The sequence below is a fragment of the Etheostoma spectabile genome, chromosome 19 (assembly GCF_008692095.1).
Source record: "Etheostoma spectabile isolate EspeVRDwgs_2016 chromosome 19, UIUC_Espe_1.0, whole genome shotgun sequence".
Classification (NCBI taxonomy): Eukaryota; Metazoa; Chordata; class Actinopteri; order Perciformes; family Percidae; genus Etheostoma; species Etheostoma spectabile.
Window position 1 is genome coordinate 8,910,958 of NC_045751.1, and position 288,358 is coordinate 9,199,315.

A 288,358-nucleotide genomic window follows, 5' to 3' on the forward strand; every position below is an offset into this window, starting at 1 on the left:
ACTTCATTCTCAATGACTTTTTCAGGGCAATGTATTTTGTCCTGGATTTTGTTTGTCTTCGATGCATCACAAACATGTTTCTAGTCAAAGTCTGCCAAGGGAGGAGGTCGGGATGGGTGGATGGGTCAAACAAACACAGGACTTTCAGCCAAGAGACCACTGTTCATGTCCCGCGCCACCAAAACCGCGTGAAACCGAAAAGCAAACTATTGTCACATAACTTACATACTTAAATAAGTAGCTTTAATGGTATAACAAACACACTTATTTTAACCCAAACCGTGATCTTGTCAGAGACCTAAATCATTGCCTAAATCTAACCTGACCGTTGAAAAACGTTGACGCCTTGAAGCTCCTATATATGACAAGTTGGGAGTGAGAATGTGTTGCAATGTCAACACAAGTCCCAGCGTTTTTAGGTGGATTTCCCTTTAAACATCATACTCAAGGGAAACCCAGTGGTTGCTTCATGAAGGAGTGTGTAGGTGTGTATGAGTGCGAGGCGAGAGGAGACGAGGGGGTGGAGTAGTATTAGTCATCAACTTTCACTGCTGAGATGTTCCCAGCCAATGTGTGTATGGGGATTAAACCCAGCAGAAACCTGCTTATCCTGGGTGTTTTTTTTACAGCACCATCAACCCCTTGTATATTTTCTCCTTTCCTTGCACATTTTTTTTCTCTGTACAAGGAGTCGATTTTTTACATTAGATAACACTACATCATGACTGTATCCATAAGTCGAAAGCATCCACTACTGCCCTAAATACCAAGGAGTTACACAACTCAATCTCCTCAATATCCTCCTGTGACTTTCATTGCGGAGGAGGAAACTCTTGTTGGAAAAGCATCAGTGATGTAATACAATTTGACATTGGCATGCTTTGTCTTCGCTGTATAAAAACAGAGTGAAATTGTGTGTGTGTGTGTGTGTGTGTGTGTGTGTGTGTGTGTGTGTGTGTGTAGTAGTAGTAGGAATGTAAAAGAAGAAAGAGGGAATAGAATGAGACGGGTCCAGCTTTCTGCTATACAGCATACAGAAACAGCAAGATGATGTAATAGCTCTCAATTACCCATGGTGCTTTGCTGGAAAGATGAATGAAGTCGGACATGGAGAGGGCGTCAATGAAGACGCACTCGCATTTCATCTGTATTCTTATCATGTAGGGTGATTCATACATAGCGCTGTCCACAAAAATAAAGATGCTTTAACTGAAGGGAGTAAGAGAGAGAGATTGTGTGTGCGTGTGCGTGTGCGTGTGTGTTGTGTGAATTAAAGGTTCGATGACTTGGTGCTCTTTGGATGCTTTTATATAGACCTTAGTGGTCCCCTAATACTGTATCTGAAGTCTATTTCCCAAAATTCAGCCTTGGTACAGAATTACAACCACTAGAGCCAGTCCCACAATGAGCTTTCCTTATATGTGCCATTTCGGAGTCTGTAGCTATTGAGGAGGAGAGGGGTGGGGCCTTGACCAATCGCCACTTTTCTTGCCCCTTATGACCTCATAAGGGGCAAGGTACCAGATAGGCCCATTTAAGCATTCATTTTCTCAAAGGCAGAGCAGGATACCCAGGGCTCACCATTTCTAGCTACTGGGGGACCATAAGCAGGCTGGGGGAACTATTGAAGTTAAAAAAACCTCATAAAGTGAAATTTCATACTATGGGACCTAAATTAAATAAAAAGCTTCTTTCCTTTCCTATTTAACACTTGGCTCATGGGCTTAACAAAGAATAAAGAGAGATGAAAAGATGTGAGGAGAGCTGAATAAGAAGAAAGAAAGACAAGAAAAGAAAAGAAAGAAATGTTAGCAGAGGGCAGAGAGTGTGGGCCGGCTCGGGAGGTTCTTGCACTAAAAGTGTGACGTTGTAATTGAGCTAGAACTGGAGAGAGATGGAGAGAGAGAGAGAGAGAGAGAGACGGAGACAGAGAAACATAAGCCTCTTTTTTTTCACACAAGGGAGGTTTGCATCACGCCAGCCAGCCACTGTGTCATGCACCCGATTAACTGAAAAATAAATTAATCTCAAGGAGGAGGCCTTTATCATATCCAAGTACAGCAGCAGATCATTAAAGGCAGAACCAGGCAAGAGTCTTGGGGGAATTTAAAGAGAATTTGACCACCTCCACCTCTTTTGCCCTGCTGTTTTTTCACGCCCATGAGAGTTATATTAATAATGCACGTAGGATCGGCATTGACTTTGATATTTGAATTTTTTTTTTCAATGCACGAGCAGAAATAAACGAGATAGAAAGTTAATTATTTACCTTAGCGAGACAATCTCACCACGAGGTCCATTTAGGAGCAGCTCTGGCGCTTTCGACTATATGACGTGATCTTCCTCAGCACACGAAGTTGCCCTGTTGTAATATAAATGTATATGGATAACAAGTAATAACATTTTTAAATTAACGTAAAATATTTAAAAGAAAGAAAACAAAACGGGAGTTTTTCTGCCTGAGTTGTTCCAAACAAAACTGCACTTTTGGCACCAAAGAAAGATATCCTGCACACTGTTTGTCACTTTTAGTCACATTAGCAACAGTTTGTGCACCTTCACCTGGAATCATTCTAACCTAAATTGAATTTACAAGGTTAAAGGACAAATCCGGTGCAAAATTATCCTAGATATGTTGATCGAGTTGATCGTTCTCTGGGATCTGTTTTTATGCAAATCCAATGTTAGAACCAAGCTAGAACCAAGCTACCGCAAACTGGTCGCTAGCTGCTAACGTTAGCTTTCAGGGTATCGGGTAAATCACTTTGTAAGTGTACAGACAGTTGATTAAAAAGATAGTTTATAAAGACATAACCGTTCATTTTTACATGGGGGGGGGGGGGGCATCTTGGAAAGCTATCTTAAGGGTTACTGGTTGCACGGTGTTTGTCGTTCGACTGGGCATGACTGTTTTCCAAGATGGCGCCCGCATGTAAAGCTAACGTTAGCAGCTAGCGACCAGTTTGAGGTAGCTTGGTTCTAGCTAGAGACACATTCAATCAGCATGAAAACAGATCCCTGAGAAAAGTTGACTCTGTACACATATGTCATAAACCCCTGGGTTCATTTTTGCACTAGAATTGTCCTTTAAATTAATCTAATAAAGGTCTGCTGCTAAAAGGTTGTTGATAGATTGAGTACAAGGGACCAAGAAGGTGTAAGATAGTCAAGATTCAATACTATATTGCCATATCAAAATGATTGATTGGAATTTGTCTTGCTGAGCTCACTTAAATACAGAGACATAACTAGTAAAGCCACTCACTCACATAGCAAATAATACATTAGATGAAGTATAAAACAGATATCAATACCCATAAATTAATCAAAAAAGGCATACAATAATGGGTTAAACTATAACCAACACATAAGAACACCATATTACACTACACCACAACCTGCTGCCTCCTGCTCAAACTTAAAGTTTGGAATGGGAAATGTTGTAAAGTTGGGCCACTGATGTGCGCTGTAACTAAATCAGGAAGTGTATATATTTAATGGTAAAATAAATAATCTCCTTCAAAAAACAATGTGATAAAATATGATTTAAATAACCACTGAAATTATAAAATGCTACAACCTGATCAATACTGGATTTTTAAGGTTGATACCAACATTGACATTTGAGGGTTGAAAACGATGATGACAATATTAGTTTTTTTTTCATAATTTTTTGATAAGGACAGGCATTTTAACCAATTTTGCCCGGCTCAGGTTGAGGTTATGTGGCTCTGTTGGGAATCACATGAGGCCGTCAAACTCTTTGCGCCAATAAAGATGATAAATTAAGTCATTTTTCACTCCCTAACACATGCAACAAAGCTGAGCAGAGAGTGACGCAGTCTGTGTCCATCCAATCCAGAGGTGACATCAGATCAGCTGCGATAACTGAAATCACCTGTGCAGATGTAGCACTGGTGTGCAGGGCCTTTACATTTGGTTATTAAATTATAGTTATTAAGATAGCTTGTGTGGTAGATCTTAGCCTAAGTTATTTACTCACTATGGAGACACACTGTAGTTCTCAGTTGAGATTATATAACAATATTTTATTGATAATGATAAAAAACACCAATGGGTATCACAGTAACACCATTAATCTTTTCTAGAAATATGTAATGATAAAATAAATGGAAACGTGTCATCATAATAAGCCTAGCTTTAAGTATCAACATCATAGTAATATAAATGTTGCTTTTGCATGGGATTATCCTTGTGTTATGTAGGTTGATTTTGAATCAAACAACACGAAATGTATTCCAACAACACTTCTGAGTCTATCCAGCCAAGCCAACATTTAAATCATTATACCGTCAACATTCAGCCAGCCAGCACATTTTTGTATGTAGGCCACAGATGATGTAAAACAGCTTGCAGCAAAGCTACTGCTGTCTGGACAAAGCTGGTGGTCGGCTCCATATACATCCTTCTTCATGCATGGCGACACACATGGGCCCAGCCGGTGCTAGATGTATGCGTGTGCGCGTGCACGTGTGCCCCGCGTGAGTAATGCAGTGGGATACCCAGCAGCGCTGCCAGATTGTATAACCCCCATACAGCCATGTAGCTGGTTTGACTGGCTGCGGACAAGCACACACACACTTACAAGATGCAGCATCAACCAGACATTTTAGGAAATACGCTTTACACTTGTTCTGTTTCCTCTCACCTTGTGATGCAATATTTTAGGGGGAGGACAAAGTCTGTCACGAGCTGCTTTTGAGTGGGGAATCAGTCACAGTGTGATGCGCTGTACGTCCAGTCCTCCGACCTTGTGCACGCGTGAGGTGGGATGAAAATACTACCACGTATTCACATCTAACGTCAGTACTAATAGGCTAATGATAACAATAATAAAAGGCCTAATGCAAACGAGATATCCATTGAAAATACCACAAGTAAATTACAGTATAAAGATGCATACGCTTTCTTTACTGAAGGTGAATTTATTAATTCATTCTGCCTCTCTCTGTGATTCACACACCGACCATGATGACGGGGACTGGAGGAGCGGAGACTTCTGACGTCAGACGAGGAGAATGACAAGCGCGTCCAATGAGGAGCCGAGGATGTGCAGCGCGAGGACGGAGCTGCCGACAGAAAGGCTAATAACCATGCCAACCGAGGAATATAGCGCGCGCCGCTGACTGGGGAGACAGAGAGGGGGGGGAAACCCTAAAAGAAGAAATATATTTACAAAATATATATCACAGAAAGTGAAAGATAAAGGACAAGAGAGGCACCCTGGTTTCCTGTAGGGGGAAGAAGAAGAAGACAAGGAGCTGGTAATTCTTCTTTTTTTGTTTCTGTGGCGTGGTCTCCCTTCTCTTCTCCTCCCCTCCCTCCCTCCCTCCCTCCTTATCTCTCTCGCTGGCTCAGGGACTGCACTGCTGCAGCTGAATGAAACCGATTCAGGTATTTAATGTTTTCTCTATTGCTAAAAAAATATATATACACACACTCAAGGCTGAGCGCCGGTTCAAGAGCTCGTGCCAGGGTCGCTGACCGCGCTGCTACTGGTTTGGAAAAGTGGATGGTCCTGGCTGCACGAGCTCCCGTTACCGCAGGGATGTTCTCCCCTGAGCTGCGGGGCTTTTGGTCCGGGTAGTGGTGCTGGTGACCTTCCCTGGCCGTTCGCAGTCATTGACGGTGTGTGTGTGTGCGCGCGCGTGTGTTTGTGCGTGCACACCGGAGCATGAAACAGAGAGACGAAAAATCAAGGGGGCGGGGGGTGAAGCCAGGAAGGGTGTGTGGGGAGGTTGAGGTGGGAGGCGTGAGAGGGGAGACATTTTTTTTTTGTGAATGGAGCTCCACATCCTTTTGGCGCGAGCGCGAGCGCGCGCCTGGCAGCTTGGCTGGCTGAGCTAAAATTAGCCTCGTGCCGGATTTTTCTGTCTGCGTGCGGCAAGCGGCAGCAGCAGCAGCATATGTGGATCCGAATCCGAATTAACGAGGGTCTACACTCACGCACGCATGTCTAGGCACGCGCTCATGCACGCTACCGGTGAATAGGACAGCAGCTTCCACCGTGCCGTGCCCCAGGACGTCATGCACCACTTTTGGAGATGCTCTAAAAATAGAATTTGTTGATGATGGTTTTGACTGTGATGAAATTGAACATCTTCTGTATCCGGCATCTTTTAGGTAGGAATGCACCACATTGAAGCCTTGTTGGATTATTTAATGCCGTTGTTTATTTTGTGTGTTGAGGATGCATGGTCTGTCACGTTGCTTTAAAGCCAAAATGGAAGGAATACTACAGTCATTTATGGATTTATTTTCCCTCTTTGTGTGCGTGTCCACACCTGCTATTTTGCTGCTGTTAATTACCTGTCGGCGTGGTGCGTGGGAGCTGCTGGTGACGTGTGTGCTTGGGGTCAAGAGCAAAGTTGTTTTCATGAATGAATGGCCGGATGGATGGATGAAAAATGTATTTTTTTTTTCTAAAGGGGGGTTAAGATTTCAACACCCTCCTGTTCCTTTTCGCCCTGTATCCCTTCTTTGCGTTGTCCTCGACTCTTGTCCCCCATCCTGTTTCTTTCTCCCCCTTCACTCACTCTCTACTTCCTTTTTCATCCTTTCTTTCCACAACCTCCACTCTCCCCCTTTTCACTCCTCTTACCTTCACCCCCCCCCACATTCATTTTTTTACATACTGTATATAAAACATGGCATCTCTCTTCCTCCTCCTTCAACTATTTCTCTCTTACTTTATCTTTATTTTCGGTTTCTTCTTGCTATCTGTGGTATGTATTTTTTCCTTCCCCTTTTTTGGAACATTTCCCTGTTCTTTTACACATTATTGACTGCAACTTCCGCTTTCATTTCTGCTGTCCCTTCCCTCCTTGCTAATTATTTCCACCTCCATTTCCTCTCTTCCTACTCTTGTCTTATATTCACCTTTTTTATGTATTTATACTGCTTATCTTTTCTCCTCTATCTTCTCTCCATTTCAAACTTTGATAAATTACTCCTTTTTTCCACTGAACTTACTTATTCTTCCACTCACTTCTTTCCTCCTCCCACCCTCCCTTTTACCTTCTGCTTTCCTCATTCCCCCCCCCCCCCCCCCCCCCCCCCTCCCTTCTTCTCTTGTTACTCCAGCTATGATTCTCTCCCTGGCCGCAGTAGCAGCCATGAGCAGCGGCAGCGGCCTCAACTCCTCCCCCCCCTCGACCCCTTCGACTCCTCCACCTCGTGGAGCCTAGCCGAGGACCCTTCCAACTCCTCTTCTGAGCCCGTTGTGCGAACTCTGACCCCTGACCTCCAGCCAGCCACCACCGCTGTTGCCATCCAGGAAGTCAACCCCTGGGATATTGCGCTTTGCGTGACCGGGACTCTCATCTCCTGCGAGAACGCTCTGGTGATCGCTGTGCTGTTCTACACGCCGACGCTCCGCGCTCCCATGTTCATCTTGATTGGATCACTGGCGGTGGCAGATCTTCTGGCCGGCCTGGGCCTCATCTTGAACTTTGTCTTCACCTATTTGGTTGACAGCTCGGTGGAGTTTGTGACGCTGCTGTCGGTCGGACTGCTCATCTCGTCGTTCTCGGCATCTATCCTCAACATTCTCGCCATCACGGTGGACCGCTACCTGTCGCTGTACAACGCCCTGACCTACCACACAGAACGGACAGTCACCTACACCTACGTGATGGTGGCCCTCATCTGGGTGCTGTGCCTCACGCTCGGCTTGCTGCCGGCGTTCGGTTGGAACTGTATGCGGGACGAGTACACGTGCAGCATCTGCTGGCCCGTCACGAAAATCAATGCCGTGGCGCTCGCCGTCACCTTCCTGCTCGTCTTCGCCTTGATGATGCAGCTCTACCTTCAAATCTGCAAGATCGCCTTCCGCCATGCGCAGCAGATCGCCGTGCAGCACCAATTTGTGGGCATCTCCACCACCAAAGGTGTTTCCACACTGTCGGCCATCCTGTGTGCCTTCGGGGCGTGCTGGCTGCCGTTTGCCATGTACTCCATCGTGGCCGACTCCAGCTACCCCATAATATACACCTACGCCACGGTCCTCCCAGCCACCTGCTGCTCTGTGATCAACCCCATCATCTATGCGTTCCGAAACCCGGACATCCAGAAGTCGCTGTGGATGGCCTGTTGCGGGTGCGTCCCGTCCAACCTCTCCCTCAGACCAAGGACCTCCAGTGATGTGTAGCAGGAGAAGGTTGGTTTCTGTCTGGCATGATGCTCGACACCAAATCAGGGTAGTAGGATGGAGAGGACGAACTGGGAACAAGAGATCAGGAGGTGAAAGGTAATGGCTGAGGAAAGAGATTTCCTCTACACTTCATATCAGGGCTGGTAGGCTGATGGCGAACGCACAGCTGGCCACAGTAAAAGTGGCAGTGGAACATGTAGAAGCAAAGTCAAAAATGCATGGTCAAAAAAAAAGATAGAGCTAATACAGATCATGTGGCTTGGAGAAAACCAACAGAGGGATGGATGTGACGTGAAACCAACTGCAAAAACCTGATTGAGGTTTCCTCGTGGTGATTGTAGGAGAGGCTGGGGTGCGTCTTTTGACTTTTTCAACTGAGAGGAGTAAAGCCTACTTCTCAAAAGTAGCATATATGTGACGGCTGGGTTTAGGAAGAAATGTCCTCAAATCTCAATAGGACCTAAACTTCGGCAACACTGCATGGTTATGCAATCCGAAGGAGGGAAAACGTCTTAAAATACTGTATGTGTTTTAACTGATGTGTTTGAAATGAAGTGGCGTGTGGATAAAATCACAATGAGCTAAATATAGACAACAAATGACCTTGATTATTCTCAATGAGCTATCTTTACAGGCATCTCCTGACAGGAAAAAAAACAAGAATATTTCCTCCCTTGAAACTTATTGTAACATCGATGTTCCCCATGATCTGATGCAGATTCAATAATTAGTGAGTTTATAGACAGAGAGTGCAACAATAATTCATTTATATGTGCTGAGATTGAAATTAGATGGTGTTCATTGACACTGATAGTCTACCGGGCCCATTTTCCCAACGCCAACAGCACAAACTGCGTCTCGTCAAACACATTTTGCACAAGTGCATGAAGTTGGCGAAAATTGAGAGAAACAGCTCCTAATCACAACCCTGAAAATTAAATCTAATCCACACGGCTCCTAATGCACAGATAACACTGCTAGTTTGCAAAAACCTAGAGAGGGATTTCCAAATTGGGGCCACCGTGTCTTTCCTTGATTTGATGAAATGAAATCTGCTCCCCGTCTAAGAAAAGCGGTTTTCTCAGCCAGCTGGTGTGCCGTGACTGTGAAGCAGAGAGAGCTGAATTCAGCACCAAGGACAGCGCCACTGCAGAGCGCAGCCTGCTACCCTGGGAATGCTCTCTGCGGAGGGGGGGGGGGTGGGGGGGGGGACGACTGCTGGAAAGTAGGCTACGCTGTTCTCTACACCATCTTGATAGGATATGTGAGTTGGGTTTTAAAGGGCCGTTCCAGTGGAGTTTGATTGCTCATTTTGCTACACATTCAGTGTCAATTGACTGTTTTTTTATGCATACATGATGGCTTAAGGTATTTTGAAAATCATGTTTGCTAGAAATGCATAATTCACCTGATTCAGTGCTGAAAAGACAAACACAACATCACGATATGTCTAATTTGGCCAGTGAAGGTTGTCTATCACTGTGACTCAGAGAGCAGCTTTTATTTCTGAAGCGCTGCACATTTTGAAATCACTTCCAGTTTCTGCTTGTAAGCAAGACCACCAGGAACGATGTCAAATAGTAGCTAATGTCAAACAAAAGTCAATCAAGGCCAATCAAAATGCTTTCACCAGCTATTATGTGAAATGAAATGGTAACTCCTCATTTTACACATTAGCGGGACCTATTTTCTTAAAAGGATATTTACTAATACAACAGTTCCAATGAAGGCAATAAAACACTGAAAATCATTCTACAATGAAGTTTAAAAAAGCAAGGGACTACAGAAAATGCCTCCAGTCATGCTCAAATTCTCCTTAAATATCCTCTTGAGGTCCTATAGCGCGACTCCGACTCTGTTCCCTCTGTCCTCCATCGTTCTCTGGCCTCTCTTGTATCTCAGCGGCACAAATTATGCATGAGAAAAGCAATGTATGGCCCCAGGAGCGCCGGTAAAGCAAGCCTTCTGACACTTGCAAGGTGAAAGCAGCTGATGTTTTTCAGACGCAAAGGGACCTCGGCGTTTATCTGCATCTGCAGAACGCCTTTTCATCTCTAAATTTAGAGACAGCATTCTAACTCCATTGCCCGATTGATTATTCATCAGCTAGAGGAAGAGCTGAGCACAATCCATATTGAATAGGTCATTTTTCATGTAGAGGGCTTTGGTTGCCTAGAGTACATTCAGGTTGAAAAACTCTACGCTGGATGTTTTTTTCCATTGCTATGGAATAATAAACAAACATTCAATACTTTAGTCCCATTATGAGGAGTATTCAAGGGAAATAGCAAAAGCCGATATGAACAACATGTATTCACAAATCTATAATAATACTGTAAAACAGATGGTCTAAATTCTTCTGGCTTGTGCTTTACGCCTTCCATTTTCTTACTGGCGGTAGCTAGGATAATTGACTGACACACGCACACGCACACACACACACACACTCACACACACACACACACACACACACATCTCTCTCTCTCTCTCTCTCTCTCTCTCTCGAATAAGCAGTGCAGCTCTGCCCCGGGGCCCCTCTGAAGGCTCGGCAGGTTAATGAGAAGCGAGAGAGGCGAGGTGACGTGGCGTGAAATAGAAACGCCAGGCGAGACGCGCTTTAGCGTAACCTCAGGTCACGTCCACCACACACCCAATCAGGATGAAGTCATTTCCCACTGAAAGGGCATCATGTAAGTTAAATCCAGCTAATGTTAATAACAACTCGGTAATAATGGCGCCGGGAATTGGCCTAATGTACGGAGGATGTAGTGAGGATGAGCAGGGGAGGGGATTTATTGCCCACCTCTATCTGCATTGAAATGATCTACAGAGATAGTTTTCACTTGTGTTCCTCTGCACAACCTCACAGAGAGGAACCATGACTAAGCTGCTGGCATGCTGCTAATATACATGAGTGGGAGGTGTTCTGGCTTTGGGAAAATAGTTCATGGAAACTGCATAGTTTCAATCTATAAAACTCACTCAACTCAATACTAGGAAAAGAAAATACACGTTGACAGAGAGTCTCTTCCAAATTCAACGCTTTCTACCAAATAAACCACAACCATAGTCAACAGCAAAGAACACACTTTAAAAAATGGCGCTCAGGAGAAGCAGGTATTAAGATTTTTTCTATAGTGTAAATCAAAACTTAGAGTAGAATTGTTTTCTATTTTCCTCGGGCAGCAGCAAACAATCAATTGTTGTTTTGTTGGCAGAACAACAGTTTCACTTACTCTGTCAATGTTTTTACTTAAAAGGCAGAGTCTCTTGTGTTTTTTGTTGTTGTTTTTTGGCCTTATTGGAACAAAAACTCCTTTGCAATAATGTCCAACTTTATTTTGATGTGTATAAAAAGCCACAATGGAGAACAAAGAGAGAAAGAAAGACGGAGGTGGTGGTGGGCTGGATGGTTTGCAGAATAACTTAAAGTCAATATGTCAAAGCAACAAATAGCACATGGTACTGTATTTTTGGGAACGAGGCCTGGCTGACTGGCTGGTGGGTTTTTTCTCTCCAAAAGACATTTCAGCAGGAGCTGAATCCTGGAAGTAGGACAAACCTAAATATGAAGCAAATGCTCCATTTCCATTTATAGACGGTGTTTTGCAGACAGATTTCTTGCAATACTTTTTATTCTCACTAAAATTAGCTTTATTTTCATGTTCGCAGTAGCTTCCTTAGTGTTAGATGTCTAATTTTATAATACAAGAGTTAAAAAACACACATCTGAAAGTCCCAGCTGTTAAACAAGTGGCCCACCTCCCTCTCTCACTCTCTCTTTTTGCTCAATCAACGCATTGACGGAACTGCCGAACGGTAAAAGACTTGCATCAATTATTAAGTGAAATACTTTAAACTACTCTGAGGTTGAAAACATGAGACGGATGGAGCTCGGTACTTTTGGCAAGCTTGGTGAACTGCAGCACTGTGGGTGACGTGACTCACCAAACTACTCGATCCCAGAGAGATAATTAAATCCATTTCACGTAGGAATCTGATGCAGATGGCACACAGTTCTCCTCCTGTACGCACAATGCTGTGGGACACTTGCTTAGTCACCTGTGTTTGGAGATGCTAGATGGGACACACAGATTACACTTTTAGGCGAGGCCTGTTTCTATGAAACAGCCATGTAACTGATGGGGAATCTGCAATAGCTTGGCTAATGCTAAGCTATTGGATGCAGCTTTCAAGCTGTCCCTCTGTTTTACCTCCCGATTAAAAATTGATCAAACTCAGATTCAATTAGGACCGTGAATCAGATTTGGCTGAAACAGAAATGTATTTTTGTGGATTGTTTCAGCCTCCGTTGGCGACAGATGGCTGTGCCTTACAGCGGATCTCAATGACAAATGTCAAAGGGTTTTAATCATGGGAAGTCACCAGCTTTTGGCTCCAGTTAAAGCTCAGTCACACAAACTCTTAAAATGTAAAAGTATCCCAGCAAAATCTATTTACTTCAATGGAATCGGTGCAATCAGAGTATTCTCTCATAAGGATTGCTGCACCATTCACTTTTATTGACCTCTCCTCTGATAGAGCATAAACAGAGTTAACAAACCTTTTTTTTAATAACTCTATTGAATGAAATGACTTACAATCCAAAAGACAAAATGTCAGGGGGAGTAAACAGCACAGTGCAGAGGAAGAGAGGGCCGTCCACACCATGAATGAGAACTGTAATGAAAACAACAAAGATGGGAGCCTCCACACTGAAACACGACAACGTTCTGTAAACAGTGGCGCAGAGTAGTACGTTGTGCAGAGAAAGGAAAAGTAAAGCAGAAGGGTTTGGGTTCACTAAATTCTTCAAAGACGGGCGAAATTAGGAGAATCCAACACGATACCGTTACTACAGTTGTCGTCCGCTGTCGTTTGGAGAGGATTGGGTATCGAGAACCGGTGTCATCTAGGAATCCTTTCAAAAATCATAATTCCAATGAAATCTTTTTTTTTTATTATTGGAATTGTTTGGAAAATTGGGTTTAAAATACGATTATCGGTTCCAGATTTAACACGGGCATGTTCTGGTTTCCGTAGTGACCACCGTACTTCCTGGCGTTTGTTGCGTTGCAGCCATGGAGCACAGTAAACGGCGCTCTAGTGTGTGTTTTACGTTGAAAAAGCCCGGTGAAACTGTAACTCACCATTGAATCTACACATTTTTTCGAGAGAACTGGCATCGAAAGGAAGAATCGGAATTGTTGAAATCAAAACGATGCCCAACCCTACTTTCAGAGAAGTCAACACTGATGTGACGGTTGGTATCCCGGCAATCATTGAAGAGGACATCAGTACATTCGGATGGACTTTGATTGGCTGTCAGTGTTTCTATTGTTTATCAAATTGCTCCGAAAGTGAACCCAACCATATTGTTCGCCGCTGTCAGTTGTCTAACTTCAGTTAGAACGATTTAAAAAAAGATAGATTTTTAGATTGCTCTTGGTGTGGACGGCCCTTTATAGTGACCAGCGAGCGCTAGTATATTCTCGGCTAGCTTGCGAGTTAGCAGTTAGCTCACCAAGTGTCTGGAACCAAATACTTAAATAGTTGACCTTAACACTTTCGGGTGTGTAATGGCCTTTAAAGGTGAATCAGTTTTCTGAGATTTACTTGGATCAATGAATACTATACTCCTCTGTGGGATGAGAACAATGTTCGACTTCTAGTCTTCCTTTTAAAACCTGCTGAGGATAAACTTAAAAAGAAATGTTTTGGGACAATTTTGTGTCCTTCGGCAGTAAAAATGCAAACTATTTTGAATTTTCTTTCAGGGAATAAACTCCATTTGATCCAAGTCTGGAGGGAATCATGAGCCCCAAAGTAAAAACCACAAATCAGCCATTTTACGAGTGCACTGACTGAAATGTGAAATCCAGCGTTGCTCAACTGGAACTAGAGCGACTAAACAGCTGATCTGAAGTCAGTGTTTACTCCAGCAGCATTACACAGCGGTATTTCAAACATTGTCTCTGACGGTCCCATCTGGCACATCCAACTGGTGATTGTTTTAACAATTTATAATACTCATCTGTGAATATGCCACAACTCAGTCAACTATCCTGGGGCAAGAGTGGATGGACCACTCACTGTGTGTGTGTGTGTGTGTGTGTGTGTGTGTGTGTGTGTGTGTGTGTGTGTGTGTGTGTGTGTTCTCCCCCCTGGGATCATAGCCAATTGTAATGAACCATAACTCAACCAACTCTCACTGTAAACACAAACACACGCAGAATGGTTTTGTCAGCCGCTATACAGGACTATAATTCAATTTAAATGAAGAAAAAAAAAAGATATTGTACAAGTGAGTGTGTGTATGTGTTATTTTTATTATGCAATGCTGTACAGAAATGTATATTTTTGTAATGTTCATCAGGGCATGAGTTACAAGACATGGTCGCTGCTGTGAGCATGAGTTTGTTGTGAGTGTGTGCGTATGTGTGTGTATTCTTCCTCTTCTTCTGTGTCCTTCCTATAAACAAATGTCAAAAGTTTCTTTGGGAAAGAAAAAAAAAAAAAAAAAAGAGTTGTGTGTCAGATCTGCTGAAAAAGTGCCATATTTTTCGACTTTCTAATGTCTTATTTGTTTTGGTTTGTGTACATACACGTTTATCAGAGGGTTGATTCCCATCGTGGAGTCTGAATTCATCCGAGTCAGTAAATCTGTAAGCAAAACACAAAAAAATGCATGGTCAAAAAACGCAACTATGGGGAGCAGGATAAAGAAGGGAAAAAAAAAAAGGGTTGTGTAAAAGTACTTGACCTTGATATGATAGATGACTATACAGAGACTTCATCACTATACAACAGAAAAAAAGACCAATTTCACCAATCCAAACTCTATATTTTCTTCTGTAACGTTGGCTTTGCAGCAGCAACAACATGAGAGATGGTAACGTTGTTAAATTGCTGTAATCTGAAGCGTTTTCTTCCCAGAGAGAGACTCACCGGCAGAGAGACAGTCAGAGAGGGACGGTGCGTGGCAGTGTTGTACGTCACAGGTCTCCAGTGACGTCACTTTTGTCTGAGTCGTGTCTAAGAGAGCAGGTCGTTTCAAAGGCATGCCTCCCTTTTCCTCTTCCGTCTTTCACAAACATCCCTCTCCCTTCTTCCTCCCACTCATCTTCCTTCGGACTACTTTTTCCCCTCTTCAGTCCCTCGTCTTCTGTTCCGTTTCAAACACGTTTGTTCCCATTCCCTTTTCTTCTCATCCTTCCCATCATTTCAACCACGTGCCTCTCTTTTTACCATCACTTTATCCTCATGTCATTTTTCTCACTCCAGTCATTCCCTCTGTCCATCTTTTACCAGCCTCTACACCTTCATCTGTAGTTTTTATTATTATTATCATAGCTCTTCTCCCCTCCCTCGTCTCTTCCTCTTGCCTAACATTTTGCTATCCTTGGCCTGCAGGAAGCGAGTCGGCCAGGCTCCGTCTAAAAATAGTTACCCTGAAAGCGGATAAAAAAAGAGCAAAAAAAGAACAGCAGAAAAAACAAAAGAGAGGAAAGGGAGGTAGCAAAGAAGAAGAAATCGACCCTACCTCCCTGAGCGCAGAAGCAAACCTTTGACAGAAACATTCGCTTCATCCTCTCCCTTTTCTCTCCTTCCCTCTCAATCTTCTTTGCACAAGCATGCATTCACCTTCTATTTTTACACCTCCTTATCCATCCTTTTGAGTCACTCTCTCTTCTTTTTCACAAAACAAGGGTTTTAAAAGCAGGGACCTGGGTCAAGTCAGTTAGGCTAGGCTAGCATTTCCCCTCTGTAACCTACAACCTGGCAACCCTTCAGGCAAGCAGAGATTGTCTATAAAAACCATTACAGAGCTAATTTTCTATCGGACCGAGTATGGCCTTCATAGAAAACACATTGTTTTATGCATCGATATTGTTGGTCTGGACAAGGACACAGCACGTGTGCACGAGCATCACTTGTAGGGGACGGGGTTATTGGGTAAGAATACTGTGATGTCACAGACCTGATCATGTTTTTGTTTTCTATTTCTAATGTATTTCCTTTAATTTCTCCTCTTTTGTGTCGTGAAACAGTCGGTTACGATAAAAAGTACAAATGCACTTTATAAGGGGGACATGTTACAAATTGCACTTGTAAATGTCGAATGTAAAACCTTGAAGAGAAAGATTTATTTTTACTATTGTACATAAATGAGTAGAGAAAGAAAAAAAGACAAAAAAAGTGGAGGATAATTTGCCAAATAAATGGAGAAGAACAAAAGAAGAAAGTTGTAACGTTGTTTTTCCGTGTGCTGGAATGGAGGCAGTGACGTCAGTGTGAGTGTCTGTGCGTGTGTGTGTGTTTGTGGGCGTTTGCATGACATTACCTGGGTGTGGGTGCTTTTACGAGTGTGTGTGGGGATCGGGAGTGAGTGTGTGAGTGAATATCGCAGGTCACTGTAGCGTTAAGGAAAGCCTGAGAGTATAAAAAGATGCCTCTGAATTATTGAACCACTCCCTGCTTACATAACAGCAGAAAACAGAGAGAGGGAGAAGAGGAAAAAGCGAGAGGTGAAGAAAGAAAGAGCACCCAATCAGAGAAGATACAACACACATGGACAACAGGAAAACACACACACACACACACACACACACACACACACACACACACACACCAAACACACACACACACACACACACACAACACACACACACACACACACCACACACACACACACACACCACACACACACACACACACACACACACACACACACACGACATTCATGTAAAGTTCAAAAATGCCCGGAGGAAGAGGGAAATGTGCAAAAATGGCTGAGGGAGGATGGATAGTGTGTTTACTTGTGTGTGTTTGTGTGTTTCTCTAGTGACAGGTTTCATTTTTACAAAAGTAGCCTTTAAAAACAAACACAATCTTTAGCTATGTGAGTGCATGTATGTTTAACCAAGAGCGCTACAGTATGTCTGTGGGTATGTGTGGGTGGGGTACCAGGACACACAGTAACACTAAAGCTTCTTAATAAATAATGAACAATGCAGCAGGAGATTTCAGTCATCCAAATCTGTGACGCCACTGAGCGTGTGTGGGAGAGAGAATGTTAACCTGTAATCAATCAAATCTGCTTGTGTGTCCATGAAAGTGTGAACTACACGAGCTGGCGAGGCTGCATGGCTGTGTTTGACTCCTTGACTCCCCTCTATGTGGTCTCTACATGGAGGGGACGAGCTCCACCATGTGGCCAGAAGTAAGTACTGCAAAGACAAATGGGGGGGGCGGGAAGACGCAGCATCCACCCACACCCACCTACCTTCTTTTACGTCATTACAGCAGCTCCCTCAAAAGAAGCACGAAGCCAATCCTCTGTCCCCTTTTCAATCTCTACCATCTCTAACTTCCTCTACCTCACCCATATACCCACTCTATCGCTCTCCCCCCCCCGCCTGTCGGTCTCTCTCTCTCTCTCTCTCTGTCTGAGTCAGAAGGCTCTCTCTACCATCTGCTGCAGGATGCTGCAAATCATCTCCGTGTATGTGCAAAAAAAAAAAAAAAAAAAAGAAGAAAAATGCACAGAAGGTGGCGATATTCCTGCATCTGTTGTCCTCCTCCTCTTCACCCTGATCTAAAATTGTATTCAAAATTTGATTGTGAAGATTGTTTCCCTTCATGTGGTAAGGAAATGACCCATGAGCAAATAATGTGAACCGGACATTTTACACATCATCCACAATTTTCCAGGAGCTATTTTGAATGTTGTCCAGTGGACGTGATGTGATGTCCTACATTTCCTTTGATAACCCATTGAGAGACTTCCAGCTGTTAGTTGTGTAGGAAGATGGAGAGAGCTGGTAGCTACTGGAAGTAAAATGAATACAAAATCTTACCTTTCCTTAGTACAACATCTAAATTCATGGATACAATTCATTCTTGTCTATTGAGGCTACTTTGCCATATAAAAAGGCCCCTTCAGATATCATATAGAAGGGATTTAGTACACATGACATGGTCAACAATACTGAAATACACAACCTCAGTAACGTACTACAGAGTTCTCGGAGAAATTGAACAGCATCTTCAGCCATCCACCTGCTGTCTTGATCCTCTGCCAACAAGCTTCTTTAAAAAACATGTTCAGCTGTTTGGCAACAGACTTGCTGCAATTAATTAACCATCATCTCCAACCATTATGCAATTTGCCTAATGTTTTGAGGAGAGCGGCCATCAAGCCTCGCCAAACATCTGTGATAAGCACTATACTGAGCCCCGTCTTTGTGAGGAAACGATCTCAAATGGTTACTTTGAAAAGAGAGTGCTCCTACTTACTCAACTGAATGTTTAGAAACTGATTCAGGAAAGACTTTAGTCCTCGGTCAATCGGATCTTCGCGCTGCCTTTGACATGGCTGATCATACAACACTAGACAAAGTTTTTTTTTGGTAACTTTCCTTTAGTTAAAGGACTGTACTGGGGATTTGAAAAAAATAAGGGTTAATAATGAAGGGTTATTAATGTTTACACACTCAAATCTTGTAACAGGTCTCTACAGATTAATTTGCATGATGGAGCTGGGAAATTAATTTGTGTACTGTTAAAGGGTGAACACATTAAAAAAAATATCTGAACTCAAGTATGTGCAAATCATAAAACGTGTTTGCTTCCTTTACGTCAGATAAACCAAGTGCATCTAAAGCTGATCTGAAGCCTGAAATATTTTCGACTCTTGGATTTTTAAACTGAGTCATCTTGTTTTTTCTGATTAATATAATTTGGGTAACATGTTCTCTCAAGACTTTATTGGTATGTGGTGCTTTTTTTGTATTTTCCACTGACCTCTATCTTTCTCTCCGCTGTGTCACCATCTGTGCCTCAAAATGACTCCTCTCTCCGAAACAGCACCCATTGGTTCCTCCTCCACCCTGCCAAGGCCCAGAACAGCACGACGCTGGAACGAACCATGTTGACACCGACAGACGTGTCGCAGCGCTGAGAAAATGGAGTGATGATCGCTGGATTCACGTCATCGTTATGAGATGACCGACACTGCTGAACGAATCTACGGACAATTTCTTGGATTTGAAATGAGTCACTAAATAAGACTAATATAAATAAACATGCATTTTCTCTTGGCATCAGTTCACATGATGTAATTACATGGGCAAGAAGTGTGTCCAATTCTTTCATTAAACTACAAATCAGCAAAAAAAAAATCATCTTGCACCAGTCTCCAGCCAAATTATTTGTAATTGTACAAATTGCTCCAATCATATGAGCTTATAATGCTTTCGAGGTCCAACATCACAAATTTTATATTTTTTTGAATATAGATCAATACAAATATGGCATCACCATTGTAAATACAGTATTCTTTATATAAGTTTCATTGGTGTGTCACAGATTGGGGGTGTACAGCAACTATTGTTCAACAATGGAGGGGGGGGGGTATATTGAATGTAGAAGTGAATTTAAAAAAGAGGAAACAGGATAAACATTTTGTTCACCATTTATTGTCTATAGTTACATGCATACTTGCTTACAGTTGGTTTTAGTGTGCAATACACAGTTTTATTTTGTTTCATTGTCTATGTTACATTACCCCAAATGTATTTTTACTTTACAGTCTCCCCTGCCAAAATCTATACAACATGATTAATTTCTCACATTTTCAACACATAATGACGTATTCTCACAAGCCAGTAGCCATAGACACACAAGGTTGATTTAAAATCTTGGCCTTTTTTTTTTGCCTCTGGTAAAAAATATAAGACTTTGATGCATTTTGTCTCCCAGATTAGGAAATTGTGAATGAGTTTCTAATTTGGAAACACTGACCGGACCAGTGTTTTATAGCAGATCCAACAAAACAGTTACAGTTTTAAATTCTAGGACACGAAGAGACTACGAAGTGCTTGGATCCAATAAGGCTGGCATTTGCATTTCTGGACAGAGTATGCTGTATCCATGGTTGTTGCAAAAAAAAAAAAAAAAAAAATCTTGTTAAATTTGGCCCAGGACTGTGCTTTTTTTTCCCTTCAATAATAATAATAATAATAATAATAATGTCCACCATTTCAATACCAAACAATCAGGGAGAACATCCGTCAATAACCCATCCATCAACTGTCATTATTCCTCAACAGAGTGAACCCTTGCCTCAACTATCGTGTGGTATGTATATACAACAAAAGAACTACTTTTGAGCCATATCCCTTTCAAAATCGTAATGCTTTCTGTAACCAATCAATACGGTAAGAGCCTCAAACCTGTGCAACAGCTATGCAATCAAAACAGTCTCAGAAGATATGACAGACACCTGTTCTCTGCTTGGTTTGATTGTATTACCCAGGTAACAGTGACATGGAGGTCAAAAACATCAAGATGTTCAAGCTCGGTTACTTTTTTTTTGTTTCAACAGCATTTTTCTGCCTATCTTTCAATCTAAGGGGGGTCGTAAGTACACACTGAAATGTAGTTGTTGTTGTTTGTGTTTATTTAAGTGCCAATATTCACTTTATAATCAAGCTTGTTAGTAGGACTGGGCTTCCACGAATGTCAAGATCCTCTTCATGCAGCCCAGTCTCCTAAATTGTTTGTGTCCAGCGTGAAACCAGTTAACGTTGACTTGTTTACGTAAGATACTTAACCTCGGTCGGGTACATCGTCAACGTACGTAACTTAAATTCCATAACAAACACACTTATTTTAAAGCTATAGTGCGTAGTTTCCATCATCCCGTGAAGAATTCGAAGTAATGACAACAACTCTGTTGTTGCATCCACATGACACAATCCTTCAGTGACCGCGCAACGCCCCCACACCCCAACAGTTGCTAGAATCCAAGGAGGACACACGGGATTAAAATAACAGACTCTTCAGGAGAGGTCATCATCTTCACTCGAGTTTCTGTGTGGGAAAGACGCCGGGCGACACAATGTTCTAAACACAGCCAGGCTGAGAAACACACAGAGTTGTGTGGAGCTGAGAGTCTGAATTAGCTTTGGAGCAACTCATTTGGCAACGGCTTGAATGTAACGGACGTTTATTAATATCAAAACGTTACGCACTAAAGCCTTAAACAAAACCATCATCTTTACTAAACCTTACCGAGTAGTTTTGTTTCCATTCACATCGTTAACCACGTGTTTCCACGCCGGTCGCTGGAAACATAACTGACAATGCCATTTTGTTGTATGAGAATGTAGTTCTTTAGGAGACAAAGTTGCTTCATGAGGAGATTAAATGATCTTAAGTTAAAATAAATGGACAAATAGAAACCATTGCTAAAGTCCAAAAAGTTAAACGATATTGGTGAATATCTTTCACATTGAAAAAGGAGGCAGTTGTGTCTATAAATAACTCAACCCAAGGAAAAAAAAGTACATTGCGGAACATCAAACTGTTGAGTGCCAGCACTATACTTCCCAGAATGCTTTGCTGCCAAGTTGTGGCCCCAAAATAAAAACTAAAAACTTTAAAAATCAATCAGATCTGGTTTTAAAATGTAAACAGACTGATTTAGCATGAAGAAATGCATCAATCTGGCATTAAATGCAGTTTGATTCCTGTTTTCTTTTCTTTTTTTTAATGGGATATTCAGGCGGTTAGGAGCAGGTGTATCCAGTAAAAACTAAATCAAATTAGACTCATCCTTTCACTGGCTTCTCTAACACGTTAAACTGCTTTATCCGGCACCTGGATCCTGGCCCTTAAGTAGAAAACCCTAAAATAAACCAAAGTGAACGACTCACTGCAGCACATTTTAAAAAGAAAAAACCACATTATAAAAACACTACAGTCCAATCAGCTCATACCGAGGATTAGCCAAACCTATACTGAAAAGAGATAGATAATATACTGTATATTACTGTTGCAAGTCTCTTACACTTATGTATTTATAGTCCAGGGGCTGCGTTCACCACACCACCACAGACAGCAGTGCTGAGTGGACATGACCTTTGACCCTGGGTCAGGATGACGAGCGTAATAGAGTGCGGCTCCGCTGTGTGGTTAAGTATGAAAGCATTTATATAAGACAATACCACAGCACAAAGTCACTGGCTGAAATGTCATGAATGACTACAAAAGGAGCAAAGAAGAAAATAAACAAAAATGTTGGCATAAGCTCGCTGGCTTGCTTTATTGTTCAGTGCTGTGATATGGAGGCTGAATGATGGTTCAACAAAAGCTGGTGGCGCTTGTTTTCCCACACCAGCGTCAACGTGGGTGGGTGGCGGTTCCAGCCGTTACACAGTGGGAGAACTACTGTATATCCCAATGTTAAAGGAAGCAGTTCAAGGACTACACTGGCTTGGTGGGAGTTTGGTCGCTGGAATCGCTCGAACAAAAACACAAGAGAACCAGCATCACAGCAATTATATCAGGTCACAGGACATTTAACTTTTGCAGCTTTTGAGTACAATGCAACCCCCACAAAAAAAGTTTGAAAATTAAATATTTTCTTTTAAATATTTTTTTAACTATTTTTGTCATTGTATTTGTTTTTCTGAAGACATTAAAAACTCAAACAATATTGTAAATTGCTTAGCTACCAAAATAAAAATTGTTTGTTGCTAATACCCCTTAATTGATTTATGTCTATTAATAAAACAGACTAACAAGAGACATCAATTACATGTAAATTATTGTTTTCTGATGCAGCTCAAGGTTTGCATATTTTTTTAATAATAATAATAATAATAATAATAATAATAATTTATACTGTATATTCACATCAACAAGTCTGTATTTTGAATGATATTCGCTAATCAAAGTTGTTTCATCAAAGTAAACTTGTGGTCCAAAAATTACAGATTGGAAGCAATTGTAGAAATTATTATCCAAAATATGAAGATTTTTACCAAACCAAACTTGGTATTGTTTTTTTCTCGGTGTCGTGTTTGGAAATCCATCTCTGTAAACGGAATCGATTTCATTAAGTTCATCACCAATCACGGGATCATTGTCTTCAGCTGTTTGCTCTTTAAGCTCCAACTTATATAGGAGGTCTACTTACAAAATCTTTACAAGCTCAAAATACTGGTTTTCTATTTCTGTTAAGTATCTTTTACCAAAATGACGCAGGACATTATTATGACAGTAATAAAGCTGTTAGCAACATGCTATATATCAACTGTAGACCAGCCAGAGTTCATTACACAACGATCATTTTGGTGCCGATTCCATTGTCACATGCTGGTTAATAAGGTGACCAAACTCTCAAAACGACAGTGTAGTCTCTGAGGGAGAGTGCGCATGTTTCGTAAACTGGCACTGCTCAGCGAGGCGGTGTCATCTCTATTTTTTCCCTGATTTTCCTGACTTGTTTTCATGAATTCCATTCTCAACATTTGGCAGATAAGTTAAGATTGCACTATAATTCGTTTTTATCTTGTGCTATACCATGTGCTTTGTAAACACATTAACCCCTTACTCACTAGGGGTCCACCTCACAACAGTTATTACAGGCTCACAACCTGTAATACTGCTCGTAATCATCACTCAAATATGAACAGAGGGAGAAGCGGTATGGCGCATTTCTTTTTCGTTAGTGGTTAAAAATGAGCGGGTGGGGGGTTGTTGAAATGGTCTGAGTGTTCATTGTGCCATGCACCCTGGGTCGTTACACGCACAAACCTCTAAGGTTTCAGCTCAAGAATAGACGTCGTCAGGGGCAACCGAGCAAGCTGAAATTGCCGACCTGTTGCTGTAGAAGTGCATAATGTTCAGACGGGCTGCAAGCATGTGTGTGAATGTATGAATGTATGATGGAATCCAATTTTTTCTGTTAAGATGTTGAACATTCACCAAAACCCCATCATTTCCACCGCAGTGTCCCGGTGTTTCACCCCCTCCTACTCCCACCCACCCACCCCCCGTGGCCCTGTGTCACCCTTGAGACAAATGTTTAGTCAGACCACTCGTTCTCGTCCAGCTCGGAGTCGTCGTCGGACTCGCTGTACTCCACGGCGATACGGCGCGACAGGATGGTGGCCACGTCGTTGCCGACTGGCTCCCTCTTCGCCTCCTGCTCCCTCTGCTCCTGCACCTTCCTCAGCTGGATGCCTGGAGGGGGGGAGGGAGGGGGGGAGGTAGGGAGGGAGGGAAGGATGAGAGGGAGGGAGCAGGTATGTGATGAAGTACTGGGGGTCCTGGCAACAGCTCGACAACAGAGTCATCAGATTGGTGTCTGAGTTTCCGGTTTCCTTATATCCTATTCATTGTGACTGACAAATCACCATGGATACCAACTATACAAAACAACGTATGTTCAAGTAATACACATAAGAACGTACAGTTCACTTGCAGCTTTTGCACAGTGTTTTTAATCTTGAGGTTTCATTTTGACGGCAGAAAACTTTACAAAAACTATTTTTTTAACCAAATCCTAAAACTTGAGTTACTTGATTGTTTTAGTGTGAAGGCGTTTGAGGGCACTCAAATTAGACTTGAATAGAAACCTTCATCATCATAAGAATGTAAACTTATAGAAACGGCACACAACTGTACATTACCTCAGCTTCATATAGGATCACTTATTACAGGAACTTAATACAATTAAAATATAAAATATATCTGAGCAATGGCAGCAGGTAGTAGCTTAGAATTTGCTTAAAGAAATAATGATCTTAGTAGGTAATACAAACTGTATTAAATATAAACTTAATCTTTGACTTTGAAAACATACCTAATGACACCCTTACCTCTACGTATGGCGGCCAGCAGGTCGGAGCGGGCGTCGCTCATGGGGATCATCCCCAGCATGGTGGACTTCCTGGTGGAGGGCGCCGCATCCACAGCCGACTGGCCGACGGCGGCGTGCGGCGGTGACGGGTGAGCGTGGTAGCCTGTAGGGGCTCCAGGCGGCGGAGGGGGAGGGGCGGCCGGGGGTGCACCCGAAGGAGGGTGGGATGGGGAGGGCACGTAGTTGGCCGGGGGAGGAGGAGGGGAAGGGGAGTAGGGACGGGTGAGGGTGGAGGAGGTGGGGGGGACGGCGGAGGCGGCCGCGGAGGGCGGGGCCGTGGTGGAGTCGAAGGCCGTCTGGGCCGAGGGGATGGTTGGGGGGGGAGGAGGAGGGCGGGGGGGATATAGTACTCTGGGATGGTGGAGGGTTGGCCGCTGGTGGGGGGAGAAGGAGAGGACAGAAGAAAGTTTATTCAGTAGCTATGGTGGGGGGGGGTTACAACATGGTAACCTATAAGTTAGTCTCGCTTTGCCAGACCGAGGGTCTGGTTACTCACACAGCGTTTGGGGATGGGAGGAAAACGTGCTCTGGTTTATTACCATTTCTTTTAACTAATGACAGTTGCCTTGGGCGGTGCTATGCACCGGAGAAAAGCCACGGTGCCAGATAGTCTAGCTAGCTGTCTGGATTTACCCTGTAGAGATCTGAGGACCAGGTAACCATAGTCCTCAAAATACCAACACAAAGGAAGCCCAAGCCAACGGATATCCGGCCTAAATGAGTGAAATCTGGTCAAGGATCTAGACTACCCAGAATTCAACAACAAAAATAACTGAATACTGGGCTGCTAGGATGCCATGTACTGGGGATAGACATATATCAATAATAATAATAATATAAATGTATGTTTTGTTTACAATATGTAGTATTGAATTTTATGGCTATTTTTCCATCTTGTTTTCAATTTTATATAGACAGGGGGTGATGCCAGTTGGCCAAAGCAAATTTTAAAACAGAATCAACACAAAAGATTGTGTATCTCTCTCTCTCTCTTTCTCTCTCTCTCTCCTCATAAAACATACACACAAATAAATAGCTAGAAAGACAAATTCACATTTCTGTGAAATAAAACCTAGTCTAAATGAGCAAACCTACCCGTGTCCGGCCCGGTAATCCTTAACTGACTGCTGCCTCGGCCCGTTAACCGTTGGATCTCCCCCAGCCTGGACCCCCTGCCCTGATGGGGCCCTGCCCAGGGAGGCCGCGTGTCGGCCTGCTGGCGCGGGGCCTCCGGCACCTGGGGGCTGGTTGGGCGGCCTGAGAACCCGATCCAGCGACTGAGTCTGGGCTGCAGCGCTGAGGTGGTCCCTGGTGTGGTCGGTGGGGTGGACAGCACCGGGGGCCTGGGTGGAGGGGTGGTTGGGGCTTGCTGGGTAGGAGTCAGACGCCATTGACCTGTTGGAGGGAATATGAGCAGGTGACACTTTGTAACACAGGGTTCTCTCCTTGATTGCTACAGTTACAGTCTGTACATTATTTTCTTTATGATTTCACTATTTTGTTACATTCTTCCATTTATTATTTATGCGCTTCAACTTCTTATTTAAAAGTCAATGGTATCCAAATAACACATGAATACAATCGGACATGTAAGAGACCCTCCAGAGGGGTTTACAATTAAAGAAAGAAAAAACAAAGTAGAAATCACAGCTTTGTCAATATATGCCCAAAACAAATATTACCTAACCATAACTGGCTTAAATTTCCCCTTTTTTTTAACACTGCTTTTAATTTATATGCTGTCTATATCCTTACATCCTGTTTTTTTTTATTATGTGAAACTTAAAACAAATGTATGTGCTCTAAATTTCCTCCAAAAGAGGGCAGCATAGAGCTTTATAGCAGGTAGGTTGGTACTGCTAAATCTGATCACAGGTGTGCGCTTACATGTGTGTATTTGTGAGACTTTGAGTGGTTGTGTAACAATACCAGCACATTATATACTATTTATAGTATAACAAAACCATATATAGCTTTTTAAAGGCTAAGGAACATGGTGGAATTCAGTTGGGTCAGTTAAATGTGTTCTATCATCTCTCAAACACCAGTCCTAATAATCATACCCATGTGTGTTTGTGCCCAGTTAACCAGCTTGTGTGTGTACCTGCTATCAGGAGACAGGGAGCCTTCTGAGGACATGCCATGGTAAGGGGAAGGGGTGAGCCTGGGGTCTGGTCTGAACTCTTTGTCGTAGGCCAGGACATTCCACTCCTGACGCCGGTTACGAGCCTTACGCACCTTTAAAAAAGGTAGAAACCGCAGAAAGGTATAGATTCTTTCACTGAAGCAAAATAAATAATTCCTACAAACCATGTCTTTTGAATGATGAAGAATGTAAGTGATGGCTTTCGACTGAAAGAAGTATACCACAGCAGAGAAGTAGCACAGCTGTACCTCTAAACTCGACATAAGGGACAGTGTTAACAGGCACCAAAGAGTGTCTCACAGTCTCGACTGTAGTAAAATGCTTTAATATAGTGTACTTTAATTGAAGATGGTTTAGGAGTGATCACCTGTTCTCCAAGCCTGAAATTTGTCATCATTTGAAACACGTCTTTCATAAATACAAACTATATCAAAGCCAGTCAGTGAAGTACAGATTCCAAGAAACTCTATTACACAAAGCTTTTTAACTTCAGGGTCATGACGCCTATTGGGAGGTAACACTGGGACAGATTTCTGAAAGAAGAATGTACCTATAGTCAGGTTAATATGTTTGTAATAATGAAAACTACATTAATTTGCATTTTAAATATATAAGCATTTCTGTAGTGAAAGTCCCTAAAATTAGAACATGAAAATTGTAATTGCTGCAGTGATGAATCAATTGGGATCTAGAAATGTGCTCTAGAGGCATAAAAGGTTAAAACTTTGTACTAACTGCTAATAATGAAGCACACTAAAGCCCTAGGCAGACCAGTAAGTCATCATGAAACAGGTGGTGGTCGAAGCTTGGTGTTGTAGCGCCTTCTTGTGGGGCTAGATGGCGAGCTACGGTGGATAGAAAACTAAAAAATGTTTGCGCTAGCCAGAAACTAGCTTGTCATCCATGCTTGCTACCTGACAAAGCGAATACGATAGCTTCCTCTATTTGGCCTCTCTGCTCCCTGATGAGATAACCTGAACCAACTGGTCACTGCAAACTTCGTGCTATATTGCCATTTTAAGTCTTTGCTCAGTTCATGCCTGTTTCAGAAGGTAATCTTCAACTGGTGTTGAAATTTATAGTTATTATAGATGTTTTCTGCGTGTAAATCCTCACTGACCTTCTTCACCTCTCTGCCCGGGTCCTCAACCTGCTTCTGCTGCTCCTACAAGACAGACAGACAGATAGAGTGGAAAGAAAGTTAGTCTTTCATTATTGATTTCTCTGTTGCAGAGGAAGAGAACAGGACCCCATTACCAGGTACTTCACCATGACACACACACACACACAAAGACGATGGACAACAGAGCCAAAACTTCTGGTAACACGAGACAGGAACCAAACATAGAGGGTTAGAAAGAGGGTGAGGTAGCAAGCTAACACACACACACACACAGACACAGACACAGACAACAGAAATGAAAGTGTGTGTGTGTGTGGTGTGTGTGTGTGTGTGTGTGTGTGTGTGTGTGTGTGTGTGTGTGCGCTTAGTGAAATGCAATCACAATATTAGTGTTTCCCTGCATTTGTCTTACATCCTCTATAATATGGGAGTGTGAGATGTGTGTTAATGTGTAGGGGTAAAGTGGGGGGGGGTGGCGGGAGAAGGCAGGTTAGGGGTCTGGTTGTCTTACAGAGATGGACAGGGGGCTCCTGGGTGGGGCCTGTCTGGAGTGGGGCCTGTCAGGGTGGGCCGGACAGCCCTATGGAAACATGGGAGAAAGACAAGCTGGTGCGTTAGGAGGAGGAGGGTGGGGTGTGGGTCTTGGAAGGCCAGGTAACTCTATAGATACATTGGAAAAAGAGCAGGAGAGTGTAGATGAGACATCCTCCACCTGCAGCCTCCAACCTTTCTCCAACTACTTTGTTTCTAAGAGGGATTCTATTCAGCCAAGTTTCAGAGAACAGAAGATGGGATCAGTATTATATTGAACAGAAAAATTGACATAGTGCAGCAAACACATAACAGCAGCAGCTGTTCAGGGGATGAAAAATGACTGTCAAGAGCACTAATGGAGAGAAGTGTGATATCATATAGTAACTACATCGTTGTATGAATATGGTGCTACATATAAACAGTTTATAGTTGTATTCCCCATTTATTTGTCTCTGGATAATGAGCCTGCCAGCCTGCTGCTGTATCAATATCCAATTACACAACAAAGCAAAGCTAAATGATGAGTACAGTAAAATAGGAATGCATAAAATGAAGATACAGCATACAGAAAATACACAATTAGGCAGGGGAAAAAAACAAATTAGCAAATTAAAGCAGAAGATGAATTTTATTTACATGTACTGTCCCACTCTCACTATCAGTCAGCCCACAGCATGTGTGGAATGACACACATACAAACATGCCCAGCAACTGGCACTCACAAATACACATGGACTCCAGCAGCACACACTAATGCGTACACACATCCATACCTTCTGCCGTCTCTTCTCCTTGCGTTTGTCCTCGGTGGCCTGCAGCATCTTCTCCTTCCAAAGGTTGAAGAAGTAGGAGGGGTCAGTGTAGAACTTCAAGGCATCCTTCTTGTCATCCCTGCATGGACGAAAGGGGAAACAGTGGGTGAAAAGAGCCAAAAAGAAACAGACATTTGGACTGATGCAAAGCAGGGAGATAGGCGGGGTGGACAGTTGTCATGAGGGCAAGAGGGCAAGAAGGAGAGAAAATGGAGAAGGAAGTGTGACCCTGATTGCTACCCACCGGGAGCGTCATGCTGCCCAACTCACAGATTTTATTGTCTCTACAAGTGCTTTACAGAACAATCCCGTGTTCATTAAGCTGGTATCCACCTTCCACTCCAGGAATCCCACAGTTAAACTTCATGCCTTCTCTTTTCTGACGTTGTCCTTTGAGGATCTGTGGTGTCATGCTCGTCATACAGGAGACATATACTGGGGGGTTTGTTTAGGTAAATTGCAAAATAGCACAGTAGTATCTTTAGTGGAGCCGAGCCGAGAGCCGCTGGTGGAAAATAGGGGTGAGAGTTTGAAGAGGCAGATGGAGCGAAACAGTAGCTAATAGACCCACATACCACAGGCAATACAATCTCATTGTAATTTATTCACCACAGAGATTGTGTTGAAACCCAACAACCAAAAGTGATTTAGAATGGGATAACTGACTGGCTTTATTTATGGGTCTCGTACAGCGGTTCTTTTATTGGCCTTTCTGAATAGTTAAAGCATTTTTTTTTTTTTTTTAACTGAGTGCTAAAATGGGAGAAGAATTTCATCAACTCCCAAATTTGAAAAAGACAAAACAATGATGATTAGAATTTTGTATTATTTGTTTTTTTTCTGATCCCGGGGCTAAATCAATACTTTTAAGAACAGTGCCAATGCCTAAACGGTGCCTGAATCGAAAAATATATATTTAAAATGTACAGTATGTAAAATATATATATATATATATTATTATTTTATTTTTATTTTTTTATTTATTTATTTTTTATTTATTATTATTTTTTTTATTTATTAATTAATTTTAAAAAGGAGCACGAAACGGCAGTTGGCAACATTAAAGAATGGCTTGTTTGTTGCTAAAGCCATATGGTAACAATTAAATGATTGATTAATAATGTAATAACAATAACCAGTAGGAATTGCTGGTAAATGATAAAAAAAAGGCATCAGATGGGAAAAGGGTATTTCACAATAAGTTAAAATGCACCACAAGGCTGGCGAGTTTCAAGTGAACGCACCGTCTGTGTTGTTTTTTCCGACAACGGCAGCTGCAGACCGTTCCGTCCCGATGTTGGAATCCTCTACAGGGAAATACAGTCCCACTTTACCCCGCTTAACGTGAGCGCTCAGCATTTTAACCATTGTGTTTAATCCAGCTACTAGCTGACGGGAACATAATGTCCTGTGCAACGATGCTTCTGAAGCAAAAAAAAAAAAGGCAGGCACTGAAATGAGGAACCAAAATGTTCGTTCTTATTCAGACTCGTTACTACCGTTTACGTCGGAACCGGTTCTCTATTGGCACCATGTTTCGGTACCCAACCCTAACGATGATTATCTTCCTATAACATTACAAACACAAAACGACTTGTGTAATCCCTGCCAGTTGGTTCTTGGTAATTTGAAGTTATTTGGACATCATAATAAACACATATGGATGTTGTTTTTTTTTTTTTTTTTTTTTTTTTTTAAATGGGTTTTCTTTTTGTCTTCACTTAAGCAATTACAGGAAACTGAAAGTTTTAGCTCTGCGTTCTAGAGCAGAAAAACATTCTCTTTTGGTTTCGAGCCATAAAGCAATCCATCACATTAGCTGCCAAAATGTTTGAAAGAGGCCTCCGGGCAATTTGTTAAGGGCCAACGCTCATGACTAAATCCCAATGTGCTGAATGATAAAATTATACATGTACTACCTTAAATCTTTATAAAGATGACTTATACACATCATTGGCAAACCAAACAGGTTTTCAAACTGCCAATGTAATACAAGTGAGCTAAACTACTGACCTGTAGGGGCTGAGAATGTTGAGCGGAGGTGGTTTGTCACAGCGATGGTACATCTCCACCACAGGGTTGGGGACGGAGGTCCTCGACACCACCTGCTGGTCTTGGATGGTGCTACTCTTAAAGGCCTTCCTCATGTTAATATCCTGCAGGGAGACTGAAGAAAAAGAAAGAAAAAAAAAGTAGAAAAAAGGTAGAGAATGAATGTTTCATAAACAGTACTGTAAACAGCTTGACAGTTGGGCCAAAGAAAATGGCAGAATTATTCACTGTGTATCATTTACAGTATTTGGTGACATAATCCTCAAAACAGCTGTTTTACAGTAAATCTTTGACTGTCATTTTAGCAGCTAATTCCTGCCCTCTGATCTCTGGTGTCAGCCCTGCAAAGTTAACGCTCGTGAATAACACAACAAGATCTCATGTTCGTGAACTTAACAGATGTATTCATCAGCCAGGGCACGGCAAGCTAACTTAACGTTTTAAGCCACCAAAGTCAGCTTCAGACTTTAAAAGACTTTAGGTAGATTTCATTATAATATCAAAGAATAATTTGTTGCATATTCAGTGGCGTTACTTAGGATATTCTGCTATAACATTCTGAAAAATCAGGCTGTTACAGGGAAATGTAATTATTCATTATTATGATTATTTAGCGCAAAAATGCAAGAAGATGCCTATTTTCCTATTTCCAGCGAGATAACAGTTCTTGTGTCACTACATGAAAACAAATTATATACAATCTTGTTTTATTGTACCCATTTTTCATTTGTCCATGTCTCCAATGCAATAGATTCAGGACACACGGTTCCTTAGTCTTCTTTCCAAACAATGAAAAGTAGGAAATTAGGTTTTAACAATTTAGTAGATGTAGTCCCACAGAACAGGATGCCACCTTCACTGCAAAAGTGCAGTCCCAGAAACTCAATGTGGCACTGTCAAGACATGGATTTATGGGTTTGTGGATTTTGTTTAAAAGGCATTCTAGGAATGTAGGGAATTGCTTACAAGAGCAGAAGTACGGAAAATAAAATACTAGACACAAAAACTACAAGAACAGAGTATACAAATGTAACACTATTGTTTGCTAACGTTTCCACACCCACACACACACCCACACCACACACCCACCCACACACACAATACCATGACAGAACCTTTGTCCTATCCTTGAAAAGCTCCTGGACGACATAAACATACTGACACGGGCGCTGTCCTTACCTTCCTCCACAGTGGAGTCGAGCTGGGCGATTATAGAGGTTGCATGTTGTTGGTACTTTAAATGTTTCGCGTGTATGCAGCTGATAACATGACTTTTCTACCTCTAAAAGAAGACAGTATGTATGTATGTATGTATGTATGTGTGTTTATGACACAGAGAAAGGGAGAGTGAAAGACAGAACATACTGCATGTATGTGTGTCAATCCCTTAACCCCCCAGATAAGATTTATTGTTACAGTAGTGCAATGCTATCCAGGATCTAGCAGATGGCTGGACACACTAGCTGGTTTAGCGCACATCGGCCCTGTGTACAATAGGGTTAAACCGTATCAATTTGACATATGTCCTTGCCATTAATTTACTCGACTTTTGTCCTGTATATGTGTGTGTCTGCATGTTATCAACATCAGAAAAGAGGAGCGAGGTTTAACCTCAGACTGCAAATTCCTAAAAACCTAAGAGCGATTGGCTGTTTGATCTTTGTGTGCGCAGATTCTGCAGTCAGCACACACTCCTGTCTGCTCTGTGTTTGATCATTCCTTCCTAAGCTTCTGTCCCCGCGGCCACATGAATAATCCACAAAACCAGCAGCTAATGCAACTTTCATTCAGACACATCTTCAAAGAGACCGCCAGCTTCTCCCGCTCTCTTTCACACACACACACCACACACACACACACACACACACACACACACACACACACACACACACACACACACACACCTCTGATTTTATTGTTTCATCTTCCCCTCTGCAAATTTACATGCAAACAAATATGTTGATTACTGCTAATAACCAGATTAATGTCGTAAACAGTTTGGTTTGCAGTGTTCTGACTTCCACATTTACCTAAAATGAATAATCATTTTAACGTCTGGAAGGATGCGTAGCACACTACAGGAAACATCTTTGATTCATCCAAGTAAAACGAGGGATATTAAAGCTTTTGTGCGTAACCTTTTTATTTTTCTGAACGTCCGTTACATTCATCGCGAGTCAGCGCGATCACGGAAGGCTTGTATAATGTTAACGCGTCAACAGTTTTGTTTTCCTTACTTATAATTCCTCATAGAGGAGATAAAAACTGCGCACTATACTTTAAAATAAATGAACACTTTTAAAGAGAGGTTCTGTTACTTTAGGTGTCATGGGTTTGACACTTAACACCTTTCCCGTGAACAGGAGTCATCTGCATGCAAAGTGAAACGCAGTGTACAATCTCTCTTTCATACTGCAGCACATTCACATTAACCAGTGTTTTGTACGTTTTACTAGTCTGGTTATCACAAGACAAAGCCAAGCTCAATAGATTTGAGATTGAGCATTGGTCTGGGAAGTCTGCTTTGTATTTCCTCTGCACAGGAGGTGTGACCAATGGGCATCGTTCAAATGACTCTGTACGCAACTGGATAGTCCTTCAACCAATCAGACCAACGATCCAGGTGACGTAGAAGCGAAAGCAGCTTCAACGGTTGCTGCGCTTCGGTGGCCGCCATTTTGAATGTAAACAAGAAGCTCCTTGGTCGTTTCTCTATCGTCATCGTGTTAGTAGTAAGTAGGTAGTAAGTAATTTTTTAAAGGTAGTTGACTTCCTTGAACCATATGTAACATGTCAAGCACAGTTTGTCCCATTAGGTCATTGTATAACGATTACATGTTACTGTAAAAAGTAGTATTTCTAGTGAAATTTGTTCATTTAATAAAATGCTACAAGTTAAGGTACATTGCAACAAAAAAATCCCCAGTCCATAGACATTCATGCAAACCTTTCAACCGGTTTCTTCAGGTTGCTTTGACATTGAAATCAAGTTTCATTTTTTGATTGAAGTAGAGTTACTTTATTCTTAGGTACAAACGTAGTTCATGAAGTCTTGAAACAGGTTGATTAAATTGGTAACTGGCTGACTGGACAAATACCATCACATAATAGTACCTCCCCCACTTCCTTCCTTCCTTCGTTTCTACCCTCTTTACATTTTCTTACCCTTCCTTCCCGCTTTCTTCCTTTATCCTTTCCTTGTCTTGTCTTCTTCCTTTCTTGACCATTCCTAAACTTTATTTATTTAGAAAGCACCTTTATTTCTATCTTCTTTCAGTGATTTCTCTTTTTTCTTCCTTTACTTCTGTCTTTTCTCTCGCTCTCTCTCATTTTCAATTTCCTGCCAGTTTCGAGATGGAAAACAGAAAGACAAAGTCGGAAAAGGCAGGAGTGAGGGATGAGAGAGACAGAGTGAGAAAAGTGAGACGTGAGAGACGAGAGAGCTACAGATGACAGAGTGATTGTGTGGTTGGAAACGAGGGACAGAGGAATTGCTTGTGTGTAGGAGGAAGAGGCATGGAGATGAACAGAGGATGAGAGAAGGAATGAAGTGGGTGAGCGGGGGGAGGAGGAGTGAAAGAGAAAGAGAGGAGGAGGATGAGATACGATTGCTGAGCTTTTCCTTTTCATGGCAGTCTGTGCAGCTCTATCTGATGCTCTCTGTCTGAGGCCGCCATGCTGCAGAATGACTAGGCAGTATCAGCAGGGGGAGAGAGAGAGAAAACAGAGCAGGAACGAGGGAGGCAGGAAAACATGGAGAAGAGGAAACATGAGTTAGAGGAAGAGAGGGAACAAAAGACATACAGAAGGAAGGGGGGAGGAGGCGGAGTGAAAAATTTGCAGGAAGAAGGGAGAGAAGAAGAAGAAGAGGATTTTAGAGTAAAAAGTTAGGGCTTCGGAAATAAGGAGGAGGGAGAAGTGGGGATGATAAGAGAAACGGAAGTGGTGAAATGGAGAAGAGCATGGAGGCGAATGGGGGACAGGAAGGAGGGAGAACAATAAAAGGGAGAGAAAAAAAGACGCAAATTCAGATGATGATGCAGCGATAGAGGAAAGTGAAAATGAGGGAAGAGACGGAAAGAAGGAGTATAGAGGCAACGGAGAAGACTGGAGAGTGAGAAAGTGAAGAGGGAAAGACAAAAAACAAGAGAAAAGAATCGAGATCGAAAAAAAGGAAAATTCTAGACTCAAAGTTGCTCACAATTCACATTAAAGGTTAGTTTGAGCCTCTGGGGCCACCATACTTAGCTCTGAAATCCTCCCTGTAAGTGCTGACTGGATCATCACAGCCTATCCTGACAGTGTGTGTGAGAGTGTGTGCGTGTGTGTGTGTGTGTGTGTGTGTGTGTGTGTGTGTCTGTGTGGGTATCCCTATCAATTACTGCATTAAAAGAAATGACCTTCAGATTTACCAAAAAGCTTAATGATGGAGATAATGATGACTCACACTGTATAATCATACACTTAACAGGAGTGTAATAAGTGTGTCTTTCTGTTTACTACACACTCAGGCAGTACACACACACACACACACAGTGACATTAGGACAAAGCAGACTGACATCAAGCAAAGAAAGTGGAATAAGTTGTTAAAACACACAAATAAACACCATAGCCATTTAAAATGCTGAAGGCTAGCTTCAAGGGAAAACACACACACACACCACACACACACACACACACACACACACACCAAACACCCCACACACACACACACACACACACACACACACACACACACACACACACACACACACGTCAAATCCTACTAGAGCGCAAGCAAGCAAACAAAGAGAGTGCATGCTCACACCATCACATATTCTGACAGAGAACCTTTAAAAAAAGGGTCACACACACAACTTCAAATACCATGACAGAACCTTTGTCTTTTGTCTCTGTCCTATCCTTAAAAAGCTGCTGGACGACATAAACACACTGACACGGGCGCTGTCCTTACCTTCCTCCACAGTGGAGTCGAGCTGGGTGACTTTCACGGCCAGCTGGTCCACTCTTTCCTGCAGGTTGCTCATCCTCAGGTAGAAGCTGTTGGCTTCATTAAACAGCTCTCCGAAAATGTCTTCTGCATGGCGACCTGGACAGAAACGGGAGACGCAAAAACACATCTGAAACTTTAGTCTAACAATATTCTTTCATCCCATGCGCACGTTTGCCAGCTGAGCTCTGGCTCCCAGCTTTCAGCATAATCAGGTTTGTATCTCAAAACACCATCAGGCTTCTATTGGCAGAGTTTTGCAAATGGTCTAACAGCAGTCTGTTGTCCAAAATAATGGCCTTTTTATCCAGGAAGAACACTGAATTGTTGTCTTTGTTCAGGTTGGACAGCAGAAATTAGGGTTTGATATGGCAACCAAACATTATTAGGATTTCCACAATTGTCAGTGTGACACAGCCCAAATAAGTAGCCAGATAAAACAGGAGATGTACTGTAGATGTACAAGAAGAGAAATTCACAGAGATGGAAGTCAGTCAATGCTGTTCCTGCTCCCTCTGTCTGTCTCAGTAGGACAGGCTCCCTTGTGCCATGCCCCTTTTTCAGGATATTTTCAAAAGACCTTCCTGTCTGCCACTGTGTTTGTGTGCGTGACATAAAGGTACATATTCTTTAATATGTTTACTGAGATACAGAAATGCTGCCTTCCTTAATAACCCTGACACATACACCCACCTGCTGCATCACCTCAGTGTCTCTTCATCTCCTCTCTATCTGCCTCTCAGCCCACGACATGACAGATGGAGCCAAGGCAGAGCACTCAATCGTTCGCAGTGAGCTGTCGCTGAATTAAATTTAGTCCTGAAATGCTAATCACATTTAAAATGATTTCCCCCCCCCACAGACATTTTCACTGAATGATCTCTGTTCTGGCAAAGGGCTGTGCTGCGCAACCCTGAAACAACTTCAGCTAGGAATACCATGGTTTTTAAATGAACTACGGAGGTTTATAATGAAATGATGCATTGAGTATGATGCAAGGACACTGTACTGTAGAGCACTGACTCAGATTGTGTTTTTACTGTAGGTCACAGTGGGCATTTTGGTAACATGTTTACAAGCGCATTTCATAAAAGTCCACATTGGATCCATATTTTTTTAAACTGGCTGTTTAAACTAACTCTTTCAAACACCACAACAGCTTCCCTTCCGGCTCCTCCTTCCCAGCAAACAACTGCATAGATACATCTGATCAGCAGGAGCAGACATGGCCTCACATTTAACACGTCTCAAGTGGTCATCCCTAGATGAAAGCAGCGGTCAGTTGGCAAACTCGGGTCAGTAATTTCCCTTAGTGGATGACAGAGGATGTAAAATGAAAGTTGGTGTTGCACAATAGCTTATAAGCAACAATAGCTTTCTTGATTTTGGATTCTTAAGCTTAGGCCTGTCACAATAACACATTTTGATGGACAATAACTTGTTGAAGAAATTATTACATTAAACGATAATATTGTTGTGGACTCTCCGTCTGTGTTAACAAAAAAATCAATGGAAATAAAAACCAAACGCAATCTAAAACAAATTAAATGGAAATTAAAAACCACACAAACACAACCAAAACAATAAATAAAATGGATGTAAACAAAATTGCACTTCAAAAAATACTAAACATCGGGCTCAGACATAAAGGGTGGCAGAGAGATGAAGCAGATGCCTGAACAGGCCGTATGCAAAAAGCTTTTTAAAAATCATTTCTTCAGCATAAAGCTTTGTTCAAATAAAGTGAAAGTGAATTGCAGTCTATGTCCACAGTAGGGTGTGCACCAAGGGCGAGAGAGAGAGAGAGAGAGAGAGAGAGAGAGAGAGAGAGAGAGAGAGAGAGAGAGAGAGAGAGAGAGAGAGAGAGAGGAGAGAGAGAGAGGAGAGAGGAGAGAGAGAGAGAGACGGCATTCCTTGGAATGCCGGATTTTTGACAATCCTAAAAGGCTGCATCTCTTTAGCAATGAAGCACACTATATTGTCACATTATTTTGCGCTGTCCTGTTTGTACTTTGTCGAATAAATGCCCCAGTGATTGTGTACTGTCAGGAAGACGGAGACGGTCCATCTGTTGTAGTTCTTTTCCCAGCTCGGAAAACTGTACCAGATGATTGTGTTAAGTGCATATGCATGTTTGTGGTGTTGCCTTGTTGCTACTGTTTGACAACAAATGTAACATACCGGCCCGCTCAGGTTAAGTAAATATGAATCCAAAGTGCTCCCACACCGCAGCTGTTGCGTTTGACTTTGAAACCAATTCCATTTTTTTTTTTTTATTCCTCCAACTCTCAACTAGCGTTTTCTCCTCATGCCGCTCTTTTGCTGCACTCTTTGGTAGGCTACGCCATTAGTCCCGCCTCCACACACACACTGACAAGTGACTAGAGGGCTCACTCCTCGTCACACTAAGGAACCAAGAGCGGCCATTCAGTCTCTTTGGTAGAGAGAGACGAGGAAAACAAGCAAGCATGCAAATGGAAATCATCGCTGCCGGAAAAATTATCAACCTCATTTTTATTTATCTTGCGATTAATTGATTTATTGATTATTCCAACAGGCCTACTCAAGCTCTCTGTTCCCCATCAAATTTCAGCATTGTCAAGGTAGCTTGTTTTTGGTCAATGCCGCAATTTTGCGGGTCAAAGTTCACTACAGTTGACAATATAAATTGTGCCGCGAAATTTCACAGTTTTAAATGCTGGTGCGGCTCACCGTTTCCAACAGATAAAGTCATACTGTATATGCGGAGGCAACGAGCTAAAATCCAGTCACTCAAGACAGGGAGTCTGAACAAAACCTCCTTCTTCTACAAATGAATGAAATAGATATGACTTTTAACTGACCCACTGCATGTGCGAAACATTACTCGTGTATTGAAGCACAGGATACTCACTCAGACTGCCCAGCTGTTTGATGATGGCTGCCAGGGTGCTGTTGGTAACACACTCCAGTTCACTGGTCACCCCATCTGGCAACGCCCCACGGCACAGGTGCCGGGGCTCAATGTTCCTTTTCACCAACGGCATGCTGGTCTATGCCTGAAGAAACGACAGAGACAAGAGAGATGATTGGTTTATGGCGAGCATCAGCCGTCCATTTCTGCTACTTATGACATCATATCCTAAATATGTACTTAAACAGCCAAAACTGTGTCGGACTAAATTTCACTGTGTATCTCCTGACGTTTATTAACATGCTGCGATTCGTTATTTAAAGTACATTAACAAAATGACAGCTCAACGCTGACAGATACAGGAAAAAGGAAGCAGAGGAAAAAATGGGTTGGTGTTCAGCTGTGAGCCCTGATGGAGACGGAGGTGTCATGTCCGCCGTGGGGCGTAGTCACTCATCCCGCTGCTTAATGTCAATGCGGCTGGGATGAGCCAAGAGCCAAATGAGCCGGAAAGGAGTTTCTAAACGGTGTTAACGAGCTGCAACTGTAGCCACAGAAACCACGAGGGACAGAGAGAGGGAGACCGAGGGAGACAAAGGGAGGCGTGAGGTGAAGTGAGAGGTTCGAAGATGAGAGGAAGAGAGGATAGAAGGAAAGGATCAGAGGGTACAAGAGTGATTGAGAGAAACTGACAGTGTGAAGAGAAAAGAGAATGTGCTCTGAAAAGAAAGACTGTCAGTGTTTGAGTGGCCACAAGGGAAGAGCTACATATAGATCCAGTATGTCATATCATGTGAGCCAGGGGAAGGAAAAGTCTCAGTTATCAGAACAATGGAAACAAAAATGGGAAAATTGACAAAAGATTTTGTTCTCGAATTAAGCAAAATACAGATGCTAGCTTAGGGTTTATACCTGCATCAGTATATTTTTATTTTAACATTGAATCAAATGCGTCTATGCACTCTCAAAGGGAATTAACACTAACTCTAGGAAAAGCTCTATGGAGCTTTTTAGCTCATTGTTTATGACCCACATATTTACTGGAACATAATGGTTGATTATGAGCTGCTTTTATCTGCCCCAACGAGGGCTGATGGATGAAGAGAACGGCTGGTCAGCAAACTCAAACTGCACCTTCCCTCTAAAAGCTCCAGAATCCCCTTCTTGAGTGCTTCTTTTGAGATGACATGTTCAACTGTTGTGCAAACACTGTCGGTTTTGGTTGAAGTGAGCAATGTTTTGAATGAAAGTTTGCAAAATTTGGGTTGAATTGGGCAGGTTGAAATGTGCAACTGTTGGGCTGCAGTGTGTAGATTTTAGGTTCAAATATGCAAAATGTGAGTTGAATTTTGCAATTCATAGGTCAGTCCCTCCAGGATTTCACAATGTCGCAAATTCAACCAATCACCGTGACTTTGGTGTGACTACAATTTTAACCAATCACTGCAACTTTTTCACAAATTTGACCAATAACCGGAATTTCCCACGACTTCAACCAATCCCAGCAGTCCCACGTGCCAGACTCTGTATCAGTATGACTCTGAGAGCCAATGACCAAGCAGGAGTGAGAACGGGTTGACGTCACACGTACGTGGCCATATTCATTTCCTTGCTTAACGAGACGTGTGTGACTTGAATATCTCACATTTACCAAATAAACGTACAACAAAAGACCGTGAAAAACATGTCAGACCGTCCTGCCAACCTGTGTACATTTAAACATCAATGTACGCTTTGACAATTTTTCACTCTATAGCCGCTGAAGCGTGCGTGCATGTGAAATGTGCATTTGTGCATGTGGGAGGTGTGTTCTCAGGTCAGTGCTCTGGAAACGTGCCATTCTTACACTCTCCCACGCTTCTAATATCATTTTTGGCACAATTACTATTTCCAGAATGAGAGTACTAAAGGCAAGAGAAAGGAATTAAACAAAAACCCATGGATTGTGTGGATAAATGTGTGTAAGAGGATAAAAGACATACTAATACCCACTTATTTATACACACAAAATGGGTGTTCAAATGCTTTTTAATTTGTTTGTCCGGACTGAACCACACATGCCGACTTCAATAAAAAGTGACTGGTTTGCCCTCTTTAAGTCGCTCTCCCTCTCGCTCTCCCGCTGCTCCTCCCCCTAATAGCTTCTGACAATCAATTACACAAACCACCTCAGATTGTGCTGACTTGTCTTAAGAGCGTTATTGAGCTTCCAATAAAGTGTGTGTGTGTGTACACTTGTGTGAGCCAATATCGACCCCCTCCTCCAGATGTTGTAAATAATCTAACACCACGGCTGTTTAATAAAACATTCACGCATCTCCTCATCCTCCATCGCTGCCTTCATAGCTGCTCTTCCTCTCTTATTTGTCTCATCTGTCCGACCCCTCCCCACTCGCCTTTTTTTTTTTTTTGTTGGTATATTCTCACTCTAGATCTTCTCTCCATCTCTGCCTGGTTTCATTAATAAATCAGTAAGGGTGAATATCTCTTCCTCCATCCCCCCAGTGCCATTCCCACCTCTGTGTTGATATGAGTGTGTGTTGCAGGGGATGCTGGGGTGTGTACTAGATGTTGAAGCCCACTTAGTCTCTCTCTCTCTCTCTCTCTGGGTCAACTGCAGGGCAAAGTCACATCAGCCTGGTGTACTACTGCCCTGATATAAAGACAAAGGATTAACAAGGGGGGCAGAGAAAAAGACAATTCTTTGTTTCCAAACTTTAACATTTTCTTTATTTCCTTATAATTTTAGAACTTCACAAGCTCTGCTTCAATTCTTAGTCATCTTTTAAAAACATGGACCTTGTTAGTCAGGAAAGAGAGGATAAATTATAAACTCGCTACACAACGCTCCATCCAGGAAAAGCTGTTTATTTATATATAGTTATTTAGGGACCAGTCAATGTTCATGTCTCACTAGATCAGGTAACTATGCCAGATTAAAAGGACAGGTCAATCCAAAATACATATTTACCTTTTATCTTTAGTGCTACTGAGTTGCCCAGTGTTGGAGATATTGGCAGCAGAGACAAAAGACATCAGACGTCTCTACAGCCGATAATGACCGATAATGGGAAAAAAAATCTAGATTGATAAATAAGAGGGGGGAAAATAATCATTATATATATAATTATATATATAATATATACACACTCACCGGCCACTTTTTTGGGTACACCCGGTCCAATTTGCTCTTTAACATTTAAATTTCTAACGGCCAATCACATGGGGGGCAACCGGCCATTTAGGCATGTAGACATGGCCCGGGAAAATCCCTGCAGTTCAAACCGACCCAGTAAAGGGGAAGAAAGGTGTTTGAGTGATTTTGAACGTGGCATGATGTTGGGGCTATAAGGGCTGGCTGGAAATATTTCAAAAACTGTTAAATTTCTGGGATTTTCACGCCCCAACCATTCTAGGGGTTTTAAAAATTGGGCCGAAAAAGAAAAAAAAATCCGTGAGGGGGCAGTTCTGTGGGCGGGAAAAGCCCTTTTGATGCCAAAAGGGCAGAGGAGAATGGCCAACTGGGTCGGCTTATAGAAAGGGGAACATGGGCTCAAATAACCAAACCCTTTTCAACCCAAAGGGGGGAGAAGAGCATCTCTGAACGCACCGTTAAATTTGAACTTGGGGGCGATGGGGTACGCAGCAGAAACCACATCGGGGGGCCACTCCCTTTTAGCTAAGAACCCGGGGAAAGAACTACCAAAATTTGGGAAAGCTCATCGAAATTGGACAATAAAGATTGGAAAAACTTGCCTGGTCTGAGATTTTCCCATTTCTGCTGCGACAGGGAGGGTTTGGGTCCGAATTTTTGGGGGGTACAACTGAAAATGGATCCATCCTGCCCTTTTATACCGGTTTAGGTGGGGGTTGTATGGTGTGGGGAATTTTTTTCTTGGACCTTTTGGGCCCCCTTTTTACCCAAAAAACACGTTTCAACTGCCAAAGCCTACCTAGTATTGGTTTCTGACCATGCCCTCCCTTTATGACCATTAATGTACCCCAAATTTGGTACTTTTTAGCAGGATAAACCCCCTGTCATAAAACTTTATCATAAAAGACTGGTTTTTTTGAACAGGACAATGAGTTTGCTGTACTCAAATGGCCCCCACAGTCACCCGATCCCCAATCCAAAGGATCTTTGGGATGTGGTTGGGAAAAAGGGGATTTGCATTGGGTGTGCAGCCGACCCAAAATCTGCGGCAAAGGGGTGAAAGCCATCATGGGCATTTTGGGGCCAAATCCCCCTGAGGTGCTTCCAGCACCTTTTTTGAATCTAGCCCGAAGTTGAGGCGTTTCGAAGGCCCAAAGGGGGGGCCAACCCGGGACTAGCATGGGGGGCCAAAAAGGGGGCCCGGGGAAATGTAATTTTATTTAAAAGGGGGGGGAACTGCAGCTTTCAAAAACAACATCAAAACATGTAATGGTGTAACGTAGGATCCCCAGGGGTCCCTATTTTAAATACCCGGGGGGCAAACACAAGGTGATTTTTTTTATTTTTAACTCTTTGTTTAAAATTTTGCTGTCAAAATTTAATTTTGGTTTGGAATTTAACCCTGTCATTCTATTAGGGCCAGTCTTGCCTTTCCCTTTTAAACACCCTGCAGATCACTTGGGGTATAAAGGTTTTAAAATGTAAATTATACTGCCCGCTTTCCCCAAAGGGCATGTTATTTGGGAGAAACCCTTAAAAGATCTTTGGGGAGGTAATAAAAAATAAAAATTTTTATCTGGGCATGTCCCTTCCCGTTCCCTAAAATGAGGTTTTGGGGTTTTTTATTCCACTGAAGGGGCCCGGTAAAAGGGGATTTGCTGTCCCTTGGGAAACGAAAAGAAAAAAAACAAACAGCAAAAACAGGGTAGTAAATTTATTTTTTAAACCAGAAACAAAAACATTAAAGGGTTTCTATAAATAAAATTTTTTAACACCCGCCGTGATCGTACCCTGCAATTGTATTGGGAAACCCTGTGGGGTCACTCTTTTGGGCCCCTTTTGGAATTTTCTACAAAAATCTGTTTTGGGGATTTTAGGGCCTTTTTTAAAAGGAAGTGAAAAATTAAAAGGGGGGAGAAAAAAGGGGAAAAGAAAGCAGCAAGGGCCGCCCGGCAGAGCGAAACCCCCGCCCGCTGGTAAGGGGCAAGCCTCTTTTATAGGGGGGTCCCAAACTGTTTTCCTTTTACTGGAGACGCTCTCAAACCCCTTTAATTTGGGCGTGCCGCCGCCGTTTGTCATTTTGTTCCCAAAACCCGGGTTGGGGGTTTGGGGGCCATTTATACGCTGCCCTTTTGGATTTAAATTTTGGGATTAAAAAAAACCCCGGAAACCCCCCCATTAACCCCAAGGGTTTAAAAATGGGAAACCTTTAAAAGTACCAAATGCGCCGATCTAGGAGGAAAAAGAAAAAAAAAAAACCCAAAAATTTTCCAAAATTTATGTGATCTTTTCTATTTTTTTAAGGGCCTTGAGGGGAAAAAATTTACTGGAAGTCTTTAAAACCTATTTTTAGAGTTTTTTACCGTTTTTTTATTTTTTAACCCTTGTTTACCCCCAATTTCGTTTTTAGGGGTTTTTTGGGGCCCCGAAGACAACCCGGGAAAATTTGAAAAATTAACGAGATCACCGGGAGGGAAAGGGGAGGAGACAAAAAATGTGTCGTGGGATCCCTGGGATGTTGTCCCGGGGTTTAAAGCCCGGGGGAAAATTTTCCCCCTTTTTTGAAAATTTGGCACTTTGGGGCTACTCCGAAAAAAAGTACAAAGGGGACGGAAGAGGAAAGGGGGAAAAAGGAGAGTGAGGGTAAGGTTAAAAAGGGAAGGAAGGGGGGGACAAACCCCGTGAAAAATTTTAAATAGGTCTCCGGGGGTTTATTCGGGGTTTTCAGACACCCTTTACTTATACATCACAAGAAGGGTTTTTGGGGGGAAATAGCAAAAATTTTTTTCTAAAAGTTTTGGGTCTGAAATCCACTATGAATGAAATTTGGGGGGGTTTAAGGACCCTGCACAAAAAAGTTGCAGGGCGCATGAGTTCCCGCCCGTCAAAAGGGGGTTTTTCGTCGGCTTCTGCGCCCTTAAAAAGATAAGCAACCCGCGTTTTTCCCTTTAAAAGGGAGCATGCATCAAATCGTTAGATTTTCCCCGTCTCAAGAATTTGTTCCATCTTCATCACTTCACTTACTCCTTTACATAATCAGTAAGGCACAATGGTTCAAACTGTATAATCTGCTTTGTAGGGCTGAATGATTAATTGCACTTGCAATAATATCACGATATGTTAAAAGGCAATTTCACCAGTCTCACACAATCAGTCTGCACTCCACAGAGAAAGCATCAACTTGGCACGCTAGCGTTAGCCATTTTAACACTTTAGCCATTTTCACAAAATGAAGGGTTTTTTTGGGCTCAAGTCCATACATGCAGTTAATGGATACAGGCACAAGAACTGAAGGCTCTGTTAGCAATGATTAGCTCTGATTAACGACTAGCTCCGTTATCAAGATATGAAGTGGAGAAGACTGCCGCGGAGAGGGGTAAGAACCAGACTCCGATACACTGACGTTCAGGGAGCTTTCACAGCAGCCTGGCTGCATTGTTTCAACGGTTTTGACAGGAAGTCATTCCTGCCTGTGGCCATCAAACTTTATAACTCCTCCCTCTAAGTGTCCGACACACATACACTTAGAGGGGTTGAAACTGGACATTATCTGTTTTGTGCAATAACACTGGCTTGCAATGTGTGCAATACTCAACTGCTACTATTATTATTTCTTTTCACCATTGCAACACCTTAATTATGTTATTTATGTAAATACTGTATCATAATATACCTTTAACTATGTAAATATCCACACTCCTTATATTTCTTTATTTATATATTTCTTATATTTCTAATATCTGAGCAATTGTAACATAGAGTTTCCCTTCGGGGATCAATAAAGTATTTCTGATTCTGAGTCTGATTCTGATTGTCATCCAGTCAGTTATAACTGAAATGGAACATAAATAAACTACTTTAACATAGATTTTCTTTAGGGCTTTATTATGTGGTATTGGATCAGTGCATAAACTCCAGTTCTTCCCGATACCAATGTTTTAGGCAGTATTGGAAGCAATACCGATACAGGTATCGGAACATCTCTACCTGTTACGCAGACCAGCACCCCAGCCAGCGGTGGCGCCCGCAGCCTCTAGCCAGGTAAATGGGACATTGACGGCGGTATGCGTGAAAGGCCGAACGAGGGCAGGAGTTCATGCCACCTGTCCGATCCATCCTGCTTGCAACTTGTTTGTTTGCTTGTTAAATGCCGACCATTCTACATCTAACGCAAATTCACAGCTGTGTTATACTCATTGTTTAAATAACTCCACGCGCTAATGCTACCATTGAGTTAGCTGAACTTTACAGAGCCTATAATGTCTGTGCACTAAATGTAGCCTGTTTTGTATGTCGTTTTTAAATAATGTTGTTTTTATATAAATATTAAATGTGTAACACCACTTGAGCTACGATGAAACGTTTCGTGTACATGCTTGGAATGACAATAAAACACTTCAGTTGAGTTGAATGCCTCACCGTCTGTATATCTGTAAATTGTAAGCGTGGCTTGGGAGTGGACTTGAAAGCATTCTGGGATTTGGCGTCTTTCATCCACATGAGCAAAAAAACAAACATTTTCTGTGTCTTTTCGCAGCCTAGAAGGCACTAATTTCTAAAACATTCACATTTCTACTACATAAGTAACCCAATTTAAAGATATATTCATCTTTTTAACGGTGAAATATCCCTTTAAGTAAAACTGAAGATGTCCAATGTCAGCAAAGACAAGACAACAAGCCAACAGCTGCACCAGAGATTCAAATTCTGTTGCCATGACACGACTGATGCACTTGTCTGGGAAACCAGACAAAGCTCACCTCTTGGTCATGGCCTTTTATCACACTTCTCTCTCCCCTGTATCTACATTTAACACATATTTCTCCTCTTCCAATTCCTCCATATGTATTGATGGCTGGGGGTGTATAACACCAGTTGTGATCAGATAAAATGTTGGGCCAAACATCCCCCAGATGGAGTGTTGCAGCCATCTCCCAGGGGGTATGCTGAGAGACTTTGTTTGTTCTTATACTGTGCAGAAATACAGCCATTCACATTGTACTATATTTAAGGAAGTTTGGTTTTATAATTAGGTAGAATCCTTTCTGACTTTGCATATGCGTTGCTTCACATTCAGGAGTGTGTTTGTGAGAGACAGATGGACAAATGAGAGACGGTATTGATTACTGTCCTTAACCAAACTCATCATTCCTGCAGGCCATCAGGCAATCACCAGCTAATGCTATTACTGCTCCGTCTGCTTGGTCAAACAGACTTAAGTACACACAACATGCACCTCTCCTGCTGTGCTACGCTGAGCAAAGTCTGCCTCAGTCTGTTCTGAGACAGGTTAGCAGACCCGCCCTCCACCATCCTCCCCCTCACACTCACCCCTGCCGCTCTATAGGAGGGAGCTGTATAATCACAGCTAATTAGCCTTCTACAGTAAATAATGGTAATGACAAGCACTGATTTTTTAAAGATGTAATAAAATGATATGGGGGAGTCTATTAGGGACCAAGTTATATTCCCTCTAATATGACAGCTAGCTTGTCTTGTATCCTGCATAAACAAGTATGAAAGTTATCTGCATGCTGTAAGCAAGCATGCATATTTCAAAGGGTTACGTGCAGCTGACAGAAGATCATTTGCACAACACATTAGCTTTTCTGAATGACAGACTGTGGCAATGCTGTTAAGGGGTTTCATAAGGCTACAAGTTTTTTTCTAACCCATAGAATAACATGCATTTGCTTACCTCAGTTAAAACCTGACTTAAATTTAAAAATGAATGCTAGGATTTCACATGACAATTCCTGCATGCTAGCTGCCTTTAAGTCACAAACTATCTGCATGGTCCATTCTTTAAACACTGCTACTGATTCCTATGTCTATCATTTTCTGTCAACTGATGACAACAATAGCATGGCGTTTTAACTAAAGACAGCGTGATTTGTAAGTACAGGAAGGCTTCCTTATGTTCAATATCACCGAGTTCTTCTGAATTTGAAGATAAAAAATGAGTGTGCCGGTACCTCTAAATACTTTAATGCCTTTGTTAGATAGCGTCAGTAGAGAAATGAAAGGTAAACGAGGCATGGAGACTGGGGATGTTGCGGTTCATGGCTGGCATCTTAGCCTCTGAGACATTGGGGCACCCACACTAACATACATCCCAAAGTCCTGTGTAATGCTATATCCTCTAAATTACTGAGAGTACAATGCTGTGTAAAACATGCAGGCTAATTAGCACAAGCAGCGTAGCTCATGTGTGAATGAAGAAGTGAAGTTTATTGATGCTAAGAATAACACTGGAAGGAGAACGTATAATTAAGCGGGTTATTAGGTCACTTGTGAATGTAAATGAATTAAAGGTCAGTAATAGAGTATTATGGAGGGTTGTACTGTGTGTGCTGTGACAACTACTGAAGATTGGGCTTCCATAAAAGGCCTAAAAATAATTTACAGTTCATCTGTGATTAGTTAAGTTTTCTTCGTTTCTGCTTCTTTACAAGACAACATACTACAGCAGTGAAATGTCATGCACAGGAAATACAAGGGATTTTTTTCTGGGAAAATGAAGTGTAAAATGGAGAAGATAAAACATGGCATATCATGTTAAAGATACAGTTGTTTAAGGATTTATGCATAATTTGCAATAGAAAAGTAAGTCCCAAGCCTAGGCCGAGAAAATAGATAATCCAGAATTAAAACTAGAAATTGTTACCTACTAAAAAAAGAACAGTTGAGAATTGAAAACTATACGATACAATATTTTAGGTGACTAGTCCCTAAGAAAAATACGTAATGTATCAATAGCAGAGAATTAGCTAAATGGGTTTTGTTTCATCCTCTTAGATGTCTGTTTTTGCAAACAGGAAAAAAAGACAATATGTGGCTTTTAAAAGCCACAGGACGGATCAGTACAATTTAAACTGCTATGATTTCAGTTACAGCTTCATGTTCACACAACCCCCCCTCCTCCTCATAAAACCTCCATCCTAAACTCTCCATCTCCCTCATGCCTCCCATCCTACTCCAGCTTCTCTCTCTTTGATCTCTGTATTTGTTGATGCTCTTGGGTGAGGAGCCATTGTAAAAAATGGTCCCAATTACGATGGCTCTTCCCCCCTTTTGCACTAATCCTCCCTAAAAACAAATTATGCAAAACGGAGCGAGAGAGGAGACAAGAGATTTTGCCGTTGCCTCCTCACACTCTCTCTTTTAAAATTTATTTTGGAAACAGCAGCGAGCTCTGTGGAATGGATCTTTCACTTCATTGTCTGTGCGTGTGTGTGTGTGTGTGGCGTGTGTGTGTGTGTGTGTGTGTGTGTGTGAGAACTTTAATGAATGGTGAAAAAAACATGCGAGACAAAAGGAGCCAAAGGCACAGTGACAAAAACACACACCCACACCCACACGCACACAAACACCCTGTAACCATCCAGACAGTCAAATGGTATTTGCAATTCAGTGTGTGTGGTGTTAGTAGTGGTTTGGTTTTATCTAGTATTCAGCTCAGGCCTCAATACACAATGAAAAGGAAAAAGTCTGAGTGAGATAAATACATTGTGTGGACAGTCAGTCAATGTCACCCAGCTGTTAAGATAGTGGTGAGGATCTGTTATTACCGAGAGGTGTCGGCTCATCAAACCTGGATTTAAGCCTACCTCACACTGCATTAAAACTGCATTCATTTTACTTGTTTCCTTGTTGTTTTAGTTTGGATGTTACTATCAGTTGCTTTGTGTGTTAGTCTAAAGGGCTTACATGCAAAAACGTTTCCTTCAAAAAGCAACTATAAGTTTTTTTTAAGACATTAAAAAGGGCAAATCTAAAGATGTTGACTATGAGCACCACATATCTATTCCCTGTGTTTGTTCTCTGCTAATGTGGTTGGTAAACAGGTCAGCCACAGAAGGAATGTAATGTTTCTGGACTGTATTCAGCCTTTCACTGTGTGTGTGTGTGTTGTGAGAACTCCCCTCACGCCCCTCTGCGACCCCGTCTCTCACAATTAAATGTGTCGACCTCAGCGCGATTGCAACAAGTCATCCGGCAATGAATGAGAGAGAGAGCGAGAGAGAGAGAGGTCACATTACTGTTGTGATGTGTCTTAGTGTCCCAGTTTCCCTGCTCCCAGTTTAAACTGGGAGTCGGACAGAGACTGACACAGAAACCAGTAAGATGTAAAAAGTATAGGCTTGTTGGCTGGTAAAGACCCCATTATTAATAACCTTCCTTTTGGATACAATCCACCGATTTGCCTAACAAATGTTTTTTTTTTTTTAAACATAACCAACTGTTGGAACTCAAGCTAACAAGCTACATGCTAATGAAAGAGCTAGGATTTTGCAGGGTAGGACTGCTTGATTCCCCATTAGGTCTGGCTACTGGACACTAGTTTCCCAATACTCTGTTCTTTGGGACAGGCTCAAAAACAAACCACAACTTGTATTTCCTCCTTAAAATGTTGCGTGTGACAACTTAAATTTAAATCTACAATTAGATCTCTATTTAAAAAAATACACCAGTCTTCATCAAATCACTGCTACAACAAAAGAGACCGTCCTACCAGGGATAACAGAAACCACACAGATTTGCTCTTTTGTTCAAATGAAACCCTGCTGCAGAGCAGGCCCACTCTCTTTGCTCACAGGAAGTGAGGAATTGAAACTTGAGCGAAATCCAAGCTGTCTGCTGAGCAGCAGTGAGGGAGGCTCTGTCAAGAGGAAGCTTCACTCGCCAGCGTCAAGTCAAGCAGCATCTTTTCTTTGATCACGGGCCCACATCTTTCAAACTCTGCATTTCCGTTTGTAGCGCAGGCTTTTCTGTCATAAAGTCCTAGTAAACCGACTTCGATGAGTAAAACTGGCAGAGTGCTCCTTTAATTTGCATTTGGGGAGGATTCTGCATCTCTCCAGAGCACAAAGACCCAACTGTGTTTTTTTGACATACTGTAAAAACACAAACTTCGATAATCATCATACAGATACATACTGACTGGCTACAATACAATCTTTAAACCAAAGACCTTAACAGTCCTGGTGTTTAAGGATCTAAAAGCAGGTTTAAGGTTAAAGGTCTCACATCTGTAAGCATCCACTCTACTAAAGTGCTGCTGAGCAAGGCATTAAACCCTAAAGACTAGTCTTTACCTGTGACCTCCCTGGTCAGTAAAGAGAGAATACACTTTAATACACAGAATAAACAACAATTAATAAAAGTTATCATGTTGAAGACGTGGTCATACCAGCTTCCACTAACATTTCCCTCATTTTAATCACACCAGATTACACTGCATACACACTCAATCACCCGCTCACTCGGAGGTCTGTGGCCCGAGATCAAAGCTTGGGGTCAACGCTGGATCAATAGCTCCTTCAGAAAAAAAAGCAAACACCAGCACCACCTGCATGTGAACACCCAAACACTGCACCTAGCAACCATCGCTAAGGCAAGGCAGCCTTATCGATCAGCCCGGCAATGAATGAGCCCGGAAATCGCTGAGTAAGGCTGACTTCCTCGGGTGGGTCGTGGGTTGAAATAACAGATCAAGACATTAATGTTGAGAGGGAGAATTTTTTTTCATAAATAATTCTCACACAGCAGCATTAAATAATTCTTTTGGGCTTAGAGACGTACACAAAGCAGGCGGACACAAAAGGAAACACACAGCAGCAGCACATTGAGTTGCACAGTGTGCTGATCAGTGTCATTGTACAATGTAACACCCACGCCGATGCGTCGTCAATAGACTGGCCTTGCTTGCACTTTGCATCATCCCGTTGAAAATAAAACAACAAAAGCCGACACAGTTCCAGCAGCGAGGTCCGACGAGCAGGTGGAAGAACGATGATATACTGATATTCTGGGGCAGAGGCAGCCTGGCAATATCCCCAGCAGCAAGAGGCAAAATGCTTTAGAAAATATACATTTCCTGACAGCAATGATGCGGAATAGTTTCCCCTTCCTGTCTGTACCTGCAGAGATGTGATGCAGAACTAATGTTATGATGAATGGACTTGGGCAGCGCTGCCAGCAGCACAGGAGAAGTAAGAAATAGAAATCGTGATAGAGATCGTGCACTTGGAGTATCAAGAAAATCACATGAAATTGTATTAAAACTTGGTCTTATCTTTAACATCTAAGACATGCAATTCAACTGCTGCTATGCAATTTCTTCTCATGCTCCTGGGCTATACTATTACCTGTGTAATGCTTCTCATTTCATCACTGTATTAACAATGATTTCTGGAAATAATAATAGTCTAAAATGTTATATCTCTTCTGCTATTGCAATACTGCAGCAATGATGCCATCAGGGGCTTTGGTTTGCACGTTTTATCAGGCATATTTTTCCAGCCTTTAACTTTTCTGTGGATTGACAATGAAAATGTACGAATATCACAATTTTGAGTCCAATCCTGATTTTCTGGTATGTGAAATTACACGGAATTAGAACTAAAGCAATAAGTCGATTACAGGGTAGGGCCATGGACGAATATATCGACAGATGAACCGTTACACTTGTATTGTACATCATTTAGGTTATCGTAGGGCTGGGCAATAGAACGATCTGGAAACAGGGTCGCGATTTGGCCATATTTACCCAGTAACTCAACGGCCAGGGTCGGCCTTTTCCGGCTTGGCGGACACACCCACTTCTTATTGTGAGCGTTTGCCGGTAGGCCCGCACAATTAACCATTATAAAATCATGATCTCGAATCAGCCTGTTCACGATTTAATTTTTAAATAAATTTGATTGTTTAAATGTTTATAATGACCTTGGTTCTTATTTAATTTTACAAGCCAAATGCATCACGAACCCTACTACTTTCTTCTGTGAGTTTTAAACAGACTGTATAAAACAGGTTCTAAAGCGCTCCCAAGCGATGCAGTGCACTCCCTCCTCTTCACTGAGGCCTCTGTGTTTACAGGCTTGTGGTGATGCGCAATGTGCTATAGGTGCCAAAAAAATATATATATGTTTGGTAAAAATTATCGAGTAAATGTCCTTAAGTTTCGTCTTTGTCAATGTCTTTCATAGAGCATATTATTTTAAAAGCTTCTAAGAAAGTGGCAATAGAATTTATCCACACACCACACCTGGAGAAGGTATGGTCTATCAGAAAACTCCAGCTGGCATATTTACATCTTTAAAGTCACTGTGAACATTTTTTTGAGCATATTTTAAGTTAATTTGATTGCCAAACTTTTAGTTTGCAGAAAAATATAACCAAGGTTATGAAAATTGGTGAAGCCTGTTTGTTCCTTTCAGCTCATTCATCACAGTAGAGTAAGAGATTTTCAGTGGCTTTGACTGAAACCATTATTCCTTAACTATACCATCTTTCAATAGGAAGAGAATGAAATACAGTGTGTGGCAGACTCATGACAGACAGATCCTATTCAATGTGTCAGATGGTTATTCAAACTATGAATAGCCCCGGAGTGGCTCTCTAAGTGGCCACATAACTCAGTCTGAGTGCACCCTGAACGGGCCGCTGTGTATCTTCAGAGGTAATTCAAACCATTAGCCACAACCAGACGCACTGAACATGTGTCAGAGGGAAAATCCAAAAAGGAAAGCAGAGATCTGTTTGAATAATAAAAACCAAATCCCGTTTTCTTTCACCTGGAACCTTTTAGCAAAGATCTTCCAGATCTGGTTCAAAGAGGAGGCCAAGGAACAGACTGGAGGCACAGTAACAGAACAAGCTCCTCGGGGAGGAAGAACAGAAACGCATCTGGAAAACATATAAGCCCAATGTGCCTTCTACGCAGGAGCAGAGTACGGATGATTCCTGAAATACAGATTACTGTGAAAACACACCGCTTACCTCTGGAATCCTAATCATCCTCAGTGCGGCAGCAGAGAAAGGGCTCAGAATGAAACCAGCAGCTTTGACTCTCTTGCAAAGACTCGGCAAAGTGCTGGCAGCCAACCACATAAGAAGGCATTTGTGGTGGAAGGTTGTTTTCAGGGTGGCATCCAATTGACATCCAATTTTCAAATTATACCCCGTGGAAATGTTATACATTTACTCCTTTAAGGGAAGCATACAATCACCAAAGTTCCCCTGATACCTTCACTTTCAGTCAACATTCAAAGTCATTTTTGTTTGCACCACAGTCGAATCGTTATAAAGTCGCAATCTCGATTCACCCAACATTTCATTTTTAAATAACTTTGATTTTAAAAAAAATACATTAAATCTTTTTTTTTAATGACGTTGATTCTCATTTAATTTTACAAGCCGACTGCATCGCAAACTACTTTCTTCTGTGACTTTTAAACACTGACTGGATAAAGTCGGTTTTAAAGCGCTGCAATGCTCTCCCTTCTCTTCTTGATTCATATTTCCCCCCCCCGTATCATGCGGGCCTACACCACAGCTTCAAAACAAATCTTGCATCAGAAAGAGTCACAAAAGAAAAGAAAAAAAGGAGATGAAGCAAAAAGAGAAAGACCAAAAAGTGATCCGGCTGGTTTGTAATTCTAACATAAAAGGATTTACAGAGTGTTCCGCCTACTTGTATTGGATTTGACTGGCAACACTGTTCCAACTGTTTGGTAGTCCTTTACTAAGCCTGACAGAGAACATTGCAGATACAGATTCTACTAACAAAATATTAGAAATTAAAAAACATGATGCATTAAATTGGAGATGAAAACCTCTACTTTGAAGTAGCCTACATTGTGCTGATAATGTCTCTTATTTTATTTACCTAACATTTGAAAAAGCAGAACTTGCACCGTGCGGTCAAAGGCGGTTTTACCATACGGCAAAGGTAAAGCGCCTCGTGAATGTTTTTTTGTTGTTGTTGTAATTTATAAAACTCAGCCTGTAACACATGTTGCAGCGTGGTTCCATCAGACACGGTTGGGCTGCCGTATCTAAAGGTTCAGCATCTTTTAGTGTAGCAAATACTCATAGTGGTAGGGCGGTGGAAGCAGGGAACAGCCCGAGCACCGTCCCGAGATATATGTACAACCGCCGCAAAAAAACATTGTGCTGGAGTGCCAAATGGAATTCTCTAAATGCAAGCAAAGTAGAAGTTCATATGGGGAAAAAAAAGAGAAGTGGGCATCTAAAACTTGCTTAAAACAAACAGTAAAATGCTCTTTGTTGCATTCCTAATTGAACATTTATTCTTATTTATCGCTCAGCCTTTGTTAAGTTATAACGGCAGGTCCCTCACATATCCTACCCAGTTTATCCAGGTATAATTGTTGTGTCATTCACTTTGTTGCTTGTACTGTGGTGATATTTGAGAAATAATATGACTAATGAGTGCCCTGAGTTTGTTTTTTAGCAATCATCAAGCAAGAACTATTACAACCCTCTTCTACAGTGACTTCCATGTCAAATGGTTCCCTTGCAAGCAGATCATTGGCAACACAGGGTGCAACAGGGTGACCATAGGCCAAGATCTACAATAGGCTAGGAATAACAGAGCTAGGAAGGACTCAATGTCTTGCTCAAGGGCACTACTGCAGAGCAGCTACTTGCCATAAACAGGGGTTTGAACACCCTGCTGAATGACTTTTTACACTAAGTTGCAATGCAAGTATTTTTCAAATAATGAGGCTCTATTTAAACCTTAAAAGCTGTCTAATGTGCCAGAATATATATTATGTAAAACAAATATGGAAATATTTAAACAATTTTGAAAACAGTTTATCTAGAATCAGAGATTTTAGTTAATTTAGCAGCACTGGAAAACAACATACATTGTGTTAACTTAAGTCATACACTTTCTGCAGAGATATGTGCATATATAAATATAGCAATAGAAAAGAAAAAAGAAATTGCAAAGGTATGAAAATTGTACTCGAGTGTACGGTCATGGATTGTAAATTAAGTGAAGGAATTACAATAAAACCATTTAAAAAAATACATCTAGTGATGAACTTTCTCCCTTGTTGCCCTACTGTACTAGCCTGGTCCTACCAGACAGAGAGTAGGGCCACTCTCCATTGACAAGTGTTAACTTCCTTGAATGTGGATCTGCCATAACCAATCGCTATCGTTTGGTTGTGACATCGGCTTAGCATCGGTAGCGTTAGCCTTAGCCAGCTCCTTCACCACTGATGGAGCAAACTGGAAAATCAAACTTTTCCCAAACCCCGTGGGGAGGAGAGCCACAACATCATGACCACCAACAAGACTCAGCAAAGATTGTTCTTGCTCGGGTTTTAACGTCTGGATATTCGGCAGCGTTGCCACAACAGACCGAAAGGCTTCGCTCGCATCTTTCTCCTCCACCGTTACGGAACTACAACTCAAACTAGCGCACAACCTCAACGTCATTATTCTTAGCCACTCCCTCTGCTCGCTGATTGGACCGGTAAAAATTGCACCGGAGAAAACCCGCGAAAATACCGCGAACCCAGACAGAATTCTGAAAGAAAATGAAAATTGAGCGGAAGTACAGTATGTAGGAGGGTGGAGCCAGGCTAACACTGCACATCTCAAGTCTCACTTTGTCAACGGTTTAGATCAGTGCAGGGAGGTTCATGAATACGAAACATGACAGAGTAGGACTTCTCCGTCCTGCTTTGATGCCTGAATTTGAGCTGAACCCAGCAATCATGGTTGGTCAATGTGCTGATAATTTTGGGGTAATCCATGGATGGTTTGGTCTGTCCCATGGTACCAGGCAACATCTTAAGATATAAATTTAAGTTACATAACTATTAAACAAATAAAAAGGAGCAGATTTGAAAAATATAATAATAATAATCAACATTTTTGCTAAATGGCTTAAACAATAATACAACATATCAAAATCACCTAATTGAGTCGGACTGATCAAATCTGACAACCCAGCCTGTAACAATGATGATTACAATGCTGCTTTGCTAACACACACAAATCTGAATCAGATAAAAGGACTGCTTGCAATAGCGGATTACCTCTCTGGTAACAGAAATTCAAACCGACAAGTGCTTGATTTCTCACCGTTTTCCCCCTAGATTATAAGTGTTTGCACCAATGTCATGCGCACCTTTTCCCTGTAAAACACCATGCATGTATTATAATCTGCACAAATGCTACTGTCTACTGTTGTGGGTGGCAGAGGTTAGCTAGATCTCAGCAGGCCTCTTCCAAGCTGAGGACAGGGAATCTACTAGCAGAGGTATGAGCAACAGGAGCAACATTAAGAGCAGTAAAACAAGCTACTTTAGAAATAGGCCCTACAAAAAATCCACAGGGCCTAATTTTCCATATCCATGACAAAAAATAATACAGTTAATGCGTAGTTCAGAATACATCAATGCATTTAATGCATTCTTAATGACTAAAAAATAAAGCTACCTATAGGGATATTTTCTAACAGAATAGGGTACATGTACAGGTGTTCATTCTGTAGTTAATATATCTCTACACTAAATCCCATGTGAAAAACAGGCTATTTTATCAGTCTACTGACAGACAGACAGACAGACAGACAGGGTTCTGGCACAGACTAATCCTCTACACACCTCCCATACAAGCTCCACTGCTCTTTCTAGTCGACATCGAGCCACAAGCTCGTTCCCTGCCAAATCCTATGCCACATTAAACCAACTGGTGACATTTTGTTGTGGGCGGAACGGAGACGCACCTGACCAGTGCGTTGGAAACGTCGGTCGTAGGAGAAAATGGAGTGAAAATGGGAGGAACATTCGGCTTCAGCCTGCAGAAAAATGGGCGCTAATTAGTAAGCATGCAGCTCAACCCATCACCTCTCTACAAATATTGTGGGTGCATTGTGTTTTTCTGCGTGTGTACGCCATGCAAAAACAATAACAAACGCGCCCTCCCTCCCCGTACGTGCTCCCATGTGTCCACACCATTGCTGTCAAATGCAACGCCGATTTAAAATTCAAATAGATTTACCTGGCTGCGGTCTCTGTCCCCGTCTTCTTCTCTCGCTTACTTAAATGCTTCTCTCTGCTTCTCTCCGGCTCCGCATTTCATTTCCGAAGGCCCATGTTCGCAGCTCGACGGACGGATGGAGAAAGGTGGTGGTGCTGGTAGAGGAGGAAGAGGAGGAGGAGGAGGAGGAGGAAAAGAAGCGGAAGCCTTTGAAGTGAAGAAATCTGGGTCCTGCTCGCGACCCAGCTGCGTGGACTGGATATATGTCGTTTCCAAGGCAGCGTTCATCGACCTGACGAGCGTCAAGCTGCAGTCCAGTGTGAAGAAAGACCACGTCCTGTTCACATTTCAAAATAAAAGTCTCAATTAAAGTTCGCAAAGAGGCAACACAAACTACACCTAAACTGTTAACCTACACAAGATGGTTTTTTTTTCGATCTGTTCTATTGTTTTCATCCAGATCTATATTACCTTAAAAAGCCTATTAAACAGCTGCAAATTATCTTCAGATAATTTGTGTGGTCTCTGTCAAATGAACACATACCATAACTATTATTTTATGTAAATAAATTAACTATACCATATAAATATTAGTAGTAATATAATTGTCTCTTCTCCAAAAGGGCCATCTCTAACCCGTTAACTTTTTACCACATGTTATGCACTAAAGAATAACATGGGAAAAGCGTTTGATTTGCAAATGTCCATTCTATGTTGTAGATTAACCCTTACAATGTTGCTCATAAGTTTAAGGAACCCATGCTATGAAGTTGACTAAAAATAGGAATTAAAAAAAACATCTTTTGGAAATTGATCTTAAGGCCTTAATTTTTTTTTATTAAATAGGAAAAAGAGGCAGGCAAACGTTTATTTTTAAAGGCCAGTTATTTAATGGATCCAGGATACTATGCATACTGATAAAGTTCCCTTGGCCTAAAATAGTGTGTGTGTGTGTAATTCCAAAGGCCAAGGGAACTTTATCAGGATGCATAGTATCCTGGCTCCATTAAATAACTGGCCTTTAAAAATAAAGGCTTTCCTCTATGGGAATTTAACATAGGGGTGTGTATACTGATGCACCCTGTATTTTAAGGAAGAAGATTTATTAATTTACGATACAGTATTAATTCACAAAGAAAATTGGTGTCCATAAAGGTTGAATTTTTCCTATTTTTTTTATAAAAGAATTAAAATCAATTTCCAAAAGATGCTTTTTTTATTCCTCTTTTAACTCAACTTAAGCATGGGTTCCTAAACTTATAAGTAGCACGGTTTATGGGCTAGGAGACAAGAATAACTTGAAATAGGCTCTTACATATTAACTTCAAAGAACTGAGTTTTACAAAAGTGCACGGCTTATCGTCATACATTTTTAACTATGTATCTTACAATTTATTTGATTAAATTCTCACCTTTTGCTTGTACATTTCTTGTTGCAATATTGTGGGAGAAGTGAAGGTAAACAGATTTGTTTGCAACGTTAGCTGCTAGCTAGCCCACCAACCGCTACCGCTACACATAATGCTATTACTGCAATGAGTTATCTCTCCGAATATCACATTACAGTCATATCAATACTTAAAACACAATTGTAGTAGTGCAATATTAGAGGGCCTTTGTGTTGAACGTTAAATGTCTTAACGGCTGGTGTTTGTAGTTAGTGGTACCTCACGCTAGCTTGACGCGGCTCAAACGAACCAAAGAGATGCAGCATATCGGTGAAACGGCGCATGCGTATCCGAAGCATTGCGACTGCAGCCGGTGATAGCCGAGGCCACCACCCACTCCTTCGAGCATCATGGACGAACGGGCAGAGGGGGAGCGCCCTGCTGAGGAGACGCACTGACATGGAAAACACGTGTGGATTAGAGGTTCATTTCGCTTTAAGTAAACGAAATACAGTGACAAAATAATCACCAGAAAAAACCTGATGAACAAGCTAATTTCACTGGCGTCCATCCACCTAAATAATTATGGATATAGATACCAGATAAAAGACGTAATTTTCCTCTAATATAAAGGGCATGTAAGTTCTTGAAATTTTTTAATACAATTTATTTATTTATTTTTAAATGTTTTTGTTTGTTTATATGTATGTACATGTACAGTATGTATGCATGTATTTATGTGTGTGTATATATGAATATATTTGTAAGTAACTGTGTAAACGTACGTGCGCATGTATATTTATGTGTGTATATTTGTACATACTATATGTATATTTTATTTATTTTCTCAAACTGTTATTATTATTAACTATAACTGTTTTTTTTTGTTTAATATTTATTGGTTGGAATGGGAAGGATATGGGTGATTTTGGTGTGATGGAGAGCTTTTGTTTTTGTTTGTCAGTATGTGCGTATGTTTGGGGTGTATGTTTTTATTTTTTATTTTTTTTATTTTTTTATTTTTTTATTATTCCCCTCAAGCTGTTTTGTTAATTGTCTTGTCTAAATGTGAATGTACTGTATATTTTCTTTGCCTTTAGGGACCCCCTCGAAAACGAGATGTCACATCTCAAGGGATTATTCCTAATAAAGAATTTCTGAACAATAGAATGGGATTTTAATTTGTACACATATAGGCCTAAAATATTCTAATATGTGTATTAATGTAATGGAAATCTATTTAAAAAAATAAATAAAGTAAGGTAAAGAAATGTTATACAGTAGCCTATATAAACATTGCACTTGAAAAGACATGTTGCAGAACAAAGTCTAGTCTATTGCAGACTATGGTTTACAGTAAACACAGTAGATCTAGGCCCATCTTTCACAACTATTTACCCAACACTAACTTGTTAGCTAACCCTCATACCAACAACTTGTAGAACTATTAAAATATCGGAAAAAACTATAACTTTACATTTTTCCTTTATTTTTCCTCTATAACTGCACATTTTTCCTTTAATAGGACCAGTGCACAGTACATAGGTCACCTCACAAAGTCCTGCCATTTCCCTACTCCACCACCTGGAGGCGCCGTTGCTTTGTGTGTGATAAAGGAATCTCCACCTGCAGGTTGCTTGGGCCTCTGTCGCTGTCCATGGTGCTGATTTAAGATGATGCTACAAAGAAACGCTTGGAAAGAAACACCCTGGTTTGAAATTCTAAGTTTGCAAAGAAAGCCTAAAATAACAGACCCAGTACAGCAAGAAGCTGTCACATCGGGCTTCCTCTGGCGCTCTATAGCCGTTTACCGTTGATTGTGATTGCATGCTTTGGCTTTTGGCTTACTGTAGTGCCACCTTGTGGATCTCTGTGGTAATCACACCTGGTTGGTGACCAGCTGCACAGAGCTCTGCTTTTTAAAGGTAAGTCATTTATTCCCTTTTGTCGACCTCACCCTGCAGCCCATTAGAACAGCGATTAACCCTTGTGTTGTCCTCCGTCTGTTTTGCCACTTTATAAAGTATTAAGTCTAAATTATCTCCGGATTGTGTTCTTGATCATATTAGCTAACTTCACTCCAATTTATTAACTCCGGTTTTACTTTCTTTCTTTCTTTCTGGTCAATCATTCTCATCTCTATGAAATTATACCTAGTTCCTGAGTTTAAAAAAAGGGAAAAAATTATTATAAAACAATAATAATTGTATAAAACAATTAAATTTGAATTATTTTGACTAATAGTTGAGATCAGAGGATGTTGAGTGGATCACAGTCTGGTACATGTTGCCCGTTTAGTCAGGATACTGTTTTAAAAACCATTTCAATTTTTTTTCAAATGCTATACATTTGAATAAAACCAAAATCAATAAAAGCAGAGATCTGATCCTTCATTTCACTTGGAAAGAGCGTTGTATGGAACCAGCCATGTTATTTTTGGGGCGAAAGAAAAGTTAAAAGAAAACCACATTTCTGACACAAAAACTTTGAAAACGGATCAAATTTGACCGGAGGAAAACAGGAGGGTTAAACCAAAAAGCTGTGGCACGGTGAACTGTGGCCTGTAGAAGTGCAAGCATGGCTTCGAATCCCAGCAGAAGAGGTAGCACTGAACTGTATGTCATTCCACAAAAATCTAACAGTAGTACATTTGATAATTACCTTTTGGGCCTCAAAGGCCTTCTGATATCAATACAGTAACATTAGTCATTGTTTAAAAGAGTGAAATGCATGTGGGGTTAAAGTCTCTTTACAAGCATTGAATGACGTGTAGTTTGTAAGAAGTCTAAGCATCTGCTGAAATAATCATGGTCATTTGCAATCCTGCACAGACCCTTTTTTATGGTCATTTTGTGTAATTAAACTCTACCTGCATCACACTGAGCGGCTCGTAAAAAAAAAAAAAGAAAAAAAAAAAGCATACTTCACTTTGCCAGCGTGGGTATAGTACTCATATCATGAGGGTTTCCTGAATGGCTCAATAGGCAAAACATGGCACTGAGACATAGTCAAGGCTAAGGGTGTAATAAGCGCCAGGTTCGGCTCTTTTCGTGGCACTGTGCAGCACTTTGGATAAAAGCTCCCACTGATTGGCAAAATAAAAGAACATAATAGTAGAAAGGACTGGGTAGCCAGCGCAGGGAGCTGGGGCCTTTCCTGGTATTATTCAATTCCATTATTCAATTCCCCAAATGTCACAGCTAGGTGTGTAGCTGTTAACTGTATGAGAGGAGGAAGGCTTATGTGCAAATAAGACAATTGTCCACACATTAGAATAATATTTTAATAAATAAATAGCAGCATCACACAGAAAAAAAAAAACATTGTGTGGATGACGGCATACTCATTGTATAAACCCAATATGTAGCATAGACAAACATTTACAATTAAAATGGTATGTAAAAAAAAACAGCCACTGCATAACAGAATGAAGTTCAACACATAAAAAGATAGCTAACCCATGAGCGCCGGATCCCACAAGAGCGAGACAAACCAGACAACCGGTCTGTAGCAATGCAAATGACACCTCAGGGTTCAAGAGTCGATGTTTAATGCAGGGAAGGTGCATTGGACAAGTTGTGTTTGCCAAACTCTTGAACAACCTGCAGCTCTGGCTATACTCCGAGCCGTTTAGTGACAGAGGTTTTGGAAGCTGAACGAGACAGCTGCAGGGTCGAAAGGCAGTTCGGACGATAGGATCTTAAGGTCCCATCAGTTGGAATCAAACGTTTGCTTGCCATGCCTTATGAAACTCAGCATGTGGAGGTGTTTTTACGTTAGACGTGCTCTAAGCGATGTCCCGCATTTTTTAGGATACATTTTTTGTCACATACAGAAAACCTCTCTTCACTATCCGCTAGCTGCCTGTCCCCTAAACACACTGTAGAGAGACCGCGTTAAACGTGCGACATAGCTTGGAGCTCTTTTAAAATTTGAAAATGCTACGTCTACGTCTGTTATCCATCTACCTTTCCCACTGACAGACAGGGATCATTCACTTTCTTGCTGTGAGTTAGATGAGAAGATCGACACCACTCTCATGTCTAAGGAAATATAAATGTAAATATGAGCAGATAGTTAGCTTAGCATAAAAACAGCGAAGGTACACTTACAATCAATAAGCCTGGTTCTTTCCAAAAAAAAAAAGGTGTGCCTACCAACACCTCCGAAGCTCAGTAACTAACATGTTATATCTTATTTTTTTCGTACAAAAAAACCAAGTGTAAAAGTGACAAGTTGTGCTTTTATGGAGGGTTATATGGTTAGTTATACTGTCTCAATTTTCAATATTGTGCTGAAGAATTACCAGGGGGATTTTTCCTTCAAGCGAGTACATATACTCTGATTGTTTGAGCGAGAAACATCATAGAGTCAGACCATTTTCAAAGTCCCCGTATAATATTCTGAAGCGGTTCATGCCTCGAACTAGTGCTGCCTGGAAACAAGAAAAAAAGCCCAAATCAGCCCCCCTCAAATTTATAAATGTGAAACTTTGTCACTAAACGGCTCCAATTGTTTCTATACACACCAGACCTGGATCGAATTATTAATTGAAACCCCTCCAGACACTTTTTCTGAGTGATTGCTTCCATCCGTCTGGACCACGAGCTGGACAGGATTGGCATCGGCAGGGACGAGCCGATTCAATCAATTGCGCCAGACAGGAGTAATAAAAACACAGAAAAGTTACTGAATCAATCTCAGATAGCAATTTGAGCCAGGCCTGGTACACACACAGGTACACGGGAAACATACAGTTATTACATTGCGACATACTGAGTTGGCTGGCCTGACTGTAGCTCTTCGCTTGCTCACATCTGGATGGATCAAACACAACCCATCCAACTAAGTCACAGAGTCCTCTCGTCTCCATTTTCTCTCAGTTTTTATCTTGTTTATGTTTGTGTTGTTGATATTTTGCATTTTGATCAAGATGAAAACGCCTGCAGGATTTGCAAGCTATTTGCAATGTGCATTTTGTTGATTGCTCTCTTGTTCTTTCTTTCCTCCCTGCGCCGTTTCATTTCTTTTCGGGCATTAAAGAGAGAACAAAATAAAAACTGAGTGAGGCAGAGAGGACCGTTTGAACATCACTTCAAACATGCATGATATTCGTAGGCCAAACATTGGTTGCTGGCTTGCCAACATTAGCTCATTTAGACCTCTCCTTGTGGAAAGAAGAGAGAAGTGGTGCGAATGACCACTGTGTAAGTCTGTAGCATACAAATATTGGATGAATTATACAGAGATGCACAGAATTAGACTGAAGGGACTCCCAGTACTTATGTTTCATTCTAATTGTATGCAGAGGTGGCTGCCGACCTCAGGCTCTGGATTGGATTGGTCCAGTGGAAGCTTTGACCTTTGTTCTTGGACTTTAAAGGGGGGATTATAGGTAAAAAAAATAATTTTTACCTTTGTAATTTTAGCTTTTCTATGGCTGTAGGGAGTATTACCAAACTTAATTATTGATCAGTGGGGAAAGTGACTTTGTTAAGAAAAAATCTAGGCTGGAAGGTAAACTTAGTAATTAAATGTGTCAATCAGTGTTTTTTTTTGCATTTAAAGGGGTATCCCAGCAATTTAGTATTGCACTTCCATAATGGTCAGAGAATCAAAAGAGACAACTCAAACAAAGATGGGTCAAAATCAAATCAGCTGAGACTGAGATATCTTGACTTTTAGTCTCAATCTCCAAAAACACAACAATTCCCAAAATGCAACTCAATAGCATCTTTCATTGGACCCCCTAATTGCCCACATCTCAAATCAAGACTTTACACAGACTTTTTTTCTATTGAACTATACCTACATAGCCAATCTATATGCATATGAGTTTCAGGTTATATCTCTTATATTTTCTCTTGTTGCTAAGAAATCTAAATTTGACACCTTCAAAATCCACACAATATTGAAGTCTTTTTTTAAGGCAGTACATTGCAGATATTTCAGCTGATGAAGATGCAGTGCGGAGGGGATTCCGCCGCCTGTCAGATGTCGATAAAATGTGGGAGGGCGAGAAAATCAGCGTGACTTAGCTGTGAGGGTTACTGACCTGTCTTGATAAACTCAGGGACCTGTCTCTTAGCGTATTGACTTTCTGTCCGTTTTACGCGACAGATGAAATCTAAAGCTATTTGGTCTTGGAGTCACAGTGGTGACTCAGGCCCAATCTGTTGTAAAGCAGTCAGAGATCAGAAAGTTTGTAACCATCAAGTTAGGGGTCAAAACTGCAATTCTTGGAGATGTTGGTGCGCTTTTCATCCTAAAACCCACCGTCACAGCATACATCTAACATAGGGCTCTGATGGAACTTATTTCAATCCAAAGTTTATTGCTTAAATGTTCTGTTCTCTTTGGCTTTCACTGTATCATCTTAGCAAATTTGGGCTGAGGGGTCTTTGGAGAGGAAATGACCGATCTCATGGTTGAATAAAAACCATTCATTTCGTGTCCCTCAGAGATGATGTTGTGAATCTCAAACAGATTTCTGCCCTGCAGCTGTGGCCACTCTGATATGTAATCTGATAATATATGATATGTATATTAAGCAGTTGACTTGTACGACACCAAACTCAAAGATGCATATGCTAAATTTCCATTATTAGATTTGGGGAATATCGACATAGAGATGTCCTTGATTGCTGATCCATCCAAAATTCCACAGGTTAGGGAAAATAAAGGTAAGTGTTATTTGACAACAGCTGGGGAGGTTTTCTATTATTTTATGATTGCGAATCAGTGATAATGATGGCTAATCTAGGTATTTTCTTCCTTTTAAGAATGACATCTAAGAAACCTTTGTGTGCACCCTAATATTCACATTTTTACTTTTAGATTGCTCCCTTTTATTTGAAACTTGATTGATTGTTGTTGGTAAAAACCTTTAGAAGTTGGGGCTTTAACTCTTTCCTAAATGGTTGTATTGGTCATCAGAAGCAAGAGGCTGACAGCTGTGTTAGACCAAAGGCCTGCGCCATGTTTTTTTAGCTCTTTTAGCCCCCTTGTTCGATCCAAGGGAGGTGACCTCTCTGTGTGGAGCGACCACCAGATGGCACTGCGAGTCCACCAGTGATCGTTGTACATTCCTTCATCTCGGTCCTCTCAGGCAAACTTTGACTGCTGCCTCGAGTGAGTTCCCTTTTTCGAGTGAAATCCCCTTTCTGTCGGCTGAATAGTTTCATTATACATGCTGGAAAGGTTCATTCAGGTATATTTTTATGACTGTCGCTAGTTGACCAGCACAAAAATAGATTTGGTTTAGCTTGCTTGGTGTGGAGAAGAATCCACATAACCAGAGCTCGGACTGCATTTTAGACTTAGTGTGAAGGCATGAAGTCGTGGTTTGACCCCGTCGACGTCAGCGGTCGGGCGCTCGACTCTGTAACCTGCATCAGAAGGACTTCATAACAGGTCAACAATGACAATAAGCTCTTCAATGACTACTTATCACATGCACTCCAAACCTGTCTGGATCTCAGCTGGTACCTTAGTCCCCCCCCCATGAAGTACAACCCACTGGCTGCCATGCACAGCGTTTATCCTCCATTTTTGTAACGAAAAACCAACATTTTGACGGCAAATAGACAACAGACATTAAATATTGTCTTTCATTCCAAAACCTTTTCATCTCAGAGGCTCTCTCTTCATCTAATTTCTCTCATACATTGCTAAGTAGTGCACTCCAGGCTGGGGATAAGGCTCCTCAACCGAGATTAGTCCTTTCACAATAAAAGGACCCACTGCAGGTTTACAGCCAATAAAAACGCTGTAGGCTTCCAGCACCAGCTTGTCGAAACATCGCTCGGCCCAGCGTCTGCAGGTTTAAAAAAAAGGGAGACGTTAAACAACAACAAAAACACGCAATCACACGCTGCTGGTGTGTTCTATGGAGGTGGGGCTGTAGCTGATGAGTGACAGCTCCTGCTTCACCTCCGTTTCCGGCTCCGTTTCCGAAAGCATGTCAATGTTGTGGCATTCAGACAGGCTGTGCGACACTATTCCGATTTGTGTTTCATCATCCGTCATGTCATCCGGGTCCACCGTCAGCCTCCCGTTGTCCCCCCTACCGCCGTTGCGACAGTTACTATTGCGGTCCATGCCGGCTTTCCCGTGACTGCCCATCAGCAGGGGGGTCACGGCGTGCGACGAGCACGGCGGGGGAACCAGGAGGGTTTTGCAACTCGGTCCGGCTGCGTTGGCCCCCACATTGTACTGGCACCTGATGTAGCTGGAGAACGCTCTCCTGTAGGTCTTATTGAAGAGGGTGTAGACCAGAGGGTTGACTCCAGAGGAGATGTAGCCCACCCAGACGAAGACGTTGAGGAGGTCGTTGAGCAGCGACTCGTTGCAGGAGCCCCGGCACAGGACGAAGGTGACATTGGTGATGAAGAAGGGACACCACATGATGAGGAAGAGGAAGAACACGATTCCCAGGACCTGAAGAGAGAGAGGGAAGAGGAGAGAACATAAAGTAAAAAGAGGTAAACAGAACGAAAGAAAGAAGAAATGAACAAGACAGGAGAAAATAAGCAAAGAAATTAAATGAAAGAGACAGAAGCCAATAAAAGGTAGGAAAAAACAAGGGAAGAAAAGATAACAAATCAATGGACGTTTCAAATCCTAGAAGACTAAAAACAAATTTATTTCAATGGAAAACAGTTTTAAAGTTAAGAGACTGAAGTAATAAGTTTCAATATGAACCTTTTCCATTTCGGAAAATTTAAAATGCTAATTGAATGCTCTCTAATTGAAATGCCTGCTTCGTACATAGATTGCTGTTTTTTAATATCATTGTCAGTGTGCAACTTCTACTAGGATTTTTTTTTTTTTTTTCAATTTAGGTGAAAGATTGCTTTGGTTTTCATTCAACGTGAATTGGAATCGCTAATCTTACTCACACTTTTTGGTCCTGTCCGTCCCTTAAAGGCTTTGTTAGAGTAATATTAAGAGACTCTCAATATAACCATCAAACCGAACCCCTTGATATTCGGTATTCCCTCAGAAACAGTTACTAGAGTCCATTCCGACGTTATTGCATTTACCTCTTTGCTTGGAAATCCACCACAGCTCCATCGCTAGCCTGTTGGCGGGAGGATGTCGTGCTCTTGCTTAGTTAGAAAAAATTTAATTTACGTTGAGCGGGTCAATGAAAAACCTTTACTCAAGATGGTAACCCATCTACTTTGAGAACTTAAAAGATCTCGAGTCCGAACCCATATGATCGACCTTACATTTCCACTGTTTTTTGAGAATGCGCGGTACACACGCAAATGCTCATAAAAACACCTACTTTTATGCTATGATTTACTCAGGTTATTGTTATTATCATGTATCAACATCTAGATCGAAGACATTATATTGTTTGGTAAGAAACAGTAGACTCTTATTTTGAATATGATTTAATTAGATATTGTTTTGTCTCGTAATGTCTGTCATATAATCAATTAAGTGTGTCACAATTTAGGTTTTGGATTGTTGAGGCATCAGTAAGAAGAACCGCTTTTTTAATGCAAGACAAATTTCCTTTATTTTTCCACATCAACAGTTTGTCAACACATGTTTGTATTGTCCAAATATCAAGAACAAAGTCGAACTCCCGGCATAATGTTTTCTTTATTTTAAGATTACTTAAGGTATAATTCGTAAATGTTTTTTTCCTGTCAGGACAAAACACCCAGTCCTGATACGTATTGGATATTTGTTAAGATTTTTTTTTGTTATGGCTTAGGGTTATGGTTAACTAGGGTTAGATAACTAGATAACTAGTCAATTTACACAAAAAAGAGTGGAGAATTAGTAGGCATGTCTCTCTCATCTGCTGTGTAAGACAGTACTCCATTCATTCATTCATTTCATTCTTTAATTTGTCAAATTTAAGGAATTAAATGTGAATGCTAATAATTCCAGATCGGTAAGAAGAAGAACGGTACAACGGTAAGCCTTTTGATATGATACCTCGATGTGTCCCCTCCCTTGTTTTTTTGTGTATTTTTTTGTGTTGTGTGTTTTACATTTCTTATTATTTGATTTTTTCATTTGACTTTACTCTTAATCTTTTACTTGTAGTGTTGTAATGCTAGTTCCAAGCATTTTGAATATTGATGTTTATGATGAATGTTTAAAGAAAAAGGTTAGGAAAAAAAATGTATAAATTATTAGTTTTCTACTGATATACATTTTATTCTATGTAATTTCCATAAATAAATAGATTTTAAGAAAAGAAAAGAAAAAAAGAAGAAAATAATGAGCTTGAAGCATTGCCGGAGTCACATTGTGTCTGTCTGGATTTGATAACATGAGCTCTTTGAACAACTCCAGAGGGGACATGTGAAACTGTGCGGGAACATCTGTGAGTTACCCGGAGGGACGCGTCTTTCTCGGTATTCCAGGCAAATTTGATAACATTTAATGTTGATGACACTACACACAGAGCGTTAAATATTGGTCCTTCATCATGAGGCCAAAGAAGATCAGAGTATACCTTGTAGGTGTCAACAGCGTAATTTGATACTTGAAGCCGAAGACACCGCAGGAGTCTTGTAGTTTCATACCCATCTTTACCTCTGAGCGTATTTATCTGTCTGTCTCCCGGCCCTAAAAAACAAGTGTACGTTAAATCTCCTGACTGGCACTCAGCTCCCCTTCTTTGTTCTCACCTTGGAGGCCCGCCTCTCGTTCTTTATGGCCTGCATCATCCCCCGTCGCCCGTGACAACCCGACGTGTCGCTCCGTCCCGGTCCCGCTGCTGGCGAGCTGAGCTGAGACGCCACCTCCGAGCTGGTAATGATGCTTATGCTATCTGACTTGGAGGTGCTGAGCAGCATGCTGGGCTCGGCTCCTTTCAGACAGCTCAAGGTGTTTCGTCTGCTCTGAGGGGGCGGGGCCTTTAACTCTGTGGGGGAGGGGTAAGAGCGTTTCGGGATGGGAGAAAAAAAACGTGCTCTGGTTTATTGCCATTTCTTTAAACCTATCAGTCGTCTTGGGCGTTGCTAAGCGCCGGATGGAGCCATGGTGCCTCTAATTAATAGCCTCAGGAAGGAACTTGTTTCTGTACGTTCAAAGGTAGTTTTAGTCGTGCAACAAAAAACTCAGATTGGACAGATAGTCTAGGTAGCTGTCTGGATTCACCCTGCAGAGATCTGAGTAGAAGTTAACCATAGTCCTCAGAAATCTACCGGAGTTTAGAATCCAAAAGGAAATGGACATCTGGCGGAAAATGTGAGACATCCGGCAGAATTTCCGGCGGCGCCTGAACAATACTGGAAATGAAACGCCGTCGATATAAATCCACATTTTTGATTTTGTCTAAAGTTTGTCAGCTACAACACTGAATTATGGGATTTGTCTGTTATCACCGTGACTCCTTCAAACTTAGTTACCATGAAAACTGCTGCATATTTTACACAGTGCACCCCACCGTGTGAAAGCATGTCAGACTGAGTGTTAACAAGGCTGCTGACATTTCACAGGGAGGAGGACACGTGAAAAGGTTAAACGCGATAAGAATGTTTCATTCACACTTTTCTCTGTCGATGCCAGAGGATAGGGTGGGAACACAGTCAAGACCGCCACATCATGCAAATGGATTTCGACTGGAAAAGCTAATGGCTGCCCAAACTGATCGGACAGATGGCTGCTGTTTGCTAAGCACCACAACCATACTGTTGAGGATGGGGCAAAGCCTGTTGCGTTTCTATGGGTTTATTTGGGCATTTGTAAGGCTTGGGGAGTGAATAAAATCTCCAGAAATGGGAAAAAATAAGGCACGTTGGAAGGATTAGATAAACACATCCATCAACAGTTGTTTTTAACCTTCCTTTAAAGCTATAGTGCGTAACGTTTTTATATATATGAACATCTGTTACATTCAAGCCATTGCCAAATAAGTTGATACAAAGCTAATTAAGACAACCAGCTCCACAAATCTGTATTTCTAAGCATTGCTGTGGTTAGAAATTGTATCTCATCTGTGTCATCAGTAAAAAATGACCTTTTCTGAAAAGTCCATCATGTTTTTTTACTTCTCCGTGTCCTCCTTGGCTATTAGCAACTGCGTGGAGGAGTGGTGGAGGGAAGGGGGCGGTGCACAAACACGGAAGGCTTGTGTCACGTGCATGCAACAGTGTTGTTGTCGTTACTTACAATTCCTATAATAACAATAAAACATATGAGTATTGCAGATGATTAATGACTTTGAACAGATTCACATATTTACTATAAATTCCTTGATTCAAAATATTTTTTGGGGTGATTTTTCTGTTCGAATAGACCAAATTTCAGCTGATCAGTATTTACCTTGTGAGTCTGAAGCAGCAAGTGTGATCTGGGGAACGTGGAAGGTGTTGGGCGGAGGCTGCAATGTGTTTGTCATTGCGGGTGTGTGCAATGGCTGCTGGGAGGAAGTCTTCGTCTCGCACAGGAAGACAGTGGCCTGCCTCTGGAGCACCTGCGGAGGAGAGGGAGGGAAAAACAATGAAGAGACTAGGCTCGTTCGAGATGAGCCAGGTCTGCGCAGAATCGTCACGGCGACGGCGCCGTTGCATGCGGTAGATTGTGTCGACTTGATCCCGACTTGCTCTGACGTCACGCACACGTGGGCAACGGAAATCTCACGAGAGCAAGGTGGCAGCAGTTCTGAGACGCAGGCGTCGCAGTTGCTTTCACCGACTGCAAGAGCCAGGCGGACCAGAGCATGTGGGAAACGCCGGCTTTCAGTGATTTAACCCTGATGGTTTACAACATGATGAGTTTTTAAACTTTTTACTGTTTTTGAATTGGAGGGATTTTAATTGCTATTTGTCTGATTTAAAGACTTATTCTGTACATAACACATGTTGTGAGGCTGATAGTTAAGTTTAGAAGTCAAAGAGATAAATCCGTTCAGATGAAGGATCATCTCCAGTCTGTTGTTCATTAAAATCAGCAACAGATCACATGTAGAGCACTTTGCCAGCTACTCTGTCATAATTAAAACAACTGGAGACTGTGTACCAGCTGATGTGTGGGTCTGATTATATTTTGTTAAATCGGAATCGCACCACAGTGTTTTCATCACTTCCTGTCCAGCCTGAAGGCGGCTGGAATCGGATGGAAACTGTCTGACTTTACCGCAGCTTTTTGTCACCGCCCCCCGCTGCTGCCGCCTGCTCTCGTCCACTTTACAGGCGAGGCGCAGTTCATCTCGAACGAGCCTAAAAAGAGGCGGGGGGGGGGGGAGGTTGTGAAGTGTTGGGAAGGCAAACACAGGCAGGACTACCTGTATGGTGAGGCAGTACGTCACCACCATGATGACCAGTGGGATGAAGAAGGCCACGAAGGAGCCAATCAGCATGAAGCGCTCCTCGTTGAGGACACAGCTGCCGTTGACGAACACCTTGTCCTCGTTGTGGAGGCCGATCACTGGGATAGGCATCGACACACCTAGAGAGCAAGAGAGGTGGGGATTGACAGAAATGTCTTTCATTTTAATTATTTGATTGAGAGCTTGTCTTTTGATGCAGTTTCTGTTTCTGTAGGAACGCTTCATTTGGAATCCAGATTATTCCAAACAGACTGATGCAAACACATTGTTTCATTTGTACCAGGTAATATCAAAAAACAACAAAGGTATATAGGATTATGGGGCAAAAACATTAAGGTAAGATATCAGTGATATCATTAGGAAAGGGTACAAAATAGGGTAACCAATTCCAAATGATCAGGTTATAGCTGGGTAAGAGTCTCTCAACATTAATGGACATGAATGAATGAACAATAAAGGCTATTGGGTCGACAGTGACCACGGACCTTTATCACATGTTGTATAAGCCTCATCTCTGCTATCAAAAATAAAAATAAAAATGCTCCCAAAAATACTCAATGTTCTGAAGAAAAAAGAAGAATAGTGACTTAATAACAGGACAAAATGCTCATACTGATGCTAATATCGTGGTTGTGTCTTCCTGGCATATTATCAGTATTCATAATGTATTTTTTTAACATTAAAGCATAAATACATGTATGAACCGGCAAATGTGAACCTTTTTCAAATGGTGTCATTTCTTATCTGGGAACAGTTTGATTTTAATGTGAACTATGATCATGAATCACGGAGGGAAAACCTCCTGTTTGTAGCCTAATTTCATAGTTAAATTTCTTAAGAAAGAGTCCTTTTAGTGTAATAATGCGTAAACCATGGCTGGAAAATGCTTTCTGAGAATAAAGTGGCATTTACATGCACTTTGTACTGACTTCTTTTACGAGTGTAAGGAATAATTTGTGGAATAACACATATTAGAAGGGAAATGAGAGCTACACTTATTAAACATGTCATGAATCAGAATTGTTATACTCTATCAGAGTATAATGGATCACATGGCGTTAGAGGACACTTACTGACAAAAGACTGAGGTGAGAGCAAGCCTTTCGAGGCCGAGCTGATATTCGGGCCTATGGTAATAACACCAACTAATGTGTTGCTTCTGATTTCAAAGTGTTTTGTGTTGAAAGTGTTTCCTTGACCTGTGATCTGTTTCAGCATAGAGGGCATAAAGGAGAAAAGCGACTTCACGGTTTTCACAGCTTTCAGCTCCCGGCAACAGAAGTGCTCCACAGACTGGACGTCTCTGATCCGTGTCATGCCCACAGAGTGGGCCGACATAATTCATTTAAGTGCAAGGTACATCATTTTCTCTTGCACAGCCGGTGACCGTACCAACATCAAAATGCAGTTTGGAGCAATGGCGGCTCCTTTAATGCAATCGTTGCAATCGACTGCACAGATGCTGTCCGGGGAGGAGGAATTTGTTCGCATAGATTGTAAACATTATATCTCCGTGGATGTCTGAATAACCTGTGATGTGCAAATCATTCTGAATAACGAGACTGTCCAGTGGTCTGGGTCCAGTTGCGTATCACTCATGCTGTCTCAAGCAGAGTGTGGAGGAAACGTTAAAGGGCTGGTTCACCAAAATGAAAAAAAGGAGCATCTAGTCGTGCAGAAAGTTTAGGTTTTAACAGCCTATATTTTGAAATATCATTCTCTGAGATTCCAATACAATACACAGCAGTGAAGAATAACATTTAATGTAGGTAAAGCCTTCAAGGTGGAACAGTGCCTGATGGGTAACTGACATAATTCACAATAAACCTTTTGGCAGCCTTACACAGGTTGTACTTTACACTGTTAGGTGATAGATTAGTTTTTTGCTATAGCCAAAGCTACTTGTAAATCCACAGCGGTACGGAGACACACTTGCTCTGTGGTATATCGCAGCATGGTTCAGAGGGCTGCTGGAGGAAGATTACTGTACCAGGAAAGGGAGAGCTTCAAAACCATCGGGGTGGGAGTTGCTCTAAAAGATGTCGCTCCCTCGTGAGCGGCGCACAACTCCGTGAACCCGAGAACCCGGCAAATGCAGCGTGAGGGATCGACTGTATGCTTGGGGATAGAGGAAATCGCATTGCATGTTCACCCTTTGTAGCTCATGGAAAAATAATGACGGGACTCTTGGAAGTTGAAAAGTAAATAATATGAGAAGAAAAGAGAGTGGGGGGGGAGTTTGATTTAGGTTACCTTAGACAAAAGAAACAGTAAATTGGTGAAACAAGTGAAAAAAGTGCAAAAAACATGGTATCAAGTTTTTCTTTCCTCTCTTCTTCCTTGTTTCCTTCTCTCTTTCCTTGTTTGCTTTTCACCCTCCCTCCTTGTTTCCTTCCTTTTCTCCCAGTTTCCTTATCGCCCTCCTTGTTTCCTCCTCTCCTTATTTGCTTCTTTCCCTATCCTCCCTGTTTCCTTCCTCCCCTCCTTGTTTCCTGCCCTTCCTGTTCCCTTATTTCCCTACTTGTTTCTTTCTCTCTCTCCTTCTTTGTTTTTCTTTTCCTAGCTCCTTGTTTCCTTCCTTTCCTCTCAGTTCCCTTACCTCCCTCCTTGTTTCCTTCTTTCTCTCGCCTTAATTGCTTCTCTCCCTCCCTCCTTGTTTCCTTCTTTTCCTCCCAGTTCCCTTATCTCCCTTCTTGTTTCCTTCTTTCTCTCTCCTTGTTTGCTTCACTCCCTCCCTCCTTGTTTCCTTCCATTCCTCCCAGTTGCTTTCTCTTCACCTCCCTCGTTGCTTCCTTCCCTCCCTAGATACAAGAATATTTCTGCTTATTTGACTGTATTAGTGATCTGGATCATTTAAGTTATTGAGTTGTTTTCCTTCACATTATTGTTGGTATTCAATTTTTTTGTCTTTTGTAGCTTGTAGCATTTGAAGAAAGTGCTCTATTATTTTATATTAGTTATATTAGCTTGTTCAATGTGACAACATTTTATCTTATAACGATACACTATTTAATTTCTTTAAAATACATATCTGATGAATTGTATCAAATAAGTACTGTGCAATAAATTAAGTTATTTCAAGCGCTAATCTAAAACTTAAATTCCAAAATCAGGGACTATATAGTGCTTATAAAGTAGAAAAGATTATATAATGGCCTGTTATGTAAGCTGCGATTGTACTGGACCTCCAAATCCTGATGGATAGAAACAACCTCTAAGTCAAACAGAGTGTGTTATTACAACCAGAGAAAATGGCTGCAAGGATCTTCTGTTGGATGTTTTGCTGCTAATCCTTCAGCATTGATCGCCGTAAGCTTTCTCAGACCTCAATCACAGCAGCATGTCGCTGTGCAGAACCAGACGGGTCAAGGAACACGCCAACAGGAATACATGGGATTGCTTCTAATTCAAAAGCAGCGGGTTGTGAAGGCCTGCAGAGGAAGCGGGGAGGATGTAAGAGTCTACCTGGTGTCTGGAGGCACCAATCATCCTGACCTGTCAGTGCTGCTGGAAGGTTTCCCAAAACAACTTTGAAGAAAATGCACTTCACTTTGTTGTGTTGGTTTACTACGAACAACTATACATCTTTTGGAAATATGTATCAAATGCCTGTTGTTCATGCTTCCCTGGGCACATTTCCACACTGATAACACCGCGATGCATTCCTGGACACTTATTATACATGGTCAACGGAGTTAACGTGATCTAGAGGAGAGATAATTCCTGCAAATATGTGTTTAAAGCTGCAGGGCAATTCGCAGGCTATAGACTGTGCACATATTATTACAAGAGGGGAGGTCAGAAAAGAGTTGTTTGGTTTTTTTGCTGAGGGGAGAGGAGGCGGACTGCAGTTTTTTTCTTTTAAAGTCTAAGAGATCCAAATAAAATATGAAGAATGCCAGGAGGGTCCATGTCAGGTTATTTAAAGTCAACATTTGGATCTAAATAAAATATTCATAAGGCTGGGGAGGGTGTTGCAATTTGAAAGTTTTAACCCACCTCCCCACCCCAATGCTTTTCATACAGCCCCCTTAGCAGCTCAAATGCCAGAGCTCTGGCAGTTTCACTTCCTGTAGTATGAAAAGTGCCAAACTGCACACCAAATTTTTATTTAGGCGAACATGGGAAATCTAGATGAATCTTACCTATAGTAATTCTACTCTGTGATTAAAAACTTAATTGACTGATGTATCTTATACTACATCTAATTAAAGCTATAATATGTAACTTTTGCACAGGGCCCCTGTGGTCACATGTAGCAATTACAGGAAAATGCTAAAACAAAATGTAACAAGAGCACAAATAATGCAAGTTACACAGCAGTGAGTATCTAAGATACTGGTCATACAGCTGCAGCAGATGGAATTGGACACTGAATTTAACAACAGTGGCGACACTGTGTTGTTATTGCTTATGAAATTAACTTTTTGTGAAAAGAAAGCCTGTGTTATTTCTTCTTAGAAAATTCTCCTGCTATAATCTTGCAGTTTCTACAAAGGTTTGCTGACAGATGCTCTCAAGATAATAAAGATGTCTGCAGGGTGTGATGATGTGTTTGTCAAAGTGATTGCACGTTTTATACAAAACACAAAAAGAATAAATAACTACATCCATCTGCTTTTTTCCAGGTAAATCTAAATGAAAGCTACGATGCATCTCATTGATTTTAACCCTTTAAACTATTTGGAGAATTTATAATTCAAACTTTTCTTGATCCCCAGTGGGGAAATTACAATTTAAACTCTGTAAGTAATCACAGGCCTGAAATACACACACATGCTCAGGACCTAATCATGAACAAATGGAGTGATGTCAGATTGATTGGGCTGCCAGCTGGACCAGCACTGGGGGGTACGGTGCCTTGCTCAAGGGCATCTGGCAGTGGCCAGGAGGTGAAGTGGCATCTCTCCAGCTACCGATCCACACTCCGTACTTTGGTACGAACGGGGATTTGAACCAACGACCCTCCAGTTCCCAACCCAACTGAGCTACTGCCAACCCATGACAAGGTGTGAATAAATAAGTGGAAAAGTGAAAGACATTAAGATTATTTTCAGCACTGAGTCCACTGAGACACAGCGTGGGTACACAGAGCATGCCAGCTGTCACTGTGGTCAATTAACTAAACTATGTTCCTGCAAAAGAAGAAGTTGAAGTTTCAGGACCGCAATCCTACAACAGCATTTCAACAACCCTAGTCACTAAAGGGTTACTAAAGCACTGACACTTACGTTAGGAGCTAGCAAGCCATGGAGGGTTAAGGTTAGGGTTATGGTTTTCTAGAATCTTTACAAAAACATTAGGTCGTTGAAATGCGGGCTGTGGTGTACTGTAGGCCTGTGGTTTTGCGATTGTGAAACTGCAGGAACATGAAAATCAATGTTAGAAAGCAGAACTGTAGAAGTGATTATCAGAACCTCAGTCAGAAATGAATCAAAAACTTAAGAATTGAGACTCGGACTTGGTTGCTGTAAAACTTGAGATTTGACTCAAAAAAAAAAAAAAACATTCAAGTCTTGAGTTCACCAAGGCAAATGTGGACTTGGATGAAGAAAGATTTCCAACGCTTGCAAAGCAATACATCTGCTTCAGCATTTGTCGTCCCTGATCTGCACCTGGTCCAGCTGCACATTTCTAAAAGATGCACAAAGGCGGTGCTGACTTAAAGCGTAACACTCGCCATAATGCAACCTAGGGTCTTTTTGTGGCTGTACTCGAGACAATTTTTTGTCTAAAAGCATAATTAGGACGGAAGCGCCACATATGAGATTCACCGTATTATTGTTTTTTGGTCAAATGGCCTTTTGAATGGGAGAGGTAGGGGCACTATTACGATAGCATTAAAATCCCTATTTTTAAAACACTAAGAAGGCTCGACACAACATGAAACTTTTCTCTAAGTATCACCAGGGGCTCTATACACAAACTCCAGCAGTGAGAACATTGTTTTTGTACACAGAGTTTACAAAAAAGAAAGGTTTTAACAACTAATTATGCTTTAAACTAAAGTTTGACATGGGTACATTTACAAAAAGACCCTAGGGTGCATTTTAGTTGGAGCTACGCTTTGAAAAACGACTTGTCCCAAAAGACTTATAAACAACTATTCTGACAAGTCCAATATAAAGCTGTAAATGTGCAACCAAAACCGAGTGAGGCAGTTTGTGCATGCACAACTCTGCAGTTCAAATTTGTCGGAAAAGAGGAAACAGTTGTGTCTAGATTGGTACTTTACATTAGCTGAGAGCAGATCCATCCGTTCTTAGTGGTCTGAAGAGAAAAAGGGAGCGAAGCAACTCATAGCTAGATACAACAAAGGTAAAAAAAAAGAAGCAGATAATCTCTTCATGGTATATTAATACATTACAGCAAATCCTCTGTTGGATGTTTCCTTGCTAATCCTTTAGCATTGATCGCTTTAAACCCTCTCAGACCTCAGTCATTGCCACATGTGTAGTATTGAAGGGTTGAGGAAAATCCCAACAGCAAAATAGGGGTTTCTTCTGATTTAAAAGCAGCCATTACTGAGCGAGTGCTGCTGTGGTATCTTCAGGTGTCAATCATCTCCATCTGTCAATGCTGCTTTCAAGAAGTAATCTCTCACAACAAATCAACTTCACAGACGGAGCAAACAAACTTCAGAGGAAATTATCTCAGTGTTGGTGAGTCCTGGTTTCCTAAGAGCAGATGTTCTAATCCAAAAAGGAAACGCTCCACGTTTCCATTATAATTGTCACCAGGGGGCTTCTTGGAAACGTTGGGGAGTAGCCCAGCTTCTTGGTGGGACACTGATGTTTTGCATATTCACTGTCACAGTAGCAAGTAATAATAATCATTTTATTTATAATGCCCTTTGCATTTCAATTGAAATCTCAAAGTGCCAGTAAAACTCCTGAAAGTTTATTCAGTACAGAAAATACTTAGCACACATCTATAACGTGAGACACAGCAACAAAAGTTGCAGAGAAAGTCCGCACACTGAAAAAAAACTGGAAAAAATGTAATAGCAATGTTTTCGGTACTAGACTAGATCTGGCGTGTCTTTGCAACGTTTGAAAGTTTTTTTCAAAAATCAAAATGTCTTAACAAGAATCAAACATATTACTGGCAAATATAAATCAGCCTTTTTGAAAAAAAAAACCCACTAATGATAGGTTTACTGACCTATAGGTAAGGTAGTCACTATAAGATCTATAGATCAGTCACCTGTGTGTTTAACATTGAAACATGATTCATAAAATCCTATCAACAATTATTCTATAGCTTAGTTTTCTATGCACTTAAACATATGTGTGATGGATTTAGGCTTTTAATGTAGGCCAAGTTAAATATGCATTTTAATTTAATAACATATGTAGTAGGGGATCCTTGCTCTGTCCCTCTCTCCCACAAGGGGTCCTTGGCATAAAAACCACTGAAGACCCCCGCAGTGGAGGATACGTTTCTCTCCATCCTGAGTCTGTTGTAACAGCTTAACACCAAGTGTTTGTGTGCAAATTAGCAGACTATAAAACTAAATGTCGCAAGCAAGCAGAAAAGTCAAAACTGACAGCTAGACATCGGCTACTGCCCCTCCACTCTTGACTCTTAACCCTTCCCCCACCCTTACTCACTAAAGTCTGCATTGACCCACATTCTGGACTGGACTTTAAACCCGCCCATTGCACATCCTGTATATTTTTTTTATACATTCTGCACTTTTTCAATTCCGCTACTTTTTTTTTTGTTTGAGGTAAAAATGTATTCATTTGTTTCTGTATTTATTATTTCATATTTCATATATAAATAGTGAATATGTCTATACATAATTTTCTGATTCAATAGCATGAATTAGGGCTTTCACTACTACTTAAACCCTGCTTTTGTTAGGTCTGCTGCTGGTGGCGCTATGTCTCTGCTCTCCTTCCCCCCCCTCGGTCTGTCCTTAATTGCAGGAGGGTCGCCTGGTGTGCGGGAGTCAGGGTTTCAGCTGCAGCTCTATCTACTCTCCCCGGTCAACCTACCACTCTTCGTCAGATCATGGTCAAGACGACCACGTTAGTCTTGCGGCTAATGTTACAGGTTTGTACCAGTTTTTTTGATAGTTGCTTGTCCTGATTAATCTTTGTCTGCCACAGTTCTGGGAACCTGACTCCTGCTGCCACTTCACTCCTGCTCTCCACACCTCCTGTTCTCCACACTGGATCTCTGGGTTATTGGACACGGACCCTCAGAAACAATACCACACATGCTCTGCGCCCCGGATTCCCATCGGATCTGGACTTGGCTTTTCCCTGTTGTGTCCCCCATTTGGACATTGCAATGAACCTGTTAAACTGTCATTTCTGTCTCTGTGTGGTCTGCGTTTGGGTTCAATCTAGTTCCGCACGTAACCGCTTTAGAATGAGCATCTATAGCATGGTATTGTGAGCGACACAGGTGTTCACTTATCCCCTTCTTTTTGGGAAATGTATTCAAGTATCCAAGCACAAGAGGTCAGCTGTGGCTAATTTGATATAATAAGCTTAATATTTAAATGTATTCCACTTGTTTAATACAATGGATATGATTGAACCTTTTGTCCTTAATTAACAAAACATTTTTATTTTATTCAGAGCTGTGAAATTTAGTTAAACATCAAAGAAAGTACATTTTGTGTTTTATACATTCAATCAGCAACTGTTTAGATATTTACCTCTTACAACAGTGAGTTCACTTATACTAAAGCCCATATAGTGATCAGATTAAATAGATATATTCTAAATATAGGATTTCTTTGGAAAGAACATTTGGTGCAGCATTACATACAGGAATTATCTCCTGTATCCCATGTGCTATCCAGTGATTTTAGCATAGAGGCTCAGTGGTCGTAAGGCTAATGATATGCTCAGACAATCTTTTATGTGTGTGTGTGTGTGTGTGTGTGTGTGTGCACGTCTGTTTTTTGTGTGGTGGTACGTGTTAAGACATGGAAGCCCTCCCGGGTCTTAAAGGGCACGGAACAGCATTGACAGACAGAGGGAGGTCTGCGAGGAAAGTTTTAAAAGTCATCTGATCCCTCAACACTTTTCAAAGGGAGGCACTACTCACACACACACACACACACACACACACACACAGGCTATTAAACAACTGAAAAGATTGCTCTAACATGCCACGTTGGGAAGGGAAGGGACACCAGGGGACAAGGGAGGGATTGTACATTTCTGTAGTAGCTCAACATTAATTATTCCAATTATTTATTCCTTCTTCATTCTTATTTTAACCCTCTGGAAGCTTGGAGAAAAAATGATTTTCTTCAAAATAAACAGAAAACAAAGGATTTACAAGATGGAGGTAGATCATTTTCATACATGTTCATGTGTATTTTAACACTATTTTCTATTACTAAAATGTAAAGCCAGTCATCTTGTTTGAGACTTCTAATCCCAGCGTTGGCCATTGCACGTACTGTATAGGCATCTGTTTTCCAAACACGCAATTTGTGCAGTGTTCTCCATTAATAATTTCTCCTGGCTATTGCTAATATGATGAATATGAAAAACTGCCACGATCAACTCTGGGAATTAGAGAAGTATGTGATGCAAATCATTTCCATCTGTAACAATAAGCTGTCAGACGCTTTGAGCGTCAACAAACTGACGACGTTCCCAGTCTTTAAGGAAGTCACGAGGCGTGGTGGCAGGACCTTTGGAGGAATTGCCAGGGGACCCCAAAAAGTCATTAAATTCAATAGCAGTCATTAATCTGCCAACTCTCTGTATTGGCCTATAGGGAGTGGACAACTTAACAGGAACACTGTACAATAAAAAGAAATCCAATAAAACAACCCAAGTCCAGCCTCAGAAATGGCCATGAACCTGAATCAACACTGGTAAAAGTCAGTGTAAAAGCATGACATCTGACAGCAAATAAATTCCATTTCACTACGAAAGCATGAACAGATTTACATTAACGAGATCAATTCTTATCGCCTCAAGACTTAAAAAAAAAACTGTCCACAAGCTTATTTACTCCGACGGACCGCGAATGGCCATTAAAGCTATAGTGTGTAGTTTCTGTTTGCCCAATGAGGAGTCCTAAGTAATGACAACAAAACTGTTGGCGCGTCCACATGATACAAGTCTTCTGTGATCGCGCACCCCCATCCCTCCTCCACGGAGTTGATAGTAGCACGGTAGCTACGGAGGATTGAAAAAACATGACGGACTCTTCAGAAGAGATGATTACCTTCACTCAAATTCTGCGAGTGTAAGTCGCCGGACAACACCATGTTCTAAACACAGCCATTCTGAGGAATACAGAGAGACTTCTGTGGAGTCTTAATTAACTTTCTAGCAAGTCATTTGGCAATGGCTTGACAGTAACAGATGTTCATTAATATCAGAAAGTTACGCACTAGGGGTGGCCTCTAGCTCACTCAGTAAGAGCATTCTGTCCTGCAGTGGCCCGGGTTTAAATCCGACCTACGGCCCTTTGCTGTCTGTCATCCCCCATCTCTTTCATGTCTATCCACTATAATAAAGGGAAAGCCCCAAAAAAATCATCTTAAAAAGAATTCAAGCACTAAAGCTTTACATTTTAAGTAGAAGAAGGAGCTTCTAAATCAGACTTTATTCAACACTGATCAACACCTGATAATTTACCCTACAGTGAACAAGAGTGAAAAAAAAGTTTTGGGTCATTCAGAATAACACGCTGAGACAATCAACGCTACGAAATCAGCACCATCCACCAGCCAAATGTTGGTCAAATATGCATGTTGCTGGTAGATTTGATTTACTCACGTGCCAAAAAAAACAATGGTAATCTAAGGAGTAGCTGGTCAAATTTGTACATTCACTAGCCATTTGGTTTGTGGACAAAAAAGCACCCTGGCAATTCCATTTACCTACATTGTTTGTAGGTAACATTAACACAGTAAAATACTGTGAGATTGTAGCTGTACATTTACATAAGAGGTCATTCAATTGTAAGATATGATGGCGTTCTGACCTATAGATATGGTCCAGACGGCGGCGATCTTCATCATAGCTTTGGTTCTGGAGTTGAAGCGGCTGTGCTCGATGGGGTTGCGGATGGCGACGTATCTATCCAGGGAGATAGCACACAGGTGCATGATGGAGGCGGTGGAGAACAGCACGTCCAGGTAGATCCAGATGGGACACAGGGCGCTGGGGAGAGGCCAGGCGTAGTCTGGAGGACGGAGAGAGAGAGAGAGAGAAAGACAGAGAGACAGAGAGAAAAGGTGTGAAGGTGAGGGTAAGAGAAATAAAGGTAAATGGCAAATTTGTATTTGCCATTTGTGCATACACCAAACAGTCCAGGTATATAGGAATTCTTGTGCAGGCTCTTTGAGTCAAGTAAAAAATACTTAAGGGCAACGAAAAGCACACTAACTAAAATAGAAAAAAGACATTAGGTAAATAAATTAAAATAAAATAAGACTACTGGCATATCTCCATTAATTCCTTAGAAACTCAACTGAAGTGGTACTAAAAAAAGTACTTGTTAGCAGGTACCAGCAACTTTTTTTCGTAATGGAAAACCAAAAAAGGCGAGTAGAGTCGAAGCGAGTCATGTAGGTACCATTTAGTGGAAAAAAGCCTAAATACTGTAACTGGAGGATACGACTATGGAGAATGTTGCATTTGTTACGAGAATAAATATTGCCATTATTGCACAATAGAGTGAAGTAGTGAGGATTGTTGCACATTTTATTACAGTGTATTTTTCAGTGTTTTTGGCATTAGACTCACTCAGTCACGGAAGGTGATGTAATATTGCTGATAATATACGGCTTCTGATACCCAGTCTGAAAGCATTCATAGATATGTTCAGTCTGTTGTGAGGTTCTGGCTGAGTGACTGACAGCAGGGAGGTGAGGCTCGGGTTCAGATACTGTTTGAGATGGACATTGCTATTGCCTCTGCCAAGGAGATTCGCGAAAGAAATACTGGGCTGCTTTTCATGAAACTAGGTGGAAGGGTGAAGCCCGGGCCGAGAAAGAAGCCATTCAGTTTGGGAGCGGATCCGAATCACGCCGCGGATCCACTTTCTTTAACAATGCCAGATGACAAAAGCGTTTACGGAGGTCTGCACTCTCCCATGTGTGTCAAGGCCAATAAACAGTGGATCAACTCAGTGCACGTGGATGTATGCAAAATAATGTGTAAAAAAAAAAAAGGTTTGTATATTTGTGTGAAGTGGAAGACTCGAAGTTTGGTTCGTCCTGCTGATTCGGACAAGAGAATGAAAAGGATTAAAATGAAAGGAAAATAATGTTGATTAAGGTTGATTGATTTGACTGATTCATTTCCACGATACTACACTCACACTGGAAAAATGGGAGTCATTAAATGAATATCAAAATTGTGTTAAATATTGGACACACTCTGTAAATTGAATAGAATAGAAAATATTCAACAAAATGTTTCTGCAGCTCACCCTCAGTGATACACAAAATAAAAATGACAAGTTCCCTCATACAGGCAAAAGACACAGAATAAAAACAATGAATATAATAAAAACGATAATAAAAAAGTCAGATATTGCACATTTGCATTTGCAGAAATACTGCTATTGCACCATTGTTTGTTAGTGTTAGTGTTCAGTTCCTTTATGGCACATGGGGTAAACTAAAACGTTGAAATGAAAAACGTTCTTCAGCCGTCAACCACGAACATGTATACTGATAAGTAATAAAGGTTTAGGTTGCTAACATTGGCATTTAGCTCAAAGTCCATTCAGTTTTATTTATGTAGCCCAATATCACAAAATTGCCTTGAGTGGCTTCAAAATCTGGTAGCATACGCCTCGACCGCTCCATTTGGATATGGAAAAAGTGTTCCATGGGTTGGTGCTAGCAGCTGTTTGAATCCGTTGACTCAGTCCAGGCACCCCAGTGAGTGTTACACTTGTTCATCAGCTGTGGGTAAAACGGTTATTTAACCAGAAACAAAGGCCAACATCAGAAGAACTCAACCGAGGCTAACGATGACCAGCCTGATGCTCTGTTGATACCTGAGGGGGGAATCCCTCAGTTTCTTCTCCTCCCTCCTCAGGGAGGTCAAAGGTCACAGCCGATGACACTGTGATGCCCTGTAGAGCTGGTAGGGAATCAGAGTCGCGGCTCACTACTCTGCAGGGGGAACGGTTTGGGTCACGGGAAAAAATCAGCCTCAATTATCTTTGCATTGGGCCGGCGTGCCGCCTGGGACGACAACACAGCAGCTGATGTAACCAACAGAAATACAACTGGGAGCGTTTCGCCAGAAAATCGCATGGGTTAACCTTTGTTCAAACTGGTGTAAATGAATTAGCTTGATTGGCTAGCTTGCTGCTTAGCTTGCTGCTATTTCCTCGTACAGCAGGAAATGCAGACTGGCAGTGGGGGAATAAAAAACTATTTAAGCATGTGGCTGCTGAAGAAATCCTAAAGGAAAGCCCACAACTCAAGTAAAATCTGATGAAACATCAAATCTGATTAAACATAAATGCACCGTTATATAAACTCATTCATTATATACACTATTGAGGGTCACAGCTGGAATCAAGCTCATAAACTTTGTATTATATCCTCACTGTGGATCACGTCTTTTCTGTCACTGTCCTCTTAATATTATAGATTCATGTGAGTGTTTCCAAATTGCAGGTGGTGTCAAAAACCAAAGTTGTTAAAAGATGATTTCAAATCCTTTGGAAGACATCTTTTCTTTTGTTTCCCCTATAGGTTATCCTGTCCAGATTAATAACAAATTGAAATGCAATATGTAACTGCAGAACATCGGAGGAAAGTGATCATGCTCCTGTTTTTCCTGATTTACTTCCAGCTGAGTCAGCTTTCTACAGGGGGCATATACTGCAAAGTCTGTCTCTCTGTGTCTTCCTATGCCTGCAGCTATCTACGTGTATAAACAGTCCTTTCTTCACATAGGACAAGACCCGCGGCCCACACACACACACACACACACACACACACACACACACACACACACACACACCACACACACACACTTAATTTCATCTCCATTCAGTATGCGTATGTGATGCATGTGGAATGAATCACTTGTTTGTGTGTGTGTGCGGGCATATGTGCATGTGTTTGTGTGTGTGTTGGGTGGGAGGCAGCTTGCATAACTTTTTTCAGAGGTCAACCACTTATTGGGGGCACTGCATGACACACACACACACACACACACACACACACACACACACACCACACACACGTTACTCAGCTGGCGGGTGCGTTGGATTTCCTGGTAGATACACTGACAGACTCAAGTTCACAGCTGCAGCAAAACAATGTTTATAAAATACAATTGAGGTATTAGTCAAGGATTTGAGGTGATGAGTTATGTTTACGAGTGTATATTTCAGCAAGATAAAAACCTTTAAGCTGCTGTTCACGTACAGTTTACTGAATGTCTTCTAATTGCAAATGCACCTTAAAAGGGATAGTTTGGATGTTTTAAAGTGGGGTTAAAGGAATAGCCAGTCTGACTGTATTATATACCACGAAACAAAGTGCACTGAAAGAACAACCTGCTCATTTTGCTGCTGATTAACTGAGTGCAGAAAAACATACACAGTTCATTTTGTTCCATATAGATTTAGCTCGACGATAAAGTGGCAGGAATCCATCGACCTGAGCAATGTTCAATTCACTGCACTATTAATAATCTGTCTCTTTCTTATTGAATTTCATATTACAGTCCCTCTCATTCCTCTTTCCAATTTATTAAAGCAGAGTTGGCACATCTCATATTAACCCGCTGTCTGTGGGAAGAAGTCCGGCATCGACGTGTGTGTATGGTTTTTGTACGTGTGTTTTATCAGCGAGTGTTTCAAATTTAGGCCTGATGCAGAGAGATAACTGTAATGGAGTCGGCCTTGAAGTTCATTTACTATCCAACTGTGTGTGTGTGTGTGTGTGTGTGTGTGTGTGTTTGTGTGAGTCCTATCCCGTCCTAATTGAGTCTATACGTTCTCATCTCCCTTTTGTTCCGTCTCATCACACTCATAACTTACCCATCCCTGCCTGCTGTCTTGTGATCTTAGTCCTGTACATTACAAATTTGTAGAAATGTGTTTACTTTATGTTTGGTGGGGAGATTTGAAGTGGGATATATTCTGTTGTGCCGTTCTTGTTTATATAACACGCCTGCAAACATGGGCGATTTCCTCGCGTCATATATTATCTGTGTTTAATTACCACTTTTTATCACAGTGTAGACAAAGAGCCAAGTGACGAAACAAGCCGACGAATGTTAATTATGTTAATTTGTAAATTTGATATGTTAAATTATCCCTCTCGCTTCATGGCTACACTTTATATGAATGGAAGCCATCAGATCAGTGTTGAGAAATATAAACAGATATGGAAAATTAAGACATTATTTGCGTGATAAAACTCCTTTTCCAGACACTTCGTCATTACGGAATATCAGTTTGATATTCCGTATTGAAGAGTTGTCTGCAAGTTATTTTGGTCTGTGAGAGAGAAATGGTAGAACAAAGAAAATACCACTAGGCTCTTTAAGCAGGATTTAAAATGACTTAAATATTTTAATATATTAGAATCTACAGTCTGCATTTGAAATAAGCTTTGTATTTTTTGCAGAATTTGACTCTACAACAAAAGACTTCCCGGCTACATGTGGTTTAGAGACAGTCCTCTCAAGAAGAACAGCATAATCAGTCATTTCAGCAAAAAACTTAAAGTGGCGCTATGCAATTTGGGCCATTTCTTTGCTGTTTTCTTGCTTTTTGTTCGCAGGTTTCTACATAGAGCTCCCCCTACAGCTTCAGAATAGATATTTAGCAGCTCCTAAGTTTACTGGTGTCTGACTCCTCGCTAGGTCAGCCTGCCCTTTCCTCTTTCTCTGTTCCTCCGACAATGCTTCTGTTTCTTATTTGCCGGCTCACCCACAATGATAGTGTGACAAATTGGGACAAAACTCCATTGCTAGCCTGTTAGCCGGTTCCTGAATGGGCGTATGTGTGCAGTGCCGTGAAGCAATTTGTTACAGCACAAGACCTGAAATCACGCAATACTTCCTTACGCTGAGTCCAGTGTGACGGGTGTTTTTTCCGCTCACAGACGCTAGGGGGGAGCGAGACCATTCAACAAAAAAAAAAAAGTCATGGACACAGTGGATCCAGACATTTCCAACCATGTGCATGCACCACAAGACATTATTAGGACATTAAGAATGAGGTTGTGTGTGGACAGCGTGTGCAAACCCATCGAAGGTCAACTGGAAAGAGATTTATTGAACAAGCGTGATTTAATCACGATGATTAGAATCATTTTTCTTGTCTAAAAACACTTACCTCCTCTTTGTTTTATGCTGGGCCATTATAAATAGCCAGCCTGTGTTTGTGTATGTGTGTGTGTGTGTGTGTGTGTGCGTGCGTGCGTGCGTGCGTGCGCTGGTTATTTTGGAAGCTTAGACTCCTTCAATTATGTGTAATCATCGTTCTGGTAATTCCAATTAAAGAAATTCAAACATTGTGTGTGTTTGTGTGTGTGTGACAGCAGACTGTCTCTCTCTCTCTCTTTGTGTGCATGTGTGTGTACGTGCGCACCACTGCGAGTATAAAGGGATAAAAAGTTTTGAAATTACCATCCACATCATCTTTTAGCATGATTGTCATCATCATCATAACCATTATCAAGTTAAATGGTGTGAGAACATTCCGTGACGGCCTCTGTGTGTTTGTATTTGTGAGTGTGTGTGTGAGTGTGTGTGTGTGTGTGTGTGTGTGTTTGTCTGGTCTATCCCTCAGCCAGCCATGGGGATCAATGCAGTCAAGTACCTGTCTAATGGATAACACTGGAAGTATAGACCCAGGCTCTGAGAGTATGTGTTTACATGGACTATTGTTCTTCTGTATATGTGCATACAAATGACAGAGAGACCCGCTGTGTATCGGCCACAATGTGTGTGTGTGTGTGTGTGTGTTTGTCTGCATTCGTGTATGTGCACCTGTTTGTGAAACAGAGAAAGAGAGAAAGACAGATTTGTCCTTTTGTTTTTTTTTGGGGTGTTTGTGTGAAACATTGATTACCGCAGAGAGCAATCAGCAGCGGCTTGAACCAACAGACAGACACAGAGAGAGAGCGTGCACGAGTGTGTCCATTGACCGTGCGCGGCCCATTAAGCACCGATCTACCTACCCTGTCCTGTTTAGTATTCCTGAAGGATTCCAGCTACACAACAGAGACATGAATATAGTAAGTTTGGCCAAGTTGCACCAAGGATACAAAACAGCTGCAGGGGGAAATGAAAGAAGACATAACAAAAAATAAAGATGTTTAATGTAGGCATTCTTCCCATATGTTTAGACTCGTGGTAATTTAGTTCAGCAACGTTTCATCTGTGGAATATTATACTTTTATTTTAAATTGCTGATTTAAAGTGGTACTCCAGCGATGCTCACAAGCGACAGATTTACAGAATGAATAGTCAGAGGCCCAACTATCCGGACTTTTACTCTCCAGTATGGGTCAAGCCCTAAAAACTATATGCGATATTACATTTTCCATGATGCAATCCGATTTTTTTTTAATGACACTTTTCAGTCATCCTTGTAGCCTTGAATCTTGTGTTATCTCTTCATACTCAGCCAGATATTGTCTATAAAGGTGAGTTCAGTGCTGTGTTGAAATTCTATTTATGCCTGCAAGCATGATGTCCGCTCTTGGCATAAAGTCAAGGTAAAATACATCAGTGTTGATAAACTTAAAAAAAAAAAAAAGTCAGAATATCTGGTAATACTGACTGGTAATACCTTAATGTGCATAAAACACACACAATTTAATACATTTTGGCCAGTCAAGATAACATCTATGTTTCAGAATCTGTCTTTCTCTGCTGTTAGACTAGTAAAATTGCCCATAATTTCCTTCGTGGCAATAATATTTAGCTTATATGCCATAACTGTTTGCACCCAAACTTATAAAGTTAATTAACAAAGGTTTTCTCAGACAGTCACAAAATGACCAACATGACATTGGCTGAACAGCTAAATGAAATCACAGATCATTTAGCACCAACTGAGCCGAAACATCTATTATCCAAATTTCCTGGCCTGTCAAGACAATAGCTACGTCAACATATTCCTATTTGGCTGCCACTACCAGAGTGTGTCATTCTCTTGCGTCATCCCTCCTGTGCAGTCCCAAAGATCAAATAAACCCCACGTGGTACAGTATGTGATGGTGGCTGAAAATAAATGATATTTCTCACATCTTTGACATAAGCATTATGACCAGATTCCCACAAAGATATTTAGTCTTTTAAAGTTTAACCAATATTTGTATTTAAAAAAAGACGTATAATGATGTGTAATGTAAAAGTAAAGTGGATGCATGCTTGACCTTGTGGATTAAAAGTTAAATTTTTGTGCTTACATTTGTATACAGAATAATGTTTAGTAACAGATTTTATGAGCACTTAAACCTACACTTATTGGGGCCTTTATATTGATAATGGATCAAATTACTGTTTAATGTGCGAGGTGTAGCACAGAGTAACAAGTCAACATACTGCGTTCATCAGGTAGTATGCAGTATGAAACTGTTAAATCAGATTGTTTTGCAGTATGCTAGGCCAGCCTAAGCCGGTCTCTGGTTTTTGGAAAGCATAAGTGATCGTTGTTTTAACCGCTCCAGCGCTTTACATTATGGGAGACAGTAGTTTGGCCAAATCAGAACATACTGCTATGGAAGGTGGTTTTGAATACAGACATTATTTTGGTTTTCTGGACGGCAACTTTACTGATTTGGTTCACTCTTGTGGTTTCGTCATCATTGTTTTTGGCCACAGCAGGCTGTTTAGAAGAAGGTATTGTACACTGCCTGCCAAGGACCAAACTGCAGAGACCCACAATTAGTAGCTAATGAACTCAGAGCATCTAGCAGCTAAAGGAGTTGGTGGAGACCAAACCAGAGCTAAAAGTAGAGGGAGTATTGGACTCATCAGGTGGCCGGAATCAAGGCTCAAAAAGAATGCTAATGTTGTATATATACAAGTATATATATATATATATATATATATATATATATATATATATATATATATATATATATACATACACACACATCCAGCACGTCTGTGTTCACGTCTGTGTTCACGTCTGTGGGTTTGCCATAACAACTTTATAGGGTCTTGATATGCCAGATGGTGTGTTAATAGTTTACTTTAAGACACAAAGAATCAAATCCTGATTGTTGTGAGACTTGACTCCCTAAAAGACCTAATTTGAAACCTGAAAGCAAAACAGTAAAGGTAGTTTTGACCTGCTGAAATGTGGGTATTTACAAAGATCACTGTCACTAAGAACTGCAAAACTCTGTAAAAGATGTTCTCGCTTACTATCAGCTCTTCTGTGATGGTGACATTCACGGGTACACAGTGAGAAATGTACCTCTCCTTTGTGGTATAAATGCAGGGACGTGCCTGGAATATTACAGGAAGACAATCTCTTGTTTTTATTCAACATTGGAAAAAGAAATTCAATAGACAGCCTACCATACCAACCCGACATCCTATTAAGCTAATGTGGGCGTTCATGCTGAATCCTGGCAAGAATATTATAAGCAAGAACAGCAGTTGATAGATGGTATGATATTGCAATTATTAAGTTGGCATCCTCCTACTCTTGAATCAATTGCAATATAACAGCTAGGAATGTCTCAGAGAAGTAATAATCATTTTGACAATTGCACTGAAATGGGCACATGTCAAAGCGGGATGACAACAGCTGGTGAGTGGGTGGGTGCCCGAGATCAGGGGTAGAAATCTGCAGCTAAGACTGTTTAAATGTTGGGTGAGACGTACTGTACATGTCTTTCTCATAATCAAAGTAGGAAACTATGGAGAACAAAGCCAATAATTACATGCATGCATAGCAGGTTGGAGTATCCATTTTCCTATTGTATTGAACAGCTCCTGTTAGCTAACCAGATAACTGTATACAGGTACGAGTGGATGTTCCTAAATGATGCATAAGTATATGCCTACCGTAAAACAGTTTAGAACAAACTCAGATACAAAATGCAATTTTTTTCCTAATGTTTGACCATTTGACCTGTTTTTGTTTTACTTTCCAGCTCGACATGTTTCAAGGATAGGGCCATAACAAAGAAAATCACATTTCAGTAGAATGAAGATTTAATGAAAACCCATCACTGCAACATGTGTGGATTATTATGAGTGTACATGCGTAAATGTAAGCTCGTGAGTAATAAGCATCTAGTGAAAGGTTCACAACAAGCAACTACGTTATCTGTTATGAATCTTTTACATGTTTGCTCTTTTCTGCATGTGTGGAAATCTTATACCTTATATGTCTACAAATGCAGATAGGCTTTACGGTTAGTCAAAACTCACCATAGAGGATGTTGATGAGGGAGACCGGCATGACCAGGATGCCTACGAGCATGTCCGCCACGGCCAGCGACCTCAGGAAGAAGTTGGTGGCGTTTTGGAGCTTCTTCTCCAGCGACACTGCCAGGATCACAAGGATGTTGCCTCCGATTGTCAGTGCGATGATGACTAGTATGAGCAACGCCGGCCAGTTCTTCTCTTTCATCACTGTCCTGGTGACAGACTCCTGGGTGAAATTGTCCAGACCTGCACTCATGGCTGCTGCACCTCCAACGCTGCCTCCAAACCCGATCCCCCATGGCAGGGTCTGGTTGAGGTCCAGGGGGTTGTTGCTTGGCCAAGCCATCCGACCTCCAACCTCCAGGGAAGATGTGGTGGTGCTGAACCCGCCAAGAAGAGCCCTTGCTGGGCCGCCCATCCCAAAGAGAGACCCTTACCCTATTGGTGGTTGAAAGAGGGCTCACCTGATTTTAATTCACCTTCTTCAACAGCAGGAAGAAGAAGAGATGTGCTCAGCATTGATCAAGACTTATTTAAAGAGTTTTGAAGTGTGTAAAGGAGTTGTTAATACCAACAGAACACCATTAATAAGGATCTAGGGGAAGGGGAAAAAAAGGAAGGAAGCAACTTTGGGGATAGGGAGTGACAGGAAAGAGGGGATTGGGAGGACTTGGCTAAAAGTGTTTTGGATTTTATATTGTATTCCAATAGTCTTGCTAGCTGCAAACAGCCTCAGATTGTTCCCTGAGCTTTGAATCTCCCATTTCTTGCCAATTCGTCATTGGCGACAAGTTCTCAAGGTGTATGCTGAGCCCAAATGTCCCCTGTTGCTTTGTAGAGGATCAGTCACATCCACCTCTTGATGTAAATAAGAGTCTTTGAGTTTCTAATTTAGAGCTGAAGATTGGTGTACTAATATCCATGGTTGCTGTCTGCTAGATCTTTGCTAGTTAGTTTAGGGATGAGTTTCAGTTTTATAATCTGCATTCAGTTGTAAATCTTGCTGCTGTGGTCTGTGGTGTCCAAGATGTTGCAAGTTACGTCTTTCAGGTCAGAGTCGATGGTCAGGTTGCTCTGCGGAAGAAACCAATGAAAACAAGATCAGATGATTTCTTTTTGAACTTTCTGTTTGCACAATTTATATTCTTAAGGCATGCATCATCTACTCATCATTCAAACCATCTTCCAATTTCCTCTACATTTAGTAATGCAGTGACCGTTCCTTCCACTTATCCTTCTTTGTTGTTTAATTTTATTCATTTTTCCATTGCTTTCCTTTATTCCTACTCCTCAACCTCCCTTAATTGTTTCCTCCTTTCCGCCTCTCCTGCATTTCTCCCCCCCCTCCAACCAAATCATGTTCTTTCTTTGGGTCTTTCTTCTCACAGCGATCCTTCCTTTACTAGCCTAATCTTGATATTGTCTGCACGCCTAATAAAAGTAACGTAAAGAGAATGACTACCAGTGTTTAAAAAAAACAGTCAATTAAAACAAACTGAAGGAGATTAAATGAAACAGAAGCTTTTGATGTTTACACCCTCACATGGCAGTGTGTGTGCAAAAGTACTGGCTGTCCTCTCTATTTACCCTTTCCTTTCAGCGGCTTAGTGATTTAGCACCTCATAAATGGATACAGTATGTGGAGGAGTCAAGGTTTACTGCATGTGTGTGTGTGTGTGTTGTGTGTGTGTGTGTGTATGTGTGTCTTTGCATGTAACAAAAACAGTAAGAAAGACTGTGAAAACCAGTGAAACATTTTTTTTGAATGTGTGGGCAAATGTTTAAGAATGAAAAGTGAATGTGTTTCCTTCTCCTCTGTGTCAACATGTGTGTGCGTTTGAGATAAAAAGCCAGCACATCTCCAAACAGACCCAGGCCTCCAGCTGAGATAGTTTAGTGGGCGGCGAGTCTATGTTAATATCAAGCAGAGCATAATAGCCACTCTGAGTGTATGTGCGTGTACATATTTTACACATTGCTATAAGCCCAAATAACAAAATCCCCTGCTTTGCATTTGTTTCCATCTGTGTGGGCATGCTAAGGTCTGTCTGTTTTATTTAATGTGAATCTTTTGTATCTCAAGGTGCGTTTGCGTTTCGGTTTTGCTCGTTTGTGTGCAAGTAATTCAGATTATTATTATTATATTTATGTGTCTGGGCAGATACACTGTTAGTCCCCATACCTACATGAAACACGTTGTTGGTATGACCCATATGAGCTTAAAGAAAACTTATTTGTATGGTGTTTTCTGATATAGAACAACTATTGACAGCCTCATTGTGATGACACTGTGCCCAGCTGTTATTCAAGGAATAGTTAGAGCATGTATTGTGGCCAGCTGCGGATATTCTGGTTCTCTTCATGTTCTTCACTTATATGTATTAATAACCTAGTATGAAGAATGGATGGGGGACTTTCTTTGCATTGAAACGGATTGGGAAAACAATAGCATTCCTCTGCCATCTGCCCATCTATTAACAGAACACATGTCAGCACAGCAACATTCTTCTTCTCAGTCTTTTTACAGGCGTACGAACTATTGAACTATTGTTCAAAAATAAATCGTTGGTGGAATTTAAAACCTTACTAGAAAGTCAAACAATTTCCAATAATAATAATAATAACAATAATTTCTTTGTGCAAGAAAATGACACATAACTCCTCGTAAACCACCTTTTTTTTATACATTTGTTTGTATGTGGATTAATCAAACCAGATATGACATGTTACTAAGTCAGCTTTAGATGTTGTGTAATTTGGAACTTTGGAGATCCAGGTTAGCTGTTACCTAAACTAAGCTAAGCTAAGTCAACTGCCCCCTGGCTCTAGCTCTAACACACAACATGTCTTTTGGTCTTTTCATCTAACACTCAGAAATGAAGTCAAAAAAGGTAAATTTCCCAAATTACAAACTTTTACTTTAATGTGTGGTTACGTTCAGGCAAATTAAACCACTTGGTTAAGGTTAGAGATGGCTTTAGGTCTTAATTAGTCTCACATTGCCAGACCTTCCTCCACAGCACGGCGTAGTAAGGTCTGGCTGGTCCACACAGCATTCCGGGATGGGAAAGAAACGTGCTCTGGTTTATTGGCATGTCTTTAAACCAATCACAATTATCTTGTGCTAAGCACCAGAAAAAACACCAGTGCCTCTGCAAAATAGCCTCAGGAAGGAACTTGTTTGGATGGAACATGTGTACGTTCAAAGGTTGTTTTAGTTGTGCAACAGAAAACTCAGATTGGACAGATAGTCTAGCTAGCTGTCTGGATTTACCCTGCAGAGATCTGAGGAGCAGTTACCCATAGTCCTCAGAAATCCACCTGAGTTTAAAATTCCAACACAAAGAAAGCGGTAGGTAACGGACATCTGGCTGAAAAGAAGGACATACGGTGAAATTTCCAGCGGCGATGGAGCAATCCCAGAAGTGGAACGTCGTGGATCCAGACTAGTTCATAAGAAAACAACACTGACGGTATGTTGACGAGGTTATGTGAACCGCGGTCTCCATTGTCAAAATTGGACACAGCTTCACACTGGGCTTCGGCTCAGTCCCAGACACAGAAAGCTCACAGTATAGTCAGAGCCGTCTGTATTTCTTTAACGCTTTCTGTCAGGATTTCGATTCGATCGATTATTTGTCTTGGTTGTGTCTATGCTAGAAAAAAAAAGGACTTTGTGCAACAAAAAGTCAATGAAACAGTAGTGTGGTTGTCTTAAAAGGGAAGCTATTGATGAGGCTGCTGTGTGAATGACTTTAAATAATGGTTGACAATTAAGTCTGAGGAATTATGGGTGTGTGCACACGTAGGAATGTGTGTGTGTGTGTGTGTGTGTGTGTGTGTGTGTGAGTGTTTATCACCTCCACAATGCTCAGTGTGTAACAGATAGGCTGCTTCCTATCTTCTCCTCTGAGGGAGATCAGCGTGGTTCACAGGAAACTAAACAGCACTGCAGGCAAGCCATTTAACTGCTCTGATAAAGCAGAAATACATCAGCGAGAGAGAGAGGGAGAGGACAAAGAGAGAGGAGGATAAGGAGGAGGGGGTAAAAAGAGCGATGGAGAAGGAAAGATTGAAGAGATAAAGGAAAAGTAGTCTATATCCACAACCTTCCACTTCTAGGGTTTCTCCATTGCCACCGGATATTCCACGGGATGTCACTCTTTTCGCATGGATGTCCGTTTCCTTTTGCTTCCTTTCTGTTGGAATTTCATACTCTGGTGGATTTCTGAGGACTATGGTCAACTGCTCCTCAGATCTCTGCAGGGTAAATCCAAACAGCTAGCTAGACTATCTGTCCAATCTGAGTTTTCTGTCGCATGACTAAAACTTTTGAACGTAAACATCCACCAAAACAATTTCCTTCCAGAGGCTATTTCGCAGCGGCACAGGAATGCTGTGTGGACTAGCCAGTCCCTCCTCCACCGCCCTATGGAAGAAGGTCTGGCAATGAGCGTGTAAAGGAATAGGGATTGAGAAAAAAGGACCTCGACTCCACAGGACAGTCACTTGCTTTCTGACAATAATCACGTTTTCCCTTTTTAAGGATATAGTTTTAAGCGTGGCGGGAAAACAACAGTTCACAAAGGTTCACACCAAAGATCACATGCAGCCCACAGAGCGAGTGCACACGTGTCTGTCAGCTAAGAAATCTCATCATAATTGGTATATTGCTCGTAAAGCACTTCTGAGAGAGAGAGTTCCATGGATACAGTCGCAGAGTCACAGGGGATCACACAGCAGAAGCCTAGCTAAGGCACTGATGTTGCCGCGGTCGCTTTGCTTTTCACCGCTGGGACAAATCGCTGTCTCGCTTAGGTTTGTTGAAGCCGTTTCTGCTCTGCGAGACAAAACAGTGGAGGACGGCAAGGGGGAATGGGATGGATGGAGGGATTTTCTTCTTATTAAACTGCTGACCCACAAAGACAAACAGCACAAACTGTTGTGTGTGTGTCTGTGTGAGAGGTTTAAAGCTTAACATTCACTGATTTGTATTCCATATGCATACGCACCACCGTATACATGTTGGTAAATGATTAAATACCAACTTCTGGTACAATAATACTTTGTATTGGGGCAAAAGATTATCTTTTTTTCTCAATTATTATGTCTAGCTTTATTTATCAATTTTTTTGTAAACAACCTGTACAATACCATGTGGTACATTATGTTTTTTAAGTGGCATCCTTTTTTATTTTTTATTCTTTAAGACTTTTGCAGTGTTAGGGTTAGTAGGTAACCCTCTGTGGTCTAAAGGCATTTTTACATTTCTTCTTAAATGTACCTTTTTCTTTTTAAGGATTATTTTGGGGCAGTTTTAGGCCTTTATTGACAGGACAGCTGAAGAAATGAAAGGGAAGAGAGAGGGGGAATGACACGCAGCAAAGAGCCGCAGGTCGGAGTCAAACCCGGCACCGCTGCATGGAGGAGTAAACCTCTCTATATGGGAGCCCACTCAACTAAGCTATCTGGGCGCCCTCAAAATTACCTTTTTAAGGTATTTGCATACAAGTGATCCCCATGTGTTTTATATCAAAATGTTCCGAACTAACTCTGCTTTCCGATACGATGCAACATTTTTTCTAGAGCAATGCGTAAAGTGATAATTTGCCGCCAAAGCCAAAACATTGATGGTCGCTTTTTGAAATTCCTCAAATCTCTTTTTAAAACAAAGCTTAAATTCAGAGCTTGAAATGAGTGTAACAAAAGTCTAAGGTTACACTATGTGGTTAGAATAGTAAATAAATGTGTGAAATTAAATTTCTTAATATCGCATTTTGAGCAGGAGATTTGACAAACATCGTTTGGCCGCGCCGGAGCATCTTTCGTCCTCAGAGGGTTAATTCGTTAATATTGTTATATACAGTATGTGTAGAAATTCATTTACATTTTAAGTTGCCCATTCTTGCCTCACGCTAATGGTACCTGCTACCTGCTGTTGCTGTATGGGTAACAGTTGGGAGTGTAAAAGCAGATCAGCTGTCAACAGGGGGACTTTTGCTGCAACCAGCAGGGCGAGGGTCATTTGATGACAGGGACTAATCGGTTATAGATCACGCCGGCTGAGTGTTTGAAGTTTTCTTTAATGGGTACGTTTTTGTATAAAGTGATTACTTAAAACTAACGTTTGTTGTCCTTTGGGCATGGTGCAGCATTGCTGTGTTTCTCTAGCCAGGCATTTAGAACAGAGTCGGTGGAGGTCTTTTGTTGGGCCACCCCACACGTTCATTTGATAATGATGATGATCCTGGGATAATAGAACTGTAACTTTGTAGATTCAAATCTAAGACAAGAATACTGTGAGAAATGGCACAAAACGCCAGTGTTGTAGTCAAGACCACTTAAACCGAGACCAAGTCATCACCAGGAATAGAGTGTATCGAGACTGAGATGATACTTTGAGGGGTTGACACTGAGTCAAGACCAAGACAAACAACAGTAACGAATTTTAAATTAGAAATGAGTCAAGTTATTGGTTGCATTTGAGGCAGGAAGTTTTACATCCAATCACAGGAATGATGAAGAATATTTGACAATGAAGAGGCAATTAAGTGGTATCCCTGCAATTGTGGTCTTGAAATAAAATTCTGAGTCCTCTACATACGAGTAAATCTGCAGTCGATTCTGAGACAAGACCTTAAAAAAATGGTCCCAAGACCGGTCTCGAGTACTACAACACGGCAAAATGCCTCTACAGTGCATATTTAAATAGTGAGAACTTTGAGCAATATATAGGTGTTATATACATATAAATGTGAGTGTTTTACAAAGCGATGAAGGTGCAGCAAGTGAAAGGCACCAAATGTGAGTGAGTGATGAGTGAATGAGTGAGTGAGTGAGTGAGTGTGAGTGAGTGAGTGAGTGAGTGAGTGAGTGAGTGAGTGAGTGAGTGAGTGAGTGAGTGAGTGAGACAGAAACACTGTCATCCCAGTATCAGGATATCTGGTCACTTACTTCTTCTTGCCTCCCGATCGATGTGTATGACCTTTGAAGTTGTTTTCCCTTACGGGCGGCAGTAACCCTTTCCAGCGATACCTCTCTCTTTTTCTCTCTCTCCCGCCGTGTCAGTGCCTCTGTCATCTGTCACTCCACACCTCCGGGGTGAGGGATCAGCGTCATCCATCTGTCTACAGAAAGAGGGAGGAGATTGCAGAAGAAAACAAATGACTTCTGATGCTCTTTTCTGAAACATTTCAGGTCAAAACGGAAGTTAAAAATGACTAAAAGCCTCCTGTAATCACAGCGGCTTCTGATAACACCCACACACCGGGAACTACAACAACAACAACAGAATTTACCATTAATCTTCAGTTCTTTCATCTAACACAGACACACTGACAGTGCATAAACACCCTCCACATCATGTTAGATTAGATAAATTATCCCTATTTGTAGTAGCAAGAAAAACTGAATATATTATAAAGTATACAGATGACAAATTATGCTAATGTTATTAGGAGTAACTGACAAATAGTGTAAATGTGCTGGATGGTTTTAGTATGCAAATCCACTAAATGTTTTCCTGGAACAAACTCCATATTTCTATACTAATTATAGGAACAATTATTTACAGTATGTCCTTGACGGAAAAGCTCAAATTAAACCCAAGTAAGTATTCATTTATTATTTCCCGGAATACTGGAAATTTTATTCCTCATATATGTTAAATGGTTTGTAGCCTGTGGGCACATTTTTCAAACGTTATAATCTGTCATAATCCATAAGATGTTCATGAAATGACATCCCATTTTTGACACTATTTATGGTTGGCATTTTTTCATTATTAGCTATAGTTACAATTTATAATTGCCTTTCTGTATAGTATCTTTTATCTGTCATGGCGGAGTCCGCCATTACCGCCATGGATGCAAATTGCCTACGTATTCATATCTACAAGGTCTGTTCGGCTGCACAGTAAACACACACAACAGTTGTTCTGCTGTTGTTATTCTGACAAAGTAGCTGCTCAAGAAGCATTAAACTGTACTTGCTGTTTCAACGGTAACCATGGATGTCGCCAAATTGTGAATTAGCAAATAAAATTGGCAGTAATTAATTCTGAGTGTGCTGATTTGAACAATGTCTCGATTTTCCCCCCTTTAATCATAATCAAATTACCTCTTGAAAATCATTAGGAAATGACGGACCTGCGGAATACAACGTAAATATGTAGGCTACAAAAAACCTGATGTGGAAGCGTGTTTCTTGAAGTTACAGAGGATAACACACCATCCTTTTGTAAATCATTCTTTAAACCAACTGACTGAAACAAGACTTACAGGTTACATGACTGACGGTAGAAGTATAAATATAATAATATAATGTGACGTGGAACTGGCACTGTGGATGAATTTATACATTCACCTGTGGCAATTTCATCTCAGCCATCTACTGTATGTTTTTCTTCAAAAAAAAATGATGAGCAAACACACTGACATGAGGAGTTTCAGAGCAATATTGTTCAACAAGCATCCAGAAGGTTATACCTGTGTACAGAAAGTCCCCTGGTGAGTCACTGGGACACTATTTGATGCGGGTCTGGCTTAACAAAAAACACACACCCGTGCCCCCGGTAGCAAGTGATGCCCACAAGACCAGGTAGAGAGTAGGGATTGTGTTGTACTGCCAGAGGGGTCATGTTCATAAGCAAAGGCACCCCCCCCCCCACGAAATATCATGGAAGCAGCACTGGAATTGGGTTGTCTTTTAAAGGGCAAACTGCGCCTATAGAAAATGTGTGTTGTGCTCGGATGTCCAATTTCATTAAAATGAATAATGAATGTGATGTTTCATTTAGCAGAATTACAGTGTGTTGTTCTATCCAATCCAATATTCTAAGCAGCTTTTCTATGCTGTATTCTGTTCAAATGTCATTGCCCCCCCCCCTCCCCCGGATTAATGGTCCCCCCTGTGCTGCCCCCGTAAGCTACGAGGCCACCTGATGGACTGCACAGATGGAACGCCTTTACAGGTACGAGAGCGATGGTTTGGGTGGGGTCTGTGGAGATTTGAATAGGAAAAGACAGAAGGAGAAACAGAAAAACATACATACTTATCCAACAATTGTATTTTTATACTTCCTTATCCCATGTAGGTCAAAATATATTTTTATGTTATCAATTTTAGCTTCACGGTTCACAGTAGGAGGAAACAAGAAACCGGTTTAACAAAAACAAGTGACATCAAAATAACGCCATAAGTAGCAGTAAAAATATGCTTTTAAAAAACTAAAATCCTCCGCCACTGTTCATTTGACTTTTTCTTATTTCCTGGATTCATTATACTGCATACATGCATGCAGAGGCTTGTAAGCCTTAAACGATTTCAAATGAAGTTGACTGCATGCAGTTTAATTGGGCATTTTGGGAATTTGCAATAGGCGCTAAAGACTGGAGGTTAACAACAAAGAGCATCTTTAAACTTTCTTCAGCTTTCATCTTATTTATATATTATATACCTATACCTATTAATCCATAATTTCAAAAATTGACTACAGAGTATGTTCAGATGAGAGTATAAGTGATTAGCAGGCAGGGTAAGAACCAGTTAATGAGAAGAGGTATTGTGAGTTGAGAAACAAAGCGAGTAAATGTTGGAGCTGCAATGGGATAACCTTTCATTAAAGCTATGAGGGAAAGTCAATTTCAGACTTACTGTGTTCATAGTACGGAGAGTGTATTTCTTTTTATTCATGCAACTGTATTTTAATCGAATGGGGAAACCAATGGGTTTACCAAATCAACAAGGAGCAAGGTACGAAGGGAAACAGATAAAGATGACAAAAGACAGCGAGCAAGGGCACAGAGAAAAAGGAGAGAGAAAGCAAAAAAAACAAATAACCATAACAGACATGAACAGAAAAACAAAGGAACCTTTCCATCATCTTGTTTGTATGCACACATTGCAATTTTTTGTATGCAAATTGCCAGATTCCAAACAAAAACCTACATTGGCTCCGTCCAAAAGTGATCAAATCTGTCTTTCCCAAAATGTCAAACTGTTCTTTTAACAGTAGAAGCCTGGTTCTTGATGGCAAATATACCAATGCAAATGTATCTAGCTCCAAGTGTGGTTTTCAATGAAAGTGCAGCGTTGTGTTAGTAGTCGAGAGTGGCTTGTAACATTACCTGTTACAGATTCAAGCATTTCCCGAACAGAAACAAATTGAGCCACTAAAAAAAAGAAAAAGAAGAAAAAAAACGTAAATATCTTCGGTGGCAAGCACAAATGAAATGCAATGAGGAATTAATCCTGGTGGCACGTCTTCTTGAATATATTCTCATTAGGGAAGAGGTACTATTTCATTTGGCTGCAATTTCATAAAACTAACTTTAATGTGAAACTACAAATACTACAGAGACAGTGGGAGAGACAATAAATACAGTACAGACAGAGAGAGAGAGAGAGAGAGAGAGAGAGAGAGAGAGAGAGAGAGAGAGAGAGAGAGAGAGAGAGAGAGAGAGAGAGAGAGCGAGAGAGAGAAGGATGGATGAGTTTAAAGAGTCAAAGTGTATTCTCTGCTGGCTGATGTAGGCCATTAACACAGAGCTGCACTGCTAATGTAATACCTCATAATCCCTTCATCTGTATTTGTGTGTGTGTGTGTGTGTGTGTGTGTGTGTGTGTGTGGTGTGTGACAGAGACAGAAAAGGGGGTTGTATGAGTGAGTGATACTGTAACTCAAAGATATTGTGTCTGCCATCTGCTGTAAAGGACCGTAAGAAAGAAAGAAGTTGAAGAACAATGTGCAGCACAGCAAAACGGATACAGCTCTGGATGTGTGTGAGTGTGTGTGTGTGTGTGTGTTTCTGTATACCATTATACACATAACACACTCAGACACATACATAGCCAAAGAGAAGAAAGTCAAGCCTCTAGGCGCCGCGGAGAGAGATAGATAGATAGATAGATAGATATATATAGCGAGAGATACAGACAGAGGAAAGGAAATACTGTAAATGTTAAAAGATTCAAAGCAGGAAAATGATAGATGGTGACAAAGCCAGAGGGACAGATGGAGAGAGAGAGAGAGAGAGAAGGGGAATAGAATTGCTATGACATGCTTTTACTAAAGAAGGAAAAGTGAATGAGAAAGCAGAGTTAGGACACAGGAGGAGAGAGATGAATGATTAAGAAGAAAACACACTGTGTACATAAAGCAGAAAGGGAGGTGGGGGAGTTCAAAGTGATGAAGGGAGGACTGAAGCGTCCTTTTCCTAAACCTAACCAAGTAGTTTTGCTCTGTTCTCATGAATCGTTATTTTAAAAAAAGATATGCATTGTGACATCATGCACTAAAAGGTCCCAGATTGGAATCGAACCCACAAGTGCTGCACCAAGAACCGAGTCTCTGTACATGAGGGCGCGCTCTACCAGGTGAGCTACCCAGGCACCCCTTTTGGCAGTGTTATAATCTAAACCACAATTTCTTTTCCTAATCTTAACTATCGTCACGGCAAAATGTTCGTATTTTGTGGACTAAATTGAACCGTAATCTCCCAGGAGAATGCTCACAATGCTCTATACCCGGCTCAAAGTCACACATTTTCACCTGAACACATCTACAAAGCGGGGACGGAGGTCCGTAGCGTCTCTGTAATGGCTTCAACAACCAGCAACTGCTGCTCGGCGTCATGGAGCTCGTAGCCAGCTGACGTCATGTGATCCATCCGGAGTCACGTGACCAGCCGGCGCTCTTCTAATTTTGTAGGATGTGATACGTTTTGGTGTACGCACGTTTTTGTCCAATATAATACGGACCCGTTCATGAGAATGCGTTGGTCTGGGAGACGGGGCTGGCTTCAAACAGCTCCTCCCACTTTGATTCTCTATTATAAAATGCATTGGATGTGACAAGCATCTAGAAATGGACCAATTAACATTTAAATGACAAGAAGCAACAGGATCTAAATTAGGGGAAATAAACATTAGAATACATTTACACTACCACTGCAGTAAGGCACAGGCTACAAATTGCCTCAACTGGGGTCCCCCTGTTAATTTGACAAACGTGTTGATGTTTAACTGGTGTCCCACAGCTGGAGTCCCACTGTGTAATTTGTATTCTTAACACCACAGGGAGTAAAGGAGGTATGGAGGGAGGTATGGAGGGAGGAATGGGAAAATGTCACTCAGAGTTGAATTTTTTTTATTGCTGTCAGCACTACTTGTGCTGGAATTTCGGGAAGCACCGTGTTGTTGCATGATGAGACTAAAGGGAAAGCTTAGACAACACCAGGTCATTCCTAGGTCACAGGTCAGGGAAATGAGACTATTTGGCCAACCAAACCTAGTCATGTAAATGTGTTGCTTTTCTTACACGATTAGCAATGTGTGTGATCGTTGGGCAGTGGAAGAGTCCCCATCCTCCCTTTCACATGTCCTTTATTTGATGAAGCTAGAAAAACACCTCCTTTGTGGCTCCACTATTAAATTTTAAAGAAAATCTGGCTACCTCTTTTAGAACACGTCAGATCCCTGCAGCTAGATATTGTCCCCATGAGCGGTGAACCCCCCCCCCCCCCCCCCCAAACACTGCACCAACATCTCAAACCCTCTAGTCTAACCCTGCTTACTTTGTTCCCAGAGACACTCAGTATGTTTCCCGTGTGTGTATATATATATATATATATTATATATATCAATTATTATTTGTTTTTAAATGTAATTTCTTTATTTTTATGCTTCTTTTGATCTTGTGGTTTCATTGCTGTATCTACAATGACTCTTATCACTTTGTAACAATTTATTTCCCTTTTCCTTATTTGTGTAAGGGCTCACACACTGTGGTTTGTATTTAAAATCATATAAATGAATCAAAGATAAAAAAATAAAAAAAAAACTCATGTATAACTGTTTGTCTGTCTACTGATTCAAGGAGTCTACGTAGATAGTTGTATGATAAGAGAATGTTCCGCCTCAGGACTGTCTCCTTTCGAGGTCGGTGGACCAGCCACACTTTAGCATACTACCCAAAGAGAGAGAGAGAGAGAGAGGAGAGAGAGAGAGAGGCTGAACTAGGTTTTTGCTTCTGTGTCTACGGCGCCTGTAATATCTTTTACACCTTGTGGAAGACAGGAACTTCAGAGAGTTGGGATGGCGCTGCACAACAACACATCATGGTTAAACTGTACTGCCTGCCTAATTGTCTCCTCAATTGAGGGTTCATTAAACGCTTCTGTGTAAGTCATAAGTCTACCAAACCTTTTCCTTAACACTACTGGTACCAAAAGAAACAGAAATGCATAACCACTTGACCGTGTGTTACACTCACACACTTTAGCAGGAGAAACTCAAGTTTCCTAAAGGGCCTCTTAGCTATTAATCAGATGCAGACCCCCCCACACCATACATTTATCAGCCAGTATCACTCAGCATGAGAGACACAAACTGTAAAGAGTGATAGGATCACAAAGGGAGAAATTATTAGGTGAACATGAAATAGGAGTTTTAGAGGCACTCTCCTGCCGAAATAGATTAACTTAAGCCGCAATTAGAAAGAGACAAAAGACAGATTACAAGTGAACTTTTGAAATGTCAAGAAAGAAAATGCAAATCAGCATCGACTTCATGCGCTGGATTCAAAACAGATTTAGGTAGGGTAAAGAGAAAAAAACAACCTTTCAAGACTTTTAAAGGTCAGCTAATGCATTGGTTGTAAGGGAAGAAAGTAGGGGTGTAGTGTAAAGCATGCTAACCTGCTACCTAAAGGCGTGTGAAATATTCATGCAGCAGCAGGTTTAATATTTCTGGAGGTCGTGGTGGACGGACAACACTTCGGAAGGAGTTTAATTCATTTTTAAGCTGTTATAAAATTAGTCTGATCCATTCATGCTCCGAGCCATCATTATAATTTATTTAACAGTTGCACTTCCATCTTATCATATAATTTATTCATTGACAAAAACAAGTTTGGCTTCGAGTGAATGCAAATGTTTTCGTAGTGTTTGAGGAAATTGGACCGCATTTTGATGCCCAGCTTTTCTAATTTAAGTGGATGTTATGATTCACAGATGAAATACAGATTGAAGCTCAGAGACTTTTTTCAAGTCTTGTTGAAGGTCATTTTACAATTAACAACAGAGTTGGGTGAGTAATGACTCTCCCTTTACATCCTGTCTACAACCAAAAAACTTTTTAATAATGCACACCATCTTCTTTTAATAATGCCCACCATCAGGGGTGGAGTCAGAAGCTGCACTATTTTTAAAGTGATTTGATAATAGAATGTTTAAACTTCTGTACATAGTTTGAAAAATACATGACAGTTGCCAAGAAAAAAAAAAATCCTCCTGAACGGGCTACATCCTGTTTTCATCATTCTGAAGCCAGGATACAACTAATGTTGAAGATGACTAATTTTCACATCTGCCATCTAAAAAGAGGCGAACATTGTCTGATGTTACTATTTTTTTTAAAAATTTGGCAAAAACAGCATTTCTAATCTTGGAATTTATTTTTGGTAGAGTTCACCAAATGAATGAGCAATATTTCCACAGTAACAACACTTCTGCTCCATTGATTTGCTAGTCCAGTCAGAGAGAGGGTAAGGGTAAATGACAAAAGGTTATTTAAAAAACCTAAACCTAAAAGATTTGGGGCTTTTAAAAAAAAAAAAAAAAAAAAGGGCTGGAATTCCAGGAGCCAACCTTCGCTCCACCTCGTCACACCATCTTTCCTTACTATAACTAAATATGTTCCTTTGCCTGGGGTTTGAATGACACTCGACCTATGCAGATACCTAGTTTAGTATCTGTCCACAAAGTTTGAAAACGGCAAATTCTGCGTACGGGGGCGGGTTGGGGTGGTCGATGGGTGAACCGAACACAGAACTTTCCCTCAGGAGACCAGAGCTTGTGTCCCATTACACCTTAAAAACAAACTATGATTTTGAAACTAAGTTTTTCCTATGAGTTTTATTAACCTTAGTCCGTGACACAATGACATCCGTGACTTCATATTTCGTAATCATTTTAAGTTTGACAGGACTCATTTTTAGCCAATCCTTGATGTTTTACTAACCCTGACTAACTATTATTTGTGTTGCCTAAACTTCACTAGTTCTGTTTTTTTACAACATTCACTAAGTGTTTAAACCTGCCTGTTACGTTAAATAGATGGGTTACATGATTACAGTTACAAGATGAAACCACGAGCACTAAATACTACGGTTGTATGTGTTGTTTTGTGAGCCTTTGGAATCCAACCTATAATGTTTAGGTATGAGGATGTGTTGTTTCCAAACGGGGACATTTTAGATACATGACATTAAAAAAGCTACAGTATAGTGGGATCAACTACAACATATCACAACTATAACTAGAGCATTTTTATGTGTTTGGTAGTTGAGCAAGGGAAAAGGGTGTGGAGGAGATAATGGAAAAAATGGTGTCGGTAATGGTACAGATTTTTTTCTGAATCAGTGGCACAGCTGGGAGCATGTTGTGGGCCCAAAAACGGCACCCAGCATGCCGAGCACAGTTTGCTCCGCTACACACATAGTGATCCATGAACGTTTATAGTTTTGTTTCACCTTATTGTCCTGCATTTTTTGGCTTTGTTGTGTCTCCGTTTTTGTCCCCCTGTCTTTCCAAATACCAAGGAGCAGTTGGCCTTTGTTTGTCCAGCAATACAGATGCGGTAGTAAAATGGTTGCTGTTGTAAGTTATAGACGTCCTTGTTGTGATGCAACCACACATCTCTGCTATCATTTATTTATTAAGCTCAACCTGAGCGCGGAGCTCATCCCCAAAGCTCCAGAAGGTCCTTATGTTGTGCTGGCAGGTTTTTTTGAATTCATATTATTTTAGGTCTGTTAGTTTGTGTGCACCTTGACTGTATCTGTCTGTAACTAGCTCCGTCTCTCTCTCTCTCTCTCTCTCTCTCTCTCTCTGTATCTTTGCCAATAAAACAGCCACTACTGACTGATTTTGCTTTGATTAACAGTTATGATTATGCAGCATTGAAAGGAGACAGGAAAAGGGCAAGTGGACACTTTCTGTTACGACTTTTATGTGAGTATGTTTGTGTGAGTGTGTGTGTTTGTGTGTGTGTGTATTTATGTTTGTGTGTCCATATTCCCCATTTCATTTCCAGCCAATGTTCCTCTTAGCTACGGAGTCCTGAAAGAAGGCTTTTATGTTTTGAATCTCTCACCGCTCTCATTGAACACTTCAAGCTACAATCAGCAGCTGTTATTTTAACAAAAAAAGCTCTGATAACCCACTGGGCGACCTATCCCGAACAACACAACCAACAGAAAGATTTAGCAACTACCTTGTTAACATAGCGGAACATTTAGCAGCTTAAAAGCCAGATATTTTCCACAGGAGTTGGTGGAGCCCAAAACAGAGCTAAAAGGAGAATAAATGTTGGACTTAAAAGTATTTAAAAAAAAAAAAAAATGTCTGTTACGTTACTGTGGCTGAATTAGGTAACAATTAAATTAAATTTATTTATAGAATCAAATCATAACAAGAGTTATCTCAAGACACCTAACAGATTGAGTAGGTCTAGACCACACTCTACTATTTCTTAAAGACCTAACGATTTCCCACGAGCAAGCATTTTTACTGCAATAGTGGTGAGGAAAAAAATCCTTTTAGGCAGAAACCTTGAGTGGTGAGGAAAAACTTTTATTATCTTTGTGTCTTTCTGCCGCTGTTGGTTGGGACACAGACACATAAGACTTACATACATAAACAAATATGATTTATAATAATTATAGCAATTGTAATGATGAACGGTGGCAATTATAGTAACAATAAAGATAGTGGAACTATGACTAGAAATAATAGTAGTAGCATTTCAGGGCGTAGCAGGGCATAGTGGCGTATATCACACAATGATTGAGGCTATTGCCCACTGATCAAAGCCCTTGCATATGCAGTACGGACTGGTTATCTGTGGCGATTGGTCAGCCAGAGAAGGTAGACGGAGCAAACACAGCAGACTCGCTCTAGTGTGTAAAATGCCAAACGGAATTGTTTTGGGATTTTGGGGTCTCTGCTAGCTTTGCGAACAAAAGTGACCAAACAAACAAAGAAAAGAGCAATAACTACAGATGACGTAACTTTGAGATAACTTTAAATAACTAGAAACATGCCTGCAGATGAATGCTTGCAAATAGACAACTCTATGCTAACATGACCGCTAACATTTACAGTATGTTCTGCTACCCATCTGTTTTTTCTGATTAAATGTCATGTCAGGACTGTGCTCAGTGTTTTTAAATCTTTAAGTTTTCATTTATATGTGTTTTTTTGACTCTGCACCAATTTAGCAAATTCATTGTGGAGAACAGAACACCCTCACTAAGTTTAACCAAAGCAATCAGGACTTTTTCTGTTCTGTATTGGGAAAGCAATAAAGGCAGTGGTTCCCGTGTGGGAACTATATTGTGACTAACACTGTGAAAAATGAAAGGGGCTGTTGGATGAGTTGATTTCACACCACAGTGAACATCATGTGCAAAAAAAAAAAAGAGAGAGGACGAGGGAAATAAATAGATTGAAGATGTGAGATTGAAGGTAAAATATGCTCAAGTGTGTGTGTCAGTGTGCATTTGTTGACTCTAGTGAATAGTACTATCATATTGCTACAGTTTGAATTGTCAAATACACTTTTAGTAGCATTTCTGTCATCATGATGTCAACTCTGGCTGGTGGTTGACAATTGGAATTAAACGCATACGGGAAAGAAACATATCACATACATAAACAGGAAGATGATATGTGTCTGTTATTACATTCATTTGTTACATTTTTGGGGTCCTTTTAGGCCTTTATTAGATCGGAAAGCTGAAGACAAGAAAGAGGGAGAGAAAGGGAATGACATTCAGCAAAGGGCCGCAGGTTGAAATCCAACCCGCGAATGCTGCGGCAAAGACTGAGCCTCTTTGTATGGGGCGCACTGTCAACAAGGTGAGCTACCCAGGCACCCCCGAATTAGATTCCGTTTAAATTGACAGCCTACTCTGAGACACTTCATGCACCAGGTAATGTAAGCTAAATGGGCCATGAGGGCTGGTGTCGGTGAGAGCTTTTATTGGTGCTGAGACGCTCCGAAAGGATCAAGGATACCATTACTTTCTGTTGAGCCATCTGGGCTTGTTGTGGTCGTCAATGAAATGTCAGCATGCGATCAGCAGTAAAACAGAGGAAGAGGCCCACACTCTGGATTCCTTCCATCAGTGAGACTTCCTTTGGTATTTGCTGCTTAAAACTCTAAAACGCCACATGAAGTATATTATTCAACTCAAAAAAATCTGGCAACAGTTGATTTTTATGATGTAAGTTGACTGTAATGCCCCCAAGCTTGTCAAGTTTTGCCATTTGTTGTTACACACATGTGATATTGCATGTGTTGCTACAGCTAAGAATGAATACTGAATATTACAGTGAAAAAAAACCAACCAAACTACATTAAACATAACATGGTTTTGTCCTAACAATGTTATTGGTCCAAGACCTGTTCAAGCTGTGCCCATGGCATCCACAAAGCACGGCTTTCCATCCTGGAATGTAAAGTGTGTGTACAGCACATTTCCTACAGGGCTATGTGCAACACACCAGATGGCGTCCAGTTGTGGCTTAAGCACGTACATGTAGTGTGTGTGGGTGTGTGGGTGTCTGTGTGTGTGTGTCTGAAATTATCAGCAATCTGATTGGTCAAAAACCCGCCCGAGATTTTCTGCCAATGCTATATATAAATATAGATAGAATACTTATATTCTTACTTTACTTTTACCACAATCTTAGATTCTGTGACTTGACTATGAAGTACATATTTTATAGACTCACAACTCCAAATTCTGATCCAATCACACTGAGCTGTGATTAAACCTCGCAGGGCAGCTGAAACTGTCTAATAACATAGAATGATGCACTAAAAGCCAAATGAAATATTGACCTTTTCTGTTTGAAAGCAAACCAGACTGAATTAAATTACACAGTGGGTAAGTTTGAACAACAGACTGTAAAATGAAAAAAAAATCTAATTCTGGGAAAGCCAAGGAAAAAAAGAGTGCATAAGTTGGCTTTTCAAACCCTCCATCATCACTCTTTCCACTCGTCTTCCCGTCTCTCTATCCTCCGGCATGCATGTTGTAGATAGACCTATGATGGTGATGAGGTCTTAATGGATTTTAATTGTAATAAAACATTCTGTCAAGTCATTAGAGACAGGATGCCATAAATAATCACCTACTGGTAAATGCATGTACGCGCTCATTAACATATCAGCATACTTTGCTGCAAAACAATAAAGAATTTAAATTAATTATTCTCTCACTCACTCACTCATAAATATGTAATTTAATTGCAATAAATCGATCAAAAGGATGCGGAAATTACCACATCAGGATGCAGATTTGTAGAAAGTCTGAATTCATGCTTAGTCAGGTCTGGCCGCAAGACGACGGGCAAACAACTTTTTAAAATGTGTGTTTTGTTAATGAAGTTTGGATCAATCATGGCTATGCTACGCAAACACTGGCAAATGTCAACACTGCTTTTGAAACACAGCGTCACGTAAATCTCTCGCTTGAGTTAATACATTATTTGCGTGATTTGCATGAGGTGGTGCAGCTTCAGCTGGAAGTAGTGGGCAGGGTGAGAGGGATCATCTTTGGAAAGGGGGGGGGGGGGGGGGGGGGTTCAGCTGGCTCTGAGTCTTTGTTTTGTTAACTATTTTCTATCTGGATTTTTGGCCCTGCCCTGTTTGTTTCTGCTGTGTTGCTTTTTTTTCTTTTTTTCTCCAGCCTGCTGCTGCCAGCTGATCGCGCACACCTGGTAATCATCCCACCATCACCTTCTTCCTTCTTCTTGATTTCCACATTCTGGCCGCTGGATCGGGCTGGAACAGTCCGGCTCTCTGTTGCGTGTTCCTGGCTGGGCTTAGTGAGTGGGTGAAGGATCTTCTAGCCGCCAGGGACGAGCCGCATTTCTTCTTTTGTGTCCAAAAAAGATAATACCATTCGCCCATGTATCGATTACCGGGGGCTCAACTCCTTCACCATCAAGAATAAATACCTGCTCTCCTTGATGGATTCTGTGTTAGAGTCCCTCTCCCGGTCCGTCGTGTTTACTAAGTTAGATCTCAGTAACGCGCACCATCTTGTTCAGATCCGGGAGGGGGACGAATGGAAGACCACGCTTAACACGTTGCTGGGCCACTTTGGCCTCACTAACACCCCCGCAGTCTTCCAGGTCCTAGTCAATGATGTTCTCTGTGACTTTTTGCATTGGTTTGTGTTCGTCTACCTTGACTTTATTCTGATCTTCTCCCGTGACCCAGTCCAACACACCGAACACTTTAGGTGCTGCAGTGGCTTCTGGAGAACAGGTTGTTCCTCGAGGAAAATGTGAGTTGCACGTCCCGGCTTTACAGTTTGTGGGCTCTATTGTTGAGAGTGGGCGTGTCCGTGCGGACTTGGCGAGGATTAACACCGTGGTCGACTGGCCCATTCCCACCTCCGTGAAACAACGTTTTTCGGGGTTTTGCTGGTTAATCGGGATACTAATAACCCGTCACGTGAATATGCTGTCAATGATGGCTTTGTAGTGTGTAAAACTGAAGAAGGAGGCTTTTTTGTACTTTGAATCTTTCGAGCTGTCTTTATAAAAAACATTTTCTTTTCTAAGCTTTTTCGGTAAAGTGTCTGTATTGATGTTCCATGTAAGCGTGTTGCTGATGTGTGTGCAAAGAAATTTGAATGAGTCAGTAATGCGTTAGGGTTCAATTTGGTTGAAACCTGTTTGACTGCTCATGTTTCTTGGACTGTTTCTTGCGATTAATGTAACTCAGTGAGTAACATGTTACTGATTGCAATGATGGTGAAAACTATGAGAATAAAGCCTGACTGATCCTCTAAGTATGCTACATTTGCATTTGAAGGTGGAATCAAATGTAACAGGTGCCTGATGCAGCGAGTGGTTCCAATTAAAGTCACACCGTTCAACACAATCTACAGATGACGCAAATCTTGGCTTACACAACCGTCAGTTCAGCAGAAGATGAGGCGAGAAATCCTTGGCTTTTATTCAGCGATAGTGTAACCAACAGTGAGCAAGTGAAAAGAAGCTGTGTGTGTGTGTGGTGTGTGTGTGTGTGTGTGTGTGTGTGTGTGTGTGTGTGTGTGTGTGTGTGTGTGTGTGTGTGTGTGTGTGTGTGTGTGTCTGCGCGCTTGTGTTTTGTACAATTTTCTCCAAGCCCAAAAAGAGCTTTTGCTTAGACTTCTAGAAGACTGCCATGTGATTATGTAGTGTGTGTGTATATTTGAGTGTGTGTCATGTACATTGTGCGGAGAAAGCTTATCTGCTCAAAAATAAGCTGCAAGGTTAAAGGCGTTTCGTGTTAATTCTGCTGTAGACACGTATCCCTGTGTGTTTACAGACAGAAATGTTGATTTGATGTGTGGGTTAGTGTGTGTACAATGATAAACAAAGTAGAAATACATTTAAAAGGAGACATTTTGTGTACCCAGGGAAACTACATGCATGGCACGCACACACACACACACACACACACACACACACACACACACACACACACACACACACACACACACACAAAGTAAGAGTGAGAACATTGTCCCTAGTTGCTGTGATTGTGGCGAGCTATAAGACCATCAGAGACTCCTGATTTCCACCAACTGCGGAACGGCTAAGGATCCGTTGCGCTGCGCGTCGACTCCGCGCTCCGCGCTCCTTTAATCACCACCTGGTCCAGATTTGCTGCAGAACGGCTGCATGACTGACAATCTGCCCTGTGCTGAGTTGCTGTGAAGCTCTCCGGCGTCCGGCACACCCCAGACAGCTAGCTAGACTATCTGTCCAATCTGAGTTTTTAGTTGCACTAATTTTGCAGCGGCGCCGTTTCTCCGTCCAGTGCTTAGATTGTGGTTGGTTTAAAGAAATGCTGATACACCAGAGCACATTTTTCTCCCATCCCGGGAATGCTATGTGGACTGAAAGACTATAAAGACTAAAATTGGGTTTTATGTTGTGGCATCTTGGCAAACCATTAGAAGAGAAAATGACTGCACAGTCTGGATTTTTTTTTTGAAGTTTCCTGTTTAGATCCATGAATATGAATTTGGGAAGGAAGTGGAGCCGTCATAAGAGAAGAAAGAAATATATTGACAGGAAATTAAAGTGTAAACGAGAACTAGGAACACATAGAAAGACCAAAATAAAGAGACAGAAACAAGAAGCTGACATGATTTGTCTTTCTGTAGGAAAGGCTGTCAAGGTGCTCTTTGCCCTTGAGTGGGCAGCGACACACTTCTCCACCTCTCCTGCTTTCTCCCTCTCTCCATCCATCCATCTCTTCCCATGCCTCCCAGTAAATTTTAAGTGGAGGAGAAGAACGGAAAAGCAGACACTTGAGGGGGAGTGACACATCTTGCTCTCTCCCTTTTGCTCTAGATATTTATATCTCCAACCCCCCCCCACTTCCTTCTTTCTCTTCCACCTCCCGCACTTTTATCCTTTGCCCTCCACCTGCCTTGTATGTTCTTTAAAAATATGTTGCGAGAGCACAAGAGGTGTCATGGTGGTAAACATGAATTTTCCAGTTTGGGTATTTAGAAACATGAATAAAACAAAGTCTGAGGTAAAAAAAAACTCCCAAAAAGCATGCAAGGGAGAAAAACAATTTCTTTCATATAATATTTCTTTACAAAACTACAGGGCAACACACTGAAACCAGTATACATACATATAGGGGTAGAGTAGGAGTCCATGTCCATGTCTGTCCCCCAGGGTAAAATCCACACTCATGTACCCCAAATTCTCAAGGTAACCATGTTTACCTTTTTGAGGACCAAAACGGTAGATATATTTTCCTGAGCCAATATCAATGGTACAACAGCTGCACTTTAGAGGGTATAGCCTCCGTGACATATCGTTGCATCCCTAAAAAGGTACAATGATATGCTTTATTTTCGGACAGTTTCCATGGTGACCTGGATGTAACGATCCAGACTGAGTTAAATGCTGCTTGCGTTAATTCTGGATGGTAGGACAAACACTCGTTATGGTGTATCCCTGTCTCCTAGAAATACCATTTACTACTAATTTCTTTTGGATTACGTCCAGTGGTGGCGTTCCTTTCCAGTGCTACATCTATCTGACAAATCGTAGCAATTTTTTCAATGATAAAAACAAAAATGACCTGTATTTGCTGCAATGTAATTAAGTATATTCAGTTTCACGCCGTTTTACAGTGACTCACGTACTAAGACTTTTAACTTCAAGTGAAGAAGGGTGGACTATTTTTCAAAAGGACCTCGTGTACTGGAGGAGGGTGTGTGATTGATTTACATTGGCATCCCACCCACGCACACACACATAGGCATAATGGTACTCCATACCCCAACACATTGGTGTGGAGGTCAGATGTCTGCTGATGGATGTTGACGTTAAAAGGTGAGGGGAACGGTGATAGCTACACAGGCACACATTTAACCTCCATTCAGCCATAACTCTAACCCCATCGCTTCTTCCATTCGCCGCTCTTTTCCTCCTCTTTATCTCGACTCTTGTCCTCTTCTCCACTGAGATCTATTCCTTTAACCTTGTCCTTATAGCCTGCAGTGAGCTTCTAGGCCGATTCAGTATGCTCCTGCTATCATCACTCATTATTGTGTCAGGTTTTTAAAGTTCAAGCATAAAGCTTTGTGACATTTCTTTTACTGTCATTTTCAGGGGCTGTATCTCATTGTTTTTTTTTTAACCTATCTACGATACATTTTTTCACTTTTTCAGTTCTTTATTTGCCCTTTGTCTTTATTCATACCTTTTCTGCCTGTGTACTTCATTTCATGTGACACCTTCCTTCATCCACTATATTTTGTTGTCGGCTGTCATGATTACCATGACATTTGATACAGATAGCCATGGTTCCCTCATGATGCATCCTAATGACTTTGGTGATCCTCTGACTATTCCTTTAGCACCACCAGCAGGTCAAACGTCTGGGTTGGGATAACATTCCGTACAGACTTTCAAGGTTCTCAGACAACGAACCTTACTGACATTGGTTTATGTGAAATTTCTTAACAGCTATCGGGCGGATGGCCCTGGAATTTGGCACACATATTCATATCTCCCTCAGAATGAATTGTAATTACTTTGGCAATCTTTTAAAATGGAACTCTTACACAACTTTACACATTAAAGTATGTTAACTGTCTGTTATACTGTTGCATAAAGTTAATTGTGTCTCCAGCGGGAGCTGCACAAAGTCGGGTGAAGTCACCTGAGTCGGCACCGGGCCAAAGACTACAGACTATGTGGCTCACTTTTCTTTTCTCTGCTTAAAGTTAGCGGGTCAAGCCATCACTAGCATGACACAGCTCAACCGCAGACTGAAATGTTGGCAGGTGGCATTGTGGGCAACTTAGGCGCCGGGTTTTGACAGGGAAGAATAATGTGTAGAATAACATGGACAGTATATCTGTTCTGCTTCATAATTTTTGTAAAACTGTCCATCATCAGTCCGACAATGTAATCAGAGCGCAATGCTTAATTGGTGGAGTTCTCTTTAACTTGAACTTTTTTCTAATCTAATCTAATTTTTTTTAAATTAATGATATTCCCTGAACATGCAAACATTTGCTAGTTCCCTTGCTTACACACTACATTAAGATGTTAATTGAAGGAAAAATTGCACCGTTTATTATTTAGCTTAAAGCACCGCTGTTTATGAGAAACCCCTCACAGCATAGATGTAGTCTTCCTTGTTGTTGTAGTCTCTGTCTCAGCAAACAGTTTAAGTGGACTTCTCTTCTACCCTTCACCTCCTTTCTTCTATTTTTTAACATCCCTTCATCCTCAGTTCTGTCCTTTCTCCCAGCTTTAAACCATCATGGCCTCTCTTAGTCTCTCCATCAGCTGTCCATCCTTCCATCCTAATTTCCGCCTCCTCCTAATTTCATCCTCTGTGCTGCCCACCTCCCCTCAATTCATGAACTCCTTTCCCTGCCAGCCCTTGTTTTCCTCTGTGTATCCATCACTCCTTCCTTTCACTAATTGGTGTCCCGGAGGTCTTTGACTTAAGACCCCTCCAGAGCCATCAGATTGCCCTTGATTGTGCTCAACCTAAAATCCCTCTGCAACTTCAACTCCCATAAATCAGGCGACAAAAAGATGGCCGACGGCACTGAAGGGTCCTCATACTGACACATTTTAGGATGTTTGGCTAAGGGCATTAAATGCATACAACATGCAAACACACACACACACACACACACACACAACACACACACACAGGCAAAGAAGTGGATTTACACACACACAAAATGAAGATAAGGACACAGATACAAACTAAACAAAGATGATTAAAAGAGCAGACTGGCACGCAAGCGCGCACACTCACACACACACACACACACACACACACACACACACACACAGGTGGGTGGAAATCAGGTCGCAAGCTGTAATCAGCAGTGATGGAAAGTCAGAGAGTAGAAAGGAGATGGGAGGAAGAAATGAAAGAAGATTACTCAGACGGGAAAAAAGAGGAGTGCAACAAACAAGTTTATTCAAACCAAGCTTGAAAAAGATGAAAGAGCAGCGAGATGACGTTGGCTTTCGAAGGGTTTTTGATCACGTTGCGTGTCAGATTCTTGCCATCAAATGTGTTCAGCCTACAGGTAAATCATTGGCCAGAAGTTTCTGGACACACGCAGTCTTGCTTTTGATCCAGGTCTTTCATGTTTTGTAGGCCTTTTAACTCCTAAAGGAAAATATTAATGTTTTTTCCTTGTTTTGTGTGGAAGAATTTCACTTTAGATACTGTAATGTTTATCCCTCTTATGAGACATAATAATTGATTTTTATTAAACGGCTTGGTTTAATTCTAATGTTAATAATTCCTTGATAACAGACCGCTGCTAAGTATAACACACCGTTGCCATAGACACAGTTCTGTTCAATCTGGAGGACAGCTATCAGTCAATCTACTAAAAGAAGTCCGGACACAGTGACGCTAATCCGTTAGCTTAGCTAGCTACATTGCAACATGTTTAACGTTAACTTACAGGTGTGTCAACATGCAGCGGCTGTGCAAAAAGGAAACGAGATGAATGAGGACATAAACTTCAACGTAAATATTCCCAAAGAAACCATTTACTATGTCTCACTTCACCATCTACGGAAATATTCAGTTTAGGGGAGAGCCGGGACGATTGAAACGCGGGACGGATGAAACATTCCAGTTTTCTCCGAGTGCGATGATGATAGACAGACTTCCTTAGGTCTGAACATAGAGCATGTTAACCTCCACCTATCAGCCAAATATCTTCCTGTTATTTCCTTTCATCACGGAGTTACAGCCAATAAACGCGTTTTGATGGTCAAAAGTAAACTTCATTAGCGGTCACATTTTTTCGATTATTAACCAGGGTTTTTCATTTAAAGGTTTGACTACATGCTTATTTAGTAGACCAGTTAGTGTTCTCCACAATCCCAGACTTTCATATTTCATGCTTGTTTACATAAAAAGCAAAACAGGCTATAATGGCATATGTCTATGTCGGGACGGATGAAACAGCTGTTTCAACTGTCCCCGACCTGGCTGGAACTCCATGCATTTTAAGTAAATGCACAAATGTCTGTGTTCGTACAATTATGTATGGTGGTGAGACATGGAATAGCAGTTTTAGAAAGATGAAAATATATTTCAGCCCACCAGGTAGGGGGGGTTGAGTTTTCCCATGTTATCCTATGGAGACTGACGGGTTGGGGCGCGTTATTTGGATGTCCATTAGTCTAACCCATGTAAAAACCTAGTGAAATGACATTTTCTACAATAGAAACATGATATAAATAGAAAAACTTACTGTTCTAGCTATAAAAATAGCACAATCATCCACAGTGCATGATATTTCAATAACCGCTTCATACGCGCTTCAGGATGACGGGAATTAGTTGTTAACAGACATTCACAAAGACGCATAGTCCTGCACCAATCTAACTATAATAACACCTTTTGGAAGTACCATCCATGATATACAGTAAAATATTAAAGTTGTTGGAAGATTATATGGCTTAAACTGCATGTTTCATTCGTCCCCGCATGCTGTTTCATTCGTCCCGTCCAGGAGGGACGGATGAAACATTACGCACGTCCCACTTTTGCTGTAATAACTCCTGAACGGTTTTGTTCAAAGCTGAACATGCAACTGTATTTGACAGATGACAGGTGTAGGTTGCTGGTTACAAAATATCAGCTTTCAGTGTGATTCGACCGCTTTGTAAATTACGTTTAATTAAAAAGTGTTTCAACTGTCCCGGCTCTCCCCTAATGTTAATTAAAGCAGCCGCTAGCCCGCTAGCTCACTACAACGCTTCAGCTCAATTCCTTCCTGTGATTAAAACAGCAGCTGGGTAATTTGTCCACCACAGCAGCACCCCATAAAATATACATTCACTACCACAGCCCGTAAGGTGGTGTTGAATAATAGACAAAGGCTTGCATTAAACAGCTAGCTACAAAGTTTACGTTGCTATGGACGCAGGATTCCAACCGTAGAGACGGAACGGACTATTTTCTTTAGCGGAAGCAATACAATTGTATTTAAATCAATAATCCTGATAGTCCTGATCACCCTGTCGGGGTTATATTCACTATAACAACTGCCTCGCTCTAGATTATCTCTTACTTATTGTCTCCCTGAGGGGGTATTTCAGAATAAAAGCCCACCGAAAAAGAAACAAGTTAACAAAGACTTAACTGGATATTTTCAACAAAGAATTCTTATCGCACAGTCTACTTGTTCTTGGTCTTCTCTTTTTAATCACTATGTTTATCTTTTCTTTCCACAGCTATCTTTTGTTAAGTATTGCCTTTTTTATCTGGTTTTTGTAATATTTCCTTGGGTGATTTGAAAGGCACTTTCAAATAAAAATGTATTAATAAAAGATATCATTATTATAATTTCTTACAGTGCTTGAATATTCAGGACCTTTCAGCCACATCTCATGGCCTTCATCAGCAAATGGAGTTTGTTCAGTTGTCATGGAGATGATAACGTGATAACAACTAAACTCCCTTTATGACTTTATGACTGAGAAAACTCATGAAGGTCATGAGATGTGCCTGAAAGCTCTGGGGGGGGGGGGGGGGGGGGGGGGGGGAGAAACAAGTAAGTGGACCTTGTGATAAGAGTGTTTTTGTCAAATTGCTATTTCAACGTGTAGAATAAACCTTCAAAGACAAGTCAGGACTGTAACTACACAAACGATGCATCTGCTATTTGTGCATTTACTTTTCTTTATGAGCAAATATATCAGCAACTACATATTGGTATTTACGAGTTGCCCATTTATTCAAAAGTACCAACTCAATTTATTTACCATCAGCGATTTCTTTAGACTAAAATGTCACATATTTTCAATCACTCAGCGGTTCTTTCATGTTTCATTTTTACAATCTTGCAGCTCATTGCATCATATACCACTACTGCTTTTCCACCAAAGGTTAGTTTGATAGCAACTTCTTATGGCTCTTTTTTTTTTACTTCCTTTGTGGTCTTTGTGTATTTCATTGTCTGTCTCCCATAGACTTCTTTGTTTCTTAGCCTCGCTCTGTCTTATCACTGTCTATCTGCGTCTTGGCAGATTCAATTTAATTGGCCTTTATTGGCACATAGCACAAAACAAGACGCAATCCAAGTCGAATACTAACAGTGAATCCACATCTGAGGAAGATCTGTTGATGTGTCTGTCTTTTAATTTACCTTCATCGCGGAAAGAAGATAGACACTCTGTAAACAAGAAAACGTAGGGATGCAGGTTTGCATTTGGATAAACAGAGACACTCGACAAACAAACGGAGGTGGGCGGCTAATGCACCGTGAAATGAAAATATACGCAGCAGGGTTTTGGTGAAGGCCCTTCAATCAGTCAGAGCGCTGTCACTCCAACCTCAAGAAGTCTGTGTTTACTGATGAAACGTTTTGTGCACGTGTTTCCTTGTGTGTATTTGTGCAAGTACCTTGTGTGCGTTTGCAGCAGTCTATCTTAGACTGTTTTGAGGCAGTTAAAAAAGTCTGAAAAAGTCAATATCATTAAATAGAATGCCTTTAATTGTCATTATACACACACACACACAACAAGATTAAAAGCAACTCCTTTTCCAGTGTCAACATGTACGTAAAGAGATGAAACAACATGGAATAAAAAAAAGGTGTGTGTGTGTGTGTGTGTGTGCGGGGAGGGGGGTTGTAAGGTGTACAGTTCTAAGATGCTATATTCATATACAAATGAAAAGATAAGTATGGTTTTATATGCAGTGTGATATGCAGTGTGGAGTAATGTTATTGCGCAGTTTACAGATTTTGCACATTAGTGATCAATTAGTGTTACCACAGTATTATCAAAGTATTAAATTTAAAATATTGCACCGTAGGTGGGTAGAGGAAAGTCCGGGGGTTGGGAGTTTAGACTGTGGAGTAAGTGCATGTGTGAGTTCAAAGTGGTTATGGCTTTTGGAAAGAAATTGTTCTTGAATCTGTTAGTCCTTGTTCTGATGCAGCTGTAGTGCCTCCCAGGTCAAACAGATCAAAGCCAGGGTGGGAGCTGTTCTTGGGGATGTTTTCTGCTCCGCTGAGGCAGTAGGAGGTGTAAATGTTCAATGTTCATCAGGGATGGGGAGAGGGCAGCCAATGATCTTCTGTGCTGCCTTTACTACTCTCTGAAGCCTCTCCCTGTCTGCCACGGTGCAGCTGCCGTACCATACTGCACTGTACCATACCACGTCAGCAGGCTCTTGATGGACGAGCGGTAGAAGGTCAGCAGCAGGTCGGAGTCCAGGTTGTACTTCCTGAGGAACCTTAGGAAGTGTTGCCGCTGTTGAGCCTTTTTGATGACCGCTGTGATGTTGTCTGTCCCGGAGATGTCAGCGGAGATAAAGACGCTGAGAAACCGGAAGGCGTGGACCCTCTCCAAATACTCGCTGTTGATGTGCAGGGGGCCAAGGTCGGTGCCGTTCTTCATGAAGACGACGATGATCTCCTTGGTTTTCTTGGTGTTCAGAGTCAGGTTGTTCTCTCAACACCAGGCTGCCAAGTTAAGGACTTCCTTCCTCTCTGTAGAGTGCCTCGTTGCCCTTTGAGATGAGTCCGACCACAGTGGTGTCGACAGCAAACTTGACAGTGAGGTTGATGTGGGCCGGACTGCAGTCGTGGGTATTAAGGTCCCTTTTACGCCACAGCTTTTATTCTTAAGTCTTGAGGGTTGATAAAGGGAGCAGGAAAGGTTGACTGAGACCAACAAAAAAACCTGACTATACTACTGACTATTACTAATAAGCAGGACAAGAAACAAAGGGGAGATCATGAGGCAGGCGAAGGTCAAAATCTTCGATAAAAAGTCCTTAAAATTCAAATTCTTGTCAATAATCCTTGCAGAGATTGGTCACAGGTTATATCATCAAAATGAAGGTTAGAGTGGTAATTAAAGACAGAGACTGGGAGAAAATGACCTGCATAAATATATTTTATGAATGCTACTTCCACATGGCCTTTAGCTCCACCAAGTCACAAACAAGATCACAAAGTTCATCTGAAATAAACTCTGCTGGATCCATACCGGAGTCGGTTGAGTCCATCTGGGCCAGATTGTACCGCCACGGGTACAACGTCGGACTCAAATGCTTGACTCAACACAGAGTTAAGGGTCAGTTTATGTATTAATAAATAAACAATCCAGGTACTAATCCAACAGGCAGAAGATGTGGTTGAAAATACAGACAATAGATCAGGAAACACTGGAAACAAACACTAAAAACGCTGAAGAGTGAGCCACATGAGGGGGAACAACAATCTGGCACAGGAAAGAGAATCTGGTGAGTCTTTATACAAGGGACACAGGTAATGATGATTACACACAGGAGAGATACATGGGGCGGGAGGGTAATCACACAGGCGGGCATGTAGACAAAAAAAGAAAAACAGGTGACCAGGGATGTAACCAAACAGTGGATTAAAATAAAGCAGGAAGTCCATGTAAACAAACAAAAACCAACTAAAACACAGAAACTTGACACAAGGACAAAACATGACAACTATGGCTACAATTATAATATCAATGTTCCGATACTGAAATCAGGCTCATTTAATCAATAGTGGTTATGATGATCAGTTTCTTTGAGAAATGTCACTGAAAAGACTCCTTCCATACCATTTCCTTTCCATTCCGTTTTCCCTTTTTAAATTCATTTGGGGAATGGATGTGTTGAATCTGCGTCACGTGAAAATGAAAAATGAAAGTGAGTCACTATCATTTCGATTGTGTTTTTATGCCTTGACACTTTGCAAAACCTGCGCACTACTGACTGGATTCCATTGTTGCCACACATGTGCCATGAGGAGAGATTGTTAGTTCGCAGTTATCTTTCAAAGCCTGTGCAGTTGTGGGTAGTAAACCACATCTCCTTTGTTCATTTATATAATTTGTTGACCACTGTCTAATTGTATTGTAATTTATTTGTTATCCTTTCATGCAGCACACAAACACGAATCCAATGAATCAAAATCACCTTGAAGGATGAGGAAATAAAATACCACTGGTGTTGCATCAAACCCTGCCTCCTCCCCGCTCTTATTTATCACTCCGTATCACTGGACGTCCTCTGACCGAGACTTTGTTTGCTCACCAAACCATGGATGGATGGATGGATGGATGGATGGATGGATGGATGGATGGATAGATGGATAGATAGACATTATTCATCCCAAAGGAAATTTTAGGCATTCAGTAGCAAGACAACCATTACACAACAAACACATATATCACACATACATAACAATATCACATACATAAGAATAGAAATCCCTTACAGAAATGCAATGACCATGATAAGGTGAGATACTATGGTAGACGGTGTGCAACGCTGATTAAAAAAGTGAACAGTGAACAGTGCAGTAGATCATGATTAAATATTAAATATGACCATAAAATATAAACATAACCTATAAACTGACTGATTGAATAAGAATAATGTGTAACAGGGAATACATTATAAGATGAAAGATGGAGATGTTATGACCACAGTCCAGATTGTGGGCTAATATAGCCTATAAGACAGGTATATAGCCTATAGGACAGTTATACAGCCTATAAGACAGTTATACAGCCTATAAGACAGTTAAACCCTCACTCCACCCGAACCATTTCACATCACCCTACAGTTCCTTCAGTCACACACATATTGTTACTATTCTGATAGTTATTTACAGTTCAGTGGGATAAATGGAAATGTATAAGTGACTAGGAACATTTAACTGACCACTACCCATAGCCCTCCACCTGTTAATAAGCTCACCTGGGTTTATTTTATGCCAGCTATATTATATTTATGCCATATTAGTGGATTGTATTGTAAGTATACTCCACATATTTTATGTTGAGTTTCAAAGTTTATTCCTGAAAGGAAAAAGGAAAGGAAAGTACAGTTGCAAATGTTCAAATTTCCATTTATTTCCCTAACACGTTAGCGATGTATCATCCACATTGGCCCAGTAATGATGCTCCACTAGAAGCTGCTATTTTAACTGCATCCCATATTAGCCAATATTCTCAAACTTGCAGGCCAAGAATACATTATGCCCCATCCACTTGGGGCTTTTCAATAAGGTAGTCCTGGAAAAAACACTAATTTGTATAAACAGTAATTTATTTAACATTTTTATTGCAATCAGCTCACCCACTGTACTGTTGATTTACTATTGTATTCATTAAAAGGACAAAAAAAACTCTGCAGTACAGCAATGAAAAAACTAAATGCATCCTTAAGGAAAGAACTAATGTATGCATTTTTTGAGTTTTTGTCCCCCCTAAAAATATGTGTGCTACTTTGAATAACCGAAAACAAAGGAAATATATTTGACCACAGGCCTCGTTTTGTTCAAATCATTTTTTCATAACTGAATAAACTTCCCAGCAAAAAAAAGAATTATCTATGAAACCATAACAGAGCTGACCAAATCAAACAGAATACGCATCAGTGATTCACACACAAATACTCCCACAATCTGGACACATACACACCCACACACACACCCACACACCACACACACACACACACACTCATTTGTGAGAGAGCTTGCAGAGATAATTTCTTGCAAATGCTATTATAGAATGCAAGCAATGTATGGTTGGCAAACAAGGACAGTAGAAATTGCTGCCTCTCTCTCTCTTTCTCTCACATACACACACACACACATATATACACACAACACACACGCACGCGCACAATAACCACTCTATAATGGGACCATCAACCAATATCCACAAAGCGTTTGCAGCCAAGAAATGTCACAGAATCAGACATGAGTTATACCAAATGGTCACACACACTCTTCCTGTTTCACCCACACAAAAGCTAGAGGTGACCCATCCATAGGGAAAAGAACGAGGAAACAGAAGAGATGGATGGGGTTATGACTAGCATAATGTTTATATCACACGCACGAGTCACACCGAGACGACTAAGTAATAAAAACGTTTATTACAGAGCCTTCCATTAGCAATAATGAGGCTCTTCCTCCTGTCACACAGCAGGTGCCCTTAATCTGCCCTCATCTGTCTCTCCCCATCAACATTTACATTTCTCACGTTTAGTTTAAGCCGCTACATATGATCCGTAGTAAAACCGCGAGGTAAGGGCACAGAGCAGAGAGGAGAAGCTCAGCGTACGTGTAAGTCCTCCTTGTTTGTAGAATTGGTTGGGCCTTGAAAGGTCAGTGCCAACGAGGTGAAAAGATTAAATAATTTCCACTTTGAGCGCAGCGCTTGGCGGCAATTACGGTGTGCAACGCCAAGTGTTACACTCTGCCTACAGTAGGGCGGCACCGCTCTCCCCATAGGCCAACAGGCAAAAGGCCAGCGCAGGGCAGTTTTTACTGCTAACCATGTGTAGGCAGCTTTAAGTACAATGAGATTTACCCTATTGTTCAGTAGGGTTGATAACCAGTCCTATTTTCATATCATCCAATCGTGGTTACTTGAAATCATCAGTAGGTGATCTGATCAGCAGGTTATTAGTGTGATTTATACAAGAGAAGGAACGTTTTTACCAGCCGAGACACTGATATTGTGTCAAAATGTGGCCCTGGACACACCTTCTGGAGCCAGAACTACCACAGAGGAGTGTCCGAGTACTTTGCCAGGTATTTTTATAGCTGCAGCCAGATTTTGTCAGCGTGATAGCGTCATAACCGTGCAAAATACAGTTAAGTACCTTTACAGGTGCGTAGTTGAGATCAAAATGAATGCCGATCTTCAAGATGGGTGTGGTCCGAGCAAGGGCGCAAGTATGGGGGGCAGGAAGTTGGGAATGGGCCATTGGCCCCTGGACCGTTTTGACGTTGTGGCTGGTGTGATCCCTCCGCAAGATAATCTTTCGTTAAGGATTTAAAATTCACTCGTGCTGATTAACAGGGCTCAGAGGGCAGACATGCCGCTTTAACGGAAACCTTTCTAAATGCACAGTAGGACGCAGATTCTAGAGATTATTTTTTAACATTTTAGGTCTGATGGTAGGTTGGTTGAAATCGCCTTAATATTGGAATAGGAAAAAAAACAACATTATCCCTTCAGTTGTCGATATACAATCCCATCGCCAATGGGCACAAGCCTATTGTTCAGACTAAATTTTAGTTTAAAATCTACAGCAAAGTGAAACTGAGGTGAGAGGAAGTCAAAATTGTCAAATGTAAATGAGAAATGTAGGGTTAAAGGAGTTATCTTCAGAGTGGCTGTGAATTTGTCACCCTTCCACTTTAATCTCTATTTATGTTAATCTAAATAACTATCAAGGGGACTTCATGGCCAAAAGCATAAGCTTAAAGAATTTAACATATTGACTTATTTGTATTTTGTATATTATGTTGATATGTGCCTTTATTTATATTGTTGTCTCTACTGTACGGTATGTGTCTATGTCTATGTATAGAGAGTTAACACCTACCGAAGTAAAATTCCTTGAGTATGTAAGTATACATCTGATTCTGATATATTAAACCACAATATGGGAATTTGTCTTGCCCATTATTGCTCTTATACAGTTGTCCTACTGAAGTGAAGGAAAAATCCACCTTAAAACAGCTCCAACAAACCTGGCCAAACAAGCCTTGCCATCACAATAAACTTCAAATGGAGAATTGCTGGAACTCATTCAAACTTCACATGTGTTTAGTGGGAAACAATGAACAATGCCTAGAGGCGTCGTTCACTCGAAGGACCTGCATTGTCCTCTGTTGGTGCTGTTGTTCCAAAAGCTGTCTTCACTGCTACGGGAAGCTGGTAGCTTTCTATGAGAGATTGATAATGGATAAGTCAAGGTTGATACCATCAAATCAAATTTAATTTTCATTTTTCTGGTGCATTTTGTGGCCTTTATTTTCAGATGAAGACATGAAATTAGAGAGAGAGAGAGAGGTGGGAATGACATCAGCAGCAAAGGGGCCACGGGTTGGAGTCGAACCCGCGGCTGCTGCGTAGAGGAGTTTACTGTTTATCTGCTCTACCAACTGTTTTAAACCGGCCACAAATCAAGAGAAGCAACGCTGCAGTTTTCCCTGTGCCAATATTCAGGACACACAGATCAGAAAGCAGAAATTACACCCCGCCCTAAAGTATCTGTTACGACATTGATCATAAGTGCGCTGAAAACCAATTCCCAATTTCATTCCTCTTTCCACTTCTCCTCTCTTACCCTTTGCTTGATATACCTTCACATGCATGTCAGAAGTCGACAGTTAACGACGTTGGTTAATAAAGTTTAGCTCGAATCACAATCTTTCTCTTCCGCTCTCTCTCCTTTTATCTAAAGGGCAGCAGGTGACATTAAAAGAGAATTGCATCTTGGTACTGTAGTGATGCGCATAACAACACTGGAGCCTTCACCTTCAATCCACCTCCTTAATACTCTCTCACACACACACACACACACACACACACGCACGCACACACACACGCACGCACACACACACGCACGCACGCACACACACACGCACGCACGCACACACACACCATGCCTGTGTAGGTGGCACTGGATGGCTCCAGTGACGTGTGAAGTTTTATTGTGTTGGGTCCGATCACGAGTCACGTCAGGGAGGAGAGGGGAGGAGACGCTGATGATGAGAGGAGGGGTGGAGGCGGAGACAGAGGGAAGCAAGGATAAATAACTTTGTGACATTGTTGTCTAATGCTTCTCCTCAAAAAAGGGCTGTGGCTGAAAAGAAAAAAAGTACAAGGTAAACCACTGCAATTACTGGTGACTTTTCAGCCCCATGCTCTGATTCGAGTTTTGCACACGTCATAGTAGTTTGTATGAGGAAGTTGGTTTGTCTTCTTTATACAACCGTCGAATGATAAGGCCTTGAAGCACAAACTGCCTCCTTATTTATGTTCTCTACTGACGCCTTAATCTATGAGCTAGTAGCTGCAACCTTCGCTCACACAGACAAATTATGTACGTCATTCCTCCAACTCGTACTGTGCTTGGTGAATGCGCTTTTAAGGTTTTTGCTCCGTCATCTTGGTGTGAGCTACACAATCACCTTGAACTAGATCATTTTATTAGCAAGGAAGATTTAAAAAAAACAAGATTAAGGACTTTCTGACTAAATAACGCACATGTCCTGTTACAGATTGTAATGTAACGTAATCTGCGGTCTGTCTTTTGTTCGTTTTTGTGTTGGAACTTGTTATACAGCTGTCTTTGCCAAGACTCCATTGTAGAAGAGATAATGAATCCCAATGGGAATAGTCCTGGTAAAATGAAGGCAAAATGAAAAAATAAAAAGCTGTCACAGTACTGTAGGACAAATATTTCTGTTCCAATTCAGACTTAAGGATATAAATGATTGTGTAAAAACTAGAACGTTTGTGTACATCAGGACTATGACAAGTTGCAGAAACACAGACTCCTTTTTGCTACAAAATCTGCGACCCCTTTTAATGGAGGAAATATTTATCGCATCTAATTATCTAATCTCCGCTAGAGTTTTTCTTAACCATGGGCTTGATTCAAGAACTTTGTACTGCTTCCTTACAACTTTGTCAGCGACACAGATTAAGAGCTGAGAGTTTTTACATGGCGGTAAATCTCTAAAAGCCAAAGTTCAATAAACAACAAAACCCTGTAAGATTTTAGTTTTAGTCTTTTAAAGATGAGACGATAAAGGGAGCACAGCTGCCAGTGAAGAACGCGCCGGCCGGTGGTGGGAGGGAGACACAATGACTCTACAAGGCATTGTGTCTCCCTTTGAAAGACACAAACACACAGTGAGAAAGTGGAGGAAGGAGCTGTTGCCTTATACAGACATTGCAGCTTTCAAAAAAGCAGTGCAGCACACACAAACACACAGCAGGCAGCACAAACGTCTCTTCATGCTTGTGCTGCCATCGTTGTCGAATGGCCTTGACAACTTCAAAGCCAGTGACGAAAAAAAAAATAGTCACTGAGACACATCCCGAGGGCTTCACGTTCATATTTAATGCTGGAAGATCGCTGTTTCCATTGATTCTACAGTCAGCAGTGGAGACGATTTTGAAAATCTATGCAAATGTTGGAGAGCTGCTAAACGCCTTCATCACAGTTGAACGGGACCATTTCTTCCATCTGTCCTCTTGTCCTCTATTGCTCCCACTCTGCTTGATTTGAATTTTTCAGACCATGTCCTTTCACATTATCAAAAAAAAAAGACTCAGAAGAAAGAGGAAAGTGTAGGATGACGGTGTGCAGCCTTGTGTGTGTGAGTATACAAAAGTGTATGTGTGTGTATGTGTTTGTGTGTGTGTGCGTGTGTGTGTGTGTGTGTGTGTGTGCGTGCGTATGTAGGAAGTCCACACCCTCCAAACTTAAACAGAAACATTATTGGAGATTAAACAAAAAGAAAAGGACACACTCAACACACTTTCTAACTGACACGTTCTTGATGTGCCTGCCTCTATTAAAAAACTACTTAAGCCAAGTAAGGCTGACAAAACACCCAGGCCCCCCTTGGGAGGAGCGGAAGAGAGGCAGGAGTGAAGAGGAGGAGAGGAATTTTTGGTCATTTTAATTGCAAAGCTTGTTAGCCTTTTTCTCTGTCGTTAGTGCCTTATTAGCATGTCATTATAGAGCCAGACGGCGTTTGATCGACAGCCTGGAGGCGAGCAATTACTTGTGTACGTGTGTATATATGTGCGCGTGCATGTTATGCAGACAGCTATTATTTTGTGTTTACTATACATGAAGATGAAGGTGTGAGTATTGTGGGTTGTCTTTAATAGTACCATATTCTGTCAGCAGTTTTTTTTCTTCACAACCTGTGATTATCATTCATGCGGCTACAGTACAGTTCATTATAGGAAGTTTGGGTGCTTTGCTCAAGGGCAAATAGACTGATTTTATAATCAGCGTGGAGAGTGCTTCTAGTTTTCCGTTCTATAATCAGATATTTGAATAAGCACACACTTGTGACCTTGTACTCCTGAAATTTACCATGAGAAGAGAGCGTTTTCAGACTGAATGATGGGCTTTTTTGACCAAGAATAACATGACGTGTGATGACACGTCATGTCTGCCCTCTGTCTAAAAATAGAGCTCAGACATTGAGGATGTGGGCAGAGCTAGTTTAAGTTTATGCACCCAGTGGGGGCATGGTGACGGGTTGTAAACCGTGCGTCCCAAAGTCAAAAAGCCCATATCCGCGGATTACTTTCATATTTGGCAATCAGAAGCCTGCAAGGAGTGATTGTTGTGGGCATGGGAGCTGCTAATGAGTATTTGATTGCCCACTTCATTAGCAGAAAAAATGTTTCAAAATCCTTCAAAATGTGTGTGCAGCCCTGTCACAAATGAGTAAGCTAATGTCATGTTCTCCTCACCAAAATGAATGGGAATGAGCGCAGTCTCAGTGCAGCCATAATAGATTAAAATGGATAGTTTTTCTTAGAATAGTGGCAAATATTTACTGTCTTTACTTATAAATTCAGACCAGGGAAAAAGTATGATTGTGTAACAACAAGGTTGGAAATTTAGAAAGATATTGAAACAAGGGTCATTTGCTTTAAATACCAACATTCATAAATAAAAATGTCATAGCATAGAATTACACTTGTTCATGGGTACATCAGCACCATGGACAGTGTCATAGCAAAATCTATTCATTGACTTTTTCAACAACTTAAAACTGAATCCCAAGCTCGCACCAACGTCTTTACCAGCCAACGTGACAATATCAAACATTACTGACCATTAGCCCGTTAATGTATTGGCTACACTCTTCTTTTCCTCATCCAACTCTGCACTGCATGCATACAAACGGTCTGGACCCTACCTCAAACTTTAGGGTAGCAAAAATATACTATTGGCTAATTAGCTGCCCATCGCTGTCATGCTATTAGTGCTTTAGTGAGGTGATAAACCTGTTGTAACAAATGTGTTAGCACCACAGACAGCGGCAGAGAAATACATCTGCCACAATGAGTATGTCAGCACCATGGAGAGCGTAATATCAAGAGACAAATGAAAAAAGCTAAAACTGAGACGCTCATCTGGCCAAGTCAAGTATCTATACCAGTAACCCGGCAGTTAGTGGGCATTCACAGCAAGAGAAGTGATCTGGCGATATGCGATTCTGAGAATTGTGTGACGTCCTGTTGTGTCCTTAAAGCCTCCAACCAAGCATAAGTAGACTTCATATTTCACAATGACTTTCCATCAGATCGTTAATAGATTTTGACGTTTCCAACCGCACTTGAAGGCAGCTTTATTTCAAAGGAGAGAGAGAGAGAGAGAAAGAAAAGAGACGAGCGAGACTCATCGAGTGCTTTGTTGTTGCAGCATTCAGCTATTACACAAACTCCCAGGCAGTTCAGTGCACGTGTTTCGTTTTGTATCCTCATAGTGTTTTAACCCTTTTTTGTGGCAGCAATAGAGGCAGTGATGTTTCCTGTTTACTGTATTCTCACAGCTCTTCAATCGACACTGACAAGACTGATTGCTGGTTACATGATTGGCCACCGCAGCATAACGTCGGGTTGCGTTTCTCCAAAAGTTGATTTGGTCACAACTTTTCGCCGCAGGCCCGCTGCGGTTCTTTGACAGCCCCCGCTGCAGCCTAAACCCACATACCCCATTCAAAATGAGCGGAAATACCTTTACTGCCAAGTTTGAGACCTGGTGTGACATGAGATCCAAAGCTTATTTATTTTATCCATAGTACACCACTTACTCTTCTTTCCACTGGGCACATTGCATTGGCAAAGATAAAGAGAAAACTGTCCAGGCCCTGTATACTGCTTCAGAGAAAAACACCTGTCACACTTTGTCTTTAAAAAAAATAAAAAATAAATAAAAGGTTTCTTCTCAGTCAAATCAGATGAGGTTAAAGACCTGTCGTGCTAAGTACATCAGCACAGAGATACAGCTGAAATGAGTGCTTCAGAACCATGTACAGCTTCAATAGAGCTCTTGAATCAACCACATTTTTTATTGTCGTTTGTAACCATAAAGCTCTATGGCTGTATAGCTGGATCCTACCTAGTTGTTCATTGTGCAAAAATTCAAATATAAAACTAACAAATCACTTGAGCTTGACTGAGCCATATGTGCATTGTCCTCTTTAATCAAGCATGTTACAGTGGCCTCTAATCAACCTTCACATGCTTTCGATTTTAATTGGAAATTCATCACACAAGAGTGCGCTTGACTATGTTTGGTATTAGGTGGGACCCATTTCTGCAAAAAACTACACCTGTTAGAATGAAAACTGTCACGATTCAGCAGGAGGACCCAAATTCAAGACTCACTCAAGTTCAGACAAACATACTTTTTTTCTGACTCTACAACTTACAAACGTACACCTACTAACAAAAAGGACTATCCCAGGACAAATAGAGAGACAAATCAAGAAAGGACAGAGGAACAGCAGGTGTAGAAATACGCAGACCAATTAACAGGAAGACAGGGGATTGGACAAGATCATAATTGGGAACAGGTAAGAGCAGAAACGGAGGAAAACTAACAAGACAATAATTGGGAACAAGCGAGAGCAGAAACAGAGGGAAACTAACAAGACAGGAAGTGCAGAACATATAAGGGGATGGGCGGAGACAAAGACAAATGACAGACAGGTAACCACAGAGCACATGGCGAACAGCAACACAATGTACAAAATGGCTACCAGTGTGACACAAAGGCAGTCAGACACAGCAGGATCCTGACAAATACAGCAACATTATAAATGACATAACAGCAGTGTGAACGAATTGAGTGAGAGACAAAGGAGACACCTAAATAGACTATTTCATTGTGTCACATTGTCTAAAAAGAGAGCTATTTATGGAAAAAGGCTATTGCATAACATTAAAATGCATTGAAATGCAGTTATGTCACAGGCCTTGGTACTCAGATAATGTAATAATAATGATAATAATAAATTTTATTTAAAGACGCCTTTCTTGGCACTCAAGGACGCCGCACAGGGAATTCATAAATTAAGAACAGCAAAACAAATACTATACAACAGCAAAACAAATACTATACAACAGCAAAACAAATACTATACAGCAAAACAAATACTATACAACAGCAAAACAAATACTATACAACAGCAAAACAAATACTATACAGCAAAACAAATACTATACAACAGCAAAACAAATACTATACAGCTAAACAAATACTATACAACAGCAAAACAAATACTATACAACAGAAAAAACGATACTATACAACAGCAAAACAAATACTATACAGCAAAACAAATACTATACAACAGCAAAACAAATACTATACAACAGCAAAACAAATACTATACAGCAAAACAAATACTATACAACAGCAAAACAAATACTATACAGCTAAACAAATACTATACAACAGCAAAACAAATACTATACAACAGCAAAACAAATACTATACAGCAAAACAAAACCAATACTATACAATGGCAAAACAAATACTATACAACAGCAAAACAAATACTATACAGCAAAACAAAACCAATACTATACAATGGCAAAACAAAGACTATACAACAGCAAAACAAATACTATACAGCAAAGCAACAGAAAAGGCAGAGCAATAGACATTTAGGTGGAATAGGCAGTTTTAAACAGATGTGTTTTTAGTTGTGATTTGAAATGGGGGAATGAATCAATGTTTCTGAGTTGGGGGGGTAGTGAGTTCCAGAGACGGGGAGCAGAGCGGCTGAATGCTCTGCCCCCCATGGTGGTGAGACGGGCGGATGATAGATAGATGATAGATGTATGCCTAATGCTGGAGAAATTACACCTTTACAGATAATAAAGCAAAGTCTGCTATCTGGCTCCATATACACATTAAAAAGATATTTGCGATCTTAAGGAGCTAGCATTCATTGGCCAAGTCATGGCCCACTCATTGAGAACCTCTGCATAACATGCAGTAAGTAGGAGTAGGCAAATTATTAAAAAAAATAACTATTTCAAGTGCCGTAAACCATAATTAAGCTGAGTGAGTGAAGAGGAGTAATGTGTTAACTGATTAAAATTGGCTTCTTGATGACTGTGAAGCTTTGGCACTGTATAGGTAAAACAGGCTAATATATAGAGAAATAGTACAAATACAAGTACTGTACAGAGAGGATACATATAATGTCATTCATATTTGAATCATAATTCAAGCCTTTGCTCACAGAAAAAAGGTCTCCATTACCTGGCAACAGTAAGGTAACATACAGTGTGGACTGATGCTTTGATAGTCTGAGATAATACCACACGTTTACCGCCGAGTAAAAATACACCCCCATGAAGTCAGTTTAAATTGGATCAACCTAACATACTCTAAACATAAAGACGGCTGCTGTGAAGTAAGTCCTGCACTCCCTGCATCTTCAGATGTCACAAGCACCCTGCTGAAGCCCTGGAGATTTCCACTATCCACTTCAAAGATGTATTGAGGAAAAGAAAAGGAACAGTGTTTATGTCAACGCACTGAGACAAGAGGGGAAAGGAGGACGATATGAGAGAAAAAAGTAATCTGTCCCAAGTCTCCTTCTTAACCTTTCCCCTCATTTTGCAGCTGCTTTAGGTCTGAAGCGGCCCTCCTAAAAGAGACCTCTGGGGGTTAGAGGTAAAATAGTCCCTTGATGGGATGGGACCATTTGTTCTCTGTGGAATGATTGGGGAACAATAACCCTGACAGCAGAACAGAAACATATCTTTTTTACTTAACGTATGATTTTATACTTCACATCTTCTATACTTAACTATGATTTAGACACTGTACTATACACATGTGCTCACAAAGAGGCATCGGAATTTCCATAAACCTATTTTTCAATAGTGTATGGTAATTGTCATTTACGTCGATTGTGGTCCCTAGGGAGTCCATATTGTCCTACATTGTAATCTCTCTGAGCAGCACAGGAATTTATTACATTAATATAGTACGTCCTTGAATGGAACTTGAGGGGAGATTGTTCATCATGTGACCATTGATGACACTCGTTGGTATTTTCCTCTGAAAACCCTTGGGTGATTTCTTTTTTAGTTGTACAATAAAAAACATTTCAATTTTGTTCAGCTGGCATTATTTTTAATGTAAGATTGTTATTAATTATAGGATCAATAAAGATAAAGGATTCAGTATTACTCCATTAAAATGGTATTCCTAGCAGCATGGGGAAAGCTTTGAAAAGGCATTCAGACCTTCACTTTGGGGGACACAAAAGCTTTTTTTTTATTTTTTTCAAGTTCCGCTTCCCTCTGAAATCCACACGTGTGAGAAGATATCAAAACGATCTAAAAGGAAATAAGTAGCTCAAAGAGAAGAGAGAAGATTCAAAAAGCAAACCCATAAAGAGGGAAATCTGTGTAAAGTAGTGTGTCTGTCCTTTGGGGTAGATCACTGACTCACAGTTTTTTTTTTAATCAGATAGATTCACACTTCATTATGGCTGATCCCTTGAGCCAAACACACCTAAACACACACATTTTGCCACGTCAGCTACAGTAAAAAAGTAATTAAACTCACTAGTTCCACTGCACCGACACAACAAATTGATTCTGGCTTTAGGATTGAAGGTATGGTGAATTTACCCTAGGTGTGTGTGTCTGTGTGTATGCACGGGTAGGAAGCTGAGAAAGCAGGACATAAACACAACGAAATGTTGAGAGAGGTTATCTGACCTTCATGCTCTGGTGGCTGACTGTAGAGGGAAGGAGCGATGCAGGGAGAGAGCGATAGAAGAAGACATGAAGCAAGGAACGGCATGCTCCTCCAGACCGGAGGGCTACAGAGACTAATTAACATGAGAGACATGACCTTTCTCTCCTCCTCCCTGAGACAGAGTGTGTGTGTGTACAGTATGTGTGTGTGTGTATTTTGAATCATAGTCATAACAGCCAGATGGACCCAGTACATCATGTCACATCCTCACGTGAGAGCTAGAGAGCAAGAGGTAGAAAGCGGTGGAGAGGACTGGAAAGAGATAATTCCCAGAATACCATTTGAAACCCTGAACACTTACACGCCACCTCAAGAAAATCCTTTATCGAGGATTGAGGACCAACTTAAAAGGAACACGCCACCGTTTGTTGCCGTTGAAATAAGGCTTATGATGGTCTCCCCTTCCTGTAGATAGGTGGGACAACGCAGTTTTTGTCTCAGTGCATGCATGGTTTTAGTCCGGTGCAAAACCGGCACCTCCGCCGCTAGTTAGCTTAGCGTAGTGAATGGAATCCTATGTTGCCAGTTAGCATGTTGTGAGTAAAAGTGAGCCAACAAAAACAACAACAACAACCTAATTACTTATTGTGGCCTGCGTATTCACAACAAGTACAAATAGCTATGCAGATTAAGACGAGATGATTTCCTAGGAAGATATTGGTGATCTCTGCGTCCATCTAGCAGTGCTTTGGCTGTGCTTCCACCCAATATAGTCCCAAATCAATATGTGCCTAGGAAATCGTACGAATTGTATGACTATGCAGGCCACAAGAAGTAATTAGGTTGTTGTTGTTTTTTTTTGTTGGTTCACTTTTACTAGCAACATGCTAACAGGCAACATAGGATTCCATTTACTACGCTAACTGGCGGTGCTGGTGTTGCACCAGATTAAAACAATGTATGCACTGAGACCAAAAATGCGTTGCCCCACCTATCTACAGCTAGGGGAGACAGTAGTAAGCCCTATTTCAACAAACAGTGGCGTATTTCTTTAAGACATTGGAACTTCTGAACTGACTTATTGTTTCAGAGGGCTGTTTGAGAACATGATTAAAAGTAGGTTTTATCTATCTATCTATCTATCTATCTATCTATCTATCTATCTATCTATCTATCTATCTATCTATCTATCTATCTATCTATCGAACCAACAACTGTATAGGATAAAATATACAATAAAGGTAAAAGCTTCTATTAAAGTGCAAGATAACAAGTCCAGCAACATATTTTACAAACATACGAACGTCATGAAATAATAATAATTCATTTACCAAGAGTTTAAAACCCTCCTCAGTCTGATGAGTCCGTGGAACACTGCAGCACTATCTGAGAAGGTATTTACTTGAAGAAGGCGAAGCAAACAAGTCTTCCAAATTAGACGACAGAATACGGAAGGGCAATCCCCTTAAATTAAGAAGAGACAGAGGTGAAGTAGACGGAATCAAGCATCCACTGGAGGAGCGTAACTATGTATGTACACCATCTGAGTGTGTGTGTAGGAGAAGGAGAGCATTTGGTGCTCGGGGACAGTTGCTGCCACAACCCTCAATGCTCATGGTCAATTTCTGATTAGAGCACTAAACATGGCCCCAGCATCTCTGAGCTCTCAGGAGCAGGGTTACTGTATGACACTGGACTGTGTGTACTCGTCTGAGAGTAGGAGTGTGTGTCTATGTTACACTACTGTACATACTGACAAAACAACTGAACATAATTTTATCTCAAATGGGGGAAGCTGTGTGTACTCACCATTGCCGACGGCGTAGAGTGTAGAGTAAGACCGCTTTGTTGAGCTGCCTCAGTGCTTTGTTACATTCACATAAGTGTTGTTTGGATCTTCTTAAGACTTGAGGCGCTCAACTTCTGATGTGTGCTTCTTGTCTGAAACAGAAAGAAAAAGCTCCTGAGTTTGACAGAATAGGTTTCCAGAGGTGTCGTGGCATGAGCGAATATTTACTGTCCAGTATTGTGATCACAAATCTCCACGCTTAATCCTAGAAAGATGGAAAATGTTACAGGCTGTTGGGTTTACATGAATCAGGCTTGATGTTGTACTTTTTTCATTAGTATACACTGCCAACCCCCCCACCCCCTGCATTTACACCTCATTTTCCTTCTATTCAGAATAATCCATTTGCAGCCATCCAAACACAAACACCGAGCTAATCCACCACCTCACTTCATTAGGTTTTGTCAAAGTGCTGGTTTTATTGTTACTTCATTATCCCTGACTTAAGTGTTTTTTTTTTGTTTTTTTGATTGTGCGTGTTATTTTACACTCCACTTACGGCCAATCACCTGACACTCAAAGTAAGAAATGGAAAAGTCTGAGATGAAACACTCCATTAAAAACATGTCGCCTCACAAGCGTCTCTTTATACACCGTCTTTGTTAGTCTGGTCTGCAGTTCATTTCAAGCAAGGTTTGGCACTGTAATGTTCAAGAACACAGATCTAAATATTAAGGATACATTTACTCATCACATCTGTTAAAAGACTTTGCAGCAAATGTTGACGGTTCCGTGGTGCGCACAAGGCTTTTTCTAGCCTTAAAGGCTCAATTTCTATAAGTTTGTGAAATAAATTTAATTGAGACCTAAAACTTTTATTAATGCTTTAGTCTATGTTTTTGTCAATACACGTGTAAACGCAAGGTTGATGCCTCATAAAACACTACACACCAGACAGAATCGGTATAGTCAGTCGCCTCAGTGTCGCGTGACCGCTGTAGTTGAACGAGCGGTATGCTAACGGAACGTTAGCAATCTAAAAGGGAAAGAAGAGTCACCAGCCAGTACATATATATATATATAAAATGAGAAGACAAAATAAGCATATACACGTATATATATTATACTGTATACATACACATAGTATATATACACACAGATAATATATATATATATATATATATATATATATATATATATATTATATATAGCGAGAGAGAGAAAGAGAGAGACGAGAGAAGAAGGAGAGAGAGAGAGAGAGAGAGAGAGAGAGAGAGAGAGAGAGATAGAAATACACATCAAAAGGAACAATTTCACTTTCACAATGTTTTTATTCAGCTCATGGACACAGAAAATTGTTCTAATTGAACCACAAATAACATTATTTATGATCGGAAAGGAGCTGGATGAAGGCAAAATCTTATTTTACCAGCCCCTTACTCAGATACAACGAGGAGAAATGGATGCACTGTCGGTCAGTTAACAGTTGACAACAATAAAATGAGACAATACAAGGGAATAAAAAGAGAGTTAAAAGAGACATCACATGAAAAAAAGTCTATAAAAATGAGTTTGGAGAAGTGATTTAAAAAGGGTCCACCAATCCTGCGAGCCTTATCTCTTTGGAAGGGCTAAAAGGGCCCCGCCCGAGGAGCGAAGACTGCAAACTGGCTCATGTGGGGACAACATCTCTGCTATGTAGCTAGGAGCTTTAAAAGTGATCAGTAAAATCTTCAAATCAATTCTAAAACAAACAAGGAGCCAATAGAGAGAAGCCAGGATTGGGGTGATGTGATATTGTTTGTTAAAACCAGTGAGAAGCCTGGCTGCTGCCTTCGGAACCAGTTGGAGGCTAGAGAGTGACCTTTGGCTTGAACCTTAAAATGATATACTAAAATACCCTCATAAATCTTTCTCACGCACACAACACACTCACGTCACTGTGTGCATGCCTATCTTAACAACATATTTATTACCAGAGAAAAAACATCCTTCTCAACACTGAATTTGGCCTTTTTGGGAGTTTGTGCATTTATGTGTGTCCCCTCCAGCTGGAAAGGTCCATACCCTATTGAGAAAAACAACTACTGATTCCCTCACCGTCCCCCCTCGTTTTCTCTTTTTTTCAGTTTAATTGTTGAAGGCAACTGAAACTAAGTCCAGCTGAAATCCCCCAGGGCGGCCTCCTTGAACCCGCACTATTACCACAAGACGCCACCATCACAAGCAGCCACAGCAAGGAGTACAAAGCCACAGCAGCGGAGAGCAGGCATCAAATACATTTGCTGTGCCACTCTCAAATAATGTGCAACAGAGAAGTTCTCAGTATAAATTTCCAGATAAACTTTTCAACCTTTGTGTGCCTGTGGAAATATTCACCCTGCTTAACATTCACACAGCAACACTCCCTGGAAAAGTTGACTCCAAATGCATCTGGATAAAAGAACAATAAAGTTTGCTAATTTGCTAATTAGATCCCCTGTCACAGACAGAACTGGCAAGGCTGTGCTTTTTGGGAATGCAGCGTGCCTCAGACCAATCCAAAAGCTCAGTTGAAACAAAGATAAACAATAAACACTGTGTGCTGTGCACTGACTTTCCCTCCATCTTTAAACAGCTTCAACGCCTTCAGAGTTGTTACATAAGATCTCAAAAAGCAACACTCAGCCTTGATGTAACAGCTCTAAGGGTAGAAAAACTTCAATCTGCAAATTATCTAACTTGATCTAATTTTGTTTTTCGAAAATGATTAAGATCCATCTGTCTGAAGTCAAAATGAAATGCTTGCTGAGGTGGAGTAAACCTTTGGCCTGTAGCCTCAGTGCCCTGAAAATTCTAACATGTATCGAATCCATCACATTATTCAATTATAGGTAACTGAATTCAGGTTGAGGTTGTATTAGATACATAACCGATAACTCAATAGATAAAGATGTTAGAGCTGCACATGGATTACAGCAAATTAAAAGGAGTATGCTGGTGTTTTTGTATTTGTTTTAAAATTATTTTTAAGTATTACAGTTTTGTATACTTTTGCACAGCTGCTGTTGTTTTCCTTTTATTTTAATATGACATCAACTTGACAATACATACATCTTGTGCAAAGCTAATCCATAATGATAATCATTTAAATTATTGCTTTCCCCTCAAGGTTATCTTATTACAGTGTGTTAATGCAGATGGAAGCAGATACTGCATTACAATTCTAGCAGTGTGTTGCATTCATGTGGTGATGGGTGTAGTCCTTGTAAAGCAGTGTCTTTACATTGCCATGAGGGAAGACTGACTGACGTGCATCTGTGCTTGTTCCTGTGCAAATGACTACATATTTATACTGCTTAACAATGGGGATGTTAGCAGGGTTGATTAAATTGCAAAAAGGATAATTTAAATGGTTAAATGGTTATAATATATAACTTTAATCATACCAATGAAAGACTGACCATAGAAATGACCACTCAACGCTGTCAAAGGCTTTCGTTGCGTCAAGAGAAAGAAGGGACAATGGGGTCTTACTGTCTTCTGCTACAATAACAATGTGGGCTGGACATGGATAGCAGTTAGCTTCTCGTCATTGTCAAGCCCCACTTGTTGAATCTGAGAAAAACATGGTTTGAGGTAGCTTTTCTGTTACTCCAGTAATGCCTCTGCAATGGCATCTGTATCGCTGGGTCTGGTTTTGTTCTTGTTTGCCATTCTGCTTTAAATGGCTCTATAGAGCACAAATTGATAGAATATCGGAGTTGGAACCATAAAACCCAACAATTTGGCAAGGATAGGTCAGGAGCTATGCCTTGAGCCCTCATCTCTGTCGAGCCGATCACGTGACTCCAATCTATCCAATCATTGAGTAATTTCACTCAAAATCACACATTTTTTTCCGCGGCGCTAGAGGCAAATTCAGGGGATCAACAGAGTCAGTAGGATTCATCCTATGTGAACTATGTGAACAAAATCCATGACGATCCATCCAATAGTTGTTGAGATATTTCACTTTGGACCAAAGTTGCGGACAACAACAGACTGACATTACCATCCATCGAACCATGCTGCTAGCGTGGCTAAAAGTCTAAAACTTCACTTTTTCTAATATCCGCAAAAATAACAGTCATGTAAAAGTTACAGAGCTTTGTTACAGAACAGATGAGAGATAATACACCATGCAGGCATCACAGGGGAATGTTTGTGCACTATTACATCTCTGGGGAACACCTCTCTGACAGCAGTGGCAATTAAATAAACAGTCAGGCAGTAAAAAGCGACTTGCAAGTGTTACAGCCATTCACAATATGTGCAACAGAAGTGACAATTTGAGTTAGAGTGCATCTGACAAAGCATCATATTAAAAATGTTGGATATTGTGGTGGTATCTTTCTGTTTTACAGGTATTTAAGAGGGAAAGAGGAAGAAAGAACAAAATAAGACACAGACTGCAACACTATACCGACACAGTGGAAGAGGAATACACGAGACCTAAGCAAAGACTGAAACAAAAGAGTGAGATAGAGCAAAGGAGAGAAAAGAGATGCAGTTTGGTGAATTTTGTAATGATATGCTGCAGCATCAGATGGGAAGGAAGTGTGATTGTAGCCAAGACCAAACAGCCTACAGGAGATGGAGAGGCTGAAAAACAGATGGGACCCACACCCACACACACACACACACACGCCTTACTAAACACATACATGTATATGAAACAGCAATAGGTGTTTGCTAATCAAACCAAATGGATACTTTACAAAACACGAAGGCGTGCAGGCACGCACGCACACACGCACACCCCAGTTAAATCCCATGGTCCTGTTTCTCAGTGTCAATCCGATCTGATCCATACTGACATCCATGTTAACCTAGACGATCTGCATTCCCTGATGAGGGGCTGAAATTCTGCATATAAAACATTAATGATTACATCAGGGCAGTAGAAGCTAAATTAAATCACGCTTAATACAACAAATAATTTCCGGACATCCCCTTCATATGCTTTAATTTTTTTTTCATTAAAATGCTTAGTCACGATTTAAACTTAGACAAGATCAGATGGTGTAGTGAAGTCATTCCATTGAAATCACCTTAACAAATCAATTCCACTGAGTGCCAAAATCCAATTCAGCAATTGCTAAAATGCTAAGTCATGATTTAAACTTTAAAAAGCTTTAAGGAAAAGGGTGACTTAAGCAAAACCACTCTAGTTTTACAGCCACATAAATATGAAGCACTTAAGGTAATCTATAGAAGGAGCATCAGCACGGCCTCTCGGCTAACGACCTGCCACTTCTTGTGCCAATAAGAGTAATTTCATTCACAGGGTTTAAAACTCTTGGCGACCTGCTCATGTCTGAGCTGTTCTGAAAACAGTCCATCACTGATCATATATCTTATCCAGCCCAGTCTGAATAAGGTTCTGTGTGTGACAACTGCACAGTATACGGGAGATAAAGAGAATAAACTAGCTCAGGTCCAGATTATCATTTTTATATGAAAACAAACGACTGTTACGATTATCTCGGGACTCGGAATTCTGTGTATCAGTTTGGCTTCCGGAAAATAACAAGATCAATGATTTTGCTGTGCATCCAGGGTCAATAAAGACAACCTATTCATCTTTGATAATACATAATGAGCCAGGCTTGGCTTCAAAGAATTTTATAAAGGTTACACCCTACACAAGCACTGAATAGTAATATTAAAGGAATATTCGTTCATAAATATACCTCCTTAAATACATGTAGGATCTGAAAGTTTTGTAGCTTGCTACTTTGTGCAGGACAGTTACAATGAGGTTTAGTGGAGACAGAGAATCACAGCAACAAACCTAACAAAACATCCATAGAAACTTCCCCAAACACACCGCATACCGTATTTTCCGAACTATATGTTGCTCCAAAGTATAAGTTGCATCAGTCAAAAAAATGCATCATGAAGAGGAAAAAAACATATATAAGTCGCATTGGACTATAAGTCACATTTAATTAGAAATTTATATCACAAAATCCAAGACGAAGAACAGACATTTAGCACACAGAACAACAGGCTAAATACGGGAGGTGTCCGGTATGTTAACGTAACACATTAACAGTTATTCAACTACCAGGGCGTGGAGACGTCACTGCACCGTTGACAAACCTCTCCTGGCAGCACGTCGTTCAAGCACACATCTGTGGACCCGTTCCTCCAGCTCTGGCCACCTTGCTTTCAGCCTGTGATTAGCTTTCTTTGTTTTCTTCATTGCAGTAAGAGTAACCTTGTCGCCAGTCCCTCACTAGTTTCTCACTCACTCCAAACTGTCTTTCTGCAGCTCGAATAGCATTTTTGGCCGTATATTTTACTATCTGCAAAATGCTTTGTGATCTGCAGAATAGGATGTTCTTTTTTGTCTTTCTCAGCTGCCTTTAGGAGCAGCATATAGTTGTCACAAGCCTAGAGCGCCCTCTCGCTGCTGTAGGCGATAATGTTTTAAGTATGACTTTACATTTGAAAACATGTTAAATTATATACAATTTGATATATAAGTTGCACCGGACTATTGCAGGAGCAGCCAAACTATGAAAAAAAGTGTGAGTTATAGTTTGGAAAATTCGGTAATTCAGTTACCCGCCATTGAGCTATCTGAGTTTAAACTGTTGTCCACATGATACAAGCCTTCCATGATCACACAAAATCGCGTGAATCTGGTCGGGTTCACAATGTGGCAGACCTACAGTCTGTGTAATGTCATGAATAATGTATGGCTTGCATACTGCTGTGTGTAACTTTTTTCTATTACAGTGGAAATTTGAGTTTTTACTCTACCTCGGGCCCAGGGATTGGGTCAGGCTTGGACAGAAACTATACAGATTTGTGGAGGATCAGGATTATTTGAGCTAGATCATAGCTTTATTCCTTGTGACCTGTCAAATTTGTTTCTTTAACTATTCCCGAGTCTTTCCTTGTGTTAATTGGTGACCTAACTAGTTTCCCAAAAAGTTATGCATGTTATGCCTCTTAAGCTCCACTGGAAGTATTGTGGTTAGCTCAAAAAGATCAGTAAAGATGTTGTTTATTACTAAAGTATTGCAAGTATTTTCAAATCTTTGAGCAGTCATTTGTTTATCTTTTTAATTTACAATGCAGGAGAGTAACAAGCAAAAATGTACCAGCTAAAGCCTTCCAGCACATTAAATACAGCTACAGTGCTACTACATACCTCAAAAATATGCAAATTGTTTGTTTTGAGTGAGAACCAGTTGGCTTCTATTTAAACTCAGACTTTATTTTAATTTTAGATTGGCACTCAGACTGGCAGTTAATGTCAGTACATTATTCCTCTCGCTCGCTGCCTTCCCCACCATCTTCATCATAATCTCTTTTTTCTCCTATCTTTATCATTTCTCTCTCTCTTACTGTCACCATCTATCTCTGCGTTACTCCAAGTCCATTATTTCTCCATTAAAATGCAGGATGACCCTAGTAATTGCCTCCAATTACTGAGCCCTAATGAAAAAACACATTGCATTAGTAGAGGGGCGCCGTCTCTGCATGTCAAGCTGCCGGGGCATTGACCAAAGCAGATAATATTCTCTGTCAGACCTGCCTGTTACACTCTTTTAACCAGCATGTGTGTGTGTGTGTGTGTGTGTGTGTGTGTGTGAGTAGCTATTGCCAATCTGCTAGAGCCTTGACCAAAGCATATAATAGTCTCTGTCATATGCCTGTTAAACTCTTTTAACCAACATCTACAATTGTGTGTGTGTGCATGAGAGTGCGTGCGTGCGCCAATCTGCTAGAGCCTAGACCAATGAAGATAATATTCTCTCAGACCCTCGTTCTACCCTTTTAACCCGGCTGTGTGTGCGATTGTGTTTGTGTGACTCAAACTACATTCACAGAGATACATAAATATGAAGCGTTGTGAAGCTGCGTGAATCAGTTGATGACAGAGTAGGGGCAGTCAAGCATACTACATGTGGGAGTGTGCGTGCATGCGTGTGAGAGAGAAAATTAAATTAAAAAGAGAGCAGTGGCCAGAGAGGATGATTGGAAATGCAAGAGAGAGGAAAAGGTAGGGTAGATGTGCAATTTGTAAAACATGCAGGTCCAACACTGTCTAGATTTTTTTTTTTTTATATTGATTTAGTGGCTCAAACACAAACAATAATATACAACAGCAAAAAAGCTTTCTTTGATTTCCAAAAAGCCAGTGTGTCAAAGAATGAAAGAGAAGTGAGGAAAAGCATCAAGGGATGATGTAAAAAGCCAGAACACATACACTAGCTACACATCCTGTAAACCCTGAGCAAAGAAAAACACAGTAAGAAGTTATATGAGATGGGGACAGACTGGATTCATCCACTGCAGAAATGTCCCAATAATAAAAAAAAAGTTAGGCTTGCATTAATGCTGCTGTAAAACACAGAGTTCAATATCCACATTCATGAATGTTTCATTATTGCATCAAGTGATCTCTACAAGAAGGAAATCTATGTGCAGGTGACAAATAAAAGTGATGTATTATGATCAAATTGTGTGTGTGTGTGTGTGTGTGTGCATGTGTGTGTGCATGTGTGTGTGTGTGTGTGCGCGCGTCTGGGTTGTCTCAGGGTAGGCAGGATTGCAGTAGAATGAAAGCAGGAAGAAACACAACCACAACTAAGCTCCACATGCAGCAAGCAAACAAACACCTGGTGTGCCCAGCATTGCTTTCGTATGCTGCCTTTGTTTGAAGCAGACAGTCTTCGCCAGAAGCCATCCTACTAGAATGCTAGTTATTTGGCTGGTTTTTCAAGAAGACAAGAAGGGCTGGCTATATCAGGGCTTCTCAAGCTGTGGGATGGGCCTAATTCCTGCCATGACATTTGGTCTCTTTAAGGGGGGTACGCCTGCTTAATTACTCTTATGATCAACAGCCTGGCCGTCTGACGATCACATGGATCCTGGGCATTTCATGTAATCTGGTCAGTATTCTTGCAGTTGGAGCAGTTCCACAATTTGACATCCCACGTGGCTGCTGTCAAAGAATTTGTTACAAACTGTAGTGAGCTTTTTTTTTTTAATATCACTAGAGTAGCATTTTACTCCGCTGTCTAGTCTATTTTTTGTCAACATCTCTGGGGGCACAACCATCTTGCCTATTCCACAGACAACAACATGAGTTCATAAAATCATACTGTGACTTTCTGGTTTACTACTGATTCTGATTCATCTGTAGCAAAGGGGTAAAGATCCAGGCTATTGAGATTTACTCAGACAGATACCTCCCAGTATGTCCAAAAGCAATGCTTGGTCAGGTGCCTTTTATTGTTTGTTATTGTCCTTTAGCCTCTAGCCCTTTGGCGTTATATTCAGACAAGCTTGGCCGGGGCTCTTAATGTCACTTTTTGACACGCTGGGTAAGGATGGATTTGGCGTCATTTATAAAATGTTTGTTTAATTGACATGTGGCACAAGAACAGGACACTTGGGTTTGGTAAAAGAGTGTGGGTGGGGTTCAAAAATGTACATTTCAGTGTGTGACAGTTTGACTTTCTCCGTTTTAAGAAGTTTTTATTTGGTATATTTCCAGGTTGTCATGAGTGACACGTGGGACAAGAATAGAACATGAACCCCGGTCTCCTGGGTGAAAGTCCTGGGTTGTTTGACCCAACCCCTCCCCCCCCACCCCAAACCTGCCTCCTTACGCCCATATTCACTCTTTCATACTACTCGCTAACGTTGACACCCTTCATACTTCAACATCTTACAGCGCCACGGTTGAGCTGCTGTTATGCCCGGAGCGTTCCATCGAATGCTAAAGGGGGATTTTTGTGTTGGTATGTGACGCTGACCTCCAGGGCACTCATCAGCATTTGATAAGTTGGGAATGAGAACAGGTTGGATGACCAGCATGTAAAATAGAAGAGCCCTGTGTGTTTTGTGTCTAAAGTTTCGGGCAGTTTAATGGTTGATAAAGCATTAATTAAAGAAAGAGCGACATGACAGAAAACATTTGAAAACCACAGGGCTTGATGATCCTCTAGTCTACCTCATCGATTGAACTTGTTGGGACACGGAAGAGGGCACATCTTCCTTGAGGCCAAACATTATTGCATATTTGCAGTAAATAATAAAAAAGAAGAGGGATTGGGATTGACAGAGCTGCGGTCAAATTAAACTTTAATGATACTTGTGGGGACATTGCACCACTGCAGCAACAAGTAGTAAGAGGATAACGCATTGTACAATAGGATATTAAAAAGCCTTCATTCTTCTTTTTCCAACTTCTATATCATCACCATTTTTTGTGCGCCATATCTAATAAAGGAAAAATGAAAAAGGGAGGCAGGGTCAGAGGGAAAGATATTAAAGGTCATGCATGAAAGAAAGTCTCGGAAACAGAGTGCAACTTGGTGTCTAGTGAGTTATTTGTCCAGACCACTTGATCGTTCAACCCCCACTTTGAGTTTTTTTTTTTTTTATTTCTCTATCTCTTCTTCTACAATAATAACAATAATTTACTCCGTTTTTTTTTTTTTTGTCTCTGCATCTTCCCCGTGTCACCTTCTACTCCTCTACCGAGCGAGCAAAACACTTGAAGCTGTGGTTTATCTTGGGTGTCCAAGTAAAATGGAATCAGAATCTAATAATCATAACTGTAAATAATACACATGAAGGTACAGTGCTTATTTCAAGGAATGCATAAAACGTTTGTTTTTTGTGTGCTGTCTCGTCCCGCTTCATTTTATCACCAATACACAGCCTCAGCAATAATCTCATATCACATAGTTTCATTTCAGAGGGTTCTCTGCAGCTATATTTCTTCCCTGACACATTTGACTTTGTCAAATAAGTCAGGTGCACTCTGCCGTGCATCACCTCTTTGTCTCTTGGCTTTGGCAAGACTTGTCTACTTTTATTATTTCCTCTTCACACAATCTACTCTGTCCTCACTGCGTCTATTGGTTTATTTATTCCACAAGGATGACTGGATGTAAATGAGAAATGTCTCCTTTTTGTTTATGATTCATCTGTTGGTACAATACCTTTGATGTCCCTTAACTTCCCAAGGACATTAATATGCGCCACTGAGGAAAAGGAGAATGTATACCCAACACCATCACAAAATAAATACCGATGAAATGAAGGTTGCATGTATATTCAAATAAAACACGCCTCTTGTTTGCAAAGACAAATCACTTAAGCCACAAAATGAAATGATTCGAAGGTCAGGTGGAACATGTGTTTCTTCTACAAATAAAGCTGCTTAGCTGCACAGAAATCCAAACTAATGGAGCGTTCAGGTGCGCCTCATCAAGGTGTAAAGTCAAACATTTGCAAAACTATTACAATGAATTTGTCCTCAAAGAGCGAACAAAGCGTAGCACAAAGCGTGGTGATCCGTGCCTGAGTGTCCTCCAAATCGGGCATAAAGTTCTCGATTTTGGAGCGACCTTTGAAGCAAGACCTTGTGACTGAAGGTTTCAGATCAAATTGCAGCGACAGAGGGGGAAAATATGCTTACCATGTAATGAGAGACGAATATGAAAGGACACGCGGCGAGAGACAAAGACTGAGAAAGACACATGTAGAAAGAGGTACAGGACTCTGATTACTGTTTGGTAGATAACAGAAAGATCAACCAAAAGAAGATGTGATCAAAGGAAGCCACACAGTTGAGATGCATGGCATTTTACCACTCTCCCAGCAAAGTGTGTCTTTCCATGTGTAGCTGTATCCATGTGTGGCAGCACCCATTGTGTGTGTGTGTGTGTGTGGTGTGTGGTGTGTGTGTGTGTGTGTTTTTTCATTAATAATCCCCTCCTCCTCTGAGTTCCCTGGTTTCACTCTTTTTAAAAGAAGCTTTGAGATCAGGACTGACACATGATAGGGAAAAAACAGTAAGTATCTGTGCAAAAATCATGGTGGTTGGTATTTTTAAGCAGAGGGTTTTTTTTGGGGTCGGGATATGTAGGGCATGTGTGCGCTTTTTTCAAATGTTTTTATCTCTCCCCGGGGGAACCCCGACGTCTTTTTCCAGACAGTATTAAATTTCCCCAGAGTGACGGGAAGCGACTGGAGGGGGAAAGGAGGAAAAAAGGGGAAAGGAAGGAAGGAAAGGAAGGGGAAGGGAGAGACCTTTTTTCCGGGGAAAAGAAAAAAAAGGGGTTTTTAATGCTAAGCTTAATTTTTCTTTAACGTCAAAAAATGTCCCTTTGATTCCCCCCTCCCTTACAACTGCCCCCTTTAAATGCAGCAAAAATTTCACCATGTCACCGGGCTTCGAAAGATTTTTTTTTTTTTTTACCGTCATGTCTGCAGCCATTTTGTAAGAGAAGGTGCTGCAGACTTTCTATTTTGTTTTGTATCTCTTTTCCCTCTTCCCCAAATGGTGGATCTCGCTGTGAAAAAAAAAAAATGTACAGAGCAGCTGAGAGGTGAGAGGGGCGTAGGAGGGAGACAGGGAGACGGGAGGAGGCGGAGGAAGAGAGGTAGGAAAATAAAAGATTGAGGTAAGGGAAGAAAGACAGACAAAATGGAGGCAGGAGGAGGTGTTTTCCATCCTGCTGGTTTTTCCATTAGGGTTTTTAAATCTAATAGGAAGCTAAGAGGGAGACAAGAGGGAGACAGGAGGGAGACAAAAGGGAGACAAGAGGGAGACAGGAGGACCAAGGCAAAAGCCAGACAAAGGAAATACAGAAAACGTCCATTGCAACAACAACTGAAAACATTAAAAATAAAGAGAACAAGAGATAAAGAGTGCATTAATGGACTGAGGCGTTATATCTCTAACTCTTACTGGAACTGCATACCAATGTAACACTCAATGGGGGAGTATGTGTGATTGTGGGCAGAGAGACAGACGGAAGGTGTGTGTGTGTTGCACTTGAGTGAGTTTCCACAGTGTTTTAGCTGTGTCTACATTTCCATCTTTAATCAATCTGCTCGGCGGGGGCTATCACAGTGTGTGTGTGTGTGTGTGTGTGTGTGTGTGTGTGTGTGTGTGTGCGTGCATGTGCACATGAGAGAATACGGAGGTGAATGACTCACAGAAACATGTTGCCTCCCATGTGTCACTTTGTCTATGCATTATACTGTAAGACCACAACATGCTTTACCAGTGATGAGAGAGACTGAGGGAGAATGGAGGATCCCATATGGCACAGATCATGGGTCAGATTCAAAACAAAGATGTTATTATTCCTCTATAATGTGCTCCCATATTGCCCCAAAACCCCATTAATACAGATCAGGGAGCCACACCATCATAGACTACATGTTTCATCATTACCATAAACATGGGTACTGCAGTTTTGAGCCAGTCTCACCTACACGATCCTCCTGCCAAAAACACTCAATAGAAATGTTTTAATCCGCAGCTCAAAAATAATAACAATAACACAGTTTGAGTGATGTGACAAAGTCTACACTGACCAGCTGAGTAAGGACATTTATAAGCCTTGTTAGTACAAAATCAAACTATGTTTTTGTGTTAGTGATCCATTTTTAAAGATATAGACCTTTAATAAAAATGAATTGTTGCTGAGTGACAGATAATGTAGGAGAGTCAGAAAGTATTGAGAACTGGACTGACACATTGATGTTTTGGTCTTTTTATGGAATTTGTAAAAAAATAAATTAAAAAAAATGCAGGCTACAGTCGGTTGGTGTTACGTAGTAATAATAACGTCTCTCATGGTAGTTGTATTAAGGATGATGTGTTATGTTTTAAAGTACCGCTGGTAGCTGCGTGTCTTGAAGCAAAATCTAACAAAATGCATCACCCACTACTAATTGGTAACCAATAGTATAACTCCCCTTTCCAATAAGGAATGAAAAAAATTAAAACAAAATGGAAAATCAGTGTGATTATTAGGTTAGGGCTTAGGTGAAACCAGGAACATTTGAACTGCACCGTGCACATGGAAGTTTATTGCTTTTGGGATATAATGGTAAGCTCGTCTTTCCTATTCTCTCATTGGCCCAATCCCAAAGTGAGCCTTAAGGACTAAAGACTACAGACTCACAGACATAATTGATCTCAGGTGCTAAGTGAGTGAGTGAGAGAGGCCACAAGGGATCAGACACGTATAAATGGGATTGGGACAGCACTTCACAGAATCATGTTACCTTGGTGATGTCTAACAAAAGAGATGTTGATGACAATTGCCGTTTGGGAATTTTCCTTTTAAGTGTATTGCCTTCCACACGGCAAAGGCACAGGAGACGGCTGGCTCATTCAAATTTTTTTCAAACTCTTGTTTTACTAGCTGGACAACAGGTTCGATCCGTTCCGTGGTCATGTCTCGTATGTCGTGCTGTTGTTTACCTTTGTAATTTCCGGATTTCCCTATGGTCTCTGTGGTAAACATCACAACGCTTTGAACTGTGGGTAATTCCCTTTGGTGAAGTCTGCATCAATGCAGACTCACGGAAAGGATTTGGTAAGTATGTACTCAAACCCTCACGTACTTTGAAATTCGACATTGGGACAACCTTAATGCCCTTATGAGTGAGTCTGTCTCAACCCTTTCAAACCTCTTATTAAATAAATCCAAGTTTACCTTTTTACAGTCTGGAATACCCTACTTTATAAGAGCCCAGACATCCAAAGAACTGAACCTCAAGTTTTCCCAAATAGATGGCGTATTCTCAAGTTAACTAAATTGACTGTTTTAATGATTCATGCATTGTTTTTGATAATAAAAAGAGAGGAGGTGAAAGATGAGAGGAAGGACTTGTTACACTAAGAGCTTAACAAATCCAGGTAATACTAGCTTGGAAATCATAGCAGATGAATAAGAAGAAATTCTGTATGATGGAAGATAGAAAGGAGGAACCAACCTAATTCAAAACAAGACGTTCATATCCATAGAATGGGGCTACCTCCAATTAAATCGTAGAGGATAAACACAGTTTAAGATGCATCTTCTCTCCTGTCTCTTACCTTGACTTTCATCCCTCTAGTTTCTATAGAGCCAGATCGATAGAGCCCTACCCTCCTCCTTTCCTTCCCCCTCCACATCCTCAGCTAACAAAAGATCGAAGCCAAGAGACAGAGCCAAGGGTGAGAGGACTGCGTTGGTCCTATCTAGGGCCTAGTTCTGTCTTTGTGGTGCTTTACAGACTGGAACAGTGGGTGAACAGAACAGGAACACAGCTTGGGTTGGGACTTAATTTCCCACCGGGCCTTCCACAGCGGACACTCACGGACTCTGGCAATTGTAAGGTTGAACACAATCAATCAGCATATAAAGTTGTGGCACTCTAAACTGAAAAGTTTAATTTGAGAACATCCACTATTCTTAATTCGGTAGAAGTGAGTTGACAACTGAATGAAAAATGAGGGACACAACAATAAGAAGAAAACAAAATGGAAATCAGACAGCTTGTTTGTTTCTCAGAGATACTGAGAGCTGTGCTGGCATGATGAAATTTCAAATTGAAACATGCAATTTGAAATGTGATGATATACAGTGATGTAATTGAAAAATGAAATCCATGACTGATAAAAAACCGATAAGGAAAAACTGATTGATTCATCCGCTCTACTGACCCAAATTTTGGCAACAAGAAAACTGAATAGAAGGTAAAGGGAAACACTCAACTTTTACTTATTATTACAAAATTAATCTCAGTTTTTAACAGATGCATGTTTAGAGGATGGATAGAATGGGCATACGGCTACAAGGCTTGAATGCCAACATCTTATTTTTCAACCGCCAGGTCGGTGGGACCTTGAGCATGTTGCGAAAGGCAAATGTGTTTGTATCTGTTCCAAATGTCAAGACATGACAATCATACAAATAGGGACAATGGTGTACACTTTCCAACTGACCTTCCTCAAAAGCATTCATGTTGTTGAACAGATTTGACACACAAAACATGACGGAAGTAATTGTGTGAATTCTAAATGGGAAAAAAATGGAAAATTACAATTAATTGTTGGAAAAAGCACCTTAAAAAAAACTCATAGTTTGAAATATGCAGCTTGGGGAACGAGAGCTGATATAATGTGGGACTTGTTTGGGATGTGGTTCTAATAAAGTTTAATCACAGTTGGACTGGTGTGTAATGTAGTGCATCCTCCTCTGTGAAACATTGTCCACAGTCTGTTTAAAAGGTGACTGTGCTGTCCATTTACACAATAACTGCCTCAGATGTGTTAAATGGAGCGTGGGCTGGACCAGTGCAGGAGTATTTCCGCAACCTGAGTCAGCCTTCTCTGAATAAATGAATAATTTGTATGTGCGTGTATGTGAGTGTCTGCTAGGTGCAAATGCATATTTGCATATGTGTTTCCATGTGTGTCTATTTGTTTAATGTGTGTATGTGAATGTGTAGGTGAGGGATCTGTCTGTGTGCCCTCCTTACACAAGGCCAAGTTTGGACTTGCCCCTTTTGGACTTAGCTAAAGTGACTAAGTGAGTGAGTCCCCAACCTGTTTATCTCTTCTCTCTACTTCTCCTTATCTCTTCCTCACTTCCTCTGACTCTGTACTAAGAAACATGAAAATGCATTTGAGAAGTACAAGGCAAAACCAGAGGAAATGAATGAGGTTTGTTTCAGGCTCACGTGCCACTCAGTGGAAAAAAAACAAAACAACCTTTAGTCTCTCCAATAAGGAGCCCTGGAGGTGACATGTAGGTGGAAAAAAAACAGAAAAAAAATACATATACTGGGTACAAACACTAAACTCGAGATCTTGAGTTTGAAAGTCGAGAGTCAAGATCCTGCAAAAGTGTTTGTCCCCAGTACATGTATTTTTTCCCTCTGTATATTTTTTCCCTTTGTTTCTGTTTTTTCCTTTTCCCCTCCACGTCACCTCTGGGGTTTCATACTCCAGAGAACTCAGTATATGTATATATATATATATAATATATATATATATATATATATTATGGCATGCCGTTTAGGAAATAATATATATATATATGAAGTATATCCATCTGAATATATGGAATGAAAGTCTGAATATATGGAATGAACGTCTGAATATATGGAATGAAAGTCTGAATATATGGAATGAACGTCTGAATATATGGAATGGAAAGTCTGAATATATGGAATGAACATCTGATATAGAATGAAGTCTGATATATGGAATGGAAGTCTGAATATATGGAATGAAAGTCTGAATATATTGAATGAAAGTCTGAATATATGGAATGAAGTCTGAATATATGGAATGAACGTCTGAATATGGAATGAAAGTCTGAATATATGGAATGAAAGTCTGAATATATGGAATAAAGTCTGAATATATGGAATAAAGTCTGAATATATGGAATGAAGTCTGAATATATGGAATGAAGTCTGAATATATGGAATGAAGTCTGAATATATGGAATGAGTCTGAATATATGGAATGAAAGTTGGAATACATTGACAGAAATGTCACCAAAGGGATACCTTTCTGAATTCACTGGATTTACAAAATGGCATCGGCTGAAATAGTCCAATACTTTGTTGAACTGCAGGTTTTTTTTGCAACAACTGGTCATACTCCAAACGACACAAACAGTTTGGAAATTAGATAGCGTCACCTTGAGGATCATATTTCCATTATTGCGACATTCTTAGTGCTTATAAGCAATCCTGTTCAACAAAACGTTGCCGAAAGAACATTATGCATCATTCTTGAAGGAATTTATGAGTCTCTTTGGGAGATGTCGGCAGAAGTAACACTTCAAGGAAGCTAATGGTGTGGGCACTGGATACGGTTACCAGTATTTTGGCCCGTACATGCATTTGCCAGAGTGTTAATAATCTCTTCATTGCTCAAAATAGCTGACACTAGATTCCTAGCGATTCACTCATAGCGTCACATTTGTTACATCCTGATTAACAGCCACAACACAAGATGGCGCCAGCGCCGTAATGAGGTCAGTTTTCATTCCTTATTTTCAGACTTTCATTCCATATTTTCAGACTTTCATTCCATATATTCAGCCCTTTTTCCCAATTTTCAGATTTTTCTTTCCTATATTCAAAATTTCATTAAATATATCGACTTTCTTTCCATATATTCAGCCCTTTAATTCCATATTTTAAGATTTCTTTTCCATATATTTCATTACTTTCATTCCATATATTCAGACTTCACCCAATATTTTCAGGACTTAAATTTTCCATATTTCAGACTTCCATTCCATAATTCGATTTCTTTCCATATATTCAGACTTCCATCAATATATTCAGACTTTCTTCCCATATTTTCAGAGGAAAAAACTTCATATTTTAATATTTTTTCCTAAACGGCAGCCATAATATATATTTATTTTTTAAAAATTAATTTTATATATTTTGCATTACAGAAAAAACATTTTAAAGGGGTTTTCAACGGGGGGGGAAAATGTACAAATTGAGAAAAAGCCATCTGAAAAAAACGGGCCCGAGAGCCCACCGTTCTCTTTTGTCACCCGTAAATATTTCGTCCCCATGCAAAAATACATTTTTCCCAGTTTGTTTTTGATAAAAATTACAAAACCACCCTGGGCCTTGTTAGCTATTCCCGTCCCTCTCAAAGTGCTTTTTTAAAGCAGTGTTTCCAAACCTCCCAATCCCCCACAGAAGGCCCAAACTACAGTCCTCCAAGCTTAAAACAGTCCTTCTATTAGCTATGGGTTTACCCCCCAATTCCTTTTGCAATCTTTTTTGGGGGTTTTTCCCTTTTTCGGAAATCGTCTTTTTTCCTTTTCAAAAACCTTTGTTAACACCAAAACTCAATAAAACAAACCAAATGCACCCAGAGGGCGGGCTCCTCTTTGACGGGGAGTTTTACCCGGGCCCTTTTCCAGCGGGTTTTTGTTTTTAGGGATGTCCCCCTGTTTCAAAAGGCCACCCCATTTGAAGCATGACAGTTTTTGGGTTTTTGCAGTTAAAATACTACTTTCTTTTCAACCCCAAAAATTGCTCTACTTTTTATAGAAAATTTAAAAAAATAGATTTTTAGTTGAAAGTCTAAAAAAAGCCCTATTTAACATCGTCCTACAAGAAGGCGATCATTTTCGGGTTTTGGTTGAAAAAAAACAGTTTCAGTGAGTGTTGGAGAGGGGGTTTGTTATTTGATTCCCCCAAACGGGCCCTAAAAGGGGGGGCCGAGGAAATTTAATAAAAAACATTACCAAAGTCATGGTACTTTTGTCCATATAGGCTTTGTTTTCAAGGAAAAAATCACCCCTTTTTTAGAAAAGGCACATAGTGGGCTTGCTACCGGCAGTTATCAGTTTCTTTTAAATGCCCAAAGAAAAATAAAATAGGCAAAACCCTTCCTAAAAAGCCCAAAGGCTGCAAAGATTGGGGCAAAAATTGTCACATGGGGCTGGTTTTCCCAGTTTAAAAAAGGACACTAAATGGCAGTCGTTTGGGGAAATGTGTCTTATTTTACAAAATAGGTTACCAAAAAAAGTCAGATTTTGGCAGCTTTTGAGGGGGCGTTGAGCCGGCCGGGCGCTTTCATATGCAGAAATTTCATGGAAATTTAACTCTAGGGAAATGCGGGGGGGCAAAAAAAACGAAAAACGCACTACCAAAATGCATTGCACGGCTGTCCCCCCCGGGGGAAAGAAGGGCCCAAACGTTTGGGAAATTTGGGCACCATCCTGCTCAAGTTTAGGGGGTCCCTAAACCCCTCAAAAAGGGCTAAAAATAAAAGATAGGTTAGCTTCATTTTCAAATTAATTTAAAAATATCCATAGGGGGATTTTTTAGCTCAGTACTTGGGAAAAAAAAGTGTATATATATATATTTTATATTATGAAAAATGTTTAATGTTTTTGTTGTGATTTATTTTAAAAGTTTCAAAGAGGTTTTGGGGGTGGGGTGTAAGGGAATTTTTCAGGGGTAAAATTTGGGAAAAGTCTTTTTAGATGGGAAAAAGGGGAGATAAGCTAGCTAGCCATTGTGCTAAAATAACTTGTTAATCTTTATAGTGTGCATAATCAAAGCAAGCCTGTTTAGGTATGACTGACCAGTATATATTTTGCATCCTGTCTTAGCTCACTTACAAATCCATGCAATCCTTTCTAACTACATTTTTTCTACTCCAAACTCCTTATTCCTTCCAGTTTGTATTCTCTTGTACTCTCCTCTAGTTCCTACCATCCGCCATCCAGTGGCGGTTCTACATTAAACTACACCCTGGATTAGACTCCCTTCCAGCGCAGGGGGCACCAATTTGCCTTATACACATACAGTGAAATAATAGATAATAGAAAACCGCTTCGAGGATTCTTTTTTTTTTTTCTTGCTCATAGAAAAATGTCCGCCTCGCCGGTGAAAAAAAACGCTACTGCACCCATCTTTAAAGCATCCTCTCAAACACACACACACACACACACACACACACTGACAACACTGCAACAAGACCCCCCAGAGACAAACAACAGTCTGGAACCGACGGCAGGTCTCCCATCGGCCTCCCCGGTGCCACTGCTACGCCTGTTAGCCACAAGCTAATTACTCAGTTGCACTCCCCACGGGATCAGCTAGCCCCACACTAAGCTAATTAGCATGCACCTGCTTGAACGGGCAGGGCTGGCTGAGCAAGTGGAACTAAGAATGACAGACGTGGAGGAAGAGGTGAAATTAGAAAAAGTGGGAAGGAGACGGTATGGCAGTCAGTGACGTGAAACACTCAAGTGCCATCAGAGGAAGAGCTACATAAGCATTTGAGCTAATTGGGAGAGGAAATATTGTTCAAGATGTTTAAGTATTTTGGTAGCCATTAGTATTAACAACCCAGTCGGAGCAGGCACCAAATTGGTCGCATAATTCAGGTTTTGCTACATGTGATAATGTGTATTTTTGTTCATTAACCACAGCAAAACCATATCGGTGTATAGCTTGTCATCTGTGTAACACTAAATTGGGTTCTTACATGGGTCATTATGCTGCTGGAGCTCCATGGTGCCACTGCAGCGCAGGAGTGCTGGGGTAGATAATAAGCTTTACTTTTTTGTGTTACCTCAGAGAAACAGACCTGTCATTGAGACCAACTACTTAAATGTAGATTGCTGGTGGAGAGGGGACACTGTGTTGACCTATAGAGAAAGCATAACCTACTTGACTCGCAGGGAAAGTGGTGTGAAACAACTTATGCTCTGTGGTGAGTCGATATGGCTATAGGGTGTACAGTACGTGTGTGTGAGTGTGTGGGGGCTTCTCCATGTAAAAAGATGGATTATGCATGTAAATTCAGTTTGTGTTTTAATAATAAAAAACAGCTTGCTATTTTCTTTGTGTCACTTTAGTCCTTGAGAGCACGTAACAAGTGTGTGAGATGTCTCTGCATGTCTCAGCCTCCACATTGCAGGCGCTGTGTGGTACTCACAAAAATACACACAGCATGCACAATGAGGAGGCCTGAACACGCCGTTCCATTGGCAGCACTACACGCTAATCAGTGACTTGGTGGACTAACAAATTAGACTGACCTGCTGGTCAATGACAAAAAAAAAAGTCAGGCTCTGTGGCGGGAAGCTGAGAGGCCACAGAACATAATACTGCAGGATCTGTTTCATTGATTCCACTGATTTAATACCTCACATCGTTCTAAATAAAACTTGCTAAACTGAAATTAGAATTTTCTCCCTCATTCCAATATACAGAGTCCTGGAAGTGGCTATTTTAAACTTTTTCTTTTGGACATTTAATGCCTTTATTAGATAGGTGAAAACAGATAAATTACAATAAATGGAAGCAAGAAAGAGATGTGAAATGACATACAACAAAAGCTCTCGGTTAACGCAAACTGGGAAAATTATGGAACATGGTTAGCACTTTTACCCACCTAACACACCATAAAGTTATCTGCACTGGAAACTCTGGTTTCTGGTCCACATTAATGTACTAATGCATATCAGAAAATGTGTGATGCATATCAAAAGTACCAGGCGCAGATTAGAAACTATGTGATACAAAAGAAGCTTAATGGTGCACCCTAAAAGCTATCTATTAAAACTATCCATGTAGTGTATGTAGACTAATCAGCGCTCTCTCCACAAGAATCAACTTTTATTATAAGAAATGAGCCAATAAAAGGGACAAGAGTAACACTGTACTTCTTTCTTTTAATAAGTCCTGTGACAATGGCTTCTTATATACCATTTAATGAGCCGCATGTCCCAGGGTGAAAGCCTGTGCTCATTTAGGTGTCACTTAGAAAGGAAACTGAGCATGACCCGCTCAGATATGTTGAGCCCTGAGGACTTGCATTGACTAATAACCTTTCCATGCTCTTTCCATTTTGTGGATGTTGTAATTGCAAACACTAACACGGCATTCACCTGACATCATTAGTAGATAAACTGTATACTTTGATCTTAATGCATACATCTTGATTTTATCCTATATGTGGTTGTATTTTTTTTTTTCCTCTTAAAAACCCCTCCTGAATTTCCCCTCTGGAGTTCAGAAAATATCATACAATTTTTTATCATCATAAAAATAAAAATAAAAATGAGTTCATACAAAGTTAGCAGCTTCAGAACTCTCTCTGGATTTCTCAGTATGACTGTGTTTAGAAAACGGTGGCGTCTGGCGACTTTTGCGCGCAGAAACTCAAGTGAAGATAATGACTTCTTCTGAAGAGTCCATCATGTTTTTTTAAATCCTCCTTGGCGTGTCCTCCTTGGCTACTAGCAACTGCGTGGAGGGGTGGAAGCGCTGTGCAATTACGGATGGCTTGTGTCATGTGGATGCAACAACAGTGGTGTTGTCATTATGTTGAATTCCTCATGGGGGCGACAGAAAATACGCACTATAGCTTTAAGTTTAACCTTTAAAAATACCTAAATAGGAGTTTCAAAGTTTCCATATGGCAGAGATAAAATAATACAACATACTATTTAAAATTATGGATGGGAAGCAATAGGGAACATTTGTTCATGGAACTACTTATTTTGACGCTTCTGTGGTCAAATTAATGAGTTAACCTACACATACTGCTATACAAACACTGCACATACACTACATTTAACCACGCACAAATTATATATATAAACACTTACTCTCTTCCCACGGCCACCACCTAAGTGCCACCTCCCCACTAACAACCTGCACACTGTGACAGGTGGAGAGATAAATGTTCCTCCATGTCCTGAGCTGAGGAGGAACACTTTCAGACTAATTGGAGAGAAGAGAAAAGGAACGTTCACTTTATTGTGACACCCAAGTACCAGGCACCCTTGTTAAAAATCAACTTCCAATGGACCTTCTCATTTTTCTTACTGTAATGGCCAAAATCCTGATAATTAAACCTAAAGGCAGTCCCAGTTATTTGGTGTAAGGAAATGCAGTTAGACCAAGGAAGAATGTGCAGCATGTATTGAAAAATAAGGGTCATAGCAGGGTTTGTTTGGAATACATACAGTATCTTGTAGTTGTTTTATCAGGGCCTCAGCGCCAAAGGCCCTATGGAAACAGAAGGAATTATTACTTTATGCAAACAATTTGCCTTTTTGAGGGGCTTAAAATTCTCAAAAACTCTCCAAAATTGGCGGTTGCATCAATTCTGGTGACAATTTACGTATTATCTTATTATTATTATTATTATTATAAATTACCATTGGTTAAGAGACTAACTGAACAGGAGGATGTGCCCAGCGGATCTTCTCAAAAGAATTGGCTGACAGGTTATTCATATTTTGGATTATATTACTAAAGTACAAAGATGACTGAATTTATATTAGTGTCAGATTATCTCTGTCTTCTTACAACAATCATTAACAAAGCTTTTCTGCAAGAACAAACTTCAATTTTTTTGTAGAGAATCTTTTATCATGCAAAACCAAAATCTATATTTAATTATAATTCTCTGATTGGCTGAAAATGGTAGCACACCGTAACATTCTGACTGGCTGTGTAGACAACTGAGGGAGAGGTTATTGTGGTTACTGGCAATCATGCACATACATTTACAATTATAGAACACAAAAGGTATTTTTGTTGTTTAAAACTCAATTTATTTGTTGCATTGTAATCGTTTCTCAACAAAAAGGAACTTGTATGATGCCAATATAAATGCAATACCTGTTTTCCTTCACATCCCATTTGTCCAAGAAGACCTTCAGTTTCTGATGCTTTCTCTCATTCATAAACTCGCTTATTTCCACTGTCTTTTCGTCGCTAATCTCACAGACGCCCTTTGCCCTCGCAGCTTCTCCTTTCCACCCCATGACTCAAACATCCTAGACGCTTTCCTGCTAAACGCACCCGCCAAATATCTGCTCCAAATGTTTATTGGGTGGGCGAAGGAGTCTGAATCATAACTGTGTTAAAAAAAAATCCTTTTCCATACTATACCCAGCAGGGTAAAGTCATTTCTATTGCAAAAGTTATCTGTAATTTCCCCTTGGCCAATCAGTGCAATTCTCTAAATGCTTCAAATTTAGTCAAAATCAAGATATTTAATATATTAACAGACAAATGAATGAAGATTGCATTAAAAAAAAAAAAAACATCCCCCATGCACTTCATTTCCATGACAACCAACTGCCACTGCCAGCAAAGAGTACTTGTGTCCAAGTCTCTTTTTTGTGTTCAAATACACAAACAACAAAAATACACTAAGACATAAGAATGCCCCGGGACCAAAAAACACAGAGAGGAAAGACGGGTGGGGGGAGACCTAATAAAAACACAACAGTAGGTATAAATTACATAAACACAAACAAACGTCAAAAGACATTGACAGAGAGACGGACATAAGACATACAGAACCAAACACATGCACGGATAGAAGTAAAGAGACTAAAGCACAAGTATACAGCACACATTTCAAGGTTTTAGCATTGTTGGGCCAAGAGTCCAAAGTCTTTTGTGGTGCTCCATTTCTGCAAGCTGTAGAAAGTTCCATATAGATGACATCCAAAAAGGAAAGGGTCCTTGTACGAATAGACAAGTCATGAAGAAGTTTTCAACGTGTTGCAATCATTTTTTAATTTTAGAGAGCTAACGGGCTGACAGATCATTCAGAATCAAAGCACTGACAGTAACAGGTACAGTATCATTAATCAAGGAAGATATTTTGGATGCAATATTGTACAGAACTGGCCAACAGGAGAGCAATCCCAGATTATGTGAAGATATGTACCTTGGTCTGATAGTGGGCAGAAAATGCATAAAGGACTGTTAATTATTTTCATGCGATGGATTTTCAGGTGTGAGATATGTCCTATGTGTGAACTTGTAGTAAATCTGCTGATGGTCTGGATTGCGTGACACTTTTGGAATGTTACACTATATATCATGCCAGTTAAAATTGATGCTCAGGTCTGGGAAATCCCATTCCCAGATTTTCTCAATAGGAAGGTCAAAGCAGCTAAATATCACCAAAAACTGATAGAGCCTGGATACCATACCACGGGTTTTTGGCAACTCAGTAAATAGTTTCCGGATAAGATGGATGGGCAAATATCTCTGCCAGGGGACACCGTGTGCATTGGACTAATCTTAATCGAAGGTAAAAGAAAAATGAGGAACGTGGTAGACTGAATGCATTTTGTAAGTCAAAAAAAAGATAACAAGCCAACCTCATTAAAGTGTCTTTTAGATAATGAACCCCCTCTGTTCCTACTGTGGAGCTGTTATAGGCCTCCCACCAATTAGGAGAGCTGCATTATTGAATAATGGACAAAATGTGTGCCAGTTACAAGCTATATGGCAGTATGTTTCAGCCAATCTCCAAGTTTGTTAAGATGAGAGATAATGGGGCCGAAGCGTAGCTGGCACTGTTTATTAGAGATAATAGCAAAAAGAACGACATGGAGTGACCAAGGTTCTGTCATGGCACTTTCTAAAGTACGCCAGCAAACAGACGTATCTGGGTCAAACCAGGTAAGGAGGGGCCTTTAGCCTGGAAAAGGCCACCATCCTCCTCCCTCCTCTGTAGGGTAGACATCTTAAGTCGCAGCCGCTTGCCTCTCCAGATAAATTTAGATACTGCAGATTGTAATGTCTGCCAATAATCAGAAAGAGGGGAGAGAGGTAGCATAGAGCTCACAAAATTAATTCTGTGTAAGTCATTCATTTTGACTACAAAGATACGGGCTTAACCCTCATGTTGTCCTGGGGTAATGTTTGACCTGTTTCCAAGTTTTTTTATGTATCAGAAATATGGGAGGTCGAAAAAGTCAAACAAGGCGACAAAACATTGGGGGAAAAAGCATAAAAATATTGGAAAAAGTGACAAAAACTATGTAAAAAAACACTGGAAGTAAGCGTAAAAAACTTTGGAAAAACCGGCTAAAATGTCGGAAAAGACAAAACGTCAATAAAAGGGACAAAGACAAGGGGGGGGGGGGACAAAAATATTGAAAAAACAAACAAAAATTTAAGATTTTTTTTTGAAAAGCATCAAATCATTGCGATAAGGACAACAAAAGTGTTTTTTTCATTTTGAGGGAAAGACAACAAGGGTTAAATAGACATGGGGAGACCCGTCCATGTTTCCATATGTTTTAAGACAATGTTCCTAGCAGATTTAAGCAAGGAAAAACCTCAATGCCTAAATATTTAAACTGTTCCAATACTTGACCATTAACACACACACACACACACACACACACACACACACACACACACACCACACACACACACACACACACACACACACACACCACACACACTTTGTGTTTGGTGGTAATTAGCAAATGTTAGCATGCACACATTTTCTTCTTTTCACATAAAAAGTGTCTAGATCTTCTGATCTTGTGTTTATCAAAATGTCCGTTTTCTTGCTAGGGAACATCTTTGAGAAAATAAAAAAAGAATAAAACAGGGGCATTAAATGTCACATAATCTTGTACTGGTTACATTTAAAAAAATGTCATGACAAACTTACATTTCCGGTGTAAGAATGTCATTATTACTTTTGTATACAGTAATTGGTGGATTATTCCAGTGAAGTAAAGTAAATTGAAACCCTGACTCCCATCTAGTCTCTGTCTCTATGAGCATAGAGTGCACATGCCAACAGTCACCTCTGAATACAGGTTTGGTAGCATCTCGCCAACCTTTACTGGAGGTGAATGATGAATCCAGCAGCGCTCAGGGAGCAGCACTGTGGGTGTTGCTGCTGCAGCTAGACTGTAATTATGCGGGAGCAGCAGCTCCAACAGGATAAAACGGTGTTGTTTTGTCTTTCACGCTGCATATAAAACAACTGTGTCAATCCTCATTTGTTCTAACATTTCATTACTTTTAACCGTACTTATGGGAATTATAATTAACATACTCTGAAGGACCAAAGCTGACATCTCTCTGCATGCATGATTCTTCCTTCAAAGGGCCTTTAGTGTTTGAATTGACCTCATCTAATAACTTTTGTTCCCCCCCCCCCCCCATTTTTGTTCAAGTTTAGTTATAGTGCATTTATAGACTTTTGGGTAATCTTCTACTCATTTCACCAATCTTGTAAATTAGATTTTGGATGTGTTAGAGGATACACAGATGCCTATTATTTAGTGTGCTTGTGTGATATAATTAACTTCACATGTGTACAAGTGTGTATACTGTACGTGCACCTAGTGTATAGAGCAGAAAAACTCTCCTAACAGAACAGCACAGCACAATCAGGCATTCGGGGCAACATCATCGGATGAAAGCAAACAAGCAGTTTTGAATATATGAATACAAAAACTGAACACTGTGTGTGTGTGTGTGTGTGTGTGTGTGTGTTGTGTGTGTGTGTGTGTGTGTGTACTACAGAGAAAGTGACACGTCAAAAAGAATAAAAGTCGTGTGCTAAAGAATAAGAAAAAATAGCCTGAAAGTGTGATAGTATGTGCACATGTATGTGAGCATGCGTGTCTGTGTGTGTGTGTGTGTTTAAAATAAACAATTCTCCCACCAGACTTACAGGATCAGAAGGCTAATAGCAACATGCTAGTAAGATGTGAGTGAGTCATTCTCCACCTCCGGGCTTGTGTGGCATCCCTACAGTAATTTGCAATTATATGAAAAGCGTATTTAATGCGTCATAGCTCAAGTTTCTTATCTTATTTTTATGTACTTCTCAAATTGAGAAGTGATTGTGTGTGTGTGTGTGTGAGTGTGTGTGTGTGTGTTCTTGTGCAGCTCTTCAGGTGTGAAAATGCGATCAGAAGTAGCAATAACATTTTAAAAAATCTAGTTATTTTTTTTATAACCTGGGTTCTTTACTGTGTCACCTCTCAGATATGTACACATCTTGGCAGAACTCTGCTTGTCATCCAGGCAACGTTTGAGAACCTTCAAGTATATTTATGATGCCTCTCTGATTTTGTTGTTCCAGACTGGTCTCTGATCTGACTTAGCAGGTCTAGAAGAATCTGTTATCTCCTTGACACCTAATCTCTGCATCTGAAGAAGTCAGTTTAATCAAACTGGTGTCACTATTTGGTGCAAAAGTGAAGAGACAGACTCAACGGGTGCAAGACTACCCAATTTGACACCATGACTGGTAAAAGCTACCTGTGTTTTCTTGTTGTAGGTGAAGTGTCCTTAAGACATCTGCGGTGATTACGTGTGTGTGGTGTGTGTGTGTGTGTGTGTGTGTGTGTGTGTGTGTGTGTGTGTGTGTGTTTGTGGGGTACGCTGAAGAAATCCCCTGATGTAGGGTTAGGGTAAGAATACTCTTAGTTGCACCAGCGGTCGAGAACGTTTGGGGTACATGTGGATGTTTAAGAATCACTAATTGATCCAGTTACCTGTGAAGAATATTAAATATGTCTCTGACACACACACACACGCAAGCAAGCAGCTATTTGCAGTGTTTAAGGCAGCTAAGGAGTTTCCCTTTAAGATAATGTTGCAAAAAATGTATTAAATGATTACTACAAATAATGTAACTATTACTCTCAAACTGCTTACAACATTTTCCATATGAAGCCCATCATTTTTGATTAATGTTGCACTTGACTTTAATTGGACAGCATTAGACTAATTTTGCATAAGACCAATCACTCGGTTCGTAGAGCAATCAGGGCCTAAACATCGTCAGAAACCTAATGGCCTGTTCCTAAAGGTTCAGCATGGGTAAATATAGCCCTGTTGAACACTGTAATATGACGCAAAATGAAAGGGAAACATGAAAAGCAAGACTACCATGGGTCATACGTAAAAATACTGGATCCTACACTTCCCACAATGCAATTCAACAGCATTACCCCAATGATATCACTATGACATTAATCGGGTTATTTGGTTACTTGACACCGTTCTCCAGACGTACAGAAGGCCTTATGTTATCTGTTTCACATGGTAAGCAGCAGGCTAGTACTCCCCAGGACTAGTAAACTGAATTTGTAAAATCAGTTTAGCTTCTTTAAAAACATGATACGAGTGCAGTATATCTACCTGCTAGTTACTCCTTCCTCTCTCAAACTGTCCTTTATCACATAAAGTGAAATGAGAAAAGAAAAGATTCCGGTAAAACATACAAAATTCTGCAATATTAGTCCAGTTTCCTAATAATACACAGCAAAGACAGGCCACATCCAAAAAGCAAGCTAGTAGCATTAGTCTCTGTGCAAAGATACATTAATCTATTTCCTCCACAAACAATGAATAGGCCTGCTAGACACACACACACACACACACACACACACACACACACACACACACACACACACGCAGGCACTGCACACCCTATAGATTGCCATGTTGACTGACCACAGACAGATAGAAAGATGTATCATTCTTTATAATCCATAAAAGCTTGGCTGCACTAGCTTCTAATGCATCTTCTTGCGTCTCGTATTATTAATATGAATATTTAATTAATTGAACGTTCGCCGGTCATTCAGAACTTATAACATATGCAGTCAATTGCTTAAATTGGCTGTGACGTACAGCACATTTAACGTTTTCTTCTTCTCCCTAAAGCTGATTTTTCCTTTTTTTCTTCATCTGCTTTTCCGACCACGAGACACTTGGAAACACATGTCATCCGGTTGGTTTCAACAGCTGGAAGATCATCAAAAAATGCTAAAATTGACATGTACATTTTTACTCATCTCAAAATTCTATTTCTGTGTTTCTGCACACAGTTTGATTGGATTTGCCATTCCACAATAACGGTTTAAGATGTTTTACCCTGCATTATCGTAGTTAGGACAATATAGAGGAAGGCAGTGCTATGTCCTGTAATGAGTCCAATTCTGGAAAATAATGCTGGCCTACTTTGCTCCAGCTAATTGCAACTAATTAATTGAAGAAGGCTGACAGGGAGGCTGTTTCCTCTGGGGTGATTTTCAGTGGAGTGTACATGAAACCACACTTAAGTGCAGACCTGATTATTGTGGGCCAAAAAAAAAAATGCCACAAAGTAGCATTGAGTAGAGGGAAAAGCCAATAATAGTATATACATCAATATGCTAAATGTGCAAATGTCAATAACCATTACGGTTGCATTGTGTTTGCATTTGATAATGTGTGTGTCATTGTGCGTGGCTATTATAGATGTGGTATTGATGTTCCTTCCTCTCACATTAGCTGGCCTCAGCGGATGCACATACGAGCTAATGAGCTTCAATATGCACTGACTACTTACTGTCTGCTCCCTCTCTGCGTCTGTTTTTCCTTGTCTCTCACACCTTTTTTCTCTCGTAATAAATAGCTGTTATCACAGTTTCATCAAATCGTCACACCTTTAAATCAGTGATTTGTCTGTGCGATGTTTAAATCTGAACTGTTGTCTCACCAATCTGTGTAATCTGTGTAATTACACAAACGCTGTCGGCACGTGCTTGTGACGTTCGCCTGCAGGTCTTGAATGTAACAGACGTTAATTTATATGTAGTCCCGCACTCCAGCTTTAACTAACTCCCTGGGTAATGGTTTACAATCAATAAAGACCCTTACCAACCTGACATACTGTATTGATGACACCCACACACACGTACAAATATCCAGTCTTGAAGGTCAATGAGCTTTAAAACAAATGTACATCAACAAAATTCTTAGCTGAAAGCAGATCATGAATCTTCTTCTTGCCATCAAAGCTCAGAGGCAGAGAAGAGCTATGTGTAAAATGTTAGGGGGGGGGTGGGGGGGAAGTACAATGCCTGGATTAAAAGTTGTAGTAGTGTTTGCATAGGTTACAGCTGAGGACCTCCAACATGGTTGCCATGGGCTTTGCCTGGATGTCTAGTGTAGATTTTTTCTGTTTGGGATACGTCAATGGTAGTTTAAGTACAATCAATATGTCCCTGACACGGACAAAAGTAAGCGTTTGATTCCCCACATTCTCTCTGTTGCTCCAACTTTCTAGCCATCTTCCCATCTCCCTCGAGTAAGTGCATTTCTTAAAATGTTAAACTTACTATATCTGATATTGCGTTGGACCACAGTTTAAAATGATCCTGCGTTGTTATTTCCACCCACTCATCCTGTTTCAACAGGAATTGCAGCATCATCATCATCATCATCATCATCATCCAAACAGTTGACCAACCAAACTGTCTACTGTCCCTGTATCTATCCCATCCACAAACACACAGACACACACATGCAGGTCATACCGACTCACTCGTTTGTTTATAACAGTCTCATACAAATAATTGTACATGCACGTGCACGGCGCACAGCATTGCGTGATTGTGAGCGGAGATTTGCATGACTGAAAATACCTCAGGGAAACCTGCTGTGTTTGTGTGTGTGTGTGTGTGTGTGTGTGTGTGTATGTGTGTGTGTGTGTGTGTGTGTTTGTGTGTTTGTGTGTATGATCACTTAGGCATGTACAGTATTCAGGTCTTCCCGTCACGTGCACATGGACAGACAGACCCATTTATCTCATAGAGAGTGAGAAAGGGGAGAAGAGAAGTCTTACATGAAGCAAATGAGATTTGGATCAGTAATAATCTACAGCATTTTAGTCCAAAATCAACATCCTACATCCTACCTTTTTTTATATATTGGTTACATGCAACCTAAAGAAGTATCAATCGTGATACGTCTGAATTATTCCTTTTTAAATCTGGGAGATGATCAAATGATAAGAGGGGAAAGACAGAGAGAGAGAGAGAGAGAGAGAGAGAGAGAGAGAGAGAGAGAGAGTAAGGAGAGAAAAAGAGAGAGAGTTCATAATTATCCTGTTTACTTGTATTATTATATCAGATGTATTTACTCCTTGTTGTTGTTTATATGTATGTTTGTTCTTCTGCTTTGGCAACCCAGATGTATTAATTTTGCCAATAAAGCAAATTGAAATTGATAATTGAAACAAACAGAGAGAAAGAGAGAGAGAGAGAGAGAGAGAGAGAGAGAGATGTCTTTTGACACACTGTAGGAGGTAGAAAATAAAAATCAGCGGCTCGATGTCCCACCTCCGTCCTCCTCGTCGCGTGTCACCAGCGAAGTCTGCTAGTCCGCTGCAGCACATTACACTTTGAACGAGAGGCAGAAAGACACACAGCGGGGACGTCCATATGGTGGGGAGAGAGCGAGATGTACAGTAGATATAGAAACAGAGTCAGAGGGAGACAGAGAATGTGTTCTCATCTGCAAACACACACACACACACACACACACACACACACACACACATACACGCGCACTAAAGTGGGTGAGGAGGAGGGAGGGCTGACTCAACGCTCTGTCGATCCGAGCAGCGGTGGTGACACGCCGAGGTGATAGGTCAAACTTGTTCCTCTCTATTGATTCTCTAACTGGAGAGCTTATCACCCGCTATCAGACGCACCTCCCCTCCTCTGTAACATCACTCTCCGCTGAACACACTGTACTCTCATGAATGATAAACAGTGACAAAATGAGTCAGAGAATATCCTAATACCAATACAGCATGTATTGATTTAGTCCTTCAAGTAAAATGTATTATCTTCTGTTTGGTTTTTTTATTACACCGGCATCCCTCTAGTCTCTTTTTTCTCTTCTTTTTTTTTATTTGGCAGCTACTACTGTGTGTGCTGTTCTATTCCCTTTGCCGTCAGGCTTTCTCTGCTGCTATTTTCCCTTTAATTTACATTTCTTACCCGTTTATTTCTGCTCCTCCTCCTTTGGCATGGACCTTGTCTTTTATTCCTGTTTCCTGCCCTCATTCTGTCAACAGGTATTTTTTTCATCCAAATTTTGTGTGTGTTTTATAGGAGACATATTTTGTTGATTTTCACATTTGTACTTGTATTTTGGGTTCATTCTAGAACAGTCTTTCATGTTCAAAAACATATTTTTTCTCATCCCGTCTATCTGAACATTGCTGTATTCACCCTCTGTCTGAAACACTCCCCTTTAGTGCCCATCTATTTAAGGGAAAGGTTATCTTTGCATTAACAGTAACTTAATACCGCTTTAATATGGCTGTAGGAGGAGCACACATAATTGAAAGACATAATTGAGCCTTTTTTTTATTTAAATCTATTTTAATCATCCTTCTCTTTTTTTTCCACTGAGGACAATTCTTTTAATTTTCAAGTATAATAGCAATTTTTTAACGCCACCTTTCAGTGCTTCCTGCACCTCTTTTCTCCTGTTGCCTGAGCTTCTTCCCTGAGCTTTTCATCCAAACCTCTCCACTTTTCTTCTCTTTTTCATTTCCATCATGTTCCCTGTCATCTGCTCCTGCTCTTCTTCCTCCCCTCTCATGGGCATTCAGTTCACGTTCCGTGCCTTTTTCCCTCCCTGCTCCCTTACTGTCCATCATTTATTTCTTCATTGACTCCTAAATCTTTCTCCTCACCATTTCCACCCTTACCCTTGGCTTTTCTCCATTAATCTTCCTTCCTTCCAGCAGTTGGTCAGCTCTGGCGCATCTTTTGCAGTTAGACTGAAAAACTTTGATGGAGGATTTAAGGCTTTACATGAAGGAAAACAAACGTTGCATCCAACAGGACACTTAAGGGTAAAAGTCATGATTCAAACACTTAAGAAAATCTTTTAGTTTTTCAGAGGACAAGTCCAACTCAAAGCACAATCCATATTTTTCCATATGAAACTCAAACACTAAGTTGAAACATGAACGTCAGGCTCTAATTTCCATCAGTGGGTGTCGGCAGCTGCTGACAATCTGCAGGGGGCAGAGGCCTCCAACCTTTTTCTAATAGTTCACAGCTGGACGAGTTTCTACAGATCAGTGGAAAAGTCACTCATCTCAACGTTTGCAATCAATCATCACGACACAGTGAAGGCGGGAAATGGAAACGTTGTTTTCAAAGGTTTAGTGCTCACAAACAAGCAGTGCCTGTGCTTTGTGCAAGCCAAGCATCTGTGCAGATACACAGAAAAAAAAAAGATCAGCTGTGCTGTCCAGTCAGATGCCCTGTAGGCCATAGCCTCGCTTTGCCAGACCGTCCTCCAAAGCGCTCTGGAGGAGGGTCTGGCTACTCCACACAGCATTCGGGTATGGGAGAAAAAAGTGCTCTGTTTTATTGGCATTTCTTTAAACCAATCACAATCGTCTTGGAATGGTGATTGGCATCAGAGAAAAGCCTCGGTGCTGCTACCAAATAGGCTCAGAAGGAACTTGTGGCGGAGCGTGAAAGTTGTTTTAATCGTGCAACTGAAAACTCAGATTGGACAAATAGTCTAGGTAGAGTTTAAAATGCCAAAACAAAGGAAGCCAAAGGCAACGGATATCATATATACAAGGATATAGACTATGTAGGCCATAACAGACCCTACACCACTGTACTACCTGGCACACACTCACACCGGGATGTGGCAGCTCTTCAGCAGGTCGAGAAGTGCGTTGGCAGGAAAACCTACGCCCTGTACTCTTGACATGCAATGGCCCATTTTGGTAATTGTTTGGTTTTACAACTACACAGAAATTTCAGTGAAACAACCCAGTCTCCCTGGGAATTCTGCTCTTAATGGATTATTCTGAAGCTTCTGAATTCTGAAACTGCTGTTTACTGCAAATGCAGGAAGTAAATGTTACCTTTCTGTCGTGACATCATACAATACCTTAGTCACATTTTCTTTGCCATAGCCATAATCCACAGGTTTTCAAACTGGGAGAGGTGAGAAAGGTGCTTCAAAACATTATTGCCGACAGCAAATATGTACTCACAACGCACCAAACTGCCCACTTTGTACACACTAAGACAATAATCAAAATGTAAATCAGTAATCATATTGGAAACAGTGTTTAGCTGCAACAAATTATGCAAAGCAGCATAAGATTTCATTTATAAATCAGTAGAACTTTAGAACTATAAAGCTGGGAATAAATTCTTATTAACTGGCTTGTATAGACAATTGAAATGTCCCTTTCAGCTGTAGAGAGTATTGATGAACACATAAACATACTGCTTGATTAAGTCCTCTTCCGTGTCTTTATTGTGCAACTGTACTGCAGACGGTAGTAATCACTGCTGCAATTCCTGCATTTATCCTGCACTGGTGATGCTATTTTGTTGGAGATGAAGCCAAAGAGCAAAAGTAATTAAGAAAGTGTGCCATGTAAAGCGGTCCTGAGCTGCTGATTTGCATATTACTTATACAGAAAAGACTGCAGAGGCAAACGCTTAGCACCTTTATGTCTCAGCGGGGGGGGGGGCGAGTGTCACCTCACAGGACTAGAGGAACATGTTCTATTAGACTGTGAAGCGGTAATGAGTTGTGGATCCAGATCTCTGGAACATGTTATCCTAAGAGACGTTTAGCAAGGGGGTCAAAGAGCACAGTAACAGCTACTTAAAGGGTATCTACTGCTTTTTTCAACCTGGACCCTATTTTCCATTTTTTTTGGTGACAATCTTTGACATTGGTCCAGTATGAGCTAGTTCGTTGCAGTCGGCAGCGGCAAAACAACCTGCAATGTAAGTCAATAGGGCAATTGTCCAGCTCGTATTTACCTTCACAAAAGTGCTCGTTTTGCCACTGACGGGCTCAGGTTACTATGCTAAGTGTCTGACAACATTATGGAAAGGATCCCTTCAGAGATAGACCTTTAAAACCTGTGTTTAACCAGAAACAGCTCTGAGGTTGCTAGAGCTAAACCCACCAGACTCCATTTAAAAAGTAATACTTTTAGCGTGTATAGAACCAACATATTTTCACATGAAAACCATTAAACTATGTGTGTATTTCAACCAACACTATAGTTGTGATCGTTGGAAAAGTGGATAGACGACCAAATATGGCTTTTCGTAGTTTCATTTTGTGAATAATGTATTGTAAATAAATACATGTTCTTCCTTAGAATACAAGGGGCATAAGTATAAATTCCCATAGAGACAGGTACATACTCATGCCCCCGGGTATTTTAAGGAAGAACATTTATTGGATTTTTCTAATTGTTTTTAACGAAGGCATTAAGATCAATTTCCAAAAGATGTTTTTTTTTATTCCTCTTTTTATTCAACTTTAGCCTGGGTGTGCAAACTTTCTCAAGCCACTGTACTGCTCCAAAAATGAAAGAAAGGCTAAACCGTTGCATCATATATTTCATATACAAGCTTATAAACCTCAATCATACAATCTCCATCACCTCTCCCTCATCCGTCATCACCTTCTCTCCTTTCACCACCTCGTCATCGCATAATGTATCTCTCCGTCCGTTCGTGCCCTCCCTCACTCACACGCTCCGTTTTGAATCATGGCTTGATTGTTATTCCCTTCCTTCCCTCACTCATCCTTCATTTGCCGCGTCCCTCCTCGATAAGTCGTTTCTCGGCCCAGCTGTCGTTACTCACTTCGTTCATGAGCTTGACGCCGCCGCGCGCCTTCGTTCTCGCTTCTCTCTCAGCGCTCACGCTATCATTTTGTTAGAGACACTTTGCTCACAGAGGACAATAAACAAACAGGAATTTGTCTTGGTGGCATAATAATGAAATATATGGTGTTATTCAGTGAAGGCCGACAGGGAAAGGACACTGTTTGACAGGCTGCACCTTTTAATCATCTAACTATTCTCCCATCCATCTCTCTCGCTATTGTCCTCGGACCATCCATTTGCATAATTAATTCACCCTCTAGAAACCATCCGTCCCTCCACCTCTTACGTTTTTGCTTCTTTGTTTTGTCTTTCATTCTGTTTCATTTCTATTTGCTGCCATTTCATCCAATTATTCCGACATTCCTTCTCATTCTCCACCACAGGTTATTGTCAGTAGCTATATTGGCTTTATATTCTTCCCATTTCAAGCCTCTATTTAGTATTGTTCAGCCGCATGTATTGTCTGGTATAGTGGCTTAGTCAGGGGAATCCATCGTTTTGTATAAATGTTTATTAATAATTATGATCATGTGATGGATTTGTTGTTAGCAGATCAACATATATCTGGTTGTGTAGCTGGCTGCTGCAGTGACATACACTTTTATCATAAGTACATCTTTACAATGCAACCAGAAAGCAGATCAAAGCAGGTGGAGCTGGGTGAAAACTCACATGACGGCACCCAGCGACGTCGGACACCCCAGCCTGACAGAGAGTTAACTAGCATTGAGTATATGTTGTTAAAATGCCTTGCATTTTTTAAAAATTATATGTTCATTTCTTCTACACTTTAACCATTCCTGGTGGACTACGTGTATAGAGCAACAATTTAATTTCTTGTCCCAAAATCTCGTATTATATCCGTTTTTATATTTTTTATTGTATTCAACTGGTCTTCAATGTTGCCGTTGCTGAAATGTGCTTAAGCTGCCTGCCTTGCCTTTGGCGTGGGAATTGATGATACGTCCTATGTAGCTCTTAAGTAACTCAATCACTAATGTCTCGGAAAACGGTGGTCATATCCCAGCGAAGGACAATTAGCAAATTGCATTTTTTATATTAACTGTCATTTTGTCCTCTGCAATGCTCAGGAGTTACTGAAGCGCCCTTCAACAAATCACTGACCGCTCCGTCATGCGTTCGGGTGCTGCCCTACAGCTCACTTTGACTCATCCAGAGAAAGAGATTTGTTTTTGTTAGAGGCAAATGTAAAAAGCTGGAATCCAATTAACCTGTGTAAAATTGCTAATAAAGTTATCTGCCATGCCAGTGTGAAGGTGGGCGGTGTAGGAACGTGGGGACAAACAACAGATAACGCTAATCCTCCAAAACAAGACCAGAGAGCAAGAGTGAAACAAATGCGGGTATGAGCATGCACGATAAGAGATAGAGAAGGTTTAAATCCGTGTATTTGCTGTTTATTATACTGGTTCTTTTTTCTGCTTGCTCTGGTAAGTAAAACAGTACAAGAGCACTATAAAAAATATGTCCTTGTGCCAAATAAGAGGTGAAGAAGGACAAACCAAAAAGCAACTAGAAGAAGAACCGTGATGAGAGGCCACCCACTGTGGCTCTTTGATCAAAAGGACTGTGCGAGAAAAATCTAAATGAAATACAGGAGATGACTCTGAAGGAAGGCTGACCTGTCAAAGGCACTAATGTAAAGTCATTTATGATCACAATGCTCACTTGTATCATAATCTTCTGCCACAATCTGGCAAAATCAAAGCATTTTCCCGCTGAGGTAAAAGACACTCAAATTAAGCCACTATGACAAATGATGCTCTTTGTCCATATCACTTAGGCTAGGAAGAGATTTTGAAAAAAAAAGTGCTGGTGATATTTTTCCCGTCCAATCTCATGATAAGACCGACTGTATAAGAGAGGGAGAAACAAAGACTGTGTTGGATGCACACCAAGATGGATGTCATACGGCACAGTGAGGACTTAATTCTTCTGTGACCAAGTATGCAGCAGCATATTGTGTGTTTGTGTGCATTACACTTCCTCCAGCAAGAGAGAAGAGCAAACGCATTCCTAAATCTCTCAGATTAGAGCGAGGGAGTGGATTTGACAGCTTATCAACAGCAGAGCAGAGCTAATGTGAGTACGTGTGGACAAACACACAAGCACGCACATAAAAAGAAGGCGTGAGCGATTTACGGTTTCTGTGCAGGGAGAAAGGGAAAAAGTGAGAGACTTCTGGGTGAAGACAAAACGCATTGTTCTTTAATCCACCTGCAGTTTGGCCACAGATGATTTGGCCTCTGTGGTGCACCTAATTGTTGCTTTAAAATCTCACTCATCAAAGTGATCAGTGCCAAATTATGATGATGATTGGCAGACGTTTTCACAGCAGACAAAAGCTGCTAATTGACATTCAAGCTGAAATGGGCCAGGCTACTTGGGATGAAGTCAGCTCGACCATCTGTATTCTTGGCATGAGGGAAAAACATTTGAGGAAAAGAAAAATGGAAACTGGTTTTCCAAGGCTTTAAGGATATGTTTTGTCTATCATAGCCTGCATTATATTGATTTTTGTAATCCTGAAGTTAAAAGATCATGAATAAAGCCCTTACTAGAATGTCTAGAGAAAATTAATGTGGAAATTAACTTTTGGTAAAAAGGATAAAGACAAAGCAGCTTCTGGTTTGCTTTTTCCCTTTTATGTGGGCTTCAGACAACAAGATGGCCAGAGAAACACTTGGTTATGCAAGAACTGTCCCAAGAGACGTTATGCTAAATAAATGGTGGCTTGGTGATGTAGTGACTACTTACAGGGATCCTTGGCAAACTGCTAACATGCTAACCAGCCAGGAACTCTCTGCGCTTGCTAATTGTCTGGTAGATTGGTCGCTAACAGGATCAGATCATGTATTCAAAAGATATAATTGTAGCATTGACTCCTGTCTTTATTTAAAAGTGGATGGTGCACCCAATCAAGCTAATGGCTCCCTGTTTCCTTAAAGCTCAGCACTGTCAAGACGCCAGTGATTCTACTGAAACTGATTGATTGTACTGTTTTAAATGTTGGTGTGGCTTGCACTCTTAAGCTAAAATGCAACTTCAAATCCACCTCGGGATGAATTTAGCAGTACTAGCAACAGATGAGTAATGCTGAAAAACACACGGACCACCCAGAATATGTTGAATGCTGGGAAATGTATGCACATTAACTGGAAGTCAGTCCAACTTTTCTGTTTTCCTCTCTGGCTGAATGCGAGCATGTGTAAAAAGGTGGGTCCCTATATTGCTGTGTGTGTGTGTGTGTGTATGTGTGTGCATGCTTGTTTACTGTCTTCAATACATATGTACCAGTGGCACCTTCACGGTGGCAGTAGGACACACACACACACACCACACACACACACACACACACACACACACACACAAGCTGAATCCTGTGCTCCTGTTTGACAGTGTGAATCTGACAGGCTGAGACCTTCCATGCATATATGTGTGTGTGTGTGTGTGTGTGTGTGTGTGTGTGTGTGTGTGTGTGTGTGTGTGTGTGTGCGGAAGAAAAGGAATCCTAAATTCTGTCAACGTTCTGTTGAAGCTGCTTCTTTTTTTCTTTTCTTTTTAGCAAATGTCAGAGGATAAAAGTGTCTAGACGACATGGACAGGAAGACCGATGTGTCAACCGTCAGTGCACACACAAACACCCATGCACAAACTTGTTAGTGAAAGCCGGAGCAAAAGCGAAAAGGCGCCCAGGGGTGTTGTGGGAACTGGGAGTCAGAACAAGCCAGGAGACTGCTGAGCATGTGACTTCAACTCACAGCCAAACCCATCGATCAGCCCAGACAGTGATACCAAGCAATAGGTATATTGATGTTTAATATCCAACTTCCCACTGGCCTGGTCAATCCATGGAATATTATGGGAAGTTAACATGGATCGCTTCAAACACCATGGACTGCAGGCTGTTGTAGTCATAGAGTAAGAATTCTCAGTAATTGAATAAAAGGGTTTTCTCTTTGGTTAATTTAGGCCTAGTTGTTAAAATGGTCATTTACACCTTTGCTAAAACCTTTGGATGATTATTCTTTGCATTCCGAGCAACAAGCCTGCCTTTATCTATCAACTCAAAGTGAAGCCCTCTTGGATGTTAATGTAGTTCATATTGAGTGCCCTCCCTTTAAACCAGCCAATTTGGCAGTCTGATTCTGTTGTTGGTATTCAGTGTAATCCAGAAACACATAGGCAGCAGTAGGATGGGGTTATCTGATCAGGATCAGACAGATAATTTTGTTAGGGGCAGACAAACGAGTGCGTATAAGAATCTGACAGAAAGTAGACCAATCTCTTTTCTCCTCGTCTCCACCTCCTGAGCCGCCTGTGCCTGCGGGTGAGCTAAAGTAGACAATCCCAGAATGACGGGAATGAAAACAAAGATTCAGCCGGGCGGCTTTCAACACCTGGTCTCTCATTCCCTCAAAGGCAGCAGGATTTATAGACTGGTGAGGACAAGGGGAAGAACAGTGAGACTGAGAGAGACAATAAGGGAATAAGGTTCCGATACAAAGAGGTAGAGACCGAGGAGGGAGCTTGAGTCAAAATGTTGGATGAGGTTGGAGAGATGTTGAGCGAAAAATCAATGACAGATGAAAAAAGGGAAGGCTAGTATGTGTAGTATTTTAAATCAATAAATCTTTACTCTTCTACTCCCTAACACAGAACGGCATCATGACGATTTAACCCAACAAAAGCTTTACTTGTTGCTGCTGTGAACACCCGAGGCTGTTGCATCTTACCAAGATAGTTTTAACCAGCAATGACATATAATTAGAGGAACTGTGTTTTGACTGCCATGATGATAAGACTACTGCCCATAGACATTCAGAGTACACTAACAGAAAACTGACTGGCAGTTAATATGGATCTAAGGCAGATGAGACCATCTTTCCCATACACTCTTCCTGCTCCTTTCCTATCTAATCTCAAATATCCAGACAGCCATCTCACTAAGTTCACAGAGTTCTGGGGAGAGTTTAACACACAAATTGGATAGGTTTGGAGTCATGCCAATAGAATTACGCTACGGAAACCGTCTGCAGTCAAAAAGAAAGAAGTGACTTTTTTTTCTTCTCTCATAGCCTCTGAAATCATTCAGTATTCAAAGTTAAGTGCATTATTTAATTTACGGTATCATTATTCCCTTGCTGGAATCTTAGCTAATTAGCCCACTTAACCTTTCCAAGTGTAAGCTATCTATAGTAGCCTGTAGGTATCAATTAGCTGACTTTCCACGATAGTTTACCTTACTGTACTTACACTCGGTGGTGAAAAGTCAGGAGCATCTAGCAGCTTTATTAGAGAAACCGTTGGGGGCGGTAACGGAAGGCTTGTATCATGTGGACGCGCCGACAGTTTTGCTGTCACATAGAACTCCTCATGAGGGTGGCAGAAACTACGCACTATAGCTTTAAGTCAAACTGTATTAGGATTAGTGAAGTGTGCAAATGTGGGCACTTTTAGAGTTATAGGTAACAAGTTAATATTGTAGCAGGTTGAGGTGAAGTATTAACTCAAATAAGTATAAAGTACCTCAAAATTGAGCTAAACAGTACTTTGGTACATGTTTTCAGTTCATTTCCGCCACTGCTTACACATCTGAGACTCTTTTCTATTCTTGATCCAAGTAATCTTAATTGAGGCCTTGGTTTTAAGTGGCAGATTCAGAGATGCTACTTTGAGAAGACCTTGACTGGTGTTTACTTTAATCTGTCAGTCTCAACTTTACTTTTTACTTCTTTTTTTTTTTGTCTATTTCTTTGATTTATTGCCCTTGGCATTTTCTCACAGCCATTTTCTTTTCTGTCACCATCTGTTGTTGTCTCTTTCTTTCATTAATTGTCCTTATGTCTCTTTGTAATTCCAAAATAGTGAATTAGACGACACTTTGATATGCAGCTTGTCTTTTTGTTGTCTTGTTTTTTTTTCCTCCTTGCAATGTGTTTGCCTTCTTCACTTTCTTCTTCTACATCCCCACATACATGTATATCTGCAGCCAATGTATGCACACATATACACAGTGTAAAAATGGAGGCAATCATTATGGTTCATAATGAGAAAGACAATTTTGTCTATCAATTATGGGTTTTGTTCATCCAGCATCAAAATAATGTGTTACTCAAATATAATTCATCTAATAAACTCTCACACAACTGCATGAATAAAATGGATGCGTAAAAGTAGTCGTTATTTTATTGACGGGTGGAAAGTAATACTCTGCCACTGCAGTGTGTTCATGTATTGCACATGTATAATTATTCATGTGTAAAACCACAAATGCATACTCAAAACAAACTTGTATTAGTGGGAGATTAATATTTCCAGACTCTAACCCTTCTATGAATAATTAATCAAATGAAATAGCCTCAAAAGACAAATACAAATCTATTTCTTGTTTTCTTTTTGAAGTTGGTAATTCTAGCCATATAAGCCCAAGTCAGGCAGTGGCAAGCGCGTGTCCCGTTTGTCTTCACGCATTTCAAACCAAAAGGCATAAAGTTGCGTAGCAGATTGCTGACGATCTAAAGCGAGAGCTGAAATCTTCCTAAGCCCTTCCAGACACTGTCTGAGCGTTTGGGGGCCAGATGTAGAGGGGATTTGACTTGGTTGGAATATTAGCTGGCTCCGCTTTGCTGGGCACAAGCAATCGGTCCTAGACCAAAAAAAAAAATTTCAGAGAGTTCTAAGCTGTCTTAGATGTTTAAGAGATGACAGAGAATATATATAGCAAAATAAACTCGTTGATCCAACATTCGAGCTTAAACTATTGCAATGCGCCATGCTTATCTTGGGATTTTTAGCCTTTTTAAAACTTTATCCAGGTAAAAAATGCCCTTTTACAGCAGTTCCATGTTGCGGCAATGAAACCTTGCTCTACTATTTGGCAGCTCACATGTGGACTGAGTAGGCAATCCCCCCTAAAGCACAGCCACTGGCGATGTAAAATGTGTAATAAAGTCTGTACTGGTGTTGCTTTTTTTGTGTGCTTTTGCACCAAGGTTTATCATACATCAATATATTGGTTGTTGAAGGAGTAGAGATTATGATCTCCACTGAAAAAGGCACCCATTTATTATCAGTATATGCAAAATGTGTATGCAACAAGTTACTTCAGCCATTCAGGTTTGTAAGTGTGAGTGTTAGAAGTGATGTAAAAAAATATATATATAAAAATGAAAATAACTACCCGAAGGGGATATAAGTCGACCTGAGCCGTTCTGGCGGGATAATTTAAACAAACGGTCAAATACTAAGACGCAAGTGACCTCAGCCGATAAATCTGGTAATAAGAATGTGTGTGTAAGTTACATCATCAAAGGTTAATATGCTTGTGATTAATTGGTTCACCAAAGTTGGCTTAATGGAGTTTTTATATCGCCGTTTCATGTTGCTTGAGGGAAAGTTACACACTGTCTGGTTGGCACTTTCACTGGGAATGGAAACACTATAAACTATAAAGTAGAAGATGTACAGAAAGAGGCGGTGAAGGAGTTGTGAAGTTGATAAACTGACAAGCGAAAGAGTATTTTAGCTGGTAAAGTGAACGTTGCAGCATATGTGGTAGTCGAAATTGTGTGTGTGTGTGTCAAACTGTCAAAAAGCAATGCAACAGACAAATCCCCAAAGCACATCACCTTCAAAGGGAAGACTATCCAGAGACAGTGTGAATGTGTATGTGAGAAAAAGGAGAGTGCTGTTGTGCTCTGTGTGTGTGTGTGTGTGTGTGTGTGTGTGTGTGTGCGTGTGTGCGTGTGTGTGTGTGTGTGTGTGGCAATTCTATCAGACACAGTCCTACCGCAGGATCGTTCTGAGGAGAGGTGGGTAGAATACAGAGCGAGAGAGGAAGTAGGGGAGGGAGTAGGAAAAAGAGGAGATTGAGCATGGATTAAAAAATAATTAAAAACAATGGAAGAAGGATGAGAGAGGGGATGCAGGGCAAGAAAAAGATGAATGAAGGAGCAGAGGTTGAATGGAGGAGGAAGAGAAGGAAAAAAAGGGAAGGGTGGAAGGAGTTAAGGGACAAAAGAGGAACAACAACAGGGGCATAGATGGAGGACAGCTCAAGGATTGAGAAGAGAGCAGACGGAGGAATTCAGTCTGGCTCAAAGAAAAAAGAAATCACTTTTACACAATAATATGATTTCCCTAAGAACACAGGTTAGCAAACAATCGTTTGAATTGTTTTTATTTGATTGAATTCATGCAACGTTCTTACAATCGGTGTGACTGTGTGTGTGCTCTCTAATCTATATTTCAAGCTCCTCAAACACTTGACAAATGACATCAGGGAATTGTAGGAAGTCTCGAAGCTGCTTAGCCATGACACACACACACACACACACACACACACACACACACACACACACACACACACACACACACAAGCTGACAGGTGTGAAGCAAATGCTTTCTTGTGATAGAAACTCCCCAGGAACCCTTGGGACATACAGTACAGGGAATGTGTCATGTGGAAAAATGTGTGTGTGTGTGTGTGTGTGTGTGTGTGTGTGTGTGTGTGTGTGTGTGTGTGTGCTGCTGTGTAGCCTGCAGTCACGCGGGCGCAGATAATGTAAGTATATGTGTGTGTGTGTGTGTGTCTGCATGTGTACAGGTGCATAACAGCTTCTGTAATGGCTGTCGTGTTAAATGACAAACCTGCAACTTTCTTTCAAGTGAGTTTGGATACAAACATAAATACAGGTGTGAAGTACTGCAGGAGCATGTTAAACACACTGTGTGATTTTACACTCAAAGGGGCGTCTGCTTAGCTCGAGAGCACATTTTGATAAAGGTTTGAGGGGAATCTGAATGCGGAGCGGTTGCTTGCAGGTGCTCCTGTCGTGATCACCACACTGTATAGATAAACACGAACCGCCCGAGTGTTATACAGCTGTGTGCCTCCAAACACCGGCTGGCTGTCGTATGCCTTCATGCATCACAAGTCTTTTATAGCACATCAGAGAATGGGGTCTGCCTCCATCTGATATACTGTAACTATGTTGCATTTGCAAGCCTGTATTCATACCACACTCACACTTTAGAGTGGGACACAGCCTTGTAAAAACTGCTAAAATGGATGTCCTATAATGTCCTTCTAAATAATGGCAGCACAAGTGAGTTCATGATTTTATCTGTCCTACCAAATTCAATTCATCCACTTCTATCCTTTCTTATAATAACCCTTTATTAACCCAGTGAACGTCTAGAAATCTACACGCACCCTAGCGACAGCAAATGTTATTTGCCTCTATGGTCAGTCTAGTAACTCTCTGTTGGCTTGCGAGCTGGAAAAACCAAATTCTGGTCAGGCCAATCACATCGTGTATAGAGTCGGTGGGCGGGCTTAACATCAGGACTCTGGAAGACTTGGAGTTAAGCACAAAAGTCTTAAAAAGGAAGATCTGTTCAGAGTGTTGCCGACCGGATACGGCAAAAGTTGAATCTATCAACCAGCGTTGCTGTGGTTGGTTGTAGCGCTATTCTATTTTGTGCAGAGGGAATTTGAAAGACAACCGTTTATCCCGCCCCTCGGATTGAGCCTTGCAAGTGGCGAGTTCCCAGACTCAACATCTGGATGTGGGAGCGGTTTGTCAGGCTAAGTAAATGTCTCACTGAGATTAAACTCTCTCTGTTGAGAGAGAACAGGTTAAAAAAAGCAGCATAAAGCAGTGGAAAAAAGCAACACCGACAACATAAACAGATCAATGAAAACTGCCACACATTACTAAAAATGAAACCCAACAATGCTCGAGGAAGTTGTTTTTTCAAGTCATAACAATGAACTAGAATTAACCAATATCAAGCAATACTCATTTATTAAAAAAGAAATTCTGGTACAGGATATAAAATCCTCCATTCCAGACTCAAGCAACACAAAACAATATAAATGTCAATATATTTATATATTATAAGATATTAAGATAAAGTCTGTGGGTTTTGTGCAAAATCTCAAGCTAGTTTTCAAATTACTGCAACTTGACTTTAATACCTTCCTGACATAAACTGAAACTCCATCTAAAAACATGCTTTAAACCATCAATCCGACTGATGTGTTCCTTTAAGGTTGTGAAAGGGAGACTCAGTTCACCTGACTGAAGCAGGAACTGGCCGGTAGTTAACATAAAGTAAGCAAGTGGATCAATCTGCTTTTGGCTACAGTATAGCGTCCAATACACAAAGACGTTCACCCTTTATACAGTTTGAAGGTTTCCTTCTCCAAATGTGTCAAGTCTGTGCACATTGTAAGCCAACCTCAATGCGCTCCAAAATACAAGTTATGGTTTACAGTATGTAACTTCCTCTAGTAGTGATGGCTCTCTTAACGTGACATTCCTTGATGTGGAGGATATATCTCCATACACATTTTTAATAACCAATAATACTTTTTATTTAAAAAGGAGCCTTTCTCGACACTCAAGGACAAAAGCAAGCAAAAATTAAGAATACAACCACATTAACAGAAAGAAGCAGAGCAATTGACCTTAACTGGATTAGTCAGTTTTAAAAAGATGTTTTGAGTTGCAATTTGAAATGCGGGAATGAATCAATGTTTCTAAGTTGGGGTGGTAATGAATTTCAGAGACGGGGAGCAGAGCAGCTGAATGCTGAATAAATGGGGGGGGGGGGGGGAAGGGGGGGCGAAATTGTGGATGGCCTTGAATGCAAACAGGAGGACTCTGAATTGGATACGGAACTGGACCGGGAGCCAGTGGCGCTGTTGGAGGACTGGAGTGATGTGGTGGATGGAGGAGGTTGGAGTTACGGTGCGGGCAGCTGGAGTCTGGACCAGTTGAAGTATATGGAGGGATTTGTGAGGGAGGCTGAAGAGGAGAGAGTTACAATGATGGCAGCAGGTAAGGGTTTTGGGATATTTTTGGATGGATGGTGCAATGCATTGCCATTTACCTGCTAATGTTTCCCTGGCGATGTGTAGGTGGTTTGCATCTAAAGCTGGCTGTGCTTTGACTTCCTGGATTTTGTACATTTTTACCAGTGTATCACTGCTTCAGTTTTTAGCCAAAAAACACTTACTGTTAATAAATACTGTTACAGTGCATGGGTGTGTTATGGGAATTTATCGCCTTGTGTATCTTTAGAGTGTGACAGATGCAGTATGCCCACATGACAGGCATGCTAAACCCACATGTCTATTATAAGAAATCATTAGGGACACTCTTAACCCCCCCGCACTTGTGTTTTAGCTATTTATAGCTGAGGCTCGCTAAACGCGTATCACACTCGGCCATGAGTGGCCATTATGTCATCTAATTTAGTGACGCCGTTGACTTTCACCTTTAACATGAACAGGATAATACACTCTTACCCATCACCTCCTTTTCATTCTTTTCATTTCTGTCTTACTTTGTCAACTGTCCCTCTTTATTCCACGCACTCCCTTTCAGCCTGCTCTATTGGTCTTCTTCATTTCTCTCTCCCCCTCTACATCGGTCTCCAATGACGGTCCCGCAGTGGAGGACTGAACGGAGATCAAACAGGAAGGACATTGTAAAATAACTGCAGTCAGAGAGGTGCATATGGCTGAGAAGGAGAGAGTGAAGCCACAGTGTACGGCTGGGGAAATCTACTATGAGCCATGCACGATGTAATTCGCACTTTACCTTGCACTCGCATATTATCTCAAAGGACGCTCCGGGGAGTTGTGACAGCCCAATGGGATGCCAGTGTATCACCTTGGATTTCATATTGGGAAACTTCTTGGCAAGATTATTGCATAATTCTGGGCTTTTTATTTATTTTGTTTTTTTAACAGAGTAACAAAGACTACTGATGTAAAGTATCTCCTTTAATGTTAAAGCTGTGGTAGGCAGTTTCTTTGGGCATTGTTAGGCCAAAGTACACAATGATCTTTCAGCATAATGTAATCCAAGTGCTTTGAGAGAAAATTATTGTTCTCCTCCTCCTCTTGGCTCAGTTTTCAAGCTTTAGAAAACCTAGGCCTTGACTGGAGACTTTGGCCAATCACAGGTCATTTTAGAGTGAGCCTGTTCCCGTGGGCAGTTCTGTGCATGCATATATGCCTGTGCGACAGAGAGGGGAGAGGGAGAGCTGTTTAAAAAGTCTCATTCTACTTCAAATTCTGGCTTTTTTTGCTTCCTACCCACTGCAGCTTTAACCATTTTCTAGGGATGTCACGAGACCAAGTACTTCTGTACCAAGTTGGTACCAAAATTCTGAAAACGTGATGGTACTTGTTTTTCTTTGGTACCGTAAGTACAGAGAGATGCAATTCTTCTGGACCTGACGGGGGCATTATACCGCCTACAAGTGTTCTAGTCTGCAGCTAACAGCTGGAGAAGAAGACAAAGAATGCCCATTAGCAGAGAAAAACAGAGCACCTCGTCTCCATTGCAATACTCTGGCGTAAAGCGTGGTTTATGCTTCTGTGTTAAATCTACGCCGTGTCTACGTACGTAGGTACGTGGAGACACCTCTCGAACACTGTAACTACACCTTCTCTCCATAAACAACATGAAATCAAGGAGAGGGCTAATTTCTCCCTGCTACAGATTTCCAAAGGTGGTCAGAAAGCACAGGGGAGACAATCTCACTATGCTTCTAGAGTCGGCACACGCTCCGAAGCTAATCCCCGTCACTCTCTTACCCGCTCTACTACACATCCCCCCCCCACACACACACACACACACATACACACCCACACACAAATGCCAGACCTGCTATGCTATTATAGAGATCGACGCACACACCAATGCACGAATATAAACTTCAGGCCACTTATGTAGGCTACAGAGAAAGCTCTGTGTAGAGCCTCAGCAGAACCGTAATCACACTTAACGATACATCTACAGCAGCGGCTTTCCCGCCTTTGCCTGGAGCTCTCAAACTGTCTGATTCTCTTTGCTGTCGTCTGTCACAGCCTAACGTTAGCTCCGATAGCTCACATAGGCTAACTCAAGCACTTATTTTAGTAGACCTCTATGACGTCGGTTGAAGGGATATTTCACCATTGGAAAGATGAATATATCTTTAAATTGGGTCACTTATGTAGCAAATTTGGTGTCTTCTAGGCCGAGAAAAGCCAGAAAATATTTTTGGCTCATGTGGATGAAAGACACAAAATCCAAGAATGCACTCACTTCGCTCCTCTACGAGCAGTCCACCCCCCCCAAGACAGGCCTACTGTTTGAAGACTGTTTGCAGATGGAATAGTTGCAGTATCCCTTTAAGTTAACTTTAACCAGCCCAGGACACTGGTTTCACAAAGCTTCATTTGGCCATCACTAGGTATCTATTCCGACTTCTAGATTTTGGTATTGTGACATCCCTACCTGCCAGTTCTGACAAGGCTGCTGTATATTGAGCTATCATATTCCAGAAAAAGCTGAAACGATAAAGATGGAATATAGGTATTCTTTTCAAAAAAAAAAAAAAGGTTTTAAGATATCAAAGGATCTGGTTCAAAAAGGGCTGTAATATAATCAAGTATCCTTTTCCAATACGGCAGGCATATAAGGTATCATGCGGAATTAAAGCTTTAAAGCAGTTTTCGGCTGCTAAATGACCTTGATTGCCAAAATGTCCTTATTAACTAGATTTTTTAAAGCATTGGAAAAACCAAGAGATCAGTAGCAGACTACTTTACCTTAGACACTGAATTAATTGCGAAAGTACAAAAAAAAAAGAAGTTTGGATATATTTGAATTTTTTATTCTAATAAAGCTGGCACATATGCTGTTTCTAAAGGGATGGATATATCAAAACTCTTGTTCCAGTAAGAATACAGTGAATTGAAGTATCTTGTTTCAGTGAAGGGTGGAATATACAGTATGATTTCCTAATAACGTGCTTGTGTTCGAAGTACCTGTTCAAAAGCCTGGATTACATCTAATAATTGCCTGAAATAAAGACTGAGCTTGACTTTTTGTGTATTTTCGTTAAAGGACTGTACTAGAAAAGCATTTTCTACTTCTTGTGGTCTACTATGCATGATATTGTTTTTTTTGAAAATACATTTTACTCTTTTTTTTTCCCCTTTACTTTTGAATGCCTGTTTTGACCATTTTTCATTGAACTGCATTCACTGTTGCTCAATGCTTGAAGATGTAAAGTGTTAAAAATGCAGAGACTGGAATTTAATTTGCCTGAGGTTGCTTGCTTAATCATTCCAGATAATTAAGTTATTCCACCACTGAAGTGTGCAAGACATGTGATAATATAAATTCAGTGTATTAACAAGTTTAACAACTGAGAAAACTAAGGAATGAAGTTAGTTTCCATTTAAGATGTATAAATTACATCTTACAGTCTAGATCTAGCAGTCATCAGCATACTGTGGAAGTTTCAGAGAAACTATTTACCCCTCGCCAATTAATTCTACATTTACCTTAATGGATATTTCTGATTTGTGGCATTTATTCTCTTCCCGTCTGTGACTTTTTTTTCTTTTTTGTGACTAGTCTGTTCTCTGGAGTGATATTTTAAATAAGCAAATGTAGTCACTGTATATGTCAAAATGCTGTTTTTTTCTTCTTCTTCCTCATTTTCATGTCTAATGTTCTGGTTTAATAGCTCATGGGATTGCCCTATAGCTTGTATTGGCCAGCTGCATCCATAACTTGGACTCAAATGTAATGGGAAAATGTGTTGCCTAAATCTATCAACATCCAAGTAAAACCCAGCGCTTAAATGATCAAATAAGCAGAGCGTGAGCAAAATCCTGAAAGGTTTCCAATAACTTGTTCACCCCTATAAATGCTGTCATAGCACAGTTTTGTCCAAGAACAACACACAATTGTGTTTTCACAAAACATGCTACACATGTACAGACTGATTAAATCACATTACGGACTAGCAGCTTCAGCCATGAAGTCAGACATGTGCATTACGTGACATGCTGTAATTAGTGATCTTTATTATTTTTGTTGAATTCCATCCACATGTCGACTATAAAGAAGCCTCTCATGCGTTCTAATGCAGCTGTTGGTAACACACATACATACTGTGCACCCTGTTGGCTGTTGTATAAGATGCAAGTTGAATATTAACCAATGAAAAGTCGGCTGAGCAAAAACACTGAGCTAATTACAGCTATACATAGAGAATGGAAAATTGGGATTATCATGGATTATACAGTATGTCCCTAATGACCACAATAAGTGGAATATGCTAATATGGAAATTTTGCATTGTTGTTAGTCAAACAAAATGTAGCACACACACAAGTAGGCAGGCAGACAGTGAGAGACAGGGGGCCCTATTTTAACGATATAAACACACGGGCGTGTTCCCTTTAAAAGCCAGGCCCGTTTGTACCTTGGTGCGTTGCTATTACGATGGCGGATTTGCACCGTAATATTTTAATTTGTAATGTTTTGCATGTGTGTGTGCTGTGCACAAGCCTAGGCGCATTTTACAAATGAGCTGTTAAACTAACTTGAACAACATAAAATTCTGCGTTACAGACTTTATACCAGGATTTTGTTGGTCAATTGAGCGATCACTTCCTGCTGCCTCAAGATAGCAATATGCCAACAATGCACCTGAACACACCTCCTGTAAGACCAGCATGGCTCATGGCAGATGGGCGCAGGTGCATTTGCTATTTAAACGTTGTAGACGGTGGACGGCTTTAAAATAGCAAAGACGCTTGCGTCGGGCTTTGTGCTGCGCCGGGTGCAAGAGAGAGGTAGATTTTTAGTTTGACAACATTATGTTTGGTTCTCTATCTCAATTTAAACTGATTTTTGGGAAACCTTACGAGATATGTGGTTGTGGTTTTGGGCTATAAAAACAATTGTTGCATCTACTCTAGTTAAGGCCAGATTGAGAGACAGTTGTGCAGCATCAACGAAACAAAGGTCAACACACACAGTCACAAACTACACCTTTGTTTTCTTCATATTCTCAATGAAAATGTGTTTTTTTTCTCTTACTTTTCCACTTTTCTGACTTTATCTTATTTTAGCCATTCAAAGGTCTCTATGATAAAACGTTAAAATGGAGACTGTATGTAGTGTAGAACCCTTACTAAGCATTCCTGTAGCCTGGCGTCTCCACAGCATTAGGCGAGCCTTGGATTTGTAATAATCAGCTGTATCTGAATCATTGAAGTGCACTGCACTGATGCAAATGTGTGAAAAAGTCCAATAATACCTGAGAAAATGGTGGATAAAAGAAAAAAAAAAAACAGTGAAGTACAAAGGATCAATGAGAAAGAGAAAATCTAAATTCAGTCACGTTCAGGTTGTGATTCATTCTTTCCTCATTTCTACTCTGATACCAAAATATTTTTTCTCTGTTCACCTACAAAAAGCAGTAGAAAACACACGGATTTTGTTTTAGTTTGGAATCCTCTGATATGTTTTGCCAAATAAACCAATTTAAAACATCCATATGCAGTTGTAAAGAAGAATTTTGTTATAGGGATATAGGGTGCTTCTACCAGTACTTATTTTGTAAGTCAAAGGGCTTCACAGGACCACATTGGATAGAAAACAAGGATGCCATTCCCTAGACATGTGGGTACAAAATACTACAGCTATCAAATATTTAACCCTTGTATGATATTTGGGTCAAATTGACCCATTTCATATTTTTACAAGAAGAAAAATGATACAAGTTCCATTTTATCTACCTAAAAATCGGCCTTTCCTTATTTTCTGTGATGAAAATGTATTCCTGACTCCGAACATTATTCTGGATATGACACTTATGTTGTTTCCATAGTGGATTTTTAACATGAATTTTAACCTTATGATAAAAAACAAACCCCACTACCATTTTTAATTGTGTGCTAGTAGAGACTGATTGCATTCCCTAAACACAAATGTTATCTAAATTGTTTGAAATTGAGGTAAAGACAATATTTGTTAATAGATTATGAAGTAAAATTTTATTTCAGAATTGTTTTTAAAAAAAAAACAAATAAGTCCCGGGTCAATTTGACCCGAGGGACACGAGAGGGTCCTGAAAGTGAAGTCAATACAAGGGTTAATAAGAAAAACCGCACTGGGAAAGATCATGAAACAGAAAAGCCCCTTGCAGAGCAAATAAGTGCCAATTTGGCTGTACGACAAAGCAACAAATCAATGATACAGAGAGAGTGGATAAATGGATTGATGTACAGTATCTTCACAAAATCTATTTAAAAGACAAATTATACTTCCTTCCCATCCTATAAGAGTTAATTTGGCCAAAACATTTGGTTAACAATCCAACATGACCGAGCCTTTATTAAAGCCTTTTTGAATATACAAATGGACATGCCTTTGCAGTCATAAAAGATGGTTGCCTGTTCTCCGGAATCGTACTGAACATCTCGTTTTGTTTGCTGTCCCGCTGTAGGGAGCTCCCCCAAGAGGTAAATCGCACCGCTAGACCATTTTGACAACATCAAAAAGAGCTGACCCAACATCCCCTTGTCAGATGTTTATCGTCTTTATAATTCCTTAATTATTACTTCATCCTTCCATCCAAATCTACTTTCAATGTAACGTTTCACGGCTTCTGATAGCAGGAAAGCCATTCTGGCTGGTTAAATATTTTTTTAATAAATCCAGATCCTTATCTTTGAAATATCAGAAAGGTACAAACAAGGAACAAGTAGACAGATGCTTTGAGAGCAGTGGCGTTTTCTGTTACAAAAGGACTTTTAAATGCCAGAGGGAGAGATAAAGTAACTCAGACTCACGCTGAGGGACTTTAAAGACGAGCATCCCTTTTGTTTTTTTGGCTCGTTTAGTATTCCAGTCAGTCTTTTAGAGGCAGTCGCATCTGGAAAAATCCCAATTTACACACGACACCATACCCTCACCATTATGAGAAAGACGAAATCAGACTCAAGAAGCCTCTATATTTATCTGTTTTCTACTTGGTGAAAGCAACCAGCAGCAGCAGCTAGAGGAATTCATTCGCAGTTGATCAGGTTGATCTACAGCCAACCCAAGCCAAGTGCTATGTGAAAGGCGTGTCTGAAACTTACACTAAGCCAATCCAATCCCAAAGGTTGGGAAGGTGTAAATATACTCGGTTCAGACACTGGTCAATGCTCTGAGAAGTACTTTGAAGAATACCGATGCCTTGAAAATCCTTATGAGCCCCACACCATAACCCTACCCTAATTCTAGCTGCTTCAGTCTTTTAAGAGACCTTTAAAGACCACTGGACCAGATAAACCTCCTCACAAGGTTTAAAAGTCAAACTGGTCCTCACACAGATACAAATACACGACTACACACACCTGTACCTGCAGACAGAAATGCCCATAACAGAATATTGCAGAACCCATACTTTGGTGTATGTTACACATGCATGTTTGCAGTGATGTGTGCACATGCACTCACAAGCTCACCACACAGTCCCATTTCATTCCCTGAATTACTGGGCTCCCCCTCAAAATCTACTTTCCTCTTGGTTTCCAGCACTCTGATCTCATCCTCTACAGTTATTGTTCTTTCCCTTGCAGTCTTTCCTATAGGTCTTTTTTTTTAAGTCAGGGATAGAGGGAAAAAAAACAGTTAGCGGCAATGTGTCAAGCCTGCTGATCCACTCTGATTAATTCCCCATCAAATGGGGGGTGTGATGTATAGATGTGGCATTTTCAAAGGCACGTCCCGAGGCAAAATGGAGAATGTCTCTGTGTGTGAGACAGATACTGTAGCCACATTTATGCATACATGTCTGATCATCTGTGTCTGTGGCTGGCTGTCTGTCTGTCTGTGCTTGGCGCGTGTTTAAAAGTCTCATCTAACATCCCTCATGCCATGGACCTAATCATTCGCCTGAAAAACAAACAGCCATTAATAAACCTGCATTTGTTTACCATTATCCAATTTATGGGCATGGATTGAGAGAGTGAGAAATTTTAATAAATGAATGTAAGCATGATAGTAACAGAAAATGAGTGATGAATTAAATGATTTGCTAAGCAGAACCCTACCTCTGCCTAGAACACATACTGTATATGCAGTGAAATAATCAGTTTCATGTTGAAAATACAAATCATTGAGTATTATCAGCATGCAAAGCAAAGAAATATGGAATTGGAGAGGGGGATGCCAAGAGGGCTTCAATACCCTCAGCAGTGCGACAGCCATGCTAAACCAACAAGACAGAGGAAAGACAGCATCAATACTGAGATTGAGAGAGACCATGTCTATTTCCATCTTGATTTTTATTTCCATTTTCATGCCAATAAAGCATGTTGAATTGGAGACTTTATTGGAACTGAGACAGAGAGAGGAAGATGTAGAGCGGGTGATGGATTGAACTGAGCTGAGAGGAAGAGAATGAGAGAGTACTAGCATCCAGGCTATGATAAATGACAAACCTGAGTATTATCATGCATTCAAATGAGGCTTTAGTGCTTGTTTACCCAACTACCTGAATACAGATGAGTTTCAATTAGGTTTTCAAAATCTGCCTTGAGTCATAACGGTTTTGGATGTGTTACATGTATCCTGATGAGCTGGGAACATAGTAATTGATCTCCAACAATGTCTCCAAGCTGACACATGTCCGAGTTTGACATCTTACTAAAAATATTTGCACTCCAGGCAAAGCCAGGTGCTTCGGATGAAACGCCTCCACCAAATGTTGCATGTGCAGCAAATGACACTTGTGGCTCGATTTCTAAGGTGTAACTGAAGAAATCAGTGTTATGTTGTTGAAAGGCAGAGGAGAAAGGGGGGGGGAGCAGGTCCCAAAATGTCCCAAACGCTCTAATCCTCCCTGGAGACAGGTGGATTAGCGAGACATTCATTGAATAAAAAACACCCACGCGCGCACACACAGCAACACACACACACGCACCTAGATGATTTAATTCCCAGTTGAGTGCAGGTATTTGCTGTTGAACCCCCCCCCCCCCATCTTAAATGAGACGCACAAAACCTTCAGCAGAGCCACACCCTCTCGGAATGAAACCCAGCAACACACACGTTCGAAGAACTGAACGCACCATCTGAAAAACCCACGGCATTTTATAACAAGTCATTTAGTTGAGTGTTGTACCTCAACATCGGGTTATTTACTCTTCAACCAAAGCGCCATATGTGGATGATAAGAAAATCCTACTTGGATTTCAGCGCAAATCATCCAGAATCCTTGCTGATTGGATTGGTTTTCCTTCACAATATGAAATGTACACCACCTGGGCAGGGTTTTTAGTTTTTAGTCAAATGTGGCATTCCGGAAAATAAAATGAGAACATTTATAAACTCAGAACCAGAATAAATCACTTGATGAGGGCGTTGTTGCGACGCATGTCAGACAATGTGATGCGTAAAAACGCAGCTATCGCAATCTCCGAAACAACTCAGCTGCTCCATCCACCTGTAAATCTAACGATACAGTACAGTCAAGTTTTCATAATTTGACACATACTGTTACATTTCTTCACCGTAATTACGCACAATGCGCATTTGCTTGTTCAGCGCGTCATAACGTCAGTATCGGTCTTATTCTCCTTTTAAGGTCTTAAATTCGATTTCCTCAAAGTTTCATTTAATCCAGTTGTGTTCAGCCTCGTGTATTTGCTGTAGCTTTACAATCGCAAACTTTCAATCTTAAATGTCTTCACATAACTCAGAGAACGAGACCTCCATCCGCTGAACCGTGTCAAAGACGCACCAAATGTTCAAATCTTTCGAGTAAACATGAGATTTGTTAAGAAACAATCAGGTTCACTCACCCGTGAAGACAACCGATTGTTCTTTTCGCGTCCCTGCAGTTTGTGATGTCCCTCTTTTTGTAGCTACATCCTCCTTCACCTGTGAGCCCTGGCTATGGCATGTCCATGTCCTCTCTTCGTGTTGAATAATTCTCCGCTTCTGATTTGGGCTATCCTCTGAGCGGAGGCATGCAAAGCCGTAAACTAGAGAAGAAAAGAGAACGGACAACGCGTGCAGGTTCAGTCCACCTCCAGTCCGGATTTCTTTTCAGTATGTCCCGCACACAGCGGCAGAGGACCAGTGCGGACGCTCCGGACACGTTCTGCGGTCCATTTTGGTCCAGTGCGAAACGAGACGCGTCCTTCTTAAAGTTCCAGGAAAAACAATAACTGTTGGTTCATCTGTTTACTAGGAGGCTGAAAGATTCGTCTCCTTTAAGGAAAGTTTTAACACCGAAGACCGGAGCGCGGAGGGGATGAGAGAGAAAGCGATAAAGGACTCCTTACTGGAGCAGAGAGAAACAGGCTGGAGTCGGAGGGACGGGGGGGGACGGGGAGTAAGAGAGAGAGAGAGAGAGAGAGAGAGAGAGAAGAGAGAGAGAGAGAGAAAGAGAGAGAGAGAGAGAGAGAGAGAGAGAGAGAGAGAGAGAGAGAGAGAGAGAGAGAGAGAGAGAGACTGCAGACTCCGATTCGCTTCATCGACCAAAGTTGTCTCCTCTGGTCCTACACTGTGACGCCAACAAGGTCTGAAATTCGAACACGCTGTTGCAAATTTGGAATTACAACGCCACTATGCAGTGTGTGAAATCAAACAAGCTGCACAGTAGCCAGAGGCAATGTTTGGGATTCTTCTTGTTATATGTTTGATATGCTGTTGGAGTGTATGGCGGAAGCTGCAGAAATGCGGCAGCGGCTTTGGTGCAACTCTCTAACGTCCATTTATGTGCCTTCTATTTTTTGTTGTATTTTTGTTTTTTTGTTTTAATTCCTTTTTATTTCACTTTAAGAAAAATACGGTATGCTATTATTTGTGTAGGCCTATAAGAAAGAAGAAAATTGGTTTTGGACAAACAAACAATATCTGCTGTTTAGAGGATTCAACACAACATAGTGCATACATTAAGTACACAGACACAGAGTGTTGCATCACTCTGCAGAGACTGACACTAGCCAACAAAACTGCTTTCTGCCCATTGTACAACACATCATATATATAGTGGGCATCATACGTGCAGGAGTGGGTAGCCTATACCACAGGTGGCCAGCAATGTTTCATGGAGAGCAAACAGTCAGCAGGTGAATCTCACCTCAGCAAGTCATTTACAGGGAAGTTCTCAGCATGATTGGAATCAGACCGTTGGCTCTCAGCACATGGCGCATGGTTTCCCACCCACGTTATTTATTATTACTAGTACTTGCACTGTGTTTGGTGTTTTTTGCCCCAATGTCTCCTTCCTGGCAGCACGGCAATGGTTACCGGTATGTTTAGGGTTCAAAGTTAGCTGCCTGGAAGGCGATGAGCAGCATCCATGACATGAGTGTTGGGTCTGTTGGTTTTCTATGACACTGCAACACTTACTAGTAAATTATTTGCCATGTAGAAATATAACTTCTACCAAAAAATATGATTTATGAAGATGGCGATGTTGGACTGCTATTATTTTGAACACAACGGTAAATGGACTTCAGCAATCATTAATGTTGTCATTTACACTTGCTTTTCCTAATGTGACTTATAAAAATGCTGTCCGGGAAAAAGTCATATATACCAGGGGTCTTCAACGTTTTCCAGGCCAAGGACCCCCAAACTGATGGCGAGATGGAGCGGGGACCCCCTAATTATATATATTGTATAAAATTGTGTTATATCAAACTGGTCCTATAGTGCCATGTGTGCATTGATGACTGAAAGACATCTTCTGCCTCCATTTATCTGTTTACTACAGTGTGTTGAATTCATGTTAATGTGTATTTAAAGACATTTCAATTAGTGGAAAAAATTGCAGGGGGGGAATATAAAAAAATGTCTAATCAACCAAAACTTTCGCGACCCCCATGCAGTACCTCCGCGGACCCCCTAGGGGTCGCGGACCCCCTTTTGAAGACCCCTGATATATACCATATATATATATATATATATATATATATATATATATGTTTTAACTTACACCTTTATCAAGTTGGATTGCATCGTGTGTTCTTCGTAATGACGCCACACAATGTCAATCTGAGCAATCAGCCATAATACCTAATATAACTACTAGTGGCAGGGTGTTTAAACAAAACAAAAAAAATTGTCCTAACAAAATCTAAAACTCAAATTTTTCCCCATAAAAACACACACACACACACACACACACACAAACTGTAATACTGTCAATTTGAATAGGAATTAGTTTCCCATCTCTTAGCTTAAAAATTAATTACGGTTTAGCAATAAACCCTTCTATTGGTACTGTACATCACACACACAATGAACTGTAATACTGTCAATTTGAATAGGAATTAGTCTCCCATCGCTTAAGCTTAAAAATTATGGTTTAGCATTAAATTCCTCTATTTGTATTGTACATCACACACACACACACACACACACACACACACACACACACACAGTTCAGTTTCACTCTGTGCAGTGACACATTTTACTCTCTACTCACCGTGATAAATACAGTCCTGCACCTTAAACCCTCAGTCACGCTGCTTTGCTTTAACTGTTACTTGCATTATGTTACACACACACACACACGCTCACTATATGCCTACAGTATAATGAATGCGTCAAAAGCAGGCGGTGCATTGCAGTATTACATGGTTTTGCACTGAAGCTTTGTTGTATCAGCCCTGTTGCATATAACTCATAACCGTAGGTTATACCTGTCAGATAGTGGAAAGCTTTGCTTCATTGGATTTGTCTGAAAATTGGATGCAGATAGAAATGTTGGCATCAAGTTTTATGTTTTGTTTTAATACATCTTGCATTTTTCAGTGCAAGTTTAAGTCAAAAACCTGGTTACAAACCTGGTTATTATTTCTGCATCTGGCAGTTTATATAGGCCTCATGTTTTTTTTTTTAAATTTAGGAGTAATCCCAATTTCAATAAATGTCACAGACAGAGTAATGTAATGTAATGATTTACGCGGCATTTAAAAAAAACACATACACTACCGGTCAAAAGTTTGGGGTCACTTAGAAATTTCCATTGCACTCCATTGTAGACAGAATACCAGCTGAGATCAGTTGCATTGTTTTTTTTAACCCGGTCAGCAGTTTTTAGATTACATTAGGTGCTTACATAATTGCAAAAGGATTCTCCAGTGTTTTCTCAGTTAGTTTTTTAAAATGATATCAGATTAGTGAACAGAATGTGCCTTTGGAACATTGGATCAATGGTTGCTTATAATGGGCAATGTAGATATTGCATTAAAGATCAGCCCCCCCACTCAGATCAGCTGGTATTCTGTCTATAATGGAGTGGCATGGAAATTTGTAAGTGACCCCAAACTTTTGACCGGTAGTGTACCTTGTATTCGTCCAAAACTACAGTAAATGTCTTACTGGGAAGAATAATATCTCAAGTTTTACTTTTTTTTTTTCCGGATTCGTGTCAAACACATGCTGAATAATATGTCCCACTCCACTAGTTTCCTCTGGGATAATACAGTCTTCATGTCTGTCACATACTACTCATATTGTATTTACTTAATGACCAAAGCCCTGGGATATTAACGTGTACATGCAATATTTAATGTTGTTTTAAACCAAGTTATACTACAGTAATATATGATCCAATGCACTGGTTTTAAACCCTGGTCCTACCGGGTCAGAGAACCGCTGCTCTTTCTCTGCTGACAGCTAGTGTGGATTGTAATTAATTGTACTCACCTGCTGCCTGAGGTGGGAATCAGTTCCTGATTAATTGCAGTTGGTGACTGACCGTAGTATATTATTTTAAATAATAACCATAAACTCAACCACAAGATGAATAGAGATGCAGCCACCGCAGAAGTCCCATTTTATATGAAATACTGAGCTTCTTCTCCTTATGGGACAGATTAAGACATGTAGGATATTGCGGTATAATTTGGGTTTTAAAAGCATTCTTTGGACATGTATAAAGGACATTTGGAATGTTCATCTCAGCTGGGGGGGTTTTAATCTCAGTTTGCGAGTTTATGGCTAGTTTATGGTCTATTGCCTGTTTACGGCTTACGGTCAGCTTTGTGCATTGCTATCGTACACACACCCACTAGGTTAGCCAACAGTTTGCCAGGCTGGGGCAAAGATGCTCCTAAAGTAAAGCCCACATTTATGGTCTGAAGGAGAAGCAGACACCTACTTTTTTATGATTATAAAAGACTTGTATGTTAACAGGTTTTGGATGTGCACAAATATCTCAACATCAACCATTTTAAGAAAGCAGTTGAAGGAATGAAAGGCTGTGTTTGCACATTCAATTTCCACAACTAGTGGAAAACTTTCCCAAATCCTATTCTGAAGCTACATATGTGTTGATTCCTACTGAGGCTGATCCTCGGTAGGAATGGCCAAAAAAGACTTTTCCTAAGCACAAGTTTGTTAACTGGAAATCTTACTTGTTCATGATCATGAGCATCCATCAAAGGTATGGTTGCTGAGCTAGTGTGTGTAGATAGATCCAGGCTAGGCTGATGAATTTGAACTTGGAAAGCAACCTCACACAGATAACTCTGTATGAGATTGCATTTCGTTTTAGTGCAAGAGGTCTCAGCCTCACAGATAATTCCCCCTTCTGTGTGTTTCCTTATCGCTGTGCTTAGACAGACTAACACTGCTTAGCCATACAATCTTTTTGGATCTTCCCATAAACTAAGTCAAAAAACATGTCAGACTCTAAAGCAGCTTTGCCATTACAAAATGTTTGCATAGCTAAAATTGGAATCTACACTCTCACTTCTAGAGTAGTGGTTTAATAGTAGCTGGTTATAGTAGCTATATGAAATATTCACAGCACAACTTGCAAATAGAATTAGTAGCAATAAAGTCCTGTAAAAAATATAATTCCAAATTATAGTTGTACAGGTAGTATTTTAAAGATCTCCCTTTTTCCAGTTTGCATTTATAACAGCTGGATGTGCATGCATATTTCTCCTAATTATTAAGTATACAGCCAATAATCAAAGTTGGTTTCAACTCTGCAGTCTTGCAGACTTATATGTGTAATTGAGCTATATATATACAGTATATATATATATATATATATATATATATATATATATATATATATATATATATATATACACACACACACACATAACTAAAAATTAACTGTCAGGAAATTAACTTTTTTCTGTTTCAACCAAATACATATCCCAATCAATGAAACCCTCTGAACATTCAACCCGTTCTCACTCCAAACTAGTAAAAACTAACGCAAAAAACACTCTTCGGAGTGTATGTAGAACGCAGAGCAGCAGCTATACGGCACCTAAAGGTGACGCAGTATTAAGAGTGACAACAGATATTCCGTGTAGGGAGGGTGGTTGAGGTGGTGGATGGGTCAAACACCACCGGACTTTCACCCAGGAGACCCATGTCATGTTTCCCAAACCCAACAGTTGCTTTCTTCACTTCCTAAACCCAACTGTCCTGGTCTTTTTGTCCTATCGCCAACTGTACCTTTTGTAAGCCCACCCACAACCTTTTCCTTCACCTGCATCAAAAGTGATGCCACTAGTCCCGACCGAGCGCGTTTGATAAAGCGTGTTTAGATAGGACACTAAAGGAGACTTTTAGCGACAATAACAACGGCAAAGGCACCTGACCAAGCATCCATATTCAACGCGATGGGACTGAGAATGTGTTAGAACTTTTTGTAATGTTGACTCGTTACCCAGACACATGTTCTTGGTGACCTGGTGTGGCCTTGGCGCCAATTGATTACGTGGGTGACCCTGTTAAGACCACCTCTCTGATCACTCTGATTTCCCTATAGACCCCAGTCCACCTTTCCCCCTTTCTGTCACTTCTCACGCTTTTTTCCTGATCGAAGGAAAGACTGGCTTGTCTTGATTTCTACCGAGACAATAGGGAGTCTTTTCTTTCCTGTTTCCTTTTTGACTTTATTCAGCACACAATGGAAGGTCCATAGAACAGTAAAACAACAGGCAATATTAACTAAAATATGACAATACTTATAAATTAATTTACATTCCTTATAATTAAAGGTGAGCAACTTTCACCTGTGATATACAAACGTCTAAGTTTATTTGTTTGGTTTTTTTCATTTTCATTGGCTAAAACAAATGCCAGCTTTTATGCTTTTCACATTTCTGTGACAAAAAAAGATTTTTTCCCCCCCCCCAGAATTACATCTATCTGTTGTGTTAATACCACTGTAAAGGCATTTAGATTGTGTGAAAGGTAAAACCCACCATTAAAGGCCAAACTAGTGGAATTATTTTGGGATAAAAGCTCTAAAAGGCCACCATAATCACATTATGTAAACACAGGGTAAAGTCTACGATACATTTACGGCTTTAAAAGACTGTCATTGCCATTACTGACCATTTAATTGTGTAAAAGTATTTGCAAAGAAATATTAATTCATATAGACCATTAAATATAGCTGCAGTCAGGCAGGTACTGACATATAACATGTAAACATACATATAAAATTGCAATTTGAGCATTACAAATTGATATGGTCCACTCTATATTCACAGAGGCTTTCTATTATAGATGAGAGTGGGATGACCATGGTCTTAAGTTTTTTACATAGAGCACATTAATTATGTTAATGCTTGTATTCATTCATACTTTCTATGTAAAATTATGACTGTGAGGCTGTGAGAAGAAGGGAACATGGTGGTAAAAGTCAAATCCTTCTTACTTAAAAAAATACTTTAGAAATTTCTTTACTATTTCAAATGAATTCCTCTATGGAATTCAGTCATATTTATCTATATGCTGCCCTCAAATTGAACTGGATCTCGTCAGGTCGCATTTGGGAGTCAAGCGTATGATTAGCCCCATTTGGCACTCTCTCATTCATATCGTCGGGAGTCCTGGAGGGTTTCCACATCGTAAATGTTCAGGAAGTGGCTCAACACGCGACTTAATTGCAAGTGGTGCAAGTTAAACAAGGGGAGGTTCTTTAAAAAGACACACAGATACTTATTTGGTTAAGCTAAACAACAACTAGATTTATTCTTTAGCTTTTGTGTTAATGCACATAAACACATCCATTTTCCATCCATCTACTTTGTTTCCATCTATCTACATCTATCTACATCAAACCGAATAATAACCCCTCCTAACTAGACTTAGTGTATAAGCCCAGGAACAATACAGTCAGTATACAACTACTCTAATAGCAGGCCTACGTTTGGGATTTTAGCAGACAAAATATTTCATGGAGGAGAACTAACTGGTTGGTGTGGCAAGAGTACAAGTGTAATAAGTTAGTCTTAGTGTGCTAAAGGAGAATTACGTTTGATTTCAACACGTAGCTATGTTGTTGTTTTTTTAATTTGTAGTGCAGTCAGTAGCGAGACAAATAAAAACAATCGGTGCAGTCTACACTGTGTTATCCTCCTGCTAGATTTTGCACCCAACAAGCTTAAACACGGCCTGTTTTAAACTTGTTTTTAGCCTCTTAACATGTTCAACATGTCATACAAGTGCCTACCCATGTGCAGTTATTCCTACCGAGTGAACACAGTGAATTGGACTTGAATAGATGTGACAGAAATGCATGTTTCGACTAGTGTCAACTTCACCGGAAAAACAAGAAATAAACAGAGGTATAGGCTGGATTAACACAACTTTTATGCCTTTTTGTCACATCTACTGCAGTCAAATTCGTTGTGTTCACTTGGAAGGAATCCCTGCACATGGGATGGCACTTGTAATGACATTTTAAGCATGTTTAGAGGGTAAAAACAAGTTTAAAATGTGCCCTGTTTAAGCCTGTTGGGTGCAAAATCTAGCAGGAGGATAACTTGGTGTATACAGCACCGATTGTTTTTATTTGTTTCGCTCCTGACAACACTACAAATCTTAAAAAAAACAGAGCTACATGTTGAAATCGACCGGTATTCTCCTTTAAGAGTATTTCAACCTGTTTTTAATTTAGACGGTTCCGCACAATGCTCTTGCTCTCAACATCACTATTTATTGATCTTACTTACAATTCGGTCCCTCTGGACTTTCATCAAGAGTGTTTTAAAAATGTCTTACAATTGATCTGACATAGATAATGCTCTGCCCATTCTGTGTGAAGAGCGGTGGGACATTTATTCTCTTGTCGGAGTGCCTCTCAATAACTAACAGTGATGATTTGTGCAATCATTCACAACATATAACACACATACTGTATAAGAAAAACAGGTTGGACACCACAACACATAATTTTGTGTATTTACAAGAATATTTGAAAGCATTGCACATCTGATTAAAGAAAACATCGCCCTTGCAGCTTTCATAAGTCATTCTGAAATATGTAACGATATGCATTACTTGTATCCCGACCTCTTTTTAAAATCGTGGCTGGAATTAAGAAAATGAAAACCTGGTCTCAGACAACACTTGAAAACTTTTGATTGCTCAGAAAATGGATCTGCCCTGATGTTTTGAGAGGATGATGTGTAAGGAGGACTCAACTGTAGACTAACGCTACTTGATAAGAAGATTTTGTGGAGCGACAGAAGAAAGTTTGTCACAGGAACGGGATTCTATGACCTATGGAGACATGGTTGCATCCATTTTTAGCATGAACCACATTTGTGACCGTACCAAAGACGGGTTTGAAACGTTCATCCCAAAGCAAGCCTCCATGCCAATGTTTCCACTGCTTGTTACAGTACAGACACTTCTCAAGTCCAGGTTTCCATCCCTTTATTCAGCCTTCTATTAATTTAATTAAGCCACGCTCAGCACTTGCAGTTCAACCAAGAGTCCTCACAACCTTCAAAGAAACAGACCTTTTTTGATTTTCTTTTCACTACATGTTTTATAAGGAGAGTGAGCAGGAGGTAGAACCTTTTTCTATTTTTGACACCTTATTAGGAGCTTATCTGTAGACAGATGAGAGGACAGAGAGACACGGAGATGAATTTGAGCCTGCAGAGTTCAAATACAAAGCCTCCTTCCTCATATATTAGTTCACCTACTGGGAACACCATGTGGTCTTTTTCCATCTTCAGTCTGTCCGGCCCTCCTTCCTCAGGATTGGTTACAGAATAAATGTATTAGTTTGCTTTAAATCGCTACTCAATCCCCCCCCCCCCCCCCCCTAACGGTTTCACCTCAACTCTGAAGGCTGAATAGCCTTCTGCCTCTCCATGACACCTAAGTTTTTGTTCCTTTTTTTTTTTTTTCTGACATTTTTGCCGCTTTTTTCAATGTTGAAACCAAAGTTATGGGTCTGAGAACATTAAGGTTGATCCGTTGGTAAATTAAATGACATGTTGATCTCTTTCAATGCTTCCCAAGGTTTATGGGATACTGTAAAGAGGGTGGGGTTTACTTCACAATGATGATTCACATTGTGTCACCTCATCATGGCAGCTTTCCTTTGAAAAACTAATTTGTGAAATATTAATAAAAGATCAATGCTGCTTTGTTAAGGAGGTACTGGACCAAAAACATTAACATGCATAAGACAGAAATCTCAGACCTTTGATGATATCATTTATTGCCAAGAGGAAGGTCTTCGGGTCAAACCTTGGCCCTTCCATTTAATTACAGCATCAAGGCTATGGGTGTACGATTGCTTTTTTTTTTTACATTTGCTTTTCTGCATCAAGAAAGCAAGGATCCTATTTACAGTTTAAGGACCAGCAAAGGAAATTCAGTAGAAGTAAACAGAAACCGCAAACAGCAACTGGAAGCATATTATCTAGAAGACCTAAAGGTCAAAGACATCATAAGTTTGCATTCTGCAACCAAAAAAATGAGACCTCCCTAGAAAAACAACAGAAGCAGTTGTTTCAGCAGATGCCCCAAAACAAAATATTAAGCAGCTAAAAAAACGTTTAGCAGCAAGGCCGTGGTGGATGGGAAGGTCAACAACATAGTGGACATTTACACGAGAGAACATGGTTTATGTCACGTTTCCCAATGACCGTCAGAATAACACTCACTTTTCAGTAAGAAGTGAAAAGGGTCTGCTTTCCATTAGATGTACAGAATAAATACTTTACTCGTCCCGAAGGAAATTTTAGGCATCCAGTAGCAAGATAACCATAACACAACATACACGTAATGTATACACACATACATCACACATACATAAGGATAAAAAATAAAAAACACTCACAGAAATGCAATGACCATGATAAGGTGAGAAACTATGGTAGACTGTGTGTCTACCAAAAGTGAACAGTGCAGGGATTTGAACGGTGCAGTAGATCATGATTCAATGTTAACTATGACTATTACATTTAAACAAACTTATAAACTGACTGACTGAATAAGAACAATATGTAACAGGGGATAAGTTATAAGATGTAGATGTTATGACCACAGTCCAGATTGTGTAGGAGGGCTAATATAGTCAATAAGACAGTTGTACAGCAGACAAGTGATATAATGGTAGGGGCTGAGCGAGACCGTCTCATGCTGAAAAGTCAATTTCTCCCCTCCCCCTTGTGTTGTATTAAAGAGCTGGATGGCCCTGGGAACAAAGGACCTCCTTAATCTGTCTGTTGAGCATGACAGTGACAGAAGTCTGCCACTAAACATGCTTCTCTGTTTAAAGAATGTGCTGTGTTGTAGTGGGTGGCTGTTATTGTCCATGATTGCCAGCAACCTTCTCAATGTCCGTTTCTCTGCAGTTGCTGTGAGCGAGTCCAGCTCAATGGCAACAACAGAGCCAGCTTTCTTTACCAGCAGTCGCCCGGCGTCTCTCTTCTTATTGCTGCCTCCCCAGCACACCACAGCATAAAACAGGACACTGGCAATTACTGACTGGTAAAACATCCTGAGGAGCTTACTGCAGACAGTGAATGACCGCAGCCTCCTCAGGAAGTAGAGCCAACTCTGCCCTTTGTGATACAGCGCATCCGTGTTGGCTGACCAGTCCAGTTTATTGTCCATGTGTACCGCCAGGTACTTATAAGTGCTGACCACCTACACATGGACCTCTTCAATGGAGACTGGTGTCATGTGTGGTTTAGATCTCCTTAAATCCACCACCAACTCCTTGGTCTTTGTTGTGTTCAGCTCCAGATGGTAACCTGGATTAGCCTGGATCGACAACAGTTAATTTACCGGAAAATCGCCAGATCTTCCGCCGGATGTCCTGGATGGCAAGTTTGAAGAAAATTTGGATTGTGCAACAAGTCAGGCCTGCCGGGTTCTTTCGGGGAATGATTTTAAAGATTTACAAAGAATATGTTTACGGCATTTACTATCTAACTGGGTCATTTTGGGTAAGATTGGCAGGGATTTGCTACAGACAAAATACACACAGTGATGTATCTGGCAAAATTAAATAGCTCATGTTACTGTAATGTGTGAACTTAATTTAATATTGTATGTGAAATCTTTTGTTTGCAGACCACAACAACTTTATTCCCCAAGACTATTTTGCAGATCCACCTTCGCTGCAACCAGAGTTTAGCGTTGCCCAAGACAAATGTGATTAGTTTAAAGAAATGCAAACAACCCAAATCCTATCCTATCCAGGATCATATGTGTGGGACCAGACATTACTCCACAGCTCTGTGGAGATAGGGCTTGTAAGCGAGACTAGCTTTCCATAAATTGAGCCATCTGATCCAGACCTGTCGCTAATGCTGTGAAGAGAGCACAGCTGGAAGGAGCGGGAAAAACACTGTTCTGATGATTTCTCCCATACTTGTCTCAATTTGCAGAGCTTTAAAACACTACAGATCCTCCCACACATGCTAGGACCTCACTTGCCAAATGTTGTCCCCATAAAAATAACAGAGCAAACTCACAGGTAATATTTTGTACATGATGGAAAAAAAACCTGCCAAAATATCCTCTTTTTCAAATGCCTTGGCATTTGTTTCACAGTGCAGTGCCTTAAAAAAGTTTTTTTTTTTAAGTCTTTGGATCAGGTGCTGAACCATGTGAAGTCTTTTTTGGGAATGTTTGTCTTACAGCAGAAACAGCCTTTATACACACCATCACACATGGCACAGGTGCAAAGGGGATGAGGCGGCAGAACTCAGTTGATGCTGCAAACTGCTCTGTCATGCATCGTTTGCCTAATTGACAAAACGAACCTCCCGACGCTGACGTTTGACTTTGTCGGTGTCCGGGGTAGACTGTCACCATCACTTATCATTTGACCTTGAGCAGGTTCCCTTAAGTGTTCTTTTTTTACGAGGGTTCACTCAGAATGAGTTTGGGAGAACCAGAATGAAAAATTAAAAAGGATTGCGGATGCCACATCATGTGTGGCTAATGTTAAAATGTTACCCTCACTTCACTGACTAACTCTCTTTCTCTCTTTTGGTTGGTGTCTCTTATGTTGCAGTGGAGTGTGTGGGCAAGTGTGAGAGGCAGCTTTAGGGCAAATGATGCTCCCTTCAGTGTTCATAAGCAAGATGTTCCAGAGTAGTAGCTCTCAGCTTTGACATATATGTATGTACACAGGGTGCGATTTTGAGAAGAAAATATACTAATATATTTTTAGTGAGCCTCACAAAAACAATGTTCATAATTCCAATGTTTTTCCCTCCTTGGCTGATACAGTTTTGTTAGATGGAATACCAAAAATGGCCGAGAGGGGATGTGGATCTGCCCTAAAATCACAGGCCATTTGAAGAATATCAAATATTGTAACCCAAAAATCTGTCAGCTTTGGGCATGACCAAAACATATGCATAAGGTCAGCAGAGGCCTGGTGGCATCTGTTACAAACATCAACCACACAGAGGTACATTTTAGACAATCTATGATTGGTGTAATAAATCCTTTGTCTGAATTTACACTTAATCAGCCCATGTCTGCCACAAATGGAGGAGTTATGGACTAACTCAAGACTATTGCCCCACCGGGCATCATGTAAATTAAGCCCCAGAACCTGTTCCCACTCCCCAGTCTGCCGGGGGAAGACTGAAATGATGCAGTCCATGGTACAGCTGATATGTGAAATATTCCCTTTCTGATTGGGGTTCATCCTGAGAAGAGTGCCCAGTAATGTCTGTGGTGGGAGATTAGGGAAGTCAGGATAATATTTCTGAATAAAATGCCTAACTTGAAAAAAATGGAAAAGGTGAGATAATGCTAGTTTATATTTAGCACACAGATCAGTGAAAGACATGTAGGTCCCATTATCATTGAGATCCTTAACCCTTGTGTTGTCTTCCTGTCAAAACTGAAAAATCAACACTTTTGTTGAGGCCTTGTTAATAGATAATATGCCACTAACAGACCAAAGTTGAAAGGCAGAATCCATAGTAGAATGTTTGAAATTGTGATTTTGTAAAACTGGAGCTAAGTTAGAGGAACCTTGTAGTCCAAAGTGCTTTCTGAATTGGAACCAAACTTTAAGTGACTGAGTGACCACCAAGCTAGTGCTGACATTAGTTACAGACACAGGAAGCCGGGACCACAACTATGACCGCAATGACATCTGAGTGGAAGAAAATTCCATTTGTATCCAGGCAGGCTGCAAGTAGAAAGTAGATTCAACGGTCAAGTATCATTTTTTTTTTAATGTTAGCATCCCAATAGTAATATAAAAAATTTGAGAGGGCAAGCCCCCCAGCACACTTTGGAAGCTGCAGTATCTTTTTCCGCATACGCACAGGTTTACCGGCCCATAGAAAGGTTGATATTGATTTGTCTAGTTTGGCAAAATACTTTTTTTAAATAAGTACAGGGATATGTTGGAAAAGATAGAGGAACCTCAGGACAGTCATTTTAATGAGGTTCACCCTGCCTGCCAAGGACAATGGTAAAGTAGACCATCTGCCAAAATCCTCCTTGAGCAAAGGAACAAACTGTTGTTAAAAATGTTGTTAAAAGTATCCGATAGGGACCTATAAATGAAAATTCCCAAATATCTAAATCCCTCATCCACCCATTTGAAACGGGCTATATTATCTGGCAATCGCCCCGGTAAATTGTTAATTGCAAATAATTCACTCTTTCCGAAATTCGGTGTATAACGGGGGGCAGGGACATCTGGTGGGGACATTTTGTCCCCACCAGGAATGAAAATAATTGAGCAGAGGTGGGGATATGTAGACCAGAAAGAGGAAAATCCCACACACATATATTTTATGTTAAAACCTCCAAAGTCTGGTGTTGTCATTTTGCAGTAGTTTCTATTTGCACACAAGGACTGGTTTACGAGACTTTCAAGCCTTTGGGTCGAGAAAAGTCCCGTTTTATCATAAATACTCTAATAAGAACGTTGTTATTATTAACAACACAAACGGACCCTTAACGCTGAACTAGAAAACCTAAAACAACCATTTAAAAAAATAAGGACAGCCCAAACTGTCTTAACGTTACAAGTGTTTTGCCCTTGTGAGAACACATCATCACTCTGCAAAAACAATCCTATCTAGAAGTCTACATAACTCAAATTTGTCCTCACAGAGATAGAAATACAAGACCAATATCCAACACACACGCGCGCATCATCCACTTTCCTTTATCTATTCTTCTAGCAGAGTCATCCTTGCAACTAGTACACAGAGACAGAGGCGCTGTTACTTCGCACCGTATAGCGTCCACTTGGTCACAACAACATTCATGCATCAGTGAACACAGAGAGGAGAAGAGAGGGGGGGATGGAACAAAGAGAAAGATGACTAGAGGGATCCAATCCATCCACCCGTGCAGCAATGGTCCATCCACTTGTCACTGCTTTCAGTTTCTATGCTCCTCATATCTGGAATAAACTCCCAGAAACCTGTAGATCCGCTGCTACTCTCAGTTCTTTTAAATCAAGGCAGAAGACCTTTCTTTTTGATGCTGCCTTTCTTGAAATGACTGCTCATTTCTTTAAATTTCTTATGCTGCACTGTAACTTTTATTCTTGTGTTTTATGTGTCCTAATGTTTTCTATTTTGTTTTTAACTGTCTATTCATGTGTTTTATCGGTTTTTAATGCTTATGATTTTTAACTGTACTTGTGTTTTATCCGTTTAACTGATTTTATGTAAAGCACTTTGAATTGCCCTGTTACTGAAATTTACTATACAAATAAAGCTGCCTTGCCTTGCCTACCTTGCACCATCCACTCCTTCAGTTAGTGTGGCTACAGCAAACAGTCCGATTAATTTATATTTATAAGACAGAAATGGAAACACTAAGAATGAGAGAGATTAGAGATTGATTGTGATAATCGAGAATAATAGTGTAAGTCCTGATAAATATGCGCTGTGTTTAACCCTGTGGGTGAGAGGGTGAGAGGGTGAGTGAGAGGGTGAGAGGGTGGGTGGGTGGGGGGGGGGGTGAGGTTCTTTGCATTACCCTTATGAATGAAATAGTCAAAGATTTTAGTCCATTGTGTTTTTTGTTCCTCTCTGAACTAAAGTTCTCCATTGTGGTTTCAACTGCTGCGGAATTCGTTAATGAACCAAAGGAACTCTAACGTGAGAACTTGTTACGGCACTCTGCTAATTAAGTTGGAGTCACACTGTTGTCAAAGGCCAAGGCGAGCAGTAAAGGATTTAAGAACCTCTTTTCAGGACCAGCAGCCAACGACGTATTTTATCTTACATGTGAAGCTTTATTAATATTCGCGCTAAGCGCAATTTGTATTTTTATTTTCTTCTGTAATGCATAATTTATTTGAGGTGCTTACTATGTTCACTCACATATAGGCATTAAGGACAGAAGAGCAAAGTAGTAAACTGTGTCAAAGAACCAACCTGTGTTTGCGTTGTCGTGAAGAAAGCTACAGTTAGGGCTCAGGATTATCGTTGAGGAAAGAATCCCATATTATATGTACATTTATTGTGAATGTTAAAATGGATCAAGAGTTAAACTTTTTGTTTTTACTTTAAAATAAATAGTGATAGTGATAGAATACCGTTTTGAAAACTGATGGACCGATAATGAGCATTTACTTCCCAATTTTATTTGTATTGTTTGTTTTATTATTTAACACACTGTACACATTACGTATTATATTTTTTACTTTACTTTAATCAGTGAAGAACAATGTCTGCTTGGAAAAGTCTGGGTCAGTTTAAGTTAATCAGCACCTCTTTAAATAGGTATAGTGTATTTTTCTGTAAAAAAAAAAAAAAACAGTACAAAGAGAAAATAGTCTGAATTGTAGAGACAGTGTATATGGCATTATATGTAGAATAAATGAAAAAAAAAAACTTAAAAGTTGGAAATAATATGGTATACAGAATACTCACTTTTATTTGAACATTTAACCATTTTTCTTCATCAATTGTTGATACTGCTGATAGATAACGTCAGTCTCTGCAACATTGTTCTGTAACCGGATTTTACCAAAAACAAGCGACCCACCCACTTACACAAGTTAAACTAAAGACAGAAAGAAAAAAGAAAAATCCACAGTGGCCTTACCGGTGGTGATAATCTGACACATAGCGACATTTGGGATTTTGTGCTCTCATTTTGAACTGTAATATTTTGTGGGTGGATAGGATTTACCACCATTGCCCATTCCAAAATGGAAAATAAATGTAGTCTCAATAGGGATGGAGGGATGTGTTGAGGCCCACTGATAAAGCCAGCAATGAGTACTTTGGCTGGTGAGACATTTCTAGAAGGACACTGAACTGTTGATAAGTATGAGATGCAGTCTGTAGATGTAGCGGCACTAAAAACAGCAGCAGTGAAAGTTTACATTCGTCAGCAGGCTTATAAAAGGTTACCAACACAGGCCTTCCAGACGTGTCTCCTGGCCCCTGCAAGCAGCACGGAAATGTAGCCTGACAAACTCAAAGCTAACGGTAAAATGAGGAGAGATGGTATTTATAAAAAACGAAATGGCAACTTGTTTTTTATCTGCTTCTTATTTGCCTGACTTGTTTATTTTACAGCTTGTTGTCCTCACTGTCATTTGAGAAGGGTTTTTAATGAGCCTCTAACTCGTCAGACTCTCTTTCCCTCAAAATAAAGGCCAAATGTTTCTTGTTTGGGAGATTTTTTTTATTGAACTTGGAACTTTCAAAACAAAATCCCTCATTATTGCCTCTATTTTTGAAAAGGGTTTGTGTTCCTATGGCTGCATCATCTCAAACCGTGTATAACCTGTCCCATTAAGCGTCTCCTGCAGCATGCACAGCCCCTCGTCTCTGTGCGTAGGTAAAACAACCTGTGTAGAGATGAGTAGAGGGTGAGTGACTCATTGGATGTTGAGTCTAAAAGCTACACAGGAAATCTGCAAAGTGTCTGGCCTGGAACTATTTTTTTCGCAATAGTTTTCCATCGTCTGAATGGACAAGTTGCCATTTTACAGCTGGTTGAAGAATGGACCATATCTGCCATAACTACTTGGAGACAACTTAATTTGTTGGTACTTTCTCGCCATTACAAAATAAATCTAACGTGTTCGAAGAAACACAAAGTATGGTATTGCTATAGGAATTATAAGCACGCACTGGCTACGTCATCCTGTCATGCCTTGAGTCAGTCTGCTATATTTGGCTGCTGGTATACTGGCCTGTTATTGGGCTTTAATTAAAAATTTGATTGGACCATTAATTTTGTCTGTCTAAAATATGATGAATATGGCTCATCTGAAGTCATTCATTCCATAGTTCCATAGATCAATGTTGCCGTGCATTATAACGGTTCTATTTTCACACTAAGTTTATGATATGACTATTAATTGAGTTTCAGAGTATGGAAACACCTGTAGTGTGGTTCATTTGGTCCAGAGCAAAGAAAACAATTATACATGGTTGCCTTTTATTTCTGGTCTGTGCCAGCTCATTGATTCAGGAGATTGGAGATTCAGTGTAGTCTGCCAATGCAGCATCTGGCAGACACTTTAATTCCATAGGAGTACGTACTTTTTAGAATTGGGAAAACAAAGCATTGAGATTTAACCTTTAACTATCAGCACTTTGAGTATGGCCTTGCTATACCAGTTGGATTTTCCAGTTCTGCACTTTTCCACCTCAGCACTGGGGAAAACCTGGGACCTTTTACTTGAAACTATTGGGTGATTGATTGCAGCAAGTGTCCGAACCTTCTGCACACACTTAAACACACACCTATAATCACTGCCCATCCATTGAGCTCCAACAGGAGTGGTTAGTGTGTTACTTTTCTTGAAAGGTGAAAATTAGATGTACATTGTTTGCAATATATTAGCTGTGTAAAAGGCTCTGTTACTCAGTCATGAAAATATTGTTGATTAACCTTCTGTTAAATTAGCCCTTTATTACTCCCTATTGTTGAATCCTTTTGTCTGCATTCCAGCCAAAGTTGAATGGAACCCAGATTGAACCAGAAAGGAGAGAGACAAAGAGATGGAATTACTGTCTCAGCTGGAAGAGATGGATGATTTCCCATCAGTTCAACCATCCACTGCTGCAAAGTCAAGGACCAGTGAAAGGGGCCGGTGGTCCGACCATTTGTAAAAACACTTTTCTTTGCATTAGTGCAGTTAGGTTCAAGGATCCTTTACTTGGAAAAAAAGAAAAAAAATGGAGAAAAAAACTGAGGAGCCACCATGCTGGTTAAATTGACTTTATATAGTCGGATGAGTAAGGCTAGATGCCAGTGTTCATGTTTGCATAAGTAAATCACAAATTCTTAGTGAAGATAATAACCGTCACAGATGGAGAAGGAAAAATGTGTTTAACCTTGGGTCGCCAACTATGTAAAAAATATGTGGTTTGTCAGGATTTACACAGTGTTTAGAGTCTGGTGTGTTTCTTATATCCAGCTCAGATCTGCTACTCTGTGTTTATCTATGGAAAATAACACAAGAGCTACCCTCTTTGAAATCAACGGGGTCCAATTCTGTAGAAATATGGTGTTTTGTGGGCAACACACACACACCGGCACAATAGATCTACATGAGCACATGACACAAAAAAACAACTTGGTGGCAGTTGCCTTCCCTTCGGGAGGTTTTTTTCTTTACTGTAACAGTAAATTAAACCGGTAGAGAGAGAGAGAGAGGTTGGGTAGATGTCACAGAAAATAGGAGTTTCTGCAGAAGGAAGGAGTCTCACCTAAAGACACTGTCTCTTTCCCCTCTATCCTACTTGTTTTTCTTCAAGCTCTTCAAGGATCATAAACTTTCACATGAGGATGCCATCTTTTGTAAATGTCCTCATTTACTCTTTGTTCCTGGCTTTGTCCCATAAGATTTAATAACGGGCCATCGGCCACATCCACTGATGGATTCATGCCAGTGAGGGACAACAAACTGGACGTGCTGTTTCCCACATGAAAACGTTAAAATCACATTTACATGGATTTTATGAATCGAAATCTGATTCGTTGTAATGTAGAGCAGTTTAAGCTTCATTAGATCAAATTACATTTATATAATCCGTTCGACAACCAGTAGCTCTACAGAGCGTTTTGATTTTATTTTACAGCCCGAAACTTCACCGTCAACTCACAGGCAGTTTTTTTTTGCAAAAACGCTGTGATAAACCAACCGTTTGCTACCTACCAAACTACGGACCAAGATAGCAACTAACTAGGGAACCTACTTTAACATTCAGGAGCTAAAGAGCAACATAGTTCTAGTGGAAACCAAAGCAGAGCTAAAAGGAGAGCAAATATATTGGACCAACATGTGTGAGGTGGCCAGAAACACATCTCCAAATGAATGTTAATGTTGCTGCTTGTCTGCTGGATGTGGCTACTGTTTGCTGTTTGAGTGTGGGCCGGCTCGGGAAGTTCCTGCACTAAAGGTGTGGGAAAAATGGATTTCACATTGTGGGATTTAATAAAGTTATACATTAATGATGTATTCTGGAGACATTTACCAACACAGTCTCATGAACGGGTCCATATGCTATTGTGCAAAAAGGTATGCACACCAAAACGTATGATATCCTACAGAATTAGGAGAGCGCCAGTTGGTCACGTGATGCCGGCTGGTTACGTGGCGCCGGCTGGCTATGAGCTCCATGACGGCGAGCAGCAGTTGCTAATTGTTTAAGCCACTACAGAGCTTTGTGACGCGGGCTACAGACCTACATCACAGCAGTTGTATCAGCAGGAGTTAGTAGATGTGTTCAGCAGAAAATGGCTGACTTTGAGACGGGTACAGAGCACCGTGAGCTACCACTTGTTTCCGCAGCTATTACAGTTAAATTTAGTCCACAAAATATAAGCATTTTGCTAAATGACTAGTGACTAGATTAGGAAAAAAGTTTGGGGTTTGGATTAAAACACTCCCAAGGAACTTACATTTCTTGGGTCAAAGTCAATAGGTTTCCCCTGGAATCAAACTCCCCTCCCTGGCTTGAAAGTCCTGTGTTTTAACACCCCGACCCCGACCGAGAGTGTAATGAAGATAGCAAAAAAAACCTGGAATGCTTACGAATTACAGTGCTTAACTTTTCTTAGCTTTTCGAACGAATGGTTCATGAGAACAGGCTGCATTTACACAACCCACAGAAAAGAACTTTAAAAACTCCAGCAAACACCCACACACACTGAAACCATGCAAAATAAAACACATGCTGACCCCCATGCCCAAAGATTAGATACACAGATGTGACACATTTTCAGCAAGTCACACAGAGACTGGTAGTGATACTTACAGAGGAACACAGACAGACATCCACACAGACACACACACAGACCCCCACACACAAAAGGAGGGTGTTGGGGCTGATAATGGGCTTTTATATTGCTGCTGTGAGACGAGTAACAGGTCTCATTGTGTCACAGTGTATTATGGTAATCACAGCAAGAATGGGGTGGATGACGCCAGACATTAATCTATTCCGCTGGAATGACGACATGCTCGGCAATGTGGGGTCCTTAATGAACGACATTCGGTGGTGTGTAGCAAATGTTTATGAGTCGCATCGTAACAGAAGTGACTTATGTGCCAGTGGATTTCTGACAGAGTTAATTACAGCTTGTAGTGACTGTGGTCTGGTTTATGGGCCCCAACATTGGTCAAATGTGAGCAGACTTTCAAAGCGCCTTGAAATGAAAAGCCCTGGAACTGTAAATGTGACCATGATCGGTTTCTGGAAAGAAATTACATTTTTCTAGCTGAGAATTGATCAGGCAGATGTGACTATAGATTATCTGGGTGCGATAGCTGCACAAATTATCCTGCTACAAAGTCAGTCAAGGTGTTGTGTATAACACAAGAGAGAAAACATGGCAGGACAACAAAACAACTCTATATAAGGTCAGATTTACAGTTCATTCTGCAAAAATTAAAGTAGTGAATTGTATCGTATTGTATCATGCTCATCAAGTTATTGCATAAACAAATTAAGCAAATCCTATATATAAATCCTATATCTATAACCACATCTGCATAATGTGTGTTTTGGTAAGGAAGCCAAATCATGATTGTTTTATAAGAAATTAACCCTCCTAAACCTAAATTCGAAGTGCACTTTCAAGCTTACTTGGTAACTTATAAAGTGCTTTATTGTGGTTGTAAAAGATAAAAGAAAAACTGATTATAATTGGGCACATTTCAAATACAAATTCTAGTCATGCAGCCTTGCAAATGGTAGCGTGCTAAACACGCTAAACTAAAAGGTGAAAAACATGATATACATGATACATGCTGAACATCAGCAATCAGGCATAGGGGTAATTTTAGCATGCTGATGTTAGCATTTAGCTCAAAGCACCATTGTGCCTAAATACAGCCTAATAAAACCCCTAGCATGGCTGCAGACTCTTATTCTCTTTAAAAGCTCATCAAGGGACAATTATAGCAAATTATCTTGCGCTTTAAAAATCTGAATTCATGGCATTTAACTTTGTCGTCACTTCATACGGAAATTCATTTGCCTGTTAGAAGTTGGTATTCATAATTTAAAACACGCATGGAGTCAGAAGAGATGCTGTTAACAAGTCTAAGCATGCTCTTCTTGTGAACTGTTTGAAAGGAGTGTGCAACAGGTTGACCAATGACCTTAGCGCCAACTTTGAGTTGATTGTGTAATTTAGTTTTAAGTTAAGCACAGTGCGGCAGTACAGCATGACACTCTGAATCACCAAGTTATAAAACAGAGAATTAATCCTGCCGCTCGTTCCAAAGGATTTAAGCCTCCAGAGTAAGCAAAGGTACTGCTGTATCTTTTACAAATGCGCTCTATGTGAAGAGTCCATCGGACACACACACACACACACACACACACACACACACACACACACACACACATTACTGTATTGTATTACAAACAACCATTAAATCAATAAGTCTAGCATACTGCAATCTGCCAGTCTACATCTACAATGACTGGGGTTCTACATACTGTACATGCTGGACCACACTTCCCCTGTCAGATGGGTATTGTAGTTCTGCCCTGTGTCCTGGGGGGAGCTAATCCCCTTATCATCTGACAGTCCACATCCTCCAAGCTGCCCCAAATGACCCTCCCTCTTAACCTCTGTCTCATGCATGATTATTAATAGCCAGCATGGCCACATTGAACCAAGAAGTGTAAAAACAACTTATTTTAATATACTTCTTAATATTGGATATTGGATAAGTGGCAGTAGCTCTGTCAGTAGGAAGTTGAGTTGGGAACCAGCGGGTCGCTAGTTCAAGTCCCCATACGGACCATACCTCTCAAGCTACCTGGCTACTTCCAAGGTGCTCTTAAGGCAAGGCACCTAACCCCCAACTGCTCAGGCCGCCATCTCTGGGGGGGGCAGCCCCCTCACTCCATGTGGTACTGAGCATGTGTGTGTAATTCAGGCATGTGTGTAATAACAACAGAGTGAAAACACTGAAATCTCCCATTGCGGGATTAATAAAGTATACATTATTATTATTATCATTCTACTGTTGATTAACACAAATGGTGTTCTTTTGACTTATACCACCAACTCCTACGATAAAGCAGTCCACTTGGGAACCAATAAGTTTATGCATATTATATCTCTCTTTGTTGCATTTAGTGTTGCTTGTAATATAAGCAATGAGTTTTGAGTGTAGAAAAAGTTATACTTTAAAAACGAGTCAATTTCCCAGGATAGTGTTTTTCTGTTCCCGGCACAGAAAATGTATCATTTTTGGGGGGAAATATGAATTCCTAGTACACACATGTGTAAACATTTCTGGACCATTACCGTTATATTTATGTGTGGATAGACTTACTGTATATTCCTCTTTTCCATGTGTAGACAGTTTTCCCGACACAGGATGAAGGGAAGGCACGGAACGCTGAAAACGCAGAATGTCTGGAACACAAAAATGTCAGAACAACACCGTTGTAAGGAGTGATTTACCAGCCAATTTGAAATATACACAGTTTTGACAGACATTTTGGCTACAATTCTTCCTTTAAAACACCTCAAATATCCAACATCCCCAACAGCAGCCATTTCTTTTCTTTCTTTTTTTAAATAAAAAGCTAATACACATTGTAGATCACATATAGTATGTACCACTACCACCTAGACATTGATACCAAGACATTTCCTTTGCCCAAAGTGTACAGAAACTATAAGAAAACAGAGTAGAATATGATTGATAGGAGGGAGAAATACCATCATCGTTACCAAGGACTTCAGTCACCCTCATGAATACCAAGAAGTGTTCCTGACAGAGCCTCTCATGACCACACCTTGATATAACTGACACACACAAACATACACATGAAAACATGTTTCTGTGTCTGGCCAGTTTCAATAACCTAGGCTGCATCGTGTCTACACTCCCTTCCTTCAATCAGCTAATGACAGGACAGCAAATGAAAAATGGCCCTGGAGCTGCAGTTAATCATATCAGTGTTCTCCTGTTCACTTGACAGCAGGAAGCTTTAGTCAGGGCCGTGGCACAGGGCCCTGTTTGAATTTCCAATGGAAACATCACAAAAACCACTCCATTGTTTTTTGAGGAGCAAAGCCCTCTTTCTTAATTTAAAAGATGATTTATAGAGGCTGAACGGGACAAGTTCAAAGAGTTGTTACAACAAATGCAATAAAGTCTTGATTAAATATTGAAAAGGGATGAAAGTCAAGTTCAACTTGCCTGTCTTAAATAAAAAAGTAAAAATACCTAATTACTCAATTCTAAATGTAAGGCCAGTGGTTCTCTTTATAAATCAACATGCATTTAAGGAAGAGAGGGGTTTTAAGTACAGCCCTTCTGGTTGGGAGGCAGCTCTTCTGACATATTAAGTAATGCATATCCTAGGAAGGATTTATGTATGTCTCAGCAGGATTTGGAAAAAATTGTTCATGCTTTTATCTTCAGTAGACTTGACTACTGTAACTGTGTCTTAACAGGTCTCCCTAAAAAAATCAATTAGACAGCTGCAGCTGATTCAGAACGCTGGTGCTAGAGTCCTCATTAAGACCACAAAAGCGGATCACATCACTCCAGTTCTGAAGTCTTTACACTGGCTTCCACGTCCTCAAAGAATTGATTTTAAATTACTTCTGCTAGTTAATAAATCACTAAACAATTTAGGGCCAAAATACATTTCTGATCTGCTACTACACTACGAACCACCCAGACCTCTCAGGTCGTCTGGGAAAGGTCTACTTTCTGTCCCCAGAGTCAGAACTAAACAGGGGGAAGCAGCGTTCAGTTTCTATGCTCCGCATATCTAGTACAAGCTCCCAGGAAACTGCAAGTCCACCGCTACTCTGTTCTTTTAAATCAAGCTACCTTGCCTATGAAGACTTTTTACTGTCACTTTATACGTAAGTCCAATTAGCCAAACAACACAAACCTTAAGGAATGTCAATTAGCAGGGCCGTAATTTGGCATGGGCTGATGACAGGAGCGTCTTAATTAACAGGAAGGTTGTACATGCAGAGTCTCGAACCAGAGGTCTGCATATTGTGAGGCAGCAGCAATAACAGTGCCACTCAAACAATGACCTCGTTGAAAAGAAATTTAAAGGCAGCATGTGTGCATTTCAGGAGGGTACTTAATCTCAAAATCACAAATTACTTCAAAAACAGAAAAAAAAGGTACACCATCAAAGCAAACAACATCTGTAGAGCTGTACATTTTATCAAAATATCATAGGCCTTCTTCAGATCATGAGTAGTGTTAACAGAAAATCACGTTGGGCCTGTTGACACTTTATTTTAAAGTGTGTTTTGGTTATTCTAACACAAGTGGACAGCTGAGACACATAGGCATTTACATCTGTGCCTATAATATGTCTCCGGCTAACCACTTGTGTTCGGATTTCGTTACTGCGTCACCTCCGCTAGGTCAAAGAGCCCTGGGGGAAACCATTAGACGGTCACGCAACACTTTGTCCAACTCGTTGTTTAATGGGCAAGTTGAAGAGCTTTCCACGTCCTGCAGTGATGACATATTCTCCTGTTACATTCTTGTCAGGGACGCATTGGTCTTTACACCACAAAACCTACGTGGTCAAATGCGTCCCAGACCACCTCGGCAAGTGGTTTGAGTGATGGAATCCCACTGCGTATTGACGGTGGTTTACACTTGTATTTAGATCTGTCCACTTGTGATCCGATTGCCCAAGACACATTTTAAAAACAAGGATGAACAGGGTCTTACAAACATGAACAGTGTTAACTTCTTAGACTTATTTTCATCCAGCTATCTCATAGCTGAGTGTGAAAGCATCCAAGAGGCTTTCCAGATGGATTGGAATCAGATTTAGCCAGAAGTTAAAAGGGTGTAAATGCATCCATCTCTCCAAGGCACAGTGTAAATTAAATATATATTTTCAAATATGAATGTCAGTAAGTGAAGCCACTAACAGTGTCTGTCCAAATGAAAGTGGTAGCTGAAATCACACTTAAATTAAGTCATCATCTATTCAAGTGACAGGGCGCAAATTGGACTGAAAGTTGAGACTTGTGGTGGATCTATTCTGCTGAGGTCGATCACAATAGTGTTCTAATCACATGATTAGAATCACATGATTAGAATCACATGATTAGAATCACATGATTAGAACACTATTTGATCAGAAACCTGAAAGTCCGTTATTAGTCATGCTGTTTAAAAATGCTAATACCTGACTCCCTCGCATACTTTAAGGAACTGACGGTGGAGTGATCTCTGAAGCAACAGAATTGCAGCATTCCAACCTTTTATAGCTCACATCTGGAAAACTTCAGAAAGGTTGTTCTTCATACGCAGGGGCCGTCTGGAGCGTTTGATAGACCCCGTGAGAAATGAGCAATTCCTTGTCAAACATACACATATCCAGGACTCAAGCCAAACTGAAGGCCATGTGATGTAAGACGTCATAGAAAATCTACCATTAAGTTTTTATCTTCTTTTGCCAAAAAGATATCTTCATCCCTGCATCATCACTCATGGGACCCATGAGTCAGTGCTCTGTACTTTTGATTGGTGTCAGGCAATACATTTACCAATACATAATTGGTCATTTATCATCTCATTAGATTTTTTCTGACCAAAAACTGCAGCATCTCGCTTCCTACGGCACACCATTAACACAGTCCCAATGTAATTTCCTTCACGCACAAGTCAATATTTTGCATTTGCACCGGTTTGGTAATTTCAGGGCTCCAATGGGAGGTTGTGTTTGTACGGTGCATTTACAATACTCGTTTTAACATGAAATTGCACCTGCTTTTGTCCCTGCTCAAATCACCAAGCAGTGCAAATGGATATAAGACTAAGTTGTTTCTATTGTGAAAAACACTTTGCTCTTCAGTAGCAGTCAGTAGTCTATATTGTCCACCTCCTCCTTTTAGTAAGTCAAGTGTGGTATGAAATAATGACGGTAAGTATAGTCACTACATGGATGCATGACCAATCAATGCCAAACCCGCTTGTTTCAAGTTGTCTTTTATGCATTTTGGCATGTGTATGTTAAAACATAAAAGGCTGCTCAGAGAAGCTTCAAACCCTTGTCAGGCATAAAAAGTAACAAAAGATTCTCTCATCAATAAAGGGATGTACTGTAAGTCTATAATCAACTGATCTTGATGTATTCTGTTTGAGTAGCTGGCATTCTTCAGTATAAAAGCCTCTTAAAATGCATTAGTTCAAGCCTGTGTGACAGTTCTGCTAAAGTCAACTTTAACAGTACAGGTTGTCTAAAGTCAACACGTATACAAATTTTATAATAATAAGTTGTTTACTTTTAACTTTGTAAATCTTTTGGCAATTCAAACCCTTCACAGAAGTGTTGCTGGTGATGCTCTGTGGGCTTTTTAATGCACAACATCCATCAATGTGTCATTTAATCAAAGGAACACGTCAAAAGCTCCTTGAGCAAATTATACTGCACATTTATACCCATTACAGACATTGTTGTATGTCCGTACTTAAAGGGATACTTCACAGAGATTGCAGGTATGAGGTTGTACAGCAGGTGTTCCTCTCAGGTGGTGACATTGATTAATGGGAATTAGCTCAGTCTATGAATTCACAGATAATGTCATGAAAATGAATTTGGAGACCATATACAGTATATTGCAGAAAAAGACAACTACAAGAATGAGAGAGATAACCTGCCGACTCACCTCTTGCAATTCACATTACTGGCCAATAACAACCTCATCTTTCATGAGCACATACAAATCTTACATTTCATCCCCATTCAACTTTGACTGCAAAAATATCGGACATGACCGACCATATAAATCATTTAGTTTAGGCAAGAGTGCAAAAAACAAAACACAAAAATTGCCAAAAGGAAAAAAGATATATATAGATAGATAGATAGATAGATAGATACACACACACACACACACAAAGTATAACACAAAAAGGCTGTTCACTACTTTATCCCATTAAATCTGACCACGTCATGTTTCATGTTCTCCACCTTTAAACATGACTGAGCCTCTGACATGGAAGATGAAGAAGGGAACTTTCACTAGCATGTTTAAGGGTTAAGCATGGAATGACTACAAAATGAAAGCCCCAGTAGACAAAACATTTCATTATAACTTGTGTGTGTCACGCATGAAAATGTACATGAAAAAACTGTTGCGTCGAGATGCATCGAATATCGGTTTAGAATCGAATCATCTGAATCCGAATCGGATCGAATCGTGAGGTGCCCAGAGATTCCCACCCCTAGTTACAAGGCAGACATCTCTACGGCCCATATCTCCAACAGTGGGCAACTCACATCAAAACATTCTGGATTGATAAATAGCACTACATGCAAGAGGAAATATATGTATTCTTGATTTCAGGGTAAGCTGTCCCTTTAGGGATAATACATTTCCAAATAAAAAATGTGTTTGTTGGCTCCATCACAGTGAATTTCCATTTAAGTCTGGGTTTCCACAACACTTGCTGTGTGCACAGAATTTAAGAACCAACCGCCCCAGTGCTAATAATAATCCCTGCCATGACAATGACAAATTACCTTTTTTCAGGCAACAGAGGTTATCAGTGCATTCAGCCTTTACAATTATTCCAGAATTATGCTCTTGGGATACTGTACTGTAATTATCCATTCATCCGTCTGTCCATCCATTCATTTTCAAGGGTGATTCCCCACACTTAAAGACAAAGCAGATTTAGAAAGAAAGACTGCACTGAATTAAATCTGAGATTGGTCAAAGAACTGGGGTTAGTTTGGCTAAATCCAGTGATCCCTGAGGAACCTCCTAGGATGGGAACGGCAATTTTCCAAGTGACAAGACATACAGTGGGACCTCTCAAGCAATCTCCTTAGAAGCCAACGCTACAGGGAAATTAAATCACATTTCTCTGTACAGATTTCTCTCAAGGACATAGTTTAGGAGATCAAATGTAATCGGTGTCCGCCGTGCATTGGGATAGGATCACAGATTTAAAAAAAAAAAAAAAAAAGGAGAAAAATAAATTACGTGTGTGTGTAGTCCTATCTAATCCAACACTGAGGTCAAGAGCGATTTCCAGGAATATGCTGTTTTATCTCATCTTATGTTCCCTTGTATTGTGTGTGTGTGTGTGTGTGTGTGTGTGTGTGTGTGTGTGTGTGTGTGTGTGTTTCCTTTATCTTCACAGTGAGTGGATTAAACAATAGCCCGGTTTGACGCTGGAAAAACCTAGAGATCTCCCTATTTCTCTGCCTCCTCAATCAATGTCAATCTCTGGATCCTTTTCTCTTGTATACGCTGTGAAGTAACAACCACTAATCCACAGGCAGAGGGAGTCGGTGGAAAATAGAGGAGTACAGAGGATGCGAGGCAGACTCTGTGTTTGTGCGTGTCACACAAAAAAGCTTCAGAATAAAACCAGGGTCAGACAGCCAGACACAATCCTCGACCAAAAGCAAATGCATTTGTTTCTTGTGTGCTTTTGGTTGCTTCAGAGGACCAGGCAGCTCAGCTCAGCAGCTGCTAGTACATTTAAAGTACTGTACAATTGTGAGGTATATGCACTTTGCTTGGGTATTTCCATTATCTGCTACTTCATACTTACTGATAACTTTAGTGACTTTGCAGGTTCAGATAACTACTAAAAAGTAGGATCAAAAAAGAAATTATAATATAATATAATGGATAAGATAAGCCTATTAATTTAAAGATAAGACTACTAATGCCTTGATTGACCGCTACCCAGCATTATATATATATATATATATATATATATATATATATATATATATATCAGGGCTGGGAAATGATTAAAGGTTTTAATGACTTTCCTGATTAATCCCAATTAATCGTATTGTTACAGAGAAAATCCATAAATGGATTCAAAAGTAGTGTACAGCGCTTTTTTAAAAAAAATGCTCTGCCATATGAACAAAAGTGCCATAACATTTGTTCTGCAAACACGTAACATCAGCATTTTGTCTCGTGCCCGTTCCCGTGTCTCTCCTCTGTTTTCATTACAGTCAGAGCATGTGACCGCTGCGCCCACTGTTCATCAACATAATGCACTGTCGCTGCTTCTTTTCAAGGAAGGATCCTTGACATTGAGAAACGACTTGTAACTCGGAGGTAATTTTGGTTACCCAGAGAGCAACAGCGGGTGCACATTGTAAAGTTTTTCGCTTTTGCAGTCCTCTCTATTACACGCAACTTGTGTATTCTTCTTGTGAGGGTGCGTCTTGAGGGAATACCTGCCATCATTTGTTGCGATGCTCAGATTGTTTCTCAGACCAACGTCCCAACCACCTTGCAGTGGTTACAAATAACTTTGCTTCTGTCGACTGCGCCGTCTGGAATAACTTTAAAATAAAGACGGCCATGCTTTTATTTTTACCTTTTATTTGACGCCACTTTACATTCAGTCTATACCTTCTGCTCATTGTCTGTTGGTGCCTGTTCGTTTGTGTGTTTTACTTGTTTGTTTTTCTGCTTTTACTGTAGAAAACCGTTGCTGCTGTTACAAGGGAACTTCCCCACTGTGGGATGAATAAAGTATTATCTAAGTATTATCTAATGTACAAGTTCCGTACCCTTCTCCATGTTTGTTGGTTTGTTTATCCTCCAATTCTTTTCTTTCCAGGTTCCTTTAAGCAGCAGTCAGCAACAGACTTTTACAAAATAAAAGCCTGTGAGAAACAGTCTTTTACAAAAGTAAAAGAAGTAATAAAAACTGTGTTAATGCGCGATAAAATTGTCTGCGTTAATTAATGAGTTAATGCGATAATAACGCGTTCATTTGACTAGCCCATATATATTTTTTATTTAAACATTAAAGCAATTTACAGTACCAGTCAAAGGTTTAGTTAACATTCTTAGGAATTTCTCAGTAGGATGCACCACCATCTAAAACAAAAACTACTTATAAGCTTTTCATTAAAGCTGCTATAACCAGTATTTTTTATATTACTAATGGATCAAATAGCAGTGTAAATGAGTGGTGTCAATCGTAATTATGGACCCCAGAGAATTATCACCAGACTATGCAGTTTTCCTTAGCTCTATGGAGTGTTTTAGCTTATTGTTTTGGTTTTCTGACCCTGTTTTGGTTCAATTTCTGTTTTCAGCAAAATGTCTCTTATAAAGCCACCGTATACTACCTGCTGAGCAGTCAGACAACGTCAAAGACTAGGTAGTGAACAAAAATAGCCAGCTATTTGCCTCAGGACAGGGTGGAGAACATGATAAACACCGGCCCATTTTCAGAAATATAAACACAGGCTCTTTCCACGTTACCTTTTTGTGATCAAATGTGTTTATTTTTATTTTCATTCTACCAATTAAGAAAAATTACAAACGAACCGTAGGCAAAACACTGGAACATAAAAACGTGACCCCGGGCCAAAACATACACAGAGGAAAGACAGTAGGAACGGGAACACAAAAAGAACGCAACAGAAAGAGTGACGTCCAAAGCCTACAAATAATACATGCAGAAACACACACATAAACAGACACACACAAGACAGGGGACCAATCACACATGCAAACAGAAAGTCTATCCTGGGGCTCCATTGTTCCGAGGCGTAGATTGTTCCATGTATACAACATCCAAAAAAGAAAGGATCCATGTACGAACAGATAAGTCACGAGGTGGCTTCCAATGGGTTGCAATCATTCTCTTAGCAGCTGTAAGTCCAGCAAACACAGCACGTTTTTGAGCTTTAGAGAGCTGGAAGGCTGACAGGTCACTCAGAATCTAAACATTGACAGTAACAGGCTGTTTCCACGTTACTTAAAGTATTTGATGAAGGTTTCCACACTGTGTGAACTGTGTGCATATTTTCAGTAGGTTTCTCTAAAATCCGAGGCTACGGATGAGAGTGCTTCTCCGTGTAGCATATATGTTAATGTGCTGGTCTTAGTTTGTCGCCTGTGTTTAAATATTTAACAGGTGGGGCCAAGAGTATTGCAAAATGTATATGTAGCCTTAAACAAGCCCTATGCACAAGTAGAGAATTGGTCAGCAATCTTTATACGTTCTCTTTTGAAATTCTGTGATGTCCGAACTAAACGTTTTAAAATGTAAATATGGGTTAAGTACTCACCATCATATTTGTCAGATTGACAGAGAGAGGCCTGGATGGAGTTGAACTAGCAACTATCTCACCAAGCCTACTTCTTTTTAATGACACTTTTAAAAATCAAATAGACTGAAAGTAGTGTCTGACAACAGATTGAGCCAACTGGCTGCATTTCTGACAGCCCAAAAGGATCTGTAACAATGTAACTGTATACATTTAAGTTTGCTAGAGAGTTGATGGAGTTGTGAGGGAAATTACAAGCTAACTTGCCAGAGAGCTACCTAGCAAGCTAACTCACCTAACAGGAGATCTAGCTAGTGATGGCCAAAGGAAGCTTTGTCAACCAGTGTCTTTATTTCCTGAGACCACTAGATGGTGCTCTTGGTTTTAAGGCTTAAGGCATTGCAATTCAGTGTGTTCTCAACCAATTGTTGAACAGAGAGCGCCATCTAGTGGGCTCAGAAAATAAAGACACTGGTTCACAAAGCTTTATCTTGCCATCACACAGGTCTAGCAGCTACACTGTACTGAAACTGTAGTCTATGTCCATGTCATTCTTTTGGGCCGGATGTCTGTTTCCTTCCTCTGTCTTTGTGTTGGCATTTTAAACTCTGGTTTATGAGGACTATGGTTAACTGCTCCTCAGTTCTCTGCAGGGTAAATCCAGACAGCTAGCTAGACTACCTGTCCAATCTGAGTTTTCGGTTGCACGACTAAAACAACCTTTGAACGTACACGTTTCACCAAAACAAGTTCCTTACTGAGGCAGAGGCAGCGGCACCGTGGCTCTGCTTGCCGCATAGCACCGCCCAAGACGATTGTGATTGGTTAAAAGAAATGCCAATAAACCAGAACATGTTTTTCTCCCATCCCAGATTACTGTGTGGACTAGCCAGACCCTCCTCCGCAGCGCCAGGGAGGAAGGTTTTGGCAACTAAAACTGAAACCACCATTTGAAGGCAACATTTCCACAGACTACACTTCACACTACCTCATACTGCCATGGCTACTGTGGTAGCATAGATCCACTGAAGAAGAGAAGAAAGAGGCAGCACAGTCTGGAAATATTGTGTTTAAATGCAGACTGAATACAGTTGTAGGACAATAGATTAGATAATGCAACAGGTACAAATGTATAAAACTGATTTTCCCCGAGAACGCTATATGACTGAATCAATGAGTATTGTACGAAGTGGTGAGGTCACAAATAAAAAAGCACATGAGGCTTCAAAGGGTAAAGGACATTTTCCAATTCAGAGATACTGTATGTCACTTGTATGTAATGAACATAGCTGTTTCCCCATCGGTTCACATCACACATATGTATTCGTACCGCATTATTATTCAATAGGTGTGAAAAAAGTAGAGCATGGATCTTTGATCCCTTCACTTGCAGTTTCTCTTCCACACTTTCTCTCTCTTCTCTGAGACTCGACAAAGTGATCAAAGCCTTTATGGCCAGTAAGTGTGACAGATTATTACATATTAATTCTCACCCACCATCCTGATGTCTTATAAAGTTACACTGACCCAGCTGTGAGCCTCTGAAAAGTGATGAAATATGAATGAAAAATATTTTTTTCCAAGTTTTAAGGTGTGGTTACACCGTTCTTCTGTCTAATGAAGAACTCCTTTGAAGCTGGGAAGAGCACAGCATGGATTTGTGCTTTGATCTGTTTAAGAGTAGGGAAAGAGTGGACTTTTCCCAAACAAGAAGGAGGTATTGATATTTCTATTATGATATTGGAGGCAAAATGATTATTGTTCATTTTAGATGTTCAAATGAGACACAACAGCGCTGAGAGTGCTAAGCTGAAACAGCAACTTCACATCTATTGTTTATGAGGATGCACAAGAGGGACCAATTACTAAACCGGGAAAACAAAAACAAACATGGAAAATGATGATCCAACAGCAGAGATCCACACTGCACCATCGCAGTCTGGCACTGGGCTGGATTTCACAACTTGCAAAGTGAAGTATTGTGGTGGCCCAATCAACATGTTTCTTCGTTATTGAGGTAAACAAAGAATGGAAGTAAATTGAGGCTTTGCTTATACCCTGCCGGTACAAGTAGCATTCTGTTGGGTCTGATTAGTCAGAAAATATATATTTTTTTTAAATTAAATTTTAAATTGCAGAATAATTACATCTGGCATGACCAGATAGTTTATAAATATTTTCAATAACAGAAAACAACTAAATGGTGGTAGGTACCACATCTAATTTCATATACAGCTTTATTAAAAAATATATTTTTTCAGGCTTTGGGTCATGTGACAAGTAGCTCTCACCTGAGACTATTGTCGACACATCAAAGGACACCAAAACAAAAGTTACTGTTGCATTAGTCTGGACATCTTGTTGCAATAAAGGTTAAATGCCATGCATATACATTTGCTGTGAGCTGACTAATTGAGTGCACGTTTTGTGTAGATTTGGACTTTGTTTAAACGGCAAAGTCGAGAGGCCTCGCTCACGGGCTTGGAGCTGGCTGGGGAATGTGACTGGCACCGGGAACCTTTTTGTGGATATACTGATCACCTTGGATTACTTTTTTTTGTTTTATATGATTAGGGCAAAATACAGATCTTTTTTCTTAACGTTTTATGGTGTGATTGCTCTTTGTTTCTGCCTTTGGAGAGGCCTCTCAACAGATTGTAGGTTTAACCCGGACTGTTCACTGTTAGGCTTCATTTTAAAATTAATTTAAATGTCGGGGCATTCCACCACGTCTGTCTATTGCGTTCCAAGACAGCCGTGCCGCGATTGGATTCCATAAAGGCGAATTGTTACAGAAATCTTTACAATGTAATTTCAAATCTGCTTTACAGATAAACATATATGTCTATTTAGCATGTTTGTTTTATCCATATGTGCTCGTGCTGCTACAATGAGGTTGTTTTCCCCCGGCACAAATGTCAAACTCCGCTTATGGTGAAGCTGTCTACACTGGTTAATGCCCCTGTTGCCACTCTACAAAATATATCCACATTACTTACATACTTTTTAAAAAGCAACTTAACAGCTGAAACTCTTGGTTCAGCTGATCTTCAAGGATTTAACTTCCTGTTACAGTAATACTGAAGAAAAATCAAATACAGTCTTTAGAGTCATTCCTCTGCATATTTTAAACATCTTAAAGCAAAGCCTAATACAGAGCCACGGTTCAAGGTCTTTAAAATGAGAACGTAAATTAAGTGAACGTACTCCACATTACATGATTCAACGATGCATACTCAAAGTATAAAATGATTTGGGTTAAGGTTATCAGAAAAGTATTATTATCCTGTTTAATATTGCAATATTGCAGTCCGTGTAAATGAGTGACTGTAGAGTTGGCAGCACAAGATAAGCCATACATTTTAACAGAGGTGGGCTACATCATTTCACTTCTACTCTCTTCCGGGTTGCGCTACCAATGCAGCTCAAAAATTAATCAGAGCTTTTATCCAATAAGTTTTTCCCCCTGTGCTGTCTCCAGGTCAAATATCTACTCGGAGGCCTTCAGAATTTAGAGTGAATCCCACTGCTGTTTAAGCAAATGGAGACAATGTTGTTGATTGTCATAAAGAATAGAATAGAATACATCTTTATTGTCCACCAGGGTGGAAAGTCTTTGGCTCACCAGACCTAAGACAGATAAACATACAGACAGCATCTAAGACATGGTAAGTAAAAGTATACAAAGATGAAAATAAAAATATCAGGATTAAAAAAAAAATGTATATATGCTTGAATTCATTAAAATAGCAGCTCAGTTTGATTGCCACTTGATTTGGTTGAGGATACTAATGGCATTTGGAATAAAAACATTTTTTTAAACGTTTTGCCAAAGGCACTCTGGAGCGCCTCCCAGACTTCAGGAGCTCAAACCGGCTGGAAAGAGGGGGTGTACTATCTGCAGTGATTTTCCTAGCTTTCTTCCTCATTCTGTCGGTGTATATTTGGGTCAGATGTTGTGGGGGGTTTTCCCACTATATTGCTAGCAATTGACACTATCCTGTTAAGCTTCTTCTTCCGTTTGCAGCTTAAATGGCCAAACCAACCAGAAAGGTTAAAACACTTTCCGTGAGTGTGGTGTATACTAGCTCAGTAATCTGATCACTGATGCCCAGACGGCTCAGTCCTCTGAGGAGTAAAGTCTGTGTTATCTGAAAAACTCAGAACCGTACCTAGGTACTTAAAAGTTGCCACAGTTTCAACAGGTAGGCCATTAGGTACAACTGGCTCTTGTTTGCAAAAGAGTAACTTGTTTGTTTTTTCCACATTAATCTCCACCTCGCTATCCATGCTTCAAGAGCCTTTATGTGTGCTAGATAGGAGGCCTCGCCAATCTTTAACCAATCCAATTTTAGATTTTTAGATGTAATGTTAGTGCTTTAGATTTTTTATTAAGACTTTACACAATGGCGGAGGGAGGAGAAGAAATTTTGTTGTTTTATTTAGATTTTATTATACTTACAAGGGGAAAACTACACTTTTCACTCTGTTGTTATTACACACATTACACACAGGCCTGAATTACACACACATGCTCAGGACCTACACATGCACTAATGGAGAGATGTCAGAGTGAGGGGGCTGCCCATGGAAAGGCGACTCGAGCGGTTGGGGGTTCGGTGCCTTGCTTAAGAGCACCTTGGCAGTGCCCAGGAGGTGAACTGGCACCTCTCCAGCTACCAGTCCACCACCATACTTAGGTCCGTACGGGGACTTGAACCAGTAACCCTCCGGTTCCCAACCCAACTCCCTATGGACTGAGCTACTACCACCCCCAACGGATCCGGTGGTGGATTTACTGGAAAGGACCCAGTAAGGACCTTTCAAGAAAAGGTGGAAAGTGTGAGAAAGGGTCAACCAACATACATTGCTATGCAAATTAATAATGACTCAAGTCGCATCAAGGCTTAGAGAATGGAAGATCTTTTTTGTGCACATCAATGGCCTAGCTGCGATCTTTTCCAGGATCCCCTAAGCGCGCAGCTGCTTGACGATATCTGCCAGCACCTACAACGTGGCAATATATAGTTCTCGATTGGTTAGCGCCGTCTTTGAGAAGAAAGTTGCCCTGAAGGAGTTATTTCAGCACATGTTAAAAAAACACGGGGAAGACGAGACATCTGTGGTACATCTGTGGACATCTGGTTCGTGTTTTACAGCCTTTATGCTTGCTTTGTGGTCATATAAAGTAAACGTGACTATAGTTTTTGGGAGTTTCTTTGAGATTAACATTGGTTTGGACTATGGGATTCAGCAGCATTCAGCAGTGATGGTTTCAATCCCTGTGTAGTCATGCCTGTGCAATAGTGTATTGTAACTCTCTTGCTGTTGAGCCACGTGTTAAATCCCTTTATTCCACTCGATAAAGCCCTTGTGTCATGGTGAGCTTATTCAAAGGTGGTTTAATTGCTGTAGGACAGTGAGGAAAGCCCAGGTGTAAAATACACCACTGTATTTTAATGGCATGTCTGCTTTATGAAACATAATAAACCCCTGCAAACATGGCATGGGGTTGTGAGTCATAAGGGATGTGTACAACATACAGCAGTGTTAAGGTTTGTAACTGCACTTATATGATTTCCCTTGTCACAATACTCATGTGAAGATGGGAATTTTTGCAAAAAGATAAATTATAACTCCGTAGTATATTTTGCAGATTTGAGGAAATGTTCTCAAGTGTATTTTGGGGTATATTTGTGTTTGTGTGTGCAAAGGCCTAGGTATGTGCATGTTTGAGTGCAGATTTCATTGTGTATTCTTTTTCTCGAGTTGAAGGGTCCCCAGTATCTCAGAGAAAGGCTCGACTGCTTTCAGGTTGGGGTTAAAAATAACACTCACATTAGCTGAGAGATCTGGACCCAGTGACACTGAAAGAGACACGAAGAAGGAAACAAATCAAAGAAAGGAGGAGAAATGGGGGGTGAAACAAGGACAGAGAACTCAGCTGTGAGATGAGGAGAGAGTATTGGGCAGACGGAGACAGAATATGCACTGAATGAGAAGATGCTGCCAGCCATATTTAGAGCAAATGAAGTAAAAACAAAAATGGATAGGAGAGACAGAGTCAGCGCTGGAAACAGATAGGAATGAACATGTTGCTGAGAGTTAGCTGCAAGGCAGAGACAGGGTGGGGGAACCTCCACAGAAAAAGAGCTAAAAGTGACAAATTCTTTGTAGTTTTACTCAGATGTATTTTGTTAAGGGCAAGTCTTTTTTATCCAAACTGGCTTCCAGCAACAGGAGTGCCTACAATCACATTGGATGTCCCAGTGGGGGTTGAACCATTTCTCCTTGCAGTGTTTGTGTCCAAATATAATAATCTTAACAGGACCAAAACCTTTGGAAATACTTCTAAAAAATATTGCAGTGCTTTCGCCTTAAAGTAATCCTTGGGTGCATCAAAGATGCAAAAAGTATAGTCTACATCAAAGACACAGAGTTTTTTGATAAAAACTCCAAATAAAACCGGTGAAGAGTGAGTGGAGGAAGTGAAAAATAGATTTCATTGATTATTTAATTACTGCGAGGGGGCTTGGTGGCCAACAGTAACAAATCCCTCCCAGTTGTGAATCTGCAGCAAAACATTGGTGAAAATAAAGCACCGTGTCACGTTTTCCTCAATAAAAAAACCCCGTATTAATTACATTAGTTGAAAACTTTAAGTCTCAGCGTGGTGTGACAAACATAATTAAGCTGCAATAAGTCATTTAACAGTTCAGTGACAAAAAGCTGGAGTGAGAAGTTAAGATTTTTTGTCTCAGACTTAGTTCAGAATTAATTTTTAAACTCAAACGATGGGGTTCCTTTGATTAAATAATTTTGTAGCAATTAAATTCCTTTAGATATATTTATCTTGGATTAACTGATTCATTGTTTAGTTTACAATATTATAGCAAAACACAAGTTCCTTTGGGCAATTTATCTCTGACCAACAGACCCACAAAGATTCAATTTACAAAGATTACTCCTCATAGAACCACTCAATCATAAACATTCAAGTCAGCAGTGTTATTTGTGCTAGTGAGTGATAACTACGATTGTACGATATAAGACAACTCAAATCTGAAATCAAAAGCTGCTCAATATTTCATCAGCTCTGTCTCACTATCACATTTCCTACTCCCGGAGAGCCGAGCAGTAAGGCTGCTGGAATGAATACCGTAAGTCGAATGTAATTTGAAAAGTAAAAAGATCTGTACTATATGAATGCTGAAATTAATATTGTATTGTAGTGTGTTGTATTGTAACTAGGCTTATTGATGCAGGATATCATCAAATAGCATTTAAGAATTGCGTGTATGCGCACAGTTTTATGAATCTTATATATTCAAACATATTTCATAGAATATGTGGCATTTTCTTTTGAGGAGTGCAAATATTCCACAAAAGGTTTGTTCCCAAGACCACGTTGTGGAGCCACCATGGCTGCGTCCAGAGCTTAGCGCCGCCCAGGACGATCGCATTTTTTTCAAACCAATCACAAACAGCATGTATGCTAGTGCAGCCAGACCTTACTCCACAGCACTACGGAGACAGAGCTGGCAATGCAAGACTACTTTCTGATTGACTAAGTGACCAGACTGATCTCGTGATCTTGTGATCTTCTACACAGTCCACTTCTACACAGCCATCGTCCAGTCTGTCCTCTGCACGTCCATCACTGTCTGGTTTGGATCTGCCACCAAAAAGGACAGGAGCAGACTACAACAGACAGTTAGGACAGCAGAAAAGATCATCGGTGCCAACCTGCCTTCCGTTCATGACTTATACTCCTCCAGAGTCAGGAAACGGGCAGGAACCATCACTGCGGACCCATCTCACCCCGGACACAACCTGTTCCAGCTTCTCCCCTCTGGTAGGCGCTACAGAGCACTGTATGCCAAAACCAACAGACTCAGGAACAGTTTCTACCCACAAGCCATCTCTCTGATGAACAGCTGACTACTGACCCACAGTGTCAGGTTCACTTCTGGCCAATAACCCAGTAACACTGTCTCTACAACACCTGTTCACTGGTTCCACTTATTATTCCACTTTTTTAGTATTATTCATCCTTCCCATTCTCACATCTCACTTCTTATTTTTTTGTTTATTCATCATTCTCATTCCTATTTCAGAACTGTTCATATGTTCATAACTGGTCATATTGTATATAAAGCATAAACATTTTATCCCAGTATCCTTTGCACCATGCTCCACATTTAAATATTTTTATGAACTCTTTATTGTACTCATGCCCCTATATTTTTTTTCTGTTTAGAGTATGTACCTGGTGTGAAAAAGTGTTTTCCCTTCCTAATTTCCTGTTCCTTTGCATGTTTGCACATTAGTGTTTCGGCAACATCAACCAATTAAACAATAGTCAAGGCCACACAAATAAACACAAAAAGCAATTTTAAATGACGTTTTTATTTAAAGGGGAAAAAAATCCAAACCATATGGCCCTGTGTGAAAAAGGTTGCCCCCTGTTAAACTACTATAACTGTGGTTGTCCACATGAGTTCAATTTTCTAGCCCCACCCAGGGCCGATTATGCCCACCTGGGTTCAAATCAGGGACACTTAAATAGGGAGCTTGCTTGATACAGTAGGGGGGCACCAGAAGATCCTTAAAGCTACACCTGATCCGAGAAACCCCAAAGAAATTCGGGAAATATTTAGAAAGAAAAAATAATTGAATCTATCAGTCTGGAAAGGTTTAAAGCCATTTCCCAAACTTTGGAATCCAGCGAACCCCCAGTGAAACCATTATCCAAAGCGAAGAAAGGACAGTGGTGACCTTCCAGGAGTGGCCGGCCGCCCAAATTCCCCCAAGAGTGAAAGCGACGACTCATCCAAGAGGTCAAAAAAGCCCCCACAACAATGTCCAAAGAACTGAAGGCCTCACTTCCCTTTCAGTTAAGGTCAGCGTTCATCCTCCACCATCAGGTAGACTGGGCAAAATGCCTGCATGGCAGAGTTCCAAGGAAAAAACACTGCTGAGAAAAAAGAACATCAAGCTCGTTCTCAATTTTCTCCACACACCCATCTTGATGATCCCAAGACTTTTGGGACAACATTCTGTGGACCGATGAGACAAAAGTGGAACTCTTTGGAAGGTTGTGTCCAAGAAACCCTTGGCGTAGAAGAACACTGCATTTCATAAAAAGAACTTATACCAACAGTAAATATGGTGGTGGTAGTGTGATGGTCTGGGGCTGTTTTGCTGCTTCAGGACCTGGAAGACTTGCCGTGATAAAAGGAACATGAAATTTTGCTGTCTACCAAGAGATCCTGAAGGGAATGTCCACCTCTGTTCGTGTACTCAAGCTGAAACGAACTTGGGTTTTTGCGCAGGACAATGATCCTAAACACAAACCCCAATCCCCCCGAATGGCTGAAGAAAAACAAAATGAAGACTTTGGGTTTCCTAGCCCTAATTCCTGACCTGAACCTATTGAGATGTTGTGGTATGAAACCCTTAAAAAGGCCTTTCTCCCAAAAACCTTCTAATGTACTAATTAGGAAAATTCTGCAAAGATATGGACAAAATTCCTCCAGTGTTTAAAAAAAAGCCTCATTGCACGTTATCGCAACGTTTTGGTTTTCTTTGTTGCTGCTAATGGCCAACCGTTTTTTATTTTGGGGGGGCAATCACTTTTTTCACACAGGGCCAAGGGTTTTGGATTTTTTTTCATTTTTAAAATAAACACCTTCATTTACAATTTGCTTTTGTGTTTACTTGTGTTGCCCTTTTGCATGTTTAAAATTTTGGGTTTGATTTCCAAAGCAAATTTTGGAAAAAACGAAAAGGGAACAGGAAATGGAAGGGGGAAAAATTTTTTTCCACCACGTTCTTTGTGAAAATTTTGTGTTTTAATTTTTGTTTTGGTTTTTTTGATGTGTAGCAATTGGAGCAAAAATCTCCAAAAAAAATTTTCCTCTAATGCCCTCCAAAAAAACCTGATTCGATGAAATGGCTTTATATGACACTCATTTTTAACCTTTTTTGCAGTTAGCAAACAGTTGTTTTTTAGCGTTATCTAAAGCCTTTGGCCTCCTTAACTTACATTACCTTTGATTGCGTGTAAATTTAGGCCGTAGCGAATAGTTGGAAAGGTCAAAAATCTGCATAGGGAAGTTGGTCAGGAGGGGTTGGAGGGGGAAAAACACAGGACTTTCTCCGGAGACCTGGACCGGGGCCCGGGGACCGATCCCCGTGCCCCTTTTTTCTTTTGTTTCCTAAACCCAACCGTGGGTCACGTTTCCTGAACTCAACCGTCACTTTCTTCTTTTCCTTAACTCAACCGTAGCTTTCTTCTCTCGATAACCCGTTCTTCTCATATACACACTTCTCGCAAAACACGGCATGGCGGATCTGACGCCCCTTTGCAGCGAACTACACCAAAAGTTCAAAACGAACGAGAGTTAATACCCACTTGGCTTAAGAAAATTCCGTGTTTTTTATGAAAAAAAATGACCCATGTTGGTGACGTGAATCAAACACCATCTTTACTAAGGGCCCTTGTGGAGTTGCTTTTAAATTTTTGTCTGTATGTTGTCAAAAGCATTTTGCAAGTTCCCTTAAAAATTTCGTCTCCGGCTCTCGTGGGGGTTTTTCCTTTCCATCTTTTTTCAAAATGAAAATGACGAAGATCCACAAATCTATGAAATACTCTCCCTCTCTAGGGGTTTTCCCAACCACCCACTGAACCCTTTTTCCCATCTTTGGGAGTTCAATTTGCAAATTAAAAAAAAGCACAATTTTTCCCCGAAGTTTTTTATCCCGGTCCTTTCAAAAGTGACTGCCTTTTCACGGTCTTTCCCCTTCACGGGGAAGGAAGAAGGAAGCAGAATACAAAAGGGGGTTGGAAAAAGAACGAAGACTTTGCAAGACACAGTGGAGGGCGGGAAAAAGGGGGCGATTAAGGCCTAGGAAAAAAGATGTAAGGGAAGAATTACCAAAATGATAATCTCTCTTTTCTAGTCACCCGGGGTTTTTGTCTGTTTAAATTCCCCCGTCCTTCTCCTCCCCACTTTTCACTTTCCCCTCTGCAATGTTTCCCTTTCAACATTCCTGCCCCTTCCCTTTTTTTCTTTCTTTCTTTCTTTCTTCTTTTTCCTCCCACCTTCTCCCTTCATCTCACCCCCCCCCCCTCTTCCCCTCATCCTTCCTTTTTTTTTTTTTTCTGCTTAAACCCCCCCTCTTTTCTCCCTTTTTCCTTCCCCCCCCCCTCTTTTCTCGCCATTGAGTCTTCAGAAAAATTGCTCTGCAGTGCTCTCCTTCGCTGGGTGCTTTTCAACGTTTGGCTGCTACAGTGGTGTGAAAAAGTGTTTGCCCCCTTCCTCATTTCCTGTTCCTTTGCATGTTTGTCACACTTAAGTGTTTCGGAACATCAAACCAATTTAAACAAAAGTCAAGGACAACGCAAGTAAACACAAATGCAATTTGAAATGAAGGTGTTTATTATTAAAGGTGAAAAAAAATCCAAACCATCATGGCCCTGTGTGAAAAAGTGATTGCCCCCCTTGTTAAAACATACTATAACTGTGGTTGTCCACACCTGAGTTCAATTTCTCTAGCCACACCCAGGCCTGATTATTGCCACACCTGTTCACAATCAAGGCATCACTTAAATAGGAGCTGCTTGACACAGTAAGGTCCACCAGAAGATCCTTAAAAGCTACACATCATGCCGAGAACCAAAGAAATTCAGGAACAATTGAGAAAGAAAGTAATTGAGATCTATCAGTCTGGAAAGGGTTATAAAGCCATTTCCAAAGCTTTGGGAATCCAGCGAACCACAGTGAGAGCCATTATCCACAAATGGCGAAGACATGGAACAGTGGTGAACCTTCCCAGGAGTGTCCGGCCGCCCAAAATTACCCCAAGAGCGCAGCGACGACTCATCCAAGAGGTCACAAAAGACCCCACAACAACGTCCAAAGAACTGCAGGCCTCACTTGCCTCAGTTAAGGTCAGCGTTCATGCCTCCACCATCAGGAAAAGACTGGGCAAAAATGGCCTGCATGGCAGAGTTCCAAGAAGAAAACCACTGCTGAGCAAAAAGAACCTCAAAGCTCGTCTCAATTTCTCCACAACACATCTTGATGATCCCCAAGACTTTTGGGACAACATTCTGTGGACCGATGAGACAAAAGTGGAACTCTTTGGAAGGTGTGTGTCCAAGTATATCTGGCGTAGAAGGAACACTGCATTTCATGAAAAGAACACTATACCAACAGTAAAATATGGTGGTGGTAGTGTGATGGTCTGGGGCTGTTTTTCTGCTTCAGGACCTGGAAGACTTGCCGTGATAAAAGGAACTATGAATTCTGCTGTCTACCAAGAGATCCTGAAGGAGAATGTCCGACCATCTGTTCGTGTACTCAAGCTGAAACAAACTTGGGTTCTGTAGCAGGACAATGATCCTAAACACACCAGCAAGTCCACCACCGAATGGCTGAAGAAAAACAAAATGAAGACTTTGGAGTGGCCTAGCCAAAGTCCTGACCTGAATCCTATTGAGATGTTGTGGTATGACCTTAAAAAGGCCGTTCATGCTCGAAAACCCTCTAACGTAACTGAATTAGGACAATTCTGCAAAGATGAGTGGGCCAAAATTCCTCCAGGACGCTGTAAAAGCCTCATTGCACGTTATCGCAAACGCTTGGTTGCAGTTGTTGCTGCTAAGGGTGGCCCAACCAGTTATTAGGTTTAGGGGGCAATCACTTTTTCACACAGGGCCATGATGGTTTGGATTTTTTTTCATCTTTAATAATAAACACCTTCATTTACAAATTGCATTTTGTGTTTACTTGTGTTGTCCTTGACTATTGTTTAAATTGGTTTGATGTTCCGAAACACTTAAGTGTGACAAACATGCAAAGGAACAGAAATGAGGAAGGGGGCAAACACTTTTTCACACCACTGTATCTGCACACACAGCGGGCCCTGACGATACCGGAAAGTGTTCGCGACCACACATGGACACTCGTACACACACCTCTGTCAAGGTAAACGTGGTACCTCTCGCACAGCGGGAGCAATCCCATGCCGAGAGCCACTTACGACGCACCAATCAATGGCCCTGCAGGTGTGTGTGTGTGTGTGTGTGTGGTGTGGGCTTCCTCCCAGATCACCCGTCTTTCTAACCCATTAACCCTCGTGTTGTCTTCCCATCAAAATTGAAAATCAACACTTTTGTTGACGTTTTTTATCGATGTTTTAAAAAATTTCTCTTTTTTTCCTCCCTTTTTTCAACACTTTTGACACTTTTTTCAATGTTAGTCACTTTTTTTGATGTTTTCAACCCTACGTAACACTAACTTAACTTTAGTTTTACAGTTATTTTTGGAATTTGTGGTCAATAAACCTCATGTATAGGAAATTATACCAAAGGTTTGAGTTAGAAAAAGCTGAAATTTAGGAATTATTTAGACTAAAATTAAAGGAATGTATGTAGATGCATAATGGAATATGTCAACTTTTACTCAATACTATTTGGAAAACATTTCAATTTTTTATTCAAATGCTATAAAAATTGAATAAGACAAGAGTGTTGTGAGGATCAATCATGTTACTTTGGGTAATTACAATTGGGTAGTTAAAAAGAACATTGATATAGGAGAACAGGTCAATTTGACCCGAGGACAACATGAGGAATAATCTATTAAACCATCAATTGATCACTATTACCACAAAAGAATGAATGAGTCGCCAGATATTCATTCAGCTCTTTCCTCTCTTTTTCCTTTTCTCCCCTTTCTTGACTTTCCCTCTCAGCCATCTCCCCATTCTTCCTTCCTTCTCTCCTCCCTTCCTCCCCTACACCCACCACATTAGTAGTTTTATGTATCCAAAACATTTCTTCAAGCCATGCTAAGCCTGTTCCGGAGCCAGAAGTAATTTGATGGGTAGAAATAAATCTCACAGGGCACAGCCAAACAAACTAACCAGCAAACTGGAAGTAACTTAAAATAAATAGATATGGCATTAATGTTTTTTTGTTTTTGTTTTTTTAAACCATACCAGTGTCTGCAAGTTTAATCTTCTGAACATCATCTATACCTGACCTTTTTTATGACCTTTTACACATTCAATTGAGAAAGTGTTTGATTAAATGTATTTTTTTTCTTGGCCTCCATTCATTTTGGTATGAAATTCAATTACTACATACCAAAAAGGTAGCAGACAAAAATTAAAGCAGACTTACTGTTCACTGCTGATACATGGTACAGTGAACATAATTAAAAATACATTTGCATGCTTCACAAAATGGTTTGATGAGATCTTAGGATTAAGAGATATGTGTTATAAAAGGGCTAAAGAGGTGTTCAGAAATGTCCAACAAAGACAGCATACTCTGACATATGTCTTCCAAATAAAGCTGAACTATTGAAGAATATCTTCATGGTGTGTTTCTACAATCACTGAGAAGCACAGCATAATACAGATAATACTGAAATCAGCATCAAAGACTACGGGTGTCAAAAAAACAACTCTGAGAGCTTTGTAGCTCTTTCGGTTAGTGTTGTGTAATGCTAGGAGCAGCGCTGAGCACTGTAAAGTGCATGGTTTATTCTCCACTCTTTCATCTTGAAAGGGCTGGACAAGCATCCGAAACCAGATCAGACGCTTTAGAGACAGCATTTACCCTCAGGTGGTCAGAAACAAGTTGCACAGTCCACCCACTCATACAGAACAGGCAACAGTCCAGTTGCTTCTTTTTTTATTGTTATTTTAATCATGTCTTTAATGCAACGGTTGTTCTTGTTTTTATTGCCTTTTAAATGCCCTCAGCCTCTTATGCAATAACTGTTTTTTGCTGGTTTTAATTGTCCTTTTAGAGCAGGAGTAATGCAGCACTTTAGATTTGATGTGTAAGTGCATTAACGTTTAATGGGGGAGACCCAGGGACAAGCTAGTCAGTGTATTATCTAAACATCTAGCCTCTAAAGCTCTCTAATGAACATGTTTATTTTGTTTAATTAGCACAAAAACCAAAGTCTAAAAATGACAGTTGCCGGTTTCATGCTGGGCTATTTTGTGGTTTAGAAAGTCTCTGCTCCCTACCAAGAAATAGCCCCACACTATAACCCCTGGTAAGAACATGTCCTTGGTACATACACTTTTTGTACAGAATAAACAAAAAAGATATAATGTGAAAATGAATTAGATTTGGGCAGATTTTGTTACATTCAGACAGAGCAAGACCAGCCATTTTATAATAAGCTAACCAGTCGCTTACTGAAGCTTCATATTTACCGTATAGATATGAGAGTGATATTGCACTTTTCATCTAACTCTTGAGGCACCGAGAGAGCAAATAAGCACATTTTCCAAAATGTGGTCGAACACCTTCAATAACTGACACTTTCTACCACCACTGTGCCATCTGAGCATTAATTCACCAACATGGCCATCACTTCCTTTACTCCCTCTATTCCTCTTATTGTCTCTGTTTCTGTCCCTATTTTGTTTTCTTTGCCTTTGAAAGTTTGAGCCTCAGGTCAATAAATCTCTTTCAGTGCTCTTTCAAGGATGCTGACTAACTCATTAACAGGCCATAAAGAGCCTTTCATTGACTTCCAAATTAATCTGTTGGGCTAATTGTTTGTTTCGTCCCTTCTTTTAATACAATAATGATTTTTGCCCTCATGGAAAACAGCAGATTTTAATGATACTGGCAGTAGAAGAATGAAATACCCACCGTGGCTGAGCAACACACTAACACACCTGCCCACACAGTGAAACACACTTACACGCTTGTACATGACAGTGCACAAACAAATACGCTCTACTCTCAGTCTCTCTCTCTCTCACACACAGCGATCGATTTAATTCAGAGGAAAACTTCTCTTCACCGCAGTGAATGTCTGCAGTGTCTCGGGAAGGTTTTGTGTTGAGATTGCTAAAAGCCACTTCGCCACATTGTTTTCCCAATGGCTGCATTGAACGATCTCCAATGCTAGGATAGAGCGATCCCGACTCAGCAAGGGTGATGCTGCTGGAATCAAAATCCTTTGACCAGCCACGGCCAATTTGAGTAAGCAAGGCCTTCATCGATCAAAATCAGACTTCAAGGTGTCAAATCTGAATGCCGGGGAGCCATGATCCAGGCTCTGCGCTGGCGAAGCTCTCTTGTAATTTACAACAAGACGCAGAGCCATTCAAGAGCAGACGCAGTCATTTTTAGAATATGAATGAGAACCACAATGACAATTACCTCTATAAGTCAGAGTGTGTGTGCCAACTCACTGCATGGCATTGTACAAGCGATAATAGTCTACAGTAGATGAGTTATTGGAGCATAGCAGAGGGATGATTATAGTGTTTGTGATCAATGTCGGAGTCAGTGTTGGAGAAAATTACATGCATTGTTATTCATGATTATTTCAGCCTGGCGACAGACATTTAGGGAGGATATGTATACATTTAGAGTTAAAAAGAAATGCTGCTGTAAATATAACTGCTCTAAGGTACTGTGCATTTTGATAAAATACCCATGACCCTTTTGTTCTAAAATTTGATAAGCACTACTCTTGACATGTTAGACATTTGCTAACAATTGGAATAACACTAATTACACTTTGAGTGGAGTATCTGTATTATTAGTGATTAGTTTTTTTATATATTGTATTTAGTTTTCAACATTAAGTAGCTTTTTGTTCTAAAGACTGCATGACGATTCAGTATTTGTAAAAAATAAAATAACTTTCTCAGGGTTAAAGCTACACTAATCAATGTTTTTATATGTACAATATATGTATATGTACACCCTTGTGTTGTCTTCCCGTCAACCATGAAAAAAGTTATCGCATTTTTCTGACATTTTTGTCACTTTTTCAACAGAGTGGGTCCTTTTTCTGATGTTTTTTCCAAAGTTTTTTTGATATTTCTAATGTTGACATTTTCATCTTATTTCGAAGGCCCATTTTTGTTCTGATGAAAAAACTGAAAACGGGTCAAATTTGACCCGAGGACAACACAAGGGTTACGCACATCAGCATCTATAGCGTGATCCAATATTAAGTATAGCACATTGTTTTGGTGTTGACAACTTTTTTGTCTTTGTTGAGTCCCAAGTACTTTATTTTTCAGCAAAGAGTTGACCGTAACCAAAACAAAGCCAAAAAGAGAGTGAATATTGGGCTTATATATATTTCATATAGCCAGAAACACAACTGCTCATGTTGCTCTGTCTCTTCTGCTGGGAACGTACAGCAAATAAGTGACTAGGGATGTAACGATTACCGGCGTACCGGCAAACCACGGTAGAAATGGTGACGGTAATAATTACCCTTTTCATTTTTCATTTGCCCGTAACTTTTACAGAACATCATGAGTATTTTTTTTTTCCTCAACTGCTCACTGGGCTTCAGTTCTTTATTCACATTAACAATACATGTGTTTTACATTTTTCTATCAGACTTTAATTAAAACATTTAAACTCTTTTTTCACTAATTACATTTTATAATCTGATTTGCTTCTACAGCCAATGATGGTAGTCACAACATTATTTAAATTAGACACTAAAGATATGGTCTATGTAAATAGGACCATATCATACTTATGTCACAATATGATATTATTGAAATTTTAAACATGTTGCAATTTTGTGCAATTTATTGCAATTTATAACCGTTTTTCCAAATTCAAATGATGAAACAGATGTTGACAAAGTTTCCCCAAAAGGAAACTTTGTCAACATCTGTTTTATCTAAAAAGATACATTGCTCTATTTGTTCATCTCACTTCAATTTTATTGCTGCAAAATGAGACGGTCAAGCAGAGAAATTCACCAACACATACTGTATATAATAATGGATCCATACCTGGCATCTGGGTATTGCTAAAGTAGTGCCACGGAAAATATCACAATACTATGCTGCATCGATTTTTCCTCCAAACCCTAGTAAATATGTGAGATATAAATAATACACAGAAGTTACTGAAGTTGGACTAAAATAACTGGGACACTGGTATTGTAACATGCAAAACTCTATTATATCCCAAAAGTAAACAATTTACAGCAATAACTGCTTGAAAGGAGCTGCAAAGGTTTTTCCAACCACTGTCTCCACATTCACTATTAAAGTTTCATTAGATAGTTTTGAAATGGTATTGTGTATTACATAAAGCTGGTGGTGTTGGTGGTGGGGGGGGGGGGGGGGTTCAATAAATTATTTTTGCTCGACTTATAAATGATTGAATTGAAGAAAATGTATTTTGGTGCATTTAACTTGTTTTTAAACAGACACCCCTTGTACACTACAAGTGTACACACTTTCATTTGCTGCAGGTAAACACATATGTCTTTCACGTGGCTTTATAGAAGTTTGGTGTGACTGCAGGAAAAAGAACCACAGTAGAGCAGAGAAGTCACAAGATGAGATCGGCGCTGGATCAGGTCGGCACAGACATCTCAGAGTTCTGTGTCTTAATTGAGACAAACATGTATATAAATAAATAGGTGTGTGTGTGTGTGTGTGTGTGTGTGTGTGTGTGTGTGTGTGTGTGTGTGTGTGTGTGTGTGTGTGTGGTGTGCGTGTGTGTGTGTGTGTGTGTGTAAAAGCCAAGCCACAGGCAGAAGCAGATGGAGGGAGCAAACAAGGGTCAGAGACAGATGTGTCTCTGTGAGTGTTTGTGTGTGAAACAGACGGGTGGGGGGGGTAAGGGACGACATCCTCGTAAATAATGAACACACTCATGGAACTGGACGGTAATTAGAGAGTGAGAAAGCGAGCAAAACAAAGAGCGACTGAAGTACACAAATATAAACAGTGAAAGAGAACAGATTTCTGTTTTTTCGGCTGTCAGTTTAGTCAGAAGAGATGAAAGAGAAACAATGCGCACTGTCACATTAGACTTACAGCTGGTGTGAGACTTTCTAAACATGCCAGCATATGGAATATATGAATGTCCCTGAAACTATATCCATTATAATCATATATTGTATCAAAGGTTAAATGATATAATGACCAAATGAATTACACCCACCACAATTATCTAGAAAAGGTAACAACAGGCAGTGAAAACATTACATTACAAAGCTAGCTTTGTTTCAGTTGTGTGATCTGGTCTTGGTCTTGTCTCGATCTCAATACACTCTGGTCAACCAACCCCATTGGTAGTTTTACTTACAATTTTTTTTTATTTTTAAAGGTCTGGACACTTTAACCAGTGGACCTGTATTATGAATGTCATTTCCTCAGGAGGTCTTTTTACCAGCACAACTACAGAGGAGCTGACAGGACGGCCCGACTGTGGACGGGAAGGACAGTGAAACTATTCACTAGGCTGAGTAATGTCAGAAATTTAATTCATAACAGTGGCTTTTGATTATGCTCCATGAGGACTATATGGTATTAAAAGACATGGTGAGTATTGACTCATTCACTGTATTTCTCCTGCACAATGCAGATCTATTTACCCACAGTAAAAACAGAAATGAATGGAGAGTCTCCTAAGGGTTTAATCACTGACTATTTGTCCTTGCATTTACAAGAACTGTCAATCAATTGAAATTTTTGGTGATAGCCGGGTTGGGGTGGTGGGGGGGGGGGGGGGTGTCTTTGCTTACATTTGGATTGCATGCAAGTGAGCAAATTAGATTTAGTTTTTATCCAACAATCTACACTGTCAGTGTGCTGCTGGTGTCTGAGGTTACTGCCGACTCCCTCCACCCCCACGACCTCCTTCTGTTATTGTTTAAATGTACACACTGATTGCCGTGCAAGCAAATTGTGGATTATGTTTTCTGCAGTTAGTTGTATATTTATGGAATGATAATGTCTTGGTGGGTTTTCATCAGCCTCCATGCTGAATCTGAAACATGCTGCTGGATTAATTTGGGGAATCATGTGCATGATTTATTCAAAAAGATTGGGACTTTAACCCTGTGTTCATTTGAGGATGCTTGACTTTTTTTAGCAAGAGAACATGCAGGAGACATGGATCAGACGCAGACGTCGGCGTGACGTAATATGAAAGAAATCTGCATGAATAAGTAAGGGATTTGAGAGCAGAAATATACTTGACACTACAGAAGCGTGACAGCTAATGTCAAGATGGCGCCCAAACCTGCACGTCTCTTGTATTTCATCTAAAGTTTGATTCTGTATTTACACTTTCTTTTAGTTTCTTTTTTTTCCCACGGTCTAGGTTTTGGTTTCATTTTGCATAAGGGACAAATAGTTTTCTACACAACATCAGTATTCTGTGGAGTTTGTTACCTTGCTGAGAACCAGGAGGTGTGGACTGCAGCTCCTGGTCAAACAGCTCACTGTGGCTGCTCCTTCTTGTTCCATTGCCTCCAGCTAACAGTAGAAATGATCCACTGGTAAAACAAAGTGCAGAGAATGACCGTTTTGTCTTGTTATGCATTTTGATGACCAATGACAGCCACCGATCAAAATGCTAACCACGGAAAACATTACAGATGTAAATCACAAGTTTCATAAAGATCCGATATGATATTGATTCTTTGAAAATATTTGCTGATCATGATACAAAGGTGATTTGATTCAACTGAGGAGCCTGTGATCGATATGAGACAATATCAAATCCCCATTTAACCCAATCCATTAATTTTATAAATACAACTCAAATATGATTTGACAATTTTATTACTGAGCTCTTCCAGACATTTACTGTAAATGAATCGAGCTGCTGCTCAGAGCAGCTGCTGCTTTAAGCGCATAAGACCTTCTGCCAAGATCTAATTATCACATATCACCTGTTATAATAAACATTCATCTTTACTTTATCCACCTGTCTCTCCTCATTCAAATTCACTGAATTGTCAAAATGCCAACCATAAATGTTATTTAAAAAAGGGGTCTGATTTCATGTAGTCTTGCATTGCCGGACCTTCCACCACAGCGCTGACAGGTCTGACTTGTCCACCCAGCATTCCAGGATGGGAGAAACGTTCCCTGTGCTCTGGTTTATTGGCATTTCTTGAAACCAATCCGAATCATCAAGGCCGGTGCTAAGCTCCAAACAGAGCCACTGCAAAGCAGCCTCGGGACAGAACTTGTTTTGGTTGAACTTAAAGTAGTTTTAGTCGTGCAACAGAAACCTCAGATTGGACAGATAGTTCAGCTAGCTGTCTGGATTTACCCTGCAGAGATCTGAGGACCAGCTAACCATAGTCCTCAGAAATCAACCAGAGTTTAAAATTCCACAATGAAGTTTTCTGTGGATTTCTTAAATCAAAAAACTATCTTTGTTTCAGTTTTCAATTTTCTTTTGCTTCTTCTTTTTCTAAAACTGTAAAACTATTATCTCTCCTCTTCCTTTTTCCCCCCGTGTTTTTGTCTCTTTCTTTCTGACACTGAGCAGACTGCTGTGCTGGGTTCGTTGGGTTGTTGAAAGGCTGTTTGGAGACTTGACAGCACTTACAGGGTTTTCATACAATAGAACACACTGCCTGGCAGACACATTAGAGGTTCTCTGACTTTTGTTAACAGCTGCTGTGAATAGTTGACAGTGTTCAGTCTAATACACATATTAGCAATATACAATGCAGGCATCACACCAGAACTGAAAAGACAAGGTCAATTACAGAGCTGCTTTTGATTTGGACAAAGCAGCAGACAACAATATTCGATTTTCTCTATTTTCCTCAGCTCAGTTTTTTATGTCCATTAACCTCCCTAAGGGGCCATAGTGGATTAAAGAAAAGTACATAGCAGATAGCAAATACAACTAGCTAAAAAGCAACCACTAGTGAGTATATTTTAGAGGGTATTGCAAAAATGACAATAGATAAATGCAGTTGAAACTTTTTTGTATTCAATTTTGTTTCGTAACAGGTTAACTAAGTCTAAGTCTAACTGGCCCTGTGTCACTGCAGCGGAGGGCAGTACGATAGTGTTCAAGCGTCAGGCCGCCCTCCATGCCACCAGCTATTTGTCCGTTCATCTCCATGTACCGCCCCGTGCTGCAGTGACACAAAAACATTTGTCTTTCAAATCAACGCTCTCCTGCTTATAGGGATGTCAAGGGAACAGGTACTTTTGTACCAAGTTGGTACCAAAATTCTGAAAACATGACGCTACTTGTCTGTGGTAAAGAATTGGGTATCAACAATCTTCCCTGGTATTGGTATCGATGACACTGATATCGGTTGTTGCCATTATTGTTGTGCTTTTTATAAAGTTTCAAGCTTTAGTGATAATGAACGTCCGTTACGTTCAAGCCATTGCCAAATGAGTTGATACAAAGCCAATAAAGACTATCAGCTCTCTCTGTATTTCTCAGTGTGGCTATTTTCAGAAAATGGTGTCGTCCGGTAAACTTTTGTGTGGTAATTACCTCTCTTGAAGAGTCCATCATGTTTTTTTAATCCTCCGTGTCTTCCTTGGCTACTAGCAACTGCGTGGATGAGGGATGGGGGGTGGTGCATGATCACGGAAGACTTGTATCATGTGGATGCGCTGACAGTGTTGTTGTCATTACATAGAATTCCTCATTGAGGTGACAGAAACTACGCATTACAGCGTTAAATAAAGACATAAATGTTTACTTCTTTTTTTTTAACACACCATGTTCTTTTTTTTTTTAAATCAACTTTGGTATTGGGTATCCGGTACTTTTGGTGGTATTGGTACCAACTATTAGATTTTTGCATTTTTTATATCCCTACTTGTTAATTAGTGTAAGCAAGGAGAAGTTAGACTATGCCATGTGCCCCTTCTTTATAACATAGAAAAGAAAAGGGCACCAGGAGCCAGAAATAAATGTACATATGTGACTTGACCAAACAAAGAGAAGACAAAGAGTTTTGTGCTCAATATTAACCTTGGACTTGACTTCACTGAGCTGCTCCCATGCTAGAACTGAACTTGTTTGATAAGGCATTTCCAGGCTGCATGTGGCCTCACTTACAGTATCTTAGGATTCCAGGCAGACATCAGTCATTTCAACACCATCTTTATTCTGAGCATCTGTTCCAACATTTCTACCTCGGGGTCAACTTTCCAATCCAATCCAATCCGCTTTATTTATATAATACGATTTTAACAAACAAAAGGTTTCCAAAGTGCTGCACAAAAAGATGTGACAAGTTACAAGAATTCTTTTTCTGCGTCTTTCTTTTGTTATTAATGTGAAAACATGTTCATACCCCCCCCTCCTGTTGTGACTTGCACTTTTATTGTATATAGATTTACAAATTAAATCACTTTATTGTATATCCTGTGTCGTCATCTGCTTTTGGGTCCAACCTCTAGTGCCGTTCCGTAACACAACGTAATGTATTGTTAATCTTATCTCCTCAGAAATGTCTTCAATGACTAATATTCCATACATTTTCCAAATGTGTATTTGTATTAGTAAAAGTTTATGAATCAAAATGTCAGGCAACTCTCCATTTTGATTTCTTTTCTCAGCTCTTGAGCTCTCCCTTACTTGGCGATTTTGCTTACTCAACAAGCTTTTTGAGCATTTAGTCACTCGCCGTGTACTTAGCAGCAGTTCTAGAATATGATCCCAATGACTGAATGAAAATATGTAAATCAAGTATGTAAATCTAGCTTTTAAAAAAATTAAACTTAACTTTTAAAACAAATCTATAGTACAAATACATTAATGAATTGACACAACTACAGTGAAAACACTATAAGGCTATTTTCTGCTTGATGTTTGAAGACCTACATGAAATGTAATCTACTTTCATTATTTTTCCATGATTAAAATAAAGCAGTCTAGGGTTGCCTCTTATTAATCAGCAATATCTTTAAGTCAGTGAGTTATTTATGAAGCAATTATTTACTAAATCTAAAGTTTGTTAGTTTAATGAGATTTTAAGGGTTGCAGTTTGTGCTTGAGAAGAGTGCATCATTCCATTTTTAATCCAATCCATTTTTCTTTATGTGATGCAAAACAGAGAAAGCAGTTGAGAGGTTAGAGTGACTTCTGCAGCCGTCAGTCAGATGGAACCTCGTCTCCCTTTGCCAGACCCTCCTACAAAGCGTGCTGGAGGAGAGTCTAGCTGCTCACATAGCATTCGGGGATGAGAGGAATATTTTCTGTGGTTTATTAACATTTCTTTAAACCAATCACAATCGTCTTGGGCGGTTTGCTGCAAAATAGGCTTGGAAGGAACTTGTTTTGGTGGAACGCGTACGTTTAAAACTTGTTTTAGTTGTGCAACAGAAAAGTCAGATTGGACAAATAGGCTAGCTAGCTGTCTGGATTTACCCTGCAGAGAGCTATGAAAATAGTCCTCATATATCAGCCAGAGTTTAAAAGCACAAGGTAGCGGATATCGGGCCTAAATGAGCAAAATCCGGTGGATTTTCTGGCGGCAACAGAGCAATCCTGGAAGTGGAACGTCAAGGAAATAGACTAGAAGGGACCTAGTCTTGCATTGTAAAACCTTCCTCTACAGCACTGTTTATTGGCATTAATGTAAAGGTCCCACATCATGTTAATTTTCAGGTTCATACTTTTTTTTTTTTTTCTAGAACTTGATTATATGCTTTAATGTTAACAAAAACATTATTTTTCTCACCCAGTCTGCTCCGATTGATCAACATTTCCGCGTCTCCCGCAGTTTCTGCACAGTCATTGCAGTCAGGGAATAACTAACAGCACTGTAGCTGCACTTTGTGCCTATATATTGTACAGTTGTAATATCACAAGAAGACATCCGGCGGAATTTCTGACGGCAACGGAGTAAGCAGAAGTAGAAGGTAATGGATTTATACCAGACGGGACCAGACCTTTGCTTGTTTATGTATGCACCAAACCACAAGGCAATTTCCTGCCACTTACTATGGCAATAAACCCTTTTCTGATTTTGATTTCTGATTCTGACTAATGGAGGGTAGCAAAGGCAAAGGGGAGTGGCAAAGGGAGCAAAAGGATAAGAAAAACTATTCTAACAGCTGGATTTATCCAGGAAGACTTTGATCCCTCACTTTAGCTCTAAACCTCCAGTAGTTGTGTGACAAGTAATCGGTCTTCAAATCATTTGAATTCATGCTCAGGCATCTGGTGTCACCCAGAGGGAGTGGAGTTACACATGAGAGAGGAGAGCGCGATTACAAAAAAAAAAAAAAATGTCACAAAGTAGTTTACAGAGCAAATAAAACAATAGAGACAAATCCTGTTGAGAATATCAACATGGCTTGTGTGCGTGGGCTGAGAAATAGCTGGGAGGAGGCGGGAAAGAGCAGAGGACAAGAGGAGAGCAGGAGAGGAGGAGAGACATCTCTACAGAATGAGGAAAATATGTTCACACACATATTTGTTCCTTATGCCTAGAATCATTCATAATTTCTGTCAATTCTCTCAGTATATCTATTCAAGAAATTCATCTTTGTTTACCGGCAGCCCAGTAGCCCACTGGTTAGCACTGTCGTCTCACAGCATGTGTTTGCATGTCCTCCACATGCCTGCAAGGGTTTCCCACAGTCCGAAGACACGCAGGTTAGGTTAACAGCTTGGAACAAAAATATTTACATGCATCCAACCAGGCCCTGTTGTTTCCATAAAGTTATGTGAAGTCATGTTGAAAACATTATCCACCTATCATCTATCTAACTAAATATTTGTATGTAGAGCTGGGCTATATGGATAAAATGAATCAACAATCTTTATTTTTAGCATTGCTCAAGGGATGGCGATATCTGTCAGTTTACCATTTTTAGCCATTTTTGGCCCATTGTGTCAAAATGTTTATCTTTTGTTTGTCCTTTGATTTATGATCTATGATCTTTATGTTAATACTTGCAAAACAAGTGGCATCGGCTCAGCTTCAGCTGCATTTTGTGTTTAATGTGCCAATGTTGCCAATGATGAAAAGTCAGGGGATAAAAAAAAGCCGGCTGTATTAAATCCTCTGGAAAACATGAATATCCGTACAAAATCTCATCGCAATCCATCCAACACCTGTAGAGTTATTTGCTTCTGGACCAAAGTGGTGGACCGACTGACTGGCATTGCCATATGCCACTTTACATCATCATCGGTACGTCATATCATTTAAATACTGTATATAATATATTTAATTTCAAAACAAGGAAAGTGACTGAGTTGTATCTTATTTTTTGTGAAAAGATGTCACTTTCAAAGTGACGTCCTTTCACAAATGCCTGGTTTTGGTTCTGTAGCTTCTAGGCAACAATGACTGCAACACTGCTCTCACACACACACACACACACACAACACACACACAGCATGCCTGAAAACACCGACAGCTCAACACAAACCTGCCGCAGAGCAAATCTTTGCGTGGGACGGTCCTCTCACATTCACTCCAGGTGTGTGCTAAAACACCCAGTGTAGTCCCAAATGGGAGAGACAGCGTGAGATGGCGTGGTGCGGCTGCCTTTGCCCTCTCGATACAAACACACACGTCAATCTCTTTTAGCCTTTGAAAATCATGTCATTCACTCACACACACACACAAACAGACACAGACACACACACACTAAAGCTGTGGAAGATAGATTGTAGTTATGCTTCCAACTAATTGTCAAGTGAATTTTATGCAAATGTTATGAAGTGCAAAAAATAAAACGTGAATATTTTTGATCTGTTGGGTTCAAGTGTACAAATATGCTTCCTGAATGGCACAAAACAACATGTTGGCACAGAAAAACACTCATATCTGTTGTGGTTTGGGTTTTTGTTGGGGGTTGTTTTCCCCGTTTGGCCTTCCCTGTGTTTTTGTCTCGGTTTTCTCCCTAGTCTGGTGTTATGGATCCTGTCTTATGTTTCCCTGTATCTGTGTGTTCTGCTTCCTGTTTTTGATAGTCAGCTTCCTGTCTTGTCTTGTCTTGTCTTGTCTAGCTTCACTTTGTTTGTCTGATTGTCCTGCCCCGCCCTAATGTGATCCACCTGGTGTCTCACCTGTTCCCCATTACCTTGTTACCTCTTGTATTTAACCCCGGTGTTCCTCTTGTCTTGTGTCAGATCGTCCTGCCAGCTTTGCCAGTCTGCGTGAAATGTTTGTCTTGTTCGTCTGCCCTCCTGCCCGACTGCCCGACTGTGCCTGCTGCCTGTTCCCGCTTTTCCGTGAGTTTTTCCCTGTGAAGTCTTCCCTGCCTTGCCATCGCCCCCCCTGTTTTTTGGATTGTGGATTTTTGGATTTTGTTTGTTCCCTGTGCTTGGATGAACTCTTGTTTGAAATAAACCCTGCTTAAGTTCTCTGCTACTCTGCATTTGGGTCCTCCTTCCGCTCCCCTAACACATATCCATAAAGAAAAAAGTCTCTATGTCAAAACTAGACCAACTAGAAGCATTTTCAGATGCCTCGGTTATATAACATTTAAATGACTAAATTATGACAAGTAGTGTTGAATTGAATAGTCATAATCAAAAGCTATAGTAACATCAGCTACATATCTTAGAAATTGAAAAAAAAGCCATATGCATGCTAGATTACTAAAACCTCACTTTTGAATTTAATTCAGTACGGTTTTGAACTCAACCCTTTAAACATCTTTTTGCATGCTGAGTACACAAGCAGCTCCAAAGGTAAATATTCATCTACGGGTGCTCTAATCTAAAAAGGTATGCAGTCAGCAGTTTTTTCCCCAGCAGTAGGGAATTGTCAAAAATTGAATATGAGTATCAGGGTCTACTTTTCCTGTCTCTAAAGACACTGCAATGTGTATCAATAAAACAAACTGTATCAATAAAATGTCCTCAAAAATAAATGCTTTGGTCTTTGTTCCTGCTCTCATGTCATGTAGAATTTATGTATAAAATAAGATGAGCTCATATGAACACCTTGCAACGTTTAAGGGAATTGTCAGCCCGACATGGCGCTTTGCAGATTTCAATATTATCCCCAGGCATGCACAGGGTTCAGCAGCCTCTACGGACATCACGGCAGAGGCAAAGAGACCCAAGAGGACTTTGACGGGGGAAGCTAGGAGGAGAAAAGGAGAGAGTGACCGAGCAAGAGCAAATCTTGGAGTTGCTCAAAGTCGTTGGCGAGAGCTTTGAGAAATTAAAGGCTGCAAGACAATCGTGATCCAGCCATCTTGCGTTAGTAAGTAATGTTAGCTGGCTTGTTAGCAAAGTTGTCAACTCACTAGTTTTTGATCATAACAAACGCAATCGTAACAAATGCATGTGTACAGCTGTCCATATTTACGAAAGCGGTGTATAAGTGAATTGCAATCCGAAACTGGAGCAGCGGCAAATCGCAAACACATGCAATATTAAGCAGTTTTGCAGAATCCAGACACCTTGTACAGTTGATGAAGCACTTTTCCCCTCCAGCTTGCCAACCTTCAAGACATATGGTCTCAGCTAGGAAAGGAGCACAACACATTCATCTCAAGCACTCATGCATGTACACCAACATCCCAGAGAGACCGTTTCCTCCATCCATTATCCCTCATTTCCTCTACGTGACGCCCACTCCGCACCTCCTCTCGGCCATTATTACAGCTTAAAGTCGAACTCTCTCTTCACCCCTCTCAAACAAACAGCCAGTTATCACATTATCACCTTCTATGTGTTTTTCTCTATTTGCATCTCACTTTCTCTCTCTCCATATCCCCTTGATCTCCCTCAATTACCCCATGTCTCCTTCAGGACTTTAGGTGTGGTGCCATATGGCACGCAGCACTGATAATGTGATGTGTGCGTCAAACCTGTGAACACACACAATGCAGAGGAATGACGCGCCATATGTTAGCAGACAGCGTCTTTTTGGTGAGATTGTGATTTCAGTGTCTATGTCTTTGTGTGTGTGTGTGGGGGGGGCCTTAAATCATTGTCTTGTTTCCTGTCAGTCAATAGCTAAAGTTAGATTGTCAGCTCAAGAACACACCCTTGCCATTTAATATCCTTCTAGTCTCACCTTGCCTCCAGTAATATCACACTCAAGGGGAAAGAGAGTGAGTGAGTGAGTGAGTGTGTACTGTAAATGAGAGTGAATATAATAAGTAAATATAAGAAGGGATTTACAACACTTAAAAGTTCAGGTCTTTGAGTGCTCTAAGTCAGGGATCTTTAACAGGGGGTCTGGGACCTCTAGGGGACCCCGATGCAGGCGGCCTCCAAATATTTTTCATTCAAAAATTACTCCTAAAATGAATACACCATATTATTAGCAAACATAACTTAATCCCTTATTATGATAGGCGTACTGGCCTCTAGGTAAGATAGTCACTAAGGCCAGCCACAGATACAGTTCACCCTAAGGATTCACTGTGCTACATCTATGTGTAACATTAAAACATTAATTTTCTGCTCCGTCTCTCTTTCAGTTAGGGGTCCTTGGCTTAAAAAAAAAAAGTGCGTTAGGTGAAGTCACGCGTGGCTTTACTCTACCCGGGGATTTGACTTGCCTTCATTAAGCCATTGAGGCTAAATGTGAAATTTACCATAATGCTCTTCGTTACACAGAGCTTTTCCTCATTGCCCTTCTGCAAACATTACATCCCAGTGGGCCGAGGAAAGTTCCAGGCTCGACAAACCACCGAGCGTCCTGCAGACCCAATGATGCTGACGTCTTCAAAATAATCATTGCTCTGGATAGCTCAGGTGGTAGAGCGTGCGCCCCACGTACACAGGCTCAGTCCTTGTTGCAGTGGCCGCAGGTTTCCGTCGTTGCCAGTCTCTCTCCGCTTTCACATCTACAGGTGTCTTGCATAATAAAGGCCTAAAATGACCCAAAAAAATGATCTTTAAAAAAACTTTCCTAATCAATTAATCATCTCAGATGTAGCTTGTGACGCATTGGAAAGGTCTTATATTATATATAAAATAACATATAAATATTAGATGTCAGTCACCAGGGCCAGTTTTACTTTTGATACTGTAAGTCCATTGTGCTGATAATATTTCAGTACTTTTACTTGGATCTGAATACGTCTTCCTTTCTGTCGCTTTATCTCATCACCACAAAATTGCAAAACCCTACTTTGATTCCCATTCATCTCTTGTTTCGTCTTCCTTTGAGCATTTTTTTTGCTGCGAGATTCGCTGTTTTTTTAAGACAGCGAGTTGACAGATGTGTTCCCAGCCTACAACTTAACTGTGGGGAGTGTTTGGCATTTATGTGTGCGTTGACATCCTGAATATGCAAGCATTTGTGTCTGTGTGCGTGTGAACACTAAGTTGTCGACACTCAGCGCCGTGAAATCTCGCTCCATTTGGCTCCATCTTGTCACTGTACCTTCTATCAAATGGCCTCTCACCTCCCTGTCCGTCTCGCCATCATATCTCTGAGTCCTTAATGGTTTCACAGCAGTGCATTTTACAGCCTTCCCTCCTGCGATGTTTCTAATGACGCTGCTGTCAAATGTGGTGCCTCAGAATTCAACCAAACCCTCCTCGTTTCCACTTTGTTCAACGCAACTCCTCTCTCTAAACACAATTCAGAGACAGCCCATGGGTCATCATGGGTACAACAACCAGGTCACTTATGCCAGCTGTGAAATCATAAAGATCTTATTGCCCACATCTGCCTTTTTGCAAAAGACATTTACAAAGTTTTACATTTTTGGTTGTTGATTTTACAACAACAGCAATGTTGTCATTTCACATGTTGCTAACAGGATGTCTGCAGCGATCACCACTCTTTGTTTGTGTAAGTTCACATGCTCTTTTCATAGGCTCTGATGACATGTTTACACTAAAAAAAACACGTCAGTGTCTTTAAATGGGAGTTTATTGTTTGGAAATTCAACCTAAAAGCAGAAGTTTAAAATTAAATGCTTTTTTCCTTAATATTTTGTAAAATGAGTCATGAGGACATAATCATGGTCTACTGACACCAAAACAAAAAACAAATTAGTTCTGAGGGATTGTGGGGTTTTTGAATTGTAACATTGTTTTTAAGAACAAGAAGTACTGTATGGCATAAGGGATTGGACCTTAATTGTCAAACTTCATCACACTTCAAAACTTTATTATTTATGTTAGCTCAGAGGTATCACACATTTTACGCCCATGAAGTTGTGATTACATTTTTAGGGTGTTGTTTAAATGGTCTCTTCTGGTAAAAACTGCACCAACTGAGCAGAAAAAGGGTCTAACATCAAGCCTTTGGAACCAGGATGTCATATGGTGAGCGCCAACTCAAATGTTCTGTAAAAGAGGGGTCAATATTTCAATGTAAAATCAATCAAAATGAGCTTTCGACTTTGATTTTGTTGTGGATTTTCTTAGGCCGATTTGTCGAATCAATCAGTAGGGAGATGGTGCAATGATAAGATCTTTATTTAATTGAAAGAGCCTGAGTATTTTCTGCGGAAAATGACTGACTTTGTTCCTTTTACACATATACACAAAAGAGGCCCGCACTTCTCATTGGACATCACAGCAACCAACATCCCCATATAAGGTCACTCAAACTCCTCATTCTCTTCCATTCATTTATTTATTTAACTAGTTGTTGGAGTGACTCCCGGACCATAGTTCTGACGTTCAAAACTGCGCGTAGGCAAAACAACTATTTTAACAACAGTCTTGAGAACAGGGACTATAGCATTTGAGACAGAAAAATAGGAAACATTGGTTTAACATACTAGATTAAATCGGAGTGTTGTACAAAGGATCGGCGATTCCCACAGTATTTTATGCTTTTTCCACCCCTGCCTACTTGAGCACGTCCAAAGGAAAGAAAAAACACACTGCAGCTTACCCGCCAGTAGCATGCACAACAAACAGTAAAGCCTGTAGACTCCGATGGGACTTCATGGTGTGTTCAGGTGCACCTCGTCAAACTCATTGTCATTCAAGTGAACCTTGTGTATTCTATAAAAATCTCCAATTGTTGTTGTAGAGTGTCCTTCTGCCATCTAGCGGTTCTTATTGTGGCATACATATTTTAAACGAACATTGAATAGAATCGTGACCTTAAAATCAAAGTCAAATTAAATCCAGGTTTTGGAGAGTCATGACAACCCTATGGGCCAAACAATTCTTTTTCTAAACCATTGTTCATACTTTCTTTTATTGCATGCTACTCCCGTTAGTTCTGTGCTACTGTCCTCCTATTCACAGATTACTTTCCTAATTAGGTATGTGTTAAAGATCTGCAGTATGTGTGTGTACAATATATGTGTGTTGCCTTTAGGTCAGACATCAGTCACATGCCCTTGCCCAGAGTCAACTGTTAAGCATGAATCTTAATCAGCTTTTAGGGAAACAAACACATACAGCAACGTTTACTCACACACACACACACACACACACACACACACACACACACACACACACACACACACACACACACACACACACACACACACACACACACACACACACACACACACACACACACACACACACACACACACACACACACACACACACACACACACACACACACACACACACACAACACACAACCCTCAGCGTCATGGTTGCTGCAGTGGCTTGCATGTGAGTGACTGGAATTGCAACATGTTGGATAGTAACATGAGGCCTGGGGTACACACACACACACACTCACACACAGAAACCCACTCACACACAGAAACACACTCACACACACACTCCTGCCATTTCAACGTCTTTCGAGTGTCACCTTATCAGATTGTGTTATGCGCTGAGGGCTTCATTAAATTCAAATGTCTCCCTCTCTCACCTTCTTCACTGTATCGCTCTAGCTCAATGTCTTGTTACACTCCTCTCCTGTCTCTCCTATATTTCTCCCTTGAGTATCCTCCACGGCTCTTCTCCCTCTGCCTGTCTGTACAACTGCTTCTCCTCCCCATCTTTTTTGGAACTTAACCTGATATAATGCGGCCACACAGGAAGTCTAGACAACTATTTCTAAGTGCACAAGTGGCCATCTTAACGAAGGAGTTTCTAGATTTCTTTTTATTTTCAATCTTAGAACCCATTGGCTATCAGTCTGACAACAATTCATGGGCACCAGCCAATAATTCTGTGATTCCCGTGTAGCCAGCGGATATCCTTTCAACATCCAACAATACTTTTTTTTAGGTGTTTTCCTCAAACATTTTGGCTAATTTCTATTAACAGATATCAGCAGATAACAGATGAATTAAAAAAAAACGAAATCCTCTTCAGACGATATCCGATGGGTTAGGAGATTGCATTTCAGTCAGTGCGTTTGCCTCTTTTACTCTCCACGTGGACTGTTTAACGCATCCAACCAAAGCCTGCTCAAACATGACTGGTCAACACTGCTCGGAGTACAAATGGACAACAAACAGAAACCATAACGCATCTGATACCAAAATCTCGTCCTCTTGCCTGAAGATCCTGCATTCATATGAAGGGATCTGTTTATAGGATGGCAGCTTTACATACTATAATATGCTATAAGACGCTATAACTTGTCCTTACTCAGAGGAACTCTGAGGAATCATTGGCTTGTTTTCATACAGTATATTATTATATTACAAACCCACTATGGCTACTATGAATGAGGTGATACCTGGAGAATAAAAAGGTAATGGCTAGAAGAATGGTTCCTGCTGATGTCAAAAAGGGAAAGAACTGCACACATGTATCCATCCTAGCTTAAATTAAAAAGGGTTGCAGGGCTAATAAACAGAGGACACACCTAAAATCAACTATTTTTTTCTATTTCCTTTACCTAAGTGTCCCTGCTGCCCTCTTTTAGCTCCAAAGTCATTTTTACAATTGAGCGACACCAGACGTTTTTATACACCAAGGTCTCCATTAAACTCGTACTGCAAACTAAACTGAACAGCTTCACTCTAATATGCCACTGTAAAGCCCCAAACAAGTTATCTCCCACATCATGCACTCTCCAACACATGGCAATAAAGGAAATTGAATGGCCTTAAACCTGCAATGTGTGAATTTAAGTGATGACACACAAAAAAAATCCAACGCATTCTAGAGCAAAAGGCTGATTGCTGTGTAGCCACTTGGGAAACAGCTTTCAATGCAGTTTAGATGATTGAGTGTTTATCGGAAAAACACATTTGGATAAACCTCTTACAGTGTACAGTATATATTTTAGAAAACAGATTTTATCAACCCTTTTTAATCAACTTTTAATGCCAGCAGTCATTTCTTCAGGGTTGATAAAACAGTTTGGATGTAGCATCATTTCAGAATGGGGTGGATTTGATCACTTTAATTACTGGTTTATGACTGAATTTTTTTTCAGCACAACTGTCACAGTCATAAAGTTGACAACTGTTACATGCAGACGCCAAGCTGGCAACAACCTTATGGCCTGTACTCTGTTTTAAAATGCTCAAAGCTGTTGTCGTTTCAATAAAATGTGATGTAGCAAAATGACATAAAGCTACTGCACTTTCACTGCAAATATAACCGTAAAATACATTGTGGCTTGGTATGGGTACAGTTTGACAGACTCATAATGTATAATATGGTATAACAAAGGTGGTTCATATTAGCTCAAATCCCCTATTATTATTTTCCCTTTCTGATCCTCTTTTGAAACAGTACGTGATTGTTCTGCCGTATGCTCTGCTTTGTTCCCATTTGGATTCTGAGTAAGATTTTCCATCTGCATGTGTGACTTTGTGTCATGGCTTAAGGCATATTCACATTATATTGGATTGTAATTACGAGTGGGTGAGGGGGAAACTTTCACATCACCTCCTAGAGTTGTAATCCCATGCCTGGTTATTTCTGACAGATAAAATATCTCTAACTTAGTGCCAAAAAGTACATAAGTGTTGACAACACAGTAGCATGATGGCTGAAAAGCCACAGCAATATTAGTCTATATCAACGATGTTCCACTTCCACGATTGCTCAAGTGCCACAGGCAATTTTTTGTATTTTATGTATTTTCGCCGATGTCTGTTACATTCCTTTTTTGTGTGTTGGGTCTTGAAACTCCTGTGGATTTCTGAGGACTATGGTTAACTGCTCCTCAGATCTCTGGAGGGTAAATAAATTCAGATAGCTAGCTAGACTATCTGTCCAATCTCTGTTTTCTGTTACACAAGCTGCCCAAGATGCTTGTGATTGGTTTAAAGAAATGCACGTTTTTCTCCCGTCCCAGAATGCTGTGTGGACTAGCCAGACCCTCCTCCGCAGCGCTGTGGAGGAAGGTCTGGCAAAGCGAGACTACAGCAATATTAACACATTATTGCAATCAATTCAGCTAATTGAAATACATGGTTTGTTCAAAGCTGGTTTTCACTTCTTAAAAAAATGCTACAATAATTTAACAGTAAAAATAGCTTATGCAGGCTGAATTTCCATTTATTTAGTCATTTACTCACAAGATGGCTTGATGTTGGTCAACAGTGCAAATTTGTATGTTAAATTGCTAATGTTATGAATTAATGAAAATGATCATTATATGGGCGCTTAAAAGTAAGTTTAATTTAATGTGATTAAATAAGTGCCCACAAGCCCATCTCCTGATAATTGCGTTGTACTTAAATTAATGTAATTCACTCAGAAATGTAGCTGTTTGAATCCTGGGGTGCATGGCCTTTAACCGGATCACACCAGTTGATGTCCATTCCCTTGATTACACCCCCTGCTTCCTGTTACAGCGTCTTCATCCACCTCGTCAGTTAACCAAATCCCCTGGCGGTCTCCACTGTGATCTTGTCAGCCATAAAAGCTACAATTCTAAATTGACAATTATAATGTAGCTCAGCGTAAATTACTTCAGGAAGACCTCACTCTTAATCAATGCTCTCTACCTACATCAAATCAGCTGTTGGAGGCCTTCACCTACCTGCTTAACCAATCAGAATCATACACAAATTTCAAGGGCCAATTACAGAGACACAACCCTGCTTTAAATCTGTTTCTCCCTTTGCTACCAGCTGTCGTTTCAGGCAAAGCGTGCAACCCTCCACCTCCCCTTCCACCTCCAGTTATCGTCTACTCCAGCTGACCGGTCTGGAGCCTCCTTCGGTCGGGTCCGGGCTCCTTTGTCGCCACCACCGGTGTCTAGATTCCATTGGGGGGTTGTGATGATTCTCTACCCCTACATACAAGCTATTAGTATAACAATGGAGTCTAATCTCCAAAGACATGTACATTTTATTATGCTGTACAATAAACCTTTTCGCATATCTGCAAACATGTCTCTCCTGATTGAATTGCTTTCCTCCCTGAAGATCTGACTGTGTATCAGGTTACCCAGTCCTCTCCAGATCACATGCTGCATTGTGCCAGGAGCCTGTCCTAGCCTCCAGTTTCCTAAAGAAACTCACACGCAGCTTGCCAGTCTTTCTCCTGTTGTCTACAACCAGTCTGGATTCATCCGTCTCCATCCATTACTCTTCAGCTGCCTGCAGTTTTCACTCAACAAGCTCATTCTGGTCTCCTGTGCATCCCACTGACCTTCTCTGTTTACTTCCAATCCCTCCACTCCACTAAGTGCTTCTCAAATGCGGTTTCCTTTACCTTCTCACCTGCCTCTGTCTCCTTAGACTCTGCTTTCCTGTCAATCTGGGACGTTTTGGCCACTTTGGAAGTCAGTTAGATGTCAGATGAATGAGTTTTCAATGAGGTGTCAAAGAGCTGATTGCCAGTACACTTTTATAGCTGACAGATGCTGCTAATTGACATTCAACCTGATAGGACCCTACTTCTGTAACAGTTCCTCTTGCCCCCACAACAAACATTTTACACTTACCTCTTCAGTTTCTATAACTGTCCCTATATTAGTTTCATTATTGGCAATTTCAGTTATGAAAAGCACTCCCAACATTTAACATGGTGCACTCATCTACTCTACAGTAGTTATCTCCATATAGATATGGTTTTCCTTTTAAATTCAGCTGAAAATTGTTGTTGCAATCTGCCACATTGCGGAGCTCTTACGTGCCAAATAGCTTTCTCATTTCAGCATAATAGAACAGAAGCTCTCATCCTCTTCGCACAAAATAGTTTCCTGTTTGCCTCTTTATCCCTGTGCTATCGGTATCAGTGGGCTAGTGGGCAGACAGAAGAGATTCTTTTCCAGTGTGGGCTTTGTCTTCATTTACACAACAGTGAAGTTCCCTAATTCATCTTCACAAAGTAGCATTAAAAAGATATTACCTCTGGATTTTATCTTCCCATCTTAGCCAAGTACTAAGTGCTAAATATAGTACTACAAGGAATTAGACACTGAATTTAGTTTGATGTTAGCTGTTTATATCATTTGCTTATAAATCAGAAACATTCATATAAATATAAATTTAAATCAAACCTCCTATGTATAGAAGCTGTGCAGTGAACATGCAAAGACAATTATGTTGCCACGTTGGTCCCTTTTGTCATTGTTTCACTAGTCTCGCATTGCCAGACCTTCCTCCACGGCGCTGTAGAGGACGGTCTGGCTAGTCCACACTAGTTTGGTCACATCAGCACAACAAAGCGTTGAATGTTTAAATTTAAAACAGTTTATTATGTAGGTGGAGAGATCAGCAACTCAACTACCTGAAGCTTAGTGTCCTTGCCGCATCCTTGCTATTCCAGCCAGCAGCAGTAGCAGCGAGCGCCACTTCAGCGCCGCTGGCAGGACCACTGAGCAGAGGAGGAGGTCCACAAAACCTCTCGGACAGAAAAATGCGGCCCAATCCGCACTCTAGTCCACACAGCACTCTGGGTCGGGAGAAAAACAAGCTCTGGTTCATTGGCATTTCTTTAAACCAACCGTCATGGTTGGCGCTAGGTGGATGGACGAAGCCCCGGTGCCGCTGCAAAATGGCCTCAAGATGGAACACACGTTGAAAGGTTGTTTTAGTCGTGCAACAGAAAACTCAGATTGGACAGTCTAGCTAGCTGTCTGGATTTACCTTGCAGAGATCTGAGGAGCAGATAACCACCTAAATAGACTGGAATTTAAAATAACAACACAAAGAAAGGAAAAGGTAATAGAAATCCGCCCGAAAAGATTGCATTAGGCGGAATTTCCGGTGGCAACGGACCAATCCTAGAAGTGGAATGTCATGGATATAGACAGAAAAGATATCTTTTGGCAGGCATTTTTCAAGTTTGTAAGGGTTTTAGACAGCCTAGCGTTGCAACATTTCTACCTCAGACACTTTCCAATAAAACTTGAAAATGACTGTAACTGAGTTGTCAAGTTTTATTCCCAGAGAGCAGAAACAACTTCTGTCACAGGCAGTATGGGCTTATATAGTTCAACACATTCCACCTTATCTTAGAAACCAAAAAGTATAAAAAAATATAAAATATGCACAACCTTTTGACACTGTTTTGACAGTTTGTATGCACAACTTAAGATAGATTAAAATCAACCAGGGTCAAATTCCTTGTTTGTTTGCACAAACCTGGCCAATAAAGATGAATCGGATTCGGATTTAAGTTGTGTAAGTCACACAATCTGCAATGTCTGGTTTCAAGGTTTTGGGGATAATATCTGACACTTGCCAATGAAAGGTTTTCTGGATAAAGGTTAACAAATGTACAAGGTTATTGTTAATGCTATGTATTCATTCTTAATTCGAGTTAAGCATTGCTTTGTAGTCTTACTGCATTGAGAGCAAATTGTTTCCACTGTGACCTTTCTTTCTGCAGTGCTGCTAGTTTAACAGAGATTCATAGATCCTGTGGACTCCAGCGAAATAATCAAATATTGTTCAAATTGAATGATGACATTTGTTGGACTTATCTTTTCCATTAAACTTGATTTTGCAAAAATTATAATTATTTCTGGGGCTGTTTCAATGCCGGCTAGATTAAATCAAATCAGCAATAAGATCTCCAAATAGTCACAAGTGTGTGTGTGTTATTTTTTTACAATAGCGTTGTTTTTCCTTATCTTGTGCTTTGAAATAGTGCTGTATCCATAACTTTACACACAATGGGGTCTCCTCTAGCTCACCCAGTAAGTGTTCGCCCCATGCAAGCTGAGTCCTGCAGCGGCCCAGGGATCAAATCCTTTGCCGCGTGTCATCCCCCATCTCTCTCCCCCTTTTCCAATCTATGCACTATCACTGTAATAAAAGGGAACAAGCCCCATAAAAAACAATCTTTAAAAAAATGACTTTACAAACAACGTTTTCTTCAGTGCATTAAGTCTTGAGAAGGCTCTGTATATATAACAGTGGTGTTGAGTCTAATCACGTTAACATAGAGGGTATCAGAGTCCAGTCCCAGCAGCGGATTGTCACCTGGACTCCTTAAAAAAAGGGTTTAAGAATAAATACAGCTGTGTGTGTGTGTGTGAGTGTGTGAATGTGAGTCTGTGTATCTATCTTTTTGGTGTGTGTTTCTATCTTTTTGGTGTGTGTATCCTGTGAGTATTTGTGTCTGTGATTTGAGTCAGATTTTCTCTCCTCTCCCGACTGCATTGGAGAGAGTGAATGTTTTGGATGATGTTGCCCTCCAAGGCTCTGCCTGTGATTACCTTCCTGAAAAAGGATTGATTCTGTCTGCAGTCTTTTTCTTTCTGTTTGTTCAGTGAAATCCTCGATGGAAGAAGCAAAGGGGCATGAAAAAAATGTTTGCATTTATGCCATTGCCTGATTTGGTTCTGGTGCTCCCAAATCCCAAAAGCCCACTGTTGGTGTTTTTTAAAACCCTGTAAAAAAAAAACAACAACAAAAAACAATGACACCAGACGCAGCATGCTGTTGTACTAAAGTTAGGGAGGTTATGGAAGAAGTAGGCATTTTCTCTTTTCCTGGTTCCAGTTTCCTGGCCCTGCCCAGGCATAGTTCACCGTCTTTTGTGTCCCAACGCCCGCCCTTATGCTCCACCTCCCCGACAGTGCGGGAGAGACGGGCCGGTGGTGCACCCGACCCAGAGGGATTGGGATCCCACCTCAGCCGGCACGCACCGCTCTCACTTTCATTGCACCACGGGGCGACCCTCTGACGCGTGCGTTAGACTGTTTCAAGACAGGATCAGATAGGTTGCCGACATCGCCACAGACCCCTGACACCTTTTACGTAAGACGATCCCCACCCTGGCGATGCAGATGGGGCGCACTGACAGTCTGCCCCTGGTTGACAGCCGTACCTGGAGCAGGAGGCCCCAACCCTCCCCGCGAGGGGGAGAGGGTGCAGCGAGGGTTAGTGACGTAAAAGTAGCATCAAACCCGCCTTGGTGGTCACACTGAAAAACAATCAGACCTGGGTCTGATTCATGACCACAAATGGAAGTGGTCTGAATCCAATTTGAAAAAAAATCTGATCTGGGCTAGATTTGAGTGTTAGAAGTCACTTGACCCAGACTCGGATTTGGGCCGCTTTTGCCTGCAGTCTGAATGCAGCCTTAGATCACGCAGACTGACTAAGTTAAGCATGATATAGAGCTGCTGGGATCAGTGGTGTCCATCTGACTCTACACACTCTAAATCTCGGCTCATTTTTACTTCTTCTCAAATGTTTACTTTGTGTGCACGTTTGTCAATTAAATCTGACTGACAATGCATGAGTGGCACTTATGTAGTTCGCTAAATCAGAAAGAAGGCCATTCAAAGTTGGACCCTGCTCTTCCTCCTTGTTACACAAGAGTTGTTTTTATTGCTCAATCTTCTTCATGTCCTATTAAGCTTAACTTTCTTCATAGATTGTTTTTATCTCCTCCTTTATACATTATTATGTCCTTTTTACTGCAGTTCATTCATCTCATGTCTAAATCGCTGCTAACTGAAGTTTCTAAATTGAATATGAGAGCTCGTATTAAGGAAAAAACATGTAGGCTTAAATCTTTAATTAAGATCCAGTGGGCAGATTTTTAGAGCACAAGTTAGCTTACTGGCAAACATGACTGTCAAAAGGGACTCTGGTCAAGCAGCATTTAGAAAATACACAGTCAATTTTGACAGTAAACTATCACAAGAACTTTTACATAAATTGTCAAGACATTTTGTACAGCTCATTATGGTTTCTAGTGGATGAATCTTAATTACTTTGGTGAAAACATGACGTATTTAATAACACCATTGTGAGGATGACTTTTTTTGTGAAATGTCTAGAGGCTTGAGACTATTCAGTAAATTGTGAATTGCCATAAAATGTGGTCCAGTTACCCATGCTCCCCTTAGAAGAAATTATAATGACACATTTATAATATAAAACAATTGCTCGAATGTCATCATCAGGTCAAAAGTTGAAAAATTACCAAATACTTTCCAATCTAATGACATCATGTCAGCCTTGTACATGTAATTTGTGTTAAGTGCTAATTAACAAGTGTTAGCGTGCTTATTTACTAAACTAAGATGGTGATGGAACTTCAATTCTTACTAGGCCTGCATGATTAATTGTTATAAAATCACAATCTCGATTCACGATTTGATTTTTAAATTACTTTGATATTTATTTTTTTCAATTTATTTTTTTACTTCAATTCTCATTTATTTTTACGAGCCGACTGCATCACTTTCTTCTGAGTTTGAAACAGACTGCATAAAATAAGTTTTAAAGTGCTCCAAGCGCTGCAATGCACCCCCTTCTCTTCATCGAAGCCTCTATGTCTACAGGCTTGTGGGGATGTGCTCCAGGTGCCAATTGGTACTGCCACTTTGTTCTGTTTTGTCATGGGTCATGTGTGCAATAAACATTATTATTAATATTACATTATTATGCCAAAATTGTGGCATTACTTCTAATTTGATTCATATTTTTCCCTGAATCGTGCAGTTCTTACCAAATATTTAACTTGTGCTTTAACCAGCTCTCCTCTGCTTTCCCTGTCCTTCCTCCAATGTCCCCCTTCACCCTCCATCATTATTCAGAGGACAGCATGGGCAGCTTAGACGTGCAGTCAGAGTGACAACTTGCTTAAGCCTCCAGAAAATAACAGAGTGATACTTGGAACGCTCAAACAACTAATACCTCTCAGACCGTCAAGTCCAAAAAATGTCAGGAGCCGCCAGGGACAAAGTCGTTTGACGCCGCCATAAAAAGGAAACCTTTGTACAACAAAACACCCCCACCCCCACACACACACACTTTTCTATGAATATAAAACAAAGAGCAAAGAGAAGATGCCAAGAATGGATAGAATTGTTTTTATTTTTTAGCTACTCTGACAATGGTCCGCAATTTAAAACATAGAGGACGCCGTTGTTGTCATGGCAACCTTCCCAGAGCTGAAATGCTGATCTGTTTGGCTGTAGCTGTCATCCGGGAGGTAGACTACATACCAGCTGAAACATTTTTAAAGCTTCACCAGTGTAAAGTCAAAGTTGTAATTATGGCTTTTTTCTTTTCTTTTTTTTAACTCTGTCAATACATTTGTGCTAGCTTTCTCTTGCTTCTTTTTTTCATCTCTCCATCTCTTTCCCCCACCCAAACGTTTCCTGAGCTGATTTCACCATCTTTTTTGAAGCCATCATGTGTGCTGATGTTGTGTCACCTCCATGTTGGCTTGCAGTAGTTAGGAGTTTTGGTAGGAAATGAGCCAGTGGCTTACTGGAACATTTCACCTGTCCACCAAACACACGGGCCCTATCTTTAGCTACTCACACAGTCCTGGACATCAAACTGCTTTCTTTTATTCTCTGAAAAACATTAGGGGGGTGTTTGTATATTTTCAAATTTACCCTCCAGCAACAGCCTAGATATATATACGTCTGGGAGAATGTGCGAATATTTAAGAAATAAAAGCATAAACAAAACATAAATCTACACAGTACATCAATAACCATACCTGTAAATGCACAACATAAGATGGGGCAGCTCCAAAGGACAGGAAAAAAAATCACGAGTAGATCAAAGATGAGTGGAACTAGCAGGTTGTAGGACAACAGTCAATAAGTGTCAATAAAAAGACGTCCTGTTCCACTTTTTTTGTATGGATTAAAGAGATAACATTTTAATTAGTGAGCTTTAGAGGTGCTGTGATGCCAATTCTGTTAGCTTTGGACAGAGCCAGACTACCTTATCCCTTATTCCCAGTCTTTATGCTAAGTTAAATAGCTGCTGGAGCTTAATATTAACTGCACAGACAGTTATATCAATTATTTTAATCTAACTCTCTGCAAAAAGTGTATTTTCCGCTATTGTGATACTTTTGTCTTGTAATAGAGTATGTTTATTTGTGTATTACTAAATATACTGTCCCAACATTTACGTATATGTAACTGATCATACTGCAGAAGTTCAACAGGCTATTTGCCTCCATCTTTTAAGCAATGCCATCTGGCAAGCACTAAGCTATATATAGCTACTCTTACCCAAACTATACCATTATGTACATGCAGCCAGGGAATAAAGCTGATTTCTTCTCTTTGGGAAATTGATGTAATTGCTCTCTTGAAGACAACTATGCTGTTATTTCAGCAGAGAGAATAGAACTGGTGGTATAGAGGTGGGAAGTGGAAACATTGGAAGCAGAGAGAAGACAAGAGGGGAGCTATTTGTGTGGAATAAGTGCACAAGAGGTTGCTCTCCTGTGTGTCATTTTGCTCTAACAGCTCTTGCAGGAAAAAAAATGTGGGAATGACCACGTTTTTACATTTCTGAACAGGACGATTAACATCGGTTATCTTTTTTAAACCAGACAGGTTGACTAAGAAACACTGTACGCTATCGGAAGTAAGTTGTCTTGGTTATTTCCAACGCCTTTATTTTCTCAGCTGATTCTTGACATTTCCTTCTGGAACTTTAGAGAAAAGTAAACGGTTTCATGCCTTCTCTTAACAATTAGCATCAATTATAGCACCCAAAGAAGCAGAGTTATACATGTTGGTTAATATGGCATGCTCAGGCACTTTCCTATTATATTTTTAGAAAGTCTGGACCAGGACTGGGTCTATGGTAGCCTTTGTTAAGGTGATGGATGTTTCACATGGATTCAGACGCTAGCTAGTCTATCTCAACAACGTTCCACTTGCGGGATTGTACCGTTGCCGCTTAAAATTTTGCCGAATGTCACTCTTTTCGGCCGGATGTCATTTACCTTCCGCTTTCTTTGTGTTGAACTTTTAACTATGTTTACCTGCTCCTCAGATCTCTGCAGGGTAAATCCAGACAGCTAGCTAGACTATCTGTTCAATCTGAGTTTTCTGTTGCACGACTAAAACAACCTTTGAACATACACATGTTCCACCAGAACAAGTTCCTACTAAGGCTATTTCGCAGCTGTACTGTGGCTCTGCCTGGTGCTTAGCGCCACCTAAGATGATTCTAATTTGTTTTCAGAAATGCCAATAAACCGGAGCCCGTTTTTCTCCCATCCCGGGATGCTGTGTGGACTAGCAAGACCGTCCTCTACAGCGCTGTGGAGAAAGATTTGGCAAAGCGAGACTAGACGCTTGCTTCCAAATTTAGCATGTAGGTTCTTAGCAGTCAGTTAAACCACTAAAAACAGACGATAGCCTCCTTTCCCATTGCCAGTAGGTGAGTCTATTCCTTTCTTTTTTTCTGGTGTCATGTTCAATCGCCGAGAACGCATCGGAAAACCGGCTTAATAAACAGTAGAAAGCAACATGGAGGCTGGTGACAGTGGTCTTTTATAAATCTGTTAATTATTCAGTCTCTCTGTTAATCTCTGTGCCGACTAATTTGAAACATTGTCCGAGCTCTTCTTGGCGAAGATGGACGGAATTTGTGGCCGAGATGACAGAACGTTACAGACGGAGGAAACACGCAACATAACATTACACTGTAAAAGGGGCAGAAATTAGTGCATCCACCCAGGTGTCATGTTTCCATCACTGCTGATCGGAGCTGGAGCCATCATACCCCTAGAGTCAATTCTCCCCGGGAATGAATGCCGGTTGTAACCTTTCCCACTAAAGACCAAAACCAGATAATACTGTGTGCTGTTGGGTTTGTTGGCCAGTGGGAAAGGTGCTTTAGACTTGTTCCTCGATTTGTGTTGTTTTCCTGTTACATCTCATCCCAGTAGCCCACATCACTCTGCAGTAACTGATAGAGTCAGGTTCACTGAACCATCTCAAGCAGAAACTGTGATTCACTGGACCAGCTGATGTTTTTGCTCCTCTATTCTTTTTCCTGAAGGGGGCTACTGCAGCATAGCCTAATCTAATCCTCTCTATGTTTAGAAAAGCCCTTTGAATACTTCTTGACAATCCAGTTTTGCTTATTGGACATTCTGAAACCAGCTGCATGCTATCTCCAGTCACAAAACTGCATTGATCATTCTTATGATTTACACACTTTATATGCAGCTCATTGGGTCGACAAGTTCAGCAGCTGCTTCACTAACTTAGAGGTCCACACAACACAGCGTAGAAAAATTTCATAAATTAAAAAAGCGTTCAAATGTTGCCATTATTATGTAATGTAACAAACTGGGCGCTAGAAATTGAAATAGCACAAAAAGGACAACAAGAGTAAAAGTAAAAAGTCACAGGGTCAAAAGTGAGACACAAGGAGAGACGGGAACCAGGGGATTTTTGTTTTGCTAAAGCTTAAATCAATGTAATTATGTGGAGGTAATGGGCCTGCTCTGGCCTCACTTCCAGGCTAATTCAGTTAGAAGAATGAGAAGAGGACGTGAGTGTGAAAGCACCAGAGGTGAGAGAGTTATGTGTGCGTGAGAGTGCTGAGGGTGGAGCATGTTTAAGGGAACCTTTCTTGTGTGCATGTTGAAGAGAGTGAGAAAGTGAGAGGGAGTGAGTGAGTGCAAACTGTGTCTAAGAAGGATTTGTATGAGGTGGGTGACTGAGCTAACCTGAACAGAATAATGGGATACGTGTGATAAGTGTGTGTTGTGTGTGTGTTGTGTGTGTGTGTGTGTGTGGTGTGTGTGTGTGTGTGTTGTGTGTGTGTGTGTGTGTGTGTGTGAGATAGAGACAAAAATGATAAGAAAATGGAAATGGAGTGTAAAACACAAGTGGCAGAGAGTGAGATAATGGTCCGATAGACTCAAATTTTGAGTTTCGTTAATGTTTGCCTTGTGGGCAGAAATCTCCTATAAAGCACCCAGACGAGCAGACGACATCTGCTTCTGTCCCTTACCTCACTAACGGTAATGGACACCAATTAAAATGCACCTGAAATGACCCTGAGACAAAGGTTTCCGAAACGTCTGGGACAAGGTGAGAGTATAGACACACAAACAAGTTACAACTATGCATGCAAAAAATTAGACACTATCTCAGTCTCTATCTTGTAAGGGGTCTTTGTCTGAAAAGAATTTGACAACCTCTGCACTAGGGTACTAAAGAGTCGGTTTGGGCTTGTGATACAGTATGTATAGACCCAGGCGATGTGATCATGTTTTTTACAGTTTGAAGATGAGCAACGCTACTTGTATCTGTTCACAAGATTAGTAATGCAGAAACTTTGCATGTAGTAACAAGTCAGATAATAACTCTTGGATTAGAAATAGATCCTTAAAACTTACCCTCACAACTAGTAACCATGAGTTGTCATTAAACCTCTAGCAGACACAAACAAATACACATTAATATGCACAGAACTGAATTATCATACAGTGCACTCATATATGAGCTATCCATCCCAGCTATAGGTATGCATAGAATATAAATATATATGCACACACATTTGCATATAAAATCCAACAATTCCCACACACACACACCGGCGACAACTGAGCAATCCCGGAAGTAGAACCTCAAGGATCTAGACTACTTTGTAATACATGTTATAATGCTCGCCTAGCTGCTCATACTCTGCTTTTTAATCGCTAGCTGTCCTTACCTAGGTACGGAGCATGTGCGACTCCCAACAAAGATGGGACAAAAGTAAAATGCCTCACTCTGTAGCTAAAACAGGGAACACACAGGGTTAAAAGGGGAGTTGTTTTTTGAAAACGAAACCATGTAAACCTATTCTGGTACAACCTCAAAATACAATTATGAACCTGAATATGAGCACTTTAAAAAGAAGCGGACGTGTATACACACACATAATAAGTCAACCCACAATGACAGAGCACTGTACACATGAGTGTACGCAGTCTAAACACAGAGTACCCTGGTGAGCTGGTGGTGACATTTTGTATGGCAGCCCCCTGGACATGGAGTCTGGTGTCTGTACACCTAATGGGAGTGAGTGAGACGCTACGCATGTATTTGGCCATGGGAGAGCTGCTTGTCTGCAGTGTTTTGATACTGCAGACAAATTTGATTGATGAAGTATGAACATGACAAGAAAAAATAACTTTTTTTATTCACCTTGTCAGAGACTAAATATTAAAAACAGGAAAACAATGACAAGGCATCCTCGTACTCACTACGAATGCTAAAGCACTTCATCAAAGAAAACTGATTTCTGACAATACTTTTATATAAAAAGGGGAGTAATAACAATTACCAATTTCATTGGTGAGGATTTCATTTAATTTAAGAGTTTCCCTTCGGTCTAAAGTTGTGACAATATCCAGGAAATATCTTGCAAGCTAATGGTGTTCTGTCTTGGTAATGCCTCGGCTTTAAAAGCTTAACAAATTAAAAAGCTAATATGTCAGAAACAAGACAACAATAAATATGTAATTCCTGTTGTGCCAGGAAAAAAAAGAAAGTATGTTGTACGGGATGATTGTTTGCTTGGATTCCCAGAATAGCGGAGAGGCTGTGTGGACGAAGTGAATGGCAGGCAGGTAGAGAACTGATGAACCGACAGATTGTTAATTAGCACTGTCCTCGACTAAAGAAATGCTTAGTCGACAAATCAATTTGCTGATTTTGTGTTTATCAGATATTTGCTTATAAGTTTCTTAAAAATACATCATTTACCATGACAAGGGATTACAAAATGACTAATGGACTGAAATCTTTGTTAACTAAGACCAACACAATCTATTAGTCAACTAGGAATTATTCATCTCAATACAGAACTTGCATGCTACTTCAGCCAAGAATGAAAAAAAAAGGCCAAAATGAATGTAAGCAGCACTCATGAAACATAAACATGTACACCTCATTTGGGGGTGGCAGTAGCTCGGTCCGTAGGGACTTGGCTTGAGAACTCGAGAGTGTGGCTGGTTCAAGTCCCTGTACGGACCAAGCTTGGAGTAGTGCTGCATGATATTTGGAAAATATCTAATTGCGATTATTTTGATTGCGATATGATTCACAATATGTAAAGGAATGATCGTTTTTGTATCATTCTCATTGAAAATTATTAACATCGAAAGAAATTAAAATGATCATATTGTGATTTTTGCGAGGATCTATGCCAAACAAAGATTTGTTCTTTGGTCTGTAGGATAGGATTTGTAGGCCAGGACATCTCTGCAGCACCACACTACTTCATTCAGAAGGGTTTGACATATTTTGCCAATAAGAAATATTGCGCCCACCCCCCACCATTTGGACATTGCACTAGTTTAAATTGCGATTTCGATACAATTGCGATTAATTGAGCAGCCCTAGTACGGAGCGTGGGCTGGTAGCTGGAGAGATGCCAGTTCATCTCATGGGCACAGCCAAAGTGCCCTTGAGCAAGGCACCACACAGAGCCCCTAACTGCTCAGAGCACCTGTGATCGACAGCCCATAGTTATGTTTTTGCGCGTGTGTGTGTGTGTGTGTGTGTGTGTGTGTGTGTGTGTATTTTGGGCCTGTGTGTAATTTGCAACGTGTAATGTGTAAAAATGTAATTTCCCCATGCAGGATTAATAAAGTATGCCTTCTTCTTTTTCTTTTCATTAAAGGGAAGTTATAGCATTAAAAGTGTACAAAATGAAGTCTATTATGACACTGAAATTACAGCAGTCGAGAAACTCACAAAATCCAGCTGTTCTCCAGCTGGTTACGAATGTGAAGCACCTTCCAAATATTGCAATTCTGAAATGCCTGAACAGAGGGGTGACATGAGATCCTTCCTCCAACTTTAATTACTTTTGGATCAGCAGAATCTAAGACATTCCCAAAATTCATCATGGGAAAAGATGAGCATTTCCAAAGCATTGGAGGGAAAACAGTGGTAATCCTTGAGGCATCATGACTACATTGATGCAACATCATCCTTTGACAGTGCGTCTGTAATGAAACTGCTGCTTTGCCTCCAACCAATTAGCTGCCCACTCGCTGGTGTTTTTTGCCTCCAACGTGTAACCCTACGTCCAACCCTAAACATGATCAGTCAGTCTGAGTCTCATCCATTAGCAGATTATTATTTTTCTTTTACTTGCTTCTTTTGCTTTCTTTCTTAATTTCCCTTGATCTAATTTCTCTATTCTCTGTTGCCTGTCCCCCTTTTAACTTTCCTCTCGTTTGAACCCTTTTTTTCCCGTTTCTCTGCCTTTCTCCCGGTCTGTTCTCGACTGCAGGTGCTATCAATGTTTACTAAGAAATTTTTGCTTTGTGAATATTTAATTATGAAAACAGCGGAAATGGCTTTTGCTTTGCTAACACAGTATAACTAACATCTTGAATGGGTAAGAGATAGACAGGTTTCAGCTAATGATGCTTTTAGCTTTTAAAACTGATGCTTTGGAAGCTAATTTAGAGAAATTACAAGACACATTTTAACTGAGAAAAAAAACAAAAACTTTTGTTTCAAGTGCATTCAAGGTTTTTGTTAGGAGGCATGTAGTCTCGCTTTGCCAGACCTTCCTCCACAGCGCTGCGAAGGAGGGTCTGGCTAGTCCACACAGCATGCCGGGATGGGAGAAAAATGTGCTCTGGTTTATTGGCAATTCTTTAAACCAATCACAATCGTCTTGGGCGCTGCTAATTAGCCTTGGTAAGGAACTATAGATAGCCTAGCTAGCTGTCAGGGTTTACCCTGCAGAGATCTGAGGAGCAGGTAACCGTAGTCCTCAGAAATCCACCGGAGTTTGGAACGCCAACTTAAAGAAAGCGGAAGGTGACGGACATCTGTCCTTAAAAGAGGGACATTTGGCGGAATTGCCGCCAGTACCTGAATAATCCCGGAAGTGGAACATCGTTGATTTAGACTAGGAGACTATGCATAGGAGTTGACCGGTTCACTTGAACTGCACGAGGACAATAACGATACACAAACTGGGATGGACTGGGTTTCAGTATTTAGTAACTTCAACAAGATCTTAAAAAACCATCCACAGGATGCATCACTGCCTCGCTGCTGTTTCTCTCGGACTCCACCAAACTACTTTTTGTTCTAAGCTGTAATCAACAGCTGCACATAAGCATATTTTTTAAAAATGCCCCAAATTGGCTTGCAGTCTACATGAGTACAAGAGACGTTACTCAGACATTATGGAAAGATTATTTGTTTTAGGGCTGCAAATAGTGTTGATTAATCTGTCAACTAGCTTTTCCATTACTCAATAAAACAATAATAATTTCTAATTTCTTGGAGCCCAAGTTGATGTTTTCAAATTTGTTTTCTTGTCAAACCAAGAGTCAAATAATATAAAGCAGCATATGGTGACATATTGGATCAATATCCAAAATCCAAGTCAAATCTACGGACTCATTTTTACAAAACTGACTTTTAATTCTTGACTTAATGCATATTTTCAAAAAGATAATGTTGGCAGCCACGGTTGGCAGAAGTAGTCCAATGAGCCTCCAGCGCCATATTAGGTGGCCATTAAAAGAAAAGCTCTTAATCTGTGCTTATTGGAAAGAATTCAACACAGTGGTTTTTCCCCTCTCAATTCCATTATTAATACAAGCCCTAAAACCAAAACATAAACATTAGCCATGCTTAATCCTACGTGACTGTGGCTGACAAATATAGATGTATAAAAAAACTTACACTGGGAAAACTGGGAATTAACGCAGGCTTATATGTGTAGAGGTAAATTAAAGATAGAAGATTAGTATTGTCAACTTTTCTGCCGCCGTGAGTAGAATACTCTGGAGGTCCCGTCTTAAGAGTGATTTGTGGTTCTACTGATGCTCCACACAGAGCTTTCTCCATAGCCTATGTAAGTGGTCTGAAGTTTATACGTGTGCGTTGGTTTGTGCTTTGATCTCTTTAAGAGAAAAGCAGGGCCTGCATGTGTGTGTGTGTGTGTGTGTGTGTGTGTGTGTGTGTGTGTGTGTGTGTGTGTGTGTGTGTGTGTGGTGTGTGTGGGTGTGTGTGTGTGTGGTGAAGAGTGTGTGGTAGAGCAAGTGAGATAGTGATGGGGATAGCTTCAGAGCGGGTACTGGCTCTAGAGTCATAGTGAGAGAAACAAAGGTGTCTTCTCTGTGCTTTCTGACCACGATGGGAAATCTTTAGCAGGAAAAGTTAACCCTCTCCTTGATCTCATGTTGGTTATGGAGAAGGAGAACCAAGAAATGAGTAGGGGGAAATGCAACGCTGCCAAGCCACAGCCAAGTGGACCAATCACAGTTGTTGTGGTCTGCATCGCCATGACGTGCAGTTAATTTTTTTATTTTTATTTATTTTTTTTTATTTTTTTTTAAAGGTGCACGTCAGGCTACGGCGTAGGGTCCTTAGATCCACTTACCTATGTACGTAACCATGGCGTAGATTTAACACAGAAGCATAAATTTACCGTTAGTACTTGTTCCTGGACGCATATAAAATGTTGACTGAAAAAAAGTATGTTACCCCGCTTTAAGTACTGTGCTTTGATAACAGAAGTACCTGGCCTAACCCTTGTAGAAGTTGGATCTCAAGCTACGATCACTGCAGGTTCAATGTCACATCCAATCCTCTCCTCTTTCTCTCTCCTCCCCCAGACTCCGAGCCCTGGCGCAGCAGCGCAGCAGTTGCTCTCGTTGTACAAGTCTGGAACAGCACGGCCTCTCAGTCTCTCTATCTATCACGCTCTGACCATAGACAGTTAAAGAAATGGACCAACAAATCCCATTGCTCTAGACGGAGACCAGTGAAGGATATTGGAAGCACTTTTCCCGTGATGGCTGAGCGTTACTGTACAGCCTCAAACTGAGCTTGAAGACGTAGATGTGATGTGAGCAACCTGTCTGAAAGTTGTAAGTCTTCTGGTAGCTGTGCCAAGACAAATCTCATTCATTCCCAATCAGCAGAGATGGAGAGCGTAGGTATTTGTTAGGAGAGAACATACTGTAGGCACAGGCTAATTATTGCTTAGACTTAGATTTCTCTTTATTAATCCTTTTGGGATGCTAGTTAGCGTTAGTAATTAAACCCAAACAGCTGATGTAAGTCCCAACTGTCTCCGAGCTTCTCCTGACAACACGGTGATTTGTCGACCACGCGACAGCAAGTCCCGTGGTTATGACACAATCGTTAGCCTATCTTTACAAAAACAGTAGCTACGGAGCCATAACGTAAGCTACAACATGATGGAGCCTTTTATACATTGTCGTGTTTCTGTAGAAATAAACAATGGACAAATAGAGTCTTTTAAAGCTTCAGATGTAAAAGTTATTCGCTGTCAAAGTGACGTCAAAATGAATGGCAGTGAATGGGATGCTAACGGCGGGTGACGGCTTCGTAGCATTAAAATGGCGCCATATGAGCTACGCTTAGAGGAGAGGCTTACACCCTTGGCTCTGACATCTTCTAGTACCAAAATATGGCTGCCAACTCAAAATATTAAATATCCATAGCTGCGGGGCAGCCTCTAACTCACCTGGTAGAGTGCACGCCCATGTAGGCCGAGTCCTTGCCAGTGGCACAGGTTTGAATCCAAACCGAGGCTGCATGTCATCCCCTCTCTCCTCAGCTGTTCTAAATAATGAAAAATCCATACAAAAAATATTTTAAAAACTATATGTAGACAGCTGCACATTAAATCCACTATTTGCTTAAAGAGCCATCAGATGCGAAAGTGTTAAATGTGAGAAGCATATTGTACACCGCAACTTAAAACTATATTAGCAACCTTGTTTACAGAAGGAAATGACCCCAGAGTTTACATTTCATGGCATTTCATAAAACGTCAAGAGACCAGCCTCTTCTTCTCTCCCTTGTTTCCTTCAAACTCTTTCCTTCCTTCTCTAATCATCTTCTCTCCTCTCTTTCCATTCTTATCAACCCCATTATAATAAAGTTACTGCAGATACATGAGACCAAATCGTTATGGATCATTTTTATGCAGCACTGTAATGAATATGGCCAGACTAAATCACATTAACCTTTTTCAGGCCTATCAGCTTCCAGATGCTCCAAAGAAGCTAAAGAAGATTCATATCTTTGCACGCTGTGACTCGCAGTCTAATGATGATGCAGGATTGTGGTTCCATCTTCCTTCTTGCGGCTTCGCTTCAAACAATCCTCCCAGAGAATGTGGCGCCTGAAATTATATTGTTTTACACAAAACAGCTTAAGTATACCAACACTGAGTATACAGTACTAACAGAGCTTTCTCATCCCTCACTCTCTTTCTTGTTACCAGTTTTACTGAACGTCTCTCTTTTGTTTCTCTTTCAACTTCCATCTTGCTCTGCCACTCTGTCTCCCTACATCACCCTGTTTCTTTTATTTATTGTCTTGCCTCTTTACAGCACATTTTCCCCATTTCCCCCCCTTTTATCCTTCATACTTCATCATCCGTCATGTCCGGCTGACCTCAGTTTATCATGATATACTCCGGACGATTCAGAAAGCAACTTAAAAAGTTTTAAAGGGGAAATGCCGTTAGCTGCCTTCTCGTGGCTTAAACTGAAACTGACAGACAAAAAAAAAAAAAGGTAAGAGGTGCTGGGAAACCTAACGGTCATCCAGTCTGACAGAATGCTTCCTAGCTTGCTCTTCTGAATGAACAAATGAATATAATTTGTACAGAGCTGAGGTTTTTGTCTAAGTAAAGGGCTGAACTAAAAAGACAAGATGATTTTAAAAGACATAAATGTTGTCCAACATAAAGCTGACACCCCCCCCCCCCCCCCCAGCCAATGTGATTTCCTGTTTAACGGTTAGTGCTCTCAAACTGAGAGCGGGTGTGTGGATAAGAGTCAGACGTCATCCAGAACCACGGCAACAAGATTGGGGCTACAGCATCTTGGGAAACAGTGATATCGCACTGACTTTACGGTTTGTCAGACAAGAAATGAGACAAGGATTAGCACATCACAGACTCTCTCACTCGCTCTGGTTTACCATACCGAGGGGTCTGTCTGGCTGCTGCTGATGGATCGAGGAGCTGCACCGCCACACCGCAGGATGGAAAGACATGTGGCAGAGGTTCGCCGCTTAAAACTCAAGCTGTTTTGGAGGTGCACCAGCATCATCTGCTCTCAGCACAGTTCCCTGCAGCGACACCGTGCCGGGCTACACCGATACTTTTTTTTTCCACTCCCTAATGGGTCTTTCCTCTTGTTGCTGCATGGAGATGTTTTTGGTGTCTGGGCTGAAATGTGTGCGCCTGGACCTGTTACAGCCCAGTGCCAGTGACTTCGGTAGCATGTGTAACCGTCCCGCAGTGTGTTGTGGACGCCGAGAGATCGAGAGCGGGAGACCCTTAGTGTGTTGTGCTGTTTCTGCAGCTGGGATGTCTGTAATCCACTGAGTGATTGCATAAGTACACTGCGCGCACACACATACACACACACACACACACAACATGCCATTATAAGAATTTTTTTTTTTTTTAAATCAATGCACTGATCTAAGGTGGAGGGAAAAAAACCTTGTATATACAAGTGTTTTGCAAGTAGTAGTGCCAAAGTGTTGGAACTGGAACGTTCTACAAAACTCTAATTCCAAAAATGTAGCGTCTTTTAATTGGACGTTAAGAATTCATAATTCATAATTCATGCCGACACTGGGCCAAGAAGTTAAGCTTGGCAGACATTTGTGCATTTGACCTCATTAATATGTACAGTAATTCAAGGAGCAGCAATGGTAGAGGGCACAAATGGGGGAAGATTATTGAGATTACTTTCTTTCATCGATTTATTAAAGTAGCACTTATGTTTTAGATAGACACCTTCCATCACATATAAGGTCATATACAGTTTTGCCACTGTTTCATAAAATCCAAAGTCATGACACTCATTAGTAATTATGTACTGAATCTAACAAACATCCGAAATACATCCTTTGCTGGTTTGGGTCTGTTGCAGTCAAATCATAGTTTAAAGTTCACTGCATTTCACACTGTGCAATACTGGTCTAATGAATTAGATGGGTATTATAATAAAGCCTTGGTATAATCAGTGTCAAACTGTATGACTTGACGCATTCCAGATGGTGTGAAAGCCTGGTGAATTGTTATATTCCAGTGTAAATTGGTGGGGAAAGCAAAGGTATGTCATCAGCTCTCCTCACCCATCTGTGCTCCCAAAGTTTTAGCAGCAGGGCTGTTTAAAACTGACTACTTGATTTATAGAGCAAAGTCAGTTATCAGAGCTCAGATGAATGTTGATGCACCCACCCACACACCACACACACACACACACACACACACACACACACACACCACACACACACACACACCACACACACACACACACACACACACACGCGTGGGCTAGGCATCACTCCAGTGCAACATTGAGTCAATTAAAACTGCTTTTGGTGGTATAAAACTGCTCCATAACTCTGTATATATGTGTGTGTGTGTGTGTGTGTGTGTGTGTTGTGTGTGTGTGTGTTTACCTATGAATGTAGTTGTGTGTGCCCATGCAAACTAGTTTCATTCAGGCTTGTCTGGTGGTAGTATGACTGGAGGAATACCCGCGGCGAGGGATCTTTATCAATTATAGGTTTTCCTCCGATAAGCTATACCTGACACGCCTGTTTATCTGCTGGAACATTATATCTTCCAAAGAAAACACAATAAATGTTGCTCAAAATACTTACAGCTGCAAAACACACATTCATACTGTAAAACATCTTTATTGGACCCGTTTAGGGGAATCTGGGCTTTTTGTGGTTTGTGTTGAGAAGCCTGATTGAGACCATTTATGAGCAAACTAGGGACTGTGAAGGAAGGGAGGAAGGAAGGAAGGGCTTTTTTTTAGCTGCTAAATGCTCCATAATTTGAAATAACTTTGTTATTTGGTGCTGGGCAGGTAGCATACACTGGTTTATCAGAGCTTTTTTGCTTAAAACTACAAGCTAAAGGACAATAAAAAGCCTAGTAGAACTGAGGGAAAACGATGACAATAACCTGTGGTAGCAGCACAAGCCAGCTACATAGCACATAGACATTTGACACATTGATTATTTTTCGGGTGTTTTTTCCTTTTTATTTAGAACAGCTGAAGAGAGACAGGAAAATGGGGGAGATAGCGGGGAAGACATGCAGCAAAGGACCTCGGGTTGGATTCGAACACGGGCCTGTGGCAGGGACTGAGTCTACTGTACATTCAGCGTGCGTTCTACCAGGTGAGCTAGAGGCTGCCCCATTTGAACCACTGTTGACATGAAAATATTGGTCACAGCTGCTTTAATGATTTATTTAATTCAAAACTGGATTTGAAATGTGGACTCTTACATCAGTGGTGTTCTATTCATTCAGTGTCAAGTCTGTACAATCTGGGTAAAGAACACGGTGCAACAGTGTGTGAGTGTACTATATGAAAATATGATTTAAATATGCGACAAAGTCACAGGAATATAATGACTGCGTCTCTCAGTTGCTGCCTCAATCAGCCTCAGCACCTGCTTCATTCAGCCCTGTGCACCTGACTGATTAAACAGCCACAACAGTTCATTAAAGCAGCCAATTGAACGAGACAAAATAGCTTTTCTCAGAGTCACAGACCCGTCTGCTTCCACAGATCAATATAAAGCCGTGCACTTCAGACCATCATGCTCAGAAAAATAAATGGAATTTAATACACAGAGAGAACATTGTTCTAATAATTGTTTTTATTAGGGATTTTAATTATTTCTTAGATTAATCATTTGAACCAGCGTTTCCTAACCTCAGGGTCCCAAAATAGATCTGAGGGGTGCACGTGATTAAAGAAAAACATATCATTAATTATACATTCATATATACACTTAGATATTGCTTGAAGATAAAAGCTCACAAGTCAATAAGAGTTAGGGAACCACTCGTTAAGACTATGACACATGTAAACGTTATGTATTTTCACTATAAAACAGTGAAAGAAGTGACTCAGAAGTTGGTGTCTTCTTCACATTGTTTGGTTGTTTTTTTCCAACCTGTGGTCCAAAAGATATTCAATTTGCAATTAGAATTAAGAGTATAACAGTAAAGCAGAAAAACTCAACATGTTATAAGCTAGTACCATACAAGTTTGGTTGATATAGACGTGAATTATACTAAAGAATGAGATCAACATTTCGGGAAATCTAAAAAAAATGTTTTGTTTTTACTTTGGACAGAGACAGGCTAGCTGCTCCCCTGGTTTTACTATATTTGTGCTAAGCTATGCTAACTGGCTATAGCTTTGTATTCAGCTTACAACCATTATAGTAGTATCAACCTTCTCATCTAACTCTCAATAAGGAAGCAAATGGGCGTAGTCCCCCAACATGTTGAATTATCAAAAGTGTTGGCCGTTAGGTTTCTTGTGATTGAAACTAATTGTTACAGCGCAAAGTCAATACTTCTGCCACAGTGAGTTTTCAAGAGGACTGACACGCTATAAATACAATACTGAGAGCGGCTTTGGAATAAAATATCCACCAAATGTAATATTACGTTAATGCACATTTGTCTAAATATGCCCGGACTAATTCCCCCCACTTTTGTCCTTCAGCTTGTTTACACACTCCTCTCTGTGCCTGCTGACACAGTTTATACATCAAACCGACTCTACTTTGACGTTGAACGATTGTCCCGTCTTGATATCTGTAAGGCACACCTGCTGCTAATTCATCACAAGTTTGTTGTACTTTTGTTCTGCTTGAACTTGGCATGGTCTCTGCTTTTGGATTGGAGTGTCTGTGTTTGTTCCAGTTAGAAAATTAGAGATCAGACTGAGGCCTTTCTGCACCTGTATCCCCTTCACATCTCATCTCATCCCTCTCACTATCACTCACACTCCCTCTGTGCCTCTCGGACACACTTGTGTTTTATTTGCATGCATTGAATTAAAGCCGCTCCAGGAGAGATATTTGTAAATGTCTGCACCTGTCTTATCAGGATAAATCAGAAACCAGAGCTGTGATCTCTAAGAGCATCACAGTCCCACTACAAGTTCAAAATAAATGTCAATAAATGAGAATGTACTCTACAAACAAGAGGCATTGAGCGTAATCTGAAGTCAGTTTTGGTCGATCTGCGTTTTGCGGTTTGTCCTTTAAGTTTCAACCAAAGATTAAACCAAGTTTAAAAAACAAGGCCAAAACCTAAGACAACATCTCCGTCTTCCAGGATTCCAGCAGAGGTGTTTTCAAGTAGTTTTGCTGAACAAATGAGAATAATGTATCAGTATTTTTTTTTGGAGCAAAAATCAATAGAATGAAAAAAAGCCGCGTTTAGAAAAAAAACTTATTTTATACGTTGTGTGATTACACTACATAACGATCAATTCTTCTGGCTAAACTCCACTGCATGGCCCCTGAAAGGGCCGTCATCTGGCAGTGCCTGTAGCCGGCTCACAGTCACCTACTGTCGGCTAACCAACTGCCGCTGGGGTTGTATTTAGCTGCACGTAGCGACTAAATACAACCAGCAACGGCTGCTCGGATTCGTTTTATGACATTATGCGCTCACGGTTACAGCAATTTACCTAATTTAAAATAGTACTAATTTAGGTATATAATACATGGTCTATTGGTGAAGTAGCATTGATCACTGTGTGTGTGTGTGGGGGGGTGCGTTTCGTCTTTACAGAGGATAAAAATAATTTAGCAGAGGCAGGGATATATAGACCAGAAAAGAGGAAATCCCGAAAAAAATCACACCCTGTGCGTCAATCTCTTTCAGAGAATAGCAGGGCCGGTTTGTGTGTGTGTGTATGTGTGTGTGTGTGTGTGTGTGTGTGTGTGTGTGTGTGTGTGTGTGTGTGTGTGTGTGTGTGTGTGTGTGTGTGTGTGTGTGTGTGTGTGTGTGGTGGGTCAACACAAGCACACACACGCACACACTGACGCACACACCAGACGCAACAAGCCACGTTACTTCTGTTTACTGACAGCAAGCGTTTAACTCAGGCTAATTAGCTAGTAAGTGGCGATTTTGGGGAGCCAGCTTTCCAAAAGAAAGCACAATGCAATTAAATGTTAACCGATCATAACCGTTGACAAGCAGGAAACGGAGTCTCAGTTCACCGTCCGGGAGGCTCTGACACAATTTACGCACTGTGTGTCCGCAAACACCTGTAGGCTTGTACCGGTTGATAAACTGTGCATCGTCAGACACATGCAGCAACTTTCTTGATGCCGCTTGTGAGACTGACACAAGTCCACAGTCATGTGTATGCCCTATCCTGTCTCCACCAGCAGGTTGTCAACTGTGTGGTTTGGACTGATAGGGACAAAACAGGACACAGAGTAACACGGTGGATAGCCCTCTTTTTTTGTTTTGTTTTTTGACACATAGTTAAAGCGGCATGCATGTCTTGCTAAGGCGGCCGCCTTAACTGCAAGGTGCAGCGGGAAACCCTGGCCTAAGGTCCTTATCTCCACGTCCCTACGTATGGAGCCACGACAAAAGATTTAACGCAGAAGCGTAAATTGGCCTAAAGTCATTAGCTCATCCCAGTATGAGATTTTTAGAGTGTTTTTTGCTCAACTTGTCACTGAAATACACCATCCTTCCATTATAGGAGCTATTGTGAAGGTTTTAGGTTAGATTTTGAGTTAACATTGTTTTGGAGATCCCAGGTAAAATATCATGAAACTAAGAATATACAGGTGCTACATCCCTTCATCAGTTACAAAAAGCTGGGAACAATACTAATAGATGACTCCCCCACTGACACAAACCGTTGGCGCCTTTGAGCAGGACACGTAACCTTCAGCTGCTCAGTGTGCTGCAACGTGTGTTTGTACAGCAGCTGGCAGGTGTGAATGCCTTCAACAGCGTGAATGAGAAGCACAGGTCACTGACACGCAGCGTGCTAACTCAGCAAAACCTCTTCTGAAAGAGAAAAGTGAGCAAATCCCAC

The 288,358-nt window shown here is 40.6% G+C and overlaps 3 protein-coding genes and 2 long non-coding RNA genes across 8 annotated transcripts; 2 read left to right on the plus strand and 3 right to left on the minus strand.

Annotated features, from left to right (window-relative positions):
* Window positions 1–4,011: 4,011 nt before the first annotated feature.
* LOC116707115 (uncharacterized) lies at window positions 4,012–23,407 on the minus strand. Its single transcript, XR_004336403.1, has 3 exons — window positions 21,321–23,407; window positions 17,375–17,377; window positions 4,012–4,023 (listed from the first exon to the last, which is right to left on the minus strand). It is a non-coding gene; the product is annotated as an uncharacterized LOC116707115 (long non-coding RNA).
* Window positions 5,814–14,465, plus strand: gpr185b (G protein-coupled receptor 185 b). Its single transcript, XM_032544294.1, is given in 3 exon segments — window positions 5,814–6,144; window positions 7,105–7,164; window positions 7,167–14,465. Coding segments are annotated over 3 exon segments (1,119 nt in total). The 5' UTR covers window positions 5,814–6,089; the 3' UTR covers window positions 8,171–14,465.
* A 130-nt stretch (window positions 23,408–23,537) lies between the features above and the next one.
* zgc:109889 (wiskott-Aldrich syndrome protein family member 3) lies at window positions 23,538–58,672 on the minus strand. 4 transcript variants are annotated; one of them, XM_032544292.1, is made up of 12 exons: window positions 58,425–58,652; window positions 58,150–58,221; window positions 39,440–39,584; window positions 36,511–36,645; window positions 31,516–31,669; window positions 29,464–29,581; window positions 28,668–28,736; window positions 28,154–28,198; window positions 26,992–27,125; window positions 25,983–26,282; window positions 24,847–25,261; window positions 23,538–24,208 (listed from the first exon to the last, which is right to left on the minus strand). In XM_032544292.1, the coding sequence occupies exons 3-11, from the start codon at window positions 39,570–39,572 to the stop codon at window positions 24,895–24,897; spliced, it is 1,455 nt and encodes a 484-aa protein (XP_032400183.1). In that variant the 5' UTR covers window positions 39,573–39,584; window positions 58,150–58,221; window positions 58,425–58,652; the 3' UTR covers window positions 23,538–24,208; window positions 24,847–24,894. The 4 variants fall into 4 exon arrangements, with proteins under 4 accessions (XP_032400183.1, XP_032400181.1, XP_032400182.1 ...); XM_032544290.1 differs by lacking the exon at window positions 58,150–58,221 and having other exon boundaries at window positions 58,425–58,672; XM_032544291.1 differs by lacking the exons at window positions 58,150–58,221; window positions 58,425–58,652 and adding an exon at window positions 58,028–58,048.
* A 6,533-nt stretch (window positions 58,673–65,205) lies between these two features.
* Window positions 65,206–197,209, minus strand: htr2cl1 (5-hydroxytryptamine (serotonin) receptor 2C, G protein-coupled-like 1). The gene is made up of 10 exons (XM_032544614.1): window positions 196,714–197,209; window positions 139,436–139,567; window positions 100,424–100,596; window positions 93,473–94,543; window positions 84,069–84,269; window positions 73,050–73,213; window positions 72,089–72,239; window positions 70,450–70,685; window positions 67,724–68,230; window positions 65,206–67,607 (listed from the first exon to the last, which is right to left on the minus strand). The coding sequence occupies exons 4-10, from the start codon at window positions 93,885–93,887 to the stop codon at window positions 67,542–67,544; spliced, it is 1,740 nt and encodes a 579-aa protein (XP_032400505.1). The 5' UTR covers window positions 93,888–94,543; window positions 100,424–100,596; window positions 139,436–139,567; window positions 196,714–197,209; the 3' UTR covers window positions 65,206–67,541.
* On the plus strand, window positions 86,566–106,658 carry LOC116707300 (uncharacterized). Its single transcript, XR_004336454.1, has 3 exons — window positions 86,566–86,576; window positions 94,424–94,434; window positions 106,560–106,658. It is a non-coding gene; the product is annotated as an uncharacterized LOC116707300 (long non-coding RNA).
* Window positions 197,210–288,358: the final 91,149 nt, after the last annotated feature.

Coding starts and splice junctions, on each gene's coding strand:
- zgc:109889 (XM_032544290.1), bottom strand. CDS start 39,572: ATGCCGTTGGTGAAAAGGAACATTGAGCCCCGGCACCTGTGCCGTGGG. Junction 29,582..31,515: donor AACATTCTCAGCCCCTACAG/GTCAGTAGTTTA, acceptor TCGTCCATGCAG/GGATGACAAGAAGGATGCCT. Junction 28,737..29,463: donor AGGAGAAGAGACGGCAGAAG/GTATGGATGTGT, acceptor ATGTTTCCATAG/GGCTGTCCGGCCCACCCTGA.
- htr2cl1 (XM_032544614.1), bottom strand. CDS start 93,887: ATGGGCGGCCCAGCAAGGGCTCTTCTTGGCGGGTTCAGCACCACCACA. Junction 73,214..84,068: donor CGTCTGGACCATATCTATAG/GTCAGAACGCCA, acceptor CTTGCTCTCTAG/GTGTGTCGATGCCTATCCCA. Junction 67,608..67,723: donor AAACGGAGCCGGAAACGGAG/GTGAAGCAGGAG, acceptor TTAAACCTGCAG/ACGCTGGGCCGAGCGATGTT.